This window comes from Arvicola amphibius, chromosome 11 (assembly GCF_903992535.2).
Source record: "Arvicola amphibius chromosome 11, mArvAmp1.2, whole genome shotgun sequence".
In the NCBI taxonomy this organism is placed as follows: domain Eukaryota; kingdom Metazoa; phylum Chordata; class Mammalia; order Rodentia; family Cricetidae; genus Arvicola; species Arvicola amphibius.
The window spans coordinates 89,935,488-90,223,845 of NC_052057.2; the positions used below are offsets into that span (position 1 = coordinate 89,935,488).

General features: G+C 44.6%; 2 protein-coding genes and 1 pseudogene across 7 annotated transcripts; 1 reads left to right on the forward strand and 2 right to left on the reverse strand.

The window, feature by feature from the left end:
- The first annotated feature begins 659 nt into the window (after positions 1–659).
- Positions 660–4,968, forward strand: LOC119826065 (annotated as a pseudogene).
- A 9,763-nt stretch (positions 4,969–14,731) lies between these two features.
- On the reverse strand, positions 14,732–196,203 carry Mob3b (MOB kinase activator 3B). Of its 4 annotated transcripts, XM_038347266.2 has the most exons (5): positions 149,174–149,355; positions 148,692–148,893; positions 127,820–128,434; positions 51,597–51,799; positions 14,732–20,179 (listed from the first exon to the last, which is right to left on the reverse strand). In XM_038347266.2, the coding sequence occupies exons 3-5, from the start codon at positions 128,235–128,237 to the stop codon at positions 20,150–20,152; spliced, it is 651 nt and encodes a 216-aa protein (XP_038203194.1). In that variant the 5' UTR covers positions 128,238–128,434; positions 148,692–148,893; positions 149,174–149,355; the 3' UTR covers positions 14,732–20,149. The 4 variants fall into 4 exon arrangements, with proteins under 4 accessions (XP_038203194.1, XP_038203195.1, XP_038203196.1 ...); XM_038347267.2 differs by lacking the exons at positions 148,692–148,893; positions 149,174–149,355 and adding an exon at positions 195,994–196,203; XM_038347268.2 differs by lacking the exons at positions 148,692–148,893; positions 149,174–149,355 and adding an exon at positions 154,955–155,103.
- Positions 196,204–218,419: 22,216 nt separating this feature from the next.
- C9orf72 (C9orf72-SMCR8 complex subunit) lies at positions 218,420–248,086 on the reverse strand. Of its 3 annotated transcripts, none has more exons than XM_038348085.1 (11): positions 247,893–248,086; positions 240,088–240,573; positions 238,852–238,911; positions 234,519–234,614; positions 233,572–233,636; positions 231,918–231,990; positions 229,785–229,901; positions 224,353–224,588; positions 221,337–221,394; positions 220,319–220,428; positions 218,420–220,201 (listed from the first exon to the last, which is right to left on the reverse strand). In XM_038348085.1, the coding sequence occupies exons 2-11, from the start codon at positions 240,529–240,531 to the stop codon at positions 220,015–220,017; spliced, it is 1,446 nt and encodes a 481-aa protein (XP_038204013.1). In that variant the 5' UTR covers positions 240,532–240,573; positions 247,893–248,086; the 3' UTR covers positions 218,420–220,014. The 3 variants fall into 3 exon arrangements, with proteins under 3 accessions (XP_038204013.1, XP_038204012.1, XP_038204014.1); XM_038348084.1 differs by lacking the exon at positions 247,893–248,086 and adding an exon at positions 247,760–247,814; XM_038348086.1 differs by lacking the exon at positions 247,893–248,086 and adding an exon at positions 244,009–244,116.
- Positions 248,087–288,358: the final 40,272 nt, after the last annotated feature.

Sequence of the window (288,358 nt, forward strand, 5' to 3'; positions counted from 1 at the left end):
AACAACACCAAATACAATACCATTTTGAACCCCAAGGATACCTCCACCCCTACTCTAAACCCCATCCCAAAACCAGGCACAACCAACCCTAACCCTAATCCCATCTACAACCCCACCCCTACTGCAAACCCCAGTCTCATCCATACCCCCAACCCCAAACTCAAACCCAATCCCATCCGCAATACCCCAACTTCAAACCGAACATTAAGTTTAATACCAATCCTAAACCGAAGCCCAACCCTAACTCCAACACCATTCCCAACTCTGCTCTAACCCTGACCCCAACCCAATTGGAATGCCAAGCCCCAAGCCTATATCAAACCATATCCCTAGACTCCATCCCACACCTGGTCATTTTCATCCCCAACCACAACCTACAACACCACCTCCATTCCCAAATCAAATGCAAACCAACCCCAAATTGAACCCCAACTTCCACCCCTAACCCCAACCCAACAAACACAAACACCAAACAAACCAAACTGCAACCTAACCACAACCTTAACTGGAACCCAAAACCCCAAACTCAACACCAAACCAAACCCTATTCACAACCCCAATGGTAACTCCAAACCTTACTTCAACCACAACCCTAATCCTATCTTAACTACAACCCCAACCCCAACCTCAAGTCCATCCCCAGGTCCCACCCCCACTCCATGCCGCATTCCCGTCCTAACCTGGTACCCAATGGCAACCCCAAACCCAACCCCAACATCAAATACAGCCTTACCCTTGTATGTACAAGCACAGCTATCTACTACCCACCACACACACCAGAGAAAAGACCACAATTAAACAAACGGCGCTGGGACGACTGGAGCCCCACATATAGAAGTCTGAAACTGGACATGGGTGTGGTGGACTTTTATTTTAAGGTGCGTTACATTTGCTTATGCTGTGGAACATTTGTTTTAATGATGCAAAGACGTATTGCATTCTTTTATGTTGCATTTGCTTAACTCTGTGAAGCTGTGATACTTTGCCTATCTAAAACACCTGATTGTCTCATAAAGAGCTGAATGGCTGATAGCAAGGCAGGAGAAAGGACAGGTGGGGCTGGCAGGCAGAGAGAATAAGAAGGAGGAGAAGTCTGGGAGGAAACACAAAAGAGCAAGAGAGAACAAGCTGAGGGGGATGCTAAGGGCCAGCCACCCAGGCACCCAGCCGGTCACTGAGTGAGAGTGAATGTAAGATTAAAGCAGCAAGAAAAGGAAAAAGCCCAGAGGCAAAAAGTAGGTGGGATAATTTAAGAAAAGCTGGCTAGAAACAAGTCAAGCTAAGGCCTAGCATTTATAAGAAAGAATAAGACTCTGTGGTGATTTATTTGGGAGCTGGGCGGCGCCCCCTGCAAAAAGCAAAGAGTAAAGAGTAAAAAAAACCCAACAAGCAACAACACATGTATCTATTACCTGGCACAAGAACTAACTCTGGATGGACCAAAGACCTAAACGTAAAACCCGAGACACTGAAATATATGTTAGAAATATAGAGGCAGAATCCTACAGAGTATAGGTGTGGGACGGGACTGTCTGAAGAGGACTCCATTTGCCCAGGGGTCCAGGCCAACAACTGAGAGATGGAACTCATGAAACTAAAAACTTTTGCAAAGTCAGAGAGACAATCAGTGGAGTGATACTATATATAGATATATTTTAAGATTTATTTTTTCCTACCTAAAGCAATCTACAGTCAATACAAGCCCAGTGGATTCCAACACATTCTTTACAGACCTCGAAAGGACAACTCTCAACTTCATACAGAAAAACAAAAAACCCAGGCTAGCTAAAACAATACTGAACAATAAAGGAACTTCTAGAGGTCTCACCATTCCTGATTTCAAGTTGTACTGAAGAGCTGTAGTACAACAGCTCAATTCCATTGAGGGGCATTTGGGGATAATCTGAAAACTTAGCACAGTGGAAACTTTATATTACGAAGGTGATCCTAATGAGATCTCCTAATAACAGAGGCTGTGGAGTCTCAACTAGCCACCTCTTGTCACCAAATGAGGCTTCTGATAGTGGGACTAGGTTGCATCTATTCGAGTTGTTAAACAAGGAAGTCTCACGGAAATTCCCAAACAATCCAGGCTGTTGCTAAGACAATAGATTGTTCTCCTCATACTGACAGCTGGGCCACATTACTGAGGACAATACCCACAACTAAGTGAGGACAAACTCAATAAACATGGAGAAGTTGAGCTGGTGCCTACGTAGAGCCTTCACCCGTTTTAGTGTCGTTATTATTGGGAGGTATTCGGCATGCTAGCAAAGGAGAAACAAACACCAACCCAGTCACAAAACCTTTAACTTACAATCTGTATGCCTTCAAGATATGCTAGGGCAATAGCGGCACAGAATGTATAGGAGAAACCAATCAATGTCTCCTTTGACTTAAAGCCCACTCCACAAGACAGAGCCCATACCCACCCTGACCTGTGTGACCAAAAACCAAAGACAAGTTAGTACAGAGACCCAGGGTAAAACCTAACACTAATTCTCTAAAAACTCACTTTGTAGACCAGGCTGGCCTCAAATTCGCAGAGATCTACCTGCCTCTGCCTCCTGCATGCTGGAATTAAAAGTGTGTGCTACCACACCCAGGTTATTCACTCTTTTAGTGGGAGGGGGCGTGTGTGTCACAGCGATCATGCACAGGGCAGAGAATAAACCATTTGAGTCAGTTCTCTCCTGTAGTGTCTGTCACTCCAGCTTCAGAGGATCCAACATGTTCTTCTGGCCCCCAAAGGCCCCCCTCTTGACGCACGCATGTGCACACACACGTGCACACACACACACATTCCAGGACAGCCAGTGCTATGAGAGAAACCCTGTCTCGGAAAGCAGAAAAAAAAAAAAAGGACACTATCCAACCTGTTGAGCTGCCTGCAGGCTGGGTTCCCAGCTTTTGTAAGCTGCCACCCGCTGGAGGAGTAAACTCTGGTAATGTAACTGTCTTTGAGTCACTTCTACTTCTATAAGTTACCCCTCACCCATATACCCATGAGTAACTCCAATAGGACTCATGGTCCACCAAGTTGAACTTTGGTGGTATCCACTCTTTGGTCTATAGTGGGCTCCCCATTTGGGATGAGTAGATTTGAGTGTTGTGTGTGGAAAAATCTTGTCATACAAGATCATATCGATTCTTGAAAATAGTTTAGATGTGGAGCCCAGAAAATGAAGAGCATCTGTCACCATCTTTAGGCATGCTGAGTTATGCTATAAAGGTATGCAATTTTAATTTTGTTCCATACTACCTATCAAGATAAACTTTATTCCCTTTATTTTAAAAGGTCTGTATGTAAGTTTGATTTTGTATGTGTTTTGTTTTCAATTAGAGGATTTTCTTGAATTTAAAACTAAATGCATGCCAGGTGTTATGTCGCATGCCTTTAATCCCAGGACTAGGGAGTCAGAGGTGGGTGGATCTTATAAGCCAGCCTGGTCTACACAGTGAGACCCTGTCTTAGAAATAAAAACTAAATTAAATTAAATGTGTTTATAGAGTTTCTAAGCCATGACTCAGTATGAAATAATGTTCAACCTAGCCTACCACTCCCTGGAACCCTGCTGGCTACACAAGCCAGGAACTTTCTTACTAGCATTAGTGCAGATCCCAATCGTGTGGTGGGCAAGACAAGTTGTGTTCAGGCGTTGGCACCAGCATGGGCAGGAACAGTGTGCATCCAGGCATTGGCATCAAGGACATCCTGAAAGTCATCACAGTTGTGACTTTCTTCGTTTACAGATCCTGGAACAACATATTAATTACATTCTCGAAAAACGTTCGATTCCAGTCAAATGACACATTAAGCCATTTTCTAGGTGTTACTTTAAAAAATAACAATTCGTGGCAACTTCTTCCAGGATGAAAACGAACCAGTCTTAATGGAGTAATATCATTTTCCTTCAAGGAGTGACTTTCCTACACGTCAGGCCTCTAGTGTGGTGTTTAAAATTTGCCACTATTATCTTTTGGAGGGGGGGTGGGTGGTAGGGTGTCACTGTAGAGGGTTTGCTTAAAATTATAGAAAGTATACATTGTAAAGAAAAATTAGGGAGCTAAGAAAAAGAAAGAGATTGATTCCTGGTCCACCCAGAGGTAAACAAGCTTTTTCTGCCATGTCTTCCCGTCACATTGGACTGGAGCCCCTTAGACCATAAGCCCAAGTTAATCCTTTCTCCTTCCAGTCATCTGATGGTGGTTGATACATCTTCTTATCAGCCTGGGAGGGATGTGACCCTAAAAACTGACTGACTATAGTACTGTGCCCTCCAGCAGGGACCCTATGGTATCACCACACCCAGTGAAGAGCAAGCACCATATATACGCCTGTACCAGCCAGAATTTGGCTAGTCTTCAGGTATGCCACAAAGCCATAAACTACTTGAACTATAGGCAAAAATGAAATTTTCACTGTGATTGTGGAATCAGCAAGTTAAACAATTTAAAAAGCAGATTATTTCTCCATAAATCAAAGGTAAATTCTTGCCATAAGTACAATGACAACTTTTTTGGGTTATACTGCTTTTGTCAGAGGCTTTATCCTGATCCTGAGATGAGGTTCTAGATGTTTCAGTCTGTGGTCTGTAAAGACCAGTTCCATGGCAGCTATCTTGGTGCCAGGCCCCCCGAGAGTGTGGATTTCCAAGAGACAGTGTGCCTGGCTCATATGAAAGGCTGTTCTTTCTCATCGGCTTTCTCTACCCAGCTGGCAGTCACCGGAATATCTGCTGAAGGTGACGGGCTGCTGCTGTATGTTGACAGGACGGATGATCAAGAGGTTATCAAGTCTGAAAACGGAGCTCACCAAGATAAGACCCTAAAAGAGAATGTTCCAGAAGATGGAAGAAATGCTGGCAAGAAAGTTAAAGCTGAGCAGAACAATGAGCCTGTACCAGCTCTAGTTCTCCTGAGTCGGGGCTCCAGATACTGTTTAAGAACAACCACCACCACCACCACCACCACCACCACCACCACCACCACCACCACCACCACCATCACCACCACCACCACCAGCTCCATCACCACCCCCACCACCACCACCATCACCACCACCACCACCACCACCACCACCACCACCACCACCACCACCACCACCACCAACAACAACAACAACAACAAAACCGCCAAAATGAATTTTTAGGAGCCGCCAGCGAAGCAGTTTGTAAAGAAACATGCTGCCACCTAGTGGCCCTGAACTGGCCCAGCACGTTCTGTGCCTGCCAAGACTGAAAATGTACAGAGAGTAGATGTCCTGTTTCTGACAGAAAGAAGATACAGTTTGGGCAACTGGAGTGATCAGTCAATGACAGAAGGGACCCTTTAATGGGAACCGTTAGCAGCATGAAACGGCCCCATTAAGGGCAGCTCATTTGTGAATGCAATGGCTTGCAGACTGAGCTTAGACTTTCTGAAGAGACTTGGTGATGAAGGCACCGCTGTTAAGAGAGAGGACGATCTCAGGAGATCTTGTCCATTTCCTTTTTCCAGGGGTATTTATGTGTGTTTCTCTCAGGGTTCACTTTGTTACTTAACTTCTCTGGGGTTGTGGTCTCATGTACTATAAATGCAGACATAGGGGGTGTACGTGAGCCCCCTAGCTTCTGGATTCAGTTTTAGTTCCCAGTGCATACAGAGGACTGCAAATCTTTACTCTTTCTGTGAGTTTGCCCCCAAATAAATAAACCTGTGTTATACTCCATTCTGGGCCAGTGTGGAACTATTTTATATCGCAAACATTGATGGAAAATGTCAATAAAGTACTGGCAAACCAAATCCATAAAAAAAATCATCCACCATGACCAAGCTGGCTTCAGCCCAGAGATGCAGGGACATTCGACATACGAAAATCTGTTAATGAAATTCACCATATAAACAAACTGAAGAAAAAAAAAACCACATGATCATCTCATTAGATGCTGAAAAACCTTTGACAAAATACAACTTCCCTTCATGATAAAGTTTTTGGAGATAGAATAGATACAAGGAACATACTTAAACATAATCAAGGCAATATACAGCAATGAACAGCCAACATCAAACTACATGGAGAAAAATTCCCAGCGATCCTACTGAAATCAGGAACAAGACAAGACCACAGACTGAATCATCTAGAACCTCGTCTCAGGATCAGGTTAAGGCCCTCGATAAAAGCAGTATAACCCAAAAAAGTTGTCATTGTACTTATGGCAAGAATTTACCTTTGATTTATGGAGAAATAATCTGCTTTTTAAATTGTTTAACTTGCTGATTCCACAATCAGCTGGTATTTCAATAAGAACATTCCCCATGTTTAAATTCCACTCCCCCAAATTAGACCATTTAACACCCTATTTTTTTTTAAAAAAGCATTGAACATCATAGAACAAAGAAAAATACCAAAGAAGATTTCTGGTGTTGAATGTCTCCTATCAGCAAGCACAACATCTGGTTTGCAAGGACTGCTCATTCAGTTTTGTTTGTTTTTTATTTCTTAATTGATTTTTATTGAGCTCTACATTTTTCTCTGCTCCCCTTCCTGCCTCTCCCCTACCACTTCAACCCTCCCCCAAGGTACCCATGCTCCCAATTTACTCAGGAGATCTTGTTTTTTTCTACTTCCCTAGTAGATTAGATCTATGCATGTCTCTCTTAGGGTCCTCATTGTTGTCTAGGTTCTTTGGAATTGTGGTTTGTAGGCTGGCTTTCTTTGTTTTATGTTTAAAAACCACCTACGAGTGAATACATGTGATAATTGTCTTTCTGTGTCTGGGTTACCTCACTCAAAATGATGTTTTCTAGCTCCATCCATTTTCCTGCAAGATTCAAGCTGTCATTATTTTTTTCTGCTGTGTAGTATTCCATTGTGTAAATGTACCACATTTTCCTCATCCATTCTTCGGTAGAGGGGCATTTAGGTTGTTTCCAGATTCTGGCTATGACAAACAATGCTGCTATGAACAGAGTTGGGCACATGTCCTTGTGGTACAATCAAGCATCCTTTTGGAAAACATTAGACTATGCTGCACACAAACTGGGATGAAACCCAGAGCCCATACTGATCCCTACCAGAATGACACCAAGCACCACCATGACCTACATACATGAAGAGATCCTAGATGTTTTCCCTGCACCTAGATGTATTTTGCTTGGCATAAAGAAAATTGGATCACGCAAGCTATGTGTCTTATATCCTGGTGTCAGGGGCTCCCTAGCCTCTCTGTGTTCACCTCGGCTCTCAATCTGACTTGATTAGAAACATCAAGCAGCCCTGTGGGTTAAGAATATGATGCCCAGGAAGCAAACACAGTTGTAGTGCAAATGCGTGCTGGAAACCCCTGAATCCCTGCTTTAGTGGCATGTTCACTGCCCGTACACTCTGCCCATGCTTGCTTCAACTCTCACCTGACCCTATCTGGAAGAAGCTGGAATCGTACCCTGACCTCCACTCTACTCTGCCTAGTACAGTTCTGCAGACATATAATATTACATTATTATTTGTTCTTCATCTCAAGCCCTAGAACTGTATATTTAGTTTTCAATCAATTTAATAATCTTCATCTGCTGATGTGATTTATCCTAAAATGCTTATTTTGGCCCCTTTTCTTTGTTTCTAGGAAGGGGTTTCTAAATCTTCAGCTTGAACTTCTTGCAGGAGGTCCCCAAGAGGGAAATAATGGGATATGTGTCTTATAAAGGGGGAAAATGGGAAAATCTGTCTGACTTTAACTGTGAGTGGGGTGGGGGTCATTAGAGAGGCAGGGTCACGGAGAAAAAAATTTAGTCCAGGTATAGAGAATCTGAGTTATACTAATGCTTTGGGCTACAGCCACAATTTATTCTACAATATTTCAACAACCCTCATAGTTCATTTTCACGGTATCACCAAGGCCTGTTTGAATAATGTAGATGACAATAAGAAGTGACTGAATGTGCCAACCATTCTTCCTGGAACAAGATTCGTGGCTATACCGTGCTCAGTTGGCCATAGACTTACATTAAGAATTACCTAGCCGGGGGGAGGGGAGGAAGGGGGAGAAGGAGGGGAGGGAGGGGGGAGGAGGAGGGAAGGAGATGGAAATTTTTAAATATAAAAAAATAAACCATGAGAAAAAAAAAAGAATACAGGGAACATAAAAAAAATATATAAAAAGAATTACCTAGCCGGGCGGTGGTGGCGCACGCCTTTAATCCCAGCACTTGGGAGGCAGAGGCAGGTGGATCTCTGTGAGTTCGAGGCCAGTCTGGTCTACAAGAGCTAGTTCCAGGACAGGCTTTAAAAAAAAAGCTACAGAGAAACCCTGTCTCGAAAAACAAACAAACAAAAAACAAAAACAAAAACAAAAACAAAAACAAAAAAATTACCTGCACCACAGTCCTCTTAATCTGGATGAGGCTTTGCCTTCTCACCCCCCACGAAAACTTTAACTTCATTTACTTTAGTTCTATCACTGGGAACAAACCCTACAATGAAAACTGTGATCTCAAGGATCTTCTTGAGATGTTCACACTTCTCAATTCGAGAATGAACGGAACACAAAAAGGAAGAAAATTCTGAGACGTTTTTATCCACGGGACGAGAAGTGAGGTCGGCGAGGACACAGCCATGTTGGAGGGAAATGTGTATCACGCAGCAGGGGTGCAAATGTCTGGGGTACAGAGAAGGAGAGGGGAGGCGAGTGAAGGAGAACCACTGGAGAAGAGGAAGAATCAGATTGTAAAAGGTGGCGCAGGAGGTGGGGGATTCAACCATAAAAAATTTAGCAGCAAGAGAGCAACAAAACCATTTTATAAGCCCTAGTCACACGATAGAAAGGAACATCAGGAAAGCGAGTCTCATTGGCTTCCTGATAGAAGGACACCGGAGTCTTAAATGGTTCCTCTCCGGCTTTCTGGAGCTGGCACTGAGGTAGCTAAATACAAACCCTTTGTATCTCAACTCAATAGCAAATAACAAAAATAACAACTCTTCATCACCTGGGAAATTGGATGGGATCTTAAATATCTCAAAATGATCTTGAAAGCCGGGTAGAAGACCCCTGTTCATTATCAGAGGGACTGGCATATAAGAGACACAACAAATAAATGTTTTCAAGGAGGTGAAGGCGGCCTGTCCCGGGGATCCGGTGCTCAGCACCGGCTCCGGTGTCTCACCACCAGAAGCCTCTGCTTGCAGGATTCACGCTGTCCAAAACTGCCCCAGGTCTCCTGTCCTGCGACTCTAAGAGAACAGTCAAGCGCCTCTGAATTCAGTGAAGGCTGTGAGTTGTGCGGCTGCGTGAAGGAGAGGCAACCACTGCTCGAGGGAGTGAAGAGGGCTGGAGTGGCAGAAGCACTTAGGTGAGAGCAAAGACACATTAATTAACTTGTCAGAGCCTGCCTCTCCGATAAGAGAGACGCAATAGATGCTTGCATAATGAAGTGTGGCTTCCCAGGAGCGCCACGTCTCTTCTGTCATGTTCTTTCTGTGGTTTGGATGAACGTCGGAATCAAATCCATTTTTGACAAAAAACAAACAAACAAACAAACAAACAAGAAAACCCCACAGTTGTTTAAATTCAGTTTACAATAGCAAGTGTTTCACAACAGCCTTAAATATGCATGTATGCAAATTTACCTGTAATATGTTTGAAATATTGGCAGTTAGAATGGCACGGGATATAAGAAATGCACATATTTTTATTAACATGAAATTATCTAGCAAGATTTATTGAATGCCAAAAAATTAAAAGTTCAGATTTATGTAAATCAGTGCTCACATGAATTCATTGTAAATTGTGTGGATTTTACACCAAGTAAGCCTACTAATGAACATTTGATATGTAGTTTTAGAACAATAATTTAATAAATTTTTATGTTTATATTTTTAAAAATTTTTGTCTTAGTTTGAGTTTCTATTGCTGTGAAGAGACACCATGACCATGGAAATTCTTATAAAGGAGAATATTTAATTGGGGCTGGCTTACAGTTCAGAGGTTTAGTCCATTATGGTCATGAAGGGAAGCATGGAGGCATGCAGGCAGACATGGTGCTGGAGAAGGAGCTGAGAGTTCTCATCTGGATCTGCAGGCAGCAGGCAGGAAGGAGAGACACTGGGCCTGTTCTGAGCATATGAAACGTCAAAGCCCACACCCAGTGACACACTTCCTCCAGCAAGGCCACACCTCCTAAAAGCGCCACTCTTTGGTGACCAAGCATTTAAATATAAATATGACCACCACAATTTTCATAAAATCTATCTTTTATGCACTTTAAATAAAATCGTGCTGTAGGTCGACTTCTCTGTTTTTATGCCAGTACCAAGCTGTTTTCATTACTGTAGCTCTGTAGAGTTTGAAGTCAGGGATGGGAATGCCTCCAGAAGTTCCTTTATTGTATAAGATTGTTTTGGCTATCCTGGGCTTTTTGTTTTTCCAAATAAAGTTGATTGTTGTTCTCTCAAGGTCTGTGAAGAATTTTGTTGGGATTTTAATGGGGATTGTGTTGAACTTATAGATTGCCTTTGGTAAAATTGCCATTTTTACTATGTTGATCCTACCCATCCAAGAGCATGGGAGGTCTATCCATTTTCTGGTGTCTTCTTCAATTTCTTTCTTCAATGCCTTAAAGTTCTTGTCAAATAGATCTTTCACTTCCTTGGTTAGAGTCAACTGACCATCTTCTGTAACTCAGCAAGGCTTCCAGGGGTGGGGCTGGGACATTAGTCCAGTCACAAAATCTTCCACCTACAATTTTCCCTGTTTGAAAAATATGGAGGGGTAAAGGTGGTGCAGAACTTGTGGGAGTGACCAACCAATGACTGGTCCAACTTGAGACCGACACCATGAGAAGGAGCCCATGCCTGACACTGCCTGGTTGATGAGAAACCAGAGGCTGGATAGTCCAGAGACCTCAACCCATGTTCCCCAAAAAAGACCTCTTTTCTCCTTCACTGTCTCAAACAAAATCAACCTCAAACTCAAATCCAGCCTTCTACTTCCTATATGTCTCTATTCATCCTCCCGACTTCCTCTTACTCTCTGTGGTTTTATCCTGTTCACTTCCTGTCAAATGATTGCTTACTCTACCTCTTGACTTATGGTTGATTATTACCCTGCTTATAATATACAATCAAAAAGCGCTTGGATTAAAAGTGTGTTGTAGTTACCTTTTACATTTTGCTCTTGGGGGCCCACCACCCAGTTCCCAAATAAATCACATGGAGGATTATGCTTTTTTATGAATGTCTGGCCTTAGCTTGGCTTGTTTCTTGCCAGCTTTCCTTAAATTATCCCATCTACCTTTTGCTTCTGGGCTCTTACCTTTTTCTATTTCTGCATCCCTTTCTTTACTCCTTACTCCATGGCTGGTTGTGTAGCTGGGGGACTGGCCCCTTGAGTCCTCCTTCTTTTCTTGCTCCTAGATCCTTCTTTCCAGATTTCTCCTTGTATTTATTTTCTCTGCCTGACAGTCCCGCCTATCCTTACTCCTGTCTTGCTATTGGCTTTTCAGCTCTTTATTAGACCAATAAATATTCTAGACAGGCACAGCAACAGCTTCATAGAGTTAAACTAATGCAACAGAAAAGAATGCAAACACATCTTTGCATCGTTAAACAATTGGTCCACAGCATAAACAAATATAACACATTTTAAATTAATGTTCTACAACAATGTGTGCTAGGACTGAGCCACACATTTTTCCAATGAATAACGCAATCTGGGGACTCACAGTGTGATCAAATATCATGCAACTTGGGTCATGTGATGTTTTGATGCATTGTGTCATGTTCAAGTTAGGCTAAACATATTTATTTCCTCAAATTTTCATTTCTCTTTGGTAAAAATAATCAAAATCCTTTCTTCTACCCTTTTTACATTGTCATTATCTGTTGTCACCTTACAATGAAATGGAACACCAGAAAGTTCTTTTCCCACCTAAAAATAGCACAGAACGTTTTTTTTTTTAATTTTTTTTTTATTTTTTTTTGCACAGAACGTTTTGATTAACTTTCCTCTCCCGTAGTCTTTCCAGCCTCTGATAACCATTAATTGACTCTAAGTTTCTAGGAGGTTGACTTTTAGATTACACACAAGTGTTATTGTACAGTATTTTTATTTTAAATCTTAGCTGTTTTTTAGAACATTTTATTGAAAATAGATTTTTTTCACACTTCACCACCTGCCCAAATCTATAGCCTTTCTCCTCCCCCCCCCCTCTGGAATATGAAAGCACCTTTAAAAAAAATAAACTAAAGTAAGATAAAAATAAAAGGAGACAAGAGCAGGACAAAACCAACCAACAAACAGCCAAAGCAAAAGCTCAAAATCAATTATAAATGCAGAAACACACACACAAATCCCAAAACCATACTATGTATGCAAAAGACCTAGAAGGTTAAAAAAGCCCTTATAAAGCATTATGTTTCCAATAACCTCCAGAACATCACTGGGTTTGTTTAATGTTGGTCATCTATTGCTGGGTATGAAGCCAGGCTTTAAGAGTGGTCTGTAACCAGAGAGACACTGCTGGAGAAGGTTTCTGGGTTAGTGTCAGAAGCTTGTGGCTTGCATTTGCTTCTCCTCACAGCGCTGGGACCTCATCTGGCCAGACCTGCTCAGGTCCTGTGCATGCTGCCACAATCTCTGAGAGTTCCTGTGTGCGCTTGTCATTTTCTGTAAAAAAAAAAAAAAAAAAAAAAAAAAAAAAAAAAAAAAAAAAAAAATCTCTTTTCCAAAGTATCATATCCTTAGATCCAAATTCTGAAGTCAAGGTATTTTCAAAATATCTATCTTGGATTAGTTCAGCAGCATTTATAAACAACTATCTTTTAGCAGCTGTTGCTCCTTCCTCAGCATTCAAACAATTCAAAGAGAGCATAATAGCATACAGTATCAAGATTCTCTGTGTATTTTCCATCTTTATGTGGCTTTACTTTAACCTCTATTTCTTTTATTTTTACTTTTTGAGACAGGTTCTTTTTATATCTTTGTCCTGGAATAACTCTATAGACCAGACTGTCCTTGAACTCATAGAGATCCACTTGCCTCTGCTTTCCCAAGTGCTGGGATTAAAGGTGTACGCTACCACACCTTGAACTCACAGAGAACTGTCTGTCTCTGCCTCCCAGGCATTGGGATTAAAGTGTGTGCAACCACACCTTGAAGTCACAGAGATCAATCCACCTCTGCCTCCCAAGTGTTGGGATTAAAGGTGTGGACACCACACCCAACTACTCCTTTTTTCTTTTTTACTTTTACTTTTAAGAACTTTACTTTTAAGAACTTTAACCTTTAGCCTGAATATATTTTTAACACACTGTAAACCATTTAGATGTTTTCTTTGTATTTGAATCTCTCTTTACTGTATATCTCTCTTTTTCTGACTACATGAGTCTTTAATTTACCAAGCAATATGGGTAGAATTAAAGCTGTGGCTTTGATGGCTAAGTCCAGCCCATTCCTTAGCTTTCCAGCCTCATGTCAGAGGTACTGGCTGTGTTTATCCCCACAACTCTATGGTGTTTCAAGGCCCTTGCCAGCAAGCAAGCTGCAACAGTGTTAAACAACACTCAAAAGCTCCATAGTCAGGACCGCCTGCTTGAAAGAGTCAAGAGTTTGCCCTGGCAGGGTGGCCCAGAAAGCCGGCATTTTAAAACAACACAACTTTTTTTCCTGCTAAGGCTGAAAACAAACAAGCATGCAGTCAGCTGTTATCAACACCATTTAAGTGTTTCGTGGCAGGACCTCTTAAGAGCTGCAGGGTTTTGCAGCTAAAGCTGAGTCAGGAAGCTTCTCTTAGATGAGAGTGCTTGCTTGCCTCTAGCAAGTCGAGCCAAACCCAAGAAATTGCTGCTACCACGAAAACATGCTTTACTCTATTCTTCCCCAAGATTTCTGTGGATTCAGTTATCCACGTTGGGCGCCATTCTGTAGAGAGGAGCAGTGGGCTGCATCCCGCCACCTGGCTCCCACACGGCTAGCTTTACACCCAAAATAATGACACACAAACTGTATTCATTTAAATACTGTCTGGCCCATTAGTTTCAGCCTCTTATTAGCTAATTCTCACATATTTTGCTTTAACCCATATCTAATAATCTATGTAGCACCACGAGGTGGTGGCTTACTGGGAAGATTCTAGCATACGTCCATCTTGGGCTGGAGCTTCATTGCATCTGACTCACTTCCCTTCTTCCCAGCATTCTGTTCTGTCTTCCCCGCCTACCTATGCTCTGACCTATCAGGCCAAGCACTTTTTTGTATTAATTAACCAATGAAACAACAGATAGATAGAAGACCCACCTACATCACTCTAATTCTCTGGAACCCTGTGCTGTGGTTTCTCCACCAGAGAGCCCAGTCCACCTGGTCTGTCTACCCACTTGCAGCCTTTCTATCTGTGAGTGTTATCTATTCTTCCTTTCTTCAGCACCCCAGTCAGGCCCAAGTCCTGGAGGTGAAAATGACATCTTTATATATCAGATCATCATCAAATTAATATTAAATTCTATGGTCAGAAAACCTCTATAAGGGCACTAATATGCTGGAAAGCTAAACTATATACTTAATGTCTTATTGGAAAACTGTAATAGGATAAAGTTTAGCTAAAGTTCAAATGTGTCCATGTGTGCTTTCGAACAAATTTTGAACTAGCTTTTGTAAAATTAACAATTTTTCCTCTTATTGACCCTTTCCCGGAACACTGCAGGCTGACAAACTGTCTATTACATAAATTTGGCAGGGAAAGAAGACAGACTAGAAGGTGGCTATGTAGCTTTTATTCATGACATTTGAATCCTTAAGCTCACACAGAAATTTATTTCATAAATATTCTTTAGATATACCTAGCTCTTCTAATTGATTTAATTATATTAGCCTGCTTTCTTACAGTCAAATCCTTAGCTGAATCATAAATGAAATGGAAATATAGTTAACATTTTTCAGATGTACTTAAAAAAGAGGCAGGAAAACTTTGAAAGCAGAATACTAGAAGCTAGTAAAATAGTTCACTTCATTAAAAACCATCCATCTTCTACGTTACACAATTTTTTTTACATATTAAAAATTTTTTACCCATATTTAATATTGCCCAGAGGAAAATAGCTTGTTATAATTTTTTCTGCTAAACATTATTAAAACCAGGAAGAAATCATTACTTCCAAAATATACTTTGTTTGGCTAGTTCTAGACAGGAATTACTAGTTTCTTCAAAACCAAAATAATGAAAACCAGAATGACAATATTACCCAAATGATGTCTTTGCCATTTCCTGAAGACACGCTGTATTCTTTTCCTCATGCTGAGGGATTATGGAAAATGATATGCTTTCACCCGTGACCATGGACTGACTAAGCGTGGACTGGCATAAATCAAATCCCTTAATGTTTTAGAGCTAAGGAAAATTTCAACCAAATCCAGTGTGTTATGATGAAGGATATTAAAAGCAGGGAGAAAGGAAACTTGGAATTGCTCAACATAACCTAGTTAAGAGTTTCATATGGTCAACTGAAATAGGTAAGAAAACCCAAAGATTTCTCTTATAGCCAAGTCTAGGGAAAACACAGCAGGGCCTGGAGAAGGCATGAGATAATTGCTTATCAGATTCACAGTGTGCGGTGTCTATAACACAGACAGAGGGAGAGCTTTGGAGGGGCTTCTAGCTTAGTTCTTAATGGGAGAATGGCAAAGCACCTGAGAGGAGCCACAACTGCGTCGACTGAGAAGGCAGGCTGAAGGACCACTGGTCTTCGGACATTTCATGACCGTGCAAACGAAACTCTCATCACTTAGCATTTACTGATGCTGCTTTACCGTCCCCGGACCTTCCTGAATGAAGAGGGCGAGACAGGCTGGAGCTCAAAGGGACTAGCTGGCTCCGCTTGGATGGAAGGTTTCCACGGCTGTGAAGTCATGCGGGTCATACAGAGGGTTCTGTAGACCTTCTATGCCTGGATAACGGTAAAAGGAGAACGGGGTCTACCTGGAATGCTGCGGCATCGTTGGGGAATAGGAAGGATAAATTAGGGATCTCTGGAGTTCCTTCCATTCATCCTAACTCCGAGGAAAGAAATAAGCATTCAAGGAAGAGAAGATCAACAGCCCAAGAAGCAGAAAAAGAATCTAGATCCGCAATTTAGTCTAGATTTAGGAAGAGTGTTGGTCCTGCTGCCACGATTTGGCTGAACACAAAAGGAAGTCAGAGGCAAAGGAGGCCTGGATGAGGGGCTTGATGGTCATCTGGGGGACAGAAATGGAAGAACTAAGGTTCTGTTTCTTCAGTGCATCCCCAGTTTAAACCGCTACCCCAGAGGGCAAATTGAAGATATATCACTAGATGGTTGATATCAGTATCTATTAGGACAAAAATGTAAGGCTTGTGACCTCAGAGTGTGCCAGACTTGTGGATCTGTTGTTTATTTAAAATTATCAAAATCTAAAAAAAAAAAATTAGCTGTGAAAATTAAGATGTTTGCCTCCCCCAAATAATTAGTAGTCACCTCACCCTCAAGAAGATCATATGAGCAGTTGGATGTGGTGGCGCACACCTTTAATCCTAGCACTCAGGAAGCAGAGGCAGGATAATGTCTGTGAGTTCAAGGTCAGCCTGATCTACATAGTGAGTTTCAGGACGGTCAGGACTATGTAAAGAGACACTGTCTCATAATACATGAGTTGAGCTCAACAAGTAAACTAAAGAAAACACACACACACACACACACACAAACACACACACACGCATGCACACATGCACATACACACATGCACTTTGCCTCTGGCTGGAGGATCATCACATGTCCATGAATCAGCATTCTTATGTATTGTCTGCAAATGAAAAATTCCTGCTCCTTTCCATCTTAAATGGAAAGGTCCGACTCCTTTTACACGTCTGCATCTTCCACAGCAAGGGATTTAATACTGGGGACTGGGGACCTCTGATAACACTAAGAAGTGAAGTAGACATGTTGAACTTCATATTCTATAAATGGTGCGTGTATTGAATCCCAGAGTTTAATGACGAATTATGCAACTTGATTGGTCCAGGCAGATAACCTTGAGCCCACTGATTGGTCTTCGATTGGACATTCACATTTTGTAACACGATGCAAGGAGGGTGCCTCATCACTGTGAACACTGCGTGTCACCCTCTGCGTGTCACCCTCATCTCACAAAGAAGAAACGAAAGAAGACAATCCTCCAGAATATGGGCACACCCCATAAACAAACCAGCTTAGGTTCTTCAGGAATGCCAGTCACATTACTAAAGACAGACCACACACACATACACACACACGCGCGCGCGCGCACACACACACACACACACACACACACACACACACACAGAGGAAATGAGCAGAATCCTCCAGAATATGGGCACACCCCATAAACAAACCAGCTTAGGTTCTTCAGGAATGCCAGTCACATTACTAACGACAGACCACACACACACACACACACACTCACACCCACACCCAAACACACAGAGGAAGTGATCATCTATCAATGGAAATGAAGACAGTGACATTAGATACAATGTGTAGTTCTTGATTACATCCTAGATTTTTTTTAAAGGAAAATCAACGACAAAGAATCTTCTGAGGCAGAATTTGAATATCCATTTCAGGCTCTTGGAGCTGATGCCGCTGAAGATGGATAGGATAATGTCCTCATTACTACCAGGAGGGGGTGACAGAGTATTTCAAAGCTTTATGATGACTGTAACTTGGTTTTCTGATGGCTCGGAAATGAGCGCATTTATGGGGAGAGAGAAACGAGGTGACATGCTAACACTTGCAACACTTAAAGGGTAGGATGCTGGCAATCTTTCAACTGTGAACTTTCCCGAAGTTAAAACAAATGTAGAAAAGCAGGAAGAAGAAGGTTAAAAGACAGAAACCGGCCTGACGCTGTCCCAGGGGCTGCAGGGATTGTCTGTTCACAATACAGACATATGGAGGATAAGGTTAGGCCAAAGGCTTCGAAACAGCCCAAGAAGATTTTTCTTTAGAATCTGCCAAACAAAGTTTTGTAGAAATATGAACACCTCATCCTTCTAAAAAGCAGAGCAATTGGCTAGACTTTCCTCCAGGAGTGGACTAGTGCAATTAACAATACAAGCCAGAGAAAGCCATTCTAAGAAGTTAAAAAAATTGGATTTTTTTAAGGTGGATAGAAATTTCACATACACAAACAACTAACAGAAAATAATCAGGAATAAATGTCAAGTGTTTTTAGCATCAGGCTTCCTCATTGGCTAGGCACTACTAAAATGCAGGCACCTATTCAACTTCTGGCTGCATGAGCCCTATAGTTGTTCAAGGTACAAAGCAGCAGACCTCAAGGCCAAGGCTGCCATTTCTTATTGTCACCCATCCCGCACAGCCAAGAACTGTGTGACTCTGTATTGCACAGGTCAGGAAGTCAGGGCTTTGTTTCTCTGGACCCTTGGCCAAATATGCTTCTAGGCCTATCTTGGTCTCTAAAAGTTACTTCAGGAGAAAATAAAAAGTTCCTGTAGATCAGAGCAAGTCAGTAACAAAAAGACGTAGCCGTGTTGGGTTTCGTAAGACAGCATCCGCGAGACAGGAAGTAAGGGTTGTCCTAAACATGGTCCCATTATGTGCTCCATATAGTCAGCCTTTTCATCATTAGGCAGAGATGCCATGCTCTCTAGGATTTTGTGGCAGTCACAAATGGCTTTAACATATTATAGCTACTAAGTAACAAACATCAGACTAGCTTAGTCATCTTCTGTTATTACATTAACTGCAAGAATACATTCATATCTACTTCCCTCCACCAACAGATACTTTATTAAAAATCAAACGTCATGGGAAGTATGAGTACTTCTTAGTCAAGCTGTCAGAACCACAGCTTTGTGAATGAATCAGAGAAGGCAACATTTCATTTCCTCAAGCTTCCAAAAGCAGGAGCTCACACAGAATTATTCTGATGGCTGGAAGGAACGCCTTGGCTTTGGGGAACACCTTAGCGACTGTAGCACACCTACGGCACAGAAATCAATTCTGTGTCTTCCTAGAATACAAGAGATGGAAGGACAGTGGGCAAGAGAAAAACATACACACACGTGCACACACACACACAGAGTAGACAATAGAGTGGAAATGAGAGAGAAGAGAGATTGAAGAAGAGATGGAGAGGGAACGGGGAGGACGGGGAGGGAAAACAGGAATAGAAGAAGGGAGACTTGGGAGGAGGGAAAATGTAGGCTGAGTTCAGAAGCTCTGGGGTCATGCTGGGAAGGCTACAGGTCAAGTGTATTGATCTACAAGTACCAACTGTCAACAGTCTTGTCTTGTCACTGAAATCCTAACATTATAAAATGTCTGGTCAGCCAGGACTCACTACCCCTCAGTAAAGAACAAACACCGCGCAAATCTGGCTCAAGGACCCCAGTGGTCATTTGTGACTTTAGTTCTCTCTTGTGAGAAATGGGAAAGTCTATCTTTGAGGGACTGACCAGGGCAAACTGGTGACACACCAGTTTATTTCCAGACTCTTCCCGGTGGGTTAGCATGTGAATGGCCTGTCTGGGGCACAGATCATGTCCTCCATCAGATGGTCCCTGGAGAAACCGCCAGTAAGGGAAATGCCATGGATGCTGCCAACAGAACTGCGGGCCCCTCCCAGCTTCAAGCCCCGTACAAGGTTAAGCCACAGGCCCAGAACCTGGGCCTGCAGGGACTCAAGGAGAGGTGGGATAGGAAAATGGTATTATATATGGTATTCCCCAAATTTGATTGGTTCTTAGAAACATCAAAGGCAGAGACGTTAGTCAAGAAGTCTGATAAGACATAAGTGAAAAGGACAAGGGAAAACCTCTCAGTCTCAAAACCTGAATTCCAGTGACGCCTAGGGGGCAGGCCACAGGCGTGGGTGACGTGGTTGGAAGCGTAGTGGCCGCTCCTGCACTATCCTCAGCCTAAGGGGTCAAGGCTGGTCCTTCAGGCTGTGGTCTGCCTGGCCCACGGGCCCTGGCTAGCAGCACTTAGAGGGTTAAGAGCACACGTAGTGGGTAGGAGACATCTTTCGGAAGTCCTTGTGGGGCTCCAGCTTTCCTGCTCCTGGAAGCAAGGACCATTTCAGCCAGAGAGGGCCACTTCCTGTCCCACGGGGACTCCCGGGAGAAACTGTTCCTCTCTTCCGGCAGATGAGGTGGGACGTCAGTGACACATCCTCGCTGTCATCTCCTTCTGGAAAGCAAGGCAAGAAGGGCTGTTAGGGGGCGATAAACAGAGCAATGACAGAAATACATGCAGCTTTCCCCTGGAACCTTTAAACAGAAGGTGGCAAGCCCGAGCCATGTTCCATTTGGCCTGGTGGGCTTGAGTGTTCTCTCTCCCTCCTTCTATCCCTCCTCTTTTTCCTTCCTTCCCTTTCTCTCTTGAATTAAGGCACTGTTTAAAATATTGTACTCTCTTGTCAAAAATCCAAGTGACTTGCTTTATCTGAAGAAAAAAACAAATCAAGACGTGGAGCCCCTGAGCACTTGGAATTGAAGCACAGCCTTCCTCTCTGGACAGAGCATGGCCTCCAGCGTCTCTCCCCACCCCGTCCAGTTGTCCTTCCGGGGAGAGCCAAGAACAACTTGCCAACTGGTATGATAGCGGGTTTGGGTTGCCATTTTTAGAATAGAAAGCATCTTTCATTGGATTAAGTTTCAATCACAGTTGGAACAACGAAGAATATAATCATGTACAAGTCGAAAACAGCAAGGAATGAGAAATGAAAGAATGCCGGAATGTGGCCTGCAGTCTACCTAGGCACATTACTTGCCTGGCTCTTCTGGGAACTTGGGATCACAAATGGGCCATCCTTTCTCCTCCTCGAGACTCTGCATAGGCTGGCCTACTTCAATCTCATTCTGTTTCTCTCCTCTTTACCTAGATGCCAGCCATTCCTCTTTCCAGTTCAGACATGGTGACATCCATTGGTTGAAAGACCTCATACCCACCTTTGGAGGTGGCCACACCTTTCACCTGTGCACACTTGACTGTTGTATAGGGTGTGCTGACTTTGAGTGGGCGGTAGTTTCAATGATAATGGCTTCCCTAGGGTAATATGCTTGAACACTTTGTCCCACTTGCTGGAACTATTTGGGAAGGATCAAGGGCTGTGGCCCTGTTGGAGAGGTGGTCCCACTATAATGAGAATCATTAAATGTCAGGAAGAAAGAGCACTTATTACATCTCCACACAGCCTTTCACCTGGCTTTGTATCCCCAATCTTTCTCACAATGCTGGCACAAGGGAGTTCTTTCTTCATCTTCAAGACCAGTGTGGGCTGCAGGACCGAAAAGGAGCCTTGAGCTCGTCAGCATTTGGGGAAGACAAGACTAAGCCATTTTAATTAGATGGGTAAATTCCGAGTTCCACTTGCTGCAGGATGGAATCAGCTGCTACATCTCCTGAATGCTGGCCTGGGTCATCCCAGACAACAAAAGAGCAAACACCATAGTCAAAGGAGTTAGCGAGGGGGTGGCCTGGTGTTCAGAACGCTGTTTGAAAACCATACAGACTGTGTGGGTTAAAGAAATAATACACAGAGTTATCCAGGTCCTTTCACGAGCAAGCTCATACTGCATGACAGCCAGCATATGAATCCATATGCAGAACTCCTAATGATCATCTCCTTGTGCTTACTAATTGAACCACGTACCAGGAGACGGAGTTCATGTTCTCAAGGCCTCCAGTCTCCGAGGGAGGAAGAAATGTGGTGGAGCCCAGGCTGAAACAACATCACTGTACGTATTTATTTACCGAGAGAGACACAAAGCATGTTGGAACCGGGTTCAGGCATGTTGAAATCTCACTTTGCCCCCTTGGTATCCACCCACCTGAATTCTAAGAGCATCTTGTCTTAAGAGCAATGTCTGTTGGCGGGGACATCGTCTCTCACTCCAGAACAACACATAACCCTCTCGTCTCCCTTTCACAGCCACAGCACCCTTTCCCGCCAGTGAACTGGTCTATCATTGACTTTGTTTCTGCCTCCTGGATCAAATCCAAGATCCTAGAGAATCCGAGTGAGCAGGGCTGTGGCTGCCATTTGCTCTTGAGTGCCTGGGAATCCGGCTTCAACAAAGGCTTGCTCAATCAAGCAATGCATAGGTCCCCAGTCTCTCCACCTGTAAGATGTAGTGGGATAGTGGGTAGATCAAGGGACGTGTAAATGGATTAATAGATGCACAGACTCAATACATAGTAATTTCCTTCTCTGATCGCTTTCTACAGAGATGGGGTTCAGAAGCACAAACACGACAGCAGCCACTCCTTGCTGGCAGGAAGCGGCCCGGGGAAAGAGTTTTCTGTTAAAAATATCCTAATGTGGATCTGAAATTTAAAGGCAGGGGAGGCTGCCCAGTGGCAGTGGAGAGGCGAGATTGGCCCAGGGAGCTGGATGTGTACAGAAAGCTCATGACCATAGCAGGGTGTGGACTGCAAGAATACAGACACACAAAGAGAGCCAGGCACCTGCAGCAAGGAAAGGAAATAACCTGAGAGAAGCGCCCTTCCCACCCCCAAATCTACTGTTCCCTTCCCAAGTTTCCAGCGGCTCTTGAAACTGGGCACGGTGAATAACAACTGTAATCCCAACACGTGGGAGGCAGAAGCAGGAGGATTACGAGTTTGAGGTTAGCCTGGGGTATAAACACGCGAGGAAATGGAAAACAAAACCAAAGGTGCATGTATTTCGAATTATTATTTAACAACAGATGGTGCGTTTGAGAGTGAGAGTAATTCCAAGGATAAACCGGACTGCCGTTTTGTAACTAACCCTATACTTATTGCCAAGGGATCAGCGCTCCAGGAAAGAGAGGAAGGAACTTCCGATGAGTGCCCACGAAGGGCTCAGTGCTTCGCGGTGGCCTTGTCATGTGTACGCAGACATCGGAGAGGGAACCGCAACTGTTGTTTGAGAGGAATCCTACTCTTGGAGCCGAACTGGTTCGGTCCAGGTGAACTGCAGCTTAACCAGGGGCAGGTGTTTCAGGTGTTTCTAAAAGGCTAAGGCCTCTCTTGCTCATACTCGCTGCTCTGCGGGGACACCCTGCAACCCTGGCTGTGGCCTCGAGAGACGCATGCGCACTGTGCTGACAAGGCCAGAGCGTTAGAAAGATGGACGGCTTACAAAGCCACACGGAAAGGGGCAGGTGTGGGATTCAAACTGAAGCCAGGACTTTCCACACGACAAGGGGATTTAGTTTAAAACCTCTGAACCAGTAATAAATATGCATTGGAGTGATAACTTGGAAGTTAATTGACTCATATATTAATTGTAGATGGCGGCAAGTTATTTCTGAAATTTTCACCTGACCCCATCCCACCACCCTTGGAGCTGTAATCCTGCAGTTTCCTTAGGCCAAACCAGGCTTTTGTGCCCCTTCCTGTCCTCTTCTCCCACATTCCCCCAGAGCTTCCCATAATCCCATAGCTCCTTTGGATCATCATGGCTTTTGTGACACCATTCCCCAACCCTTTCCTGTGGATGAGATCCCTCCTTCTACAGCTCGGGTGTTCGTTCTCGCCTTCTCTGAAAGCCCTGGTACCAGGCACCGAGTCTCTCCTCCGCTGAGCCCCATTGGGTGTGGTGAACTGACCCACTGAATGGCTCCATCCTGGCTAGTTTCCTCCCTGAGTCCTGGGGACGCCCACCAGGACGGGCTGTAGTGACATTGTCCTTTTCTCTCATCCGTGGGAACGTGTCAAAATGCTAGCAGTACTTTTTCCTCAGCTAGACTGGTAACAGTTTGAATTAGTAGCTGTCGTAGGGGAAAAAAAGCATTAACGCAATTATGCTTCTCGGAGTATGGACGCTTAAAACACGGAAGAGTTTCTGGAAAAAGTAGAGGGAGGGTGTACACGTTCAGAGAACATACGGTCTTCTCCGAGACCTTTGACTCAGGCTGTGGAGTTAGTACTGGGTCTTTTTCTCACCACAGTGTGAGTGCCAGCATGCAGAAGAAAAGCTTCTGAGATGCTCTTAAATCCCTCCATGGAAACCACGATTGTGACCACAGTTGATGAGTTGGAAGACACTGTTCTTGGATCTGCAAGACGGCTCAGCAGGTAAAAGTTCTTGCTACCACACTTAAAATGTGAGTTTGAGACTCGCACTGGTGGAAGGAGAGAACCGACTCTTTCAAATTGTTCTCAGATTTACATAAGCCTAGCGCTCATATTTAATTCTCAAAGTACAGACTTCAAGGCTGTATTCTACTACTTTGCCACTTGGTGGCACCATCGAACCGTTTAAAGAAACTCTCTCCAGGCACGAACTCAGGTTTTCCTTCACCAGCTAATTGGCAGGGTAAAGACATTCCTTCATTCCTTCCTCAAGGGGAGCGGGCTCAGATATCCACTTAGGGAACTCTTTTAAGGAGACGTCCCCATTGCTGGTCTTGCGGAATGTCACTGTATATAGCAGGCCGTCCAAACCTGCAGCACGCTTAGGGCCGTTTCTTCAGGGGAGATTTTTCTGGCAAGTCTCTGGCAAGACACTCTATTTGGTTTGTTTAGGAAGAAAATCACAGCTTTTGGAGGTTTGTGTGTTTGTTTATTGGCTCGGCTATTCCACTCCTGGGCACGCGGATACAAGCACATTCCTGTTCATTGCTGCTCTATTCACAAGAGCAAGGAAATGGACCCAGCCTAGATGCGCATTAACAGCTGAAGGGACATTGAAAATGTGGTGCATATATACAAATGGAATTTTATTCGGCTGTAAAGAAAAATGGCATTGAGGAAATCTGTAGAAAAACTGGTGGATTTGGGAATTAAGCAAGATGTCAGAAAGAGAAAAACCGCATGTTTTTTTTTCTTATACACAGTTTTTAGCCTGTAGTGTGTGTGTGTGTGTGTGTGTGTGTGTGCATGTGTGTGTTAGATAAAGTCTAACAGGCTAGAAAAGATACCAGAAAAGGCAAAAATAGGTGATGAGAAAGGTCAAGCAAGGTGGGCAAAAGGACACTTAGGAAAGTCACCGGGGAGAGGAGTTAGAACGACCATCAGGAGTCGCAGGGAGGATGGGGGATGGGAGAGCGAGGCCGCTACTGTTTTGTAATAATGCTAATTTAGAATATTAAAATCTATTTTCCCCCTTTTTTGTTTGTTTGTTTTTGAGACAGGATTTCTCTGTGTAACAATTCTGGAATTCTCGATAGAGCAGGCTGGGCTCAAACAGCGATCCGCTTGCCTCAGCCTCCCGAGCGCTGAGATTTAAGGCGTGCGCCACCACTGCCCAGCTATAAATCTTGTTTTAAATGTACTTTCTGGTAGAAACAAAGCCAGGTTTGGATTCGTCGCTCCTATCAGCCCCATTCTCCACAGCCAACAGCTTCCACACTGGACCCACAGAGGCTGGTCCTGGTGAGGCTCACAGGCTGAATCCAACACCATACAAACAGCCAGGCCACCCAGCTCTCCCGGGTCTCCTTGGTGCCTTGGAGTTTCTCACAGGCCGCTCCATTCCTCTATGCCTGGCAAATGCTCAAACAGTTTACATAAGGACCCCAAAGCATTACTGGCTGGGTCCCCATCGCCTGGCTCTCTGCTAGCTTTGGAACTCATTACACAGTTAGCCTTAATCTGAGTTGTGTATTGTGTATCTCTTAGTGGACACTGCTAAGTGATGAAGGATGTTTTCTCAAGTCATATGCAGTATATGTGATTTGAGGCTGTTACAAATATAATTTAGATCCAACATAAGTTTATATAGCTAGGCAAATGAAATTATGTATGCTTTTATGTTTTCAGTTTCTGATATTTTTGTTCTTGGCATAGTCTCTTGATTTTTAGGTACTTTTAATACTCATATTATTTCTTGCTTTAAACAAAAAGAGCTCTAGTAACTTAAAAAGCAATAAAAGGGGAGAGAGAACAAGACACCCAATGGAAGTCACATTTAACTTTAGAAATGAAGCTTCAGTGATTTTTGCCTGGTTTTTGTAGAGAAGGTGGGGGTGGGGAAAACAGCCTAAGCTTTGTATAAGTTACACAATTCCTTGTCTGATGTCAACTTTTAAAACGGAAAGTGGCCACTGTTTGCTAGTAGTGTGAGCCGCTTTTGGCCCCGACGGATCACATTTCTATGACTGAAATATCATCACATTATCAGTTATCACCATCATTGCACTGAGTCAGGGTCTCCCTAAGTGGCTCAGATCGGTCTGGGAATTGTCTGGACACCGTGAGTCCCAAGCTAGCAGACATCTCACCTGGAAACGGAGGTTACATGAAAGGGGTACCCCATCCTGTCACCCCTCCTTCCCTACCTCCTGTCTGGGAATCAGAGAGCCTGGCTTCTGCTGTGAACCCCTCCACCTTCAAAAAGCATAAGAAGGAGCTCCCTCCTGTTGTGTGGGTTGTTTTTCTTTAGACACCCCCTACTATGTTTTCTGTCTCTGGTGCTCCTCAACGTTCGTTGGAGCCCTGCCGTGCCACTGGCATTCCGTCTGTCTGTCTGTGGGGTTATAGTCCGAGGGGTTATAACTCTCCCAATCCTTAGTCCTCAGCCACGTGTCTTTTCAGACCATCGACCTCATCCAAAACTTCACCTAGATTAGACTGCCTCCAAACTGAAGCCACTTGCCCAACTTCACACAGCTTCAGAGTGGCTTTCAGTCCAGACAGAGGTGACTGAAATACAAGCAAGCTAACCTTATACTGTTCCCATTATTCCACTGGGGGGCAAGGAGGGGCAGGGAGATGCACCTCATGACTTCGGTGGTAAAATGCTTGAGGGACACAAGAGCCACAGCAACTTGAACCCATGTTTTCTTTAATCCACACGTTCTTCTAACTGTGAGGGACAAGGAGGATGAGGGAGGAAGAAATATTAACAACTGAGGCATAGAAAGAGCAGAGAGCAGAAAGGAAGGCAGTTGCGTACACTTGGGACGCGAACACTTGGGATGTGAACTGGGAAGTTGGCCTTTGAGCAGATGGCTCCGCCCCAACTCCCAGTCATTAAAAACTCCATGGCTTGGAACAGGGTAGCGTTAGAAGCCTACAACACAACGGTAGACTTGATTCAAAGGGGCACACAGACACTTCTGTCTCTGGCTCTCTCACACACTCTTGAAGTCACAGAAATGACACACGGAAGGTAAAAGGGACGTGGCTCCCTATGTCCCTTCTCCCGTGACAGATCTCTGTCCGCACATTTTAAACCTGATCGGTGATGATGGCCGCTGAAAATATCTGACCAAAAAAAAGGAAAGGCGTGGGGTGTGGTCTTCCCATCTGCTGTTTCCAAGCAACACTGCTTGCATCCATCCCCAGCCCCAGTGCCTATGCAGGTGTGGCCCCTTCTTCCCTCCACAGTCTCAGAGATCTGGGAAAGGACTTGAGGTGTGCAGAAGCACAGTATAAACACCCCCACTGGTGAACTGCTGTGTCACAGCTGAACTGCTGTAGGTGACACAGACCACATAACTGCTGGACGCTGGGAGCAGACACTTTTAATCCTAGCACCTTCACTTAATCCCAGCAGAGGCAGGGGAATATGGTGTAGGAGGTCCTTCTGTCAATGTGTTGCTTTCACTGGTTAATAAAGAAACTGCTTTGGGCCCTTGATAGGGCAGCACTTAGGTAGGCGGGGAAGACAGAACTGAATGCTGGGAGGAAGAAAGGCAGAGAAAGAGACACATATGATGGAGCCGCCAGAATCAAACATGCCGAATCTTTCTGGTAAGCCACTGCCACGTGTCAATACACAGATTATTAGAAATGGGCTAAATTTGCAAGGTGTAAGAGTTAGCCAATAAGATGTTAGAGCTAATAAGCGAAGCAGTGATTTAATGAACACAGTTTCTGTGTGGTTATTTTGGGTGTAAGCTAGCCCAGCGGCTGGGACGAACACGCAGGCTCTCTCCCTTGCAACAGGAATCTCTGTGACTTCAAGGCCAGGCTGGTTTACACAGTGAGCTGAGGGCCAATTACAGAAACCCATAACCTGGAAGAGTTCCATTCTGATGGCAAATGGGCACTCTGGGTAGAGGGTAGGGTGTAAAGATGGCCTTTCAGTTCACACGGTCCATTTCTTTTTTATGACAGGGTTTCTTTGTGTAGCCCTGACTGTCTTGGAACTAACTCTGTAGACCAGGCTGGCCTTGAACTCACAGAGATCCACCTGACTCTGCCTCCTGAGTGCCTCGATTAAAGGCATGCGCCACCACCGCCCACTGGTCCATTTCTTTGAAATGTAAACGTCTCTACATTGAAAAAACAAAACAAAAAAGCCTCTACATTATGTCCATATTATACCTGTTTATCTCATTCATTAATTGCTATCCCTCCGACTCCCAAAAGCATAGGGATTAGAAACATTGGCCATCTTGAAAACCCCATATCTGCCATGGGTATTCCCTCCCCTCCCTTATTGCCCATTGCTGCCCAGAGCTCGCTCCTAAGACTGACCTACTTTCTCCCTAAAGATGGTTCCTGGTCACACCCACTCATCCATACTAGTATTAGCTGGAGGGAGACCATTCCTGTCTGCAAACAAGGGTAAGGGTGCATCTGACTATGTGAGAGCCATGGGGACATTGGTGTTACAGCACTGCAGAGAACAGGCAGATGTGATTTTGGATGCTATAAAATCAGACTAGACTTTCCCTTAGCCCCAAAGACTCAGAAGATCTTGCTCTGCCATGCTACCATGCAGCCATTGCAGTGTGCATCCAAGGGTAAGAAGCTATGCCCTCTCCTCAGTCCCTGCTGGTTTTCTCAGCGGCACTGGCAAGGGAGACACTGTGGAGGCCCACTACTCAGACATGAGTAGCCCGCTCATCCCTTCTCTCCTTCCTGTGTGATGTACTAGCGACGTTGCACCCTGTCTACAAGAACCTCAGTATCTACATTCCTCGCATCATGGCAGCCCGGCACATGCGTGGTCTCCGCACTTGTTCCTTTAGTAGTGAGATGCCCAGAACACTCCAGTTCATCCTGCCAAGCCCTGCTTAGAGTCTTTGAAGCTTCTAAGTCTAGGCCACCTGGATGGGAGACAGAGCAAGTCTCAAAAGAAAAAGAGATCCCACGGTGAAAGAGGAGGAAGGGTCTCAGGGTTGCTAAGCAGGCTGCCGGAAAGCTGGCAAGAGGTAAACAGTGCGCCGGTCAAATGTCGGCTGCTGGCTAGAGTGACGTACACAGAGAAAGAAAGAAGTTAAAAGTGAACAACCCAAACATAAAACACCCTACACAATTCCCCAGCCAGCTCCTGCCCAGCCTGGAGGCAGGCAGAGGCTTGGCGGCGGGACCACAGCTGTCCAAATGAGGCTAGCTTCCACTTCCTGTGGTGAGGATTTCTTTTCTCACTTTTCAGAACCCAAGTAGCTGCGAGGACCAGGGAAAATAACATTGGTTTTTGGGCAAATGCCCTCGGCAGTTCCAGAAGCCAAGTTTTTCCCACCTCACTTCTGGGAACACATGGGTAAGTCCATGGGACTTGCTTGTCCACCATGCAGGGTGAGGTGTGCCCGGCTGTTTTCATGATACCGAGTGAAGGCTGAAACACTGTAACCTGCCAGGGTGAATGTCTGTCATTTCCTTCTCCGAGCTCAGAGATCTTCCTTCTGGCCCTCAAGCAGGCAGACTTTCTGGCTGGAAGCTTCTGTTTAATTGCAGTCCAAATGATCAGCAGGTAATCCCAGATTATGGGGCCTAAACATTTGCACACAACTATTTTTATAATGCAACTATGCCCATGGAACAAGAACTCGGAGGGGGAGAAAAAAAAAGAACTCTAGTAGGAAGCTGACACCAGTCACTCTAACATATGTACATCTACACACGCACACACACATACATATGCATTCACACACGCACACATAAACATAAACACATACACATACATGCACACACACATGCACATACATACACACACGCACACACAAAAATATACACGCGCACAAACATACATAAAGCACACACATACACATGCACACACATATACACATGCACATAAATAAGCGCACATGCACATACATGCACACACAAACATACACACAAACACATATACACACAAACATACACACACGCATACACATAGACACACATCACTTGGCAGACAGCGACGGGTGATGGGTAAAGCAGCCTAAGGAAGACGGGGTGATGAAAAAGGACACGCCTAGCCAGCCAGCGTCTTGTGTCCTCATGAGGCGCATCTGCCTTTTCCTACGTGCCAGACACCCAGACACCGTCTGCGCTGTACAGCGTCATGCAGGATGTCACGGTGTGTGGTCTTCATCCCACTCTGCAGAGGGAGCCGAGGGTCAGCATTTTGGCATAGTCCCATACACAGTCATTGGGACAGCAAGTCTGAAACTTCTCCATCTGTCCCTCTCACGGGTCCATCAGCTGTATCCCCAGGCCTCACGCCTTCCTGAGTCAGTGGCCACCGCACCTCTGCACTAGCCACAGGGTGGGGCCACTCCCAGGAAGCCCAAAGTCAGGTCTGCTCCTCTCCCTGGCGAGCATCCCAAAGTCTGAGATTGCTGAATAAATCAGAACAGTCAGACTACAGAAATTAAAAAATAAATAAAACCCCAATCCAAAATGCTCACAAGGATAGATGAGATGCAGCCAGTGTGTCAGAATTAAAAATGTCCCTTCTAGTGACTTGTAGGGATGTGGGTGGTGACGGAGCCAAACAAAGTCAAAATAGCAATGCAGCAGGCGAGAGCTCCCTGAGCGGAAAGGACAATATTTATTTGATTAATTCTGTTCCTAGCCACCCACATTACTGACACAGAGGGTGTTTCTTTTACACAAAGGTAGGTGTGAGCACGGACACATACATGCAGGCCCTCAAACAGAAGTATGGACAGATAAACACACATACCCGCCACCCACCAAGAAGAGGTACTCATAGCCGATGCAAGAACCAAACTGCTTTTCTTTGTCCAAGCCCTACGGGCACATTAAAAAGAAGTGACTTTATGTAAACACAGTCGGCGCTTGGTTTACACAGATTCACAGAAAGGAAGAGCTGCAGAATTTTGAAGCGCTCTCACGGAACCACAGGGTTATGTATGAGAACATGGCTGGGTGACTCCTGCCAGGAGACTTGACGGCTACACCAGAGGAAGGGGTCTTAGAATCCCGCAGGGGAAGGGAAGCCCTTGAGCGCCAAGCCGGTGGAGGATGACCTTGGTTAGGTCAGGACTGTGGAGAATCAGGAGATTAGCCTGCGGCTATTGTTGAGGGATTATCTAGACTAGGTCAGCTGAAGCAGGAGAACCCACCTGAATTGTGGGCAACACCATTTCACACACTGGCGTCCTGGGCTGAAGAAAAAGGAGAAAGCCAGCTGAGCAGGAGAATCCATCACCCCCTGCTTCCCGACTGGGGGTGACTGCAATGTGCCCAGCTGCCCCAAACTCTCAACCCCATCCCACTATATGGTGCTCTGCACCCTTGAACCTTCCTTTCCTTCAGTCGCTTTTGTTAGGTGTTTCGTCACAGCGACAGGACAGTAACTAAGACGCTGAGTCATGACGTCATCACGCTCTGGCGTATGGCGTCATCACGCTCTGTTCTCACGACCCTCCCCCCTACCCCGTCCTCCACCCCTCAGACCCCTGAAACACCAGCGTGCTTTGCGGCAGCATTCTTTCTAACATTGTGACTTTCTCTGCAGATTAGCCCGCCCGGCTCTTCCACTGACTGAGACAATACTAATCCCTAACCAGGACAAGGCAGTGCTAGCCACGATCTTTGCTCTGAGCAATGCTACCTGAGACCCAGCCTAGCACATAAGCTACCCACTGCGGCTTTTACCTGTGGCCTTCTCCCAATTCCCATTTCCACTTGCTCGGTTTCCTCACAGTTCCCTAGGGGTCAGTGTTGTCTGGTGTTTATTTCTCCAGGCATTGCAAGAAGCCATCTTGACTGTCCTGGAGCTGTGGCAACTGGAGAATAACAATACAGTGGACGCAAGGTCTATCTACGTAGCAGTAATGGAGCCACTGACCCCCTCACCTGGGATCCTAGCTCGTATTGCCTCTCCCAGCTGCAAGAGAGGTTCGGAGATGCTAAACTACAACACAGGCAGCACTTCTAATTAAAAGCAGGACTCTACGGTAGCTTCCATGAAGTTGCCATCCACGATGGTGTGGTACTTTGGAGCAACTCAACTGTTGGGCTGTCACGGATGCTCCTGTAAGAGACCACACTCGCCTGTGCTCTGTAAGAAAGTTCAATAAACTCATTGGTCTTCGCAAGCTGGACTTGAAACAGTGCTTTCGATTGTCACTGGATCCATTCTGGGACGACCACAAGTCGTCCACAAGTTCTGGTGTCTGCCACAAGTCTAGCTTCCTCCTGCCACACACTGCATTCACCCCCACAGATGCTCAAAGGCCCCCATATTTTAAGGGGTGAAACAGATTTCTACACGGCTCAGCGTTCACCTATGGGCCTCCCAGATCCCAGAAGCCAGACCTGGGCTTCTGTCATTGGCTTTCCATCAGCAACCAGAAAGACACCGGAAGCAGAATTCCATCCCCTAGGGGGCAGCTGCAGGCACCAGGGTTTTCATGAATGGGATCAACTTTAGTCAACGTCAAGAAACCCTGATCAGTCACTGTGGAAACTTTCTGAACTTTCGGGGCACCGGTGCCTGGAGGAAGAATTTACTTCACTTGGAAAAACAGAGTCTTAGAGAAGCCATCAGCCCCCTTGAAGGCAATACAGGATGGAGCCTGCTAGTATGTCATAAGACCTGTGCCCTGTGGCTGACGAAACGTGGGGGAGGGGCCTCTGCCTTGGTGAGCTCCTAATTTGTGAAGTTGGCAGTTTCTCAGCAGGCCCATGCCTTTGGCTGCTGCAGTGCTGTTTACACTGAGTAAAGAGGCCCGAAGCAAACTGAAAAAATTTCATTTTATTAAAATACGATCATCAGCTACTTCTCAATTTGCAGCGGGGTTATTTCCAAAAGAGCTTATCCTAACCTATAAACACGGTGAAAAGAACCTCACGCACCCGACCTACTGAACATCTGGGTTAGCAACACTGTGGATTACAGAGGATGTGATCTGTGCCCTGTTGCTCATGTGCGTACAAGCACACACACACTTGCGCAGAGCGGAGGCTCCCATTGCCTAGCATCAAAGGAGAATAACTATACCATTAGCCTGCAAGAAGACCAAAGCTCAAAATTCAGAGTATGGTTTCTAGCATACAGTCACACAAATTCCAAGTTGAATCACTATATGTTAGGGACTCCCTGTATGCTGGTTTGACGAGTAGCAAATGCAATGTTTCAATCTCCCACAAGGGGCTTTTTGCATGTGTTTATATGTGTGGTGTGTTGGCATGCATGTGCTCATGTTTTGCGTGTCTGTGAAGGCCTGAGGTCTCCTCATTCGTTCCCCTCATTATATATTGAGATAGGATCTCTTGCTGAAGCTGGAGCCTGCCGTCTTAACTAGAGAGGATGGATAGCCAGCGGCTAGGGGGAACCCGTTTCCACCTCTGTCTCCTGTGTGCTGGGATTACAGCCGTCTCACCCAGCCTGCCTTTCTGTGGGCACTGGATCTGAACTGCCGTCTTCACACTTCAGCAGCAAATGCTTTATCCCCTGAACAAAGGCTCCATCCTGGAGCCTTTGGAGCCAATCACCATTTGGTCTGACATTTGGGCACTGACTCTCCTCTCTGTGGGTGGCTGTTGAGCTATTCTATAAAGAAGCTGAGCTGGGACAGGGCAGTGACTTGTCTGAGGTTACACGGCTAGGACTTGGCAGAGCAGGAATGTAAACCCAGATCATCCGGAGCTTGTGGACGGACAAGCCTTGGAAACCCGTTTTCAGGGACCGGAAAAATATGTGATCCAAATCCAGCTCATGTCTGCTTTCATATGGCCTACAATATAAAAACATGTTTCAAATAATGAAAAAATTAAAGGACTATTTCACAATGTGTGATTATTATATGGAATTCAATTTTTTTTTTCGAAACAGAGTTTCTCTGCGGCTTTAGAGCCTGTCCTGGAGCTAGCTCTTGTAGACCAGGCTGGTCTCGAACTCACAGAGATCCGCCTGCCTCTGCCTCCCGAGTGCTGGGATTAAAGGCGTGCAATTCAAATTTTTAAAGGATTTATTTTTTAGACGTTTAAGTGGTTTGTCTGCATTCAACACTGCAAATGCAACACTGTGTGTGTGTGTGTGTGTGTGTGTGTGTGTGGTGTGTGTGTGTTGTGTGCATGGAGGCCGGAAGTGGGTTGGGGATCCCCTGGAACTGGAGTTCCACAGTGGTGAGTTACCATGTGGGTACTGGAGCTGAACCCCAGTCCTCTCAAAGAGCAGCCAGTGCTGTCAACAGCTGAGCCATCTCTCCAGCCCTTGGAATTCATGGAACCCAGCCATTCCTAGGTATCTGTGTGTGGTCTAAGACTGTATCCATGCCTCAGTAGCAGAGTGGAATGGAGACAGAGACCATGAGACCCGCGAAGCCACAGCATGTCACCATGAAGACCATTACAGAAGATGCCCAAACTCTTTACCAGGTCATCACCATCCCCAGGGAGACTCTGCGGTTTTAAAGTCCATAGGGTTATAAGTAGGTACCCAACTTGTCTTTTCAAAATTAGCTTGGCAATAGATATCCAACTAGTTCTCTTGTCTGCAGAGATCAGTGGTATCATCCCTGTAGGAACACACACCAGAAGCAGGAATGACCTAGACCTGTGTTTGTGGCATGCAGGCATTCGTGGCTCCGAGAGTGTGGGACAGGCCCTATTCTCAGGCTCACCATTAGTGAACTATGAAAGTGAAATTAATTTTTCATGAAGGAAATGTGTTTTAAAGTGTTAAACAATTTTTACTTGTGGCTTTGTTCATTTTAAATTTTGTGATATTACAAGGCTAGAGGACTTGTTGATAACAAGGGCAGTGCACGGTTCTGAGGTCACTGTTTTACTCCACACAGAAGAGAGGAAGCTGGCAGCATTAAATGCTTCAGTCCAAGGGAGAAAGAAAAGACATTCCTGATTTCCTCTCCACACATTTTTTTCTGCCCCCCCCCCCAAACAGCACTAAGAATATAAATCATGGATTTTCTGCTTTTGTTTTTAAAGACAGGGTCTTTCTATGTAGGCCAGGCTGACCTTAAATGCTTGATCCTCCTGTCTCTGTCTCCTAAGCACTGGAATTTTAAGAGTGTGCTACCTTGGGTCCTGAGAGGCCAGGGAGAGTTCAGTCAGTACAGTGCCTGCTGGGAAAGTGTGAAGACCCGAGTTCACATCCCCAGCATCCAGGTAAAAATCTGGGTACGGTAGATTTGGAAGGACTGCGAATGGACCAGTGTAATCTTGGAGATCACTGGGCCAGCCATCCCCGCTGAATCAGTGAGCTCCAGGTTCAGTGAGAAATCCTGCCCCAAAGCTAAGGCGGAGGGACAGAGGCTGGGGCTGGAGACATGGCCAGTGTCGACAGCACAGGCTGCTCCTCCAGTCCCAGGATCTACACGGTGATTCACAACATCTATAGCTCCGGATCCAGGGGACTTGATGCCCACTTCTGTCCTCTGCAGGGCCCAGACACACAGCCGGTGCACAGCCACACATGCAGGCAAAACACTCACAGGCATAAAATGATTACAAAAGTAAAATGGAAAGAGGGAAGGAAGACACCCGATATTAATGTGCTGCTCCCATATGCACAAACTCATGGTTATACACACCCAGATGAATATACAAAACACACACGCACACAGGTACACACACACACACACACAGAAACCTATTGATTTTGAAACAAGGTATAAAGATGGGTATGATGATGGCTGTACAACAGTGAGCATGAGCAATAAGTCTAATTGATTACACTGAAATATACATTTGAAAATATTAAGATGCTAAATGTTACCTGATGCATGTTTTACCATCAAACAATTAAGATAGATATTAATTTTAAAAAGTAACAATTCTCAAGTTTCTAAAAAACGTTTTTTAATACAAAGTTTCATTAGAAGAACCAAACAACAATACCCAGAGAAGGATTTGAAACTTTGTTGCTAAAAGGTGAGCATGCTATGTGCATGAATATGGCGTGTGTAGTGTATATGTGTGTGTATGTCTATGCACATTCTCAAGAAAATACTCACGTTCCACCAATTCAATCCCCTCTCTCACTGTTTCCTGTTTTAGGAATGCAATGCAACAAGCACCCTTGCAGCAGCAGCAGCAGCAGCAAAGAAACAACAATAATTAACTCCAATATCTCACATCGGTGTCACCAGAAGAAATATCTGCAGCCCTGAGCACCTATGAGGAGCCCTTGGCTGCACACGTGCAAAGGCTGCCTTAACCTGGAGGGGCAGAGTAGGCCTAAGGAAAGTCAAGACCACAGCAGAAACCCAAGGTTAACATGGAACCGAGACACAGGCAGGTGTGCCAATCTGTGAAAGTTTTCCTTTTTAGTCTTGAGGCTGTAACATTAAAGCCAAGTATGGATCTGGCCAAACATTGTTCTCTAATCCTATTTGCTAATGTTTTCCCAAGATGAATAAGATAAAATCCCTCAGCATGTGCTTTGAGTTGTTTGGTAATTTCCACCTGCTCCTTGGGGCAGACGCGGTGCACGGGGCTCCTGAAGGCTCTACTGTCTGGAAAACACACAGCAACAACAGCTGCTTATGGCCTGGGCCTGGCGGCGATGGGGTCAGCTCTCTACGTGCCAACCAGCAACAACACTGGGCTTCTTAAGTGAAGCGGATGACAGAGGAACAGCGCGCTCCTTGTCCTCTGTGTCTGCAGCAATAAGTCACTGCAGATCAGCACTGGGACTCTGGCATGCGACAGGGCGGTGTGCAGCAGGTGCCAACTCTATCAAACAGCCATTGTGGTGGCTGCTTCATCTCAACCCTGTATCCTCGGCCATCACAAACCTTACATGCACGCACGTGCGCGCGTGCACACACACACACACACACACACACACGTGCGGACATTTGATCATCTTCTTAGAAGTTATGGGTTTTCAAGGTAAGAGAAATCTCTAAAATTAACATTGTGAGTACAGATGCCAGGTAAGTATGGCCAAGTTGTAACAAGACAGAACTTGTTTTGTAAACCACAGGCTCTTCTTTTGAGTTAAGTGTGCAAACTGTCATTCCTAGGAGGGAGTTCAATCTGAGATTTGAAAATTGGATGACTACCTTCATGGGTGGCTGCCATCTAAAATTCCGGAGCACTGACATAAAATGTTGCAGTCTCAATTTCCTTCGGTTTGGAAACAATGTGTCTGTCAGGACTCCTCTAGAGGGAGTTGCGCTGGAAACAGTATACAGCAAGGCAGTAACAACTGTGTCATCGTGGTGCCGGAACCAGAGGAAATTTAGGACTCCCCCCCCCCCACCCCCCCCCCCACCCCCGCACACACAACACAGTCTAGGTGATTTATAAAAGATTTTAGCAACATGTACCATTTCTCTACATTAAACACTAAAGAATGTGGCAGCTCTAACAGAAGAGGAGGTGAGGACCCTAAACTGGACTAAGGTTTCACACAGGGTGAAGTGAGCCGTGGTTTGGCTCAGCCTTTCCATATCCTATAAGATAGCTTGAAGGAGAAGGCCCTCTATAAGCTTTTATGTGTCAGGACTTGGTCCCCAGTTGGTGGAACTATTTGGGAAGCAGTAGGTGGCCTTGTTGGAAGAGGTGTGTCACTGGGACTGTGAGGTGTAGAAAACCTCATTCTCTTCCTTGCCTCATAGTTGTGGATCAGGATGGGATTTCTTAGCTGTTCCTTTGCTCCACCTAACTCTAACCTTTTGAAAGTGTAATTCAAATTAAATCCTTTCATTTATAAGTTGTCTTGGTCACAGTGTTTTAAATTTATCACATCAATAGAAAATTGACTAAGACATGCTACCATTTAAAAAACATATTAATTTCGTTTACAGTTTCAGGCATGTCTCTAATAATCAGACCATGTTTACCGCTGCCTCCCAAGTCTCTCTCTTATGTTCATATTGTTTTTGTTGGTGACTGACTGGGAATAACCAGGGCCATCTGTGCAACCATGGGTTTGGAGCTGTCCTTCGAGTGTGGTGGGTTCATAAGAAAAGACCGTGATTCCCCCCTCCCAGACTATAACAATAGTTAATAGTTCAGAGGTTAAGGGTAGGACCCAGCGAGCCCTTCCTTGACTGTTAATGGGGCTCTCTTGTGGCCCGAGTGTAGTTCGCTACAGCTCTGAGGTAAAGATGACAACGGTTGTAGGAAGTCTAGAGAACGGCCATTCAACCTGGTTTTTTGGCTCTTACATATTTCCTCCTGTCCTGTTATTTTACCAGGAGGTAAGGTAGGACCATTCACCTGTTCGCACAGTAGAAGGTTTACGCTGAGGATGAAGTCCGGTCCAGAGTGCTCTATTATTGATAAGACTTGTATGCCGTAGGGAGGAACCTAGAGTAGGTGAGGTCCCAGGAGCTTCGAGGCCTGAGGATGGATGGACCACTAGGGTGTGAGGATAACTGCTGTTCACATAAGGAGACAGAAACACCAACTGGGCCTAGACTAGGTATTGGGCATAGGGTTGATTCTGAGGAAAGAGACAGAGAAAAGGAAAGTAAACCCAAGTTTGAAAACAAGAGGGATGGGACCAGACATCTCGCCTTTTAAAAAAAGAAGAGGCCCTCCTCAGGCTCACATACCTGGCTGACCTCAGCTTTACTAAATTTGGGAATAGTTGCTATTAGTTCTACAGTGAGAGGCAGGTACTACCTGCATTACAAGGACCTAGGAGCTTCTGAAAATCTAGAGTCATGACCAGCGATATAGCTCAGTTGGTAGAATGCTTGCCTAGCATGCATGAAGTCGTGGGTTCAGTCCCCAGCATGTTATCACTTGGGCATGGTAGCACAAGGCTGTAATCCCAGCACTTGGAAGGTGGAGGCAGGAAGATTAGAAGTTCAAGCTCTTTCGTGGTGGTGTTAAGGGGAGATGTTTCAGTGGGCAGAGTGTTAGATATGTAAGTAGAATATAAACTGAGCACGGCAGTGAGGGTACCAGGACACAGGCAGGCCCGAGGACTCACTGGCCAGTCTGTCTAGGCAAAATGGTAAGCTCCAGCTTTAGTGAAGGACCCTGTCCCAAGAAACAAGTCAGACAGTGACAGAGGAAGGTGCTGGACGTTCAAACACAAGCGCAGCTGCACACGTGTGTGCACACCCTCCTCCCCTGTACTCACACACAACATGATCCTCAGCTACCTAGGGAGTTGGAAGCCAACTACACAGGCTACATGAGATCCTGCCTCAAAAGCAAAAGCAAAAGCAAAACCAAAACCACCCGGGAAGGTGGCATCATGAGCCCCATCTCTGGCCTACTGAGTTAGAACTTTTAACAGCAGCTCCATGCACTTATCTAATCCGCTCCCCAGGGACTCTTACACAGGAAGTGGTCGAGAATCACCACACTCAGTCTCCCTGGTACCCCCACCCCTGAGGTTCCATGAGAGCCATTACTGGGAGAGCTCTACTATGTCTGTGCTAGCCCCTGGAGATCCTGACCTAATAAACTGGAGATACTCCCAGGTGATGGGCAGTAGAGAGGCTCACAAATACTCATAACTATTGCCAGAGGCCCAGGAGAACCCGCCTGTCAGCACCTGGACAGCTGGGGTGGATGAGAACTCTGGACTCAGGTCTTGGGAACAGTGGGGCCGACAGAGAGCTGAGATGACGAGAGGCCTGACTAGAGTTTAGCACCTCCTGAAACTGCCCACAGAGGCTTTTCCAGCCAGGAGCCACAGGACCTGCCCATGGTGTCTGTTTTTAGCTGTAAACTATACATTTACATGAGCGCCTGAAGCTGAACAAAACTGGAAACTTTATTGCCAGAGGGGTCCTCTAGTCTTTGGGTAACACATGAACCATTTTTGTTATTATAACGAGCCTAAAACTGGAGGTTTCCTAATTGTCCCTTAGACATAAGTTTTTCCTGTCAAAACATTGTTCTTGAGAAGACTGAACTTTTAAAAAACAAGTTGGATGCGTTTGCCGAGAATATTCTTAAAATAAAATTGATTCAGGCATGTTTTATTTGCAGTAAAATGCTTCTATTTAAACACACAGGGTGATGAGTTTTGACAGATGTTTGTTCCCTATAAACACGCAGCCATGCCACAGTTAAAACATTTCCATCATTCTTGAACATTCTGTTATGTCTGTGCAGTCAAACCGCTGGCCCCAGCTGTGGCCCCAGCCAACCACTGATCTGTGACCCAATTCTCTGCCTTAGACTGTTCTGGAGTCTGATGTAAATGGACTCAAACTACAAGCCCTTTCGGTGTCTGGTTTCTTTTGCTCCGCACAATGGTTTAAAGATCTACTAATGAGCATGAATTACCAGCGAATTTTCCTAACATCCATTGCCTCTTGGGCATCACAGGTAAGCATGCAGGCCGGCAGGATCCTATGTCAGTAGGGAGCACAACATTCTGGAACGTAAAGCAGGTTACTGCGGAATGAATGGGAAGCGAGACAGCAGAGACTACAGGGAGATAACGGGAGTTCTAACTGGGCTCGATGGGGGAAGAAAAGGAAAGGAAGGGGTCAAAAGCAGACATGACGGGCTTAAGAAATACGACAGTTTAAAAAAGTATCTGAAATCCCTCTCTTTAAGTGATGGGTTTAAGTGTGAGCTGGTCTTAATAATTCACTGCTGAGCAGCCAAGGGTGCACAGGCCACTTTATCATCTCTGAAACCTACCCACGGTGGCTTTTGTCTTGGTTGTTCTCTATAGGGGAAGAACAGTTGTTTCCAGGGGAGTAACAATTAAACCAAGACCTGCAGAACGAACAGGACATGGATGCTGAGGGACTTGCATGTACAAGTCACATGGCCCATGCAAAGGACTCTGGGAAATTCCTTTTGGAGTGATCCACACATCTTTTTCTTCATCCAAATCCAACCGCATACATTTATCTTTGTTTATGTTTCTAGTTACACTCAAAGTCCCAATGTTATGGGAATCTCTTCATACTAATGTGGACGGCTAATATCGGTTAGTACCACGTTCCAGTCCTAGGCAATGGCTTAATTGTATATTTGACCTTTATGTGAAATATGACTTCATGGGAAGAGGTCTTCACATCTCACAAGGGGACCCATGATAGTCCCTAGGTTAGGGACTCTCTGTAATCTTATCTTCATGGTTTTATTACAGTGGGGCGGGTAGACAAGTGATGACCCAGAGTTATATTTCCATAAGTAAAACCTTTCCTCATGCAAGTCCCGAGTTGATATTCACTTGACACTTTTTCAAGCCAAGGAATCTAGTCTTATCTGGCTGGGAAATTTGAACTAGTGCCGATCGCACAGAGAAGCCAGCATTTGGCAGGCTTGGGTATGGGCACTGAGCCATACCGCCTATCCCGTTTTCATATAAATGTTGAAGATGATGAATTAATCCCTGCTGTGACTGATGTCTGCAGCAGTTTCCAACACCAAACAACATAGAAAAGGAAAAGAAAAAAAAAAGAAAAAAAAAAAGCAGTAACTGTTTGATGTCCCAGAAACCAATAGTACTCCTAATATTTTGCGCACTTCTCTGACAAGGGGGATTTGATGGAAGACCCAGGGAAAAATGCTGAGCACATGGTTTTGAGTTTTATCTACAAACTGGAGAGAAGTAACTGAGCAAAAACAAATAGACCGTATTAGGAGCTTTGGAACTAAATGGAAATGGCTCCCTGACGTAGCCTAGGGACAGTTCTGGGGACATCGGAAAGCCACTGTGTAAGGGAGAGGGTAATAGTGTGCTGTAGGATGTCAGTCTTGAGGAGCAACACTCCGAGTCAGTGATGCTGGACAGCTTCACCGCTGGGACAGTCATGGCCAGAGTCACTGCACACATGTGACCTTGGATCTCTTGAAATGAGGGTGTTACAAGCAAGGATTTATTTATTTAAGTCTTTCTTTTAATTTTAGCTAAAGTCACCAGTGGCTGATGACTGCTGTGGTGGTGACGACAGCTAAAGCAATGGCTTAGAGAGCATTGCTCTTTAAAATCATGAACTTCTAGCTCATCCTGGTTAGTTTCTATTGTCAACCTGACACATTCGAAAGTCACCCGGGAAGTGACAGTCTCAACTGAGACATTCAGATCTGACTGGCCTGTGGCCCATGTTTATGAAGAGCTATCTTGATTAATAATTGACACAGGGGCGCCCAGTTCACAGTGGCAGCGCCATCCCTAGGCAGGTGGGCCTGGACTGTATCAAAAAGCCAGCTAAGCATGAGCCAGGGTCGAATTCTGGCATGGTCTCTGTTTCAGTTCTTGCTTCCAGGTTCCTGCTTTGAATTCTTGCCCTGACTTCCCTCAGTGCTGGACAGTTACTAGGAAGTACAAATGGAAATAAGTCCTTTTCGTCCTAAGTTGTTTTGGGGTCTGTTTTATCACAGCAATAGAAAGGAAACCAGGGCAAGTTAGATGCATAATCACAGTACTCAAGAGGCAGAGGCAGAAAGACCATGAGTTCTAGGTCAGACTGAAGTATAGAGTAAGACTCTAACTGAAAAACACCAAGAAGCCAGCAAGCCCACCCTGAGATTTTCTTAGAGAATGAAGATATATCTTGTTTAATTATTACTCTGTGCTCGACTTGATGGCTGACATGCGGCTGTCGGTTTGTTTGTTTATAAAGCTTACTAGCAGATATTCAGTAGATGTTAGCTCACATAAGACACTGGAGTTAGTATTCTCCACAGGGTCTCCATGGAACCGTATACCCACAAATTGTTCTGTACCGAGCATGCATATTCATGTATTAAAGAAAGCTGGTCAGCTCTGTAAACAGTTTCCTACTGTTCACCATGGAACCTCCACTTGGCTTCCCTTAGATCTAGCAGCTTCTGCGAAATATACTTTGGGAGATGCTGCAATAGTCACAGAACCGAGATGAAACCTCCCAGGTAGTTCCTAGGAGAAAGGGACCCTTGATTTTCAATATAAACCCGTTGATCCACGTTTACTGGGTGGTGTAGAATGTACCCTTTCCTAGCGCAAGCCAAAAGTAGTTGCTGACTCGTTTCCCTCCAGAGAACAATGGCAGCGGGGCACGTGATTCCAGACACTGCCAGGCTGCTATCATGAACCGAGTAGGCCTACCGACCTGGAAGATCACTGGCAGCTGGGAAGCAGAAGAAACCACAAGCTAAAACAGAAGTAGTCACAGGAATGTATTAGTGTTTAAAAGACTTTTATTTTATATTTTAAGCCAAAAGGTTAAATACTGAGAATGTGCTGTGATTAGAATATCACCCTCCATACCGAGGGTACACGAATCCGAGATTTGAGGTACCGTGAATCAGGCCAGGTGCGGCTCCCGCAGGTAGGAAAGGAAAGTATAAAACATGAATCTGATTGACACCGGGGTAGAGGCAGCTTCCTTAGTCACTCCTGGTTTTGTGTTTTATTAATATTTCAGTTAAGAGGGATAAGAATTAATAGCAACAAAGAATAATTTCAGCAAGATTTTCTGTAGCTGTTGTCCATACACTTATGCTGAAATCTGATAAGCTTTGCAGAGGTCAAACCACGATTCAGATGAATTGTTTTCAACAAATCCCCGTTTGTTCTCCTTACAACTTGAAGTTGAAAAACAACAACAGAGGTCTTTTCAGAGCAAGTGGAGGAATCTGAGCCTTTTATTTTCATTTAGTTTTAATTAACGTTAGTGGCCAGCCAGGAGAGAGGCCAACTCCGTTCTTGGTCCTGGCACCAAGGATGGGTAAAGCTTCGGTCTTTGGTGCTGAGGTCTTAACGGCATAAAGCTTGATTATCTTATTCTGATACATAAGTGATTCATGTTTGTAATAGAAAGCCTGGAAAACCTGAGGAGTTATGTGTAAGAAAGCTCTTTCTGTAGGTCCACTGAGAGAAAACCACAGTTGCGGACCTGGTGGCCTACACTGATAGCTTCAGTACCTGATGGGCTGAGGCAGGGAAACCTCAGGTTTGCAGTCAGCCTCGGCTGCATAGCAAGACCCTGCCTCAAAACCAGAAACGAAAATCTCCCTCAAAGCCAAACCCAAGTCTTTCAAAGCAAATAACAATGAGAGAAGCGGTGCACTTTTTGCTGTATTGCCTTCTTCTTTATGGACATATGATTATTAGTGATTGTGGAGTACGGCTTCAAATCCTTCAAATTGGTTTTCATTGTTGAATACTACATGCTGGTAAGTCTTCAGTCGGCATCATTTCGACTCTAACAAAAATAATTTAGGTTGTAAAATGAATCAGACCACATCTCACCTGTGATTTGATTAAAAACAGAACACCTCACCCCTAACCCCCTACCATCCTACAAACCGGAGCCCAGAGCTCCTGGACATCAACAGGGAAGAATAAATTGCTCTAGCAAAGATGTGTGACTGATTCTGCACAATGCAATTAGTTGACAATAATTCTTTGCTATTTTTCAAAGACACACTTGAATAAATCTGCCAAAGTTCCTAAAATGATCCCTCGTAGGCACTCTGGCTCACCTCGGGGTACTTAGGTTGCCGTGAACACGCTGATGTTACCTTGTGGACACACACACTCTCTCCTGCATGAATCCATGTACACAAGTCATCATCTGAATTAGCAAAGTTTCATGAAGGCAGACTCAGCTTTTCTATGGGTCAAGCACATCTCTCTGTTGTCATGATGAGCTTCCGGGCAGGAAGGCCTCTCTAAACAAAGAGGGAAGGTCATCTTGGACAAGAGATGACAAGCTTGGTGGTACACAATGCCAAAGATCAGTCCATCAAGCCTCGGCCACTCTAGAGTTGATGTCCTTTGAAAATGGGGAAACTGAGACCCAGAGGCATTACAAGCCTCACCCAGGGTTGCACAAGTCATGAGGTAACACGAGAGTGGAAATGTCTCTCTACAGGATGCAGCTTTTTCTTCTGCACTGGCTGTGTCCAAGGTTGAGAAAGTCCCGGAACCGCCTGACATGCGGCTGTCTGGAGGCTTCTGCCCAGATGATGCTTGGAAAGAAAGGATCCTTTGAGAAACCCCACAATGGCTCTTCATCACCATCTAGTCGGGGAGTGCTTGGCTCACGCCAAAGGCTCTGCTGCTCTGCTGACCTGATCTTGTGTTGCAGGTCAAGCTTGGTTACTGGACCCAGCCAGGCTTCTCCGGGGGGAGTATAAGCCTGACCTGGCCACCTTCTAGGGCCTGAGTGGGTCCAGATGATTTACAGTTAGGTTTGCACGAGACAAGGCTTTCTACAACTTTGGTTCTCACATTATTTTTTCAAAGCTCCAGCGTTAAAGTGGTAGTTTAGGTGTTGAAAACTACGAACAATCGTTAGGTAATAGGTATCTACCTAATAAGGACGGGCTGAGTGATGAGCTTTGGTGTAACTCAATGTCAGTAATGAAGGATGGTGAAGCATGGGACCACATGTTCTCCTGTCTGAGGTAAAGGGTGAAGAGATGAAATAATACATATAATAGCTAGGCAGAGGGGCTGGTGAGATGACTCAGCAGGTGGAGGTACCTGCCACCAAGCCTGTCAGCCTGAGTTCAATCTCCGAACCCCAGATCGTAGAAGGAGAAAACCAGCTTCTGCCAAGCTGTCCTGCAACCTCCCCCATGGGCCCTCTCCTGTCAGACCCACAGGAGGTGTGCTTCAGCAAGATCTTCAGCTGCTCCTCTACACACTGGAGTCTGAAACCAAGTCCTCATTTCGATGATTATTGTAATTCATGCCGCCAGGATCAGGCTTATAGACACCCATTTCAAAACACCACCCTGGGAGCTTACGGTGCAAGTGGTGTGTGAACTAGTCTCCTGATAACTGGAGATCTCCTGGCCCCAGCAGCTGGGGTAGCCTTTGCTTTTATGGCCTGCACCTCCAGGAGGCTTCTTTAATGTCAGAGATAAGGAGTCCTGATGAGGGACTAGGAGGGCCTTGCTTGGGTCAGGTCATTCAGGGGTCAGCAGGCACATTGGGATGAACTAACCCCCTCCTGTCTGTCACCAGCCTCTCACAGGAGCCCCGGCAGCTCTTCCTTCACAGCTAACACAGCGCTAACAGCCCTCTTTGAGTTTGCTTTTGTTTTTAGTGAAAGGCCATCAAAACACTGTGCTCCCTCTTCTTGCTTGCTAATGATAACCCTGATTAGATCAATTCTATCAGCTGACTCCCAAGGCAGCCAGGGCCAGTGGCAATCTCCTTATCCAATCAAGGCCTGGCCGGGGTTCCAAATACCAGCACCATTTAAGCTTCTTCTTCTACAACTGTGAACTTGCTTGAATTTGCTCATCTTTAGATGAGAAATGGATTATCTTGTCATCCCGCCAGCCATCCCCTCCCTGCTGGACAGCAAGCAGAATGGCATGTGTTTCTCTGGGTTCCCAGGCTGCTGGCTGGCTGAGAGGCTCTGTTAGGTCTCAGCTGGGGCCATCAGGCAAGCTCTGGAGGCGGAAAGTCCTGCTGGCCTTCACTAGTCTGGCCAGAGCGACCTCTTCCCAGTGTCAAAATTCCACACTGATTTCCTACTCAGAGCCTGACAGGATGAACAATTGTCCCAGTTCGCCGCAGACCAAGGGTTTCCTAGGACACCGAGGCGGGATGAGAGCATTCAACATTTCCCCAATGAGTTCATCTGTAATCTGGGCAGAGAATGTCAAGGTGTTGAAGCCCCATTTTATTCTGCCAGGTCTACAGTTTAAACACACCCCTTCACGGCTCTGTATCTTAATTTGCTTTTATTCTCTATTATAAATCAGTCGGGATGAGGCTTTAGCTCCCATAAATGTGTTAAGTGGCAATTATGAAATAAGGTAGTACCAGGGAGGAATGGCTATACGTAATCCTTCGTAACAGAGGTACCTCATCTTTAAACGACTCTTCCCAAATTACAAACAGAAAACAAAAAAAAAAATTTCAAGTATTTATTATGTATCAAGCATGGGCAATTCAGGACTACATTTTATTTAGTAGCTGTCCTCACAGGACTGACAACCCAAGGGAGATACAGACACAAAGACAGCTAACTATGTTTGCTCTGAGGCTACCCAAGGAATCACTAGGATGGATGAAAAGCCACGAGAATCGGGGAAGGAAGAAGTGGGGTTGTTTTACTTACTGAGTACTAATTACTGTAATTCATTATCTGACTTAATAGCTAACATTTCTTAAGTACTGACTGTGTGTGCCTGATCTTTAATTTTTGTAATTCCATTATGGTGACTTCGTGAATGAGGAAAATGATGGTTTCAAAAACCGAGTGTCTTGTTAAAGGTTACTAGTTTGTAAGCGAAGGTATGGGGTTCGAGCCCTGGGGTTGGGTCTTAAGCTGGCTGTGCATGATGCTGAGTGTCCTATCCTTGTGAGGTCCTGGACCCTCCACAGAAGCCGTGTGCCAGATGCTCAGGTGGCACCGCTCCAATGCAATCAGGTGACCGTTGACACGAAAGGCTGTGGCCAGACATGGGCGATGGGAAGACCCAGGTTAGGTTCCAAGGTCCCTGTGGAACGCTAAGTCTGACTCCAGCAATGGCCCCCTGACGGTGGAGGACTTCTGGGAACGCTGCTGTTTTGAAGGAAATTGGCTGAACAAATGCTGTCCTTTGACCTCTTGCTGCACTACACTCTGAAGAATGCATGGCCAGAATTTGAAGACAAAGTCCTGGTTATTCATCCTCTGGGGATGCAGAAGATACTCATGATTGCATATTTTCTAGGCTTTGTTGTAAGTGTCCCCCAAACACATCCCTTTTATATAAACCATAGCATCTCAACAATTTGCTTTGAACATATGGATATAGAGTAGCCGGACTATCCAAAATAAGAATACACGGATCTGGGGTCAGTGAGCACTTTCAATGAGTAAAGGCCTCTGCCACCAAGCCAGATGTCCTGATCCTGGGAGCCATGATGAAAGGAGAACACTGACTGCCACAGCTGTTCTCTGCCCCCACATGTGTGCACGCGTGTGCAGCTGCGTGTACAAACACTAACACACGTCTAAACACAAGCACACCCCCCACAATAAATACGTGTAAGAAAATACTGTACCAATTGAAGTGTATTGATTTGGTATGCTAACTCTGTTTATATTATGTACTTTGCAACGCTGCAACATGAGACGTAGAGCCAGGTAATTCCAGCAATATCAACGAACACAATGCCGTCAGTGCCAACCCACAAGTATAACACTCTTAGTGATCTGCCCAGCAGTTGAGCCTGGCACCATATAACTGTTGTGGGTTCTTAAAATTATTTTATTCTATGTGTATGGGTATTTCCCCCTGCATATATGTCTGTGCACCATGTGCGTATTTAGTGCCCACAAAAGCCAGAAGAGGTTGTCGAATTTCCCAGAACTGGCATTGCAGACAGCTGTGAACTACCACGAAGGTGCTGGAAATCAAACCCGGTCCTCTGGAAGAACGGCCAGGGATCTGAACAGCAGAGTCACCTCGCCAGCCTCTGGTGTTGCTCTTTGGGGAACAGGTTCTCTCTACAGTGCCTTGATTGGCCTGGAACTGACCATGTAGACTCAAAATTGCAGCAGTCCTCCTGAGGATGCCTCTCAAGCGTTGGGATTTACAGGCGTGCATCATCACCACGCCTGGCCATCACATGATCACTAGACTCATAAACATTCACAGTATCCAGTCCTGTGATTTACAGGTTTGAGTTTGTATAAACAAGCAAACACATAATTTCACATAATTTTTTTAAAGACTACTTACTACTGCTGCTTATTACAATTAAACTTCCTGTCGCGATGACCAACGAAAACAGAAATGTGGGAACAAAACAATTTTAAGTACGCGTTAAAAAGAAATACAAACTTGGGGGGGGGCACCCACTACTTCCCGTCACTTCCACTGCTAACAACTCCCAGCGAGGATAATCATGTTTTTTTCTCCCAGTACCCCAAAGAAGTTCTTTGTAGAATACTGGCTTGTTCGGGGCCTGGCTGGGAGGCTGCAAGGCGGCTCCTGGCACTACCAGGTTCTCCAGCTCCTGGGGCCTTTCTTCAGGAACAGAATACAACAGAGAGAATTTAGACGGCAGAGAAAGGCTTTCTCTCCTTGCTGATTTCCCCCACAGTAGCCTTTATGCTTCTGTGCACAAGGGAGACCTTGACGCTCAGCCCTGTCTATCTAGCGTCTGTGTGTTAACTCAGCAACACAGAACGTGTCGGTGTCTAGCGGCTCTCTTACTTCTGGTGGCCTCTGCGGACTGGTCCTGTCTACCTGGGTGTGGTCCCACTGGGAACTCTGTGGCCCAGCCACAGTGCTTTCGTGTGTCTCTACTCACAAGCCCCTCTCTTTCCACGCCCCTGACATTTTCTGAGATTAGCTTTATCAACAGTTTCCAGCGCTCGCACTCCCGAGTTGTTTGCACAACCTTTTACTCTCGGGCTGGTTATTTACGCTCAGCGGTCTCGATACTGAACAAACTAGCAAACCTACCACCAATGCCTTTAGCCTTATTTTCACATGAGTCCTACAGCGACGCTCAGAGATCCCATATGGCTGTCCCGGAAGCTTCCTGAGAACCCAATGGAAAGAAAGTGAAGACGACCACCTATTCTTTAACCAACAACGTGAGGGACATCTCAAATGTGTGCAAAGTAAACGGTTTGGTGTGTATTCCAGGGTGTAATTCTAGACCACGAATCAGGCTCCTAATTCATAACAGAAGATCCACCACCGTTTTCTTTACTAGATATAGATACACCACATGCAGAGCTAATATGTCTTTCATTTTTTAATCTTTATTTTTGCATTTTGCTTCTTTAATCCCTGGGATCTTGCTGACCTCGAGAAGGAAAACCCCCCCCCCCCCCACACTAGTTAATACCCGAGAAGGCAAACTGTTGACTCACAGTTGTACACACACACACACACACACACACACACAGACCAATTACCGCAGGGCAAGTAAAAGGCGGATTGCACTGCCTGTGTGCTCGAGGCTGCTGAGATCCTTCAAATGAGTATACCTTACACCTGTTTGTCTGCCCGCTCTGGTTCCTCCCTATCTGCTGCTTCCCCACACAGTTGGGCTCAACTCTTATTAGGAGGCTATGTGAATAATAACACAGTATCTTTCTGGGGGTAACCACGTGAGCTGTTGATCTCAGATACCCAAATAGTAATAAAACATCACTTCAATTGTGAAGACAAAGAAAGGAGGGGAAAGAGGAGAGCAGACACCTGGGCTCTTTTGGTCAACATTCAAAAAGACTCAGATAAAACTTATTTTGCCAACTATATTTGGCAAAACAACATTTTTAACTCTCTCAAGAAAAAAAGCCACGATTTTAATATAAAGCAATGTATCCTACTGGGTAGAGAGGGACTTACTAGCGTTACTGGGGCTACCTGTGAGGCCAGCATCCACATTAAAGTGAACCGGTCACAAAGGTTTCCAGGGTCCTTGATCTCTTGAGCACATGCTAACGCCAATGATGAAAGGTACTTTTGAAGAAAATAAATGCAGGGCACAGAGGGACAGCTCAGTGGTTAAGAGCACCTGTTGCTCTTTCAGAGGACTCAGGTTTGATTCTCAGCAACCATGTGGCAACTCACAAACACCTGTAACTCCAGTTCCGGGGGAATTGAGACCCTCCTCTGGCCTTCACAGGCACTCCATGCACACACGACGGGTGTACATATATGCAAGCCAAACACGCATATACAAAACAAAAATAAATCTCTTTTAAAAACAATAGAACGAAAGCAGACTCCACTCATTCATATTACAAAGCTAGAGCTTAATCTCAAATGTTCTTAATCACAAGTGATCTACCCACAATGGCTTCACCGCAGGGGATTTGGGATAAGGAGCAAATTCCCTAAGATACAGAACTCTTAGGACTGGCTTCTCTCGGTGTCTGACTTTGTGTGCCCAGCAGCCAACAGGCAGCGGGTGTTCAATGCTCATTTACTGACTATAGAAAGTAATGTTTCTGAGCATCACTGTTACTAGTAGTAACAGACCAAAGAAGTGGCTCAATCGGGAGGTGGTAGTACATGCCTTTAATCCTAGCACTTGGGAGGAGGCAGAGAGAGACAAATCTCTGAGTTCGAGGCTAGCCTGGTCTACAGCTCAAGAGTTCCAGGACAGCCAGGGCTACATAGAGAGACCCTGCCTTGAAAAACCAAAAACCGGGGGCTAGAGAGATGGCTCAGCAGTTAGTTAAGAGCACTGGCTGCCCTTCCAGAGGTCCCGAGTTCAATTCCCAGCAACCACATAGTGGCTCACAAGCATCTGTAATGTGATCTGGCACCCTCTTCTGGCCTGCAGGTATACATGCAGACAGAACACTGTATACATAATGAATAAATAAATCTTAAAAAAACCCAAAAAACAAAAGGAAAAAAAAAGTGTCTCTATGATTTTAGAGTTGAGTATTAAATCTAGCTTCCTTGGCCCAAATCATTATATAGGAATAATATCAACACATTATCACCTCCTGGAGAGCAACTTCAGACACTTATCTGGTTGCAGTAGACATTTTGATGCACTCTTGACTGGCCCTTTGCTGATCACTGAAGGCTGTCTAATTCTGCAGCTTCCTCCTATCCCCCCCGCCCGCTTTCCGTAGCTCTTTCGGCATATGGCTGCCGAGACACTTACCAAGGGTTCTAGCTCTTTGCGGTCTATGAGGTTCATTTCTGTGACGAAGTAATAGAAGTGTTTGTAGCAGGTGTTGACATGCGCCTCTGCCCCCATCACGATGACCCGGTCAAAGTGGTGGATATAGACATGGACGAAGACCCGAAACAGGCGGCACAGGATCTTCTTGCAGATCTGAAGGAAGTTCTTTGGGAAGGGAACACCTAGAGGAACAAAAAGAAAGATGTATGAAGACACTAGGAAGGGTCTTTTCAACCCTTACTTCCAAGAGGAGAAAAATGGTGGCTCGGGGGCGGGGATGCTGCGGTGGGGGAGGCGGAACTGGTACTCCTTACCACCAGAGAGGACCCAAGGGAAAAAGGACTGAACCTGATTAAAGAGCACCGTCCACTTTCAGGCACAACTCAACTCCAGTCACCAGTGGCCAGAGGGGGATGAAGGCTCCCTTGGGATTTTTCAAGGTAATTTCAGAAGTCTGGAGTTTTATGTAAACCCGTTGCCTTTTAAGAAGGTTAACAATTCATCTGAAGTTTTGAAAATTCCTGCCCGCTAAAACAAAACATCTCTCTACCATTAGATGCACCCTGCAAAGCTACCCATTTACAAATTTCCATTCAAAGTGTTTCCCTTCCAAGATGTTGTTTCCAAAGTGGACAGTTCACAGACGGTGCGCGCCCCACTCCCTCCCTCCATGCCTTTGAGGGGCTATGTTTGTGATGCAGAGAGAGCAGGTGGCTGGAAGAGGCCCTCAAATTCCCCAGTCTGGTGACCACAACTTCCAACTGGGTTGAGGCAGCAAGCAGCAGACTGGCACCTCCCCTCTCTCTCTCTGAAAGCTACTCACACTCTGGCTGTTTACCCTGCCTTTAATAGGAGCCCAGACTTTGCTTGAATTCCTATTCGCCCCCCTTTCCCAGCTCTATGACCATGGCCAGTTATTTAACCTTCAGTTTCCTCAGCTCTAAAGGAGGAGTCAGAGCAAGGCTTTTCTTGCTCTGCGGTGGGGAGGGTGTCACAGTGTGTAAGATTGTCCTACAGTGCCTAGAATATAGCAGGAGCTCACAAATGGGGATGACCCCATCCATCCCCCTGCATCCAGTCACTGTTATGAGGAAAATTTCCTTGTCCAGAAAAGACAGGTGGGATCACCAGCTTCCAGGTCACTGTAGAGTTCTGCTGTATGGATGCCCCAGGTCTTCAGAAGCCTGGAGTCTTGCTGTTTCTTACTCTACAGGGACCAGGGGCACTTATCTGCCATGAGATGGTCTGTCAGGGGACTCTCCTGGTATCCTCCTCCCTCCGGGGCAGAACAGGAGAGACAGAATCTGTCTGGCAGCTGGTTGTGATGGAATCTGCCTCTCCAGGTCCCTGTGCGGATACCAGTTCTTCTTGAAAGTCAAAGTCAATGCATTGAACAAACTCAGGGAGAATGTGGGTGCAGCGTGGTGGCTGAATGATGTGGCAACAGGTGCTAGGATCCAGGGATGCGGCGAACCCAGGGCAAAGACAGGGTGGGGGCAGCTACTTGAGTTTTAGAGCTTTCTCTGGGGAAATAGGGCCACTAAACTGCCACTGAATACCGAGAGAGAGAGCCCAGAATCTTCCAAAGAGTACCCTACAGATATGCCTGGACTTCCTCTAAGACAAGAGAGGGAAGCTGCAGGAGACTGAATAAGCCTGTATCATTCCCTGTAAGGTAGTTTAATTATTCCCATTTCACAGATGAGTAACACAGAGGCTCTGAAGTATGGGCTATAGTGTCACACAACAGTGGGGCTGGGATCTCAAATCGGCCGAATTCTAAAACCCAAGATACAGGTACCTTTGCAGTTTGGCTTGCCTTGACACCCGTGGGAGACACAGCACTCAACGGCCCAGCATAATGAAGTATTTGAAATTTACTCTTTAACAACACAGGGGCACGAACAAGCAAACAACACGGGTGATGGAGAGGGCAGGGCCGGGAGAAGTCCACAGCATCAGGAGATGCCGTTCCCAGGAACAGGTCAGCAATGGATACTTAGTTGCCAATGGGGAGGGGTGGTTTTGGAAGAACAGATTACTTTGTAATGTAGAACAAGTTTGTCTAGCCTGTAGGGTAGGAAGAAAGAACGTGAGATTCCTTTTTCTTAACCATTAACTATGCTGCATATTTTCCACAAGCTTTTCATGTGTATGTCTTGCCTTGAGACTAGTTCTATAAACGGCGGAAGTATTTCATACTTCGGTTCTACTTTTTCAAAAGTCTCTGGCACAAGGGAGGCAGAGAATGTATCAACCAAAACAGATCAAGAAAGAATAATGGTCTTATTTCAGTAATACGTGAACTCAGCACTTCCTGTTTTAGAGAGGGGAAGGCCCACAGCAGAGATGGGAGCTTTTTTTGCCAGTCATGGTATAGTTTTGACATGGGATGCTGCGTGCTGTTTCTGAAAGAAGGGAGAACTTTGTAATGAAGAACACTGTCAAGCCTGTAGGGGAGGAAGAAAGAATTTGAAATTCCCCTTTCTTAATCATTAACTCTATTATTCCTTCAATCAAGGTTTCCAGCTAGTAAAAGAAAACTTCAGTCACTGCATTCAATCAGAAAGGTATATTGACAGTGTTCACCAGCAGTCTCCGCTGCAGCAGATGCATGTCTTAGGGCAGTGTTCACCAGCAGTCTCCGCTGCAGCAGAGGCATGTCTTAGGGCAGTGTTCACCAGCAGTCTCTGCTGCAGCAGAGGCATGTCTTAGGGCAGTGTTCACCAGCAGTCTCCGCTGCAGCAGATGCATGTCTTAGGGCAGTGTTCACCAGCAGTCTCCGCTGCAGCAGATGCATGTCTTAGGGTAGTGTTCACCAGCAGTCTCCGCTGCAGCAGATGCATGTCTTAGGGCAGTGTTCACCAGCAGTCTCCGCTGCAGCAGATGCATGTCTTAGGACAGTGTTTGCCAGAGTCACCACTGCAGCAGATGCATGTCTTAGGGCAGTGTTTGCCAGCAGTCTCCGCTGCAGCAGATACATGTCTTAGGACAGTGTTTGCCAGCAGTCTCCGCTGCAGCAGATGCATGTCTTAGGGCAGTGTTCGCCAGCAGTCACCACTGCAGCAGATGCATGTCTTAGGACAGTGTTCGCCAGCAGTCTCCGCTGCAGCAGAGGCATGTCTTAGGGCAGTGTTCACCAGCAGTCTCTGCTGCAGCAGAGGCATGTCTTAGGACAGTGTTCACCAGCAGTCACCACTGCAGCAGAGGCATGTCTTAGGACAGTGTTCGCCAGAGTCACCACTGCAGCAGAGGCATGTCTTAGGACAGTGTTCACCAGCAGTCTCCTCTGCAGCAGATGCATGTCTTAGGGGTTTGGAGTTAAACTCTGACTTTATGATAACCCAGCCAAATGTGTGACAATCATTCTGAACAGGCAGATAAGAATTGAGATAGAAAATGAGAAAGATGACGGGCAGCTCTCTCAGTGACTTACAGCTGGTAACTAAGTCTACCTCACATCCTGTGACTCTCAGATTAAAGCCGGGGAAGTTTAAGATTCCAAAAAAGAGAACATACTCAGATGAGTGATCTACAAAGAAGTGACAGACAAAAACCCAGGACTTGGGTGACCCTGGGTCCTGTGATGGATGACCTTGGGTCATGTGGTGTGCCGTGGCCTTCACAAATGGACCAGTACTGAAGCAGAATTAGTAGGGCTAGGATGAGCTCAGATTCCAGAAAGAGAGGAGGAAACGTGTCTGGGCAGAGGTCGGGATCCAAGGCACTAACTCAGGAGGTTCCAGCGGGACTCTGTACCAGGCTGGGAAGGAGGCAGGCAGGCCAGGAAGCTGGAACAAGAGTGAGGTGTGTCTGAGGGCTGGTGCTGACGGGACAGCTCTGCAGCCCTGGCTGCTGATCCAGAGGTCTTGGTACTCTGTCAGGAGCCAGCATCCAAACGAAGCCCTGTCGGGTTTATGAATTGTCTAACCACAACGTCTGATCTCCAAGCCACATTCAGAGAGCTAAACCTAGCACAGATTGTAACTTCTCGGCGGCCTCTGCATGCAGACTTCCCTTTCATCTCTGACTTAGTAAATCTCTTTTCTCCCAAAGAAAATTAAATAAAAATTCCAGGAAATTCTGAGCTTTAACCCATTTTTTTCTTGCTTGCTTTTTCTTTCCTCTACCCTCCCTGCTACTAGACCCGCAAACGCCCATGAATAGTTCCTTTTAAACTCTTCTAAAGAAAAACAAATTGTGGCTTGTGTGATCCCTCTTTTATAGATGAGAGAGGAGAGAGAGAGAGAGAGAGTTAGAGAAGACAGAAGGCTGACAAAGGGTTCAAAGCTGGACAAGACCTAAAGGGGCAATTTCGGAGCTATGAGATGGTCATTCTTTTCCCTGGTGAGAGAAGTCAACTCTTAGCAATGAGACTGTAGCCTGTGGTCAGCGGTGGGCTGGAACCCGGGCTCTGGAGGAACAGAGAGAACCTGTCTCTGCAGACTTTAGAGAACTCTCTCCAGCTATCATAAGTTCCACAAGCAACCTGTTGACTCCTCAACCCTTGTAGACACCTAAACTGTTCTTCCCTATGGCATCTGCTGTCTTTCTCCTGAGGTCTTCTTGTGCAGCTCACAGACCATAGCACAGCTATTGAGAATCCTGCTTTGGGACTATGCCTTACATAAAGACAGGGGCTGCGTCAGTCTCCCCCACAGGTGAGTCGTTATTGCCCAGCATAGAGCCTGGGCAGGATGGCTGTGAACAAGCTGTTTAGATGACTCTCCGGATAGGGTGGAGCTCTTCTGTCATACCTGACAGTGGCGTCAAAGCTTGGAAAGGGACAGGACCAACTCAGGGCTTTCAAAGCTTCCGGGACTTGAGACGAAAGAAAGGGTTCTGAACTCAAGTGTGCAAATTCTAGAGACCGTTGCTTTCTACCCTGCTGGGAAACTTCACGAAGTTCTCACAGCTCCTTTGATCCCATCCAATTGGCAGGATCAAAAAAGCAAACTTGTTAGAAGATGAAGGTGGAATATGGTAGTCTGGCTTTTATTTACTTCCCCGAACCTAAGTGTCAGGGCTAGGGCACTGGCTACACATCTGGCTTGGACATCGATCGTACCTGCATCAGATTCCAGCTGTGGAGTCTTCACGCTGCTCACCCCGGGGGCAGGCTGCTATTCTAACTCCCAGGAGACTCAGTATCCTTATCAGAGGGATAGTGACCCTGCCGTGTGTGGTTGAAGCTCAGAGCAGGCAGACACAGAGAAGGCCCACAGTGACGGTGCCAGGTGGTCCTATTGCTATAGCCAACTCCCTCCTTGTCACAGTTCAGATGCTATCAAGGGAGGCAAATGAACCAGGACAGGTGAAGATGCTCTTTTCCCCAACACAATTTTCTTCTAAAACTGATATGGGGGTGCACCATGCGAACTGTCCAAGGAGCTTGTTGTGAACCCTAACACCACAGTTGAACCTTCAAGGCCCCAATCTCATGCCAGTCACACTAGAAATGTCCACCTTTCTCCTCGAAGCCACCACGCAGGTTTGAGGGCATTTGTGCCGTCCTTTTTGTCTTTGGAGTCCAGTCATAGGAATATGCATGTAAAAATCCCTCCACAAGTCATAAAAACCACTCATTCTTTCAATAGCTCACGAAGAAAAACACTATCCCACACACGTGAGAAAAGAAAGCAGACTTCTTCTGGCAGCAGCACTGAGAACACACCATTTCCAGAATTCTTGCAAGACACAATGCCGTTGGATCATGAAGGGGGGGGGGGGAGAAGAAACGAGCACAGATGTTTCTTAAGACTTTGCATCCTCTTCTCTTTGTTTACTTGCTTGCTCTTCCCACCCAGCCGCATTGCCCCGCCTCCTCCGCAGAAGCCTCCCGCTCTCCGGGATGCTCAGGCGCACGCAGCTGCAGGGACTGAGCTCCTTGCGCAGATGTTTTGTATTATCTCGATGTGCGCCTTGAGAAAGTGTCTGTTCGCTCTGCCAAAGAAAACAATTGCGTGGAGCAGGACTTTGTTCCTCTGCCTAAAAAGAAAAAAAAAGTCCCCAAACAAGCTGACAGCTGCAAATGGTTAGAAAGAAACCGGCCACCCCTCGACTCTTCATGTCCCTTTCTCTCCCCTTCCCCAGCCCCTTTGTGTTGCCCTCTGGTCTCTCACAGTGGTTAGAGCCAAAGAAAGGGGAAGATTAACATGTGATTATATGTTTGAAACAGGTTATTAATTCGTTCAGACATGCTATTTGTCAGGCACAGAAAGTACTGTTTCAGTCATACAAAAGGAGCAACTGTAAACACAGTCTCCAGCACCACTAGCCAGCTACAGCAGGCTGCCCCTCACCCACACACGTCTCCTGGATGGTTTCCTCTTCTCAGCTATCACAGTACGGACACAGACCAGGGAAGATCCCAGAAAACTGAAGCACGGTATTCCTTATGGATGGACACAAGAAGTGATCAGGAAGAAATGAAGCAAAGAGGGAGGCAGGCAGGCAGGCTATCCCTCGGTAACTTGGGAAAGGAGTGTGATCTCAGCACACAAAAGGGATCAAGACCTTTCCCTTGGATGTAATATTTGAGTACCCTCACAAATAAAAGATCCTTTATTCACTAGAAGAGTCTTCCATTTTTGTGCGAAGGGTCATCAATGCCACGTCTTGTCTGGGCGGTTTCCATTTCTAAACCCCTCGTCCCTCCCCCAGCAGCTTTTCATGCCACCAGCATTGCTAGCTGCAGCACCTCCTGCAAGGTGCATGCAGCTTTCCTCTCTACCTGGCAGGTGGGAAACCTTTCTAATGGGCTAACCGAACCAAGGCCTCAGTCCGTACAGAACTCCAAGGCCACTAGCTTCCTGCCTCCAGGGTGAAACGCGATTTTACACACATGTACCTCTCTGTCTTCAGAGAGTCGCTCTACTGCAACCATTAGGAGCCAAGATTCTTCCGCTTGCGTCCGACTCCAGGCTTAGCTGGATTTCTTGCCACATACCAGAGTTTTGGTTTTGGGGCTTTGTGTTTTCTTTTGAAGACAATTAGTTTTATATCTACATGTCTGCCTGCATGTCAGTATGTACAGCACATGCGTGTCTGGTATCCACGGGAGCTAACAGAGGGCAGTGGATCCTCTGGGAATGGAGATGACAGAAGGTGGTGAGACGCCATCAGAGAAGCTGGGAACCTGAACCTGAGTCCTCTTGCAAGAACATCCAATGCCCCTAACCACTGAGCCATCTCTTCACCAGCAGCACCCTTCAAAAATTGGTTTTAAAAAAAATTGAATGACGTGTATTCACGGTGGAGAATGCACCAGAGAGCAGTGTCTGAGGACTGCCATTGAGCTGGAGTTATAGGAAGCTGCGAGCTGCCTCACGTAGGTGCTGAGACTCACAACCGTTCTGTGCGAGAGCAGCACGGGCTCTTTACCTGTGAGCCAGCCCTGAAGTGCCCCACGGATTTTTGTCTGGCTAACTCCCATTTGCTATACAAACTTCAACTAAAGTATTATTCCCTCCAGAATGTTCTCCCGGCTCACCCCACCCTCAGTCTAGTTGCCTAGCACCCTGTATTTCTCCCATGTTGGTATTTAACATAGAATCTTACATTGTCCCCACCCCCTCCCCACCTTTGGTTGCTGTTTTCCCTAGAAGACTACAACATTTGTAGCATCAGAGAATGTATCTATACACAGTTACATCCTTGTAAGCTACTGTAGCCAGCACACAATGGTTCTTAGGAAGCATTCATTGAGGAAATACAGTTTATGATCATCCTCAAATTCACATGTTGAGCCTTCACTGCCCCCAAATGATAATATTGGCAGGGGGTGGTGACAATAAGATCAGGAGAGAGGCAATTTCATAAGTGGTCTTAGCCCCTCCCTACACCTCCCTGGTATAGCCGGGCATGGTGGTACATGCCTTTAATGCCAGGCAGAGGCAGGCACATCTCTGAGTTCAAGGCCAGCCTGGTTTACAGAGCAAGTTCCAGGACAACTAGGGCTACATAGAAAAACCCTGCCTCAAAAAAAAAATGAAGGAGAAGAAGGAAGAGGAGGAGGAGGAGGAGGAGGAGGAGGGAAGGAAAGAAGGAAGGAAGGAAGGAAGGAAGGAAGGAAGGAAGGAAGGAAGGAAGGAAGGAGGGAGGGAAGGAAGGAAGGAAGGAAGAAATCCTTATGTGATGTCATAGCAGACCACTCTGTGAACTAGGCTCTCATTAGGTCTGCACGCGTGGTGCCAGGTTGGACTTCCCAGACTCTAGATCTGTGAAAATGAATACATGTTTCGTAGCCCCAGTTTCAGGTACCTTTGCTACTGCAACCTGAGTGGTGAACGAGTAAAACAGGCAAATGAGAGAGCATGTAAACGGGAGTAATATGCAGGTAAAGAAGGCTTCCTTCTGCAGCTCCCAGCTTCAGCCCTCACGTCACAGCCTGAGAATTACCACTAGTGAAAAAGCCCCTGGAAGCTGCCACAGACATACGTTGACCTTGTCACGTCTGAGGCAGTTGGCGGCAGTGAAAACTAATCCACATTTCTCGTTCAGTAGCTCGGAGAAGTGTTATCTCCCACTCAGCCTTTCCTTGGTAGTGGGGAGAGGCATTTCCTTCCGCAAACCATGCTTCACAGTTATGTTAAAGTGCCTGTTTGTATCTGGGCAGAAAATCCTCAACATGCGGAGCTCCAGAGCTTCTAACATTTACAATAATACAGGATTGATTGACAAATAATCTGGGGATACACAGTGGTGGAGGGGAAGATGGGGGGGGAAGTAACTAATTTTTGTAATTTATTTTGCAGTGTTAAGGACTAGACCCAGGGCCTTGGATGTGCTGAGAGAGTTTTATAAAACTAAAATATAATTTAACCTTCTAGGAAAGGGAGGAGGGTCTGGAAAGAACAGTGTGTAGGCTCCACTGTCAAGAGGGCTTTCCAGGCCCAAAAAACTAGAAGTTAGTCTGAAGTTGGAAGATGACTATTGGGAATCTCTCCAGGTGGAACAGGGCTAAGAAGGTCAAGTCAGACTCATGGTGTGTGCACAGACTACAGAACACATAGGCTGAGGGAGTCTGGGATTGCCTGGTGCAGAGGCTACGGTGTACAGACTGACGGAAGCTCTTTCCCCCTAAGCAAGCAATGGTGCCATTTGTCTACATACAAGATCAATTAAGATAAACAGGCAGGAACCAGAGGAAACCAAAGCTGCCCTCTCAGATCTGACTGGGCGATGACAACTGGCCCTCGTTCATGGGCTAAACTGTGTAGTTTAACTAAGGGGTTTTCTTGGATGTGTTTTGATCCAAGAGTGACATATTAACAAATTCAAAGATCATAAAGGAACACTAGGAAAGTGGGAGGCTTGTAATAAGTGGAAGTGGTGTGAACTTTGATACCTGAAGGGAGAAGATCTAGAAATCTAGATTTTCCTGATGCCTTCTTATCATTAAGTGTTGGTTAATATTAAAAAAGCTTTAAAATATCCCCAGTATTTTATTTATCATCATTTAAAAATACTTTAATATAAATAATAATAAATAAATAAAATAAAATACTTTTAAATATTTGATTCAGCTTGGTTAAGTATAAGCTTTTGACCCTATTTAAAAAAAACCGAAATTAACACAGGGCTACATCAGTAATAATAGCATACAGGACAGAGGTGGAAGATTATGCCATGCTGGGTTCCACAGAAAAACCCTGCCAAAACAAACAAACAAACAAAAACTCCAACTCTTCTTGATTAATAAGAAACATGAGCTGCTTCTACAAGTGTTGTAGAATATTACTTTAAGGTTGTAAAAATGTGTTATGTTTGTTTGTGCTGCTTTTTTAAATGTTGTAACAATATGCTGCATTTGTTTAAGGATGCAAAGATGCGTTGCTCTAACCTGCCTAAGGCACCTGATTGGTCTACCAAAAAGATGAACGGCCAATAATTAGGTAGGAGAGGGATAGGCAGGGCTGGTGGGCAAAAAGAAAGAGAGGGAGAAGAGAGAACAAGGGGGAAAGAGAGAGAAACACTTGGAGTTAATCAGGCAGCTGCCAGTCAGACAGACGTGGAACAGGACATACAGAATGAAAGGCAAATAACCCCAAGGCATAATGTAGATGAAGAGAAACAGATAGATTAATTTAAGGTATAAGAGGTAGTGGGACAAGCATAAGACAAGGCCGAGTGTTCGTAAGTAGTAACAAATCTCCGTGTCATGATTTGGGGGCTAACAGTTCAAGAGAAAGCCTTCTACATACACATCTGTTGCCAATATATTTTCTAATACAAGGAACAGGGGACTCCACAAAGAAACAGAATGGGATAGGAACTGTAAAAGATGACCTGGCACACTTGATAGCACCAGGAAGAAGGGTGGTCCTCAGTAAGAACAGTGATGGATGGAGCGACCGTTAGGGGCTCCAACTTGAGTTTGATTTCTTAGAACTCATGATGGTAAGAGAGAACCAACTCCCAGTGGTCTTCCTGTGACCTACACACACACACACACACACACACACACACACACACTAATAATAGTAATAATAATAAATAATAATTCAACAGCAACAATAACAGTTTGGTACGTAAAAGAGACACAGGAGCCAATGTATACTCTGACCAGCAAAATCAATGTAGAAGCACTGACTGGATCATAACCCAAGGTATAAAATAAATATTCCTAAGGCCATACTGATGTAACACACAGCTGAATAATAAATCAGGAGTTTGCAGAGTATCTGTGTTGCAAGAGTGGAAACAATTTATGCAGATGCTATCTGGAGGCAGAGGAGCCTCAGTGCGCTCCTGGCGGGTGACTTGCTTCCTGCAGAGAGTGGTCTGGATGGCGTAGGACTTCACACAGAAGTCTGACAAACATAGCCCTGGCCAAGCAATCGCAGCCAACATGAACAGGAGTAAACATGGCTCATGGAATATTCCTCTGACATGATGTGATGAAAGCCAGTCTCTTGTGAAGTATTTGTCACCCAAACGCATCAGGCCCACCTTACTATGAAACAAACAAGCAAGCAAACAACAACAAAAACAAACAAACTCAAGTTAAAGAACATGCTACAGAATACTGGACCGTTCCTTAAAGACAAGGAAGGTCCCTGCTCGCCTGCGTTTGTTCTTGAGCTTACGTGTGTGCGTGCACACATATATACACGCGGGCACACCTGCATCATAGCTCGGAGGAGTACAAGGAGACACAATGACAAATATAATTAGTGATTAGATAGAATTCAGAAGCAGAGAAGGGCAGCAGGGGCAGCCAGCAAACTTCAGACAGAGTGGAGAGAGGGTAGGAGTAGTGAGGCTCGGGCCTTAGGTCTGCACGTGTGACAACCGTGTGATGGGTTCATGGGAGACGGGACAATATGGATGACCTGGGACAAGGTGTATGGAATGCTCGGCCCTACCCTTTGCAACTTTTCCATACTTCTAAAACTGTTCCATAGATCTTTCCAAAACAGACTGGAAGTCAAAATAAATGTTGATTCTAGTGGCTCTGCACTTATGCCCTTGTACATAAAATTAATTTACTGATAAAAACGTCTGATTGGAGTCAGGCGGTGGTGGCGCACACCTCTAGTCCCAGCACCTGGAAGGCAGAGGCAGGCGGATCCCTGTGAATTCTAGGCCAGTCCGATCTAGAGTGAGTTCCAGGACAGCCAGAGCTCCACAGAGAGACCCTGTCTTGAAAACCAAAACCAAACAAATAAACAAACAAAAATATCGGACTGGAACTAGTTTGGCAAGCCCATTATTCAATAACTCCCCAGAATTTCAAGATGGTAACAGGATAATATTCAACTAAGGGCAGTCTCCTTCTGAATGTGTCCTATGGCAGCTTGTCTCTGACTCCATATCATTCTGAACAGAGAGATGATGTCACCAGCTCAGGAATACTGGTGCAGACCTGGAATTCCAACCAAGAGTTGGCTCACTCCAAAACATTCATTGCTCTAAACTTTGAAGTTTATTTCGTTCTCAAGAAAGTATCTGCTGATAGTTTTTAAAAATGACGATGGAAATAAATTTGTTATGTCAATTTTAAGTTCCCCATGAAACACAACTTTTGAAGGAAGTCTGAGAGTTCAGGAAACCTGTCTTTTGGAATTGGATGGAACAGGACAAGAGGAGCCACGAGAGGAGGTACATGGCTGAAGAACTTGCTCCTTAGGACCAAATACTAAACACAGAGGTAAGACGTTGGAGGCGGCTGGCCATGGTTAGCCAGCAGGTATGTTTACTTTGGACTATATAATATTGAAATGATGCTAACGCTGAAGAAAAAGAGAGGTCAAGAATGCGGCTTCCTTCAGACCTGGAACACCTGCCAACTGGTGTAGCAACATGACCCGCGCATGGAAGATGCAGCACGCACCGGGCAGAACTGCTCATCTCATGTATTCACTCTGCCAGCCTGGCTTTTGTTTCTTGCATGTTTTTGTTCTTAAGGTTTTTTTTTAATGTTTAATTAGGTGTTTGACTGTGTGCACATATGAGTAAGTTTCAGCAGAGGCAAGGAGAGGGTGTAGGATCCTCTGGAGCTGGAGTTACAGGTGGCTGCTGTAAGGCACCTGATGTTGGTGCTGGGATTGAACTTAGGTCCTGTGAAAGAGCATTACACCCTCCACTACTGAGCTATCTCTACTCACACACACATACACACACACGAGAGAGAGAGACAGAGACAGAGACAGAGAGACAGAGACAGAGAGGCAGAGACAGAGAGACAGTGACAGAGAGACAGAGAGAAATACAGAGAAAGAGAGAGAGGGAGAGAGAGGGAAAAAGATTTATATCTATATGTACATATGTGCATTTGCATCTATGTGCATGCATGTGTACCCAGGTACCCGTGAAGGCCAGAAAAGGTTATGGGACCCCTGGATCTAGAGTTATACACTGTTGTTAGCTGCCCCGTGTGGATGCTGAGAACTAATCTCAGGCCCTCTTGAAGAATAGGAAGCTCTCCTAACTGCTGAGCCATCTTTCCAGCTCCTGATTTTTTTTTCTTCTTGAGGTTCTAAGGTGTTGAGCCCAGAGCCTTCACCTCTAAACGAGAAGTACTTCATGTAGAGTTCTTGTCCACAAATTTAGAGTGACTTCACGATACATGCTCTACCACTGAACCACTAGCCCGAATGCTTTAAAGGAAACAATGCCCATGGTTGCAAATAGAATGTAGCTGGCAATGGGTCCTCTTTTTTTTTTGGACATACAGGGAAGAAGGGTCTCTATCTCCTATGAGGCATCTCAGGACAATGCCCACTGGCTTTCCATCTGATCCTTCAGACTAGTTCATCAATCTCACTATTGTGGAAACTCAAATCAAAACCCTTTTGTTTTATAGAACTAGGTGAGACTTGGTTGCATAGAAAATACCTATTGGCCTTGCTGGAAAACCCTTTCACTATTAACGGTGCCCCATGTACCTTATCCTTCAGACCTCTGAAGCACCCCTGGGCTCTTAGGAGACGGTCTGCGCTTCTCACGCTGTATTTGACACATGAACGCCAACATCGCATTTGCTTGACTTCTGAAGGCAACTCTGAGGGTCATGGGCAGACTTCTAAAGCTGATGAAGGTAAATGGGCTTGGTGTTTTCAACACAGGAATCGTTACCTACGCCTTCCTCCAGTCACATCTGCCGAACTTGGCTACCACCTGCGTGTCTGTGATGAGCACCTGGATTTCCTTCTGTATGCTGGATTTCATCTGTGATACACAAACTGCAGTACTGTTTTGTGATGTCTCAAAGAAGCACTGTGAGCCAAGTGTACTTACTCTACCCACCCCCCACGTCCTCCTGCCGCCTCACCAAGGGAGACTCCACGCATGGCCAAAGCCCCCTTGCTCTATACTGTCTGCTAACCCGGTTGCTATAAAGTCTTTCCACATAGTAGCGCCTTTTGAGACCATAATTAATGATCTTAAAATGTTTCTAGTTCTGAGAAATTTTCCAACTTACAAAATCTATAATTTACTTTACAGATATGTTTTGCAGAAAATATGTTCATAAAAGTCGGTGACTGTCTAAATAATATTAAATAAATAAAATAAACGAATCAAATTAATTAATAAAATATTTATTATTATTATTCTTACTACTATTATTATTAAGACTATATAACCCTGGTTGGACTATATGTAGGCCCCAGAGATCTGTGTGCCTTTGCCTCACAGGTACTGGGATTAACGGTGATGCCACCATGCTGGGCCTAAATTATTCTGTTACTATGAACACAACAATAATATTATTAAAACATTAGAAAAATGATATCAAATATAAATTTTATTACTATTCATAATCCTACCAGGAAACAGCTACTAAACAACATTTTTTCTTTTAATCTTTTTAGTATGTATATGCACATACACATATACATGTAGCTTCCTATATTTAGTTTGTACCTTTTTACATGTAACATTCATTGTATTTTGAGTATTAAATATTCTTTAACAACGAGCCGTTGCAAACCCATCATGCAGATTTAGCGATCACTCAGACAAGGTGGTTGAGTGGCCCTGTGCATGTCGGTCTCTGATTCTCCTTGATTAGATTTATTAGGGTGAAAAGCAACAGTTTATATAAACAGCTCATACACATTTTGCACTGTACTTCATGACAGATCTGTTTGTTTTATAGACCAGAGCATAATTTTCATTCTGCAGTGTTGACACTCCCTTCACAACACTGAGTTCCCTGGCAGTGTGCACGCCTCAGATGGAGAAACTGAGAGCCGGCCTGAAAGACTGAAGCTTTCCACAGTATTTAGTCCTTGAGTCGGACAGTGTGTCTCACCGCTGTCTGTTCAACCGCAGACTGAATGGCAGTGGCCCCACACCTCAGTAGCCAAGTCTGAAAGCCCCAGATTTGTATGCTGCCTGGTTCAGAAACACTAGCCCAGAGCAGTGACTTTCCAAGCACAGCCCTGCGGCACCAGCAATATCTAAGCACTTGTCAGAACTGAGAGTTCTCGGGCCCTGATGGCGGCATTGCCTCAAACGCTCTGGAGCTAGGGCCCAGGGCCTAGTGTTTTAAGATGCCTTCTGGCAATCCTGAGCCACACCACTGAGAAAAAAGCAAAGCTTAGAATGTCCCTTTGTTCACACGCGGCCTAAAGAGACAGCCTGCACAGCCAAGCAAGGAAGCTGGCTAGGGAGTCACCAAGTCTGCTCTTGCACGGACGTGAGTTCAAATCCCTTACCTGCTGTTTACTGGCGCCATGACCCCGGGGAAATCACTCAGTCTCAGTTTCCCTGCGTGGGACACAGCGGGACACAAATATTAGCAGTTTCCACGTCACTGGGTGGTTGTGAGGGGTGAGTGGAAATGAACAGAATAAAACAGTGCACACGAGAACTTGTGCAGATGGTGAGCGCTCGCTGCTATTGTCTTCAGAGAGTTGAGTAGTGGCCAAGAGAACAGGAAGAAAGCTTCAGAGGTGGAGGAGACTGCACACATCCACTGCAGGGATTTGCTTTCCAAGGCCTCTTCAGGCCTAAGGTACCAGTTCTACCCACTAAAGTCATGAACCTCCTCCAGGGATGAGGCGGCAAGCCATTCTCCTATGCGCTGTGTTTGAACTGTGGACGTGCTGACAACACAGGGCTAGAGAGTGGGTGTGGTCACTGGGTCTGAGCACAGCTGGGTGGGGAAGGGGAGAGGCAGGAGACACCATCCCAAACAGTACACCGGCGCTCTCAAAGGGGAACCACCAGAAGTACCTTGAAGGATCTTGGGAGGTTCTTAAAACACACACCGATGGCTTGCATCTCCAGAGCTTGGGTCTGGTGTGCAAGAATCTGCAAGCAAGCAAGCCTTGAGGTAACGCTCACAGAGATAGACCACATTCACTATTCTCAATTGAAAACAGTGGCAGTTTGCAAAATGGAAAGACAGCTGAGTTGTGTCCTATAAAAGCCCAAGAAATGGTCACCTGTTCTTGAAGATGTAACACTTCTGTAAAACTCAAATTCCCTTTGATGTGCTGCTATTCAGATCACCCCAGAATAAAACAGACCAACTTTATAGTCCTGTGCTTGGAAATATTTTCATCGGAACTGTAGGTCCCCACACAGAGGACTGGGGCAGAGAAGATGGGTGAGAAGGTAGTTATTGTGGCAAGCCCCAAATCCACTGGCATCTTCGGCCACTCCCAAGAAGCTGACATGGGCCAATGACTTAGCAGATTCAGAGATAAACTCATAAGTTGGGTACCACTTATATACACATTTTACAGATGGAGGAATTGATTCTCAGAAAGCGAAACAAGCTTTCTAAAGAAACATGCCAGGTCATAAAAATTTTTCAGGGCCGAGACGGACTTCACGATCTTTGCATTTCTTGTTCTGTCCCACACAGTGGGTATAAGAGTCCATTTAAGTCACTGCTAAGCCTATTCACTTTGCCCTGCTCTGCTCTGTTTCCTAGGGCTGGAGGCCAGCCTCTTCTTGTCTTTGGCCAATAGGAAGACAGACTGTGTGTCGCTGTAGGTGTCCATATGGGATGCATTCCTTCAGGTGACAGTGATCTCAATGTGCCAGAAGGTGCTAAGAAGACTGGAACAGGACAGACTTCCAGACTTCAGAGTCACTGGGTCTTAGGTACAGGCTGGGGATCAAGATTTTAAAAACCACCTTTGGGGAATCAGTGTGCCATTAGGAAATGCTGGGGTCTCTTTCAACTCCAGAACACTAAGGCTCTACATTGTCCATGTTGGAGATAACAGCAACAACTGAGTGTTGACTATGCCTCAGAGCCAACAAATTACAAATTCCTCACAAGGACCCTGGCCTAGAAAGGCACAATTGTGGGCTCCATTTTGCAGAGGAAGAAACGACGGAGAAGGCAGGTTTTCTGTCCAAGGTTATGCCACAAGGACCAGAGGCATTAGGGGTGATGACTAAGTGGCTGCAGGTCTCTCCTAGCGACTAGACAGTAAGAGAGAGCTCCTACACAAAGTGGTCCAAAGCATCATACCTACCACACATTGCGAGCAGAAGCTGCCAGCACTGTTCTGCCAAATAACAGGGCTGTCCCACAGACTCTTAGAGAGTAGTAAGGACCAAGAGAGTGGGAGAACTCTTAAGGAATTTCTTTGTTGTTGTTGTTGCCTTTGGGTGGAGAGTCAGGTCAATCCCTATACTTTGTGTGTTGTGTCCAAATTCTCAACCACTGTGAGGTCTAGAGGCCTTACCACGAGAGACATTTTAGTGCACATCCCTATGTCTTTGCTTTCTTTTTTGGAGCCAGTCTCAGGTTCTGTGAGGGCTAAGCACAGACAAGGAGATGAGATTTCTACATCTTAAGTATCAAAGCCAAAGTGGACTTTTTTTGTGTCAAATGCCCCATCATACTAAGGCTCTGAAGAAGCTGACTGGGGAAACTTCTGGAACAGCACAATCTTTCTGGTCTTGGTCTACCCTCCTCTGTTTCCCCTTCCCCCTTCTTCCCCTCTTTCCCCCATCCTATCTCCCCTCCCAGTTGAGAAAACCCAGAAAAGATAAGTTACAAAAGACATCTTCATTTTTTCACTCACACAATTAAATTTAACTGTGTGTAAGACATAGCTAGAATCGCCTGTTGAGAGATAGAAGTTGCTACCTGTGGTGGTTTGAGTAGGTACGGTCCCCATAGACTTATGTGGTTGAATAGTTGGCCCATAGAGAGTGGCACTATTAGGAGGTGTGGCCTTGTTGGAGGAAGAGTGTCACTGTGGGGCCGAGCCCAGTGTGGGATTCAGTTCACTTTCTGTTGCCTGCAGATCAAGACGTAGAACTCTTAGCTCCCTCTTCAGCACCACATCTGCTGGCAGGCTGCCATGCTCTCCGCCACAAAAATAATGGAGTACATCCCTGAAAGTGTCAACCAGCCCCAATGAATGTTTTCCTTTGTAAGAGTTGCTGTGGTCATGGTGTCTCCTTAGACACCTTAGCAGAGACACTACCTCTTCTAGGCTGATAGTCTGGTGGGCTATGAACTCAGTTAATGCCTCACTTTCTGGTTCTTCAGCTGACAGACCAGAACTGTGACGGGGACCAGCGTTGTCTCAAACCACTTCCTATAGCACAAAGACGCTGATGATCTGGTAGAAGGCATGAAGGATCCTCTCTTCGTCCTTCCCTCTACCAACAGTCAATGTTCAAGTTGACAAAGTTAAACTTGCAATCTCCTGGCCAAGGTAATGTCTACTATACAAACAGAACTATCATTTTATGGCCCTGCAACTTAAGTAGATGGCTATAGCCTCCCAGGATTGCTACCCAGCCCACGCCCACCCAGGGACTGCTAAACATTTCCCTAGTGGTAGAGTCTTCCTGGGGCTAGAGTCCTCGGGCTGACTTGCTCTGCCAATACACTGAGAAGCTGCTTCTCTTTCCTGCTCACTCTGAAATCCAACAAGTCCTCCCAGAGAACCTGAAATTCTACTCCCCGCCTTTCTGAGACATGGATGGCAGAGGTCTGGGTGGAATCTGTCACATCAATGTCTGATTTATAATAATATAAAATAACTTTGCTTGTCAAGTATTGGCCCTGACCGTCCAGGACACTGAAAGATGATATTCATCTGTGAGGGCACATTTGAGGTGTGTTCCACAGCCTGAAGCCTTGGAGTCAGAAGCACTGGGCTCTCGGGGCTGAGGGAGACGGTTTAGTTAGTAAATGCTTGCTATGCAAGCATGAAGACTTGAGTTCCATCCCCAGGAAGCATGTAGAAAACAAGCAAACAGAAACATAGAAACAGCTGCATGTGTATGTAACACCAGGGCTAAGGAGCTGGAGACAGGCCAGAAAGTAGAGCCAGACTTGTGATCTCCAGGTTTGTCAGAGACCCTTTCTCAAACACCAAATAAACAAACAAACAAACAAACAACACGGAATGTGATTGAAGACACCAGACTAGACCTTTGTCCCCCACACATGTATACTCTGCCACCCAGCACACATTTGTGCATACACACACATGCACACATGAATACACAGATGCACACATGTATACGCACATGCACACACACGCATGCATGAGTGAGCTTATAATTCTGTTTTGCTCATTCCACCTTGAGAGCCTTGAGCACATCCTCTCGGCTTTCTGAGTCCAGCTTCTTTGTCACTCACTGTTCAGATGGGTGCAGAAGTGACGTGGTGCGTGTGAACAGCGCAGCAGAGAGCCTGGCTCTCTGCATGTTACCTTGTTGTTGTTGTTGGGGACTAGGTCAGTTCCTGTATTGTCCCTAGATGGCTTTACAATATGATAAGTAAGAAAAGAAGCAGGGAAAAAATAAAGACAAAGACAAAGAGAGAAAGAAAAGTCAAGGCGTGCAGTCACTCACACAGCTGTGGAATGCTTGCTCACTTGCTTCAGACTCCAGGCCAATTCTCTGTCTACACTTCCCTGACTAAAGCCCCAGGCACAACCTAATACAGGGTGTGCTCCAGTCGGTTATTCCCAGGGCCCTGATTCACTGTTTCTCCCAGAAGCTAAAAAGGATGTATGGCTTTCAGGAAATCTGAGCCAAGGTCCCCCTCACCTCCCCTCCACTCCCATAGCTTACGGCAGACAAGGAACACCTAACAAATCAATGCACATCACGAGTTCCTCTGTGCTGACTCAGACAGACAGCTCCTTGGCTCCTACCTGAGCAGAGAAAAGTCAAGACAGATTTCCCTGGACCTTGCCTCCCCGAGTCATGATTAAACCTGAAAAAAACGTGAGTCAGTAGTGAGAGGCAGCTCTCCAGCGTGTCAGAAGGAGCGCTCAGGCCCAGGGCTGGGCTCCCTGAGTGACAGTAACAGTCACACAGAAGGTAAGCCGGGATCCGTGCCTTTAAAACTGCATCCTGCAAGTTTTACAATAGCGCTTCAGGGGTCTCCCTGAGGTGTGAGGGTGGTGGGGCGCTGAAAATATGGGGTCCTCTACCTGCCCACTTGACCTCTCAAGCTACCTCTCCCTGACTTAGGCAGCCCTAGTCTATCTGTTCTCTGTTACCTTATATGGAGGGCTGCCAGGACTCTTAATTTATTGATGTCTGTAAAGCCCTTGAGAATTTTTGAAGGCATTTTCTGCAGGACAGGCCCAGGAACAGGGATCTTATTAAGCATGCAAAGGCAGATGCCAATATTGATTGTCCTAATGGGCTCTGGCACAGGAAACACACTTAGAGTTAATTGCCGTCTGAACCCTTTTGAGTGAGCACAAGAGCTGGCCAGGCCTGGCACTTCCTCAAGTACCTACTTGCAGCTGCTGGGATAAAAGCCTAGCACCCTAGGGGGTGGATGCTGCCCATCAAACATCTTAGAGAAGGGTGCCTTGTGGCCTACACACAGCAAAGGAAGAAGGTTTTCAGGCATGTCTGGGGAGGTTTGCACACCATGAGCTGTGGACCCCTGGGTGTCTTCACAAAGGAGCAAGAAGCACACAGGCTGTCCACCTGCTGCCCTTCTTCAAGCGTGCACACGTTCACAGCATGGCGGTACCCAAGCCCGAGCCCAAGGGTGGAGTGCTTGCCTATGCCACCTCTCCTGTGACACTGCAGGCGCCCTCTGAATTTATTTATCTATGACCACAAAGCAGCCCCGCTCATTGCTCTTTATGAGCGAAGTTCAGAAAGGAACGCATCTGGACAAAAGGAGAGGCATGCACTCAGTCATTTTTAAAGTCACTGTGCTGTGGTGGCTACCTGACACAGTAAGGCGTTTCTTCTGGTCATTTTCAGAAGCGAAGTTGTGATGAGTACCTGATTCATGGCTTTTTTTTTTCTTTTGCTTTTTTTTTTTTTTTTTGTTTTTCAAGACAGGGTTTCTCTCTGCAGCCCTGGCTGTCCTGGAACTCACTCTGTAGACCAGACTGCCTTGAATTCACAGAGATCCACCTGTTTCTGCCTCCCAAGTGCTGGGATTAAAGGTGTGTGCCACCACTGCCCAGCAATCTTGTCATTCTTACAGACACATCGGAGTAGAATAATTCCATAGGGCAGAGGAAATTTCCGGTAGCAACAGTTACCCATTTGGGCACCAGGTCTGGAAGTGACGCTTGTCAAACTGAAGCCAAAGCAGGCTGAAGGAGCTGTTTAACCCCCGGTGCTGCCTTCTCAAGAGTAGCATGAAGAATTGCTTTCTTTCAGTTGCTAGAATGTATAAATACCAGAAATTTCTATCCTTAGAGAGAGTCACCACATGGAAGCTCTTTTCAAAAGAATTTAAAAATCTACGTGCATAGCACACAAGGATCACAGGCAGCCCTGAGCTGGCTGTCATCACATTCATGATGGCCCTGAAGTCTCAGTCAGCCTGGGGTCCATGGATATTTTATTAGCTACAGGAATTACATTTTGAAGAAAGACATCAGTTTATCTTTTCCGGGGAGTAAGGCAGCAGACAAAGTATCAGCTCACAACTGGTACATCTCTCATCCGAGCGCACACTGTAGTCTTGTTCTTGGGGATACTGGAGTACGGGGGGTGGGAGGTGGGGCGGAAGGTCTCCTTCCTGCCCAGCCTTGTACAGTCAACACACCTGCAGTTTCACAGCTGCCCATGGCTGTCACTCCAAGACAGATGCTTGGGTTGGCTTCCCCACAATCTGGAAATAGCAGCGAATGAGCCACAGTTGCTTCTGGGTACCAAAAATACAATTACAAGCCTGGGAAAATGAATCATTGTCATTTAATAGAAATCTCCAGACTAAATGGGCTTGCTAACAAAAACTGAACTTGGATGCCGCCATTGGACCGAGGGAAAGGAAAGGAAGGCATGAAAAGATGAGCAACCTGTCATTTACAGTATTTATTCCCAGTGTATACCATGATTAGCAAAATCCTACAGAAGTTCCTTTCTTCTTTTTCTTCTTCTTCCGCCTCCTTGTGACCCCCCACATTGCCAGTGCAGGGAGATTCTGAACACCCCACAATGTACATGACTGCACTCCTCCCCATGGAGTCCCGGGCTATACTTCAATAAAAGTCCATCATGGGGGGCTTGAAGATTCTAAACACCCCCTGCCAAATGCACACGACAGGACTCTTCCCCACTGGGATCACGGGAATCTATAAAAGTCCATCACGGAGGCGGGTCTGGAAGATCTTAAACACCCCACAATGCACACAACAGCACCCCTCCCTCATGGAATACTGGGTTAGATGTTGATAAAAAGCCTATCATATGGGGGGGGGGAAGCTGGGAAATGGCTGGATGATTCAGAGCACGCACTACTCATTCAGAAGATCAAGAGTTCAGTTCCTAGTAGCCACCTCAAGCAGCTTATGCCCACCTATTACTTCAGCTCTGGGGGATCAATCTGACACCCTCTTCCAGTCTCTGCAGAACACACACACACACACACGTACACATATAGACACAGATACACACACACACATAAAATAAATAAATGAACAAATTGTGCTGGCTAGTTTTATGTCGACTTGACACAAGTTAGAGTCAACTGAGAAAATGCCCTCAGCAGATCGGCCTGTGGGCAAGCTTGTGGCTCATTTCCTTTCTTGATGATTGATGGGGGGGAGGATCCATCCCACAGAGGGAGATGGCAGTCCCGGGTGCTTAAGAAATCAGACTTAGCAAGCCATGAGTAGCAGCATCCTTCCTCGGCTGCTGCATCCGTTCCTGCCTCCAGCTTTCTGCCTTGAGTTCACTGGAAGATGGACTATAAGGATTAAACGGAAATAAACCTTTACTCCCCAAGTTGCTCATCATCATAGTGCTTTACTACAGCATAGAAACCCTTAACTAAGACATATATGATCTTAAAACAACCATGGATTAAAACACCATGGGCCCACGGGAGGTGTCTCTTTAGATCGGATGTCCTAGTAATGTCAGCCACCCAGGAGCTAATCCAGCGTCCCCAAGCGCCTCACCTGCATCTGAAATGGCTCGTGTAGAGAGTGTGCTGTTCTGGACTGCTGGGTTTAGTATAGCACACTCTCTGGAGACTGAGATGGCCACGGTCTTCAAACTCACATATAGTTCTCAGCTGAGGCTACAGCCACTGCTGTTTTTAATTCACCCACCAAGGCATGCATACATGCTAAGCCCTGACTCCACCCCAGAGATGTTCTTCAAATGTGCCTGTCTAGAAACCACCTGATTTCTTTCCCTTCCTCTCTCTCCTGTGCTTGTAGTCCCCTTCTCGGCCGATGCCTTGACTATCTCTTCTACTGCTCAAGCTTGGAGACGTAGGCCACGTCCTCCATTTCTGATCTTAGTTTGTTTGTTTGTTTGTTTGTTTATCTCCCTTTGGGATAGTCTTGCTTGGTAGGCCAGGCTAACCTTGAACTCAAGGCAACCTTCCTACCTCAGCTTTCCATATACTGAAATTAATTCCAGAGTCAGCACTTCTAGCTCTGCTTCTTTTATTGATTGACTGATTGGTTGGTAGGTTTTTTTTTGAGACAGGATTTCTCTGTGTAACAGCCCTAGCTGTGCTTGAAGTCACTCTGTAGATCTCAAACTCACAGAGGTCCGCCTGCCTCTGCCTCCCGAATGCTGGGATTAGAGTCAGGCCCCACCACTGCCCGGCATCCACTTCTTTTTATTCCCATCACATCTACCCACAGGCAGATTCTATTGCCGCCAGCTCCCAAGGTGATATTCCAAGCTCCCTCTTCTCTCTGCTGCCACTGCCCTCACCTGACCAGTAGGCATAGCATCTGTTGGGAGCAGTGAGACCCCAGATCTTGAATTTCTTGTAATCCCCTGATCTGAGTGCCTACAGCTGCTCTGAGCACGAGACCTTCAGGAGTTCCTGATGGCAGAGTGGTTTCTGGTGGGTTTGGCTGGGGCGTGGCTAACTCTATATAATCTGCCCCTGAACACAATAAAGGGGGCATTCTTGGGGAATTCTAGGATGACCCGTGTCGTTGTCTCTCTGTCTGTATGTGTTTGTGTATTTTAAGCTCCTGCCCCTTGCCCGAATCTCACGAACTGGGTTCAAGCGCACCGAGCGCAGACACGGGGGTGCGGTGCGCGGCAGGCATCTACGTTACCTCACTTGTATTCTTGACAATTTCTAATTAATGCTCTATGCAATGGCATGAGTCATCATCTTAAGAATTATCAAGACCTATCATCCGTACTGTCCTTTAGTGGAGCCCCACTACTGTTGCAAATGAACTTCAAATCTCTTACAGTGCCCTACAAAGCCTCGTGTTAGAGTTAGGAATGGTGGCCCTTGGGCCAGCAGCACTACCTAGAACTGGTCTGAGGACCTTTGCCCTTTCTAGATCTGAGGTTCTGGGGTCGAGTGGCCATCAGCGACACTTTCCGTGCTCCTGATACATGCTGGAGCTTGAGAACCAAAGCTTGAAGTCCCGGGCTCCTGCCTAGCCATCCGTGCTCACGCTCTTTCCTTATTCTCCCACCGAGCACACTCCAGGCAAACAAACTTCTTTCCAGTTCTTTGTGCAAGCCAGGATCTCTTCTCAGGTCCTCGTTTGTGTGATACCGGTGACCACTCTTGTGAGTGTAGCTTTCCACCTCTGTGTCTCTATGGCTATAACCAGATGGTTTTCTCCAAATTCCCCGTCACTAGATTCCTGCTATGTTTGTTTTCTAGCTTACTTGTTATTCTTAGGATCCGTTACCTGTCTGTAGGGGCAGGCGGTAATCTGCAACCTGTCCGAACCACTGATTCTGGTACCCTGATCTTGGTGTTCCAGTCTTCAGAATTGTGAAACATGAATCTGTGTTATTAAATCATCCTGTCTAGGGAATTTGCTATCACATCCCAGATGAATAAGTTAGAATGATTCTGGACTTCTGATGCCTTAAATTTAGTCAGGCTGAGATGTGGTTTAGCACAGGCATAAAACCTTTTACTTATACATACTCTTGCCGTAAGATAGAGGTCTTGGGGCTGGAGAGATGGCTCAGTGGTTAAGAGCACTGACTGCTCTTTCAGAGGACCCGGGTTCAATTCCCAACACCCACATGGCAGCTCACAGCTGTCTGTAACTCCAGTTCCAGGGGATCTGTCACCTTCACATCAATGCATATAAAAATAAATTTAAATAAATTTTTAAAAAAGATAGAGGTCTTGATTGGAAAGAGGATAGCTTCAGTAAACTGTACTGTCTTCACAGGATGACAGTGGCAGAAAGTAGTTTATTCAGAGGTAAGGGATGTTGCTGGGTGTGTGTCTTTAATACTAGCCCGTGGGAGCCAGAGGTAGGTGGATCTCTGTGAGTCTGAGGTTAGCCTGGTCTATATAGTAAGATCCTGTCTCAAACGAACAAGCAACAAACAAAACAGAAGTAATGTTACTACCTGTCTTTCAGCAGTCTTTTTCTTGATAACGCAGACTCATTAGGTGTGTGAAGGGTAGGACGGGGCAACACTCAAGTCACACTTTGTTCCATGACAGTGATGTCTCAGTGTTAATCACGTCCCTAGAAGCTGTGCAAATGGTGGACCTGGGCCAAAGGAGACATGCAGATAGATGCCATTCCACAAGCAGTCCCCAGTATGGCCCTCCAAGGAATCCAATGACATAATTTTCTAGTTTGTGTTTTAAGTGTTTTGCCTTTAAGCACTGTTTCATAGTGTCACGTACTAGCCGTTACAACGACCCTATGAACACTATCCCCTCTTTCCATAAAGGAAACCAAGGTTTGGGCAGTCATTTGCTCCACGTCACCCAGCCTGTCAGTGCACAGGCAGAAGAGAAGAGAAAGTCTCTGGGAATCCATAGTCCACACTGTATACGTACGTCTATGCTAAGAGACTCTGCACACAGAAAAACATAAAACACAGAAGAAAGACCTTAAGCTGTCAGAGTGGGTTGTGTTTGCCACTCTCCTTGTGCTTGAAATGCAGTTGGCCAGTCCAGGTTCATATCTGACTTCTATGAGGGAAGAAGATAAAAGCTCTGTGAAATACTTGCTACCCCTGCTCGGCAGGGTCAAGGGACTTTCTGTACTGGGGCTTCTCTCAGAATGAGCTGGTCACTGTGTCCCCTGAAGGGATGCCCTCCTTCTTCAGCCAATCTGCTGGACCAGACAGGGAGCAGTAGCCCTGAGTCCTGTCATCAGGCCTTCTTCCTGATAAGTCTGGCGAGCGGTTCTCCTGGAGGCGGTTTTGTGCGAGCTCACTTTATTAGTTACCACCAAGAGCTAATAAAACATGTCAGGAAGTCTCTGTGAGCTGTAAAAACATTTCCAAAGGTCACTGCCAACACTCCGGACTTCAATGACTTTTTAAAGGAAAAGAAAACAAAAGCAGAGAGCTAGGATTTCCAAACACAGAGTAGGGATCACAAATGGGCTATAGGGGCTGACAGATCCACTCCACAGCAGCCCTTGAATGAGTCAAGTCCAGGAGTCATGAAGAAAAGATTCAAAAATCTCAGTGTGCCAGCAAGGATAGTTGGAAAGGAAAGCAGGACATCCCAGGTTTGATCACAAATAAAGATACAGTCATCCCTTGGTACCCCTAGGGGGGATGGCTTCCAGACCTCTGCAGATCCCAAAGGTTGATGTTGTTCAAGTAGTTTATGAAATAGCATCACATCTGCACATATCCCATAAACATCCTCCTGCGTACTTCAAGTCACCCATATATAATATGTAATGCAAAAGCTATGTAAATAGCTGTATTGTTTAAGGGGTTGTGTGTGTGTGTGTGTGTGTGTGTGTGTGTGTGTGTTCAAACAAGAGTACTTATTGATCTGACCACATTCTCCTCCATGACTGGATGGATCAGCTGATGCAGAAAGCTAATGTGTTTGTCTTGCTTAGTTATATTTGGTTGGAAGGCATCTATCAGTACCAGTTATATTTACTTACACTTCCATTGCCTACAATAGACTCTTTTATGAGCAATGGAGTATGTGGCATTCTCCTCTACCAAACATGGTAGACGTCATCCATTCTGAGTGAGGATGTCACCTCTTTTCACTAGGTTCAGCCGGCCTAATCAGCACGGGGGCTCCACGAAATTCAGTTACAATCAAGGAAGCCTGGTGTTTTCTGAGCAGTAGGTTAGACTGAGCTCCCTAAGCCCTGAAGACTTGGCTATCACAGTTGTGAAGCAGTACGCACTGGAAGCAGCCACAGTTCATGCCAATACCCTACATCTTAGAATGATGGAGAAGGAGGAAAGGCCTGATGGCTTGTGCGAGGCTGAACTGCCAGGTAAGGGTCAGGTTAGACTCCCCTGACCCTTGATAAGGAGCGACCATCATCTTATTAAGTGCTTGTGGTTGATTGTACTGCTGTTCAGAGATGTTTTGTCTCCTTCTGTGTTAAGAGAAAATACAATGCAGTATACACCAAAAGAAAAAATTAGTACTTGATACTGTTCTAAGCAGCTTTTCTTTGTGAAGCAGGAAAGGACAGTGATTTCTATAAAATGGTCTCTTAATAAAGCAGCTAGAGATTATCCAAAGTAAAAAGAATTTAGAGAGGAAAAGAAGAGTCCAGGAAGAAGGCAGAGAGTTCTGGGGAAAAGTCTGATGCTGTTTCCCTTTGATGGAAACTTTCCCAGTCATGGTTAGCTGTGATGAGACCCTAGGACTCTGAGGCTCGTGGAGGTGGGGTAGGTGTGCGTGTGCGTGTGTGTGTGTATGTATGTGTGTATTTCAGACTGTCACATGCATATTCCCGAAAGCAATATCCACGTAGATGTGAGTAAACAGCTTAACAGTGGCAACACCGCTCATTACATTAAGCACAAGATGCAGCAAAAGGGATAAAACAATAGTGCCTGGCCTGTCTTCACTTTCCGCTAACCCCGAGTAGTTATCTCCTCCCTCGGCTCTGATCAGTCCACTCTGCAGGCTGACACGTTACTTCCTATGGAAATACTTCCACTGTAGCTTCTGGAAACTGCAGAAGACTCTCATAATGATAAAAGAAAAAATGCTCCCATTTACGAATTACTTTTCATGATTTCATATTTTCTAAGTCATCGTAACTCCTGTTTACAAATAGTTGCATATGATGCTGTATACTCTCAACATACTCGAGACCTTATCAAATCAGCTTGCTATTTTCAGGCTCAGTGAATGGTTTATAAGGGCCCTGTAGGTGAGGCTTTTTCATCACCGATTGTCCCCATGTGGGGCTGGTGTGAGAGGCTGTCCCGCATTGCGGGGTGTTTCATCATCTCTGTCTGCTAGACGGTCAGGGCACACTCCCAAAGGTGACAGAAAACGTGTCCTTAGACAGGCTGCTCATTGCAAAGCCACTCTCGGCTGAGACTCTGGCTTTAGACCACTCTCTGATTGTTCGTTAACGGCTCCACTTTTTCTGATAGGTCATCCAGAGATAAATGTTATGGTACACCGCAGCCTGTGCGCTAGATGAGTGGAAATCACCCCCTCCCACCAGGAGGTGCCCCGCTGCCATCCTTGCTGCCTTGCTGAGAAACAGAAGCCAGTGTGTCACCCGGTGAGACAGAGATAGATGTGTCTCAAATGTCCCCCCATTTCCCACCTGGGCAGTGGCACCACCTCATCTGGGCTTTCTTCCTCAGCAGATAGATGATTTGACTCAGAGGGTTTCCCTGCCCAGAAAAGAGAAGCCACCAGGAGCATGGTTCTGAGCCTCAGACGTCCTCATAAAAACAAGACAGTAATTCCGCCCTTGCGGTTATTGTTCATAACTGGAGGATATGGCGGTGAACATAAATATTCAGTGCGGAGTCTGGTACAGTACAGGTGTGCAGTCAGTGTGTGGTCCTTCATTCTCCAGTCATAAGGAATGTCAGGGGGAGGGGTGTGACCTAATTAGATAGTTAAGATGAGCATGAAAAGAGCTGAAAGGAGAGCCTGGCAGTACATAGAGCAGAAGGTGGATCGCCACTGAGTCTGACAGATAGCCACTGCCCTCTCTATCAAGTTCCAGGCTAGCCATGGCTAAAGTGAGGATCCTGTCTTTAAAAACAAAACAAACAAAAAACTGAGGGGAGGCGAGGAGGAGGAAGCTGTTTATACACCCCTCACTCCCCACCCCCAGCCACAATTGAAGAACGGAGAATGGCTCGAGCGAAAGCATCTTGGAGGATCGTAATACCGAATGTGTAACATCCCAAATAAAGAACAAACAACCATCAACCACTGCGGTGTGTTTTCGAGGTGGTGTGTGGGTGATCTGGATTAAGATTATTTGAGAGATCCCTGGCGAGTTATTCAGAGCGTGCCTAAAATGTCTTCCACTTTCACCCCAGCGCCTCCGTCCTTCGCCCTTCGCTCTTTGCAAACGGAACGGTATGATGCCGCGGAGAGGCAACTGGCTTGCTTTTGCAAAATGGCAATCTCCTAGAGTTCCATCTAAATTTAGGGGAGGAAACTGACTCTTTAAAATATTTAAAATTCCTCAGTCGAGGTCAAATGATTTAGCCTTAACTGTGGGAGAAACATGGTAAGGCAAGCTGCGCCTGAAAGCCCACAGGAGATCAGTTATTATAATTGGCGAGAATTCCATTCTCCCTCATCTTTCCTTCATACACCCAAGATGCAAATTTACAGAGCTCCCAAAAGACCCCACAGCCAAAGAGGCAGGTGCTTTATCTCAATTCCCAGCAGGACTCTGAATTAATCATGGGAGGAAGGTACACCTCATCTGCTAATAAGCTATTGAATGAGACAGCATGGATATGTCACGCTGAGCAAGACAAGGGGGCAGGCCGTGCAGCACTAAGTATCAAGTGGAAATGCAGGCCAAGTCATTAGGACTGGGTGCCAGTGGGTACCCCTACCTGGCTTTCATGTTAGGGAAAAGAAAGAACTGGGGAGACAAGTTAGCCTCCCAAGAACTCAGCTGGGAGGCAAGTCACTGAAGGACTGACTGCTCCAGAGTATTTTATTTGACAACTGTCTCTTCAGTGATGGGGCCTGGAGACCCTTCTGGAAACCCAAAGCTTGGAAACTACCTAGGATGTTTTTTTTTAAAAAACCCATCCATCAGTCAGAAGGACAGGACAAACACTCCCAAATTTGTAGATTCAACCTTATCTCTTCCCCAAGTCTCAAGCTTCCTTATTGACTGCCAACAGGTCTGTCTCCATAGCATAAGCATATCGAGTTTATCATGTCCCCAAATGAAATCACATCTCTTGACTTAGTCATTCCCAGGTATCAGGGTGACTCGTGTGTGGACTTGCTTTCCCAAGGACAGGGGTGAAACTGCTCATGTCTTCAAGCTGTTTGAGCATGAGCCTAACCTGAAAACGACTGTTATTGTGGATCGGAGGCATAGCCAGAGGTCTAGGTGCAGGGACGGTCCTTCTAACGCTACAGGAGGTACGTCACTATTCTATACAGGCATTTACTTCTCTCATCTGCTTTCTTTTGCTTATTGTTGCAATTTTGCCTTACCTGCTTAGGAACTTGTGTTTTAACTTATATGTGACAAGCTGCTAATCTACTCACGCTGGATAAGTCCCTTGGCCTACTGTGAACAAGGCATGATACCTTAGGACAACGGTTCACAATGTTCACAATGTATGAGTCGCAGCTCCTTGGGGGTCACATATCAGATATCCTGCGCATCAGATATTTACATTACACTTCATAACAGCAGCAAAATTACAGATATGGAGTTATGATGAAATAATTTTATGCCTCGGGGTCACCACAGCCTGAGGAGCTGTATTAAAGGGTTGCAGCTTTGGGAAGGCTGATCACTGCCAATGACAATAGGACTGGAGCCAAGCAGCTGAAGGGTGGGGACTGAATGCTCTTTTCTTCCCATGGGCCATGTGACCTCACTTCTGAGCCCTATCCCTGGAGGTCCTTTTTCCTCTTTCTTATTCCTTGAGACTAATCCCTTCCCATATGACTTGAAGGCAAGCTCTGAATGACAATCTTAGCCTAGACTTAAATCACTTCCTAGGCCTAAGAGAGGACTCAACTCTTCTGGGTGTCATGTAAACCACACGGCACAAGCCAACCTACTGGTTGACCTGCCTCAGGCCAGGTTGGGTGGGCTCTTAGGGACAGATGCCCTATCACCTGGGACTCTGAATAGACAAGCAGGTGATCTGGGAGGGATCACTGTCTGCAGAGTCTAAATATCTTTAGAAGCATATCTCCCCTTCACCCTATTAGGGAACCCTGCCATGTACACTTTTCCCTCAACCCTCACCCCTGGCAGATCTCCCAGCCTTCCACTCTGCTAGCATCCAAGAACCACGCATAGCATATCCAGATGCCAAAAATTAAATCCTCTTTATACAGTAATGAGAAATTAAAACCATTAGAGGGACTTCAAAGCAAGGGACGCAAGGGCAAACATATGGGTAAACCACATGGTGAACTCAGAACTCTAATGTCTATCTGATACCAGCCTATGAAATACGAGCAACACAATACTTCTGGGAGGCAAGCTTCATTTCATCAATGACATCCCAGGACAGGTGGGCAATATGCTCTTCCAGCTTCCTCTGCTCCCTTCCAACAGCCTGGTCCCTAATGTGCAGGTGCTGCTCTGCCACCTTGTTCTCATGGCCCGCTGTAGTGATGAGGCGGGCAGGCCTGCTTTTCATCCCACCCGGATCCCACACGGCTAGCTTTACACCCGAAATAACAACACACAAATTGTATTTTTTTTCTTTTTTTTGGTTTTTCAAGACAGGGTTTCTCTGCAGCTTTTTTTTTTTTTAGAGCCTGTCCTGGACCTAGCACTTGTAGACCAGGCTGGCCTCGAACTCACAGAGATCCGCCTGCCTCTGCCTCCCGAGTGCTGGGATTAAAGGCGTGCGCCACCACCGCCCGGCTACAAATTGTATTTTTTTAAACAATGTCTGGCCCTTTGGCTCTAGCCTCTTACTGGCTAACTCTCACATCTTGCTTAACCCATTTCTAATAATCTATGTAGCACCACAAGGTGGTCGCTTACTGGGAAAGATTCAGCATGTCTGACCTGGTGGCTGGCTTCATGGCAACTGACTCAGAGAGGAGAGGCATGGCGATTGACTAACTTCCCTTCTTCCCAGCCTTCTGTTCTGTCTACTCCACCTATCTAAATCCTGCCCTATCAAAAAGCCAAGGCAGGGGGCTGGAGAGATGGCTCAGCGGTTAAGAGCATTGCCTGCTCTTCCAAAGGTCCTGAGTTCAATTCCCAGCAACCACATGGTGGCTCACAACCATCTGTAATGAGATCTGGTTCCCTCTTCTGGCCTGCAGACATACATACCGACAGAATATTGTATACATAATAAATAAATAAATATTTAAAAAAAAAAAGCCAAGGCAGTTTCTTTATTAACCAATGAGAGTCCTTCATCAGCCCACGAAAGGGTACCCAGATTCTGTGCCTCATCTATCGAATGGAAATGATAAAATCCTGCAGGGTTCTTGGGAATATTATCAGTGAATTTATAAAGCATATATCCCTAGGTCTGGAATATGTGTGTTGTCAATAAAGAGGAACTACAAGACTGATTCATATGAGACTGATATTTTGGTAGATCAAACTAATATTATATATCCTTTCCCTAGCAGAGAAAATAACATTTTTATTACTGCCATATATTTATGTATTTCCCCCACTAAAGAATGAGCTCTTTGACAGCAGGGATTCTGCTTGTCTTACTTCCCACAAAGCATCTGGCACAGATATGGCAGATAGTAGGTATCGTACTATGTCTGATGAATGAATATTATGCTAACAAGCTGATGATGATGATGATGGTGATGATGGTGATGATAACAGAGATTGTCTTAGAGAGGTTTCTATTGCTATGAAGAGGCACCATGACCACAGCCACTCTTATAAACAACAAAAAAATTTAATTGGGTGGCTTACATTCAGAGATTCAGTCCATTATCATCATGGTGGGACATGGCAGCATGCAGGCAGACATGGTGCTGGAGAAGGAGCTGGGAGTTCTACATCTTTGATACGAAGGCAACAGGAAGTGACCTGGGTGTCACACTGAGCAAAGCTTGAGCAAAAGAGACCTCAAAGCGCCGGGCGGTGGTGGCGCACGCCTTTAATCCCAGCACTCGGGAGGCAGAGGCAGGCGGATCTCTGTGAGTTCGAGACCAGCCTGGTCTACAAGAGCTAGTTCCAGGACAGGCTCCAAAGCCACAGAGAAACCCTGTCTCGAAAAACCAAAAAAAAAAAAAAAAAAAAAAAAAGAGACCTCAAAGCCTGCCCCACATTGACACACTTCCTCCAACAAGGCCACACCTCCTGCAACAAACCCATACCTCTATAATAGTGCCACCCCCTTTTAGGGACATTTTCTTTTAAGCCACCACAGAGGTACGTCTGGAGATAATTGCTGAAAATATTGTCCTTTATCTCGTTGCCTGGTACACATTATCAACTAATTAATGTCTTAAGGGAACAGATAAGCAAGTCCAAAGAAACCATGAAGTCAATGAAAATTGCTCTGGCCCTGGCTTTGGGTTATTGCCGTCAGCTTCATTTTCACCATCCTAGAAGGCTGTTTGGTGTTGGAGTGTTAGACCTCCTTTAGCCGCACAGGTCTTCCAGGTAAACCAAAGACATGGTGACAAGCCAGAACCGGAAAGGGCTGTGGTGTGGAGATCCAAGCACCTGTTCACTACAGTCTGCCCAGGAACAGCTGACAGCTGGCAACCATGCAAGAGCCTTTGTGGGGGAAGACTCTTCTAAGCTACGTGTGTGGTTCACGACACTCACCATGCTTTGTCCTATGGACCTGTGAGGCTGACTCCCTGAGTCTCTCACCAGCCATTCAAGAAGGGAGAATGGTCCTAAGAATAAAAGTAAATAAGAGATCCTGTCTATTGCTCCCAGGGAACCAAGAGAGGCTTGTGAGCATGGATTAAACATGAAGACAGAAACATAAAGACAGAATTATGGTGAAAAGGGAAGAATTAGTCCTTCTATAGGAAATGTTGACATTTCAACTCAGATTCAAGGACAGGGGTGTCTAGTTTTGACAACACATGAGGAAGAGAACACCGTGGAAAGGTAAAACAATCATTTAAAAGAGAAGCATTTACTTTAAGCTACTTAGACTTGAGGGATGATAAATTTATACACACAAGGATAAGGGGGAAAGGAAAGAATTGCCGAGGCCCACAAATGCCCATTGAAGTTACCTCCACCACTGCTCAATGCGTATTAGCCCCTACGGTATCTGACAGGTCAGGGAAAGACACGGTTAACCTGTACTCTGCCATCTGAGTTTAGACTTCAAAACAGAAGGTTGGATAACCAGACAGACGAAGGTTTTTGTGATTTCTCCTAGCACTGGAGCAGGTCTTTTCAACTCAAGCCACTGTTTACAGAAGCCTTCCCGCAGGATTATAATTACGGGGTTTGCTCAGCTACAAAGGCTCCGAGTCTTCCGTCAAAGGAAGAGGAAACAAGTTACTCAAGCAGGCTCTTTCACACTTGCTGGTCAGCGGAAGAAGTCTAGTGGCCTGCAGCAGCTTCAACTGCCGAAGCAAAAACCCCCGAGGCACCCAGAGCCTGACGGCTGAAGTTCCCATCTTCCTAGTCTACTTGGAGAAGTGACGGTCTGGAGAGGTAACAAGTCTTGAGCTCCCACTGGGTCAGTTCGCCCACCCACACAGACTTCTACTTGCTCGAGGGAACGCGGTAGGTCTCATCTCTCTTTAGATAAAGGAGTCCACAGGACCTCAAAAGGAGACCATCTTGGTTGGCACTGGGAAGTTGGCAGAGGCTTCAGGAGACATCTCTGGCAAGACAACGGGATCCTTAGAATGTCTTTTTATTGGGGGCTGGAGAGGTGGCTCAGTCAGTGGTTAAGAGCATTGACTGCTCTTTCAGAGGTCCTGAGTTCAATTCCCAGCAACCACATGGTGGCTTGCAATCACCTGTAATGAGATCTGGCACTTTCTTCTGGGCTGCAGGGACACGTGTAGGCAGAACACTGTATACATATTATAAATAAATCTTTAATAATGTCTGTTTATGACCAATTTTGCTTCCTTGCAATTTCATCCCTTCCCCCTCCGTTCCCACCTGGGGTATAACCCTGAAACTTACACCCTACATTCTCTGATAATCTATTTCATCTCTGGGACTTAGGACCTGGGACCCAGCCCGGATCCTGACTTCCCTCTTTGCTACCCTCACTGAGTACTCACAGACATTTTTCATCTCTAGCAGTTGTGTTGGACACTGTTCCTGGTACGCAGTACGACGCCAACCCCTCACAGTAACCATGGCACTTCTGAAAGAATACAGTGAGCAGAGAGGAGACCCTGCTGGACTTCTATCTATCCCATGAAACCTTTGCAGAGAAATACAACACAGGTGACCGAGTGTCTGGAATCACAGATGTACGGTTTCTCAAATGACTCAGCAGGTTCTTCCAAGTTGACGAGACAGAGAAACCGGGGATAAAAGCATTAGCTTCCTTCTCAAAGAAATCTGTTCCAGACCATCCAACATCCATTCACTGGATACAGAGGATTAAATTAGGATTTAATCCATTCACTGGACCTAGAGGACTAAATTAGGATTTAGTCTTGGTTGGTACTGAGTACCCCATAATCTACATTTCTGCACCTGAATAGATGCATTTTACATCACTGTCTGAGCAGAATGGAAAACAGAGCCTTACCTTCTTGACATTAACTTCATTTTATCCCTGAAACATTAGCATCACACTAACATTTAGAGTTAGATGAAGCTAATTTTCTGGTAATAAAGTGGTAACTGTACCCACGGGCCCACCATCATCACTAGTCACTCATTAATCTTGACTTAGCGTCCTTCATTCAGCAACCTCACTGTGTCTATTCTGGTTAAGGGCCTGCTGGCCGGGCAACTGAGAAGTTGAGACCAGTTTCCTGAATCCCTTCACTCAGCACTTCCTCCAGTACTGATGCCAAGGAGTTCACTGGCTCCAGGATGCACTTGGCTTAATGGATTTTTGTAGTATTTCCCCTTCCTTCCTGCTACAAAGCCCGAGCTTAGCAGGAAAGCCGCCCAGTTTCCTGAACTAGTACGCTGACTGTCTTTCGGAACTCCACCATGCTGCAGACCCTTGCTCACCGTGGACTTGCTTAGCCCCAAGTAACTCTGGCTGGTTTTGCATATGTAATCCTCATATGGCTTTGGAAGACAGCATTATTTTGAAGACAACTGAGGTTATTAACTTAAGTCAGCTTACATAGGCAAGGAGTGGTGGGCTGGAGTTCATGCATTCAACAGCTTTTAACTTCTTACTAAGGTCGGTCACTGTTCCAGGGATTAGGAAACATTCATTTAGGAAACAACATACCTAAAACATGTCCCCACAGGGAGGTGACTCTCAACTGGGGCTTGATCCCAAAGCTGATTGTTAGATCTCAGCTCTTGAATCTCAGAGCTGCTGTTCCAACTGCACAGAAAGAAATGCAGTTGTGTTTGAATATCTGGGGGTTGGGAAGATTATAGCAGCGTATTATTTGTGTTTTAATAAATAAAGCTTGCCTGAAGATCAGAGAGCAAAGCAGCCATACTAGTAGGTCATACAGGACAGGGAGTGGTGGCACACACCTTTAATCCCAGCACTCAGGAGACAGAGGCAGGTGAATCTCTGTGAGTTCAAGGCCACCCTGGGCTACACTTGAATCTGTCGAAACAAGAGCTCACACAAAGGTGATCCCAGCACTTGGGATCACACACCTTTAATACCAGCACTAGGGAGGTGGAGGCAGCAGCAATATGGCTGGGCGGAGAGAGGAATATAAAAGGGAAGAGACAGGAACTCAGTGGAGTGTGGAGTCTGAGGTTGGTGGAGAACATCGCAGGAGCGCCCCTTTGTCTAAGCCTTGGTAGAGGTAAGATCTTTCTAGTGGCTAGGCTGCTTTTTTTTTTTTCTGATCTTCAGCTTGAACCCCAATACCTTTCTCTGCGTTTTTATTATTCATGTTACAGAAGATGGCTCAATGGGTAAAGTACACGAATTATGCCAGTGTGAAGCCCCACACTTTAAGTGTCTTGGGCCCACAGAGAGCCAGATGCAGTCGCCCATGCCTGTAATCCCAGTGCTCCTGTGGCCAGAGGGGAAGTGGAGACAGGAGACTCCCTGTTTACAGGCCAGCTTGCCCAGACTACAAGGGCAACAGCAAAACTCTTCCTCCAAGGTGGAAGGTAAAGTCCTATATCTGAGGTTTTCTCTAGCCTCCATATATACACTGTGGCGCATGCATGCCCATTCCCTCCCTCCCTCCCTTCCCCCCCTCTCTCCCTCCCTCTCTCTCTCACACACACACACACACACACAAATACAAAGAGAAAAGAATTTAAAGTAACTGCACTGAGATACTAGTTCATATTTAGAAGGACAGCTGGAATAAAAAAGAATGGATAATAAATACTGGCAAAAGTATGGAAACTGGAAACCTACGCATGGTATGAATAGTGATGTGCCATGAAAAATGGCTTGGCGGTTCCTCAAAAATCAAATACAGAGGAACTGTAAGCTCTAATAATTCCACCTTTAGATACAAAGCCAAAAGAATTGCAAGTGGGGGCATGAACATATATTTGCATACCAAATATTCAACACAGATTTATCCTCAATTGCCTACAGGTGGAAATACTCAAGTGTCCATCAACAGATGAATGCACAAACAAAAGTCTGGTGTAGGTACACCAGAAAATGTCACTCGGTCATTAAAAGGAAGGAAACGCTGACACCTGCTAGAACTTGGATGAACTTTGAAGTAATTACAGTTAGTAAAAGTAAGCCAGACACGAACGGGACAGACACCGCATGAGTCCCTTTATGTGCAGTGTCTAGAACACGTGCATTTTCTGCAGACAGAGCATAGAACAGAGCCAGGCATGGAGGGGACAGGGCTAAGGCGTGATCATCTAGTGGATATTGGCTTTTGGTGAGGCGGTGACGAAAACATTCCAGAACTAGTGGTGACAGCTGAACCATGCTGCATTTGATGCCACGAATTACACTCCTAAAACAGTAAAAACAGTACGCCTCACCTAAAATGTATTTTGCAATGAAACAAATGAAAAATTTGATCACAGATAAAATCATCCCGAGAACAAGAAATCAGCACACCGTCACAACTCTATAATGTCATTTAATTTAATAAAAATGAACAAATATTGGGGCTGGAGAGATGGCTCAGAGGTTAAGAGCACTGGCTACTCTTCCAAAGGTCCTGAGTTCAAGTCCCAGCAACCACATGGTGGCTCACAACCATCTGTCATGAGAGCTGGTGCCCTCTTCTGGCATGCAGACATCCATGCAGACAGAATGTTGTATATATAATAAATAAATAAATCTTTTAAAAAAAATGAACAAATATTTCTTCCCAAGATGGAAGACAAGGCTTTTGTATTCCTAACCCAGCCTTTAACAAGCAGGCCAGCCTTTCACTTCTGATACAGTGGACAGTACATATGTAGTGAACACAGCATGCTAAAAATGTATGGGGGACACACGGGAGTTAATAAAAATAAAATAGTAGCTTAAAAATGAGGGGCAGACACCAGAAAGCCACCTAGGCAAGCAATAGCATTTCTAGTCTGTCTCCCCAGCTACAACCCAAGCAGAGGCCCAAGTCAGTGGCAGTCAGCTCTGGCAGAAGGAAGTCTTGGGAGAGGAAAGGAACCTTGCTGGAGCTCCTTTGTCCCATTCCCTAGCGGGAAGAAGCTCAAAGGAAATCCTAGCCCAGCAGAGAAGTAGGTAGCAAGTCAGGAGGGTTTTCTTATCTTCTGAATGTTAATGTTATCTTTATCTTGAGCTTGTCTCTCTCTCTCTCTCTCTCTCTCTCTCTCTCTCTCTCTCTCTCTCTTTTTATTTTATTTTATTTTCTTTTTTTATTTATTTATTTATTTATTTTTGGTTTTTCGAGACAGGGTTTCCCTGTAGTTTCTAGAGCTAGCTTTTTTTTTATTTTTTTAAAGATTTTATTTATCATGTATACAACATTCTGCCTCCATGTATGCCCACATGCCAGAAGAGGGCGCCAGATCTCATTACAGATGGTTGTGAGCCACCATGTGGTTGCTGGGAATTGAACTCAGGACCTCTGGAAGAGCAGCCAGTGCCCTTAACCACTGAGCCATCTCTCCAGCCCAGAGCTTGACTCTCTCTTGCACTCAGTTGGGTCACCTTGTGCCTTAAAGTCACACTATTACCTCAGGGTGCTGAGAAAGGCTCTCAAAATTCTTAATAAATAAGGGAGACAGCCCCCACTGCGCTTTCCAAAGGATAGTAGGAAACCAAGAATGAAATTGCCCGGGGGCTGGAGAGATAGCTCAGAGGTTAAGAGCACTGATTGTCCTTCCAGAGGTCCCGAGTTCAAATCCCAGCAACCACATGATGGCTCACAACCATCTGTAATGAAATTTGGTGCCCTCTTCTGGCCTGCAGGCACACATGCAGACAGAATACTGTAAACAAAAATAAATAAATAAATCTATAAAAAAAAAGAATGAAATTGCGTCTGGGCTGGTTCAGTAAAGGAACCAGTTTAGCTACACTGCTAGGTTTGTTTTAACATCTTACTCTTGATTATTCTGAGCAGCATAGATTAGAGAAGGCAAGAGTGAGCTCGGAGTGTTATAACTGCGCCTGTAAAGGTCCAACAGAGGACTTCAGCAAGGCCATGAAGGGCCAGAGACTCTTAACACGTTAGTTAGCAAGGACAAGCAGTAGGATTTGAAGGCGGACTGGAAGTGGAGCGGGGTGAGGAGGTATCAAGGGTGTTTCTAGGTTCTGGGCCTGAGGAACTGGGCAGAAAGGCTCAGAGCGGCGTCTGGGAAGCTCTTTTTGAGAAGTGAGCTTGCCATAAAGAGGAGGGGGCTCCTAGTCAATCCAGGCTTCAGCAAGTTTCCGAGGCTATTTGAAAACAGTTCCCAACAGCTTTGGTTGTTTTGAGGTTTCTCAATGAGCAGAAGGGAAAGGCAAGAATCTGAGATGTGTTTTAAAGGCCGAAATATGCATTGGCTGGAGTTAGGTGTTCATTTAGTTTAGGAACAAAGAATTCCACATTATCTCCACACAGTGCCTCGCTCTTTAGAACCTAGGCTGGACTAGGTTGTGATCTTTCTCACTTGCTGTTTCCCCCCAAAAGGCCTTTGCCTTTCTAAGCTGAATGTGTCTGTCTACCCTTACCGACAGGTGCCAACTTCAGCAAGCCCTGCCAAATGGTCAGAAGACCTTGAAGAACATCATCAGTGTTCAGAGTACAAACATCTGTCTAAAGCCGGAATGCAGCTGTGAAGGGGGCAAGGGGTACGTATGAGAGCACCCATCCTTAAGCTCAGGGCTGGTCAGTGGGATAACCCGAGGATTCCCCACACGAGATGAGACTCACATCTCACTTCAGCAAAACTAATGGGAGAATTTGGTTTAAGCTGTCAGAGTCTTGAACAAAATGCAGTTTTTCTTGACTCCTATTCTTGAAGCTGTAGGCCCCACGGCCCTGGATTTAACGATAAGGGGCCAGTTACACATGGTGGCTTTCAAAGTGCTGCCCTACTACTTAAACCAAGCAACACAAACATTTGGAGAGGTCAGAAGTCAAAGGCCTATAGGCCTTCCAAGCCGCTGCATGTGGGAACTGCCATGCAGATCTTCAAAACAAGGACAGAGTATGTGAGAGGCTGTCTGAGCTGTCTGAACTGTGGGTGGCCATGCTTTCCTCCCGTGGGCGCCCTCAAAGAGGTTTGACTGTTTTCTTCTAGAGAAATCCTGAAAAATTATGAATTAATTTATGTCAGTGTCTTTGGTTTGAAAATGGCCCTAAAACTATGCAACAGCACAAACATTCAGAGGAGAAGCAGGGTGAGCGGCACGTCACATTCTTTACACGGGCTGCAACTCATCTGCGAGTCTGAAGACATCGCAGATTCTAAAACACCATCTTCCAAAATGGGTCTGTATTCTCTGAGCTTTTTCTCTTATTATTCACCTCTGAAATGTTCTTTTGTTCATGAAAGAAAAGTGAATGTGATTAATTTTCGGTAGGCTTATTTTAAAAAAGAAGAACGTTGCATTGGATAGCGATTCAACACCACAGCAACTGTCTCTGATATGCCCGCAGAACACCATCAACTGCGTGAAAAAGATTGTCACTTTTCAATTCCAAATGGAAAAGGTCCTGGCTGATTCAAAAGGATTTGGCTGTGGCCTAAAAACTTGCATGTTTTGGGAATAACCAACACAATTCATTTACTCAACTGAAGAGCCATCTTGCTGAGGAAAACACAATTTCATAATGCTTTGTTCTAAATTGACAGACGAACTCATGCATCTCTGAATACATTGGCTGTAGTTAGCTAATCCATACAGCCATAGAATTTTGTTTTATCCTTTGCTACTACCTCTCAATTAACCATAAATAAGAGAGAAGCATTTAAATTTTATTGGTTTTAGAACTGGCCCTTATATGACTCAAACTGAATTTGGGGTTAATATAATATTCTGATTGATAAAAACACTATGTAACTATATGCCCATACTTATGATTCCAGAACTCTGGGATCTTAGGGACTGGTTAGCAAGGGCTATCCAGAATGTTGGTATATCAGAGAAAAAGCTTCTTTTGGATTTGAGTATTGGCAAATCTGACAAAATTACAGTAGCACAGTGACCTCAGGAAATATCTAGTCTAACCTTCTGATGTGGGATTCCCCTCTGTATGCTGTGAACATCATTGGTTAATAAAGGAATTGCTTTGGGCCTATAGCAGAGCTATAGGGGAACAGAGCTACGTGGGGGGGGGGGGGACTAAACTGAATGCTGGGAGAGAGAAGCCATGGAGCCAACTGAGACAGACATGCTGAAACTTTGCTGGTAAGCCACAACCTTGTGGTGATACACAGATTACTAGAAATGGGTTAAATTAAGATGCAAGAGTTAGCCAATAAGAAGCTAGAGCTAATGAGCCAAATAGTGCTTTGTGTTTCTGTGTGATTATTTTGGGGCTAAGCGGCCGGGAACTAACTAGTGGCTTCCTTACTACAACCCTCATGTTTTTAGAATTTATTCAAGTTTAAAATGGCTGGAGCTAGTTTCTAGATGTGGTGGGGATGCCAGACTCTTGACAATCTAATAAAGCTAAAGATACCCTGCCTATAAAATATATTACTAACAAATCAGATATAATTTGAAGGGTTTTGTGAAATCTTTGCAGTCATTTTTCTCTTCCATAACACAATTGACAGCTACCACAACAAGCCCCTGTTTGACTGTTAGGTGACAGAAGGAAACCTTAAAGAAAGACACACACCACGCTGTGTCCTTTAGTTATTATGGACGGACTTTGAAAGTAGGCGGGGTAGGAGGGGAGAAAGAAACTTTTATTACGACTTTAGGCATTTGGTGTCTCTTACGTTATTATTATGGGAACATAGGATAAAGTTTTAAACATAAACAGCTGAAACGATATGACAGGCTGCTTTAAACAGAACAGTTATTTTGAGTGGTCTGACTGAATGAAGTTGCTTTGCCCATAGCCGCCTACTGCCAGCTCCCAAAATATGCAATTCCCTTCCCTAGGATGTTAGTTTCTCCTAGGATGTAAGTTTCTGCGGCCGAGTCTCCAGGGGAGAGGAAAGCAGCCAGCTCTGGGGACTCTGACAGTAGAGGGGCAGGAAAGGAGTCCGGGTTGGCTGCGTGCCTACCAGGCACTTCTCATTAACGTTCTCTCATCTCTCCCTGCATCCTGACGACGACCCTCTGAGGTGAGGAAGTGGGAAGGTCAGCAAGGACATCTGACTGGGAAGTCAACAGTAATTATTGAAACCGAATTGCGAGCCCTTTATCAAGCCGTGCTTCTTCTTTTTAGTCTTCTCTCATACAATACATCTGGACCACGGTTTTCCCTCCCACCCCTCCTCCCGGCCCCATCCCAACTTCCCCTCTTCCCCAGATTCACTCCTCTTCCTTCTAAGGGACACAGAAACAACTTCCTCTTCCAGCTCAAAACCTGCCATGGGCTTCCTATCAAACTCCAACACAAAACCTGAAAACTTCACCCAAGTCTTTCAAGACCCGACTTCCTCCACCTTTGCCCACTTCCACAAGGCAGCTGCGGGCTTCCTCACTGTTCCTCAAACACCCCCCTACCTCAGGGTCACGGAGGGAAGTCCTAATCTTCTGTCCACAGCCTCCAGGGGGCCACTTCTCAGCACATCTGGCTGTGTTCCTGCCCCTGCTGTCTGAGTAACACCTTGGCTACTTCTTTGGCACTGATCCCCACCTACTTCTACATTTGATGACCATCTTCTCCCCCAGGACCCGGACTCAGGTGTAAATGCAAAGAGAGAGAATTTTGTCTTCATTGTTTCTGCCGTGTTCCTAGAAAGGGATGGAACTTGACAGGGATCCCATCAATATTTGTGCAGTACATTAATGAATAAATATATTAATAAGTTACAAATGGGAAACAGTGAGGATTAAATATTCAATTCTATTTGCAAATAGCATTTGTTAATTTTCCTTCCTTAAGATTAAGTTTTGAGTATTTAAAAAAAATTATGTGTGGGATATGTGCATGTGAACTCTGGTGCTCAGGGAGACCTGAGGTATTGAACCATCCTTGGAGCTATAGATACAGGTCATGCGAGCCACCTGATGTGGGTGTTGGGAATCAAACTTTAGTCCTCTAGAAAACTACTGCATGCTTTTAACCGCTGGGCCATCTGTCTGCCCCTCCCTTCTTTCTTTCCAAAAAATTTAATAAAGCCAGAGAGATTGTGTTTAAAAGTACTGGCTGCTCTTCCAGCAGGCCCTGGTTCAATTCCCAGCACCCAATATGTCTCACAAGCATCTCTTGTAACTCCAGTCCCAGGGGAACCTAATGCCCTCTTCTGGCTCAAAGGGCACTACATTCATGTGGTGCGCAGACGAACCTGCCAGCAAAATACCCAAACATAGAAAAACAAATAATTTGAAAGGACTTTTAAAATGTGTTTACTTTTGTGCTTGTGGGAACGAACACCACCTGAGCGTGTGGGGCAGAAGATGGTGTTGGAGCCGTGGAACCAGTAACTAGCAGTTGTTGAGTTTCCGGATATGGGTGCTAGGAACTGAGTTCAGACTTTCTGAAAGAATAATAAGCACTCCTAACCACCAAGCCTTCCCCCCCTCCCCCCGCTACTCCTCCCAGTCCTAATTCTGCTCTCTCAGCAAAACTGGCCGAACAGTGTCTACATTTGCTTTCTTTACTATTAAGTCCTAGGTTGATTCGTTTGGTCTTCTCTACATTCCAATAAATCAAGTTCTCGCCATTTCATGCATAAATTATATTCAATACATTTAGCTCAACCTCCTATCCGACTCTTTGAGCAGAATTCTACAACATTGGCATTTTGGGGAAGGTAAAATATGTCCGACACCTGACTTGGTGACATTTCTTACAATTCTGCTGCTGCAGTGTGACTGAGGTTAGCGGATGTGCTGTCGTAGTTAACAGAACCAGTGTCTTCTGCAGTCAAGACAGCTAAAGACGGATCTTATTTTTGGGTTCCCAGGCACTTTAAAGATATACTTCTGTATCTTGCCAACTCTTTCGGGGAAGCTGTGCCATTTAAGTTTTCCTTGTATGATAATCTTTGTGACAGGATGGATATTAATGGTGAATTCTGAGACTATGGATGACTTTGAAAAGATCAGACATGGCAGAGACGGTCTAGGAATGATTGGCACACCTCTACCACCGGTCCACTTGGCCTTTACTTTCCAACTGTCTTAGGCCGGAAGCCTTGTAATGTGGTTAAAAACTTAAATGACCAATCTTGCAAATTAGTTTTCTTTGCCTTGAATCGAATTTTTTTTTGTAAAGTGACATTGTATATCTATGTCCTGGTAAGTTTGGAAAATAAGGCTAATATCCCTTGTTGTCTAGAAGGATGTTAGATACTAGATAAATCACCCACCTCCCCCCCACCCCCACTCACAAGTAATGTAAGACTTCTGTACATCTAAGGTTTTAGTTTGTACTTCAGCCAGAAAGAGTCCTCGTCAGGATATCCACAAAGGGCACTAGCCAACAAGCACTTCTAGTATTCGTTGGGTCTGGCATCAGTCAGACTGGTGGCTCAGGGTCAGTCCTTTGTAAACCTTAGTTAAGGGGAAATCCTGTTCTGTTGACTTCATATTATAGCTACAGCCATCGAGAGGAAGGAAGAAACTGCGAAGCACCCCAAGCCATCCAGTCACGATTAATAAAACTACTGCAAATGAATATAGTAATTTCTCCGGTTTCATAAACAGCTTTGACCCCCACCCCACCATACGCACACATTGTAAGACTATAGATTCTTTCTCTCCTTTTATAATTTATTTATTTATTTATTTTTATTTAATTATTTTGGTTTTTCGAGACAGGGTTTCTCTGTAGCTTTGGAGCCTCTCCTGGAACTAGCTCCTGTGGAACTCTGCCTCCTGAGTGCTGGGATTAAAGGCGTGCACCACCACTGCCAGGCTTTTTCTCTCTTTTTAAAAACTGCTGGTAGGACTGCCATTCTAAGTCAGCCTTCTCAGCTTCCATGATCCTGGGAAATACACGAGGTACTCAATGAGGAGTATTAAAAGAGAAAAGACGATAAGCTCGGAGTTATGATTCTCTAACTCTGCTGATCTCTTTAGATGAGTCACGCATGACACTCGGCACCGTGGAGTAACTTGTCTTCTGTTTTCACGAGAGCAGACGATACACACACTGCTGAGCTTGTCAAACACGCTGCCCTCACACGGCAGACACAACACTTTCTTAAAAAAAATTTTTTAATGACTGCTTAAGACACTGAGTCTGTGCTCATCAGATGAGTATATCAGACATGTAACTAGACTGCTATAACCCAAGTACTTTCTAGGTGTTTTGTGGGTTTCAATCCACTTAGCCCGCATGACCATTATACACTGGAAATGGTAGGATGCCCAGTTTGAGGAGAAGAACAGGCGACACAGAGAGGTCACGTTACTTTCTCAAGGTGGCATAGTATCATCTGATGGAATTATACACACATCTCCAGCCTCCTGACAGTTCATCATCATCCACACTGCATTAGCCTCCTGGCATTCCCTGGGTTTATGCACGAGGAAAAATGAGGACGGAGTACTTAGAAATGCTTCTGTGGTTTCTTACATACCCTGAGACTGAAGCCAATACATCTAAAAGAAAACGGATTGTGTTGGCTTAAAGGTTCATCTCAAACATCTCAATAGCAAGAAATGAATAAAGCTGGGTCTTACGGTGTGCTGCACAGGGCAGAGGACTAACATGGTGGAGCTTAAACTAGAGGAGAAATAGGACAGTTCCACAGGGACAGAGCCAGTTCAAATCAACGTGTTTGTTGTTTTTCCAGCTTCTCATTTCTCACTTTTTGTTTGTTTTTGCTTTTTAGAAACACTGTGCTGAGACTTTGAACACAGGGTCTTACCCCATCCTTCTAGTATCTCTCAAGGGGTGATGTTAGCTATATCTTCATGTTCTTATGGAAACACAGAGACTCCTGAGGCTGGAGCAGGGCTAGGATTTCAACCTAGGTTGGTACTACAGCCCACAGTTGGAATCTGTTGAATCTGGTATAAAGCTACCTATCCTGAGTGGTGCTCAAACTCGTTTTTCTCAGTGTCAACAAGCACCACATAGGAAGAGAAGAAGGCCACATGTTTTGTTTCCATTCTTGCTTGGCATAAGAGGGCAGGGAGGTATGTACTCTGAGGGGCAGGAAGTGGTGTTAGGGTAGAATACAGCCTGCATCGATTGAGATATCACATATGTTAGCAGAGGTCTAAACAGGTGACCAAACTGCTGTAGGGGACTTCTGAAACTAATTTGAGGATGTCACTGCCAAGACCCGCCATGGCACCTAGCTTACATCCAGGCAGCTGCTGTTCCTTCTCCAGACTCAGCTGCCGAGTTGAGAACACACATGATGGTTTCCCCTGTCTCAGCTCAGACTCAAAAGGGAATGGGAGGCTGTCCAGGTTTACTGGGATTCCTTTTTCTGGCTTGTTCTTCCCAGCATTCTTCTGCTTATATTTGGAGCAGCAGTGATTTCAAGCAGAATAAACTTTCAGAGAGGTGGGGGGGGAGAACAAAGTGAAGCCATTACAAGTACAGAGAGGTGGGGGAAATGGAATAAGCAGGACCCTTGATTTTGCTTTTTTTTTTTTTTTTTTTTTTTTTTTTGCTTGCAGAGTCCCATGCTTGTGCAGGCAAGATGGAATTTGCAAGAAGACACTGGATGATTCTAGGTGCCGACTTTGGCAGAGGAGGCTAAGTTTGCCAGGAGCAAAGACAGAGTGAGGGCAATAGAGTCTCCTGAAGCAGAACACAGCATTCTAGGGCAGGGAGTGCAGAAAGCCCCAGGGCTCAATATCTCACTACTGTGTAAAAGAAACTGGGGACCTTCAGTGCTATCTCAAGATGGTGCTAGACCTGTTTCTCCCTCCTACCATGAGTCTATCCACCTGGGTAAAAGAGAGTTAATAACTGCAGGAACATTTACAGTACCCGGTGTGCCACCAGCATGTAAGCTTCTGGTTCAAACTGAGGGAAAGGGCCAGCACTGGGGCACAACTTCCCTTGCAGACAATTCCCCCATGGCTAGTGTCAAGCATTCTTTAATAGAGACCAGTCTGAAGAGAGGTGTCTGCACAGACAAGCAGTCTTTTTATAGCTAGCCACGTCATAGCTTAGCTACTCTACTAGGGCCTTAAGGTCAACCCAAGCTGTCAAATTTATTTGACAAATAAATGTATAAAAGCCACATTTCATAACAAACTTGACTCTACTCTATCCCTGGTTCGAATGAATAAAAGGGATGTGCAGAATAATAAAGATTCAATTCCCATTTCACCTTGTCTTCGATATGGTTGGCACTTGTGTTGCAGTAATGGCAGGTGTGGTAGTCCTCACTGCTGCAACAAAATAACCCATGAAAGCAACTTCAAGAAGGAAGGTTAGCTCAGCTTACAGTTCTACAGTACAGTTCTACAGTACAGTTCATCAGACAGCCACAATAGAAGTTGAGGTTGTTGGTCATATTGTATCCACAGACAGGAAGCAAAGAGAGATGAACAGCTCGTGCTCAGCCCCCACCCCCACACCCATTTATTCAGCCCAAGGCTGCAGCACGTGAAATGGAGCTGCCTATATTTAAGGTGGGTATTATTCCCTCCTCACTTAAACTTTTATGAGAAAACCTGATGAGTAGCAGTGTCTTCCTTAACTTATCTTCCATCTTGGAGAAAAACTCTTTATAAGATATAGAATACAAAAAAGAGGTTAAACATCAGGATATTTTAAGACGAGATGCTTATTTACAAAGAGGTGACACAACGGGATATTCTAAGAGGAAAATGAAACACTCTGTCCTGCAAGAAACCAGTTTTCTAGATCTTGAAAACTGGAAGAGTTTCAACTTAAGACAGGAAGTAAATAACTCCAAACAACTTCAGGAAGTCCCTGAGATAGACCTGATTCACTGGGTGCCCCCTTCTCCAACAGTATAGAAGCAATAAAAACCGCTGAGAAAACTCTCAGAGTTTCTAAACCCAGTCTGGGAGAATCAGAGACCAGCTGAAGTGCCCAGAAGCAACCAAGGCCAACAGAGCCATCTGGAAAAGGCATTCCAGCTTACGGAACTGCCTGCAGGCTGTGCAGTCTGGTGCTCCAGGTCTCCAGCTTTGGTGAGCTGTCACCTGGGCTGCAACGGGCTTTGGCGGCGCAGCTGTCTTTGAGTCATTTCTGCTCCTGTGAGGAACCCATGACCCACATTCCTACAAGCAACCCAAATAAAGCTCATGGTCCACCAAGTTGGGCTCCCTGGCTTGGAGGAATAGGTGTTTGTTTACACTCAGGAATAGTGCCCCACAGCAACACCCTTACAGATGTGCCCAGACGGTTGTTTCCTAGGCAGTTCTAGAACTTGCCAGGTAGAAAACCTTCACAGACAGGAAACGGATGCCTTTGGAATGCCAGTCTACCTGTCCCAAGTTATTCTTCATCATGCCATGAGAAAGCCTCACCTAGGCTGACCTACCTACCCTCTTGCTTTTTCTGGTTCCGTCTTTGCTCCTCTTGGCAAGAATAATGCTCATATCAGGCTTGTTAACTCAGCCCACGTAGCTCCACATTACCTATTAAAATTGGTTGTTACCTCCGTGGACCTGGCCAGAGCCCAGCCCAAATGGTTCCTACCACATTTTTAAGCCCTGGTTTGGTTTGGTTTTACTACCACGTGGATGACAGTAGGCACAATACCTTCTCTGATGCAGCCATTTGTCAACTGCGTATTTGTTCAATTTGATTCTAGTCTGTCTGTACCTGCAGTATTTACTGAGGAGCTACCACAAACCAGGCACTGTCAAAGGGACCAACCAATGTCTTTGCTATTAAGGGACTGTTGATCTAATGACTCAAGTCATTGCTTCTTACATGTACTGGGCATGGGGGGTTTCACCAGAAGGTAGTGTCAAAATTTACTGTCTTTCCTTGTCTGAGGTGAGGCTTCATACCACATTTTTAACAGTCTTCCAGTTGACCCACAGTGTAATCGTACTTGAAGTAGAAAGTAAGTAGAAAGTTGCATGAACAGGTAGAGAGGCCAGGGAAACCATAGATAGTCAAGAGTCAAAGGATGAGACTTGGTCAGAACTGAATGGTCACATCTGTCTGGAGACATGGCGGGTAGCAGAGGCAAACGATAAACAAAGTGAAAACATTATTTCCACTCACCAAAGTCCTAAGACCGGAACTGAGGGAAACATTTTTATGATAATTTGCTGATATGACTTATTGATGGAGAATGGTAACCTAACAGAGATGATGGCTGCAGAGTGCATCCAAAACAGCTGGATATCAGGCACCACGGTTCTCAGGGACATGCAAGGCTTCTACGCCTGCCTCCTCCCTCTGTTAGTTTAAGGTAGTAAACTCAGGAGACCATGGAAGCCAGGACGATGGGAATCAGTGTAGATAAAGAACTGTGTGGGCTGTTTGGCGCTCCTACGTAGACTGATTCAAGTCCTGGGAGCTTTGCCAAACTAGGAAACAGCAAAAAGTCTTACAGATGTCAGGGCTGGGCCCCCTGTTCCTTCATTGAACGGGACCCTGTTAGTTAAATTTAAGTATATTAGATGAAGGAAATGAAACATAACACTCGGTTCTCTTTCAGGTTTTTGTTCTAGATTCGTATATGCATCAGGAATTCAAAGTAGGAAAGTCTATACAGGACAGCCATGATCTTTAGGAGGCATCTCCATTAAATCTGTGTCACAGATGTCATGACACATAAGGAAAGGCCCAGAGTAAGACTTCATTGCCAACCAGGCTTGGTAGTACTTGACTGTAATCCCGATACTCAGGAAGCTTGGAGAGGAGGAGCATGGTTCTAGGCTATCATTGACTCAATAAAGAGTTTCAGGCCAGCTTGAGCTACATAGTGAGACTGTCTCAAAACTCAAGCCAGGGGGTGGAGAGATTGCTTAGTGGGCTGGAGTGTCAATACACAGGCATGGGGACCTAAGTTTGGATCCCAGTACCCATGTAAGAAGCCTGGTGTGAACACGCAGGTGTCTGTGACCCCAGCACTATGGGAGATTAAGACTGGAGGATCACTGGGGCTTCTTGCCTGCTTGCCCAGCTTCAGGTTCAATGAGAGACCCTGTGTCAAGGGAATAAGATAGTGGGGAATAGCACATCATGTTTTTCTCTGGAAAACATGTACAAATACATATACCTGTAGACACACACGAGAATATAACACATACATTACACTCACAGACATTCATATTCTCTCTTTACACACACACACACACACACACACACACACACACACCAAAGTAAATAAAACCTCAACTCTTGGTATGGTTTACAACTCTTAAGACAATTCAAGGCAAATTACTTGAAAAGTCTAATTAAATTAAGACAAAGTATTAATACAAGCCACCATAGCCCCACACAGAAGTATGTCCATGGAGGAAGAAGGAGAGTAGCATCTCATAGCTGACTGACATCAGCCGAAATCCAACATTACAAGGAAGCATCAGAACGCGGGCAGACTATCCTAATAATATTCTAATCACAGAGCAATTCAGACTGAGAATTGGTAGAAAAAAACCACCTTAAAACCATGAAACAGAGTCAATTCTTAGAAACTAAATACAACTCATTTTCTTGGTTTGTTATGGTACTTCGTTAGTAGTAAGAGGAAGAGTCTGGGTATGTCACTGGAGAGTTAGCATCTGGGAAAGGGAGCAAGAGATTCTAAGGCTGTTCACAGATGGGAATACTGGTAATACTGATGGCTCTCGAGGAAGATACTCAGTTCAAGGTCATGAACTTGAGGCATCATAACCCTGACTCCAACAGGATCACTCTGGATCAAGTACTCTTGCAAGGTAAGAAAGCACCAAGGCCTTCTCTTAGGATTATGGTGAATTAGGTGTTAGGGACGTGAGTAGGAAGATCAGAACCTGTTGCCCAGTAGTGATTCCCAAAAGGTTCTCTGGAGTCTTTTGTTCCAACAGTTTCCAGAAGAGTCCCTGAGGGTGTCAATTATCTGGTCACAGATTCTCAGGGCTGGTAGTTAAACTTACCAGCCCTTTTCACCTCCCTGGATTTAAGGAGACAGGGTATTTCACGAGCATCCACATCCTCTGCCAGGTACAGCTTTTCACAGCGAAGTCACAATGGCAAGCCTTCTGAATGCCCAGGCAAGCCTTCTGGTGCTGCAGATCTTAGGCAGCCTCTCAGCGGACACCAGAGGAAGGTGCTTTTGTGCCATGCACCGCGCCCCCGTGTCTGCGCTCTGTGGGCTTAGAACCCAGTTCGTGAGCTTCGGGCAAGGGGCTGGAGGTTGAGAATACACACGCAGAGACAGACGGACACACAGACCTTCCAACATTGGTACCAAAAGCCCCTCTTTATGAATACCATGTAGGCTTAAATACGCTGCAGTCAATGGCCAACAGGTGAAAAATCCCATCCTCTGATCTTCTAAGCTAGGCACAGCTTCTAGTAACTTCAATTAGAAGGTTCTAGGAGGGAAAAGCAGCTGAAGGCCAGAACTCATTAGTCTCAACATCCAGCTGAAGGCCAGGACTCAGTCCCAACACTTTTGGAGCCTTTGATTTCAGACCATGTACCCACAGGCAGGAGGAAGGAACCTCCCCAGTGAGGAAGGCTACCTCCCCTTGTGGAATCATGGCGGGACGCACTGAACAACGTCGACCAAAACCATTTACATATGAGATTCTTTGTTGCTATCTGAAATAATAATAATAATAATAACAACAACAACAATAATAAACAGACTCGGGAATATGGACACGGTATATCACTATCTGTACCATTATACCATTTTTTTTTTTACAGCTAAATAAAAACCGCCAAGCTGAGGCTGAGGCAAAGGCAGACTGTATCCAGGTGGAATTCAAGAGACGGAACATTCCAAAGCGGTCGGTGTGAAACACCAAAGCTTGCCGAGCCGCTTTTCTTGCCTGCAGAGAATTTTTGTGGTTGTCAAGTATTTTCTGTGAACACAGGCAAGCTCCCGGTTCTTACCGAGGAAACGCTCACCTTCTGAACTTTCCCCTTCCCACCATTAACCTTGCGAGTTCTGTCGCGGTTTGTTAAGCTGCTTTCCAGACTGCCAGGAAAAAGAGAATTTCCCGGTAATGGATCACATTTCACCTGATCCTCTTAAACCCGACCAACTGGCTAGTGCTAATTCAGCCATTCCTTAAAAAGGTTCCTCCAGTTGGGAACAGCTGAGATTTTTGTAAAAACGACAGAAAAATTGACTCTGGAAATGGAAAAATTCTACTTTTTTAAAAAGGAACACATTTTTTAATTTAAAAAAAATATTTTTTTTTTTTTTTGCCTTGAAAGGCCATTCTCTATCTATTCTCCAGGGAGATGATGCTAGTTCACCCTAAGATTTAAAAATATACAAACAAACCCCATGAGTCACATTCAAATAATCAAAAGTTAAACAAACAGCATTATTTGTCTCACTTAACTAGAGATGTACTGCGTGGGTTTATTTTACTGTTAAATCGCATTCCAAGCACTTTCTAAGTCTGCCCAAGGCTTAATTACCAAAGTTGAAAGGAAATGGGGACTGAGGCCGAGGAACCCCTGGAGCTTCACGGGTATCAGAGGGGATCCAAGGCCATCAAGAGGAGAGATTAAGCACTTTCTAGAAAAACAAGGCCTCTCTAGGGAAGGCCAGCTTGACCTCAAGTGACAACAGGAACAGACTACTACAGAGAAAACACCAGACCACCAATAAATCTGGCTCAAAAAGCACAGCACAGATGGGGGCACTTGCACTGCCCACCCCCCCCCCAATCCTGTCTTCATCAGCGCCAGGTCTCTTTCTCCTCTCCTTCTGAAGCTGTGGGGTCTGGTACCAGGGGAGGTATGAAGCTAGGAATCTAGGGATTCTGAAATGCAAAGCTCCGGAGACAGCCCCAGAGGGAGAAGAGAACATTCTTTCCCAAATGACACCAAGCAGATTTAACTAAATTTTTTCATACATGAAAGGTCACTAAAGTCGTGCTTTTCCCATTAAAGGCTGTATACAACCAATCAACATGAGAGACACACACTGTCCCACGTACCAAGAGATCCCGGGCATGTTCAATGCCGCTGCCTCACACTTCCGGCTTGCTAGTGTATCAGGCTGCTGCCACACACCCAAATTGGGTGGGCATCACAGGGCGGCGCGGGTTAGAGGCCAGCCAAATGCACTTCTGAGGGCTGGGGAAATGAAACGCAGCTTGGAAACAAAGGCAATCGCTTAATAGCCATTAGGAACGGGCTTCAGAAAAGCAAGCAACATCAGACAACCAGCCATGACTTTCAGAGAAATAAAGCAGGAGTGGAGCAGAGAAGAGAGAAATTAATTAAAGAGAAGCAGGCAACCTGTCATTAGCGAGGTCAAAGAGAGCGTGGGCAAGGCAAGGTTTCGCTCTAATAGAAATTAATGTGACCGAGTATGCCCAACCAGCCAGAGAGGCGCTCTCACAGTTCTAACACCTGTCTGCCTTCCTCCCTTCGCTTCCTCTGCTACCGTCCTCCCTTCCCCTTCCCGCAGAGACGGTAATAACTCCATTGTAGGATCACTGCCATATGGTATGTTAGAATAATCTGCAAAATTAAAAGTCCAACTAGCATTGCCATATTGGCAAAGCTTTTCTTTTCTAATTACTTATTTGCTGTGTGTGTCACTGGCAAACATGTGCTCCACAACATGCGTGTAGAGGTCAGAAGACAACTTTCAAGAGCTGCTTCTCTCCTTCCATTGTGTGGAGCCTGGGGACTGAACTCAGATGGTCAGGCAGCAAGTGCCTTCACAGGACGAACTGTCCTGCTCTCCTGCTGGCCCAAGCTTTTGTTTGTTTGTACCCCCCCCCCCCCCCGCCCCGTTTCGAAAGAGCAATGTCCCTGAGGAGCGCTTCAGCAAGGCCTCACCCAGTGTTCTTCACAGGGCACTCATTGGTGTGTCTCTTCAGGCAGGGTTGCGCCCCCTGACCCATGTCTCCCACTCACTGGCAATCTTTCCAGGTCGTAGAAACCCGAACTGCGTGAACTCTGCGGTTCTAGTCTCATCCCCTTTCCTCTAAAACAGTTTGGGAAAAGGAGATTTGCATGAGGTTCAAGTCGCAGCTCGGCATCATCCAGTATCCTTTTGAGTCTTCACAAACAGTGTTCGAGTGTGTGTGTCTGTCTGTCTGTCTGTCTGTGTAGAGTGGGGGGGGAGTATTGGGATGGGGGCAAACTTAAGACTCCTAGAATGAAATAAAACAGGAATGGGAAAACCAAAATATTTTCCCAAGTCTACCGAAAACAAGAATTACTCCCCAGTTACTTTCTCAGTCTGTGCGGAAAACAGGGAAAAATGTCAGAGAGAAGATTTAGAAAGACTTTTTTTTTTTTTATTTTTCTCTTTGAGAATACTGTCTTTCCTTTAGAAAAGGTAACATATTTAAATTATTTTAAATTGAAATTGCTGGCTTTCAACCAAGTGTCCTCAAAGTTTTCAATCAGAAATTATCCTGTCCCCATCCATCTCTTCCAGCTCCAAACACATTTTTTAACCTACCAGGCCCGAGCCATAGCTACTATCATGCTTATCTTAAGCAGCAAGATGATTTTGCATACGGATTCCAATCACCGTCAGATGCTCAGTACATACAGGGATGCAGAACACAGCACGGACATCAGGGAGCACAGCAGGAAAGAACACTGCAGTTTTGATTTCTACCTTAAGTGAGAATTATTTCCCATCTTTCGCAGAACCTTGGATACTAAGTGAGCCTACAGAACACCACTCCTACCCTATAAGCTAATCAAGTCATTAAAAACTTCCCAGAAGCCAACAGCTAAGGGAGGTAACATGGCGAACTGTCAGCCCCTTAGAAGTACTGTGACTTACAGACAGGGACGAAGCCTTTCTGTGCCCGCTGAAGGACACAGGAGCTGTCATTTACAGTTTCGGGGCTGCAAGCTACAGCAGTAAACCTGCTCGACCACCGAATCACTGTCACGCTGACCTCTGCACAGTCTGAGGAGGTCAAGCAGACTTCTCTCTGCTAATCAGAGTTCTCCACTAACCCCAGGTTCTTCTGGTTGAAGGACAGAGAAAGCCATGTGAACCAACAGGCACTAACGTGGATGGTTAAAAATACACGAGAGGCCGGGCGGGGGTGGCGCACGCCTTTAATCCCAGCACTCGGGAGGCAGAGGCAGGCGGATCTCTGAGTTCGAGGCCAGCCTGGTCTACAAGAGCTAGTTCCAGGACAGGCTCTAGAAACTACAGGGAAACCCTGTCTCGAAAAACCAAAAAAAAAAAAAAAAAAAGAAAAAAAAAAGAAAAAAGAAATACACGAGAGGCAGAACTAGAGTCCCAGGTCTGGGGTGGCGGGGGAAGAGGGGGATGGAAAAGTGTTGGAAAGACAAAGCTCTGGGTCAACGTTTGCTGTCTTTGCAGATGACTCCATGTCATCTGCAGACAGACTTCCCTGTTCTGGAACTGGAGAGAGAAATTCTATCCAGAGCTGTTGGACTATTAACTGGACCAGACTATCTCGAGAGGGAAAACGCTCCCATCTCTCCCTTCCCAGTGTTCTTTCCTGTTGTCTGACTTGCTCTAGCAATACCTTGCTCTACAGCACACTCTTCCTTTGCCTTATACGACACCCACACTTTATTGGTTTCTTGAGGTCGTTGACTCCATCTTAACCCCCTTACCAATGACCCCCTTCTCTACTCCACCATTAAATGTACAGTCCCTAAAACTTCTGTTACAGACCCTCTCTTTTTAAAACCTATTTTAATTGGAACAGAATTACATCCTTTCCCCCATTTCCTCTCCTCAGCCCCTCCCAGCTACCATCCCTCCAAAAAGGCTCCTGCCTCACACCAAGTCGTTAGTCTATTTTTCTTTGATTAGTATTGTTACATACAATAATAATGTATGTATGTGTATACAATATATATAAACACAGCCTGCTGAACCTGTTTTTGTGTATATATGGCATCAGGGCTGGCCTCTGGGCACTGGACCACCAATAAAGGGCCTCATCCCCAGTGGAGGCTAATTCTCCTCCTAGCCTGTAGTTCTCTGTCTAGGTGTGTAACCCCTAAGATCTTCCTTCTTCCATGCTAGCATGTCCACTAATACTGCCATGGTTCTCATTTTGTCTATGCAGCCACCTTTAAGGGGAGACAGTTCCACAGCAGATTTCAGAGTATTTTGGCTCAGAAAAATCTTCCCTTTGCTTCTTCTACCATGTTCCTTGTGCCATAGAAGCTGTGGTGTATCCTCTGGCTCCTACAAGCCAGTGATCTCTGTATTGTGTGTTGTTGTGGTTTGCTGTGACGTAGACCCTCTTTTTATTCATTAAATTCCTTCAGTGATCTCAGCCACACTCATGATGGACATTTACACTAGCCAAGACCTCTGTGTTCTGAGTGCCAGCCTTGTGTGTGCCAACCTTCCTTCTTGGAGGCCGCAAAGGTACCCGAAACTCAATCTGCCCAAACTTCTGACTCTCCCTGCCCCCACCCCAATCCTTTCTCCCCAATTCTCAGCAGTAAGAAAAGAAAGCGCTGCTCAAGTTGGAAGCCTAGGAGTCACCCACTACTCCTTCTGTGACCTGAGCGTTCTTCATTCCTGTCCTAACTTATCCTCCTCAGCCTGCCTCCTTCACGTGACTCTCTCCACGCTGGAGATCAGACTCTTTCTCCATCTTCTTTGGACTAGCGTTAGGACAGCATTCCTAAACACGGCTGTAGAAGATGCCTACTCCATATACACCTTTTGGAGTAGTAATTATTTGGGGACGGCTGTCTGGAGGAACCACAGATACTGAAGCAGCCCTCCAAAGTTACTCTCTGTAAGAGAAATTGGTATCTGTACCAACCAATAACCCCGTTTGTGAGGGAGTTTCTCTCTACACCAGGAAGACTGAGATGGGGGAAGAGCCCCACCCACTTGCATTGCTTCTCACGGCTCCTCCACAATTTTGATCTTTATTTTAGCAGATAACAGTGCTTAAAGGATAAAGTCTTTTTCTCGGGGATTTCTCTGTTTCTCCCTCGTGCAGTATGAGGTACACTTGATAATAAACGGAGTTTGTTTTGTACTTTTCTTCTAGGGAGTTCTGATTAAGAACTATACTGGGTTTGTTTTTATCTCCCCTGCTCTGGTCTCTACAGCCCTCCTTCTTTTCCCGGTCTCTAGAAAGATCGATCCATTCAAAGTCAACTCTTCTCTTGCCACACTCTGCTCCTAAGCTAGAGCAGACTGTGGCTCACGCTTCTTCCTAGGCACCCCCTCTATGCACCATCTTGTGTGGATTCTAAAGCCCTGCTGTCTCTCTGGACTCTTCTGATCACTTCTGCCTCTCGTGTGGTTCTTACAGGTGCCTGTTAGTTTTCCAAAGATGCTATCTATGCTCTTCCTACTTCAGGGCCTTTGCAAATGTGCCTCTTGATTTGCCCACTCACTTTCCCTCCTATTTTACCTTAAACATCACTTCTGGGTGTCCTTCTCTCCATTACATTTTGTGTGTGTGTGTGTGTGTGTGTGTGTGTGTGTGTGTCTGTGCCTTTTGTGACTGACACATACATCTTCCCCTTGCAAACTTCTCTATGTCTATTTATCTATGTTCCCTTGCCACCCTGTGCAAGGTACGTGGAACATGTAGCAGGCAGCGTGCACGGCACTGGCTCTCAGTACCGAAAAGAAGACATTCTTGCACTCAGGAGCTTTCTCCTTTTGAGGTATCTCACTCCACCACAGGACTGCCGGGCCCATGAGGAGGCACGTTTGCTTTGTTTGCCCCATCCCCCTGCATTTAGCACCCTAGCTGGGTGGCCACCACGGGTGAAACGGTAACTCTGCTGATGTGTAACTAGCCTTCTGAGGTTACTCTTGTGCAACGGGTACAGCTTCTAAGTCAGGCAACTCCTGCCACACAGCTGTGTTCCTAGGAAAAGGTAATCGCTCAGGTTTCAGTTCCAGTGCATGTCTGGTGTGCATGCATGTACAAGTTTGTGTGAGGGTTCACATGCATATGTGTGCCCATGCATGCAGAGCCTAGAGGTTGATGTCAGACATATATGTGCCCATGTATGCAGAACCAAGAGGTTGATGTCAGATATATGTGTGCCCATGAATGCAGATACTAGAAGTTATGTCAGGCATATGTGTGCCCATGCATGCAGAGCCGAGAGGTTGATGTCAGGCATATGTGTGCACATGAATGCAGATACTGGAAGTTATGTCAGATACATATGTGTGTTTGGCTGGGAGTCAGTAAGGAGAGACTGGCAGTGAGGGGAGGGGCTGGGTCACGGGTCTAGACACCAAAAGTAGGCTTCCCAAACTAGGCAAATCTTTAATAAACCAAATGTCCCTGCTTACTGGATAATTTGCACAGTTCGCTTTGAGAATGTCTCCTTGTCATCTTACCGGGAAAGGGCTAGAGTAGTTCCTACTTAGTTCCCATTTCTTACGAGCCAGCAGAGTGCCAGAGCAATCTGTCACCACTTAGTCACAGGACAACACCAGCTAGAACACCAAGCTCCATCAGTCCCAGGACTCGCTGCCGACTCGCTGCCGACCGCACAGTCCTACCCCAGACTATCCCAAAAGTCAACATGGCATGAACCTAAAAATACTTTCCCAAAGTAAGAGGGGACTGAGAAGTCACCTTACCTTGAAAGCAGGAGACTGACCCTGCCTGTCTGCAGGGGCTTGTGTTTCCAGGGTCTGTTTCTGGAGGCCTCAATGAGTTGTCGATATAAACAGCTTCTGATAGGAAACACCCACAACAGCTTCTCTAGAGAACTACAATACTGTAGATCTCACTGCTGGTACGAGCTGGTAAGCATCATGCATTTTCTACGTGCAAAACCCAAGATCCATTAGAGTTTGGAGCTGCCTAAGGAAACGGTTGACCGGTTGAGCAGTCAGAAGAAAGGCAGACTGAGACGGGACATGGGGCTGAGGGCTAAACGTCAGAGGCATTGAATGTTATCAATTCTCTCGACTATGAGGCCACCGGCACTGCATGTAGCTAGTGGGCACATCCTCACCGTTTGAAAAGCTACTTTTCCTCACTTTCTTCCTAGCTGGTAAGATTTTTATCTTCAAACCCCCTCCCCCCATACAATCAACTTCAGCACACATACAGCTATTGAACCATGTGCTTCTCCTTATGAGTGGGAAATTACATCCCTGGCAGAGGCCTCCTAGGTTCATCAGAGCCTGAGTAAAAGTCCATGTATTCAAGGAAAGCAAGAACGCCAAGACATGACAAGGAATCCCTTTATCTTTACTCATGCAGAGTTTCTTGTTCAAGGGCCCTAAGCTCAGTGTGAGACACTAACCCTGTTTCTCAAGCTACCCTTTTTCTCTTCCACGCTTCATGTTGCAGTCCTCTTCAGGTTCCCTCTGTATTTATTTGTTTGAGTATACAAAGGCATGCAAGTACATGTCAAGAATACTCACTGGGGGGCTGGAGAGATGGCTCAGAGGTTAAGAGCATTGCCTGCTCTTCCAAAAGTCTTGAGTTCAATTCCCAGCAACCACATGGTGGCTCACAACCATCTGTAATGAGGTCTGGCGCCCTCTTCTGGCCTTTAGGCATGCACACAGACAAAATATTGTATACATAATAAATAAATAAATAATTTTAAAAAAAAGAATACTCATGGGCCAGATGTTCCTGGGAGAGCAAAATACCATGAGAGTGTTGGGCATTATGACCCATACCCGGAATTCCAGCATTCACAAGGATGACCGGAAGATGATGAGTTCAAGGCCAGCCTGGACTACATCGCAAGTTCAAGTCCAGCCTGGGGTACTCGGTGAGACTCTGTCTCAAAACAGAAGTGACAAAACAAAATCCAGCCAGCCAAACAAAAACTCCCCAGCGGAGTCTGAAAAACCTACGCCAGACCTTTAAAACCTCCTGGAGCCTCACTTGGGGGCTCTTATTTGGAAAAGAGGCAAAATCTATTATTCTTAAAATATTGGTTGAAAATCATTGAGCACTGAACAACATCTAATCCATAACACACACTCGAGGGATGGTAGACATCATTACTGTGGCAACTGGATAAAATGAAAGTTAACACAATCGTCTTAGCAAGACAAATGTGAGATAGGCCCCTGACACCAGCAATCCAAACACCTCTAATCGACAGACGGCATCTGCAAACCCATTAAGAAAGGTCTGTTTGGAGGGAAAGGCCTATTCACCCTCCTGCAATATTAAGTAAGGCAGCCATGTCTGTCTAACGCTGACAGTGTCTCCTGATCATAGGGCCTGCTTAAGGCTGAATTCAATGATCTGTGCCCATGGAGAGAGCAAGGTCACAGTTAATCCCATAAGGCAAATGCTATACTTTCTAAGTGTTTCTGTATTTTCTTCCCCATGATAGCTACCTTACAGGGTTACCCTGATCTTGGCTGATGCTTGACATTCTACAAAAGTATGTGCTGTTCTACAATGAGAGACTCACGACCTCGTTGACTCAGAAAGCTAGCATGAATGTAAATATTTACTGCTTAAAATTTGCGAGATGGCTAACAGCAGTGGTCTCTAATGTACTCTCTACTGTATAATACAGTAATTACATCACAGTAATGCCATTTAAATTTAATATGCTTCCAACATGGACATCAAGTACCAGCGATTAGTGTCTAGTCAGGACTTCTCGGCTCATTAGGTTGGTATGGACGTGGCATAAAGGAAATCATAGAACTCGTATTTGTTTTCAGAGGTTAATTAGCATCTTTCTTTTGGTGGTCCAAAAAAATTTGTCTGTGGTAGGAAGACACCGTGATTGCAAAGGTGAAAGGATCTCAACATGGCTGAGTGAGTACCACACCATGTTATATCCAAGAAAGTGCTCTTGAGTTGGTTTAGATTATTAGCACGAAGCACTAACGTCACTGTCTACCCTAGGACACACTGCGAGATCCTCAATGCAATCTTAATGCATACTCACCCAGTCAGCACTGTCAAGCGTATACCAGGCAAGGGACGACCTTGCTTGCTTTATATACAGCTGAGCCTCTCAAAGCACTGATCCTGGGAGAGCCTTTGTGAATCTTGTGCAGGAAGGTTTTGGTTCAGGATTGCTTCCCTTCTCCCTTCCTCTCATTGTTTCTGTACTCCTGAAAGAGGGTCTCCTGAGGCCACCGCTGGCCTCAGACCCGCTATGTAACCTGGGAAGAAGACCTTGTGACCTTGTGCTCTTGACTCTCCTGCCTCTACCTCCTAAGAGCTGGGATGGCAGCTGGGCTACCATAGGCTTAATTCAGGACAGCTTTATATCTGGGTTGCTGCTTCTTATGTGGGTCCCTGAGGGTCCTTCCAGAGCACAATCCCCCCTTTCCCACTACATAGTTCAGGTATCCCTGCCTTGGAGAAAAATAGTATATCACAACAAACAGGACCACAGAAGCAGACAGGAAGACCAGACATGAAAGACTTTCGGTAAGTCAAATACTGCAACTCTTCCTGATTAAAAAAAAAAAGGTTTTGGGGGGAAGTAAACTTTTTTTCATTAAAAAATTATTTATATTGTATCACCATGTATATAATGGACTCACTATTTGTAATGAATTAATATTTATTCCTAAACTTATTTTAATTTCTAATATGACAACTAATAAATATATATGTTAGTTAATATTTCTCAACTGTACCCAAACCTAGATATACCTGGGAAGAGTGAATCTCAACTGAGAATTGTATCCACCAGACTGAGTGTGGGCATGTCTGTGGAGCATTTTCTTAATGATTGATGCAGGAGCACCCAGCCCACTGTGGGTGGTGCCACCCCTGGGCAGGTGGTCCCGGACTGTGGAAGCAAACAAGCAGAACAAGCCATCAAGCAGTGCTCCCCTGTGGTCACTGCCTCTTGACCACGTTGGCCTCCCTTGATGACGGATGGCGCAGCCTGTAAACCATTTAACTCTTTCTGACCAAGTTACTTTTGGTCATCCATAGTGTTCGTCCCCGCAAGAGGAAGCAAGCCAGGACAGCATAAAACCACAAAAATAGATTAAGGATTTCCAAGGTATCTGAAGACATCTTGAGTCAAAAATTGAAAAAGAATGTTCTGAACCTGTCTCATTTAATTTTAAGTGTGTGTGAGTGTTAAGATGTGTGTGTGTGCCGCTGGTATACATACAGATGTCAGAGACCAACTTTCAAGAGTCGGTTTTCTCCTTCCACTGTAGTTTCTGGGGGCTGAACTCAGCTGCCAGGCTTGCACAACAGTGTTTTTATCGGCTAAGCCATCTGGGCTGCTCACCTGCCCTGCCTGCCTGCCTGCCTGCCTGCCTGCCTGCCTGCCTCCCTCCACCTCCCTCCCTCCCTCCCCCCTCACCCTCCCTCCCTCCGTCCGTCCCTCCCTCCCTTCCCTTCTTCAGCATTACTCTCCTGCTTAGGCTGGCCTCAAACACGTGGGCATCCTTCTCAGCCTCTGGAATGCTGAGAATACTGGTGTCACCCGCATACCAGGAACCTCATTTAAATGTATAAAAATTCCGATTCCCTTTCCTCCTTCCGTCTTCAGACTTTACTGCCACCTAAAATGATACCATGTATACCATGTCTTCCCTATATGCCACTCATGTGCCTATCTGCCCCAAATCTCAAGACTCTTTACCAAGGACAATGGGAGCCGTAGACCGGACACTTCAGAAGGACATCCAATGCTCCCACCGGCTCCCACTCTGGGCTCAAGAAATACAGCACTTCCTCCTTGGTTCCGCATCCTGGTGAATGGACTTGTAGTGTGCTCCTGGCATCTGCCGGGCTGTTCACACTCCTGGCTATAGTAATAATCTCTCTCCCTCTGTCAATCTACTGTAAGTGGTGGCTTCCTGTTCCTTTTGTCCAGCAGTTTTAACATAGTGTAACTGTTTTGTCTCTTTGAACAAATTTGTGCACATTCTCCAAGCGAATTCTTTTTACTATACTATCTGGTGAGGGGTCTGTTCTCCTGCCTTAAATGTAAGCCTTAAGAAGTTGTGATATGCTAGGTGGTGGTGGTGCACGTTTTTTATCCCAGCACTTGGGAGGCAGAGGCAGGAGGATCTCTGTGAGTTCTAGGCCAGCCTGGTCTACAGAGTGAGTTCCAGGACAACTAGGACTGTTACACAGAGAAACCCTGTCTTGGGGGAAAGAAAGTTATGAAGTTATGATATAATGGTTATTCTTGGTGGTCAACTTGATTACATCTACAATTAACTAAAACAACAACAACAAAAAAAAATAGGGTACACCTGTAAGGGATTTCTGCTTAATTTGAAGTAGGAAGATCTACTTCTAAACTGGACTAAAGGTACATGCCTTTAATCTGGGCTCTGTCTTCTGCTGGAAGCCTATATAAGGAGATGGAAGAAGGAAGATTTTGATCTTTGCCTGCTTGCCCTCGCCTTGCTAGCAAGTCCATCACTTCACTGGCTTTAGAGCCTGCTTCTTTAGGATTCCAGCTGATACTAAGGCCAACTGAAACATCCAGCCAGTAGACTGAGCAACTTCTGGATTCTTAGACTTTCTGTTCATGTGATTGCTGGACTAGCTGGACCACAGCCTGTAAACATTTTAATAAACCCCCTTATATATAAATAAATGCAAATATATAAATATATATAAATATATATACCTGTACATGTACACACACACACACACACACACACACACACAGACACACTCATTCTATAAGTTCTGTTTCTCTGGAGAACCCTGACTAATACAGGGGATTTCCTGGTCTCTAATTCTAAACACAAAACTGTGATGTAAAACATGTTAGTGTCATTATTATATATGTGTAAAAATTGAGGCTCGGGGAGAATGAACTTGTCTCACAGAGTTGGGTCTCAGACTCTACCCTGAGTCAGAATTACCTGGAAAACTTCAAGATACAGACCTCTTCTATACTACCTCCAGAAATTTCTGATTTAAGAAATCTAGGGTGGGGCATCACTTACTTTTCTTCAAAGTTCACAGGCAGAGCTGATGTTGCTGGGCTGGGGAGCCTGTTGGGGACCCCTGCCCTAGATGGTGAACAATGGTGAGCAGTGATCCACCGTGTGCCAGATCTTCCCCTGCACTCGACAGCACAGTGTTAGACTAACCCGACAGTGGGAAGGGGCCCTACAACGGCCACACAGAACTCCCTCTGAGATCAGAGCCCAGATGTGTACCCCATCATTCCTCCAGTTAGTTCTTATGGGTTTCCAAGTTTTTAATTCCAAATGCTCCCTTCTTTTGCTAGTCTAAGGTTTTCTCAAGCTTTAAAAATGTGCCGTGATCTGGTACTGAATTTATCAGGGTGAAAGGACGACAGACAGATCCAGCTGTATTTATCTTGCATTATTTTACAGATTTTTCAACCCTTGTCCTTCTTACTAAGTAGTTAAAGTTCGTCCAGACAGGCACCATAAGTCCTGAATGGCCACCATTCTTTTGATATATTCTGTTATATAACTATTCTAATACATACATACCTCCTCAGTTGCCTCAAGGACCAGGCACTAAGGTTTCAAGACTCATCCTCTGGGTCTTCGATAAGAAAATGACATTTCAGTTTAACTTTAGTAGACCATGCCTGATCATATCCCGAGTTATCTTCACTTTGTTAGCCATAGCAGTAAGCTGGACTTCAGGGGTACCAATATATGTATGCATGGTCTTTTTCCTGGGTTGTTAAATGGCCATCCTTTAAAATCAGGAACTGTATGTTTTGAGATATTGCTAATCAATGATAGTATTTCTCTCGGGTCTCATGTCAGAAAGGCCCATAAAAAGACTCTAAGAGAACAAAGCCCCCAGAGATACACACACCCCTGTACCACTGGGTCTCTCTTTAAGTAACGGAAAATGTCCACTTTTCATTGTTCTCATCTTTGTGGCTGGTGAGAAGACAGAAGAAAGCAAGCATAAACTATCCTATAGCCATGTGGTTTCGTCAACCTCTGCGTCTTTCCTTTGAGTGCTTGGATGGAAGGAGGTGAATTCTTTCAACACAATCATGAAGGTTCTTCCAGGAGCCTTTGTACGTTAGAGGCAGGCATGGAAAAGTGCATACAAAACCCCAGCTAGGAAGGAAATGTTTTCCCCTTATTTAGTCCTTTCCATTTTCAGAAGACAGGAGGAGAGCGACATCACTTTGACACCCTTTGTCTTTAAGCCACTGTGTTCTCTGAGCAAGGGAGAACTATAACGTCACTGGGTGCAGTCTGACCAGCGGCTTTGTCGTTGGGCAAGTCTGGCTTTTCAGCCTGGGTCAACCATTTACTACAAAGGTAACTTTGGACACTTATCTATGTTTCTTCAATTGAAATGGGGACAAGGATAATAATTAACTAAGGCTGCTATGAAGATTAGAAAAAAAATATAATGAAAGACTTAGCACACCAGTGGGCGCAGATTAGGAATAACTTCAATTTAATGTAATTATTACTCAAATTTTGAAATTCCTGCCTTACATAAAAAACAGATTCTACCACATTCCGCTGATATTGAAGTTTCGATTCAGTGACATCCTAATGGACGTGGTTATATTTTCTCAGATTATTCTAACTATGACACAATCCTTACTTTTTCCTTAAGTTGGTAAAGAAACATAGGGACAAATTTTGGTAGAATTTTCCTTTATAACTAAGCAGTTATAAAGGAGTCGTCCGCTTTTGTCACTCTGACAGGGAAATGAAGGCAAAGTTCATTCAACAATGAACTCTCACACTAAGTGCTGAATACGCACCATGTCACACATTCTTAACACAAAGAGCGTACGGCTCCTACTGCTCCTTGCCAGGTGAAGAGGAAGTAAGAACAGGGGATGCTAGGACAAAAGGCAAGCCCCAAACCAGCATGCTATTTCTGGAAGAAAAGCAAAGTGAACACACCCTGTGCTCCGACAGCGACTGCCTGCAGATGGTTTCCTAGGGAGCTGGTGTCTGTTGTTGAAATATTTGCTAGTATTTCTCTCCAGAGACATGCAAAGGCAGTTGGCCTCTGGGTAGGCCTTTTTGTTTCCACTGAGAAAACCAATAATGAACAGTGTCTCTGAAGGCCGTCACAGGTGAACACTGGGTAGTTAACAACAGTTCCCAGCTCCTCCCTAGGCTCCTGGTGGCTGGGGCAGGCGTGGCAGTTGGGATGACGTGGAAGTCATCCTCAGGTATCATGGTGCCTGGGTCCCTTTGTGTTGCCTGTCACAGGCTACTGCCATTTTCATTAAGATTCCAGCACTTCAGCGGAATCAGAAGCCAGGGAGAACCTGCTGCTGCCCGCAGATCTACAGGACACAGGAAATGGAAGACAGAAGGAACTGCTGGTTGTGGGCAGGCATTGCTCCCAGAATTCCTCACTGTCCTGCTGGTCACCTGGGCTGGATGCTGAGGAATGCCAAGAACCATGTTTCTTCAGAACGAACAACTCCAGTTTCTCTTTCCTTAAAGACACACATTCTAATTTCTAAAGGCATGAACTAAGAATCAATTAGACAAAAAACTCAAAGGAATTCATGTGCTAAAAGGATTCCTGACCAACTTTTTTTTTTGCAGTATTAATGAATGAGAAATGAAAATGGCTCAGCTGGTTAAGGTCTTGCTGCCAAGCCTGGGCACCTGAGTTTGGTCCCAGAAACCCACATGGTGGGAGGAGGAGAACCAGTTGACCTCTGACTGCCACAGATGTATGGTCTCTCTCTCTATATATCTCTCTCTATCTCTCTCTCTCTCTCTCTCTCTCACGCGTGCGCGCGCGCGCGCGCGCACACACACACACACACTCACACCGTCATCCACCCATACACTCACAAATAAATAAAATGTTTTAAAAAATGAAAATATTAGCCCAGTCACAAAATAAATGCCATTTCCTCACAATTTTCAGGATGCTTCTTTCCTTTAACATCCTCTGCCAATCAGTTTCCATTTCCACGGAAATAATTTTTTGACTAGTGGGATACCTCCTGCAATACGTTCTGCTGACTGCTGCCTCCCGTGAAACACGCCTGTGCCGTCTGGTTGTGGACGTTCCTGCCTCATGCTGTGCAAACCAAGTATAGCCATCCAGTCTCACAAATGTTTACCTTCGCTTCTACTGTTTCCGTAGAACAAAGCAAAGGACGGACGATCAACCCCGTGGCCAAACGCTTGCGGGAAGCAAGGCGTTTGTACCCTGTATTCTCTCACCTCCGTCCACCCCATGAGTCTGTGTGATCACTGTGTGGTATCGAGGAAAGTGACTTCCCAGCATCTCTTCTCCACTCCCAACAGCGTGCCAGCTGTAGCAGGCAGCGTGCGACTGAAAACCCCCAATGACTCTGTGACATGGGTACTTTTCTGGGTAGTCTACCGACGAGGAAGCAGCTTTTGGGAGACTTAACACTGGCTAGTGTAAGTTGCTAACAGTTCAGGCAGCTCCATTCTCAAACTGGTTCATCTTTCTGCAGCATCATTTGAATAGAAGATGTAAGGAAAACTTGGTCATGCCAATGAGAACACGGATAGAATTCTCAATTAGAGTTTGACATTAGCACAATCCAAGCCCTACCTGCAGAGGCCCTCAAAGAGAACATATCCCAGCGCACACACAGGTATTTTGAACACAAAGTCTGTCAGCCACTTGCCACAGATGGAAGCCTGAGGCAGGTTTACAATTTGACTTCTTTCAGAATGGCAGTGTCATTTGAGCCGCTCTCTACACGACCTAGAGGACAGGTGGGATGCTGGCGAAGAGCAGAGGGGAGCCCTCCAGAGTCAGGGCCCTGCTGAGATGCTTTCCAACCTCAGGCTGACTCTCTGTATCCCCCTGATCTCCACAAGGCAGCTCTGATTACGCCATGGCTCCAACCGGCCAATGAGCAACGGGGCGAAGGCAGTAGATGCACAGATCCCCATCCAGGTATGGCCTGAGTTTTAAGTCTCTGGCCTCCTCTTGGGTATCAGCTATCCATCCCATCTCCCTTCCCTGCTGGTGCTAAGATGTCACCTGAGACAGGCCCATTAAAATTACATAGCACAGGCAATAGAGAGCTCCGTGTGGTTCAGGTAATTAGCCCTGGTTTCCAAGGGCAGTTTCCAGGCCCTCTGGGCTCCCTCTCTGGGTCTCCTAGCATACCTGGTGGAGGCGGTGGGGGTTTGGGGGGCATCTCTTGGAATTTGTTGAGTGGGGATGGTTATTTAACACTGTCCTCATTAGCTCAGCCACCAAGTCAGCCACAGTATTGGGTTCACCGCGTGGGGGAAGGGACTTGTAGTTCCACAACAGACCATCAGTTCTCCAATGGCTGCTGACCAGTAGCAGCAGAGTGGAGTCAGCTGTCTCTGCATGCTGTCCATGAACAACTGAATAAACTTGGGTGGCAACAGAATCAATGGGGGGAGGGGCACGTTTTTTTTTAAAGGAACGGGGCCTTCGAATGTCTATGTTAAAGCACTCGGTATAATCTACATCAGACACAGAGCCCTGGGTGTCTTCAAGTTTCTCTCTGTGACCGTTGAGAGTCTGCCTCTGGGCATCCCCTAGAAGAACGTACCACAGTTGGGAGTAAGCCAGGAATGTTACTGATTCTCGGCAAAGAACACTACAGACATGAGGGGCTGGCATAGTTGAGAACATGGGTGCCCCAAATGTGTTATGTATTGTTTTTATGAAATATCGTGCGAGTTACTGATGCTTTTGAGTCTTAGTTTTCTCCTATGAGAAATGGCAATGATAGTCTAAGCCTTACTTAGTTTCCAGGTTAATGACAGTGGACGACAGAAGCAATATGCATTCAGAAAACGGCAGCTTTACTGCCATGCCCTCCCAACTAGCAAGTTCCTAGAGCCAAACAGTTTCTCAGAGCCCCAAAGATTCATCTCATAGCCAAAGCTCTGGAGGCTCTTGCCCATTCACAAGGCTGTTTGGGGGGAAACGGGATTCCACCATTGGCAACGATTCGCCTGTAAAGCAGAAACAAAGCCAACGGCCACAGACATGCTTTGACAGTGCTTAACGCCTCCTTCAGAGATGCAATCCAAGCCTCTGTGCTGAGTGCTGGCTTTAATGAGTAGACCTTCCTGGGTGTAAGGAGTGGGCTCTGCCCCTGCTAGTCTAGCGAACCAGCACTCACCTACTGCTTGAGGCTAATTTGACATGGAACAAGGGCAGATTTAGCGCTCAGTTTTCTGGAAATCAAGTGGAGACCCTGACTGGCAGCAATTTCTCCAGAGATTTAGGTGTTCTTCCCTGAAGCCAGGAGTCACTCCTGACTCCTGGAGTTTTCCAAAGTTTGGAGAGATGCCCTTAAGGGTTTGAGATCCTCATCACATCAACAAAGACTGACAATGTCTGTAAATCTTGCTGAGTCTACAAGTCTGTATTATGATTCCGCAGACATTATTCATAAACTGTCTAGTAATTTCCAGGTGTATGGATGATAGTTGCGGAGGTGGGAGGGGAGAAAAAAAGAGAGGGGAGAAGAGGAAAGGAAAGCCAGTTAGCACAGGAATGTCTCCAGTGTCCTTTGTGCCCCAGGTTCTAATGTGACCCCCCCACTCCGCCATGTTGCCTCGGTTGATCCTTAAAACAGCCTCACGAGGTCAGAATTATACCCTTGGTTCCCAAACAGAGAAATGGAAATTTAGAGCTGGCACGACCCAGCAGCGCGTAAGCAGCAGAACGAGCTGATTAAAGCCAAGCAGTGTTTTCAGCAGGCTGCAAATACATTTCCCCCAATCACATCCTGTCTTGTCCGTGTCATACAGAACTACTTCAAAATCTGAAAACGCAAGCGAGACATCCAATAAGAAATGGAAGGTTAGAATGTAAATGTTAAACATAACTCTGACTTCTCAAATCCCAAGTCTGAGATGTTCATCGCTGCGTATGTTCTTATTTATTTATTCTTGCCATGGTATCTTGGAAGATGATGAAATCATAGGTAGGAACTGAACGAGAGCATGGTGGTGCATGTCTTTGATCCCGGCACTCAGAGAAGGCAGGAAAACCAGGTGTTCCAGGTCAGCCTGGGCTGCACCATAAATGTAGTCTCATGAAACGGGTGGTCAAGGGGATACAACTCTTTCCCCAACGCACTTAGAAAAATATACAGAGTGATTTAGAATAACTAGACATCTGGGCATTACGTAAATGGCTCGAGGATGTGGACTCTGTCGGCTTTGCTCTCAGAGTAACTGAAACAGGACTTGATCCCAGGCACTCACGGAACGAATGAGCGAATGAGTAACAGCCAGTTGGCAGTCACGGGTCATTGTGGACCAGAGGATGAGCTGGCCTATGGCCAGTCTCAGAATGGAGCACGGGACATTTGCAGACCCTGAATTGTATTTGCCAGACATCTCAGTGCTGACTTTTGTTTTCTTCTAAAAGAGCAAAAGCCAAAGCCAATCATTTTTAAATTTAGAAAGAATTAATGAAATTTTCTCTATGCTAATCATCCTCCTAAAACTATTGGTTGAGAATCATCCAGCATGGGAACTAATGATATATTCTCTGACTGATACTATATGGTAAGCATATAGACTTTTGGCCACCCTTGCTCACACTGACTCCTAAGTTAGGTAGGTATCATCTGTACAGTCCAAAGAAAGCCCCTTAGACTCCTGGTGACTAAGATGCAATAGTCACTCTGTTGAGCTGTTGCAAGGACTACGTGAGATTAGCAGCGGCAGCTACAGTGCAGGCTCTGCAGACATGGATTTGCTTCCCCCCTAACTTTCACTAATCTTCCCCGCTGACTCCATTTATTCTAAAACTGTAGGTGTAGGTGAGATCATGCCATTGTGTCTTACGAACTCGTATTCCGCCTTTACAGAGACTTTTTCAAAACCCATGAGTCAGAGGGCTCTGTCGTCTCCTTTTGTCTGAGCATCAGCTCTACAATGTTCAATCCTGTTATATAACAGTGAAGCAGGGAAGCTGGAACCAGAACAGAGAGACACTTTTGTAATTAGGCAACAGTATTTCTTTTAAGTCTGTGGCTTTCTGTTTTCTGTTTGGGTTGTATCTTTAAGAAGTAGAATCAAAGGGAGGTGGTCCGTGCTTCTGTGGTTACTGCTCTTATAAGGCTTCAGCAGAGACATCTGCTGGGTTCCCACCAAAGGAGGCTCGAGGAGAGTTCAAGGGAGAGTGGAGGGGCCTGTGGCTGAGGAGAGGCTACATGTGTTTGTGTTCCCCCATCTGAAAAAGCTTGACTTCTGGCAGCACGCGCTCCTAGTTAAACAGGAATCTAGCAGCAGATGAAAGGCTTGCTTTCTTCAGTGTTTCAGTGGTAGAGATCAACAGCTGTTTATATCCTTCAATACCTAACTAAGGGTGAAGCCGCCACATCTGTCACTACTTTCCGGTTCTACTTCCTTGGATCACAGTGGGGAGGTTAAGTTTGAACCCTGCTTGGTTCCCGGGCAGGAACATTGACACGTGCTCAGGATTCTAATTCTCAGCAGATCTCTCCATTTCTCATCCTCCCAGGATCAACTGTTTGCCTAAAGTTTTTTTTTTTTTTTTTTTTTTTTTTATTTCATCCTGACACACAGCTTGATCATTTCTGAGAAAGACTCATAACAGCACAAAGACCAAAAGCGAGGCAGTAGGATGGACTTAGAGGGAGGATGAAGGGGACACAGTGGAGTGCACTGGAGGAAGTGCATCTTCTAAACACAGCACCAATGTCCTGCTAACACCTGAGAACAAACCTCAGCTAAGTAGGAGGCCAATGATGGTGGGTGCTGGAGCTTTTCACTGCCCCCTAGCTTGCCATGTTAGAAATGTTAGAGAATGAAGCCAGGCAGGAGAGAGCTTGCTTTGCAACATGAGCATGGGTTTTGATCTATATGTCAAAACAAAACAAAACAACCCACAGTGACGGCACGTGCTTATAATCCCAGTGCTGGAGAAGCAGAGATGGGTGAATACTTGAAGCTCATTGGCTCAACCAGCCTGGTCTAACTGGTGAATTCCAGGTCAAGAGAGATCATGTATTAAACAAAGGTAACTAAGACCTGAGGAGGGATGTCTCAGGTTGTCCTATAACACACGTGTGTGTGCCCACGCACATAGAATCACACATGCAGACATACACAAAAGAAATAAAGGAAGTGTCTTAGAGTTTTCTTGCTGTGAAGAGACACCATGACCATGGCAGCTCTTACAAAGGAAAACATTTAACTGGGGTTGGCTTACAGTTTCAGAGGTTCAGTCCCTTATCATCACGGCAGGGAGCAAGGTGGCATGCAGGTAGACATGATGCTGGCTACACCTTGATCAGGAAAGCAACAGGAAGTAGACTGTGACACTGGGGGGGGATCTTGAGCATAGGAAACCTCAAAGCCTGCCCCCACATGACATGTTTTCTTCAACGAAGCTACATCTCATCATAGTGTCATTCCCTATGAACTTATGGGACCAATTACATTCAAACTACCACAGAAAACCTCATGGAAACAAGCACTAGGTCAACCAGAGGGGTGGGGTGGTGGTTTGAATAGGTATGGCTGGTTTGCTCAGTTGTTTTCGTTTTCTTCTTTAAAGATTTATTTATTTTATTTTATGTGTATGGGTATTTTGCCTGAATGCATCTGCAGATTATATAATTTATGCACCACATGCATTGCCTAGTGCCATGAATCCCCTCGAACTGGAGTTACAGACAGTTTGGGCTGCCTTGTGGGTACTGGGAATTGAACCCAGATCCTCTGGAAGATTAGCCAGTGCTCTTAACTCCTGAGCCATCTCTCCAGTACCTCAGCTGCTTTCTTATAGAGCACCAGCCCAGGGGTGGCCCCACCCACATGAGCTGGGCCTGCCCACATCAATAACTAATTAAGAAAATGCCCTAAAGGCTGTCTACAGCTGATCTGATGGAGGTAGTTTCTTCATTGAAATACCCTCCTCTCAGATGACTCTGGTTTGTATCAAGCTGACATAAAACTACCCAGTAGAGTGGACATTTCTCAATAGAAGACATGTAAGTAACCGACAGGCATATGAAAAAGTAAGACATATGTTATTTATGTATTCAATCATCAAATATACAAACGGATGCCTGAATAAAGAAAATGTGGTATATATACATAATGGAATATTTTTCAGTCTTTCAAAGGAAGAAAATCAGGGCTGGAGAGATAGCCCAGTGGTAAAGAGCACTTTTTGCTCTTGCAAAGGACTTGGGTTCCGTTACCCAGAACCCACAGGGCAGCTCACAACCACCCATAACTCCAGCTTCTGGGAGTCTGGCATTCTCTTAACATACACATAAATAAAAATAAGTAAGTCTTAAAAGGCAATCTTAGCCAGGTGTGGTGACACACATTTATGATCCTACCACTTGGAAGGCTGAAGCAGTCCAGTTCTATATAGGCTATATAGTGAGTTCCAGGCCAACAGGCCTACACGTGGGAACTTGTGCCAACTCTCTATCTCTCTTTCATCATTTACAATAATCTGTATGAAATTTATGAATCATGGATAAACTAAGTGCGGCACACAAAGGCAAATATCATACTATCTTGCTGCCCTATCAAAAGGCCAAGGCCTTTCTTTATTCAACCAATGAAAGCAACACATCACTATCTTACATGTAGAATTGAAGAATGCCTAGTAGTGGAACAAACATCTAATCCCAGCACTCAGGAGGAGGGCAGGTAGATCCCTGTGAGTTGGAGATCAGCCTTCCCTACAACAAACAGCCAGAGCCACATAGAGAGACCCTGTCTAAACAAATAAACAAATGACACCTGCGAATGAATTCCATTTTAAAAGAAAGAATAAAGTGCCGCGTCAAGCATGGAAACACACATACTGAAAACTCTTTTATCGGGGCCAGCAGGTAAAGGTGCTTTCCCACAAACCCGTAACCTGGTTCTCTCCTGGGATGCACTAGGCTGAAGGAGAGAACCAGATTTTGCAAGATGTACTCTGACCTCCACACACACACACCTGGCATTTGTCTTTACACACATGCAGACAAACAAGGTGTTTAAATAAAACACACTTTAAAGTACTCTTCTCGGAAATTCCTAAAATGCACATAGACATACTAAGAACCCCGTGCTGAAAGACAAATCCTCAGCTTCCTCCGAATTTCCTGAACTTGTTTTTTTTTTTTTCCTCAGAAGGAATCCTGCTAAGGTTCCTCAGAACATTGATGCTGTGGAGCAAAGAGACAGAGAATTCAGTCTGTATGCAAAATAATGAAGGAAACACTAGAAAAGAAAGCACTATTATTTTCTACGGGGAACACGGAGACATCCAGTACTCCCAAGAACACAGTCTAAAATCCCCTGTGATGCTCTCTATTCTCCAAACATATATCCAGAAGCTGCCTCCCTCTTAAGCAATCCAGGGGTGCTGTACTGAGATATTCAGTCTGCAGCTCAAAGTGGCAGTGGCGGCAGTGCCCAGAGTTCAGAGTACCCTGAAGCCAACACCAGAAGGATGATACCGTATATCATTCTTGCTATTGGACACTCTGCACGTGACATTAACAGTTCCTCCTAGCACAAGCAGCCTCTAATAGTAAAATTAAAGTGCATGAAGATAAGAATGAAGGATTTCCCATCCTTCAGAGATGTGGAATACCTACCCCCCAGGGTGGGGGGGAGCCATTCTGGGAAACTCCTAGGCAATACTGAACACCTCACCTCCTTTCTGGCAACAAGGGACAGGAGAGGAAAGCATGGAGGGACTAGACAAGTTAAGGCAAAGCCAGGATCCTGACAAACTGGTTTATGTGCTGAATACCTCAAGATGCACATACCAAAAAAGAAAAAAAAAAGATGCACCATACTGCACCAATCAATTTATGTCCTTTTTTTCTCCAGTATAAACCTAATTATTTCCATACATCCCTTCTCAACTTGGGAACACCTCTCCATCTGCAAAGATTTCAGCATGTGTTTCATGTACATATATCATATACTACACACATCTTTGTTTGTCCTCTCCCGATAGGACAAGAGTCATTCATTTTGGAAATGTTCATGAGTGCCCATGCAGGCTCCTGGCTCTGAGCTAAGAACTGGAGACATGGCAAAAGAAACAAGAGTTCTCATTCCTACTGAGCCTTGGATAGAAAGCAATGAATTCCATACCCAGCCTGTCCATACACAGGAATCCAATAGCTAGCCATGCAAAGAGGAAGGAAAGGCTGAGTCCAAACCCTTACATCGTATGGTTGATAGCACAAAACAAGCCAAAATATCTGCATTTCAAATGTTCCAGTCTGTCTGGCAGTTAAGAGAGTTAACAGTATATATATCCTGAAAATGCAGTAACCGTGCTTAGAAGAGAGGCAAATGCCAGGATCTTTATTTCCCCAGGATATGAACCCCTGTGGGCTTGTTGCCCAACTAATTTGTAGATTCCCATAATGTGAGTTTTAGTCTTGAAAAGTTAACACCAACAGTAGTCACATTCCAATCAATGCAACCTTGCACGTCAATTAGCCAAAACCTAAAAATCTTACCAGGCTGAGTAGAATTGGAGTCTAGCCCTAAGAAAGCCAAGAAGATCCTATCTAACATTTTCCTAACACTCCCAAGCATGTCGAATGTATACCACTGGACTCCACAAAATCACAAACAGACCGTGAATGACCTCCACCCATTTAAATCAGATTCATATGTATCAGAGATATAGCTGATGGAATTTAGGGAAACATTGACGTGGGTGCGATCTAGTATTCAAAGACAGTATAAGACTCATACTGTGAAAATTTTTATCAACTCTGGACGGAATGGGACAAAATACCAAAAAAAAACCACACGTTAAAATTTCGAGGCACTCACCAACACATGTCGGAAATATGTCCTCATTGTTGATCTGGACTTCAATCCAATCCATAAGCAGGTTCATGTACTGGGGAGCTGGTAGTGCAGTTGGCTTCTTATACTTGAGGTCGTCCTGCCACCGATACTCGTACTTGGGACCCCCTGACATCACGGGGCAGGTCCGCTCAGTGCAGAACTCACAGATGGTGCCGTAGATGAGGTTGATGCGATTGAAGAAGTCCACCACGTGCACAGCCACCCAGTCATTCTGGTCCTCCCCGCTGGGTAACTGCACGGCTGCTCTCAGGTCCACGCCCGAGTTGAGGGATGCCTGAGCTCGTTTATGCAGCTCAAACCTCTGCGTGCCAGGTTCAAATTTCCTCTTGGGCCGGAAGGTCTTGTCCTTGTTGAACACTTGCTTCAAGGCTATAGACATGGTCTCCTCCTTGTCTTCCTTCCTTTTGCAGGAAGCAAAAAGGCACGTGGGACTTTTCAGTGAGAGATCACAGCCCAACAGAGTTTTCCACTGCCAGCCCTCAGGCCCCAGTCTTGCAGCCTGCAGTTTAATTCGATTTTAAATGGCTCCTTCCATCTTCCTCTTGAATGATCTCCAAGGGAACCTCATGTTCCTTCCTAAAGGCGAAAAAGAAAAGGGAACTTATGAGTGCTCAGTTTGTGTGTAAGAACTAACAAAGGCTTAGGGAAATTTCCACCTTGCATTCCTGGCTGTGCTTAGTTCCTATGGGTCTAGTATATGAATGTGGAGGTTAAACTATTGCCCTGCTGGCTGCACTGGTTCTGCGAGCTATGCAAACAACTAAAGAAGAAAGGGTGCTACCCTTTTGTTCTGTGTGGTCCCTGTCAAATCTTTGCTGGTTCTTTTCTGTTTGAGCTAAGGGCTTTTCCAGGGTGCCAAGAAAGAGTGTATTGGGCAATGATTCAATCCTATTGCATGTCTATTCCTTTTTAGAGACTAATGAGTAAGCATAGATTGTCTCTGACTTCACAAAGGGAGATGGTGGGACCAGGAGGCTATCATACCAGGAGCCTAAAAGGAACCAGGGGTCTGCATCTGCTAGATCTGCAAGGAGTGATGAAAGCGGTCAACTTAAGCCCTTGTGGGTCATGTATAATGCAGTTGAGAAAGCTGAGCTGCAAAGCTGAGAGAGAGAGAGAGACAGAGACAGAGAGAGACACAGAGAGAGACACAGAGAGAGACAGAGACAGAGAGATATGAAACATGAGGGGAGGACAAAGGGGGGAGAAATAGAAAGGAGAGAGAGGGAAAGGGAGAAGAGGAGGAAGAGGAGGGAAAGAGGGAGAGGAAGAGGAGAGAATGAGGAAAAGGGAGGAGGAAGAGGAGAGGAGGAAGGGAGAGGGAAAGGAGGAGGAGGAAGAGAGAAGGAGGGAAGGAGGTAGCTGCAACAGTGGCTATTGAAACAGAGAAACAAACAGAACACACGCCCGAGTTGCCATGGGGAGAAGAACACAGGAAGAAAGAGGCTCCTTTAGCTCCAGGCAATCTAGGAACCGGTCCCATTTCTTACCTTTGAAATACATTTGTTCTCCCAGGATTGGTCAAATAAATCGATTTTAAATTCTGCTGACTGTAAGTTAGTGGTTCCTTTGCAAGGAGCCCTGACTATGACAGCAGCTGTCACCTCTACAACGCACCATCCTTTATGTTCCTAATACCACTCCCAGGAGCCCTTTGGAATGGAGCTGTCCAGCAGAACTTGCTCTGGCAAGGTACCTGTTAGATGCACTTGGGATACAATGTGGCACCCACCATCCACACGCAGCCTTGGGTACTTGGATGTAGACAGTGTGACTAAGCAACAGAATTTTATAATCTACCCTACTTGAATTGACTTTAATTGACTTGGCCATGCATGTCTAGTGGGTGCCACAATGACAGCGAAAACTTGAAAGCCTAATGTTGTCCATTGTTTCATTTGACTCTCAAAACTCTAGCAAGATCTGCAGAGCCATGGAAGATGCGCAGACTCTCAGCAACTATCATTCTTCACGGATCCCTAGGTAACAGAATTACCGGCTTGACAATATCCTGTGGCTAGCAGGAGGCACAGCTGGCACCAAATTTGGTTTGTTGGCCCCTTGTAAAGACACTTTCCACACGGCCCCATACCCTGTGCTGTGATGTATTTTATCCTGCCTTTCCTACCGGTTTATGAAGCTCCCTACCCAGAGCTCAGTCCCCGTTCCATTTTATACACACATTCCCCAGAAACTGCCAATAAAGGATGGGTTGAGGGGAAGGCTGCCGTGTGGCCTTGACATAAACGATTATAATAGGTCCACTTGAGCCAAACCATAGCAAAGTGACCCCAGAGCTGAGGCCAGCATCAGAAGAGCCGACACAGAATCTGTCACAGAGCACAAGCTCTCTGAGCTGCTTCTTCACACCCAGAGGGGGTTCTGCCACTTCCCACGTCTGAACATGACTTGTTGAGCCATCAACACAGGAATGGGTTCCTGAGATATCTTTTTGAAATTTTAAATTAGCACACACAATATTAGGTTCCATCATGGCATTTTCCAACGAAATCAGTTTCTGATATTTCTCCCTGAGAGCTCGGATTCCCTCCCACAAGGGAATCCTTTGCTTAGTGCTCTTTGCTCAGTGCAGCTATGGTCCTGCTGCCAGGTGCCTCTTCCTGTGCCAGCCACAGCCTAGTGCTCACATCCCCTCTCTTCTCCCACCCTTTTCCTAATAGCTTTTCCCCACAATGATGCTACATCTGGGAAATGAAACTCTTTTCTCCTTTTTTTTTTTTTTTTTTTTTTTGGTTTTTCGAGACAGGGTTTCTCTGCAGCTTTAGAGCCTGTCCTGGAGCTAGCTCTTGTAGACCAGGCTGGTCTCAAACTCACAGAGATCCACCTGCCTCTGCCTCCCGAGTGCTGGGATTAAAGGCATGCGTCACCACCGCCTGGCCCTTTTTTCTCCTTTCTTGTGGCAGTAAGCATATGCTCCCTGCCCCCTGCCACACACTAAAGATCCATGTGGAAAATATCACGTGACACCCAGCCTGAGATCTTCTATGAAGTCATACTCCAGGATACTCTGGTCTATCAACTACATGGCTATCAACACAAAAGTCTTCAAACTCTAGAGTGCGGACAGGTGCAATCTCTTTTTAAATGAAAACCTTCTGATGGGGAAGAACTTAGGTAGATGGGGGAAGACGGAACTGAATTCTGGGAGGAAGAAAGCAGAGTCGGGGAGATGCCATGGCTCCGCTGCCAGAGTAAGACATGCTACCGAAACTTAGCCGGTAAGCCACTGCCACATGGCGATACACAGATTACTAGAAATGGGTTAAATTAATGTAAGAGTTAGCCAATAAGAAGTTAGAGCTAATGGGCCAAGCAGTGGTTTAATGCATACAGTTTTTGTGTGGTTATTTTGGGGCTAAGCTAGCTGGGTGGCCGGGATGAACAAGCAGGCCCTCCTCCAGCACTTTGCCCTGACATACACATGAAGCTTTCTCACTGCAGCTTTTAAAAAAATCCCACAGACATCTTCAGGTGCACGTGGAGCACCTCACATCAAGGATCAGAGGGAGTGCAGAGCCTGTGGAGAGCTGGTCACACATGCTGATGTGGGCAGATGTGGGAATGCCTCTGCTGGTTTGATTTTTCATTGACAATGGAGTTGTTCTGAGGAGTTGGCCAGGTGAGTTTCCCACATGTAAAGACAAGGTCGATCGGGACGGATAAGAAAAGATCCATCACACCTCTGACCGCTAAACGAGCGCATCCTTCCACATACTTTTCAAGGTCCCAGAGCTTTGTTGGTGTACAGACCCAAGAGTTTAAAAGTACAAAGGATGGATGCACCCAGCCTTCCTTTCCAACCCCTGTCCACGTGGAGAACCTGCCCACAGTGTATTCTTCCATCCTATCAATGGTTGCAGCTAGCCAGGCTTCTGATCTCAAATATTTGTGAAAGTGTCTTGAGGATCAAAGGTTCGAAGCTAGCCTGACTGACTTAGCAAGTGCCTGTCTCAAAATTTTTTATAAAACAAAAGAAAGGTTGGAGATGTATCTCAGTGGCAGGGGACTTTCCCAACAAGTACAAAGCTCTGGGTTCAAGCCCCAGCAACTGTTATAAAAACCAGACATAGTGCTTGTTACACACTAACATGGAGACCTGCGGTTATGTTTAAAGACAGGTAGAAGCTTCAAGGTTTGTACTTCGGACAAGCTCCAAATGACATCAGATCTGCTGATCTATACACAGAGGTGACACTGATCTTCACAGACGGGGGTATGTTAAAAAAAAAAAAAGGAGGCTCTCTGGCTTCCCCCAGACCAGTAGATCTAAATCTGCATGTTAACAACATCTCAGAAATCAAACGCTTGAAGCCCTAGGTAGGACATGGCGGGCTGGACCACTAAAGGGATGAAGACATATGCTTGGTCTTGTGATTTTTTTTGTCAACAGTTTGTTCATACACAGAGTCTACACCCGAGTGTGCATGTGTTGAGGAAGGGTGAGAAGACCCGAATGTTTTCAACTCTGCGGCTTTGCCTGTGGGGCGTAGGGATGCAGGGGGTGGGGGGGGGCATTCTGATCTGGGTGGGTCTGGATTGCAGACCACCAAGCACCTTCAGGCCTCTGGGGAAACCGTTGTGTGATATCACACAGCGAGTGGCTACTGCCACTGCAGCCGTACGCCAGAAAATTCTTAGGCTAATAATGACATAGCGGTTATTCGCTGTGTTTGTCCAATGTCCAGAAAAAGAAAGAAAAAAAGAAGAAGTCATAAGTTTTGAGCCCTGGAAAGTAACACTAAGAAAATTCAGTTATAAATAGTATCCATTGTAATGCTAGTTTTCAATAAATATTTGAAGCCAACTGCTCATTAATTGAAAAAACATTTACTAAGGCCCATTTATTCAGACGACACGGGACGAGGGAGCAAGGGTGCAGAATTAATTAACACTTGGCCTCCAACTATGAAGACCTCACAATTCAGTGTTCAATTTGGGGTCAGTCTAAACTTTAGCTTTTCGTTCCCCAAAGTCTAAGACACAAACGTGGACACGGATGCCGTCCCTTCAGCGTGTCACTTGACTTAGGAATGAAGAGGGCACAAGGTCTCTGGAAAAAGAAAAACAGAAATCCAAACAAAAAGCGTAAAAACTGACAGCCACTCCACGTGCTCTCCATATTTTCTGCTTAATAGATCAACTTTAGCAATAAAACAAGTGCCCAATAAAAGTATGCAGAGAGAACTCTGCTGAGCTGTGGGGGGATGTTGACAAGGTTGCTAAGCAACGCTGGCAGGAAAACGGGGAAGGAAGTTCTTATTTTTTCTTTTCCTATTGATGTCTTCTGCCACATTAGTTGAAAAATCAGAATCCTTGCCAGGGATCAAGGAAGAAGTGGAACAACTCTCCCACTGACTCCTGGGAAATGCACTTTCTCTGGGAGCGATCCCCTTCCTCTAAGGGGCCATCCCGGTGAAGCAGAAGGGTGAGAGTGGCCGAAAGGAACAAAGCTGACTGATGCTAACAGTCAGAAGTAGATGGTGGGGGAGACGTCTACGATGTCATCTCTGAGCTGGAGGGTGCCTCTGGGCATGACAACTGACTACAGACAAGCCACAAGAAAAATGCCCCGAACACCCCACACAGAGGAGGTACCATCTGGCTCTTGCCTTGTTGGGTTCTAAGAAGCTGGGACGGCCATGGGCACAGACTTCACGGAAGATTTGTTGAGCACAGGAATAAACAACAGTGAGTTAAAAAAAAAAAAAAAACATTTTGCACTAAACCAGAACCACAGACGTTAAACCAAATTGCAGCTCCCGATTGGAGTATTTTAGGGATTCGACCTCAGTCTGGGTAAGGTCACAGTCAGTGACTGGATCTGAATGTACCAGGGATGTTCTGTAGTGACATCCCAATCTCTCCCAGGACAGGACACCTGTCCACTTACCTTTCTATGGCTCCTCTGTCCCCATGGCTATTTGAAATTCTAGTCGCGGAGCTAAAGAACAAGACTGGCATGGCTCTACCAACATATTTTCCTCTTTGTGGCTGGACCAGTCTACAGAACTTTGCTCTTCCTCTGTCAATACTGAGTAAATTAGGTTGTAAGCGGTGGTGATGGTGTGTGCGTGTGTGTGCATGAGTACACCTGTGTGCTTGGAGGTTCGAGAAGGATGTCAAGTGTCCTGCTTTATCATGTTCCATCTCATTTGAGAGAGTTTTCACTGAACCTGGAATGAAGCTGTCACCCAGCAACCTCAGAGCCTGTCCTGTTTCCATCTCCTCGCAGCACGGGGCTCTAGGATCCCAAACAATAAGACCATTTCTCAGTCGGGTGTCTTAGTTGTTTTACTATTTCTGTGATAAGATACCATGACCAAGGCAATTTGCCAAAGAAAGTGGCTATTGGGGCTTACAGTTTCAGAGACAACAGGCAGGCAGATATGGTGCTGGAGCAGCAGCTGAGAGCTCACAGCTTGAGACACATCCCTAAGGGGGGGGATGGGATGGGATGAAGAAATCTTTTGAAACTTTTAAGTCTGCCCTTAGTGATACACCTGTCCCTACAAGACCACCCTTCCTCACCCTTCCCAAACAATTCTACCAAATGGGGACCAAGTATTCAAATAGATGAGCCTATGGAGGCCACTCTCATTTACCACAATGAGTTCTGGGGATTTGAACGCAAGTCCTTACACCTGCACAGCAAGAATTCTTATTTCCTCAGCCACGCACAGCCCTGTGTATTTATAAGTAAAATGGATGTCCCCTGATGTTCGGAGGCTCCTCTAAAGGATGTGTTGGCTGATTTCTTCCTACCAACTTCTATGTATCCTTGCCTGAGAAGTGGCTTTGCTACCCCATCCCATCCCCAACACACCTTCCCAACGCAGAGCGGCTTCATCCATGCGTTTTGTTTGTTTGTTTGCTTTTGATTAGGTGAGAGAAACACTGCAGCCTCTCTATAATCTTCAAAGACATGCATGGCTTCAGAAGCCAGTGTTTCTGAACACAGAGGAAATCAGTTAGAATGGGTGCGGCCCTGTATGAACCTGTCCCATGACTCTCATTGCCCATCATCCTTAGCTCTTCAATGGCCATCCATACTCCTTGACATTTTATCTGTTTGTTCACTTGGTCAACAGTACAGATATCCTAACATTAAAAGTTTGAGTACCTCAACAACGAATGCATCCCATGCCACCAATGTCAACTGCTCACATGCCACCAATGTCAAAGCATCAACTCTGTAACAGCAACAACAGCCACAGGAGTGGGTCAGTGCTGGGCAGGTAAGGCTTAGAAACAACCCACAGTGGTACAAATGATTCACCATTCCCCAGCCTCAGAAACAGCACTGTTCAAAAGGGGACCCAGTGCTGGAAAGAGAAGGAATGAGATACAAGGAGAAGAGGTTCAACACACTGCACATCACAGTCCACAGAAGACAGAATTTTATCTATGTGTGTTCTTAAATAAAGGCCATGTGGATGCCAGGGTGGGGTAGCTGGGATTACCAGAAATGAGGAAGATGGGGACTCTTTGGTCTAACCTTAAACAAGCCTGATTACTGCAAAAGCTCAGTTGGCCATTTGGATTTTATAAAAGGTATTCTGATAATTTATTACACAGAGAGAGGGAGGGAGGGGAGGAGAGAGGAGAGAGAGAGAGAGAGAGAGAGAGGAGAGAGAGAGAGAGAGAGAGAGAGAGAGAGAGAGAGAGAGAGAGAGAGAGATTTTGAGACAGGGTCTCACTATGTAGCTCTGACTGGCCTCAAACTCAGAGCTCCACCTGCCTCTACCTCCCAAGTGCTAAGATTAAAGGAGTGTACCACTATGCCCAGCGCAGATTATTTGTTTATTTAATGTCTGCTGATGGTTTGTTGTTGTTGTTGTTTTGTCTGTATGCATGTCTGCACACCACAAGAGGGCACTGGATCCCATGGGACTCTGGTTATAGACAACTGTGAGTTGACCTGTGGGTGCTGGGAGTTGAACTCAGGACCTCTGGAAGAGCAACCTTAAGTCTTAACTGCGGAACCATCTCTCTTAGCCCTAATGATTTTATTATCATTTTAAAGAAAAGTGAAAAAAGACAAAACTTTCAGGTTGGTAAAACCCGTATATTATTTCCATACCTTTTCAGTTCTCAGGAAAATACTCACTTTTGTGACTTTAAAAAACACGTGACTTTAAAACACAGCATCTATGTTGAGGAAGGTAGGAGGAAGATTGGCGAGTGTGGCGTGGAAGATAAAGGTAATATAATGGCCGAAATAAGAAAAATGAAGGTAGGCAAAAATATGTAAGCATTTTTACATTGTGAATTACAGGCATTTAGCTGGTAGCATGACAACTGAGAACCTCAACAGATGAGACGAAGCTTGCTGTCAACTATCATTTCCCTCTCTGTTTTTGAAACAAGGAATGACAGCTGTTTCTTGAAGAAGTATGGCTTTAGAGCAAAAACGTTCAGACTTAAGAAAGTCAGTCCCTGTGACTGTCAACAGACATCTTCACCCTCAGCCATTCTAAGTGAACTTGAGTCTCGGGGGCTGGAAAGGTTTTATTCCCGGTTTGAGGGGAGCTGGTGTGTGTCCTCTGGAACCACTGCAAGAGATCCTTGAAGGGGGCAGGGAAGCCAAAGCAGGTGGAAAGACTGGAAATTGGAAAATGCAGCCTCTCATTTTCAAAAGAGCACAGCGCTCAGCCTGGAGGGGCTGGGAAGAGTTAAAACTCTCAGCATTTGACAGTTCAACTTTGCATTCGCAGGCAAAGTTTCAAGGCAGTCAGGGCCAGTGCAGGTTGGTGGGAGACTCGCAGAAGGTGTGCTCAGGTGTGTGTCCAACCTGCGGTCCACCTGACACCACTCCGGCACAGTTAGGGGTCACAGCCTGGCACATTGTCAAGGGCAAGGATGTCTCACTGGATCAAAGGTGAGACAGTTCTGGTAGTGGATTCTGCACATAGCAGCTACTTTTAAAAAGTGTTTCTACATCATCTGATTCACATCATGATGCGTATTTTCATGCAAAGTCAGGTCCTTAGGGAACCAAACAGACCCAGGGGTCTATCTTAGGATACTGAAAATTCGATTCTACTGAATCACATCACAGTGAGCAGCAGGCTCAGCCAGCATTGATTGATGACTTACTGGTTATTTTAACTGTCACAATTCAATGCACAGGTTTTATTATTAGTCCTATTTTACACTACTAAAAAAATAGGAAGACATAATATACAAACTTTATTACACAAGCCGGTTGCAGTGACACACTTTTAATTCCAGCCCTTGGGAGGCAGAGACAAACTGATCTCGGTGAGTTCACACCCTCCCGCCCCCCCCCCCCCCGTTCTATATAGAGAGCCCCAGGATAGCCAGGGCTACCTACTGAGGCACTACCTTAAATGACAATCAACAACAAGAAGAAACCACTGGTCTTTGACCCACAAGCCAGCTGGGTGGTTCAAAAACAAAGAGAGCCGAGGAAGCTCACTCCTGCTTGCTGGTGTCAGGGAAGGAGAGGGGAGAAGCAGGTGAGCCCTGCATGCTGTCCTGCGAGGCACAGCAAAAAAAGAACTGCAGTCCCGAGTCAGCTGATCCTGAGTCAGCTGGCTATGGCTTTGAACAAGGTGCCTTTTACCAGCTTCTGCTGTGCCTTTGTTAAAGATAAGGGTATTGTGGGAATTAAGAGCTCCTGTTTGCGGGAGCGCAAACATGTGAAAACAGCTATGGCAGGCACAGAGACTGGCGCTGAGGGGGCTGCACCTTCAGACGCAACACCTGGGAGGGATAATGGCAGCTCAGACGGTGCTACAGTGTAATGCAGGTGTACTCTGGGAAAGGCAGAAAGGCAATGGGGACCTGGAAAGGCTGGAAAGAAGAAATCAAATGCTTCCTTCTTGTTTGATTTGGGTGGGCTTTTAATTATCAGGCCAAGGGAAAGAATATTAATCTGAGCAAGATAACCTCAATATTCTCCTACATTTAAGATACATTTATGGGACCAGAAATGTGGTTCAGTTAAGAGCATATACTACTCTTGTAGGGGGCCTAGGTTCAGTACCTAACACTCAGAGCAGCAGGTGGTTCATGACTACCTATAACTCCAGCTTCAGGGGAATGCAACACCTTTTGGCCTACTCAGATACCTGTGGTGCACATAAATTCACACAAGCATACAGATATCACATACATTAAATACATAATATAAATATATGAGGGCTTTTCGGTATGTTTTGTCTGTAAGAAAATCTAGTGCGCATGGTTTATGTCCTGGATTTGGGTATAGCAGGGCAATATACTTCTCCTGCTCTTCTACTAATCCTTCAAAAACACTTCTGAGATCTTAACCTTTTTGCACAGTGACATGCTGCACATAACCATTAAGCACAACCCAGCTGCAACCTCCTGCTCTAGCAGGAACAACTCCCAGCACTGTCTACAAAGTTTCCCTGTTATCAGAAGAGAGGCCGTGCTGGAGCAAGAGGGCCACACAGCCTTAGAAACAGGAGCCGGAACTGCGCTCTCTGATGCAGATAGGAAGCAGGAGAGCCTGAACGAAAAGGGAGACAAATAATTCATGGGCCATCTACTCTAGCCTCCTAAACATGACCATAACAAGTAAAACAAGGAAGAAAACTGAGCCCAGCAGTAACTGGCAACCCCGTGACAACCACAAAAGGCTGGGGGTGGGGTCACCACCCACCCTAATTTCGGAGACACACAAAGATGAGGGCAGGTGTCCATGCTTAGTTACTCTTCCGAGGTGAAGTGGTTACCTGAGGTACCACTAGAGGTATCACAGTGTGTTTGGGGGACAAAGGAGGTAAGGTTAGTAAAGACAGGCAAGCACCACGTAGAAATGCACTGACCCAGATTTCTCACGTTACCGGGTCTCAGGCTTCCTGACGCGCAGGAGCGCCAGCCTTCATCTAGTCTCTTCTCAGACTCATGCCCCGTAAGACTTCAGAATCTCAGCCTCCAATGCGCAAAGTCTCAGACAGAGCTGGGGGGCAGCGTCCTTCGCTCAGCTGAGGTGTTTATGAAGATGAACTTTCTCCCAAAGTCCGCTGCCAGACCACCTCTGCCCTAGCGTTACCTCGGGGGAAGAAGGTGTTTAGTTGCTAGCTATGAGAATAACAAACTGGGCATGCTCAGTGACTCAGCCTAACTTTTCTTCCCCTTGGGAAATGTCCACCTTCAGGAAGTATGCTATTTCCTCCTGCCCAGTTCCCTGACGCCCTTGCATCGAAGAGGCCACTGTGTCATTACTGCAAGGAGAAATATAGGCACATTTGGGATGTGGGTTCCCAGGCTACAGATCCAAGGCTGTATTTTCTGCTTGATTTGTTCTAGTTTCAGTTTCTGTTGCTGTGATAGGCAGGGCCAGCAGGACCACGAAACATTTTATTCGCCTCACTGGGTTACAGTCCATCATTGGAGGAAGCCAAGGGAGGAACTTTGAGGCAGGAGCTAAAGCAGACAGCTGAGGACCGCTCTTCATAGGTCTGCTTCTTGTGGCTTACCTGGCTACCTTCCTTGTACAACCCAGGACCCACAATCACAGGGATGGCCCCACCTAGAGTAATTAGCAGTTAAGGAAATGCCCCAGAGACCAATCTGACAGAGGCAATTCTTCAGGGGAGGCTCCTTCACAGGTGTGTCAAGTTGGAAACTGATACTAACGGTGGCACTTCCGGAAGACATAAAGTTGAAGTCAAGTGTGTTGGTGCACACCTGTAATCCACGCGGCGCAGTGGCTGAGTCAGGATGATTGAGAGTTCAGTGGCAACCTGGTCTACATAGATAGCCCAGAGATAAAATAAGTAATAAATAATAAATAATAAATAATAAAAATAGATATTTTGGGGTTTTTAAATTGGTGGTGGTGGTGATTAGTTTTTGCAAGACTGGGAAGGTCTATTTTTGCTATTCTGTAGTTTAAATTAGTTTACCATCTGCTTTTCTTACCAACGTCCTCAAAGTCAGGTGGAAAGAAACGGTATTCTTTGTCTATTGGGGACCCCCCCCCCCCGGGACTCTGTGTGAATCTCTACAGACTGGCTTGGCCACACAGACTTACCTGGTTCTCGGCAGAGACTTGGGACAAAACTCAGGGAGGACTTGACGTTGTAGCTTACTCGCCTGTGGAAGCTCGGTCGCCACCCAATAGGAAGCACAGTTTTCTCATCGGTTTTCTTTGTTGGGAGAAGACCTGGTCACAGCTGCCAGCACACTGGGTGGGAATACCCAGAGTACCGCTCATCTGTGAGTCAACTCCAGGTCTCATAGGCCCATCTAGTCTCTAGTCTGGGACCTCCACTCAACGACCTGGTACGGGAAGGGACTGGGGAAACCTTCCAGCCATCCAGGTAAGGCCACTCTTCTGCTCTGCCTCAGTTTTCTCCAAACTCTCTCAGCTCCAGTCACTGGTGAAGTAGGAGGGAGGAGGCAGAAAAAGAAAAAGAGACGGCTGGTGCGAGCAGCACGTATCCGGCCGGCAGCATTGTCTGGTCCACCGCACGTATCCGGCCGCAGCATCTGGTCCACGCACTCATGACTTCACACACCACGACGCGCTCCACTTCCTGTGGCCAGTCACTCCTTAGATAACTCCGCCACAAGTACCTCACACGGGACAGCACAAACAGAACTCAGGAGCCTTTTGCGGTTCAACTATTTATCTAAATAATTGCTGACCAAATACCAGGCAGATAAACAGTTCTTTCTCCTGCCAACAGAACCACGCTCTCTTACTCCCGATTCACAACCTACAAAAGAAACCCTTTCAGAAAACAGACGGATCTTGCAAAGACATGCTGTTTTTCAGGTCAGTGTAAACAGCTGCATACTTTCACATTGCAACATTGGGTAAGAAGTCAACCCCTCCGGGCAAATGCACGGCTCAAGACGTGAAAATTACAAGACGGGCTGGGAAACGGCTCCGTGGGTAAGAACACGTACAAGCACGAGGACCTTAGTTTGGATCTCCCAAACCCATGGAAAAGCCAGATATGGCCACATACACCGGCAACCTCACCTCTGGGCAGTAGAGCCAAGAGAGTTCATCCCTCGGGGTTAGTGGCCAACTAGCCTAGCGGAAAAGAAAAGAAAACACCAAGCAACAGGGAGCTAGCTCCTCCAGGTCCAGAAAGAGACCCTGTCTCGAGGAAACACAGCAAGAGCGACACAGCGGGACAGAGAGATAGCTCTCCTCGGGCCTTTCTGCCCATGTGCACCCCAACCCCATGCATCACACACGCACCCCAAAAACACCACTGCCAGCAAACCCTTAGGGTAGATCTTTGTATAGACTTTCTGTGGTGTTGTGGTGATTTCTACAGGGAGCCTGCCCCCTTTCCTCCTGCTACTTCGGTTACTGCAAAGCCCACTGTATGATTGGTTGCTCTCCCGCTGGTTCTTATGGCAGTGTCTTGCCGTTTCCTCCAATCCCTTCCCCTGAGCCTGCATCCTGATAGATACAGGTCTCCCTGGAGCTCTGATCCTCCCGCCCACTCCCACAAGCACGACAGGGAATTGTTAGTGATAAGATTTACAACAGGAAGAGTCTCTTGAAAACCTTGTTTAATTCAAGCAAATTCCTTCTTCTTCTTTCTTCTTCTTCTTTCTTCTTCGATTCTTGGCTTTTCTTCTTTCTTCTCTCCTCTTAGTACTTCTCCGTTCCTCTTTCTTCGTACTTCTGCTTCTTGCTTCTTCTTTGGTTTTTTGTTTTTCCAAGTACAGTTTTCTCTGTGTAAAGCAGTCCTGGCTGTCCTCGGCTCTCACTGTAGACCCGGCTGGCCTTGAACTCACTGAGAGGACGTTCAACCTCCTAAGCGCTATTAAAAGTGTTTGCACCACCATGGCCCAGTTCAATACCAACTTCTAAGTTGTTTAAATTAAATCAAACACACCTAATAACCAGAAATTTTACCATGCCCAGCAGTTATGACAGACCTGGGGCTGAGACTTAAACTAGAGGTCAAATTCAGTGTTCTCGTTCTCCTTCCTTTAACACTAAGGTGAGGGTGAGGAATAATACCCCTCAAACTGCCCAGAGTGGCTTCTCCTTAGGTAAGAAGGTTAGCACCACTCAGCAGGCTGATTGAGTTAGAGATTAAAAAACAAAACAACAAACAAAAAACCTCTGATGGTTTTTAAGCCATTTTAAAGCAACATAGCTTTCCCCCCTCCACTTAAATGAAGTCATTACAGAGGACATCTGGGCTATAAAAAACGTATCGAAATTCTCCTCTCAGTCACAGCAAAGAGTCCAGCCTCTCCCAGCTCTTATCCACACACCTCCAAGAACCCGAAAGTTTGCCTCTGTCATTCAGATAACCCGTGAGGCCCGTGAAGTCCACAGTTTTCCTCTGCCCTTGCCCAGCCTCCAAGGCCTGTGGAGTTTCTGCCTCCTACGAACGACCTGTCTTCACCGCGTTGTGAGGAAGTGGTTCATGGCTGCTCGGCCCTGAGCACGGCCTGGGTGCTTTTCCTCTCCACAAACAGTTGAAACCATTCTCTTCTCTCACTCCCAGCTCCTCAAAGTGTGGTCCGTATCTAATCAGAGCCCACCTGCCCTCCACCAATCCCCGCCCATCAAAGCATTTTCAGCCACGCCCTGCCTCTTGAGCAGATAGCAATTCTCTCTGGACCCTTCCATGAGCTGACTCTTATTTTTAACCCTTACTCCTCTGTAAATGTTTGCGTTTTGACTCTGTTCTTGAATTGTACTTTTCCCCGAGCCCTGACTCTACTTTGCTTTTTCCTCTTTCGCTTTTCTCTTCTCGACCTCTGAGGACTTTGATAGAAAGTGGGAGCTGCTGAATTGAAAACCCATAATCCTTTGTTCACCCTGAAGCAATTTTCTACTAACATATCAAGTAAGTTTCCTTGGGTCTCTGCCTCTATAGCCTCCGAAATGCAGAGATCACCTGAGTTGCGTGTTTAAAATGCAGCCGTTTTAGGTCCTCCCCTCCCCTCTCTGAATGCACAGACTGGAACGTTTTCGTGTGTCAGGGGGCTGATACAGCAGGCCTGGCCCAACACTCAGACATCCAGGAGAACGGGCAGGATGGAAGTGTCATAGGAGGATTGGAAGTTCCAAGAGAAAGAATGACAGCCAAAGGTCGTGGAGCGTGGGAGGGCTAACCTGAACCACACTGAGAACTAAGTCTGGTCTCCCGGCTGCTGGTACCTCAGCTATATCACCCATGGCGGAGACAGCTCAGCCCTTTCTTGTCTTCTGCATCTGCTGTGATTTCCTGACAGCAGCATGCTGGGATTTGGCCCCCACAGCTGCTGGCTCAAGCTTATTACATTGCATCATTAATCTTTGCCTTGCTCCTCTTCAAAACAGAGCTAATGAAGTTACCTGTCTTGGTGTGTTCTGAGGGCTAACATCATCCCAATTTGCACCCACCTGGCACACTGTCAGAATGTAACAGGTTTGATCCCTTTCATTGATGTAAAAGTTAACTTCCTAAAAGATAAGTGTCTTTCTAGATAGAGGGTTCCTCAAAGGCAGGCAGCATAGGCTTCCCTTTCCCCTTTCTCAGATAAGACTCTGGGGAGTGTACCTCTTGAATGTCAGTGTTGCTCAGTCAAGATGGTAAGTGAAGGCCAGCAGCTGGTCTGAAGCATTGTAGGCAAGCAGCGCCCTCAGTAATTTAGAACAGGGCGAGCCACTTTGTTCCCCAACTGGGAAGAGGAACATCACTTTCCCTCTTCCAACCAACTGGCTGACACCTCCCTTCAGCCAACCACAGTCAAGGAGCCAACCAGTGGTCCCCCGGGGCAGGAGCACAGGCTAGGAGGCTGCCTTGGCAACCCGGGGGAAGCAGTCTGGAGAGTTTGTGTTTACTGAACATTTGTGTTTATTATTGAAGACCAGGAATTCACACTCCCATGGCAGCACCAATAAAGCAAGTTCATCCTGAGTCCTGGCATGCTTTTAAAATGCGAACCATCTTTGCTTTGATTTTCTTATGTAACCACGATGGGTAGACTTGCCAAAGAATGTTAAAAATAGGACCAAAAAAAAAAAAAAAAAATCAAAGAGAAAAAGTGCCTCACAGTTTCTACACTAACACTGGCATGGAAACTGTTGCCTCACAAAATCGAGGTGGATACGAGGTTTTTCATTGTCTAGGGGGGCTGTTTGGGGTTTTCTCCTTTATTCCTTGGGTAGTTTTGTTTGTTTTTCCCACGCTACTTGTAGTTACAGTCAGGGTGCCACCACTCTTCTGGAAAAACCATTAAAGGCTGCAGGAGAAAGAGAAACGTCCTCAAAAGTCTTCAGAGGCCACAGGAACTTTGCCAAGGGGAAGTGTCTACTTCGAGGAGGCCACAAAAAACAGCCGCGGCAGAAGAAACCAGACTCAGCCAAACCCTGCAGCGATGGCTCGGTCATTTTGGGTTCAAGCAAGAGTCCAGGAAACCACATGCATTGGCTTCTTTTCCACCAATACGAGGTGACAAGGGCGTCTGCATTAGGGTACCCCATTGTTTGTTCTGGACGAGGTGAGAAGTTGCCCCAGAGAAGCATCCAGCGCCTAGCAAGGAGATGCAGGCAAGAGCTAGGTACCAGTCCATCCTCTTCCCACTCCTCTCCTCCTCTCCTTCCCTGACCACTGCTCCTTCTCTCTCCAGAATCTCAAAATGTAGTCCAGGCTGGCCTAGAACTCACCCAGTGATCTGCCTGCCCACCTCTGCTTCCCATGTGCTGGGATTAAAGGTAGGTGCCCCTATACCTGGCCTCCTCGTCTCTTTAAATGGCACTTCATTCTTTAAGAAAAAAAGTCTCTGGAAAGATGTCATAGGTTTCCACAAAAATTAGGATGACTCAAGCCATTTTTGTTCCAATTTTAGTCAATAAAAACCTCAAAGACCTAATAATAAGCAAAAGTGAAGACTTCAGAGTGCCAGAAAGACAAACGAGACTGTCAGACTTGCATTAGAAAAACCAAAGTGTCTCAAAGCCACGTTAGCACATCTCAAATGCAGCTCTTTCCCAGAACTGAGCAAGATACAAGCGTTTGCAAATATTATATTTTAAGTCAGATAGCTAGTGCCAGATGCTACCGATTTCTCAGATTCTAAGTGATTATACAATGAGCTGGTCTCCAGTTGATCCCTTCTGGTATACCCTATTCCAGAGCAGCTTCTAGAAAATGACAAACACTGGCAGAGCAGGGCAGCGTGGCCAAGGAGCCCCGATTTATTTCAGCTTCGAAAGGTTTCTACTCTTGGCTTCTGATCTCCTTCAGGGAATGCAATCCACACAACTCAGCTTGCTGTCTGAATAAAGTGTATGCTTTTCGCATCTGGCAGAGTAATCTTGGGAAATGCTGAGGACAACCTGTCCTGGAGTCTGAGAGAGGTAAACCGGGGAGAGTCAGGTCATGCCGGGACACTAAGGGTTTAGGAAGCCTTGCTCTCTAGACACAGCTTACAGGACACAGACATGGAAGGGTCAAGGTTCTAGTTTGTAGGGCACCTAGAAAGGGGTGGCTTTCTTTTGTTACTGAGATCTCATGAGGTAGGCTGGTCTGGAACTTGCTGTGTTAACGGGGCTGGCACTATGTGTAGACCACGCTAGCTGTAAACAGAGATTCACCTGCCTTTGCCTAAGGACTGGGATCAAAGGTGTGAGCTGCCACAGCCAGTCGGAGTGGCTTTCTAAGCAATCACAGGAGAGATGAAATGGACACCCTGAGACTTAGGTTCTTAAACTCAGCCTTATCAAAAGGAGCCACATGACCTTTTGACTTGCAACGCCTGAAGAGTGAAGTGGACCGCAAAGGCAGAATGTGTAGTGTGTAGTAAATTGTAACTCCTCCACCTATGCTAATCCATACACAGGGACTGTTGATGAAAGTCCCTATCAAGATGTTTCCCCCAGCTTGATCAGAAGCTGTTCAATCCCTCCCAGCTCCATAACTTGCAGACAATAGGAAGAGGGAGAAAAGACAGCTTGCGGTTCATTTGGGAGGCTTCTAAGGTAGACCAAGCCCAAAGGTGGGGAGCATAACCTAATAAGCCACAGTAAATAATATCCATTGGTATTAACATACTAAAAATCTTAACCCTGGTAGTGTTTGGAGATGAGGTCTTTGGGAAGTAACCATGTCACAAGGGATCCCCTTCATAAGTGGAACTGGCTCCCTTTCAAAAGGGACGCCGGAGAGCTCTGTTGTCCCCAAGAAGGCCCACAGGAGAATGAAGCCATGTTATCACCCTAATCTTGGAAATATAGAATGAAATTTCTGTTGTCCATGTCATCGGGTTTATTGCACTTAGCTATAGCAGACTGAACTACGGCCCACAGACATTTGGAATGACAATTCACATTTTTAAGTATAGGGCTGGGATGTGTTTAACTTTCAAAAGCTACCTCAAATTGCATGGGAAGAAGATAGAGGGATTCTTACATTAATCTGTATTAGTCCCAACAATTTTGGAGTAAATGGAAAAGGGTCCTTTAGCAAAACTTAGTTTTGTGACTTATGAGGAAACAAACTCCAGGAAGCCCATGCATGAGCCCCGAGGATTTAGCAGAGATGACTCTGTGGTATTTCCCTTGGCATCACAGGCCCACCTAACTCCCGGCCAGGACTGGCCAAATAAACCTAACCCAAAGCCGGTAAACAAGTAGAGACGGGGATTTCTTTTTCATAGCCCAGTCCAGGTCATGACAACCCAGACTAACTACCAGGATGACAGGGATGGCATGTACTGGTTGATACTTTTGAATCATACGACATGTCTCTATTCCCCCTTCTAGAACATTTTGGAAGAGTGGGAAGAAGGAAGTCGAGATAATTGTGGTAAAGTCTGTAAAAGGCTGTTTCAAGATCTCTCCCTCTCAGAAGAGGAAATAGCAGGGAAAAATATTCAAACAAAATGAACTGGAAGTCTGCAATGAAGCTTTTGGAAAGAAAGGTGATATACACGAGGTCTTTCACTTAAGACTTAGGGTTTTATAGATCTTAGGGTCACCTCAAACTTACTGGGGATGACCTTGAGCTTCTGATCCCCCTGCCTCCACTTTCCAAGTGTTTACATTACAAATGCGGGCTACTGTGCCATCCAGATGAAATCTTAAAATGTGAATGTGTGCACGGTGGTGCACACACACATCTGTGTGTGTGTGTGTGTGTGTGTGTGTGTGTGTGTGGCAGTCAGAGAACAACAGGTGTCTTCCTCAATTATTTCTCCACCATTCTTTTTTGAGACAAGGTCTCTCACCAAACCCGGAACTCACCATTTCTGCTAGGTCAGCTGCCTGGGAGCCTCTGAGGCCTACTTCCCTATGCTCTCCAACACTGTTATTAGAGGTATGTACTGCCAGGTCCAGCTTTGAACCAGGGGCTAGAGATCTGACCTCAGGTATTTATGACTATGCTGCAGACACTTTACCCTCAAAGCCATGTCCCTTACCTCTTAAAATGCTTTTTGTTCCCTCGGCAAACCTACCTATTGAAGACGAGTGTATACGGTTATTGTTGTGAGCAGGTTTCTAAGATGGAACTCAGTGATCTGGGTCTCCAGTATCTACAACCTAGTGTAATCCTCTGTTTAGTGGGTGTGGACCGGTGGCTTCCTTCTAGTGTGTGGAGTACCAACAAGATGAAACAGTTCAATGATTGGGCTGTAAGAACTGTGGCTTCTGTTTGTTTAAATAAATACTCTACCACTCTTTCTTGCTTACTTTGAAAAAAAAATAGCTGTCATGTTGTGGTTCTACCAAGAAACTCACAAGGCAAAGGACTGACCAGTTACCGAGCAGTGAGGAACAGAGGCTGACTAGGAGCTGCGTCCTGCTGGTGTCCATTGAGAAAGTCGGACACAGCTTGAGACATTTCTCTCAAGACTCAGCAAAGCTGTGACGTCACTCTTGGCCTGCAGAAATTGTGAAATAACCAAGTGTCGCTGGTAAGCCACGAAGTTGGAGGGGCACTGTTTTCCTGAAGCAATAGATACGCACACCTATTTAAGCCTCACTGATGACAGCCACTCACAAAGACAGAGACGACACAGAAGTCCATCTAGAAGGTTGCTAGCTCCAGAGTTGTGCAAACACTCAAGAAATACTGGCTAGCTCTCCGAATACAAAAAGTTCAACATACCTGCAGTGATACTGAAAGCAGTCCACAAACACTGGGGTGAAGGGCGGGGGGTTATTACAAAACAACATGCTACTTCTAAAACACTCCTGTGCACGCCAGACAAGCTCCTCACCCAGTTCCAGCCTCAGAAAGAATTCTATACCAGGATAGATTTATATGTATGTGTGTATATAAACACACACACATACTCATTCCTGATTCTCCTCAGTCCTTCCCTAAATCATATAGTCTACCTTTTAGTTGACATCACATCTCATACTCTCATACCACCTACACAGGAACTTCTCCCACGTGAACCACCACTCTCTGCCTTCCCTGATTCCAGGATGGACTCCTCTGTATCTGCCTTTCCTCTACAGTGTATTTCCACATCAGGGAACTTTAGAAATCCAAGTGAAATCAGGCCACTGCCCTCTCTGAACCCCGAAAGGCTTCCTACCATACTCAGAATAAAAGTCAGAGCCAATCTGTTAATTCACGAAGCCTGGTATACAGATCCTATCCCTGACCCCGCTCCTGCTTCTCCAGCTCTCCCATTATTCACTTGCTTCATCTTCACCGTCCTCTTTGATGTTTCCACGGCACATAAAATCTGCTATCACTCCAGGGCTTCTATAGCACAGCATCGAAAAGTACTTGGCTTCGAAAATGGAAAGGCACTGTCTCATTTACGGAAATCTGAAATCTGTGTGTTGGCAGGACCGTGCTCTCTCTGACGGTGCCAGGGAACATCTGACCTGTGCCTCTCCTCTTGCTTATGCAGTTGGCTGGCAATCCCCAGTGTCCCGTGGCTTGTAGACTCATTGCTCCAATCTCTATTCTCATCTTCGCCTGGTGTTCTTGTGAGCATATATATCTTCAATCATCTCACTTCTGATGGAGACAGCTGTCGTTTGAGATTAGGGACTTGTTCAACTCCAGTGGACCTCCCTTCTATTTCTAAATAAAGTCACGTTCAGAGGTACTGCAGGTTAGTTTTTCAATGTGAATTGCAGGTGGGGAGCATAATCCGACCCATAACAAGAGCCTGTGCAATAACTGTTCCCTCTCCCTTAAAGGAAACCACAGTGTGGCTGCCACAGGAATGTGCCTTAGAGTCTTCTAACTGACAGGGAGCCTAAGGGCCAGGAACAGCTGCTGTGCCTCCCAGGGGTCACTACTAGTGCATGATTTGGCAAGGACACCAAAGCAAAGCTGCCTAGGGGAGATGAGAACTCACCCAACAGGTGGCTTCAGCTCCAAGACACTCCAAAAGCCTTGGCAAAATCTCAGGGCAGTACAACGTGAAGATGCTTCCACTCACTTTTCCCCTTCCTTTATGGCAGTCTGATGGATTCCCCAGTGTCCCCAAAGCTAGTTCCTCCTTTCCTCCCACATTCAGACAGCGCATTCAGGAGGACTTTGCACTTCATTGCACACTCTTTAAGAGTCACTTTGAAATTCTTGGTTAATATTTAAAAAGGGGTTTAACCGTTTCCTTTTGCACTGGCCTCAGATCTTAACTAAGCGTTTGCTGTTGTAGTCTGAACATAAAAATTTCCCCAGAGGCTCAACTGTTTCAACAGTTGGTCCTGGGCTGGCGGCTCTGTTTAGGAAGGTTGTGGATCCTTTAGGAGGTGGAGGTTGGATCGCCCAGGCCCACTTTCTGTTCACTCTGTGTTTCATGACTGCAGACGTAGGTAGGATGGCGGGCCTCCCCCTCCTGCGAGCATGCTTTCCTCACCATGAAAGACTGTATCCCTTGAACTGTGAGCCAAAATGAATCCTCCTGCTCTTACTGCTTCTGGCATTACCACAGCACTGAAGAAAGTAGAAGAGAAGAAAAACTCTCTTGCATTGTTAATCCCATCTTGGTGCCTCCTTCTTGGAGAACCTGAGCTGATCTCTCCAGTATCTGCATGATGCCTCGTCTCCTTATGCAAGCCTTTGACTAAGGGTCCTTTGCCATCCAAGATGAAATACAGTCATTCAACCTGGTTCTTCTTACTTCATTTCCATGACTTCATCTGATTTTATTACATTTTTACTTACTGTTCTTTATGTCTTTCTTTCGAGGGGAATCAAAAAAAATTGAGTTGTTCATGAATGCACCCTAACAACTATAGCAAAGCCAGGAACACTATAGGCATTTAATAGTTTGTGAATATGTTTACTTTATAAAGAAATAAATGTCAGACTCAATTCACCAGCATCCCCCTTCAACTCCAATCATATAAAATAGAACACAGGGTGGCCATCATAAGAATGTACCTCATAAACTTGGAAAGTCAAAGCAGTAGGCCCAACTACTTTCAGCCCTGTGCTGAGACTGAAATTCCCAAGGGAGGCCAGGTGATACTGCCCTTAGCCGTGCAAGGAAAGCAGGCCTGAATGACAAAACTACCCCATCAGAATTCTGGAAATCCATCTACATGGAAATAGAGTTAGAGAAACTACGACCGTCGCCCAGGAAGCAGGCTAAGTCTGCATTGTGTTTTGTCACAGTCTCATATTTAAATAAGAAGCACATCCAAAGAGCATGAGGAGGTCATCTACCAAGCACCAAGCCAATGCCACGCATAAGCATGTCACCAAGATTTACACTGTTTAGACTGCACAAGAATCCTGAGCCAATACATCACCACAAAAATGTTCCCTGGACCAGGGAACCCTTCGCAGAAGCAAACTCACGTTGCTTCATAGGAATACTTCCTTCATAGCTCAAGGTTCACGAGACTCCCTCAAGACAAACCATCTCTACTGAACAAGTCAGACGAAGATCTGAAAAAGCCAGATGGAGGGTACAGGACAGCAGCACGGACACTTCTCACCTTCTTTAGCCACTAGAGAGCAAGGCAGTGCCGTGTCAGCCAGCAAATCGGAAACCCGCAATCAGAAAATCTGATTTTTAAGCTATACTTTCCTTTAAAACACACACACACACATATACACACACACACGGCAGGGACAAGGGAGGGAGAAAATAAAAAAAAATAGTTAATAATTCAGTCCACAGGCACAAGAAGATAAAGCAGAACAGACACATGGGAAAATGCACCCTAAGTAAAACATCAAGATGAAAACAAAGAGCCCTGGCGAACCTTCGCTACATGAATGGAAGCCATGTCTCATGCTCAAGAGCCACCGGCAGCCTCACCCTGCAATTTCCACCCTGCTCAACCTTATCATTTGCCTGAGAGACCTAACATTACCAGATAGGAAAAATGCTGGATAATTCAAACGTAAAACACATGCAGCCCCGAGTGGTCACTCCAAACCTAAAATAACGTCTGGAGTTTCGCTTACACCGAGGCTTCTCTGGGCCTTCCTGGATACCCGGACTTCGCAAGCTGTTCGGGAACACTCGTAATGTTAAAGGCACCCCACAAGCTGGGAAGCACGGCAAAGAGAAGGAAGACAGAGAAAAAGAGAAATGAGGAGGGGGAGGCACGACGAACATTTCTGCTTCTCACCTTCATAGCCCCGGGGCGGAACCAATGTGGCGGGAGCTGGCTCAGGCATCAGACTCAACAAGCAAGATGATATTTACTTTTCTTCTGGTTTGATGGGGCTGCTGCAGGCAAGTGAAGCAGCCGGGGTGGGACTGGACCCTTTCAGGTGCTAGGAGCTGCCTTGCCGTGGGCCTGCCTTAAACACTGGCTCATGGTGCCCTCTGCCCAAGCAGGCATTTCAATTCGGGGCGTCTTTAGGTGGCAGAACACTGAGCTGCTCTGCATTTGTTCTCATGGCTATTGTCTCTCAGTTCACATCTGCGCTATGACTCCTCAGGCTCCTGCACTCTCCTCTCGTTTCCTTCTAACTTCGTGGGTCCAGAACCACTCTGGAAGTTGTCACCTGTTCCTTCTTTCAGTAGGTACAGCATGCATTTTTCACTAGCTAAATCCTAAAGTGACCTAGGAACCACATTCTTTCCACGTGTGCCTTCAATCCTAACCCTAACTTCTCATGAATTTTCAGTCTACGTGTCTTTAGAACCGACATGTTTTAATATCTTCTTTATAAAGTTAATGCACAAGTTCATTTAACTATCTTTTACTTCCTTCTGTCTTATTTTTTATTTCAGTACCATATGTTTCTATATTTTTTCTTTAAAACTATATAACATTTTTTTCATACAATATATTTTGATCATATTCTTTCCCCCTCCCCAAACACCTTACCCAACCAACTACCCTACTTCATGTTCTCTGTATCTCCATCTCTCTTTCAAAAGACTAAGCACAAAACAAAAAATGAAAAATAAAAATCAAAGCAAAATAAAACTGCACACACATAAGCACATGCACAATAAAACAAAAATGTTGGCCACCCACTCCTCAGCACGGGGCTTGCCCTGGAGTGTGAATGATATCCCCAGTGCCACTCCATTGGAGACAACGGATTTTCCTTTTCCAGCAGGTTTCCAATTGTAAACACCTTCTTATTTGAGGGTGGGATTTTGTCCGCTTCCCTTCTCAGGGCTGGGGCTTTGTCTGATTTCAACCCGTTCAGGTCTTATGCCAAATGTCACTTATCTCTGCGAATTCATATGTGTATCAGTCCTGTTGTACTGGATGATATTTTTCCTTGGAGTCATCCATCACCTCTAGCTCTTTTTGTTTTGTTTTTCAAGACAGGGTTGCTTTGCGTTGTGTAGGTTTAGCTGCTTGGATCCCACTCTACAGACAGGGCTGACTTCAGTGCACCGAGTACTGGGATTAAAGACATGCTGCCACCACCTCACTCCCTCCAGCTCTTATTATCTTTCTTTTTCCCCTTCCACATAGACACCTAAGCCTTGAGGAAAGGGGTTTGATGGAGATACCCCATTTAGACTTCAGTGCTCCAAAAGTCTCTCACTCTCTGCACACTGTCTAGTTGTGCGTCGCTGTGTTAATTACCAGCTACTGCAAGAGGCTTCTCTGACAAGGGCTGAGTGAAGCATTAACCTATGTGTATAGCAACGTATTATTAGGAATCATTTTATTGCTATCTTCCTTTAGCACAATAATAGTATTTGGTTTTCCCCTAGGGTCTGTGATCTATCTAGTCTCAGGTTCTTGGCCACTTTATTAGTCTCAAATATGGGTTCCATGTCATGGGCCTTAAACCAACCATAACTTTATGGTATGGCCAGACTGCTGAAGACACAACTTACTAAATCATTAAACACAAAGAAATCGAGCATCAAGCTGGTGCCCATCTAGAAGCTTCACGCCTACTGACCAGTGTCTGTTGTGCTAGAAGGAACTTTGCATGCTACCAGAAGAGAAAAGTGACCATCAACATCACCCAGTTACCACCTCTGAGACTTCCTGCATACAGGGCATACTGGCACAATAACAAACGTCACGGGAGTAACCAACCCCCTTTTGACCTTTCTGCATGCTTTGCAGCAACTTTTTACAAGTCCTTTTATTTATTTGTAATGTATTTCTATTACATTAAAAACTTGATTTTGTGTATATGCGTGTGCACAAGCAGGCTGGTGTGCACACTAGGACACTTGTGTGAAGGTCAGAATACAACTTGCAGGGGTCATTTCTTTCCTTCCACCATGTGGGTCTGAGGCATCCAACTCAAGTCGTTAGGCTTGATGGCACCTCTTTGCTCGGTGCGTACATAAAGATTTGGTGGGTTTAGGAGAGACTACTGTTTCCACAGTACAAGAAAAATACCAGGAAATGTCCCAAGATTGAAGTAAATGTCTACAAATATATGATAATTACTTCTTTGCTAACTCTATTATTCAAAAATATTCTATTTTAAATGAAAATAATTCACAGGATAATGTTCTTATTTTTAAGAACTCTCGATTGTATAACTCCTGAGAAACTTGAGCCAATCACAAATTGAATGAGATACAGTTCAATGATTTCAAAAAGCAAATTATAAACATGCTTTTCATTGCCCGAAGCAAAAATCGCATTTAATGTGGGGTGTGGGTAGATGCTGGTATGTTTGGAATGTGTGTGGGTAGAAGTGGACCTAGAGCCTCGGGAAGTCTCAAAGATCCGGTTGGTTCCCTTTGTGGTCTGAAGGTGCAGAGGTGTCGGAGAAAGTGGAGCAATGCCAAGCAATGTGGGATCATGGGATCATCATGGGATCATGGTGGAGGGGGTCCATGCTCAGCTGCTCAACCTCTGCGAAATCTTTAATAAAGTTACAAAGCCAAGGAAATGCTATGCCACTGGGAAAGGATCTGACTTTCAACCCAGTCCAAGTTCTAGTGGAAGGAGGGGCCTGCTTGATTTAAGGGCAAGGACAGAGAACAAAGAAGAAAGCCAAGTTCTACCTTAGCTAGTGGGAGGCAGAAATGCCCCACGTGAGAAGTGTTATCTGTGCGCCATGAGGACTGTCTCAGGAGTGGGCTGAAATCACAGATGAGAAGTCAGTCCTTCATGCATGCTTGTAAACGATGTGGAGAAAGGAGGGTTAAGGTGAGGAAAGTTCAGTCATGGCAAACCCTGATCTGATAGAGCCTCCTAGCCAGGTCCTTCCATTTAGGTTCCTTAAGCCTTACTCTGAAATGGAAACAAAGTTGTAGGAGCAAAAAGGAAGTGAACTTTTCTCTCTTTGCACAACTGAATAGTGAGATGGAGCCAGGGGAAAGTGCAGGCAAAGCTCCTCAACTCTTACACACACACACACACACACACACACACACACACCCCTGAAGAAGCCGGAGAGAAAGTACTGCCATCCAAGCGTGGACTCTCCCTCACCTTTCCACATTAGAGGGTCATGAAAAAGCCTCCCTGGGCAGCCATCCCAGGTACTTTCCCTGGAGGTTGCTCCTGGCGTTCCTGCTGCTTTTCTGGCCTGGGCACAACTCCCAGCTCTGCGCTTGCCCCAGGGCCCTATACCTGACTGACTGAACAAATCAACACCTCAGCCCGGCTTGTCTGCTAGTTAGTGTGGGCCTACAATCTCACTCTCTTCCTCCTCTTCTTCCTTCTCCTCCTCCTCCTCCTTTTCCTCCTCCTCCTCCTCCTCCCTCTCTCCCCACCTCCACTCTTACCTCAGAATCCTAGGCTTCCTCAGACTCTTTCTGTAGGTATCAGGCAGGGCTTCCCCAGGGTGCCAACAAATGAATTCTATGCACACAGTCAGGTTGAGGTACCTGACTTGGAAGTGGGCTCTGGGATATACAGTAACAGTGGCCTTTAAACCCTACGGAATGGAATGTGGCTGTTAACCTTTAACCTTGCCAATGCGAGCCATCGGGGACAATCAGCCTTGCCGTAGTTTTTTAAACAGACCACTCAGCTAAGTCCTGGGCTGGCGGTTTCTATTGCCAGACAGGCAGTTTCAGCTGGATGACTCAGGTGTTCAGTCCCACAGAGAGAGAAATTACCAGTAACAATAAGGAAGAGAGCAAATCACTTGCATATATCTCTTACTGCATGATAGTAACTTAGTCTTCAGAATCCCTATGTGGTATTACTATTACTCCCAGGTTATAGATAAGGAAACTGAAAGTTTACCTAATTTAGCCTAGATTGCTTAAACAGAAAGGAGGAGAGATGGGATTCGAACATAGCCAATCAGGTTCCAGGCTACAGCTTTTGCTCGCCAACACCAAGGTCCACCTCTAACAAAGCCAGAGGCTCTCTCCTCCCCTAATAGCAAGAGTTTCTGGTTTTGAACATCTGCCCTGGCTTACACTGCTAGGTATTTACCCTCCCTGTGCCTCCCAACAGCCTGGTAGGGGGGAGGTTAGGAAGCTGATCTTACAGAAGCAGGAAAAGGGCTTGCTGAGGTTGGACAGTCCCCTTGAAGATCTGAGCTCTCCCTACAGCTTTCATTACCTACTTTCTTCCCTGGCGGCAAGGCACCCTTCCTGCCACTCTCCCGGCTAAGAGCTAGATGTGTGCCCAACACACACCCCTAAGCCTCAGCATTGCCTCCAGCAAATTCCATGCTCCTGGGAGGCCATGCCTCAGGGACTGAGCCTCTGGATCCATCCAGTGTAGACTCCCTTCTCTATACCCCACAACTCCTGCCTCAGCTCAGCTCTCTCCAGTGCAAACAGCTGAATTGCTGTGATACCAATTTTTTCTCTGCGTTCTCTTTGGGTGTTTATTGAGTTGGAGGCATTGAGAATATATGGATTTTGTGATAGCAAAAGTATTAAGGCAATATCCAATAATATAACTACTCTATGTATAAAAATGCAGGGCTGCTTGCAGAGCGCTTAAATGCGAACTCACTGAGTTGATATATATATATGGCTTTTTTACATGAAGAGTCAAAAATGTCTAGTGAGGACCATGGACTTCCCACAGGGCAGGGAACCCTTACTGCTCTTCGGACTGGAAAGGGAGGGGGAGGGGAGTGGGGGGAGACGGAGGGAAATGGGAGGCGGGGAGGAGGCGGAAATTTTTAATAAAAAAATATTTTAAAAAAATGTCCAGTGAATTTGTCCAGTCAACACTTGCAGCCTATTAGATCAGGATAGGTTTGTTGAGATGAGCAAAACAGGCAGAACTCTTTTCTTAATGGAGTTTATAGTCGAGCTGGGGAAAAAAACATATACATGCTTGAACACATACGTATGCACATGATTTACAGCTACAAATTGGGCCATATGCTAAAAATGACACGAGAAAGTGATACGGCAGCGGACAAGGAGGCAGAAACTGGTTTTGATAGTGGTCTTGGAAATGTGTCTTTAAATTTAAAAAAAAATGATTTTTAGTTATGCGCTTCTCTGTCTGAGTCTGTACATGTATGGATGGACGTCCATGGAGACCAGAGGTGTCAGATCCCTGAAAACTGGAGCTCAGACAGTTGTGAGGCACCCATGGCAGAGCTGGAAACTGAACTTGGATCCTCCGCAAGAGTAGCGCATGCTGCTGGGCTCTCTGTCCAGCCCCCAGAAAGGTGTCTTTGAGAGAACTTTCCATCAGGACTAAAGGTTTCAGGAAAAGCCTATCACAAGTAAGGCAAAGAGTGGAAGAGCTTTCTGGTGGACCCCTGACAAACGGAACGTTTGAGACAGGGACCCTGAACTCTCCGGAAAGCCTGCAGCCTCAGCACCCTTCCCCCACCACCACTCCCACACCTTCAGCATCTCCTTCCTATTCCTGTCCGACACGTAGCATCCTAAACGCGTGCCCAATGCTACAGTTCAGCAAAGCACCCTCTGAAAGGGCTCCTAAGATGAAGGGTTAGCCACCATGTGGAGGAATGAGTTAGCGGGACAAGACTGGATCGTGAGAGTTCCCGTTGAATTAGTGGCTTAAACTACAGGGAGATTAAAAATTTGGGAGGTCGTAGAAACTGTAGAAGATGGAGCCTTATGGGAAGAGAGGAGTTCCTAGGGGTATGTCTTTGAGGAAGTATCTTGTGTCTGACCCTGTCTGCTCACTTTGCTTTCAGACTGGCATAGGGTAGGCAATCCTATCCACCCTTTCTACCACAGTTCAGAAACAGAGGAGACAGTGCCCTTGAACTGAAGCCTTGAAGCCGTAGGCCAGATAAACCTTTCCTCCTCATAGCTGCTTCTCCCAAGTACTTTGTCATGGAGAACTGTCCAGCATGGCACACTTACTTATCCACCAAAGCACTTAGATGCCACTATTAAAGATAACTCAAGCAGTTTTAAAAACACTGTGACAAATGACTATGGCCAATATTTTAATTTGGTAGTACTTTAAAAAGTGACAATCAACTTATGTTCTATCTATCTATCTATCTATCTATCTATCTATCTATCTATCTATCTATCTATCATCTATCTATTTATCATCTACCTATCTATCGTCTACTTTCTTTTCAGTTCTGGGGATATATAGAACCCAGGGATTGTGCATACTTGGCAAAGGCTGTACCACTGAACTATATTCTCAGAACTACCTCCCCCAATTTCATATATATGTGTACATATTATATATCTACATATACATATTATATATTTACATATAATATACACATTAAATATCTAAATATATATGTAGGTACATATATAATATATGCAGAGATATATGTGCTGTGTGTGTGTGTGTGTGTGTGTGTAAAGCCACTTTTCTTCCAGGCTGCCATACTGGTGGCTTCCTATTATGTGGCACCCATGTGAGGTAAAAATGGATGTGTTGACTGTATTTCTTTTTGCTTTTCCTAATCCCAAACGTTTACGTGTGGTTTTCTTTCCCTGTCATTTAAGCTTTCTCAGCTATGCACGGCAATCCAGCAGAAGCTCCATGAGCACAAGTGCTAGTAGTTTCCGACTGTGTTTACATTAACCGTTTGTGTATAAAAAAGGGGGTCCAACGCTTTTACACACATCACCGTTTTACCTAATTAAATGGATAAAGACTTTTCAAAAGAGATCTGGAACAAGCAAGTCTGGCAGTACTAGCAGTAGGAAATAAAATGGGTTACTGCTGACTAAGTCAAACCCGATGCCCATTGACCGACAGCACATGGAGGTAGCCTATACACAAAGGATGCTATCAGTGGGTCCATCTCGTTTTTTAATGAACACACGGGGAATCAGGCATCACGGAAGCTAGCCCTGAGACACCCAAACTTTGGAGTTTGATATTTGCTTAAAATTCCTACTTTACATTCAGCACTCTGAGTGCTACCTAATTTCTTGTTCCACATTAGGTCTGGTCTTGCAGAAGTGGGGACAAGAAACGCACGCAGGACAGTGTGACTAACGGGTACTTTAAGAGTGTAATGCATCATGCAAGAAAGAACATATGGATTTCTCGTTAGTCCAAAAGATAAAAAAAAAAAAAAAAAAAAAAAAACAAGGCTTGCTTGACTGTGTGCGTAGTATAAAGAAGCACAGGGCAGCTAGAGAGTTCTTTGTGCTGGGACACAATGTTCTGTGCTCCAAGTTATCTTTTACTGGATTCCGGCCCAGCAAACAGTCTGGAGAGCTAGAGGTGCCGCCGGTCTGGGGACCAGGGAGTGTGCAGATTTCCCAATCAACACAGTAAAGACAGAGAGAAGTCTCATCTACCCAGGGATGTTTTTACATTCCAGGGCCATAAAGCTCATGGAAGCGAGGCTATGCAGGAGCACTTAGAAGACAGGGGTTTTCCTGTCTTACGGTGGGCAGCTGTGAATCACTCCCCCTCCCCCCGTGTGCACAGAACTCACTCGGCCCGCATCTGTCCCATGAGATATGTGCGGGGTGCGGGCGGCCCCATGCCAGCGTGGTGTCATGCTTTCTGCTGGGCGTGAGTCACAACCTGAATACATGTGACCTGCATTCCGGTGGCTTCCCACTGAAAGCTGCCTTGTCAGAGCTGTCCGACAACTGACCCTCAGACATCAAAGCGTGTAGGGCCCCGCACGGTGATAAACGCTCTGTATACTTTCTCACCTCAAGGCTGTCCCACTTCACTCTGCCCGTGGAGTCTTCTAAAGGGTCAGGGCTCCTGCCTTCCCACCTTTCGGGTCTGTCATGACTTCTTAGGTGCACCTGTTCCAAGTCCCCGGCTGACCACTTTTATTTCTAGAGTTCAAGGGAGACGGTCTAGGTCTATTGTACCGGCTCGTCTGAGCGGTCAGAGATTTGCAAACCAGAGCAGGCCCCATCCCTGTCAACACGGGGACTGGCTCTGATGATCACTTGCCTCCTGTCTCCACATCATGCTTGGCCTGCTGTCTTCCGCTCCATGATGCTCTGAGGTCACAAGTCTGCAAACCACTTTTCTGCCAGGCCACCAAACCGATGGCTTCCTATTACGTGGCATCCATGGGAGGTAAAAGTGGGTGTGCTGACTGTCTTTCTTCTTGCTTTTCCTCGTTCATCCTCCTCTTTTACTTGTGGTTTTCTTCCCCTGTCATTTAAGCCTTTCTTGGATATGCCCAGAAATCCAGCGGAAGTCTTTCTTTCGTGTGGCACTCCCTCACGCTCGGGCAGTTCTGAAGGCAGCTGGGGCCCTGAGCAGAGACTACTGTACCATACCCAGCAGTAGCTGATCCTGGGCTCTCACTGTCAAAAGCAATACACGGGCGGGAGTTAACCCCTTCCTCTTGAACTTGCCTTGACTTTTCGCCCCATTCACACTATGGGAGGAGAGACTACATTGCTGGTACAGAAAGCAGCGCAAACTGCAGGTGGCAAAACATGGACTCTCCTAATTAGCAGATAAAAGGTAAACTGTGTGTGTGGGGTGTGGCCTTGGGGGTGGTTTGCAGAGCGCTGGAACTACACACAAGTTGAAGTTCACACCCTCGCTGGAGGTAGGCCCCTGGAAAGGGAACTATCACATCACAAAAGAAAAGACATTACATCCTTTTGCTCAGCAAGGCACTAAGGCGCAATATCTTCATGTGAGTAATTCCACCTATATAAGAATGTTTGGGTGAAGGCTTCACCCCAGCCCCTGGCATCCATAGATCCAGAGTCTGGAATGTTCCAGTGGAAGTTTTACCCTAAGCCCCCTCCCCTGGGACTTGCCTCAGTACAGACCCCATGCCCGAGAAAGTCCACCGGATGATGACCCCTCCACAGAGATACTCAAGACCACTTCCACAGGGCATTTAAACTGCCCCCCCCCCCAGAGAACACATATGTGGTTTTCCAGTCTTCCTTTCCCATCTCCTCTCTGGGGGGCTGGAAAGCCATCCAGGAGCGCTTGTATCCACTAAACCTGGGCTTTTTCTAATTCAGATTGATTTGGATTATTGTGTTGGTAGAGAGGCTTATTGGGATGCAGAAAGTTTTCAAAGAACAAACTATGTTCTTGCCATTATCAGGAGAGATGAATCTCTGAACTCAGGTAAGCAAAAGAAGGAGAATAATTATAAAACTTGATATATTCTTTATGGCTTATGGTTTTGCTCAAATAATAAAAGAGTAGTAAATATGTAGGAAGGGCTGGAAAGATTACCCAGCTGTTAAAAGTACTTATTGTTCTTCCAGAGGACCCAGGCTTGGTTCCCAGCATCTGTATGCTGGTTCACAACCATGTGTATCTCCAGTTTCAGAGGATCTGACATCCCTTTCTCATCTCTGCTATCACCAGGCACACATGTGGCTCAAACACTCGTAAAAAATTTTAAAAATCTAAAAAATATATGTATATGAAAACCAAGAACAACAACTCATACCCATAATTCCAACTATTGGAAAGGCTGAGGCAGGAGGACTGGGAGTTCAAGGTTAGCCTGGGCTACTTAAATTCTATCATCTAAGTATCTGTGTATGTATGTATCTATCTGCCATCTGTCTGTCATTCTGTCTATCTATATCTACCATCTATCTGTCTGTCTACCATCTATCTAACAGATCAATGCTCCTTAATTATAAGGTAGATGTTGATGCTGGAGAAGGAAACAGTGGAAAAGAATGGGGTTACCTGGGAGAGAGAGAAAGGGAGAGAGAATCCTAAGTAAATATGGCACACTATTTACCCCTGCCAGATCTGAGTGTGAGCGTTCCTCTTCATCCCATACCATTTTCTAATTCTGTGTGTTGGAAACATTCCATGTTGCAAATGGTCATGCTCTGAGACTGGGAAAGTGGATGGAGTGGATGGAACTCTGTGGTTCACACTCCTTCCTTTAAGCTCTGGCAGATGAGACTGACAGAGAACATCATGTTTATGTAATTTTTTTTTACATGCACTGAAATTTATTGGTGGGGGGAGAGGGAGACAAGCACATATCTGCTTCAAAAATTACTTGCAAATGATGCCGTCCATCTTATACCCTGAGCAGCCAGAGTGGTCTCTCTAAACCACAAACACAAGCAAAGGTTCAGCACGTGCTCCACAACCCTCACCACACAGTTAAAGCACCTGGCCATAGCCTTTGGGGCCTGTCTTGATCTTGATCCATTTATTTCTCTTTGAATTCAGCTCTCCAGTCATATATACTTCCTGGGTACCCCTAGGGCCCTATTCTCTGACTCCAGGGCATTGTGTGTACTATTCCTGGCCTGTGTACTTCCTCCTCTGGTCCCTCCTGACCCTGCCTGTGGCTCTCTATCGCTCATTCTTCAGATCTGAGATTAGACAAATTCTGGGGAAAACTGTCATTGCTTCCCAGCGTACAGCTGAGGCATTCTACCTCTGGACCTTCCTCTTTCATAACTGTTCTCACGATGAAGGCCTGCTTCCTGATAGTTCTTCCCTTTCCCTAAAAAAAAGTGAGGGTTTTTTTTTTTTTTTTTTTTTTTTTGGAAAACAGTAGAGAGACTGTTACTTTATTGTCTGCTGCTTGCCTAGGATATAGCATAAGCGTGGTGTCCAAGAACCTCTGGTGAAACATCTATCATGAGTAGGGAAAGCCTGTGAATAAATGAGTGGATCTAGACATGGGACAAGCCTGCTTTTCTAGTCACTTCTAGGACAGTGTCAAGAGACCTGGTAGTCTATTATCTTCTGTTGAATATAAAAGCTCTACTAAAAGCCTTTCAACAAGTTTATGAACCCTTAACATGGTTACTTCCATTTAATTAATCAAACTCAGTAGGTCAATTTAAAATAGTCACAGAGGAGGAACGAAGATGCAGGACCAGGTGTCTTTGATAGGGTTTCTATTGTTGTGATAAAACACCATGATGAAAAAGCAGTGTAGGAAGGAAAGGGTTTATTTCATCTTAGAGTCTGTAGTCCATCCTCCAGGGAAGTGAGGCAAGAACTCAAGGCCGGAACCTGGAGGCAGGAACTGCATGAAGCACAGCCTGTGGAAGAATGCTGCTGGCTGGCTTGCTCCCCATGGCATTAGCCTACTTTCTCATACATCCCTGGACCTAGAGGACAAGGGATTGGGAGGTGGCACCACCCACAATGGACATCAGCCACACCAATGTGTCCTATAGACTCCCTTACAGGCCAATCCGTTGGGGGCCATTTTCTAAACTGAGATTCTCTTGACTCTACCTATGTCAAGCTGACATCATAACCAGCCAGCGCACAAGGTGAAAGAACAATCTAACATTTTATAAACACATTAGAACAAACTAGCATGCTGCTTCTGGCTGCCAGGGTAAAATGGCATGGCGCACAAGCTTCTGACTTCACCACACACTTTCCCTCCCAGACAAGTGTGGCTCACCACATACTCAAGTCCTCTTCTGCAAGGTCTCTGTGCAAACCGAGTTTCACACGGTGTTTTTAATAACATCTGGCTCAATCCCCTTATTGTTCATTAATCAGATTACCACCTGTGAGGGAACTGACTGAGGTCAGCTTCTTTAGTGAGCAAACACTGAACATTTACAATGTACTAGGGCTATGGAAAAACAAAGAAGAGCGAAGTACTGACAGGTGTGACAAGGGCACAGGGGACCATGTTTATGTGGCCCTCCCCTCCCAAACTCATAAGAAAATACTGAAAGCCTCATTCCTGCATGCAGAGTTATGAGACGGCTCAAAGAGGAGGTAACTAATAACAGCTTGGAAAAGGGGGACTTCACCTTTCAATGGGAGATGAGATTTGGAACTGGTCATTAGAGGTAAACAGGAATTTGGCAGGAGCAAGGGAGAACAGAGAGTCAGAAGAAACAGCACATGCAAAGGCTGCAGTGTGTCAGGGGTCAGGAGGAAGAAGTGGCAGAGGAGGTTTAGGCAAGTTCCATGGTCGCCCTAAGATTCTATAGATCAGCATCTCCAAGCAGGTTTCTTCCAGGCCAGGATGGATTCTCATGCCTTTATCACCTGTAGCATGAAGACATGTGAAATATGAGTCATTTCTAATAAATGCCATCAAATGTTTGGGTGCAGTGAATGGAAGGTCAAAGGGAGGCCAGAAGTGTGCCTACAAAAGCAAATTAGAAGGAAGGGTACAGAGCTAAAGAGATGGCTCGGTGGTAAGAACACTGGCTGCTTCTGCAGAAGACCTAGGTGCGGTTCTCAGCATCAACACAGTGGCTCACAACCAACTGTTGCTTTAGTTCCAGGGAATTTGACACCCTCTTCCACTCTCCTTGGGCATTGTATACTCTGTGTGTGTGTGTGTGCGTGCGTGCATGCATGCAGACAAACCACTCACACTGTAAAATAAAAATATATAAATCTTTTTAAAGGAAGACTTAAAATAGACAACCAGAATAAAAATTTATTCCATATGATCATTTTCTTAAATTTAGAAACTGGCACATACCCGGGAGAGGAAGATGATAACAGGAATAATAATTCTGTATATGCCCTCAATACTGGACTCACTTTTCAGATCCTTGCTCACAAAATACAGTATTTTTTCATGAGAATAAAGTAATTCTACAGTGTAGATAAACTTAATATGCAATCTGTAACTACAGAGAACAAGACATATCATAACTTCATTTGAGACTATCACAGTTGTCAAAATACAAATTAAACACATTCATGATGCAGAGATGGCACCAGTTCCAGAGATTAGAGAAGCTGAGATTGAGATAAACTGTGCTGCTTATTAAATGGAAAAAAATGTCCTCAGAAATCATGGGAAACTTTGAAAATGTGCAAGCACAGCTCAGGAGTGTGCAGGACTTGGGCTCACAATCACTGTGCCTGAATAAATGGTATTTTCTCTCTCCAATTGCTCAAACTGTTTCATTGTGGAGAGTGGGAGAAAGGACGTTTATCTGTACCCACTATTCTTTTTCCACATTCTAGATTAGAACCATAACTCCTCAAAAATCAACATGGACTCTCTCTCTCTCTCTCTCTCTCTCTCTCTCTCTCTCTCTCTCTCTCTCTCTCTCTCCCTTTCTTCCTTTCTTATTTCTTTTTTTTCAAGACAGGGTTTCACTGTGTAACAGTTCTTGCTGTCCTGCTTTGTAGACCAGGCTGGCCTCGAACTCACAGAGATCCACCTGCCTCTGTCCCTCAAGTGCTGGAATTAAAGACGTGTACCCCCACTGCCAGGTCACATGGACATTTTCTATGTTAGGAGTGCCTTTTATATGATACCTGTAGTGTACACCTTAAACTCCAATCTGAGACACTTAAACTGTCCTATTGGACAAGCAGGACACAAAAGTGACTGCCAAACAAGTGACTGTCAAGACAAGGAGGAACAGCCCTTCAGAACATCCTGCCTCACAGAAAAGTCTACTGGATATGCTAGGCCTGTAGGCTGGAGATTGATGCCCCAACATTGCATAGGAACTATGGGTCACTGTCCAGGCAGCCAGTTGCTTCTGTCATTTCTCACATTTTTTGAAAGTTGCTTGTTCGCACTTTCTGCTTACTCAGTTAATATTATTTCCTGAGGGAGTTGAAGATTAGATAGTTATAGTTTACCAGATACAGAAAGCAAGTTATGATGGAATGTAAATTAGGTATAAGACTGTGACTCACCAAAACGTACTTATTGCCGTATCTATTGTATATAGTTTGTTGTACTTACTGTATATAGTTTTTCTTATATTATTAGCTTTCCTTCTTTTATATTAGACAAAGAGGGGAAGTACAGTGATATTTCATTTGTATTTTAATAAATAAAGCTTGCCTGAAGTTTAGAGCATCTCCAGAGAACTGACCTCCAGAGTCAATGAGCAAGGGCCAGGTGTGGCGGTACTCAACCAGGATCCCACACTCAGGAGGTAGAGCCAGGTGGGTTTCCATGACTTCAAGGCCAGCCTGTTTCTGCATAGTGAGGCTCCACTCCATCTCACCACCCCCCGACCCCACCCCAAAATCTTAGAAGCATCATCCATGAAAAAAAAAATCCAAGTTTCATTAGAGGGACACTAGAAAACCCTTATCGTATCTGATCTAGCGGCAGAGCATGACTTCAAGACAGCATTAAGGCCAAGTCCAGAGTCTCTCCTCCTACGGCTCTGCTCTTGCAAACTGGGACATCTGGAGAGCATGGTACTGATCTCTCAGGCTCTCCAGATAGGCTCAAAAGCTTAGATTTACAAGATAAATGCTGAAAATTAACTGACTCATCTCTCAACAGACGGTGACGACTTCGGTGAACATGACACATCTATCTCATCTGCAACAGGAGATTGGGAAGGATGAGTGTTTTTAAAACTTCAGTTCTGTTTGAAACAAGCCACACCACACAGGCAGACATTAGTCGTTAGGAGTAAAGGAATTTATTCACTCTGAACTCTCCCTAAAGCTCCTGAAGGACTTTAAAATCATCCATTAATGAAGGCTTTCAGCACCCCGGTGGCCTCATTATGCTGTTGTTATGAAGTCCTTATTTTCTTGATCCCAAGGGTTCTCATAGCAAATAGAGTTAGTTCTGTTTATCTATACATGACAGAAAACAAAATGCCTTAATTCAGGCGATGGTTGAGATGGCCCCCACTGTTTCCCACTCTTGCAAAACATTTCCATAGCTGCCCATACTCTATTTTCTTTTTCCTGTTGTCCAAGAACTCTAGCACGAGGTTGGTTTTCTTCCTGTAGTGAAAATACCTGCAAGGAAAGCAGGCTCAGGAAAGGCTGTCTATCTAAGCTCCCTGTTTGCGACCTCACACAGTGTCATAGGAGGCTCAGTCCCTAATGGCCTCTGTGGAGGGCACTTTGAAGTTCAAATAACCCCTTGAGCCACAAATTATTCTAAGAATCTTTTCTAAGGAAAAGCCACGGATTTCCACAAAACTTATTCGCAGAACTTTATGCACCAATTTGCCAAAATTTGTTGGACACATTTGGAAAACACAAGCTTTCCAAAAATCATGGACTACCCAAATAATAAATTTCTATATAGACATATAAAACCTTCAGTGAAATGTCTTGATAGGAAAGTATTTATGATTTAGTGTCACACACAAACAAGCACACGGTGATGCAAAGCAGGCTCTTCCCTACTCTGAGTTACTCTGTTTCAATCTGACATTGAACAAAACCACAAGCATGTTTGCCATAGCATGCTTGTGTTTCTGGCAGAGCACGCTCAGAAAAGCACGCCTAAAAATTTCCTGGCTCCCTAAAAAATAGACTTAGACATTTCCCGGGGACGCAGTAGCAATTACTGCTAATGAGGGTGGTTTTTAAACTTCTTCTTTGTACGTTATTTAAATGTGGTAGTTTTACATTTTCTGCACTAAATATGTACAGCTTCCTAATTAGAATATAAATATTTCCCTGGGGAAGGAGTTCTCTCATCAGCAGGAAAGTAGTTTCCATACAGGTAGAACAAATTAATCACTAATTAGTAGGAAATGAATGGAGTTAAGTAACAGCGGTGAATAAGAAGTTAACTTACAGATTTGGCTTTAACTTCTTGCATTTAAATAAATTCTTCCCAATAGAGTGTCTCCTAACTAGCTCCAATTTTTACCAGCTTGTTCTTTTCTGAATTGATCCAATGAATCCTTGTAAATCAACGAAACTGCAAGAGGGACCAGGAATGAAAGGTGCAAAGGGAGCTGGCCTTGACGCTCGGCAACACGAAAGCCAGGAATACGAATGGAGGGAGCCTTAGGCAGGAGGATGGTGGCAGGGAGAAATGCCATTCAGATGACAGCTGCCGGCTGGCCCTCCCCGCACTGCACTGCCACCGCACGGCCGTTCTCCAGCTGCCCCCACCCGCTCCGCAGTGCCTTGCAGCTGCCCCACCCTCTCCGCGGTGCCTTGATTCCCAGCCCCGAGGAAGGCTGCGGTGCAAGCGGCTTTCACGGCGTTCTCACACTCCAAAAGCACAGAGAATAAAAGGCTGCTGTGTTGAAAGCTTGTGCTCCACGGAGTAACAACAGGGCTAAATGTGCTTAAAAATACGTTGCTACTTTTCATATCAATCACAGCAAATGCCAAGCGGCTCCCCCAATCTACCGGGAGGTTCAAGGGTGAGCACTGTTTAATTGGCTCTGGGAATCTTGTGAGCCTGCTAGACCTTTAATTAGAGGAGTCGCTGGATTGCAGGATGCTTGTGTTTGGGAGGGGCAGACCGGTTCTGCCCTGCTCCTAGTCGTTTGCGAATTCACCTTTGAACCAAACTTAAAGGATTCACTCGTACTAAATGAAAAATTCAAGGAACAGTAACCGCCAGCATTTGCTCACAATCCGAGTCTCTTGCATATGAATTAGATTGATAGCAGTTCTCCAATTCAAAATTCCTTATCTAAGCAAGAGGCGAACCTGAGCTAATGAGGGAAATCATGCTTTTAGCTGTCAGGTGGGTAAAGAGGCATTTGGTGTGGGCACGGGCACAGGCACCTCTAAAATGGGGCTGTGTGGGGAGCTCCAAGTCCAGCCTCCTTGTGATTCAACAAGAAAGCAAGCCTAGTAAAAGCATCGTGGAACCCCGTTGCTTTCATAGTAGTGCCAGTAAGCTCGACTTTGATGTTGCATCAATGCTACCAGATCAGTGAGACTGGGAGAATATGGCCTTTCGTTACCTATGGCAACCTCTGTAGCTGCAGGTTCAGTCCCCCGTGACCTAGGATGATCTTACTGAAGCCACAGATCTGTCAAACCAAACACTGTCAAAACCCGGCCACCAATTCCTCTCGGTCGTCTCTTTCCTATTCAAATACTTATTTTCAGATTTAATTTATTTCCCACCTCTCTCCTAGAGTCCAGGAACTAGACAACTAACTAACCCTCACCCTCCGGGAAGCATTTTACCCCTGAATAATTAAAAAATTAAAGTATTTCCCACACTGGATTAAAAGCACACATTTGGGTGTAGTTTTAAAAAATAAAGACTCTTCAGTCAATTGTGGATCATTGTGTAGAGTCTAGTCCAGTGCCGGGAATGTGGTAAATCGGGTCAGGTGACCCATCTTTCCCCAGGTATACATCCAGGGCAGTCTCCCAACTCCCAATCAGACTGTAGCATTTGGGCTTCCGAATCCTTTTTAATACCCCCTCTCCAGGCAGCCATTACTGCTGGGTCAGACATAGCTTGTCACAAGACCTCCAAACTCCCCAGCTACCAGTATGCTCAAACTAAATAAAAGCGCAGACAGGAACCTCTACAGTCCTGTAAAAACAGCATCACGAGAACGTCAGTCGGCAAATCTCTTTTTCTCTGCCGTTTAGACAAAGTGTTAAGATCGGCGACTATAGGACAATTTGGCAGAAGTCTGTGACCAATTCCTCTGTCATCACCGCTGTCTCCCTGCAGCACCCTCAGCCATACCGCCCTCAGGGACGCCTTGACTCTTTGTGAATGGGAGCATGCCTTATAGCCCTGCATGCGAGTTGATCAGTCCCACCAGAGACCAAAAGGGCTGGACCCCAGGGCAGCGAAGCAGCAGCCGGGCACTCCAGGCACTGTGCGTGAATAAAGAGCTGAGGGAGAACAAGATGTATGGAACAAGATGTATATAGGATCTAAAACCAAAAGGGGAAAGGAGGGCAGGGGAGGGATAGAGAGAAGGAAAAAAAAATCTCATCTTGTGTTGCTGAAACACATCTTTAAGACAGAAGGAAGGCCATAATGCCCCAACTGGCAGCAGCTTCACGTTCTTGTCACCTCCTCTACTCTAACCTGGAGCCTAAGTGACGAAGTCGGGTAACATTTGAACACTCGGTTCCCATTGGTGACCCTGTCTGGAGAGCTGGAGGAGGTCTGACCTTATTGAAGGAAGAATGTCACTGGAGGTGGGAGACACAGGCTCTCTGCTTTCGGGTTTTGTCCTCTGTCAACCTGCTTGCCTCCCTGCCGTGATAGATCCCTTTGGAGCTGTGAGAGCAAGCAACCCCATCCTTCCTGAAGTTGCCTTGCTTGTGGTGTTGCACAGCCGCTGAGAAGTAGCTAATGTAACAAATTACGATGAACGGAAACCAAGGGGAGGCTGATCCAGTCCCACAAGCAGCTGCTGTTCTTGGGTCTGAGGGGTGGCTGACACTTGGCTTTTCCTGCCTTGGCTCTGTGGCCTAGCAGCTCCCCACCCCCAATTGCTTTGTTTATTTAAATGTGTGTGTGCTCCTGAGTGTATGTATATGGACCACGTGCATGCAGGTTGTGAGCATCTGGATATGGGAGCTGGGAATTGAACCCGGGTCCTCTGCAAGAACAGAATGTGCTCTTGTCCGCTAAGCAATCTCCCCGGCTCCTGTTCCTGCCTGTCTCTTACTTCTGCTTATTCCAGATCTTGACTGAGCTTTGTGAGAAACACTGACTAGCTCTCTGTAAAGCCATGGCACCAGAGTCAGGAACTTTCAGAGAAGAGGACCCCATAACCTGCCACCCCTTCCGGGACTAGTGACTTTACTCTCAGGAGAGCTGGAAGTTGAAAGCTCTCAGCTGGGAGCCTCTCAAGGAATCACAATCGGTTAGAGGGAGCTGACTGACGACGGGAGCTGGCGGGTCCATGGGCGAGATGGGTAACCTACATACAGGGACTAGCTGACAGAGGGGCATAAAGACTAAGCCCTCTTGCCTTGACGTGGGACAACTTTTCTAGGCTGTGTTAACTTCAGAGCATCCTGTGCTTCATTCAGTTTCTCCCTTGCCTAATTCTGCTGCTCTCATTTACCTGCTGGGGGTTGTTGCTGGGTGCTGTCCCTCCCTAGTAAACCGACACACAAATCTCAGGGTCTCAGTGATCCTAGAGAACTGAAGTATGACCACCAGAAATGAGGTACAACTAGGTACAACTGTGCACTGTTTACTGAAACCTCCATCACTTGGCTCTTCCATCCTTAAGACTCGGGCATTCAGGCGATATGTGACCGCGCTGGCAGGTTGTGTCTCGGCCCCATTGTAACAGTGGTTCTTCTGGGTCTTTGTCTCCGCTGGTCTCGTGGTCAGTGGTTCTGAGATGCACGTCCACAGTAACCACAGGGTATTTATTATGCTAGGAACTGAATGAAGTACAGACTCAGCAGCTAACTCCCTAGTCCACAAATCAGTCATTGATATGAACAGCAGATGACACCATGGCCAAAGCCCAATCTTGTCACTGCTTTCAAAGCATGTTAGTTACGGGACTGTCTGGGGAGTTAGAGAAAGGAAAATAAAATTCCTCCGCTAGGGTTCCCACAGGCATTCATGAGTGTCAGGAGCCTGAACAGAAGGGTCCTAGGAGTGAGTTCTTTCATCCGCCAAAGGAATAACGGGACCTAAGGATGCTTGTTTTTTTTTTGTTTTGTTTTGTTTTGTTTTGTTTTTTTTTTTTACTAATTCCATAACAAACTTCCATAAACACAGGCAACATGTTTTTTAAGCTTAATACATAGGAGTTCAGGACCTTAAAATGGGGCTGTGCTCCTCTTAGAGGCTGAGAAGAGGATCCATTTGTTCTCCTTTCCTTGCTGACAAAGGCTATGGGCATTGACAAAGGCTATGGGCGTCCTTGACTTGTGGCCTAGCCTCACACCAACCTCCGATTCTGTCACTATTTTGACTCTGATGACCTCCCAGTAATTACAGCAGGCCCACCTCGGCAACCCCAGACAACCTTCTACTTTGGTATCTTCACGTGATCACATATGCAAAATCCCTCTGGCCATTCCCGGGGCATACACTCAGGCTTGATGGATGAGAATGGACAGCTTTGGTGGAATACCGTTCTGCCTTCCACACCCTATCAGCTTTTCCCAAATAACTGATGCTCTCTGGACAATGTTCTGGATTTAACTGCAGGAAAGACAGACTGCTTGCCAGTATCTATCTGCCTCTGAACCCTCTGGAAATGGGTGGGAGCAAAAGAATGACTTTGCAGTCAGCTTTTCCAGGGAGGGCATCTCAACACACTCAATCCTGGTTTCAATCTGCACTGAAAATGCTGCAGTGCCCGAGTCTTTCGCTTGGATACTCACAGTTCCTACGAACATACCCAGGGGTTGGCGATGCTGTGCTATAAAGGAACCCTTTCTGGTTTGCTGAACCCCGGGTTCTCTAAATGTGCTTTCTTAAATTCCTGGACGCTATGGCAATGCTGCAGTAGGTTACACTCCAACTCCTTACAGTGTCATGAAAACAGCTCTGTGGGATGTCTGCAGGCCTCTCAGTCCCCTGAAAAGTCAGTTTCCTGCCAGTCCATACCGCCCTGTGAGACCGGTTTCTCCTCTCACCATCCCTCGGCTGCTGCATGGTGACTCACCTGAGCCAAGAGTGTGAAGTCACACTCTTCAGGTACCTCAGCACTGCCTGGAGATTAATTTCTGGGAAAAAGCTGTGCCTCCTGCCCCCACTCAGCCCCCTTCTCCTTGAATCTGGCTCTCAAAGCTAATTTAAAAAGTCAGACAGGAAATGATGTGTCCCCAGAAAGACCCAGAAGCTTTCACCACCACTTCCCTATCAAATCAAATACTTGGGCAGATTGCCAAGTGAAACTGAGCCCCCCCCCCAAAACATTTCTTCTTTCAGAAAATGGATTGCTATTGTCAAAACAGATAAGAAGGCATTGCCTTGACTTGGTGCAACCCAGACTGCAGCTGGGGTTTCTAGATGCCGGGCTCATCTGGTCCTTCTTAGACACCATTAGAGGCATTGGAATAGCAGAACCTGAGTCAAAAAGAAACCCAGAAATCATTCATTTAATTTTCTTTTATAATCCTGGAGTCTTCATTCACTACATCTAATTTAAGTGCTCTTAATGCAGGTTTTGCATATTTTATAATCATCATCTGTGACTTGGAGACCTCATGCAGATGGTGTGCCTCGACCCTGTATCTGATTCCCTTCTCTCATCTGTCCAGATGTTTCGTCACAGTAATAGTCCATACTTATTGCAGGCATCCATGTTCCATGTGGCAGGCGCTACGCCAAACCCCATAATTATGTCACCTTATTTGTGTTTGCCTACAGTCCTGCAATATTGCTACTTTATAGGCAGGCTGCCATTTCCTGAATTTTACAGTATTTACTGGCACTGAGTGTGTGCCACCATTGACAATGTACTCAGCGTCTTCCACTTTTACCCTCTCACCTCCAACTAAATGCTCTTAACCCTCTTTGGGATGGAAAAGAAGAAGCTTCCATGTGGTAAGACGTGGCCATGGTCACAGAGCTAGTAGGTGGCAGGGCTGGAACCCAAAGACTGAGGAATCTTCTACTCATCTGTACATCTTCTTCTTTGCTTTCTTTCCAGCCAGTGACCCCCACTGCCTCCCAGTGGCTCTGGGCATAAATTCACACAGCATTTATGACATTCTAAATAAAAGTTACCTTCTCTTCACTGTCTCTTGCACTATGCATCCCTTAAGGATGTTACTTGCAGAATTTGCTCTGTAAATGCAAATACATCCAGAACAAATCTTCTATCAACTGGAACTTGAATGAAAATCTACTTTGTTTGGAGGCAGGGTCTCTCTGTGTAGTCATGGCATGCCTGAACTCCCTATGTAGATCAGGCAGGACTTAAACTCACTGGGACCCATCTGCTTCTACCTCTCCAGTACTGGGATTAAATGTGTGTGCTACCAGCTCAGCCGAAAATTTTGTTTTTGATAAAGGGTTCTCGGGTCTCGGTGATTTATTTCTAGAAGCAACTATTCAATGTTTCTCAATACGAGGCGTTAAACTGATAGTTTGCTTCTCAACCCTTTGCCTAGCAGCTACCATGAGACAGCATTTTATCGCAGCAATAGAAAAGTAATACAGGGGTCCGGCCTCTGAAAGGTTGCCCACGCTTCAGTGGATGGTCCCACTGCAGTGTACACGCAGGCGGCACTAAGTGGATTCAGCGGAGGAAAAGGAGCACATGGATAGCCAGAGCTACATAATGAGACCCTGCCTACACACACACACACACACACACACACACGCACGCACGCACGCACGCACGCACGCGCAGAGTTTCCTGAGACTGAAACCCAGTGGGACAAACTCCCAATTCTGTAGCTCCATATCTGACATTAGAGGGCTTAGATGGCTCTGCCTTCCAGCTTTGCTTCTGAAACACACTTGTTCCTCTTGGGGTGGTTCTAGGCCCCAAACGCAGCTCTCCTTGGCAGATATCTCATGACTCTAGCACCTGTAACATCTTGGGGTCTCTAAGGTATTCCTGGCTTCATTTTCATATCTTCATGCAATGACCTCTCTGGGACTCCATGCAGGGACCCCCAGCCATTAGCCTCACCCAGACAGCTCTCCTTAATCCTTGGAGGAAGATTTTACCAACCCTTTACACCCTTTCATGCTTTGGGGGAACAGAAAATACCTCAGGCCTTTAATTTTTACAAGTTGGAAGTTTAGCCGGACAGGTCTTGCCCTGAGGGCACCACACCCTTGATTCCATTTAGCATCAGACTTTTAAAACTTCTCATCTCTTTCAGCACGAGCCTTGACTCCAGCATCAAGTTTCCTGGTGCTGCTTTTCTCCTCAAGCCGTACATTTTGGATTTCTCTTTGCATCCCGTGCACTGCTTTCATTGTGAGCTGCATAAGAATGATTGCTGATAACCACAAGGCAGAGACAATGCGAGGCTGTCTGGAAATCTACTCCACCAAATAAAATCAGTTCATTACCTTACAATTTAGCCTCAGACAGATTCTTAGGACATGGGCAAAAGGCAACCTCATTCTTTGCCCAAATACCACTAGAAATAGTCTCCAGTCCAGTTGCTAATACTGTTTTCTTTTGAAACCTTGTGAGCCTGTCCTCTGCAATCCTCCTTGCTCCAGCTCCTGCTAGGAGAGTCAATCAAATGCCACTTACAGCGTCCAACCATTTATCTAGTCCAAAATCCCAAAGTCTTTTACATTCCTCCAAAACCAGCAGGCTCAGGCCTGTCAGAGCAGCAGCTTACTCCCCGGTTACAGCTTCTGTTTTAGATCTGATAAAGACCTTCAGCAAAGATGCAGGATGTGAATGAAATCAACATACAAGAACCAGCCCTTAGCCTTTGTTGACTCCCCACAGGAGGTCTTATTCTTCCCGAGGAAGGGGAGTGGGGGGGGGGGGGGGTAGAAGGAAGGGAGGGAGGAGGAATTGTGGTTGGTATCTAAAATGAATTAAAAAAAATAAACAAAAGATGTATCAATACATTAAAAACGAAGCTGGCGCGTGGTGGCACACGCCTTTAATCCCAGCACTCGGGAGGCAGAGGCAGGGCGGATCTCTGACGTTCGAGGCCAGCCCTGGTCTACAACGAGCTAGTTCCAGGACAGGCTTCTAGAAACTACCGGGAAACCCTGTCTCGAAAAGAAAAAAGAAGAACCAGTGACCTTTTTCTGTATACCAAATGGTAACTTGCTGAGAAAGAATCTAAGAAAAAATTCCTTATTTGCAAAAGCTTTCAGAAATTCAAAACAAAAACAGCATGCATCACACAACAAAAATATAGAATATCACCCAAGCAAATATTTCTTAGAGGATACAACCAGTGTAAACGTTTAAAATACTGGAAAAAGAAACTAAAGAGACATTGGAAAGCGCAAAGACCTTCCTATGTTACTAGATTGGTAGAATCAATATCGATGAAAATGGCTATATTACCAAAAGTATATAAATTCTAAGCAATCCCCATCAGAATTCCACTGATGCTCTTCACAGAACTTGTAAGGACAAAACTAATAAAATCAACATGGAAGCACAAAGGACCCCAAACGGCCAAGGCAACCCAAAACAGAAACAGCACTGCTTCAGGTAGCACACTATCTGACCTCAAATTATACGAAAGTACCATAGTGACAACAGAAGACCCAGAAGAAACCTACAGAGCCATTTCTGAGACACACAGCAAATGCATGCACAGGAAAGATGGCAGCCTTGTCAACAAACGGTCCTGTGGAAACCAGGTATCCATATGCAGAAGAATCAAGTTAGATCTGTATCTCTCCTTACCAAAAATCAACCAACCAACCAACAAAAACAAAACAAACAAGCAACAAAACAATTAAAAATGGATTCAAGACCTTAATATAAAACCCCAAATACTAAACTAGGGAGAAAGCCTTAGATACAGGCATCAGCATGAACTTTCTAAGCAGAACTTCAGTAGCATAGCAAATGAGCCCAAGGATCAACAAATGAGAAGTTCATGAAATTGAAAACTTCTTCATAGCAAAGGAAGCGATTGGCATGGTGAGAAGCTGGCCTACAGAACAGGAAAACACCTTACCTGCTGTATTCCACACGGAGTGCCAGTATCTGGAAAACTGCCAAAGTTTAGCATAATCAAGCATCCGGATCTTCAGATCGGTCAGCCGGTTTATGAAACAAGCAGACAGTTCTCATAAGAAACACAAACAGCCATGGAGTGCTTTCTAAAATCCTTAGCTAACAGGGAAATGCGAGGTGAAACTCTCTTGTCATTCCACCGCCCCTGAAGGTAGAGAGGGGCGTCATCAAGAAAACAATGGAGACAGGCGGGAAAGATGGCTACTCACCGAAGCGGTTAGAGTGCATTGCTCTTCCAAAGATGTCAGTTCCACACCTCAGCACTAATATGGGTGTGTCACAACTGCCCGTGATTCTGGTGTGTTTGGACTCCAAACAGCAGCGCCCTTCACAAGGCACCACAATTAAAAAAAAAATGTCAACTTGAAAAAGTAAAACAAATGATGCAAATGTTGGGACATGAGAAGAAAAGGACAACCAACGGGTGGGGATGTAAGTGGTGAAGCCACGAACGCATATCAGTGTCGAGGTGCCTCAAAGAAGAAGTACAGCTACCCTATGACCTAGCTATGGGCATACATCCACAGTCCTTACCGCTTAGCCTATGGCATACATCCACAGTCCTACCGCTTAGCCTATGGCATACATCCACAGTCCTACCGCTTAGCCTATGCATACATCCACAGTCCTACCGCTTAGCCTATGGCATACATCCACAGTCCTACCACTTAGCCTATGGCATACATCACAGTCCTACCCGCTTAGCCCTATGGCATACATCCAAAGTCCTACCGCTTAGCAACATGCTCTCCCAGCTATGTTTGTTGCTGTACTGCTCACAGTATGTAGGAAACGGAAGCAGCCTACTGTCCACCAACAGCTGATGGATAATGAAAATAACATACAATGAAATTTTGACATTTACTGGAAAACAGGTGGGACTAGAAATTATTGTATTAATCAAAGTACTCCAGACTCAGAAAGTCAAGGACCATATGTAGATTCTAGATCTTAATTTCATAGGGGGCATGTATGTGTGGGTATGGGTTATGAACGCTACAAATGGACCATGAAGGGGGAAAAGGGGATTTTAAAGGAAGGGAGGAGAAGCAGAGAGGGTAACAGAACACAGTGACACACGCTCCTCTATTTTAACTACACACTGTCTGGGCCTGCCTGCAACTTATCTCTGCAGTAGGATGCCCAACGTCTTTGCTACTCAAGATCTGCCATGCAGGAGACCCTTGACCGACGCAGGGTCTTTGCTCTTCTCACCAAGGGTGCCAGTCCCAAACCCACCCTGCCGCAGAACAGAAGTGAATCCCAGCTACTCTCTGGAAACCATGCAGGAGGCCTCACAGGCATGAGGTTTGGCTCCCACACATGGGGTTCCAGCATCCTACTGAGCTCACGAAGAAAGGCCTGCCCTGAACACAGAGAGAAGGGGCCCATGTGTTTAATCATTTGGTCTAAGCCAGGAAGACCATAAACTTCTTTCTTACAAAAATGTTATTCTTTGACAAGGGAGGGTTGTTCATGCTATTAGGTGACAATTTTTTTTTTTCATTAAGAAAAACAGAGCCATGACATATTCAAGACATTTTTACTAAATAATAACAGTTTGACAGAGAACCACACAGACTAGTTTTGTGTGACTTTTGCCAAGTTATGCAAGCTTTTACAGCTGTGGTTTTTCAACTATTCAAATAGCCATCTTGCAGGATTTTTTTGTTACAATAATGCAAGCACACTAGCAGGGCTAGGGTTACTGAAGGGGCCTCTCGGTCCCTGCCCACCTGTCTCAGTCAGGGTGACTCTGGCTGTGACAAAACACCATGACCAAATGCAACTTGGAGAGGAAAGGGTTTATTCTGCTTCACTTGCACAGCACTGTCCATCATTGAAGAAGTCCGGGCAGGAACTCACACAGAGAGGAACCTGGAGGCAGGAGCTGCTGCACAGGCCGTGGAGGGGAACTGCTGACTGTTGCTCCCTATGCCTTGCCAGCTTGGTTACAGAACCCAGGACCAAAAGCCAGGGAATAACCCCAGCCACAAAGGCCTGGGCCCTCCACATTTGTCACTAATTAAGAAAACGCTCTCCATGCTTTCGTACAGCCCGAACTTATGGAGGCATTTTCTCAGCTGAGGTTCCCTCTTCTCAGCTGACTCTAGCTTCTGTCAAGGTGACTAAAGCCAGTACACCACCCCCACCTCTCTTTCTGACTGGGGCTAGGCATCACACCCAAGGTCTTGTGTGTGAGCTACACGGCCATGGGGTCTGGCACTTCCCCCCCCATTCATTCTTTCATTCCTTTCTTCTTAGTAACTTTGTTATAATTTTAAATTGACAAAGTGAAGCTGTATGTTTTTATCATTTATGTCTTATGCCACCCCAGATCTGAACCAGCATATTTTGCCTGTCCACATATTTTGCCTGCCAGGCCTTGGTAGAGACGGGCTAACAGTTTGCCAAGCTACTTTCTCCTTTCCCATCTAAGTAACTAACTGTCCTGGAACTCCTTGCACTTTGCTGTACGTTCTAGCCAAGGAGAGGTGGCTAGCTGCGACCCACACTTTCTGGGGTTTAACCTCGTGTAGCTCGGCCACGCGCACTCACCCACGCTACCTTTTCCCTTGGTTTGACAAGCAAGAACTGGGCTATTGGGAAGGTGATGGAGCCACAAGACAGAGTGGCTCTATGTCTGATCACTGCTTGGAGGAAAGCCAGCTGCAGCTCAGTTCCCTGCTCACAACTCAGGCGAGCCAGAACCGCTGCTGCGATGTTTGACGTGTTCTCCGTTTCAGAGTAGTCTTTGTCTGTTTGTTTTGTTTTATAGTAGCTAGTAATGAAATCCTGGGATTCTCACAGTATGTCCTAAAATTATATATAAAAATAATTCATCAGGGCTGGAGAGATGGCTCAGAGGTTAAGAGCACTGGCTGCTCTTCCAGAGGTCCCGAGTTCAATTCCCAGCAACCACATGGTGGCTCACAACCATCTGTACTGAGATCTGGCACCCTCCTCTGGCGTGCGGGCATACATGGAGGCAGAATGTTGTATACATAATAAATAAATCTTTAAAAAAAAATAATTCATCAGTGTGCCGAATCAGATCTCTGCTCATAAAATGTGCTCTAAGACTAAGATTTCGCTGTAAAGTAGGTTTTATTGATTTATTTATAGATTTGCTTGTTTTCATCTTATGTGTACGAGGGTTTTGCTTGCACGCTTGTATGTGTACTGGGTACACACCTGGTGCCCTTGAGCACCAGAGGAGGGTGTTAGGTCTCCTGGAAGTGCAGTTACAGATGGCTGTGAGCCACCACATGGGTACTGGAAACTGAACCGGCCGGCAGTCCTCAGCAAGAGCAAGTGCTTCTCCCCTGGAAAGGAGGTGTTACTTCAGTAACCTCTACGGCATGCCAAATGTTTAAGAAAGCAATGATGTCTCTATGACACACGGGAAGCTGATACAGCTTAGCTTCAGGTAAACAGAGGTCCTGCCCTCTACAGCTGAGCAGCGAGGTTTCATGAGAGTGAGCGTGAATTAGAAACGAGCGTAAAGATGGCTTTGAGGTTTTCTTTTAAAATCAGTTTTAAGAAAATTGCGTTGTTAGAGATGCTCATTTATACTTAGTAACAAATAAGGATCATGCTCTTTTAAGACATTGTTTTTATTGAGTTAATCTATATGGATGTTTTGCCTGCAGGTATGCCTGTGCATCACATGTGTGCCTGGTGTCTGAGAAGGTCAAAACAGGGCAATCTATCTCCTGAACTGGAGTTACAGAGAGTTGTGAGCCTCCATGTGGGTGCTGGGAATTGAACCCGGGTCCTCTGGATGGCTGAGCCGTCTCTCCAGCCTATGATCAATCATGTTCTAAACTATAATTATATGATTTCTTAATTGTGTGATTATATTCCATTATGATTTGATGGTAAAATGTCATCCAGGGCTTAAGCACATCTCAAACATATTATTTAGTGTTAAAATATACAATCTATGCATTTATTTTGTCTTTATCTAAAAACCACACCAAAAGATTATTCACAGGAATTTAAACCTGAAGCCATACAGGAAGAAATTCGAGTCCCAACCCCAACCAAAGATCAATTAAGTAAATTATTTATGATAATGCCTAAAGTATAAGACACCAAATCTAACTTGAGGTCATCCAGCTAAAGATCTAAGGATACCTGAGAATACTTTTGACTATTAAAAAATAATCATGCTAATTTGGTTAAGACCTGATTATCAAAGAAATAATAACAATCGATGACCCTTCTAGAAACCGTCCATGGTGATCACAGACGTTTACTTGGACCAAATACATCACAGGCAGCTTACTAAAAACATACCTCAAACTACACTCCCATCTTTATCTGAACTACTCAGAGCTCACCTTGTCTACTGAAACACCTGTCAAACATCTGTCCAGTTTGACCACCTCCCTTCCATGTGTGCTCCAATTATCCTAACACACAGCTCCTCAAATTATCTGTCTAAAATGCATGCCATACCATACCAGTATCTGTCTTGTTCAAATTCCTCCCATCTATCTTCACTGGACTGTATTTGTCCTGCCATGCCCACCCAATGCCAGCTATCCTGGTACCTGCCCCATTATCTTCCTTCCCACCATCTACTCTCCTTTGCTTGAATACCCCAACTTCTTTGTCCCAACACCTTAACTTCCTGTCCTCTTTGCCCCCAATACTTCTCTTTCAGCTCTTTACATGGCTGTCTGATGTCAAGACTCTTTGGGTCTTGGATTATGTATCCTTTCACCCAATTATTCTCTTGCTCTGCTTATTTCCTTCATAAAATGTATAAGACCCTATAACTTTATTTTTACAGTCTGAAGTCCTGCGTATTTATGACATGAACCTCCCGACAGCACCTCCCTCTTTAACACCTTGATCAGACACCATACCTACATAAGACAGATGCACGGATGAACTGTGTCAGCATTACATGTTTTCAACTTCGATGACTTAGCAATGGGGACCATCCATGAAAAACTATATTACCGTATTTGGCAATGATTGTCACTGCGCTGTCCCGCTGTACAAAGAGAACTGAAATGTATACTCTTAACTGCATGTCTCCTGGCAATATAAAACTGTCTGGGGCCACTCACATGGCCCTTTCCACACTGCGCTTGACTCTTAAGAACAACAAAAATACAGAATTGGTAATCCCAAGATGTATGTCAAAATTTCAGTAGTTATAGTACTTGGAGACATGAAACTATCCTGGCTTTGAACTTCAATCCATGCAACTTGTAAGAAAACAAGAGAGAGAGAGAGACAGACAACAGACAAACACCCACACACAACACCCCCCAACACACACCCAGAGAAAGATGGCGGGGGAGGGGTATTGTTGCACCCAGGACTATTCCTTGGAAGGCACTATTCACATCAAAACCAGGATGCCATGGAAGTCCAGCGTGTATTTCAGCTTTATTTACAGCCCCGACTCTCTCTGACAGGGTTGTTTTCCAGGTCTGACTAAATGGTAGAGACTGGTGCCTGCAAATTATTTCCTCCACAGTCCCCGGTGCCTCTAATGGGAAACGCAGGCTTGGCTCAGACTCTGGAAATGGAAGGACGGTCTCTCCACACTAAGAGCCCTTGAGAATGCCAATGTGTGAGTACAGTTTTCCTTCCTTCAGATGATGAAGAAATGCTGAACTCCCTTCTACAGCTCAACGTGAGAAAAACCACTGAGCCCCTGGGCAGAGACATCAGCCTGCACAGAGCAAAGTTTCAAGAACCAGCTCAGCAAAGTCCCAGGGGGTGGTGGATCCTCCTGTAAGTCAAGGGGGAGGGAGTCTTTGCCTAGACATCCCCCAGAGCTCTCTAGAAGGCCTCTAGAGAACATTCCTGCAAGAAAGCGGCACCAGCGAAAGCTTTGGCTTCTACTGAGTACTCAGCCTGGCTGCCTCTTTTGATTTGAGATATTGTGACCATTTTAACATATTATATTATATTTTCTCCTTGTTTGTGGGAAGCCCAGGGACAAATTTCAAACTCTCTGCAATAATGGCACTGGACAGTATGGCATGCACTCATACATTCGTTCTGGTTATATCCCTGACTCCCTCTTATTTTCCCTCAAATCTTATTTCTTTAATTACTTTTTACTCCCTTGCATTCTATATCATATAAAGCAGCTTCAAATCCTTTTAGGGGTGAGTCTGCTAATGCAGAGATACAGTGGACATTAAAGAAAATTCATGGCCACCCCACTCTCTGAGAAGACAATGCGGCCTTCTCAGACTCAGTTCTGAAGACTCTTTTGGTGGGTTACCACTCCTGTTACCTTGGGCAAGTTGCTTGGTAATTCAAAGCTCCCATTTCCTCCCTTCTAAATGGACAGCAATAATACCAAAGCTGTAAAATGGCTATGAGAATTTTTTAAAACGAAGGTAAAAAACTGGGAATATAGCTCAGTGGTTGAGTGCTCACTGAGCAGCATGCAGAAGACCCCAGGTTTGGTTACCGGTACCATGACCGACTAAAACAGAGAATACACACACAAAAAAAAAGCAAAAAAATATTAGGAATCCTTTATTACTATGAAAACCTGTACAGATTACACAGTAATCTGCTCATGTGTTCATGGTTTTTGTATTTTTGTTGTTGTTGTTTATTTTTGGTTTTTCTAGACAGGGTTTCTCTGTGTAGCCCTGGCTGTCCTGGAACTCACTCTGTAGGCCAGGCGGGCCTCAAACACAAAGATACGCCTGTCTCTGCTTCTGAGTGCTGGGGCCAAAGGCGCCCACCATGCACCTGTCTCAGCCTCCCAAGTGCTGGGGCTAAAGGTTCCGGCCGCGCACAGAGATCCCCCTGTCTCTGCCTCCCGAATGCCAGGACTAAAGGTGCCCGCCATGTTATCAGATTATGAGCACGAGCACTAATGTGAACTGCTCCTTTAGCATCGTTTCCTCTAACAAACGCTCATCACTCCCCAGTTTCGAAGCATAAGCAGTTTTATTAAAAGTGTTGTTATTATACTTTCGGTTGTGAGCCTAACCTTTAACGGCTGAGCTATGTTTTCATCCCAGGATAACCCAAACAATCCTGTACAATAAAGGAACTTTTAGCAGCATCACAATCCCTGACTTCAAACTCTACTACAGAGCTACAGTACTGAAAACAGCCTGGTATTGGCATAAGAACAGACAGGAGGACCAATGGAACCAAATAGAAGACCCGTATATTAATCCATACACCTTCGAAGACCTGATTTTTGACAAACAAGCAAAGATATAATGGAAAAAACAAAGCATATTTAACAAATGGTGCTGGCATAACTGGATATCAATGTGTAGAAGAATGAAAATAGATCCATATCTATCACCATGCACAAACTCAAGTCCAAATGGATCAAAGACCTCAACATAAAACCAACAACACTGAGCCCCATAGAAGAGAAAGTGGGAAGTACACTTGAACACATTGGGACAGGAGACCACTTCATAACTATATCCCCAGCAGCACAGACATTGAAAGCAACAATTAATAAATGGGACCACCTGAAACTGAGAAGCTTCTGTAAAGCAAAGGACATAATCAACAAGACAAAACGGAAGCCTACAGAATGGGAAAAGATCTTTACCAACCTCACATTGGGCTGAGAGCTAATCTCCAAAATATACAAAGAACTCAAGAAATTGGTCATCAAAAGAATAAATAATTCAATAAAAATGGGGTGCAGACCAAAACAGAGAACTCTCAACAGATGAATCTAAAATGGTTGAAAGTCACTTAAGGGGGCTGGAGAGATGGCTCAGAGGTTAAGAGCACTGGCTGCTCTTCCAGAGGTCCTGAGTTCAATTCCCAGCAACCACATGGTGGTTCACAACCATCTGTAATGAAGTCCGGTGCCATCTTCTGGCCTTCAGGCATACATGAAGACAGAATATTGCATACATAATAAATAAGTAAATATTTAAAAAAAGTCACTTAAGGAAACGATCAACATCCTTAGTCATCAGAGAAATGCAAATCAAAATAATTCTGAAATTCCATCTTACACCTGTAAGAATGGCCAAGATCAAAAACACTGATGACAGCTTATGCTGGAGAGGATGTGGGGTAAAGGGAACACTCCTGCATTGCTGGTGGGAGTGAAAACTGGTACAGTCACTTTAGATGTCAGTGTGGTGATTTCTCAGAAAATTAGGAAACAACCTACCTCAAGACCCAGCAATACCACTTTTGGGTATATATCCAAAGAATGCTCAACCGTGCCACAAGGACATGTGCTCAATTATGTTGATAGCAGCATTATTTGTCATAGCCAGAACCTGGAAACAATCCAAATGCCCCTCGACCGAAGAATGGATAAAGAAGATGTGGTATATTTACACAATGGAGTATTACACAGAGGGAAAAAATGACTTCCTAGAATTTGCAGGCAAATGGATAGATCTAGAAAACATATTGAGTGAAGTAACCCAGACTCAGAAAGACAAATATATACTCACGCATAAGTGGTTTTTAGACATAAAGCAAAGAAAAACTAGCCTAGAATTCACAATCCCAGAGAACCAAGACAACAAAGAGGACCCTAAGAGTGACATACATGGATCTAATTTACATGAGAAGTAAAAAAAGACAAAATCTCCTGAGTAAATTGGGAGTGTGGGGATCATGGAAAAGGGTAGAAGGGAAGCAAGGAGGAAGTGAAGGGAGTGAAGAAAAAAATATAGCTCAATAAAGCTTGTGGACATAAAAAAGTATTGTTAAACTGATCTGAAATTTAAAGTTTATTCGAGCTAAAATACTACAATACACTTAATCCATATTCATTAAACATTTATGCACACTATATACTCAATGCATAATGAAAACACTGTATGCATAATTTGCTGTATCTGATGATATAATTTGATACAATAAAGAAAAAAAACAAGCAAATAAATGAATTTCATGTATAGAAGAAAGCCTGGCAACACTCAGGCTGTTTCAGTAAATGACTTTGAGTCTAAACTGATATTTCTGTCGTATCTCATAAATCTGATATCATGAGGTTTAGGAGTCTGGGAAAACGAGTCTTAATTTATACAATTCAAAATACGTTCATAGAAATAAGAACTGAGAAGCCCTTGTGACAGTCGAAAGAGCGTGGGTAAGAACAGGAACAACCTGAAGTCTCTACAATACCTGTTCTTTTATGGATGGGAGGGATCCTACCATATGCAGAGGCAGAAGAAAAGGAGATCTTTATACTATAGTGGGAAACTTAGGTTGATGTAGTCAAGTGGGCTCAGCCCCACTTGATGTCTAAATAGTACTGTGACCTTAAGCAAGTCATTTCACCCCTTCTCACCTCAAGGGTTTATGTCTGAATGCCCTCCATTGATATACTACATGATTAAGAATCAGTGCTTCACCAGGTAGTGGTGGTGTACGTCTTTAATCCCAGCACTCAGGAGGTGGAGGAAGGTGTGAGTTAGAGGCCAGCCTGTTCTACAGAGTGAGTTCCAGGATGGCCAGGGTTACACGGAGAAACCCTGTCTGGAAACCCTCCCTGCCAAAAAAGAGTCTGCTTCCATGTTACCTTGGGTCGGGAGTGTTGCCAGGAAGAAAAAAGCCCTTTCCCCACTCCTGCTGGGACCGAATTATCCCCAGACACTACTCCCAATGCCACCGTTGCTACCAGAATAAGAAGCTCTGTGATTTGCATCAGATGATGCTGGGCTAAAGAAAGCGCCCTTGACTTTTCCTACAAAGCCACTTTGCTCTTCATTCATGACAAGAAACAGGACCAAAAGCAAGCCAAGAGTAATTAAGAGAGGACGGTGCCTCATCTGTGGACCAAGCATCTTTCTACCCATTCCTCAGCCCACCTGTGGCATTTCTCCTCAACTCCCGGCACACTCAAATGTACATCCTCATTCATGGGATCCACTGTGGGAAGGGAAAGATTGTCCTGGTAGGCGCCACCCAGGGCACCCCCAGAGAAGACAACAGGGCAAGGAGGAAGTAGAGGGAGGCTATTCTGACAATCCCCGATTCAACATCAACTTTATTAATAGTGCCTATTTATTTACTTATACACTTACTCAACCACTGTAAATTTCTTTTGCCAAGGGTCACTGGCAAGATTACTCTTGTGCGGGAAGTTATAATGGTGCATTGTCTTCATGAGGGGCGCAAAAGAGAACTGGTGCTGGCAAGTCTAAAGAGCCTTCCAAGCATGCTGTGGACCAGCAATAGCGACTGTGAACGGTGGATGCAAAGGCTCGGTGGAGTGGAGCAAAGGTCTTTCTTTTGCTCACACAAGTGAATGTCTAACCAGACTTGAGAAACACAGGAAAACCCATGGTCCTTCTTATTCAACAAACAGTTGGTGTCATGATTACAAAATTGTGTAAGTCACATTTCTAGTCTGGTGGGGAAGACATGAATCAACCAAAAAATATGAACCCAAGATATCGCTGGAGTTACCAAAGTGTCTATGACTTAACTCGCCTCGGGCAATTCAAAGAAGGAGCATCAAAAATAGAAATGACAGACACTTCAGCTGCCGTCTCTCATTCCTCAATCACCCATAGTACCCGACTCATCCTCCTTATTCCTAAACAGAAAGAAAATCAATGCCTAATGCCCATCATGAACTATTTGTTCTGGGCTTCATCTTCAAGAAGAAATTTCAATCTCTGTTTTAAAACCATTACCTGCAGATGACACCAGGTAGTTCTAGAGATGAAGTGTCAATGCCCTCACAATTTTGATAACCCTGTTGTAGCGATTTAAGAAGCAGAGGGTCTCCTATCCCCACCTGCAGAGGTGGTCTGGATCTCTCAATTTCTGGGGTTCCTGCAGGCCATTCAAAAGGCAACAACCAAGCAACTGCTGCTGCACCTGCCATCATGGACCTGTGTTCAGACAGGAGAAAGACAGCCAAAGGCCATGGAGCAGACTGATAACTAGCATGTCCTGGGGAAGGGAAAGCGTGATGAGAAGCCAAGCTGAGAGGTGCTTCGTGGCCTCACTTTCCCCAAAGGTATTAAATTCTCATAATGGGTCAATATCATGACTGGTAGAGTAGTCAAATACCCCTTTCATCGGGTGCCAGTGAAGAGCAGCACAATCAAGGAAGGGACAGAGGATCCTGCGAGGGCTGATTGAGGCAGGGAGGCGGTGGGAATGATCCAGCAGAGCTCGCCAGAGTCGCTCTGGAATTAAACGCCGTACTCAGTCAGGCCCTTAGTGTAAGGAAGCATTAATGCCTTAAGGTTATTACCCCAAAACAACTGGAATATACTTGTGCTCAGCCTCCTGGGTCCCAAGGCTGATCAATAAATACCGAGACTGGAAACTTGTCCTTTCATAGGAAAGCAATAAATTTTCACAGCCCATGTGGCCCCTACGGTAAACCCAACTAGCTTCTCTCCCCTGAAATGTCTTATTTCTCCATTTTGTCAAGCACATCTTGTTCATTAGTGTTAGCCTTATTAGAAGCCGAAGGGACTTCACGCAGTTGAGCTGATAACAAGATAACCACTGTTAACTGTGTTCCCTTTGGTGAAAACAACACTCCATAACAAAAATTACTTCAGAGCATGCGAGGAAATAAAGACGAGCATCGTGGGCACAGAGTTGGCACGTTGATGCACATCCTGCTGATGACAGAGGGGACAGAGATAGAAAACCAAAGTTTCCTCAATAGCATTTTCCATGCTCAAGACTCTGAGGTGTAGTCAGATGGCCTCAACAAATGACTGATGACCCAATAATGTTTCCTATCAGGGTAACTAGCAATTACATGTGAGTGTGCACACGTGTGTCCTCTTTGGAGCATGCACAGTTGTTTGCATCTGTGCATAAGTGATGCCAGCATTTAGAAACAAAGCTGAGTGCAGCTCTCAGAAGATAGAGAGAAGGCAGAGGAGAGGGTTCGTGAAGGAGCGGCCTCCTTCAGCTCCCTCAGAGATCAATGGGAGCTCTCCTGGTCAGTAAGGTTGCCAGATAAAATAGAGAGAGCAAACTAAATTTGGAGCTTAGGTCAGTGGAAGAAAGGGTTTTCTCTTAGTGCCAACATGTCTGAAATAGTGCAGGTATATTTCCAAGACATATTTTTATATTGCTATATAAATATAGCAGGTTTACTTGCTAAATCAGGGAATCCCGATGAGAGAGGAGGGCATGAGGCATGTCATCCACCTTTCCTCTTTGTCATGAGCAATATCAATATTAGCACAGACTGACATTTAAAGCACCCGGAGAATAAGGTCCACCCACAAGTACATGCCTGTAATTGTAAGTTCTTTGACATCGGGTAGTAAGTACACTGTATTCCTCCTACAGGACCTGGGTCATGAGTCACATGAGCCAAATCCTTCAAATGAAGTTCTGGATAAATAAGGATACAAGATGAATGACAGAAAAGGAAGAGGGCTTGGGAGAGAGAGCTACTCATAGTGGGGGTGGGGGGAAACCACAAAGAACTTCCCCATCTGTTACAATCTTCTTCACCTATGGGAAGAAATGTCTTACTGCAGCAAGGCAGGTGCATGGCAGCTGAAGTGTTCTGAGCAAGCTGAACAAGTGCAAAGTACACCGAGCACCATAAACACATAACATGAAGTAGATGAGCACCATATACACATAACATGAAGTAGATGAGCACCATAGTGTTTATATGAGCACCAGACATATAACATGAAGTAGATGAGCATCATATACACATTACATGAAGTAGATGAGCACCATATCCACATAATATGAAGTATGTGAGCACCATAGTCCATAGAACTGGAGAGCTTGGAGAGGAAGATTTTAAATTAGAGATCAACACTTGTACAACCATTTACTTCAAAAACTGATAATTAAGGAAGGCAAGGCCTTGCAAAAGCCCCAAATGATAGGCAGTCCTACTTGGAGCTGCTTGAACTAGATGTTTTAGGTGGAAATTAGACGAGCTATGTAAGAAAGCAGGGTCCCTCAGAGGTGCCTTGTACTTTATTGACACTGTGTGCACGTGTGATCCCAGATTGTTTGTAGATATGCACAAACGTGTTTCTGTGTAAAAAGCTACAAGATTGGGCAAAAGGGTGAAGTAATTAAGAGAAAAAGATTACTGAGTCAAAGACAGTGCAGGTTTTGATCAGTGTCACCATCATTTTGTCCCCTATGACAATCATATGATTAAAATCAATGCATAATCTTATATAAAAGAGCCCCCTTTTCCTAATTTTGTTTTTGACAATCAGCCATGCAGAGAAACTGTGAAATTAGAATTTCTATATAGAGAGTACAGAGAGGAACATCTGCAATATTTCCTGCTTTCAAGAAGCCAGTCCATAAGAACCAACAGTTTTAAAAAGTCATCCACAATTAGGTTTTGATGCAACCAAATAATCAAGAAGAAATCTTAAGCCAGAATTTCAATCACAATCTGTTATTACTATGGAACTCTAGTTCCTTTCCATTTCAATAGAAAACTCATCAATTTCCTTTCCGTTTTTTTTAAATAAGAAAATAAGCTAGGGTGTTTTAAAGTCATACTATTCTACTTTTTTAAAGAAAAGAATCCATTTGCTCAACCATAATCTAAAGATTATTTGGTCAAACAAAATAAGCACCATTGATGACAGACTACCATCATATCATGGTCATATCATAGCAACCTAGGTATGAGTTAGCTGGCTGAAATGGGTGACCTCCTACCCAAATGCCTTATGGATGAAAAACAGGCAGAACAAACAAAATACTTTACAGATTCCAGAACCACTAAGTAAGAAGGGAAGAGAATGAAGGAAGGTTTAAAATACTATATCTAATCTAAATCTGTATCTAACCTGTATAAAAAAGAAACTGCATGACAACAGAGAAACTAATGAAGCAGAGAAATTTTCCCAAATACACAACCCATCATGAGACTGCTAAGACACAGGTATACAAAAGTCAACCCAGAGATGAATATAAAAAAGGATAGTTGTAAACTATTAATTTCTAATGTCAACAGAAAACCTGAGCCAACCTCATCCTGTATTTTCAAAGCTTGCTAAGTTGACAAAACTCAGCCGTCATCCTTTTTGAGATTCAGAACAATTAAGAAAAAGAAAGAAAACGGAAGGAAGGAATAAAAGAAAGGAAGGAAGGAAGGCAGAAAGAGAACAGAAGGAATCTCAAAATAACAAAAGTTTAATTTTGTTCAAGATTGGGAAAAGCTAAATTATGTTAATGTTAGTGAATTAGTCATCAGAAATCACAGTCATTTGGTTAATGACTAATTGAACAAAAATAGAAATTTGTCTATAGGGTCAGGTACAAAAATATATTTTTCAGAGGATCATTATGCCTTTGATATGAGTTGAGTGATTTTTTTTCCAGTGTTGGGAACTGTACTTGGGGTCTTACACACGTTTAGCAAACATCCTACAACTAAGCTACACCCTTCTTCAGAGCTGGGATGGGTCAGCTGGGAACCTATAGTAATGCTTTGCTCACTAAAAAAAAAAAAAAAAATGCCTGGAGGCAAAATACTGGGGAATCTCAGGGCAAAATCTCCCTCCCACTGAAGAATAAACAGGTATAAAAGCCCTTGGAAGAGTAGGCAAACACATCACGATTCAATCCTGGGTGTTATAGACTTTTTTTTACTTTGGGAAAAAATACTGTGGCACCAAGGCTGAGATGAGCCCACAGCGTTTATGGCCAGTGGTCCCTTGCGGCCTCTATTCATTATGCCCGTCCAGTCTCTGCGCTGTGTTTACCTCTAGGATAGTGCAACCTTGAAAGTGTGAGACTTCTGGGAAGCATCATCAATCTCCTAAAATGTCTAAAAGATATACAGGATTTTGCGTTTCCTAAAGAAATTCTCCACGCATCCAGCATGTGGAAAGGGACCTGAAGGAAGTCTTCTATCTTGCATCTATTCAGGCACTAAATATTTTCAGTCAGAATAGGTACTTCTCCCCTGTTTTAAGGGAGCGCCTAGAACACATCGGGATGGCACTTTTTGAGCAAATGTGGCAAGCGCAAGACTGCTTCATGGATGAGAACAAGGAGGCCAGTAGGATAGAACGCCCCCTACCGATGTACCTCCAGAGGGTATACCTGGAACTGAACAAGTACTTCATCAAAATCAAGAAGTTCCTGTGGGTTAAGAAATACAGTTTGTGTGCCTGGAAGATCGTCGGGGCGGAAATGAGAAGATGTTTCATGATATTTTACAACTTCAAAAAACTACTCAAAATACAATCGGGTATGTTTTCAGAATTGTAATTCCCTTTACTGTTTCCTGCTTGATCTTAAGCACACCTGTGCTGCATGTGACATGGCTGTGTCCTCAGTTAGACTGGCCCTCCACGGAATGTTTGCTGTCTCTGTCTGAGGCTTGACCTTGGCACATCAGCCACATTCACCTCTTTAAGAAGAGGCAACGCTAGGCATGTTAATCAGCGCCTGGGTGACACCAGGAATTTTCTTAGAAAGTACTGAAGCCAGGTTGAAAGCAGCAGGGTTTCCTTTCCGTCTCTCTCTTCCACTTTCCTTTGGCCATTTTCTATTGGCTTTCCTCTAAGTACCATCTCAGAAAGTTACCAAGACAGTAGTTAGCAGATATTGAGCAGAAGAGGTTTGAAATGGTGGCATTTCAACAAACCATCTCTCGGGCTACCAAGGTTGTTTATTCTATGAAAGTTCACCACGTTAACAGCCTATACTCCGATCTATAGACTCAAACCTTTCCTTTATTATATCACCTGCTTCCTAGAGGGGAAAAAATGTTGAGATCGTTTATCAGCTTGGTTTCTTTGAAATAATCCAGTTTAAAGAATGGTAAGTTGTTGTTCTAAAAGTATGGAAGGTCCATAGTGAAATTTGGAAGGTTGAATCAGTTGATCCTTAAGCTCCCCCTTACTGCTTGAGAGCCTGTGATTCCAACGCAGCACATGCATCGTGCCTGGAGTATATTGTTTGGTTTCTAGATTTAAAGGTATAGGAAAGGTGGATGTAGCTCAGTGGTAGGCTGTACTTGTCTAGCATGCAGAAGACACTTTGATCGAATCATCAGAACTGCAGCAGGGGTCAGAGGAAGGCCTAAAAAATGCTGGAGAAATTAGTGACAGCCTCTCATAGTGGGTGGTTTCCTTCACATGTGCACCTAGAGTGAATATCTAGAGTCACATTACAGGAGAATTTTGCAGTCATGTTCGATTTTCCTAGTTGTAAAGTTACTTGCTGTCAGTTAAGTAAATTAGTCATTTCAATAACGCTTGGTACTTTGACCACTTTGACCTTTTTAAAGTTACTTTGTATCTAGATTGCCTAGACTATTTACTCTTCTGCTTTTACTCACCGACTAAATTAATTTTCTCCTTCTTTCCCCCCTCTATCATATTTCAGATCATTCATCTTCAGGCGAGAATTTAAATAGGAACTGACTGCTCAGATGCGCTCAGAAACGCTCTATGTTAAGGCTATTACTAGCATGTTGCTAAACTCTTCAGACTGAAGACCTTCCAAGTGCAAAGTTCAAGATAGTATACTCAAGGAAAGCCCTTCAGTAAAACAAAAGACAAACCAGTGGAAAAGTGAGAAGAAATGTTAAATTAAAAACACAAAACAAGTGCTGGGTGGTGGTGGTGCATGCTTTTAATCCCAGTACTTGGGAGGCAGAGGAAGGTGGATCTCTGTGAGTTCGAGGCAAGCCTGGTCTACAAGAGCTAGTTCCAGGACAGGCTCCAAAGCTACAGAAAAACCCTGTCTCAAAAAACAAAAACAAAAACAAAAACAAAAAAAACCAAAAAAAAACAAAACAACAACCAAAAAAAAAAAAAAACCCCACCTCCACAAATATGGATTATGGCATTTAGGTACAGCAAAAGGAATTAGACAATAAAAAGAGCAATACAATCTATTTGGTTTTGTAACAGCTCATCAATTATGCCATTTTAGAATGGTGATGGTGGTACAGTGGGGAGGGAGGCAGGACAGGCAACTGCAAAGCAACACACAGACACAGTATTTTCCATTCATTTCTCTGGTGCCTTTGTCTGACCTCTATGACGGCTCTACCGACATGGCAGAAGCTACTGGAGTAAAATATAGCTGCTGCCCTGCCCTGGCTCTGCATTTGCTCTATGCCAGGGAAGAGAGCTGGCTAAGTGGGGTGGGAATGCAGTTCATTGGCAGAGAACAGGCACAGCTGTGTGAGGCACAACCCTTCAAGAAAAGAAGAGGAGGAGAGTCAGGACAGATTGTTTGACAGAGAGGGACAGAAAGAAGTTAGAACCACACTCTTTTCATGGAGTACTGTTATCAAGGAGACCACCCCACCCAAGTATAAGGGCACAAATAAACATAAAGAAATGTCGCGGAACATATAAAAGTGTTTTTTTTTTCTCACTTTTGATTTTAACAAGGTGCTCAAGAAGGCAGCGATAAAATATTTCTTCCCATCAAAGGCGCAGAAATGGAAGACAATGCCAACCCCGAGGGTAAGAAGAGTGTAGCTTCTTCTTATCCATTGCTGGGGAGAGGCTAAAGGGGCACGTGCTAACTATGGGCAAAACTGCAATCCTCAACAGCCCAAGAACTGTACCAGCCCTGCTATGTCTCCAAGGGAATCATTTGATAACGCTGCTATTCACTGGAGCTTGACATACACAGTTTTTAACTTTTCAACCTGTGAATTTTCTATTTTTCCTTCAGTAAGTTTTTGGAGAAGTCTGTTGGTTCTAAAATTAAAGAAACTGAGTACTTATTTTCCTGTATAATGATTGGGTTTTGCTTCTTGGCAGAGTGGGGCCAAGTCCTGCCTTTAACTTTAATCATGCCTTCTGGTTCTCCCGGAGCAAACAGAACCCACGCAGGTCTTCGGCAGGTCCTATTTCTTACTCTGCTGCTCCTATTAAATTTCAGAGAAATTCACCTTGTGGGTCCCCTACTTTTATAAAATGTTTTAGAGAGTGTTTGAGCGCTTCAGGAAAATTTGTCTGGTTTTCTTTTCAGGGACCCACTGGCAAGATCTAGAAATCGCGGGGAAAGTTTTTCCCTACAGTCTCTTCTTGAGCTTAACAATCTCCTCAAAGAAAGTTAGTAAAGGGCAAACTAGACTTGCGGCAGGGCTGAGAACTTAACGTCTGAACCAGGGCTGTGTGTATGCGGCTCCATACAGAGCGCTTGTTTAACATGCTGAGGCCCACTCTGAGCAAGGGCCGTCGGACAGGTACATAGGTCAGGTCACAGGGGATCCATTTTTAAAATCTTCTTTCCTCCTCTGAGTTGGAGGGGAGAGAAGTCAAAACTTAGAAGCCAGAAAATCGTATCTCCTAGAAGAAGGACTAAGGTTGAGAACCCCACAGGAAAACTGGCAACGGGACAACTACAAGGCTGGCAAGAAGCGTGGTTCCTAGAGGTGTGTACAAACAGACCAGCTCTCGCCGACACTCGCAAACCATTCTTGGTTTCTACCGGCTTTGAAAGGCAACTTTGCTCTTGCCAAGATTTCCTTCCTTCTTTCCCTTAAAAAAAAAAACAACTTTCTTTATATTTATTCTCTGTGTCTTTCACATCATGCGTCTCGATCCCATTCATCTCCCCGTCCCATCAACATTTCTTAATAATCCACAGTCGCTAACAGCACTATGTCTAAGCGCCCAATTAATTCCAGGAAACTCGACCTCCTACAGTCTAACAGGCGCCCCCCTCTGGAGAACCAGGGCCTACTCCAAACCACCTGCTCTCAGGCCAGACCAGGGCTCCGGCCGTATTGCCATCAGTACTGCGTAGTCTGGCCTGCTTTTCTCTACAACGCTGAGAGAAATCTGGGACCGTAGAAATCTTGGAGCCATAGATCAAGTCAGGGCGTCCAAGAACATTTCACAGCGACACCACTATTTCCAGGCCGTCTTTAGCCTTCCCAGGTATCTCAGTTTCCACTCATCCGCGATCAAGGGCCTGCCTGCCCCTTGAGAATCTGCCACCCCTGAACTTTCAGTACAGATGAGGTGCCCTGCCCGCGCCCATCGCCATCCACACGCGCCACTGAAAAGTCCCTTGGACCCTCTCGCACATCTCCTGGCTTTCGAGAACTCTGCTTCCACTCTCTCGACCGACACCCGTCTGGGATTCGTTGGGGGATAAGATCTAAGAAATGCGCCCTGGGCCACAAGCAGCCTAGGAGGAGGAGTTAGGAACAACTTTCCCTCCGCCCTCTAAACCGCAAACCCCGGGTGGGGCGGCCTAGCCCGGTCCCGATTCCCCTCCTTCCGCGGCGGGGATCCCTGACCCCGAGTCCGCGCAAAAGCCGGCGAGGAAGGCCCGCGAGCGGTCAAAGGGGCTTTCCTCTCGGCTGCAGCCCCACCAGATGTTAGAGGCGCAACAATAGTGGAACCGCGGAGAAACAAAAGGCCATTCACCGGAAAGATGAGAATGGCTCTGTCGCCGCGTCTCTGCGAGGAAGACTAACAGAGGGGTCTCAAAGGGGGTTGGGAGGGACTCTGAGTGGTCTAGCGCCTCTGCCACGCTCCAGGAGGGGGGAGCCGCTCTTTACCACTAACCACTCAACTCTGTGGGTCCATGCTGGGGAGGAGAAACCAAAGCAAAGTTTTAGTTTTCACCTTCTCTAGTGCAGGAAAGGGAGGGGCTGCGATTCCAGATGTTTGACAGTTGTTGGCCCAAATGTTGAGCAAGATTTATTTGTTCTTAAATGCCCTCCCTTCACGAGGCATCAGTTGCCTGGGGACAACCCCAGACGGTGAACTGTAGCCCCACGCAGACCCACGCTGGGTTCAAGGAACCCGGACGTGCCCCCCCTGCGCAGATGCACTTTCGTAAAAAGTTTCTCTTCCCACCGCCTCAGGCCAACGCGCACCCTACTCGTATCTGGGATTCAGAAAGGGTTCGGCTTGAGATCTGCACCCGGAAAGGGGGTGGAGTGGGTGTTTTAAATCAAAGCCAAGAGATCCCTGGTTAGGAACTGGACTCGTGTTCCAGCCCGGGAAGTGCGTCCCCGGAGGCATAGAGAAGCCAAGGAGCCCGCACCGGTCTAAACCAGACTCCAACCCCGGAAGCTCGCGGACGAGGGATGAGGACCGGCGTCCGCGCGGTTTATCCGCCCCAGGTGTGCCCCGCACCTCGGTCCTCCTGAGCACAATCCAGAGCGGGAAGCTGCGGGACTGAGCCGCCAGCCCGCTCTGGGAAGGGTTACTTACCGTGGGGTTTTAACCTTCAGCCTAGGGCCCTACTGTCTTCCGTCGCGCGGGTAGCTGCAGCAGGAGCGGGAGAAAAAGAGTGAGCTCCTCCGGCCGGAGCAGCGACACTTGGCAGATCCACGCGAGGGGTTTTCTGGCCAGCACACGCGACTCCAGACGCAGCCGCCGCCGCTCTGCTGCGGCCCCCACATGCACCAAGCGCGCCGCGCAGCCCGCCAGGGCGCCACTGCAATTCATCGGCGCAGAGCGGAGGTCCCCTGCGGCCTCCTCTGGAAAGGCAGCTTTGTGGGCGCAAGAGGAGTCTTGCTGACTTTTGGATCCTCTATCTCCACAAGGGCCCGAGACAATGTGCAGTCTAAGAAGTCTTTCTACTTTGATCCGCTGGCCAGCGTAGGTAGAAAGATGCCTGACTAGAAATGATGTTTTCCTGGTTGGGCTTTGTTAACTTGACACGAACCTAGGAAGAGGGAATCTTAATAGAGAAGAAAACCTCCATAAGATAGCCTATTGGTAAGTCTGTCCAGCATTTTCCTGATTAATGACTGACGATTGTCGTGGAAGGGCCCAGCCCACTGTAGGTGGTGCCAGTTTGAGGCAGGTAGTCCTGGGATGTCTAACAAAGAAGGTAGAGCTAGCCGTGAGAGGCGAGCCAGAGCCGCATTCCTCCATGGCTTCTGCTTCAGTTCCTGTTTCCAGGTAACTGCCTCGAGTTCCTGTTCTGACTTCCCTTTATGACGACTATGATCAGAACGCATAAGCCGCATACACTGTCTCCTCTCTAAGCTGCTTTTGGTCCTGCTTTTTATTACATCAACAGAAACCCTAAGTAAAGTCCACAAAAACGTTTCTGAAGGCGCCCAGAAAGGGCCAAAGGAATTACTATTCTCCAAATGTTTTTGACTGTTGTAAAATGACTTGGACTGCCTGACACGCCTTAGAAACTGCTTTTAGTGTTTGAAAAAGAAATGCTTGGAAGTCATGTCTACCTCGCAAGGTGGTCGTTAGGAGTAAACCAGCTATTAAAAAATATTCTTAGTTCAGGAGAGAGAACAAACATGAGCTGACTTTCTGAGAAAAAATAAAGCAAATTTGTTTATATGCCTTTATTCTCTTATATAACGTCTTAATGCATACTGATTGGGTAGGATCAAATGACTTGACTAGGTATTGTGTTCCATAATTCCTACTACACGCACACACACACATATATCATACATACATACATACATACACACATATATACATATTCATATAAATGTGGAAATATGTGTATATACTATTTATGTCATGTATACACACATTTATTATATACACAATAGTTCCACCTCTCCCTCCCACTAGCCTCTCCATCACAAACGTCTCTCTCTGTGATGCCTTTCTAGGCTCACACAAATGTTTGGGAAGCTCCTGCCATGGGGCCTTAGTACTTGCTAAGCTCTCTGCCTGGAATGGTCTTCTCAATTCCCCAGTCACGTCACGGCTCAGAGATGACCTTTTCCCTCCAGTGCTTTACCGAGAGGCCTTCCATTCCCTACCCACACGCCCTGCCCCAGTTTTCTCCGTATAATGAATTGCCATCGGATACACTTTGTTCCCTCCTCATGTTAGTTTTCTATGGGTAAAATAAGCCAGAAACTTAAAGGCTAAAAACAATATGAGCAGGGATGAAGAGACGGCTCAGTGGTTAAGAGTACTTGCTACTCTTCCAGAGGACTGGAATTTGATTCCCAGCACCCACTGCCAGCAGCTCACAATCGCCCATAACTCCAGTTTCAGCAAATCAGACCCCGCCCCCTTCTGACCTTGCAGGCCCCTGCACGTGCACAGTGCACATAAACTCGTGCAGGCACACATGAATGAACATTCATAATAAATCTTTTTTTAAAAAAATATAATCTTGTATGGGGAAACATGGCCCAGCCAGGTTTCTCTCTTCATGGGAAGGTCAGCTGTTTAGCAAACTCAGTCCCGTCTGCAACTGAATTCCCCTTTGCCACTTTAATGTGATATTGTCGCAGGTTATAAACATACACTATGGAACTGGAGGGCACAATTGTGTCTATAAATACAAATTTACTCTTTTGCAGCAAAAGGGATGTAAACAGGGACTTTTGTCTGTCTTGTTCATTGCTATGTGCCTAGACTGTTTCACTTAGCGCTCAGGTCCCTTCAATGGACTGAATTCTGTCTCCTCGAAATGCATCTGCTGAAGACCCAGCTCTCAAGAGGAAGGGTTTAGAGATAAGGCTTTGAGAACTGAATGGGTCATAAGGATGGGCAAGACTCTAATATTGGATTAGTGGCAGAGGAAGGAAGACTAAGAAGAAGGCTATGATGAACAGAAAGTAGTGGAGGAGCAAAGGAGAGAGAGCAAGAAAGTGTTTTCTCCACCAAGCAATAACATAGCAAGAAGGCAGCCATCTGCAAGCATGAAGAGGCCCCTCACTAGGCAGCAGCCTTGCTGCCTTCCAGACCCCAGCCTCCAGAACGGCTCTCTCAGGATGTTGTCTTCCACCACCTAGTCTATGGTGTTTTCTTATGGCAGCCCAAGCAGACCAACATAACAGCCAATAAAAACTCGTTAAGTCAGCCAGTGAAAACACTTGACTGTAAGCATCGCAATATCTAATCTCTACCACACACCTGAAGTGTGGCAAGTATTTGTTAAGGACTTTACATGGAATGCCTCATTAAATTTTTACAAGCTATCGATATACTAGGTACAGGTGAGTGAGCATAGATTTAAAAATGGAGGTAAGTTGCCTGAGGTCAAGATTTAGAAGGCAGCATAGACAGTCTTGGCAGTGTGGCTGAAGCAATGGCTGGAACCCTCACAGCTGCCTGCTAGTATCACGGGGCAAGCGGCAGCCCCGGATCTTGTTCTAATCTAGTAAGAATGACAAGGGAACACAGAAGCAGCAGAGCAAAGAAGACTATGAGGGGCTTAGGCTAGCCAAGAAATGACCAGAACTGTCTACGGAGCTTGGAGAAAGGGAATGGAACGGCATGGAAAGGATTGTGCAGATCTTAGGGGTGGGGCAGTTGAGCTGAGCTTGGAAATGGTGGTCATTGGTTGGAGTTAAGCAGAAATGGAGAAAGGCAGAAAAGAAATTGAATGATGCTCTGAGCCCAGTTGTTTGGAGAACTGGTCATGTAGCTACATAAAAAGGACTGAATCGCAAATGCTAGACTGAAGACCAGAGGAGCAGTCACGAAATTTGGGATTGGTTAGTGGGAAGAGTCACCTGGAGCAAGTGCTAAAATGTGATCTGAGGTTGTCACTCAAAAGATGAGAAGTACAAGCGCAAAATCAACTTCTTGCTGGGAAAATACTGTCAAAAGACATAACTGTCATTTTCAGGTTTATTTTTAAATTTTACATGTATGGGTGCATGTGTGTATATGTAGCACTCCTGGGACAGTTGGGATCTGCCATGTGGGTACTGAGGATTGAACCCAAGTCCCTGGGAACAGCAAACAATATACGTTACCACTGAGTCATTACTCCAGTTTCTACTTCAGTCATTCTGAAAGGGTAGTTTTTGGCCCATAATATGGTGCTCAAGAAATGTCACCAGCTCTTCTCAGAAAAGGTCTCATGCTCTCACATGTTCCACCACACGTTCTAGGCACTCTGAATCCAGATGTTTCAACCATCCCTTGGGATGGCAATCTTCAACAACTAACAACAAAAAGAGCGCATCTTCAAGTAGTTTGATGAAAGTTAAATAAATTTCCATTGCCTCATCCCAGTCCGCACAAGACAACCTCTAACCTTTCCAACTTGCACATTTTTTAACGAGAGGAATGACACACTGGCCTTCAATGGTGTGTGAGCATAATCTGAGAAAGACTGTTACCAAACCACTGCCTTGCAGCTTTCCCCCAAAGAGCAAAAGGTATTGGGAAAGAATCACCATGGCAACCTCCTAACAGTCAGATGACAGCAGAGCAAACGTAAAGAACATGCTTGCTTCATCACTGACTGGAGTGGACCTGCGGTCAAACTGCTTGAACAGCGGTTTTTATCATATATGTGTTTGCTTAGAATTTGATTACCTGGTGTTGAGAGCATACTAATTGTAATTGTTCCGGGCAATTAAGAACAAACAGCAAGCCTTCTCAAGAAGGTTTAGCTCAAGCAAAGAGAGCTCACAAATCTAGGTGATTGCCTAGCAAGTATTCAGCAGCAAGGCCACACTTATTCCTTCTCTTCTTTCGCTCCGTGTTCAAGACCCTTGACTAATCACGAGGCTCAAGAGATTAATCTCCCTGTTTCACGGGAGCATCTGTGAGGGCAGAATTTATGGTAATGAACTCCGGGTTACAGAAATAAGTGTGCACGGCTCCTCCTAAGCCCTGAAGTAATGGCGGTGCAAGCACCAGGTAACGTATGCCTGTTGTCATGGTCTGAAATGGCTTAAACGATTGATTTATATTACCTAATGCCTATTTTCTGCCAGCACAACTGTGAACATTTACCATTGACCCCAGATGCCTATGGTCTGTGAGTGGGTTTTCTGCATCACTGGGAGCCAGTAATCAAGGCAGGATACTGCGTATCCCACACTATCCCAACTCCTCCTCCATCGTCTCCCCCATCCAAGGCTCCTGTCCATCCAGGCTTCTTAGCTATGACATAGGAGTATGGTGTAATTTTCCTTTAAAAATTCCTCCCTTTGAGAGGTGTGTTTGCCAGCCACCCCTCTTTTACGCTACCTTCAATTTCTCCATTCCTTAGCATATCTTTGAAAGAACACACTGATACTCACTTCCTTTACTTTCCCCCCCTCCTACATCACAGGTAGTTTAGCTGAATTGTGTTCAGGCCTATCAGCAGAATTATTCAGCTGACCCAATGACTCTTGAGCAAGAAAACCTAAAGTGGTTTTATCGGTTTATTTATTTATTTGTATTTATTTATTTGTTCTGGTTTTAGTTACTAAATGTTGTTGTTGTTTGTTTGATGCCCGGCTCATAAGGAACACCTAATAAATATTCTCCTAACTAGACTTAACTGGCAGATAAATTAATATCTACCACCAGAGGCTGGATTAAATATATTTAGTATAGTTTGACAATGGAACACTAAGCAGCCATTAAAAAATATGAACAGCCGTGTGTGGGGTATATCTGTGATAGAAGAATTCCTTGAACACAGGAATTTGAGACCAACCCGGGTGACACAGTGAGACTTTGGTAGCTTTTGAATCGACAGTGTCCCTCTTGGGCTCCCTAAGTTTGAACACTAGTCCCCCGATGGCGGTGCTGTTTGGGAAGCCCTCATTACAGAAATAGGTCCCTATGGCCAGGTTACACTTGTTTTGGGTTCCGGGCTCCTTCCTCTGTTTCTGGTCCATGAGTTCCGGGGACTTTCACAGCACATTCTTCACCCCACAAAGTCACTGTGCAATCTCTGCCTTCTAAGCCCCAAGAAGCTGCTCCTCACTTAGACCGTCTGTGTCAGGTGTTTTGTCCACAGTGACTAAAAGTAACTGAGAAAGACCCTGGATGAAACTAATTAATTATAAAACCAACAGACAAAGGCACAATGGGCTGGAGAGACAGCAATTGCTGTTCTTCCAGAGGATCCAGGTTCAGCTCACAGCACCACGTGTTGCTCAGTTCACAACTGCCTGTGGATGTAGCCCTAGGGGGACCTAGGGGGAACTGGCTTTTGTGGGCACCAACACATATCACACACACACACACACACACACACACACACACACACACACAATCTTAAAATTAAACTACAAAATACTCAAGTCTCCCCCCTCCCCTGCAGGGAAAAAAAATCAATGAATAAAAATCTAGTGAGCTGATGGTTGAGGCTCTGGGTATTTTTCTGGATACACATCCTACATCAAGAAGGTATGTTATTAAGCAGTGAATATTGTAGGATCCTACTTTTGCTATTTAAAAATGCTACCTTGTTACTACATAGAAAAGGACAAGTACATACATAATATTGTTAAAAAGTGTTTTCTAGGTGATAGAAATAGGTAATTTTATTTTGTTTTTTTTCTTCTGCTTCTTTACCTAAAAAAAACTTTCAATTAGGGTTAGTGAGATGGTCCAGTAGAGTAATAGCAATTGCCACCAAGTCTGATGGCCCAATGACCTGGAACCCACATGGTAAAAAGAGAGAACCAACTCCTGCAGCTTGTCCTTTGACCTCCACATGTGTGCTATAGCACTGAACATGTGCATGTAAGCTTGTGTGCGTGCACACAAGAAATAAAAATGCGATTAAAACTCTTGAAAGCTTTCAAGTATACTTTTACAGTAATTAGCTTAAAGAGTCTCTATGAGATCATTTGGTCCAAGACAACTAGTATGAACTATCCTGATATGACATTTCCTGTTTCTCTTCCTAAAGCGCTGGTTACTTCTATGAGGAGGGCACTGGGGAAGAGGGCACACAGCAGGGCTTTGTTTGACACCAGATGAATGTGCTGACTACTCCCATTGTTCCAGGACAGCTCTGTTCAGAAGCACAGGGCAGGCTACACTCAGTGCCTGGGTGGAACTCTGGGATTCTGCTGGCCCTGCAGAAGCTGTACATGAATCCCGCCTCCCCAGACTGGCGTGACCTTAGGGGCTGGCTGCCTTGGTGAGGATTTCTGTTGCTCTAATATAATACCATGACCAAAAGCGACTTGGAGGGTGAGAGTTTGATTACACTTCCAGGTAACCCTTCTAGCACCGAAGGGAGTCAGGGCAAACACGCAGGCAAGGTAGGAACCCAGAGGCCGGAACTGAAGCAGAAACCATGGAGGAACGAAGCTTACAGGCTTTGTTGCTCGTGACTTGCTCAGTCTGCTTTCTTGTGGCACCCAGAGCCACCAGCCCAGAAGTGGAACTGCCAGTAGTGAGCTGGGAACTCCCACATTATCGATTAAGAAAATGTACCACCGTATGCTTTGCCACAAGCCAATACGATGGGTGCATTTTATCAATTGAGGTTCTTGCTTCCAACATGGCTTGTATCAAGTTGATATAAAACTGGTCAGCACAGGGTGACATTTCTATCAACCAGAGGTTTGTCAAGCCCTCTTCTTTCCCACCTCAAGCCCTGCCTCTTACTTTGGGTTAATGGCTGGTGCTCACTGTAACCCTTCCCTAGACCCTCTCCTGGCAGGAACATGCTGCCCCAGACTGTGCAGTGTGGCAAGCTGCAGCGACTTCAGGCCTTTCTCACTTTGTTACAATCCAGGTGGGAACAAATGAAGGAGCCCTCCCTTCTGGGTATTTATATCTCACCCATGGAGTTCACCGACCAAGAGTGGTGCACACTGGTACTCTCCCACCGCTCTCACATATCAACCGCTACTATGGGATAAGAGACCAAGAGAAGCCACTGAAGGGACACAGCAGAGTGTTAAGGACTGTGGTGGTTTGAAAGACAATAATCCCCAAAGGGAGTGGCACTATAAGGAGGTGTGGCCTTGTCAGAGGAAGTGCGTCATTATGGGGGCGGGCTCTGAGGGCTCTTTTGCTCAAATTTCCCTCAGTGTGACTTTCAGTCAAATTCCTGTTGTCTGCAAGATGTAGCACTCTCAGCTCCAGAACCACATCTGCCTGCACGCTGCCGTGCTCCCTGTAAGGACGATGATGGACTGAACCTCTGAAACTGTAAGCAAGACACCCCAAATAAATGTTTTCTTTTATATGAGTTGCCGTGGTCATGGTGTCTCTTCACAGCAATAGAAACATAGCTAAGACACGGTTGGAACTTCTATATGCAGTAGCGCCTGGGAACAACGGAAAAGTCAACTTTCCTGTGGTTTGGTTACTCTGAGTAGGATGCTGATGACTTGCTATGGAAAGAGTTCTAATACAATTAGCCTATAGGAGAAACCTTAGAACCATTGAGAGTTGGAAAGACCCCACCCACCAACCTCAATAGATCATCCACATCTATTGTAGTTCTAAAAGCTTTGTTGATGTGTCAGCGCCGCCTGTGCTGGGCTTTGTCACCTACAACTTAATCTTCCCAATGACTTTGGATGGTAGGATTTCGGGGGATTTGCTCAAGGTTTACCCTGCAGGTTGTTGGTGCTGAGGTTCACGACTTTGTCTTCTCTCATCCACCATCCCTGTAAGACCGCTAGGAGTGTTTCGGGAGGGCTTGGAGTAAACATCTTTGGGGCTTTGTACACAGCTTTCAACGCATTTCTGATTCCAGGGCATTTGTGAAATGGCTGGCTTCCAGGATCTCGAGTGCACACCGGGTTATCATTTCACTGTCGGTTACAAGACTGTTTCCACAGCTGCAGGAGCTTGTTCAACCCAGGAGCAAGCAGAGTGGCTGCCCTGGAGAGGTAGACTAACGCCCCCAGGGACAATCAAGGGGGAATCAAAGTCAGGAAGAGGACAAGGCTTCGTTGTGTTTCATAAAGACCAAAGCAAAATTAGCGCCACTCGCATGAAATGGCCGCTTGCCAAAGTCCTTCGAGACAAATGTATTCAGCCGAAAGCCTCAGTTTTTCCTCTGTTCCCAGTCGACCTGATCTCTCTCTCCCAGTTCCTAGAATCGCTTCCCAGATAAACAACCTGTCCTGGTTGCTTTGATGGGGAATCCAAATCAACAGACTCGTGGAAATAAACAGCATCCTGTGCTCTGACTCGAAAGGGAAGAATTCGCTGCTGTGGGGCCCATTGGGAAACAAGCCCAGGCTCGGGAGAAGGCAGGCCCTGGAATGGGCGGGCGCCAGCTGCGAGCTGGGGACTCTTCTAAGAAACACTCCCTGCACAGAACGTCTTTGAGAAAACACGCTGTGTGGATTCAACATGCCTGGAAGGAAACAGAACAGGGATGACTGTTTTCTCTTCAAGGGAATCTTGAATGGAAGCTCCCCAGATCCTGCTTGTTTTATGCTACCCAACAGTCTTGGCCAGACCCTCGAGGAATCTCAGTTCCTGTCGCTAGAAATAAGAACTATGGTTCTCCACCTGGAAGGAAGCATAGCATATTAGGTTATGGTGTGGCCAGTGCAATTGTGACGTTTGGTCTTGAATGTCAACTTGATTGTATTAAGAGACTGGTACCAGTGAACTGTATCGGAGCCCACAAGACTAGACATTAAATATAGAACTGTCAGATTCATAAAGGCAAACCCCCACGTGTACAACTTATGGGACAACCATTTTTGCAGAGCTGCAGGAACATTTGTCTTTTGGAAAAGTTGCTGTCATATCTGTGGAAACCTTGTGAAGTCATGATTCTTCCCTTTGAAATGGGATTCATTCCCAAAACACCTCAGCAGTGTGACTTATGGAGTGGAGTGACCTTGCTCCATTCCCCCACACCAGGAGGCCTCGGAGTGCTGGCATTCATTCTTTGTTCTAGCAGGGAAATTTACATAAGAGTCAATCCCACAAAACTGCTAACAGACCACAGAGAAATTTCTATAGAAGACAGGCAGTGTGCAGGAAGGCAGCATGCCCCACCTTTGCTAACAAACAAATCTGGGCATCCCCAAAGCTGGTTATCACGGAAGAGATTAGATGAGGACAATGGGTGAATCCAGGATTCAGGGTTATTTAGTAACTTTGTCTAGTGGTTTGGAATGTCAGGTACTTCCCCTTGAATGCTGGCTTTTTCCTGGGTCAGGCCCCCTGCTCTAGAGAACTGCTTTGTCAGGTTCTACCTGCCCCTATTTATGATTTTGATATACATATTATCATTGTCCTTGCCTATGAAATTTTCCAACTATGAAACTAGAAACCTTGTGGAGATCACCCGGTACTCTTCTTCATCCTCTTCCTCTTCTTCTTGCTACTCCTTCTACTTCTTCCCCTTACTCTCCCTCATTTCTCTCCTTATTCTTCCCCTTATTTTTTGTCTTCTCCACGCCCTTCATTTCACTTTTCCCCCTCACATGAAAAATAAAGAAGGTGCAGAGGTAACGTTTTTGAGTTAATTTTTTTACGCCCAGATCCTCGCCTGCCATCACATCCAGTTCTGAGCCCTGAGGGGTACTGAGGCTGGTAGTCAAGGCCCCCTGATAAGAACTGTATGACTCTGGGGATATTTCTAGGGAGGGCTGATATTTAGGAAAGTAATTGGGGGGAAGAGAGAAGACCTGCTGTATGTGTGGATGGCTGGACAGAAGCTGGAGGTAGGTGGCTCGCCGGTGAGTTGCGAGCGTGATCCTTCTCTGCGTCACAGTGTGCACCCTTGCTGTCACCGTCCGCTGCCATCACTTTCCAGCTGCTTTGAAGTGTCGTGGGCCAATACCTGCAGTGCTCCAGAAGGCTTCCATGCTTTCCGCACTGGCCTTGTATGGATGTAGGGTTCAGCATTCTCTGGTTCTCCAGTGTGCTGTTTGGAATTACTGGACTACCCAGCCCTCTTTAGGTAAGCCAATTCAGTAAGTCCCCTTTTACAATCTATATCCTATCAGTTCTGTTCCTCTGGAGAACCCAGGCTAATACAGTGGAGGAATGTTTTCTAATCACCAGAGGGTGACTTGGTTTGCTAATCAATTTTTGTAAGGCAAACAAACAACCCCTCATGATGGTTGATTTTATGCATCAGCTTGAATGAGCTTACAGATAGCTGTTTAAACATTAACTCTGGGTGTCTGTGAGGCGACTTCAGGAAGAGGTGAGCACAGGTATCAGTCTCTGATCCTAGCTCCCCCTCGCCAATGCGTGAGGAGGGTGTCATAGTGGAGAGATAAAGAGAGGCCACAGAGAAATTTGCTGTCTCTTCTGGTGCAGGGAAAAGCTTCCCTGTCCTTGTACATCAGAGCGCTGAATTCTTAGGCACATGAATTGTGGGATTTATGCTGACTGCGTCTCCATCCCCTCCAAACAAATACCCATCAGCGACCATTAGGCTGAAATACACATGGTCTTTCCTACATCTCTAGCTTGAAAATGGCAGGCTGAATTACTGAGCCCCAGGAAACGTGTGTCTCGATGCTTGTGATTTCCACAGTAAGTCTGTCTTTAAAGGTTCCTAAATATTATCTCTCATTGGCTCTGCTTCTGTGCAGAGCCACGGCTATGGCTCTCCCAACTCCCCAACTCCGTGGCTTAAAAGTGCAAACTCTGTGACATGCACATCTTAACATCTTGATGGGAATGGGAACAGGGCTCGGCTCTAGCAGCTCCTATGCTGTGCTCACCATGGAAGAGCAAGAACGAGGCAGTGCTCATGCTCTCCAATTGGCTCTTGACTGCCCCTCCCTGATTAAAACTGACATTCGTTGTTCACATTATATTGGCCAGAAAGAGTCATGTCATGGTGAGTTCTACTCTAAGGGGATATGCAATCCAACTTCCAGGTTGAGAAAGGGAAAAAAGCTATCTTAGTCAATAATCTATTGCTCTGAAGAGGCACCATGGCCACAGTAACTCTTTTTTTTTTTTTTTTTTTTTTTTTTTTTTGGTTTTTCGAGACAGGGTTTCTCTGCAGCTTTAGAGCCTGTCCTGGAGCTAGCTCTTGTAGACCAGGCTGGTCTTGAACTCACAGAGATCCGCCTGCCTCTGCCTCCCGAGTGCTGGGATTAAAGGCGTGCGCCACCACCGCCCGGTTTGGCCACAGTAACTCTTAAGAAAAAAAAGCATTTAATTGGTGCTTACTTACAGTTTCAGGGGTTTAGTTCGTTACACTGAGGCACAGTAGGCAGACATGGCGCTGGAAAGGCAGTTGAGAGTTCTACATCCTGATTCACAGGCAGCAGGAAGAGAGAGAACCACTGGCCTGGCTTGGGCTTCTGAAACCTCAAGGCCCACCCTCTAGTGATACACTTCCTCCAACAAGGCCACAAGACTCCAGCAAGGCCATACTTTCTCATTAATTTATATGAGTCTGCTGGGGGTGGGGGTCATTCTTATTCAAAGTACCAAACTGAGTGTTTGTGGAACATGTCTAGCATGTTTGTGCAGTATTTAACCTATGCTCTGCTGTTCTGCGTATATAAGGGTATATACACTTAAGGAGGCTGTTATGAAAGTTAAATGTAAAACTATCTGTAAGGACCTAGCACCTGGCCATTATTCAGTACCCAAATAATGTATATGTTGTTAACTTGACTATGATTTTTCTTCATACCTGAAATACAATGCCAAGATTTACCCCAATTTTTCCAACATTTATGGAATATTGCAAATGCTTCAGAGGGTCCTAGCCTTTATGAAAAACAACTGTCTCTTTTCTCCAAATCTCTCCCCAAGTTTTGGACGTCCTAAGACATGGACTTGGCAAAGTGCTTCCCACTTAAAAGGGAACTTAAATACCCCTGAAAAGTGAGAAAATACTTTGAAGGAGAGCTTTACAAATAAAAATTATGATTGTACTTCTTATATATAGCAAGTATTATTCTAGTACCTAAACTCAGTGTAAGTGCTTTAGAACAGTACGGGCTTCATTAGAAAGAACACAATATCATAATACTTGAAGACTAGCACTGTTATGCGGCTATTATAATCGTGTGGGCTCTGTTGGCCAAGTGTGTTATTACAGTTTCAATGGAGCCGTTATCTTGTTAACAGAACACATGGTAAAACCTGCAGGGGCTTCCTGTGACTTCATGAGAGTGCTCGCTCTCTGGCTTTCCCTAGGGAATGCACAGGTTGTCATGCCCACTTCCAGCCCTCTCCACCCTTGCACTGGGTTGGCAAAGCTGGCATTTTCAGTGTCTGGCCATGAGCTTTTCCGTCCTGCTGTTGATGCCTCTGCCCCCCCCCCCCCCTGTTCCCAGGCACTGACCCTAAGTTTTAGAAGGTGTTCATTATTTTTGCAGAATTGGGCCAGGGACTCTTAGTGTTCAGCAAGTGATTCAGCTCATGTAGGCCCTGGGGTTGTTTACATTCGCAGGAGCTGCTATTGCAAAACCCCAAAGTTTATTTTATGTAGTGAGGTTATTTTTGCCAGATGAATTCATTTGGTCAAGTTATTTTTAAGATTTTTTTTTCTTAGTTCCCTAGAGAAGGGCTAGAGTCTAGGGAAAAAAAAGAAAAGAAAGAAAGCAGTGCCTATTTGATGGAAGTCAGAGGAGACAAAGTCTTGCTGAAGTGCATCAAAGGTTCTTAGCATTGAGCAAAAACTCTTCTGTGCAGAGTGCTGGGAGAAAACACTGGTACCGGTTACAGTGGCTTCATTCTGATGCTTCTAGGGGTGTGCAAAGGCATCTCAAGCTGCTCCAACAGATGTGTGTGGGAGGAAGGTCGATTGGATATTCATCCAGAAGGAACACCTAGGACAACCAACTTGCATGGCCACAGTCAGCAGCAGGGAGACCACTGAGAGCCAGCAGGAGGGCAAAGCACAAAACTCACACCCCATCTGGGGTCCAAAGGCCGGAAATGACTCATCAAACTATGGTATAAACACCTGTAACAACTCTGATTTTCACATAGAAACTTCAACAATTTATTTTTATTATTTTTAAAAAAGTGTAGTGTGTGTGTGTGTGTGTGTGTGTGTGTGTGTGTGTGTGTGTGTGTTTGCTGGGGAGATCCCTAAATCCCTCCACTTGAGAGGTTAGGAAGATTTTGATTGAGATGAATAAATGGTACATACATAGTACTCACTCCCTTGTTCAGAACTTCCTGGGTATTCAGGGATGTACACAACAAGGGCTCAGGCATGTGCAGCTCACAGTCTGGAGGGAGACAGACACAAGACAACAGTGCACCGCTATGAGTCAAGCGCTAAGCCGCAAGCAAAGAATGGAAAAAGAGCCCTGGGTGCAGGACCATTAGTTTATTAAGTATTTAATCAGTTTATTATTATACAACAGGCAATTAGGTATTAGAGGACATGAAGTTTAAAGTCTAGAATGTTCTCCGTCTACTGCTGGGGAGGCTCTGGAAGATTCACCTAAGCTCAGTGCTGATGGACAGAAGAAACGCATATAGTTCGTGAAGGAGATGAGAGTCTAGGTAGTGATATCAACACGTGAACATGTTAGTGACAGAGCAGGTGTGAGGGACTCTGGCCAGCCCAAGCACGGGGAGCATGGCTCTGGCAGGTGCGCCCTTCTCCCACCCCCTATGCCTAGCTATAGACCATTAGAGTACATTCCTAAAGCTGGCCGAGGTCTACCCCTTTATGTGGCCTCTTCCTTCTCCTGAGGCTGACTACCAAAGTCCAACAATCAAAAGCCCCCTTTGGCTCACCTAATTAACATGCCCAATTAAAATTAAACACCTCACCCCAACACGGAATTTTCCCTTTTACCTTTATAAAAAGCCATTTGCCTGTGGCAGGTCTATCCGGAGGGAGTCCTTTGTCTCTGGGGGTTAGGGGTGGGGTAGCCCTGCTCCCTTTCCTTCGTCCCCTTTCCCTTCTCCCCATTCCTAGTGCCCTGGACCACTGCATCCTGGTCCATTCTAACACAGACCTCCCCTCCTCTTCTTAGGAATCACACCTGCAAGGTCTTTCGCAGCTGTTTTCCGACTGAGATGGGGAAAACAGCCGCTTTAAATTTTCTTTCTTGCTTAATAAAGGATCTCTCTGTGAAAACAGGTGTTTGGGTGTGGTTTGTGCCTAATCCGGGCTCAGGAGTGACCCCCCTCCACTGCCTCCCACTGTCCACTGTCCGGCTGTGCGGAAGCCCCCTTCAGGCTGCCTCAGGAGAAAAACTACAAGTTCCTGGGTTCCGTGTGAATCAGTGAAGAGGAACAGTGAGTGAGTGCTGGCTCAGATCCTAGAGACACAGGCTTCATGGATTATGGGCTTTATCTGGGTCAAAGGCAAACAACAACAACAAAACAGAAACAAAACAAGAAAACCAACACAAAAACCAAAACAAACGAAGATAAAAAAAAAAAAACCCTCCAAAACAAACAGACACACAACTGAGTGACGAGATCAGTGTTTTCGATTAGAAAGAGTATCCTAAGACTGGAGCGATGGCCCAGTGGGTATAGTGCTTGCTTTGCAAGACTTACGACCCCAGTTTGAGCCCCAGAACCTATACAGGGGGAAAAAGCTAGATGCAATTGTTTGCATCTGTAATCTCTGTGTTTCCACCACAACACAAGCGGCAGAGATGTGCTTATTAACCGGAATATCTTCAGCTAGCTGATCTGGAGCGTGCGGCAGAAACAAGAAACCTGTCTCACCAAGGTGGGAAGAATGAACCCCAAGAAGTAACCCTCTGAGCACCGCATGTGCACAGTGCCACATGCGCATCTATGTTTGTCTCTCACACACATACACAAACAGCAGTCGTAGTGGTAGGGATCGTTACAACAGTCACCCTGCCTTCTGGGGAAAAATAAATGGGTTATGGATTGGACAAGGCAGACAGGGAGGTTGCTAGGTGAAATGAAGGGTGAGCAGAAGGAAAGAGACTGCCAAATTACTCAGAATGACAGACGACAGGGATCCCGGCCCTGGCAGGAGAGATGGAGAGCTGGGAGCACGGAAGTTCTGCCCTCACAGCGAGCACTAGGGAACGGGCGATGTTAAACATGCAGACCGTCTCTTCAACAGAAGAGACGTGCACCCTGTTTTCCACTCAGAAGCTTGGACTGGAGATGGCGAATCGCCCAGGTGGTCTATGGGCTCTCCCATGCTCCCTCAAGCGGGACAGGAGATGCTAATTCAGGTCACCTCTGTGCTGTCTGTATGGCAGTCGGCAACCAGGACCATACACAGCTGAATGCCCGGATGATCTCTATGCTGTCTGTACGACCGAGATCACACCGATCCTTCCCATGAAATAACACATGGAGTTAATCTATAGCACCCATCTACATGGGAGAGGTCACATGTACTTTAAAAAGAGTGTAGATGTCGTCGGGCCTTAAACTTTATTGTGCACCTGGGATCAACTTGTCACCAGGAAACTTTTTTTCCAAACTGTACTGTACTTCAATACACCTAAAATTAAAATAAACTGCCCGGTGTCAGACTGAGTTGTGCTGAACTGGACTTCCTCCTTACCTCCCGTGGATCCTTACTCTGCTGGCCTAGTGTTTGCAGAGACCCCCCACATGGAGCACAGTAGACATATCTGAGAAATCGGAGGTCTCTGGATGCTACCTGACACACGGTCACTCACTTCTCCAGTGATCTTTTTTTTTCCCCTAAGGAAATGCTCCGCACTGTGCAATTGGCAGCGATCGGATCAGGCTAGCAAAATAATCTAGATACTGAGATACGTGTATCGCCTGGAGCCAAGGGGAAAAAATTGCTGTGATTTAACTATCAGACATAGGACCTGTCCATTAGATTGCTTGATGACGATAATGATGCCAGGCACAGCCACTTGCAAAACAATTTTAGAGCGCACTTACTCTGTCCCAGTTGCCTTCCAGGCATTCTGCATGCACTAGACCACTTAATCTTCAAACAACCCTATGATGTAGGCTCTAGTCTTATTGGTACAGGAGAGAAAGGATGCAGCACAGATTGTTTAAATACCCGCTTAAATCTCTGAGGAAGGAGAGCAACTTGAAAGTCTCATTTCCAGGGCCCCTACATTCAACAATTCAATTTGTCTATGATGACAAACAGAAACACCCCCCCGCATATAACTCAGTTTGAACATCAATAATGACATTCCCCGATTTGTTCTGGCATTCTGAAGAAGCACAACCCAAAGGTTTCTACTCCACTTGGTCTCTAGAAAAGTCTTAGGAGGGGTACAAGAAGCAAAATGCTGTGCTTTTGCAGATTCCGGCTCCGAAGAATAGGAAAAGGAGAAAAAACAAACAATGGTGTCTTTAAACAATGAATGTTGTTTTCTTTTAGCCATGAGGGAATTTTAAAACTTGACAAACCCATTCAGTTTTCAAAGCATTCCACATTCCCCACCCACAAGCAAATGCCAGAAGGTGCCAGTTTGAGCCAACTCTGGGTTCAGGAACAATTTTCTAAATCCTGGATCAGATTTCTTCCAAATCCACACAGCACAGATGAATATTCCCATTGTCTCTAACTGGCCTGATGAAATGTGCTTAGCAATTTATCAACTAATTAATTAATTTAAAAAGAACACTTCAGCGAGAGGTGAGAGAGTAAGGTACAAATGCAAATCAGAAAATGACAGGGCATTGCTACTTCCAAAAGATTATAATCATTGCCCCAGGATCTTTGAAATCTTAGAGTTAGGTTTTGTTCAGTCTCAAATTCAATGAAGGATTTTCTGGGGGCGGGGAAAGCCTCTGATTACATAAAGAAAGCAATTTCCTCAATCTGAAGGAGAGTTTTCTTTTTGGAGATGAAAAAGGAAATGCTGATTACAGTTACTATGCTCAGTGAACGCCTGCTCGCGGAAGTGCACCCTATGCCCAGACCCAGGCAAGGCACTAAAACACAAAATGTGCAAAGTACCGGTCTCGTTGTCCAGCACATCTGGGGAGAAGGACAAGCAAAGGAACTGTGTAATGAAGTGACAAAAGAATATGTGCTGGGAACCTGGGGAAGGAGGCTGGAGGGCTGAACCCAGTGTTCCTGAGACTGTCAGACTTAGTCTGTAAGCCATGGAGAGCTGGTAACAAGAACAGGTGAGCAGATGCTATTAGACGGACTGGGCTATTATCAACAAGAATGGGCTAGATGATAGAGAGGCAGCCAAGGCAGACTGAGTTCCACTCTTCATAAAAATCATTCCAGAATGTTCTAATGTCTCCTTTTCTGTTCTTCAATCCATTTCCCCTTGCCCTAGGCATAAGCAATTGAGAAATTCTTTCCTTTTTTAAAGATTGTATGTGTGTGTGTGTACATGCACACAGAAGCCAGAAGAGGGCACCAGATCACCTGGCACTGGCTGCTGTGACTGTTCTATGTGGGCAAGAGAGCCAGATTCCAGTCTTTTGCAAAATCAGCAAGAGTTCTTAAGTCTGAGCCCTGAGACTATATGCAGGCCCATATCTTCCTTTCTATAAGTGCTGTCTCATTTTTAGGCTTTTGAGGTTTCCCCAGTGTAGCACGATCAATAAAAACCCAGAGACAGATATTGGGGTTCAGCTTGAAGGTCAGAAAAGCAAAACAGTCACTGTCTCTTACCTCTACCTCAGTTCAAAATGGCGATCCTGCCTCCGGGAATCCTCAGAATGAGACCGTGTGAGAGCTGTCTCCTCCCATCCTATATTCCTCCCTAGTGCTGGGATCGAAGGCGCACACCACTGCCACCTGGTTTCTCTGGCTACTAGTGTGGCTATGGGATTAAAGGTGTGTGTCAGCACTGCCTGGTCTGTATGGCTGATCAGTGTGGCTGTTTTACTCTCTGATCTTCAGGCAAGCTTTATTTATTAAATTACAAATGAAATATCACTACAGCCCAATATCCATCATTGGTCTAGAGCAGAATTTCTCTGTAGTCAGGTGTATGTGTATGTATTTAGGTGTATGTATTAGTTATGTTTCTCTGTAGTCAGGTGTACGTGTATGTATTTAGGTATATGTATTAGTTATGTTTCTCTGTAGTCAGGTGTACGTGTATGTATTTAGGTATATGTATTAGTTATGTTTCTATTGCTATGTTAAAACACCATGACCAGGGCTGATTCTTCGACCACAGCTGACTGGAACCGCAGATTTTTTTTCTCAAGATGCCACTTGATTGGCCCTTGTCGAGGTTGTGCTGTGCTTCCCTTTGAAAGTCCACCAGCCAGGCCTCCGCCATGTGCATTGTTCTCAGCAGCATCTCTAAGTTCCTGCAGTAGCTCATTAAGTTGAGCACTCAAGGAACGGCTTTTCCAGCCCAAAGCTCCACAACCATCCCCCAGGCACCATGGTCAGGTTTGTTACGGCAACATCCCATGAACCTGGCACCAGTTTTTTCCCTTTGGTTTCTATTGTTATGATAAAACACCATGACCAAAAGCAACTTGGGGAGGAAAGGGTTTATTTGCCTTACATATCCTGGGTCACACTCCCTTAAAGGAAGTCAATGCAGGGACTTAAGGCAGGAACTTAAGCAGAAGCCACCGCAGATCACTGCTTACTGGCTCGAACCCCATGGCTTTCTCAGCCTGCTCTCTTTCTCATCGGCCCAAGGGTGGCACAACCTATATGGGCCCTCACACATCTATCATTGACCAAGAAAATGACCCACAGACTTGCCCACAGGCTAGCTGATGGAGGGATTGTCTCAGTTGAGGTCCCTTTTCCTAGGTAAGCCTAGCTCGTATGAAGTTGACAAAATTCTGACCAAGACAGGTGTTTAAGTTTTAGGACAAGGGACCTAGCTGGAGGAACCAGGTCACTGGAGAGCATGTTGTTGAAGGTGTATTTTGTCCTTGGCCCCTCCTGTCTGCCAGGAGATACACTACAGAGGGCACAAGTACTCACAGATAAGGACTGGAGAAACCAGGAACGTCAATCTCTCAAGGCTGTCTCCTCAAGGGAGGACATGTACACCCGTTTCCCACCCAGAGGGCTGGGGGTGGCTGTTGTTAATCACCTGGTGACTTTTGCTATCTGTAGGGCCAGGCCTCATCCAGATCCCCCAGATCCCAGACCCTTTCCCCCTACTCCCTACGTTATCTTTGCTTCAGTCAACAGAACCCATCCTTAGGGGAGATATCACATGGAATTTGTAGCCTGTTGACTTCCACACTATCTCCATCAGAGACCATGACAGATTCTAAGCCCTTAAGATATAGAAGCCATCTCCATGGTAGAGGACACATGTACGTTGCTAAAGAGTAAGCCATGATGTAGTCATGGCTTAAGCTTTATTGTGCACATGGGATTGGAATAATTGCTACCAGGAAACATTTTTCCAAAATTGTACTATACTTAAATATGTCTAAAACAACCTGACCTGGTGTCAGACTCATGCTGAACTGAGTTTCCTTCTCACCTCAGTGGTTTGTTTCTCTACCAGCAGTAGAGCTTGCAGAGATCCTCAGAATAAAGAGATTTGTTCCCCTGTGCACTCCCGGGCTTGATGTTCCGTCTTCCACGGGTGTGGAAACAACAGACCAAGTGACTATGGACCCAGACAGGTATTTCCTTCTGTGAGTTGACTTTTCTCAGGGGTTCTGTCCCATTGCTGGGATGTTGACTAACGGGATGTAAATTAGGATGGCTACTACGTTGAACAGTATGTAGAGGCTCCTTAAGATGCTAAACATGGGGGCTGGGGAGATGGATCTGGAATACAAGGACTATACAGTTCAGATCCTCAGCACCCACATAAAAAGAGCTGGGCAGGCACCCTATAATCCCAACGCTTAGAAGCTAAAGATAGAAGACCCTTGGGATAAGTTATCTAGACTAACTGAATCTGCAAGCTGCAGCTTTAGTAAAAGACCCAGTGTCAGTAAATAAAGTGGACAATCACTGATGCCATTTGTCTCAGGGTTTCTGTTGCTGCAAAGAGACACCATGACCATGGCAACTCTTATAAGGGAAAACATTTAATTGGGGTGGCTCGCTTACAGTTTCAGAGGTTCAGTCCATTACCAGCAGGGAACATGGTGGCGTGCAAGCTAAACAAAAGACCTTAAAGCCCACCTCCTCGGTGACACACTTCTTCCTACAAGACCACTTTGTTGGAGTACTCCAACAAAGCCACACCTCCCAACAGTGCCACTCCCTTTGGGGGCCGTCTGCTTTTATTTCACCACACCCTTCAACAGACGAATACAGAAAATACGGTACATACAGACAAATGTGTTATACGGTCATTAAGCAGAATTAAATCCTGTTATTTGCAGTGAAATGTATGGAAATGGATCTGGAAAATATCACGTTAAGAGAAATAACACACAAAGACAAGGACTGAGTGTTTTTCCTCACATGCGGACCTAGAGACTTACTGAAGGTAGAATTAACAGAAGCTGGAAAGAGTGGGGAGCAAGGACGAAAGGTTGCTTTTGACCACAGCATGCTCTGTGCACGGAGAGAAACACCAGTGAGTTCGTACACAAAATTACTGCGTGCTAATGACAATTTAAAAGCTTACATTATAATAAAACGTGGTTTTAAAATGAGCCTCGGTAGAGCTCGAGAACATAGACTTCATTTCTCTTCAGTGCCCTTCAATTTAACAATGCAGAGTACTCACTACAGGGAGGAACTTCGCTAAATGCTGCGCGCTCAGGAACGACCTTAACAGCTGGGGACAAAATCGAACGTGAGTAATTATTGGCTGGGAGTCAAGCTTCAGCTTTCACATCTAAGATGACAGTTACGACAGTGGCAGACTGAGCCAGTCCTGGGGGAAGTGTTAATTGAGGCCAGTAACACTTCTTCATTTCTTCAAGCCCCACTCAGCAGACTGGGAGAGAGATCGATTTGTGCAATTCCACAACAGTTAGGGTAACGTAAGGGCGAGAGGCACTAGTTTTCTGTTTAGCTTGCAGGATTTTCATATGGTTTTGCTTCCTAATTTGAGAATCCGGCACTCTTCCGCGGTGCTAGGAGCTGAGGTCAGGGCGTGCTGCGAGCACTCGGGCTCTGGGCTGCATGTCTAGCCCTCTTCTTTGAGACTCTCAATGCTGCGGCGAATCTCTGGGCTCCGCTGCTCTACTTCGGAATAGACATTTTGGAGTGAAAATGTCAATCTCATTTCTTGCTTTTCAAATAAAAGCACCTGAATGTGCTTTGTTCAGCCTTTGTATTTTAAGTTGGACACCTGTACCAATCACTTAGAAAGAACAAATTCGTTTAGATTCTAGTAATATCACTGGAATAGGAATTTTACAGATGTGTGTGCGCACGCGTGTGTGGTCCATGTGTACATGGCAGGGACAAGCTGCAGGAGTTTCTTCCACCACGCGGGTCTGTGACTCAATTTAGGTTGTCACACTTGGCAACAGGTACCTTTACCAACTGAACTCTCTCTCTGACCTCCTCAGTAGAGAATTTTTCAAAGGAGAATTTTTTTTAAATATCTATTTATTTATTATGTATACAATATTCTGTCTGTGTGTATGCCTGCAGGACAAAAGAGGGCACCAGACCCCATTACAGATGGTTGTGAGCCACCATGTGGTTGCTGGGAATTGAACTCAGGATCTTTGGAAGAGCAGGCAATGCTCTTAACCACTGAGTCATCTCTCCAGCCCTCAAAGGAGAATTTAAGAATTAATTTGTATGTGAAATATTAATATATGACAGAAAAAAAATCAAGATTCAATACTGGAAGTTAAGAGGAAAGCTTGCTTTTTCAAGACAGGGTCCTGTAGCCTCATGCAACTCAGGCAGCTCAGGCTGGCCTTAAATTCACTGTGTCTTTGAAGCTGGCCTTGAATTTCTGATTGTCCTGCCCCTACCTCCCCAGTACTGGGATTACAAGCATGCACTATCATACTTGACAGTTTTATTATTATTATTTTTTTAAATGTGAGAGTCTCGCATCATTCATAAACTTTGAATATCTTCTTTGAAAGAAAAGATTAAAAACTAAGATCTAGATTCAACATGATTGGCAGCACAACAGGAAGCTAATCCCACTTCCTTTCAGCAGTATTTTACCTGAATGAAGAACTAACACAGACAGAATTTCCAAAGTATTTTATTCAAAATTCCCCATCTAGGAGAAAGGATATATAACAGTGTTTACACATGCTTCAATAACTTATTTCACTGTACAGCTTACATTCTCTGTAACAACACAGTAAACCCGTGAAAGAAAACAATTAGCACTTAAATAAGACTCCTGTGTGCAGCAATAAGTGCGGGACACTAAAAGGTGGGATCTAAACATTTTACCGCAGCTGAGCGGCTTGGAGTTCATAAGCCAGCCTGGTCAGTGTGTGTTTAAAAATTGAGATGTCTACACTTTTCTGATTTGTAATGTCAAAACCACTCTGACCTTTCAGAATAGAACTTTTTTTTTCTTGATGAATTTGGTGGGTGGGGAAAGAACTCTATTTTCATCCCTTTTGTAAAAAATAAATATATTCTCCCTTTTATGTTAAGTCCACAGTTTTAAATAAGATACGTATTTGTGTTTATTCACACGTCTATGCTAACACGGCTTGAGCACAGTTCTCTGCTAATCAGCATTTCACAGCCAGCAAGACGGTCAAACATTACAGGAACAAAAAGAGACCACCGAGTTTGCCATAATAGCACCTAGAAAAATAGCACTGGGGTCAAATTTCTCCTGCTGTTCTTGTAATGCAGGCAACATGGCAAACACCACAGAATACAGACGGAAAACAGAGGGAACGAGGAGAGAAGCTTTCCTGATCTTGAGAGAAGATCTTACAGCAAATGTATTCTCTGACGGATTTTACAGGGACTTCTAAGCCAGGCACATGGCAGACTGTGCACAGGGTAGTCAGATGGAGACAACGGAGCAGTGAAATCTGACCCTCCGCCAAGAAATTATATTTCCAAGACTGGGAAAGGCACAGGAGGTGCACATTTTAATTTGGCTCAAAAATAATGAAAATTAAACTGTTGGCAACAATTACAAAAACAAAAATGTCACTTCCTTTGACAAAATTACAACAATTAACCAACAAAAAGCACACCACGGCTCACGACAGTCGGTGAGCACACATGACTGCGTGGCGCTTCTCTACAGACTGCACTGAAGGACTAAGTCTATACAGGAAGATCTAACACTCGATTTCACCCAGAGCTCTGCTTTATCGACGCCTTCTTCCAAAACTGACCTGTAGTCAAGCTAAGCTCCTTTCCGTGGAACTGAAAACTTCCAAGGCTCTAATTTTCAGTTGTTGCAGAAGCATGTAATCCTACACACGAGGGGACACTGAGGGACAGAAAGTCAACTTACACTGTGTCTGTAAAAGTTAACTGGGGTTTCACTGTGATACACGTAAACCATGAGTCATAAGTTTCCAAAACAACAGCAGTTATATCAAGTTTATATCCTACCATTCATATCTTTAAAAGACAGCAATAGTATTTAGGATAACCGTAAACATAAGTCCCTAAGAGAGTACGTCTATTCTAGGAAAAGAGACATTCACTGTAATGCTGCACCCAACGCCCCTGTGCAGACCTCTAGTACAAGTGTAGTGTAACCACCTCCAGAGCCCGGAGGAAGGGTGTGTTCACACCTCTGAGCTACTGCAACGGCATGCCTGGCCATGATGAGACAGACGCAGCAAACCACGTGTTTAAAAAGTCATTAGAACATCACGTTCTTGTACACTAGTGTAGAAAGGTCTCCCAAAGACGAAAGAGTGTAGGCCTGGCTTGATTTTCTCGGCTAGAGCCATTATTATGTTAAGATCGCCCTCTGCTGTTAAATCAAGATCTATCTTCAGGTTCCGAAGAGACTTAAAGGGCTTTTTCCCCTTCTGCCTATAATCAAAACAAAACAAAACAAAGAAACCAAATATTATAATACAGACATTGCTCAAAGGGAATGAAACAGAAACTCACAATGCATAAAGGTTTTCTACAGAGGAGCTGACTCACGTATCGTCCTCTATGTACTTGATTAGTGTCAAGGCTTTTCTGTGGAGAACAAGCAGGAACTGTGCAAGGAAGGTGCTCCTGAGAGACAGGCCAGGCTTCAAGTGGAAGACCTGCAGGGACATGAGATAATACAGTTTTGAAACATTTTTATGCAGCTGCTTCCATGACGATGCTGATAGGATCTGACACCCATCACCCAGTACAACCATTTCTTCCAATTCCCAAAGGGCAGGACTGTGGCAGTGGCGATGATGGTCTGGAAGCACTGACAGTTGTCAAGATTTCCGATTTTACTGCTCAAAATGCACTGAGATTTTACATTCTACACCAAAATATATCCTTATTTTATTATGAGAAATCCTTACGCGAATTGTTCCAGGTTGTGTAAAGTGAGGATGAGGGGAATTTCATTTCAGCTTCAGGAACGTGAAATTGCTCGACTACGGATTATCCTCTAACTCTGCACTGTCACACGTCACACAGACCCGGATCCAGACCTAGCCCTAGTTAACATGAGGATCTCATTATCTCAGCCAGGTCTGGGATACAGGGCCTTGGCCTGGCTCCCAGAATGGTATTGTAACAAAGCTCTAGCTACAGTTAGAAACAAGTCCCATGCAATCATCCTCCTTTCCAAATGTCTAACTCAGAGAACATTTTAGAACCGAGACAATGGAGATGCTACGATTTAAACACAGGTCTACTAAGCTTTGATAACATTTTCAATTCAATTAAGGCAAATAAAAGCACACCCCTCTTCAATGAAAAACTCCTTTAAGGTATAGATAGGGCAATACTTAAAACAATTACTGGGATGGGGAATGCTATTTTTAACTGTTAATAGACAGGATATTTCCCATTAATAATTCAAAGGCAGCTTCATTTACAGACTTCAGAAAGGGCTATAAGCACTTTAATTCTTTGGTTCTTTGTATGTATTTTATAGGCACGGTGGGACATAATTTAAAAGAAAACATGCAATATCACTTCCTCTGGCCACGGCTGGTGTCATGTTTACCTGGTCCAGGAAGGCTTTCACTAGAGTATCTCTGTGTAAGACATCTTGGAAAATATTCCTAAGAAGAAAACAGGCCAAACATTAAATGGTTACACAGAGTCAATTTCCATAACCTCTCACTCAAGTCAAAAAATTAATGTTTCATAAACAGATATGTAAGAAAACAGATGTGAATATTTGGAATGTATACTTAGCTTGCATGAGCCCCCTGGGTTCAATATTCAGTACACACAAAATGAACACACACACACACACACACACACACACACACAGAGATACATTTAAACTCAAGGGAACATTTGTACATTACTGGTGTACATAAGCTGAGTATACCCCAGGAAGTGCACATGCCTATCTGTCGATGAGTTTTTGTTTTGTTTTGTTTTATTTTTTGTTTTTCGAGACAGGGTTTCTCTGCAGCTTTAGAGCCTGTCCTGGAGCTAGCTCTTGTAGACCAGGCTGGTCTCGAACTCACAGAGATCCGCCTGCCTCTGCCTCTCCCGAGTGCTGGGATTAAAGGCGTGCACCACCACCGCCCGGCTCTGTCGATGAGTTTTAGAACTGATACCTTACAAACTGGGCTTATGTCAAGAGACTCACTACTTGTAAACATGAGCCAGCAACCCAGTAAGTTACCACCTCAGCAATGGCTGGCGTGTAACGTCCAGACAAAATGGCCAGTTGAAGTGAGCTGTGTCAGCACGATCAGAGCAGACGCTAACAGAGAAGATTGCTTTTTTCTCAGACCCCATTTCCTCTCATTGTTTCTCTTCCATTTCCCTAGGCTACTGTGTTCATGTCAGAGCGAAAGTGTAGAGTGTCTTATGACAGGATGGATGAAAGCAAGACTGAGAGAGTGAGATCATACGGCTGGATAGAAGAGAGAGAAAGAGGAATATGCAGCAGTAAGCGGAAAGCACCGCAGGTTTCTTAGTCTAAGGAGACAGTGAACCAAGCTGGAGAGAGAAACCAAGAAGGGGGAGCCAGCATTTCACAGCAGCACTAGGCGCCAACAGCACCGACACTGGGCTTCAAGGACAGGTTAGGGCTCTGGTCCCCTATTTTCCAATTTCTGTTTTACTGAATAAAAATCTGGATCACAAAAGAGCTGGAAAAGCAAAGACTATCTCCAGGGCAAACAAATAAGTATCTTTAGTGAATGCTTTTATCTTAAAAAGGTTAAAACTAAAATTTAATTAATTAAGGAGGTAGCTCAGTGGTACAGCAACTAATTGCCCAGTATATATGAATCCCTGAATTTGAACTCCCAAACCTCCCAGACATAAAAGTGAATATTATTTAAAGCATGCTAAGTCTGTATTAATAGAAATTAAAACATAACTTCCTGGTTGGAAATATTTTTGACAATTTTATATTTGAAACATTTACATATAACTGGAAATAAAATTCTAAAATCATGACATTATTTTGTCATGCTAGAAAAGCTGACCAATTGCTTTGTCAAATCTGCCAAACAAACATTCAAAAACAAAAACACGAACAGGCCGCAGATCTATTTATGTCCACATTTTTCTGAGAAGAGATTCTAAACAGTCAAATAAAAAAACAAAACAAAACAAAACAAAACAAGACAAAACAAAAAAACAGGACCCCAGGCCCATTAGTTATGAGGAAGACGCTGGCACGCAGACTCAGTGAGAAGAGCTGCGTTTTCCAAGACCGCCAGTGTGTGAACTAGTGAAAGAGAGCTCAACTGACCAGGTCCTTTTCTGAAGCAATTCCTCTAACCTTTCAAAGCAATCCAAAGAGCACAGGAGAGCTGTGCAAAAGGGTTCTTCTACATGCTAGGAGCTCTAGGCATGACGCTCTCATCTGTGCAGTTTACTGTGGCTGCTGGTACGCCCCATGTTTCTCTTTTGGCTCTGTTTTCATCTTCAGAGACACAAGATATATCCATTTGCTCCAAATTTACTGTTGTCTAAAACCCTTCTACCCACATAATCACAGTTAACATATTTTGAGTATATTCTAAGGACTATCCCGATTTTAAGCATTTCATTGATTTAAGAGAACAGAAATACTGTATTGTGATGGAGTAGCTGACCAATCCCTTGTCTGAGGGGTGTGGCCGCTCCAGGGCACAAAATACCTTTAAAAGATCCAAGTTTGGGTAAGCCCCTCTCTCTCTTGGTTCCCTGCTCTTCGCTGGAACTTTGGCTCTGTAAGTTTCTCCCATTTATTAAAGCTGAGTATTTCATAAAAGGCTAGTTTGGTTATTTCCCATTGCTGGCCGACCACGCACGCTACAATATTGCAATTCTTTTTCAGGATTTAGAACATCATTTAAATACTTTCTTGAAGTTTTGAAATTCAAGATGATAATTTTTCTTGTAATCAATAATTATTCCCTTTTCTTTGCTTACCACATTTTCTGGGTAAGAAATAAATAGCAAAATGTACAAAGCAAAGGAAACAAGTGTTTTTTTTTTCCCCATATATATCAGCTGTTTTTTTCTAGGTTTTATATTCATATCTAAGAAAAAAGGCTTAGAATTACTGCAGCTTAGCATACAAGAATGTTCAATGATCATTATAAACTAAATTACCAGCAGCAGGGGCTGCCATTTTCTGACTGATCATTCTTACCCTGGCAATTCACTAAGTAACTAGGAGTTCAGTATATATTTACCAAGTGTTTATTTTTTGAGGAAATCTTAATCTGTATTATAGGAAATAATAGTTTAAGAAATGAAGATTTAAGCCAGGTATGGTGGTACACACCTTTAATCATAGAACTTGGGAGGCAGAGGCACGTGAATCTCTATGAGGCTGGGCTAGCCTGATCTACAGAGCAAGTTCCAGGCCAGTTCCTGTGAGTTCTCAGTGAGCCATATAGATCTCCCCAGTGAGACTGTCTAAAAATAATAATAACAATTTAAAAATAAAGAAAACGTGGCTGATTAAATGCTTCTCCGGGCATCATTTTGCTTGTCACATGTCTTTTTCCTTTTAAGTACAACTTGCACAATGACATCCAAGGTCGAGTGTCACTTACAAATCAGGGGTGAAGCTCTCATCTGTGTAGATGATGGTGTCCTGAGCCATGTCCTCTTCTGAAGTTGCCCTCCAGAAGGCTGTCAGCTCTGATCTCATGTATCTGCGTTGATTATAGATATGCTCGTGACACGGTGGCATCTGCTTGACAGTATTGACGTCCACATCAATGTGCGTGGTTGGATACGGGGCATACATAACTTGCCGGAAGGGTAGTACAAAGCTTCCCGTTGCATCCTGTCAAAACGAAGAGAAAACTTACTGGCCACATGCCAAACAAGAAGCCATTTTAAAAATAAGGTAATCATGATAATGGAGATGCATACCCCTGCACATCTGGTATAAGGCCCTCTCAGAAATAACATTCAGGAGGTTACTATAGGAAACTCCAGCCTCTACAGTTTGTGCTGATAGTAAAAGAAGTGTCCAGTGCACCATTTACGAAGTGGGTCAGAACAGGCCAAGTATAACCCAACAGCAGAGCGGGCACAGCAGAGCAGGGCACAGCAGAGCGGGGCACAGAAGAGCGGGGCACAGCATACACACAGAAGACAATGGCTACAAACACCAGTGCCTATCGTTAACGGTGATTACTCGCTGATCTATAAAATTAGGACTGTCTTTCTTCCTCAATTGTTTTTATCCTTCCTGTTTCTAAATGAATATGCACATAAATAGGTAAAATACTGTCTCTTTCTACCTGGCCGGGCAGCCAGTATGTATGTGGTATCGTGCTAAGTGGTGTGAACAGAACAGAAGATGCCTAAGCCTTTCACTCTGAAAAGGCTAGAATAATGACTGTCTACCAAGGTATCTCTGGAAAGCTCTACAGTTAGCTTTGCTTGGCGAGCTCTCGGTGCTTCACTCAGTCAGCTTTGCATTGCCCTGGGCATGTGGCGCAGGGGCTCTGTCAGAAGTTACAGTACATAACGGAACAGGGGTACTTTATTGTGCCGTTACAGAAAATTAGTAAAATTGGGATTTGTAAAGTTTTCTTCAGTTCTGAGCTCACGGCAGGTGCATGATTTGAAACCCCAAAGCTGATTTTCACTTTGGGGGTGAAACTGGAGATTGAAGTCAGGACCTTCAACTTTCTAAGTCAGGAGTTCTCAACCTTTGGGGGTTGGGATCCTTTCATAGGGGTCGTGTATATCAGATATCTTACATATCAGATATTTACATTACGATTCATAATAGTAGCAAAATTATAGTTAAGAAGTAGCAATGAAAATAATTTTATGATTGGGGGTCACCACAACATGATAAACTGTATTAAAGGGTTGCAAGATTAGAAAGGCTGAGAAGAACTCACTGGTCTAAGTAAACACCAACCACATCAATGAACTGTATCTCCAATCCCCAAAAGCTAGATTTTTATTTGTAAAAATTCAGTTTTTTTTAAAATATTTTTAATTTTATGAACTTTATTATAAAAAAATCTTGAGAGCATACAGCAGTATGACATACCAAAATTAACCAGACCCAAAGTCTATACAAATCGTGACTTTGTACATAGTAAGAATAGGCATTTGGAACAGCTGTGAAGCTTCTCATTAAACTCTACCCTTTCAGGATCAAATGTATTAAAACAAAAAATCCATGACAGAATTAAAACTAGAAAAAAATAGCTTTATAATATCTTTCATAACTTGTGTTTATTACATGCATCCAGCCCTTTCTCATCCCCTTTATTTGTTATATTTAATTTTCAAATAAATATAATCCCAACACTCAGGAAGTTGAAGCAGGTGGATTACTTTGAGTTTAAGGTTAGTCTAATTTTACACCAACTTGACATAAGCTAGAGTTATTAGAGGGGTTGAGTCAACAGAGAAAATGCCTCCGTAATACTGGGCTGTAGGCAAGCCTGCTGGGCATTTTTTTTTTTTTTTAAAGAGATCCTGAGGAAGAGCCCAGTCCACTGTAGGTGGGGCCATCCCTGGGCTGGGAGCCCAGAGTTCTACAAAGAAACAGGCTCAGTGAGCCATGGAGAGCAGGCCAGTAAGCAGCATTCTTCCACGGCCTCTGCATCATCTGCTGCCTCCTGGCTCCTGCCCTGCCGGAGCTCCTGTCCTGACTTCCTTTGGTGATGAACTGCGATGCGGAAGTGGAAGCTAAGTAAGTCCGCTCCTCCAAGTGGCTTTGGTCATGGTGTTTCCTCACAGCAGCAGTAACCCTAACTAGGGCAGAAGTTGGTACCAGGAAGTCACAATTAAGTGGCATCAGCCTGAAGGGCTGGGGCAGGGATCCCCAGAAGGTGGGAGATGCTTTGAATTAGTGTCCAACATATGGTACAGTTTCTCCCAGTAGTGAGGATCCACGAGTCCAGGAAACAAGGGATAGAAAGAGAATATTTCCATCCACTATCACCCCTAGTGACCCACTAGGAATTTTTTTGCTTCCTATTTCTGTGACCTTAAGTTCTGTTGGCCTAGAAGTTTTGGTTACTGAGGGAGTGCTCCTGCCAGGAGACACAGAGAACACTCCACTGAGCTGGAAGCCAGCTCACTTTGGGCTTCTAATGCCCTTAAGTCATCAGGCTGAACAGGAATAACAGTGTTAGGAGGGTTGACTGATCCAGATTACCACAGAGAAATTGGATTGCTTCTCCACAATGGAGGTAAGAAGGATTATGTCTGGAGTGTAGGAGATCCTTCGGCGTGACTCTTGGTGCTACCATGTCCTGTAATTGAAGCTAATGGGAAACTACCCCAGTGTAATCCAGGCAGGATGTTTCCGTGCCTCCATGTCTTTATAATGTCATATAACACCAATTAAGAGAATGTCAATGGTTATCATGTTTAAGTTTGAGACACTAAAAGAATGTCCCTCGTGGAACATTGCCATCTCTTCTAAATTTATAATGTTTACCGCTGTATGAGGGATCACAGATAATGCATTTCTGATTGTATGTGGGATGGTTATATCATGTTTAGGTTGTTATGACCTGGTTATTGTTTTTATATGGAAATTAATCATGACATGAGGAGATATGGTTGTGTGTCAAGTTGACAAGGGGTGAACTTGTGATGGATACTTTTGGTTGTTAATTTGATTACATCTGGAACTAAAATCCAAAAATGGAGGCACACCTGTGGGGTATTTTTGCTTAACTTGAAGTAACTTCTAACCCGAATCTTTGAGGTAGGAAGATATGCCTTTAATTCAGATAATTTGAACTAGGAAAAAACATGCCATTTAAGGCCATTTTTCCTCCCCCAAATAAATACCACTTTAAAATACATTTAATCCAGATCTTTAATCCAGCTCTAATCTTCTGCTGGAAGCCTATATAAGGACATGGAAGATGGAAGCTTTTGCTCTCTGCCTGCTTGCTCTCACCTTGCTAGCAAGTTCCTTCCTCCACCGGCCTTAGAGCCTGCTTCTATGGGATTCCAGTGTGTACTGAAGACCAGCTGAGACATCCAGCCTCATGGACTGAGAAACTTCTAGATTCTTGGCTTTCTATTCACAGCCCTCTATTGTGTATTAGCTGGACTGCACCCATAACTCATTCTAATAAATTCCACATAGATAGATAGATAGATAGAGAGAGAGAGAGAGAGAGAGAGAGAAATTGAGATTCATCCTATAAGTTTTGTTACCCTAGAGATCCCTGACTAATACACATCCACCCATCCATCCATCCACCCAATCAACACAGAGCAATTGTATTTGCAGGGCACAGTGTGACATTTCAATACATGTATACAAAGTGTATGATTTACTCACAGTGTCATACCTATCACCCCTGAAAGTTATCATTTCCTTTGGCTAGGAACATTCAAAATACTCCTTATGAGATATTTTAAAAGTAAAACTAGAGTCGAGGCAATGGCTCAGTGGACAAACTGCTAATTGCTGCACAAACAGGAGGCCCCAACCTGTGTCAGGATCCTCAGTATATCTAGAAAAGCTGCTGCGACAGCCTGTGCCTATAACCCAGTGCTGGGGGCGTATGTGTGGGCAGGCAGATCTCAGGACCTCATGACCCAGCTCGTTTACTCAAAGTCATCCCAGGTTCAGCAAGAGACTCTGCCTAAAAAACACAGTGGAGAGTGACAGAGTCGGACACCCTATATCAACCACCATCCTACACGTTTCTCCCCTCTTCCCACTTCTCTCTCCTAAATAGGAAAATACAGTTGACTGTCATAATTTTTCCATTTTGCTATGCTTACATCCTCAAGAACAACTATGAAAGAACCCTGCAGTGATCATGAAAAGCTATTTCTTTCTGGTTTTGTATGTGTGTGTGTATGTTTGTATGTGTATGTGTTTGTGTGTATGCATGTGTGTATGTATATATGTGTGTTTATACACACATATCTATGGATATAAGCGCGGTACACATTCATGTGTATGTGAGTGTTCATGTGTTGAGTATACGTGTGAATGCATGTGCACATGTATGTTTGTATGGCTGCATGTGGAAAACTGAGGTTGATGTCTGGAATTTTCTTTTTTAAAATTAATTAATTAATTAATTATGTATACAATATTCTGTCTACATGTATGCCTGCTGGCCAGAAGAAGGCACCAGACCTCATTACAGATGGTTGTGAGCCACCATGTGGTAGCTGGGAATTGAACTCAGGACCTTTGGAAGAACAGACGATGCTCTTAACCACTGAGCCATCTCTCCAGTCATTGGAATTTTCTTTGGTTGCTTTTGCACCTTATTCTTTTTTGAGGTAGGGTCTTTCAACCAAATCCAGAGCTTTCTGGAAAAACAGTTATTTCTACTTCATTACTGAAAAAAAGTGCTAATTTATATTTACCTGTTTTCCTTCTTGAAAATGAACCAAATTTAATACAAAAAATGTAAGTACTAGAAACAGACATTTTGCATAAGATTTTTAAAATTTTTTAAAATTTATTTATTATGTATACAATATTCTGTCTGTGTGTAAGCCTGCAGGCCAGAGGAGGGCACCAGACCCTATTACAGATGATTGTGAGCCACCATGTGGTTGCTGGGAATTGAACTCAGGACCTTTGGAAGAGCAGGCAATGCTCTTAACCTCTGAGCCATCTCTCCAGCCCCTTGCATAAGCTTTAAAAGACATTTTAATTTTTAAAAATGAGTAAGTATGGTACATATCCAAAATCTCCTCAGTAAGCAAAAGAAACATTACCATTTCAAGAGGCTCAGTCTGATTCAAGCATGTATTTAAAAAGAAAATTCTGAGGCTAGACACATAGCAGAGGGAGCCGAATGAAACAGAAATACTGTCCCACGGGGCTTCATGACGACACTAACAGAGCCAAGGGCGCACACTCCATGCTCAGAACTACTAAAGAAACCCGTCCCCAGACAACAAAAACTATGTTACATTAAATGCTAACAATATGCCTTACAAAGACTCTCAGTACTTATTCCTAAAGTTCACTTGTACCTGTGGCTTCACAGGTGATAAGGAATGGCAGTACCTTTAGCAGGCCTTGGACAAAGAGGCCCGATTCGTACTTGAAGGCTGAGTCTGCTTCACATAGCCTGGAGCATTTCCTCTCGGCTGGAGTCAGAAAAAGGCACAACGTTCTCACTATCTAGAGAGGAAAAGATTTGGCGTTGAAATGTGAAGTTAAAAGACCACTGTTTGTTTATAGAAGAAACTTTAAATAGAAATTTTTGTTGCTGCCACTAAAACAGTTCCCAAGTAAGGAGCATCCCTTGGTTACCTGAACAGGCATGGTCAGAACATGTAGTGCTTACAGAGGGATTTTGGGGCCAGTTAAGTTTAGGAAGTAGTTGGTAAATCAACTGCATCTCAGAACTTGTTACATTTGAATAAATATGGTTGTTCTTTAAGTGAGCAATATTCATTTATAAATTTATTTATATCAAATTGATTTGACCATGGAACCTTTATCTCAGTGAGAAATAACAACCTAATACATTAACTGACTTCACCTCTACCCATCAACAACCGCTTTTCAAGTGAGCAAAGAGCCCTGGGAAACTCATTCCATGTGTTTAAATGGGGGCAGCACCCTGTCATGAAAATGGACAAACTCGGTTACAATGAACAAGAGGGACTGTCCAAGCCTTCCACAGAAAGAACTACTAAATTTCACTCGAAACAAGTGCACGTGGTGGGGGTTTAGAAGTCGGGGACAGCAAGAAGAGCTGGCGTAGAGCTGTATTAGGGGACAGAAGAAAGCCATGTAAGTGCCACTGTGTGGGACTCGGACCACATGCAGAGACAGTTTGGGTTTTTAACTGGAGTAGTGCAACTTGTCTCTCAAAACGAAAAGATGGAACACAAGCTATTCACCTAAAAGAAGATGAAAGATGAAAAAAAATGATAAATGAAGCCCAAACCATGGAGCCTTTATCCCTTCATAAAGCCAACCAAGATGCCTGCCCCATGGAACTTAAGGCTTCCAGCATCTCAAGTGGAAAGCTACTTTGGGGTCACACATAATAGCCCCAAATGCCTTGCTAAAATATAATGAGAGGTTTATTATTCTCTCATAAACGGTTGAATGAGAAACATAAATGTGGCAAATTAAACTTCATATAAGTATACAGGATGGTTCACAAAAAAAATGATAACTCTGTAAAGCAAATGCCATCCCTAACATATTTCCCTGTGAAATTTTTTGAAAAAGAAACGAGGTTTGTTACAATTGATATGAATACATATTTATGCACCTTTGGTGACTATAGAGATAGCTGCACACTTTTAGCACTACCCTTGAGGAAACATCTGATCACTTATTTTAGATCTCTCCCTCCATGTGTGTCTCTTTTAGGGAGCTACCCTGGAAGATACCCTGAAAAGGTAGACACGCCTACATCCAAGCTCACATCTCTCAGTTCAATGCTGCTCTTCCTATAACTTCCCTGTCAACAAGAAAATTGCTTCTGTGTTCCCCATTATGCCCACAGTAATAAACTCATATATTTTGCACATCACCTCCAGAAGCTGAATGAATTATTTAACTTGCTCTTTTATATTATCTACCTTTGGATACTCGCAAATATTTGTTCTAAAGTTTATGTACTCACTCGCTACTTCCTGGTTCTATTTACCAATACAGTTTTCTAGTTGCTCACATACCCTGTAACAAATGGTTCAGTAGGTAAAGTCATACAGGAATAAAAAACAACTGGGAAACAGAAGAAAAATATTTGAAAAATATCTCCTTTAAAGGCCAAGCAAGGTAATGCAGACTCTAATCTCAGTATTTGGGAAGAAGAGGCAAGTGGACTGTGGAGAGTTTGAGACTAGCCTGGCCTACATCCCAGACTATACAGTGAGATCCTACCGCAAAAAAAACCAACAAAGCATAAACAAAAAAACTCATTTAAAGGTTTTTTTTTCTCAGAACAATTTATGATACAACTGAGAGTGGTGAATTATGAAAATTAAAATGGTAACTGAATTCTTACACATTTACCATAGTCATTTTTGTTAGAGATACCAGAGTAATTTGGTAAAGTTACATTGCCTCCTTATACTATGAGGCTATTTTAATTGCAAGCTAATATCTAAGTGATAATTCATGGCACACTAGTAGTATTAAGTCCGATCTTATCTCAACTACAAAAGGAGTTACCTTGTTTACTTTCTCTGCACTGCTGCCTACGACGACAGAACAGCCGCAGGTCTGCAGATGTGAGCTGATGGCACTGCAGGTTAATGAAAACATCGGCAGGATTACAACTTCACAACAGCACAGAATAGCTTTACCGGACAAACACCAAAGCTGTCAGTATGATGTCATCGTTTATTTGTGGAAAACGGCATTTTCTAGGGCCTCTCACAGACATCATACTACCTGAATCTTAAGACAGCCCAGGACCGGAGAGCACTTGCTGCTCTCGGAGAGAAGATCCAGCACCCAAACGGTGACTCACAACTATCTATTCCCAAGAAACCCAAAGCCCTCTTCTGGCCTTCGCAGGTTCCAGGCACAGGTACACATGTGCTCATACAGGTACTAACGCACATAAAATTAAATACATTTTAAAGGAAAAGATACCCCAGTTAGTTAGTAAAAGCCATCATTTTGTAGTAATTTCTTTAAAGACATATGTGAAAACAACATATGAATGGCTCACACCAGCAAACTCTAAAGTGCTTCCAGTTCAAGCCGTTAAGACCTTTTCTACTAAAGATGCTCACACCAGGCATTTCATTGTGAGCTTAAAGGAAGAGAATGTAGACCTAGAGGTGAATACTTATTTAAAAAGATACTTATTCGCTTCTCATTTTTACAAACAAATGCTGGTGACAATCTGCAACTTGTGCAGGAGATCACCGCAAGAGATGGGGCACACGTGACGAACACTCACTACTGCAGGTGACACACAGGTGCTCAGGAAGTATGGGCTGTTCCACCTTCCACCCATTGCAGAGCAGATACATAGAGAAAGCAGTAGCTATGGTTACGGAGGGGCCGATGTGCCTGGCACTGTGCCAAGTGCTTTCTGTGATTCGCCTCATTCAGTGCTCACAAGGAACCTATGCAACATCTGTTATTGGCAGGCGGTGGTGGCGTGAGCCTTTGGTCCCAGCACTGGGGAGGCAGAGACAGGTGGATCTCAGTGAGTTTGGGGTCAGCCTGATCTATAGAGAGAGTTCAGGACAGCCAGGACTGTTATATAGAGAAAACTTATCCAGGAAAACAAAACAAAACAAAAAATTAGACAAAAAAAAAATAGCTGCCATGACTGTTCACATTTTATAGGTAAGAAAACTGAGGTACAGCTTTGGGTAGCTTCCCCAAGCTGACCCAGTTGTAACCCCCACAGTTGTAACTAGTCTGGTTCGAGAGTTCATGCTCTTTAAGTATTAAATTCCACAGTTAGATAAAAATACCAGCCCAAAATATGAATGATTTCTATTTCTAGACCTACAAAATTCACAAATATTTATGATGTAACTCAATTTGATAGGTTTCTACGGTTTATTTCTTTATGAGAATTATAAGAAGAAACCAGACCCAAACAACAGGCCAGCACTTCTCTGGGTACTATGGGAACTCAGCCTTGTTAGACTGCGGAAGAGGTCACACCAGAGATGTCGCAACTGTATGTGTGAACACAATACACACGTGAGCAACAGTTCAAATGTGCAATGCTCTCTCTAAATAATTGGAGTAATAGGTATTCTATTCATTTTTTCCATTAAATCTCATCATGGGTGAGCATTAAGATTTTTATCTCCTTTACTAAGTAAGCATCCAGAAAAAGAAGTAAAATTCTTACTTGAGCAGAAAGCCTTCATGACAGCTGTCACCAATGTCGTCATCATTGAGCACTGTATCAGCTATCTAAAAGGCACAGGCACACAATCAGTCCATTTACAGCAGGGTGAGAGAACTCATAGGAGTGAGCGTGCTGACATCTGGAGTTGACACGACATAGCACTCTCGTTATGAGCATCAAGAACACCTATAAAACGGTGCTGTGCATGTAGTTTTCCGAAGAACAAAGGGGAGAGTTGGCCAGGCAGGTTAAACAACAATTTTTACAATGGGCCCCTCTATCAGAATCAGGGGCTCAAGCTCAAGGAAAAGTCAGCATTGTGAACAGTGTCTAAAGACAGCTACACATGGAGAATGTGTGACTGAAGTATCCTTAACAAGTGATTAAAGAAACTGCTAAATGAGAAGCTGGAGAGATGGCTCAAGTGCTTAAAAGCACAAGCTGTTCTTCCAGAGGACCTGAGTTCAATTCCCAGCACACACATGGAAGCTCACAGCCGTCTGTAACTCCAGTGTCTTGGGGATCTGACACCCTCTTCTGGCCTCCAGGGCACTGTATGCAAATAGCACACAGGCACACATGCAGGGAAAAAAAACCCAAGCACAGCTTAACTGGCACACTTCTCTGTCCAAAAGCAATGTATGTAATACCAGTTCCTTCTAGAAAAGACTGGCATTTCCCCCTCTTCTAGGAAATACAAAATTAAACTTAAGTTTAATTTATCAGAACACAATTAAGTAAAAAAGCCTGTTTGGTCAGAAAATCCAGCATTTTCTGTATGCTTACTGGACTGAAGTTGATAGATAACTTCATGTGAACAGTAGTACAACAAAATTTACATTATTAAAACAAGAACATTACACACACACACAGACACACAGACACACGCACACACAATCACTCAAGGGAATCCATAAAGGGTACAGATAGATGCCGATGGCAGTTACATCTATTTCTTCAGGAACACTGTGTGACTTCATAGATGCAAGCAGCTCCATCACAGGAATGACTTCCCCAGTAAGCATGGGAATGATACTCTGACCCTGTATCAAACACAACAAAGTGAAGGAAATCACTGTGTGGATGAGCCAGGTAGTGAAACTGTTTCAAATGGAGGCAGAGAGTAAAATACCCTCCAGAGAATTGCTCAGCACAGCCCCAGACAGGTCTACCACCCCAGAAACAACTGTCAAATATTTTCATGCTCTTTAAACTTATTTTCATTCTTTCAGGAATAATTTCCTTTGGTGAGTATGAGCTATATTTTTACTATCACAGGCAAGGATTAAATGACACTACCACAATTAGGAATGGTCTCCTTTGGAATTTAACTAAGACAGACAAGCTCTTGTTGAAGGCCAGCATTACATTTTCCTTTTAAAAAGTGAGAGAATTCAAGCATGAAAAGATGTTGAATCATTAGAAAGGAACCAGAAAGGCTCCTCTCAATATCCAACCTTCACACTCAATGACATGATCTACTCAAATGTATACGAAGTTACCACATAGAGTAAGAACCAGTAAGATAAAGATCTCCGTGGAGAGCTTGCCAGATAGTGCTACCATTTATTGCATCTCTGAAACATCGCTTTAAAATTTATATTTTCTGGCATCCAGCTTGTGGCATAACTGTCGTGTGTGAAACAGGAGTGGCAGCACTTAGTCATTCCCATCTCTCCCATCAGCCTATGGTCACCTAAATGAGGTGCTGAAACCGTCAAGTGTCTGTCCGTCTCGGTTAAACATATATTGAAATTATTAATCACTTATATTTACTTCAGTAAGTTCTCTTCATTCACTCAGGTTTCACGAAATGATTATTTAAACCTCTCACATATATTTTAAAGTTAGAACCTCAAATTGAGGGCTGAGGTTGATAAACACTTAGTTAAGGCAGAACAGCTGCCCGGCACGGATGAGGCGCTAGGTTTAATCCTCAACACACAAACACACAAACAAAAATGCACTTTCAAATTCCCTTATCACGAAAGGTACTTAATTCCTTTGGGAAATTATCCTAATCTATAAAAGTCTATGTAGATATAGGCAGTTTTATTATTTCAAAAAAAAATTCATCTTACAGTAACCTCCAGAATAAACTACTCATGGTTTCTGTTTTTTTTTTTAGAGTAATTGCTGAAACATCTGCTTATAAACACAATAAAGACAAGGTACTCAGCAATGTGTGCTAAACTTCCTTCCCTGTTCAGTGACTTTGTCAGGGGATGGATAGAAGGACCCTGAGCTGGCAAGGGCTGACGTTGTTTCTGAGCGCTGTGCCGCCCCGAAGCGGTAGCACGACTCGTAACAGAGCTCGTAACAGAGCTGTTGCGAGCACATACGTCAGCTGCTCAAACAGAAAGCAGAAAGGGGAAGTTTTATGGGCTCAGGCATACACAGCACTTCAGATGTGGTCTCCTGGACATCCATTGTCACTGTAAGTGAATGAACAGTCTCACTGGAGAGCAAGAAAAAACCCTTACAGGACAAATGCGGAAGAAATCAGCTCCCTGTGCTTCTCTAATTTGAACTTCTGCAGGACAATGTTTCCACTTAAAAATCTCTTTAGTTTATTCTCCGTGTACTTTCCTCCCATGGAAGTTGAGGACAACATTTTAAAGTAGAACCCTAAGAGCAGAAACTCAACCTAGTAAGTACAGGATTCTGGCTTTCAAAAATAAAATCTTACAAAAATGCAAAATTTTGGTTCTAAATTTCCTATGTTGAAATGACTATCCCTAATTACTCCAGAAATACAGTTCAGAGGTCAGTAAGTAACTTTATTCTTAGAGACCCTGCCTACTGATCAGTAAGCAAGTAAAGATTAGACTTTTAATCCTTCAGTGTCACGTCTTGTCCCAGACTATTTCATTTCTCTCTCTCTCTTTCTCTCTCTCTCTCTCTCTCTCTCTCTCTCTCTCTCTCTCTCTCTCTCCTCTCTCTCCTCTCGTCTCTCTCTCTCTCTCTCTCTCTCTCTCTCTGTTTTGTTTTTTGAGAAAGGGTTTCTCTTGTAGCCCTGGCTGCCCTGGAATTTGCTTTGTAGAAAGCTGGCTTTGAGCTCAGAGATTCATTCACTTGCCTCTGCCTCCCAAGCGCTGGGATTAAAGGCGTGTGACACTACCATCTGGCCCCTGAAAAGTTATTATTTACCATTCATAAGAGTATAACACATAATTTTGTAAAGGTCATGTGTATATGTGTCTGTTGCTAGGTGTGGTGGTTTGAATAGGAATGGCCTCCAGAGTAGAGTCCCATTTGAATGCTTGCTCCATAGGGAGTGGCACTATGAGGAGGTGTGGCCTTCTGGAGTAAGTGTAGTCTTGTTGGAGGAAGTGTGTCACTGTGGAGGTGGGTTTTGAGGTCTAATATATGCTCACGCCCAGTGTGGCACAGAGTCTCCTGCTACCCACTGATCAGAGAGTGTGGTGGTGGCACACACCTTTAATCCCAGCATTCAGGAGGCAGAGGCAGGCAGGTCTCTGAGTTCGAGGCCAGCCTGATCTACAGAGTGAGGTCCAGAATATCCAGTGTTGCACAGAGAAACCCCGTCTGGAAAAAACAGCAAAAAACAAAAACCAAAACAAACAACAATAACAAAAAAGATGTACAACTCTTTGCCTGCATGCCACCCGCTGTAATAATAGACTATGTAAGCCAGTCCCAATGAAACGTTCTCCTTTGTAAGAGTTGCTGCGGTCATGGTGTCTCCTCACAGCAACAGAACCCTAACTAAGACACAAGGGATCCAACTGGGGTCCATGCCACAGAGGACAAGTAAATACTCTACTATCATACTCTCAAACCCTCATAAAAGACTGCAAAACAATTACTTTCTTCAAGTGCCATTCAAGCTAAGGAAAATGAGACAAAAGGCCACGAGCCATGTTTAAAGACTGGAGTTCTACAAGGAGAAATAATGACAGTGGGTGGCATGCCAGGGTGATGGGTCCCGACACCCTTCAGAGGAACCTGTCTGCCCCACACCGATAAGGTCTGCAGGGAACTTCTACCCGGAAAGCCATTTCATCACAATCATGTTTTCAGAACTCCACTACTGGTTCCCTACGGCCATTCAGAGCCACAGAATAAGCACAGCATTCCCTAGAGTCAGGGTTACTGGAAGCCTGCGTGGTAAGAGGAGAGAGGATATTACCAGCAAGTTTCAACAACGAAACAAATAACTCTACCAGGGAATACATATAAATAGTCTGAGTTTTAAAAGGGCAGAATAAGCCTTTAAAGAAAACTGCCCGCAGCTGGGTCTGAACCCCTAGATGGATACTTCATACGCATGCTCACTCCCTTCACACAGCAGCTTCTTCTGCGAACACTGCAGATGCCTTTTCAAACTTGAATTGCACAGGGCTTGCACAGGTCTGGACCTGATGGGGTTCCAGTATGAGGGGAAGTGGATGTAAGGCCACACCCCATCCCAGACACTATTTCCAACCGATAACTGCTCATGAACGAAATATTCACTTTCTCCGTTAGTTGCACTGGGCATACAAATCAGCCGCAAACCCAGGCCCCATTCCCAGCAGTAGATGGCCAGCACAAAGCAAAGTCAGTGGCATCTTTGGAAGCTCTTTACTCATAATGCCATAGCACGGCCTTTTCCCCCTTTATTATATATTATGGTTTCCAGTTCTGTGTTTTTAGTGGGATTTCTGTGTCTATATGTGATTCTTGAGCTTTTCCTTTTGTTCTTTTTCTCTTCTTTTTATTTATCTTTTCCTAGTCTAGTTTGTTTTTATTTTTAGCTAATTTACTTTATTGTTATTAATAGTATTATTATTTTAGAGGCCTATTTATAGCCTAACGAGAGAGAGAGAAAGAATTGGTATGGATTTGGGTGGGCTGACGAGTGGGGAAGGTTCTGGGAGGAGTTGAGGGAGGGAAACCATAATCAGAATATATTATATTTTTTAAAATCTATTTTCAATAATTAACTAACTAACTAACTAACTAACTAGCTAAATGTCATTTAATTTCTTACTTTTACTATTAGTAAATGATCCCAAACTTACTCTGGCAGATTGAAAAAGGCAATCAAATATTAATTTATAGATATAATTATCTCTTTTTTTCTATTCAAGTCTTTAGATTTAGGCTGCAGAAATTTCATCCAGTTCTTTCTACACAGCTTCACAAGACTTATTCGCTTCCAGCCTCCCTCTGTTAAATGAACACATCTTCAGCTCCTTGACCGGAGGACCCACCGGCCTCCTACAGATGTACGCAGTGGGGCGAGGTCATGGCAGCACGTGCAGCGTACTCTACCTGGTCTTCCATTCTTTCGGTGCCTTCCAACACAATTTTCTGGACATTTTCTTGTCTTTCCTACAAAAAAAGAAAATTTACTTTACCAAATCCATTCTGATGCTTGTTTATTTCTCCATGCAGATACGCTGTCATGTGTATTTCATAGGGAAATTCTTTCTACTGCAGGTGGGGGAAAAGGTGGCGATGAGAAACTATCCCAACGAGTTCACGCTCTCACACACAACATAAAACATAATCAAAGCATCTTTTATCCTACAGTAGAGAGATGAGATGATCTGGCAGACAAGCGTCCACAAAACACCTGCAGCTTCAAAAGAAAACAATTACACACTCTGCAAATCAAACGAGATCAACTTGCATCTGAGGAAGAGAGGAATGGCTGTTTCAGTTTTGTTTATTCCTGGGACTGAATCTCACGAGGTAGACCAGGCTGGCAATGGACTCCAGACCTCTTGCCCGAGTCTTGAGCCCTGCGATTACTTGCCTGTGCTACTACCTGCAGCTACGCTTTTCCAATCTGAATGACTTTCATTAAGTATGTCAGAAAGAAGGAAGTGGGTCAGCAGCAGGGGTAGAGAAAACTAGTCTTAAAAAATGCTATTTCCCCTTCTAATAGGTTAGCGCTCTTATAAAATTAGTCATGCTTTCATGGACTTTCAGGATGGTATTAAACTGGAAAATAGGAAGGAGAATTGAGCTTTTTCTTTAGACATGCCAAAAATACACAGCAATGTAAATTTCAAGAGAAAACAAGATTTCCTTTAGTTAAATTTGCAAATTGAAAGAAATAATTCCCCAGAGTCCATTTGGTCTACGCTCAGTTTCACAAAACTGGGAACTTGGGAAAGCAGCTTTGCCACAAAAGGCTGTGTGGCTGACAGCCTAGAAAAACCTTTAAATGGTTAATGCTTTCACGCAGTTGTAAGGAAAAGAAGTCACACAAGAAAAGGGAAACAAAAAGGATTTAGAGTCAAAGTCTCCAAAACAAATTCAGACTAAATGTTAATCCCTCTAAGCCTTAACTTTTCACTTGCAATGGAGAGCCACTATCACATCTTCTATTACTAACGTGAAGACCTTAGTCACCAGACCAGATCCCTCTGTATTCAGGAGACACAAAATAACCGCTACCGTCTGGTTTTAGCTGCATATAATTTTCAAAATGTAAATGTAAGTAGACTAGAAAAACACTTTCGATGCCCAGGTTACCACGAACACGTAACAAGCCCTTACCTTGTGCATCCATATCCTTCCTTTCCGAATGATGTGTGTTAACCTGTCAACACACACTCTGTGGAGTGGGAGGTAGAAGCTAAGCTCTGTCTGCGGAAGGATAATCGACAGTCCGTACGTGCTCCGGTCTCCATTCCAGTTGCCGTCGAAGATTAATGAAACGATAATTACTCCTTTCTCAGATAGGACAAAAAACTTTACATCGATTGCCCCGCTCTCTGCATTTCGAAGAATTTCTCCATTTAGAGTGTGGTTGGCGAGAAAAGTTATTTCTCCATCACTGAGAAGTACCTGTTCCGTCTTTGGAGCCCAAATGTGTCTTACTCTAGGGCCGAGAATGTTATCCCAGTAAGCAAAGGTAGCTGCCAGCAGCGGGGATTCACCACGCAAAGCAATCTCTGTCTTGGCAACAGCGGGAGATGGTGGCGGGCAGATAGTCGACATCCCTGCATCCCAGCTCTCACATGCTCCAAATGCTCGCAAAAGCTAAACGGGAACACACAAAAACAGTGATCGGGTTCAGCCTTTTAGAGATATCCATCCAAGCCCCAACTGACTTAGAAAAATGTTATAACTAAAATAATGAATAAGCCTTTATTATCTCCAAACACATAGCCTGCATACAATTCTAATGACTGGATATTTAGTCCGTAAACCATGTCAACTAAAAGAAGAACCAAAGAGGAAGAGGAGGACCCTGCAGAGGCGAATGGAACCTTACTTGCAAATAGGTCCAGTTAGATCAAGGTGGTCCACACTGGAGCAGAATGGGTTCTACTCCATGGCTGTTGGGCTGAAGAAGAGAGAGAGGGAAAGAGCGAGAGTGGAGAGCGGCAGAGGGAGAGGGACCGACCAAAGCAAAGCAGGCCAGCGCAGGAAGGCAAAGGCAGGAACTGGAACGGTGAGTCTGGCAGGCAAGAGTCCCACGGATTACTGGTCACCACCAGATGTGGAAGAAACAAGGGGTCTCCCTGAAGCCTTCAGAGGATCATGTTCCTGACAACCACTTAACACTAGCATTAAGCTTAGAGTTTATGGAACTGTGAGACAACAAGCCCCTGCTGTCCCCTAGTTTGTATTTTTGTTATAGTGTTCTTAGAAAAGTAATTATAAAACCTGACAGAAGAAATACTGTAAACAGCTAAAAAGATGGAAGATCAAAGCCGGGCAGTGGTGGCGCATGCCTTTAATCCCAGCACTTGGGAGGCAGAGGCAGGCAGATCTCTGTGAGTTCGAGACCAGCCTGGTCTACAAGAGCTAGTTCCAGGACAGGCTCCAAAGCTACAGAGAAACCCTGTCTCGAAAAACAAAACAAAACAAAAAAAAAAAGATGGAAGATCAGAACAACAGAAGGACGCTGGCTACGAAGGCACCGGAGCCCAATGCTACACTGAACCAAGGAGACAAGCACACACAGAGACGCTAGTTCAGAAGGCAGGAAAGCAATATGAACGGCTTCTAAGCAGTTAAACTGAGCTGAGTTTCAGTTATTCAGAACACAGAGAACAGGCAGACAGAAGCGCAAACCAGCTCACAGGCAAGCAGGAGCCAGGGTGCCACATACAGATCTTCTTTCAAACACATTGCTGTGGAAGAAGAAACTCTACATACTATGTGTATAAAATCAATCCATTCTTACAAGTACTCTAATTAAAGAAAGACATGTCATCAAAGATTTAAAGGGGAGAAAATACTTATAACAAAATGGTAAGCTCTATATAGGCAGCAGTACAGGAGGAAGCTAATGGGTGAACTGCGATAAACCTATCTCTTTACCTGTGTGATTACTTTGGGAGTGAACATTTGATCTGTAAAAAACTGATGTCCGTGTAAGTACATTTACTTGAATGTTTACCTACTGGGCTGGCAAGACCGTTCAACAGTAATGGCGCCTGTATTCAGTCCCTAAGATCCATATGGCAGACGGGCACAACGAATCCCCATTCTCTCTGTTTCTCTCTCTCTCTCTTATCTACATTTTGTCAAGAGAGTTGAGAGTCTCATGCAAAGGAGCAACATCTATATTTAGAATGCTGAGGGAGTATATTTTATCATATTATGATTAGGCATACAGAACTTGGCAAACCAGTTAAGCAATCGTTTACTCGGAAGTTTTACATGTGCACTTTTAATTTCAGAAATTCACAGAGGTACTACTTACTTTTTAATATATGTCAATTTGACAGTCTGAAGAGACCATGTACTACATAAGATGTATAACTTGTTTAAAATATTGAATATTTTGGATACAATTGGAAAAGTTCATTTCAATGAGGGAATAGAGAAATGTGTGTTGTGTTGAAACTGTAATGGTGCTATTGTCCTCATTAATAGCAGCAAACTGACAAATTAACTGAACACATGACCATAAGATGATATTGCAAATATACTTCTTTTCCATGCTTTCCTTTTGTTTGTTTAAAAAGGGGAATAATTCTAGGGCAGGCCCAAATGAGAATAATGTGCATAGAAAAAAACTTCCCTTGAAAAATGTGACGACAAGTGTAATAGATTCAGAAGAGGGCCTTCCATGGGGCACAGCCTCTGCCCAAAGGCAATTCTTTCCTCACTGACACTACAAGGTCCTCTTGTAAAAGAATGTTTTGGAACTGGGCACACATCTCAGTGGGAGAGCCCTTGCTTAGCATGTGCAAGGCCCTGGGTCCCATGGCCAGCACCAAAGGAAGAAAACATTTCACGTTTAGACACGCCCCACAGAACGTGCACTCACAGAACATGCGCTCTAGCACAATCAGGCAGAACTTCTGTAGCATTACTAGCAATGGAGCTGTCAGAGATAGGGCCTTAAGAAATGTTAAAGTCCTGTCATTACACTTTTCCGTTAGTTCAGAAATATTTTTTATCTATCTAAAGCAGCAGTTTTCAACCTGTGGGCTGCAACCCTACATATCAGATATTTACATTATGATTCATAGCGGCAGCAAGATTACAGTTATGAAGCAGTGATGAAGAAAATGTTATGGTTGGGGTCGGCACAGCACAAGGAGCTGTGATTACGAGGCACAGCGTTAGGAAGGCTGGGAGCCACTGCTCTAAAGGATCCTCTTCTGAGCCATGCACTATCTGATACTTAGTCTAAACCTTTGCCTGGAAAACCGTCTCCATCTTCTCCCCATATTTATAATGCTAATTAAATCTACACTCTTTTTTAAAAAGGTGACTAATTCTAAGCACAACAGTACAATTCCAATATTTCACCGCTAAACCAAAAAGAAAACCACTTCTTAAAGCAGGGTTGAGCCCCAGAGCACGCTCTTCAAGAATTATGGAAAAACTTTTAACCTGATTGTTAATTAAACCATTATCAGCCATTAATTTTATCTAGCCTTATTCCTAGTCTAATTATACAGAAAGGACTAAAGATCATGTTGGGTTGTTTAGCTTCAAATGCAGCCTGCCCCCAAACAGTGCTTGCTTCTTAGCCCCGGGGATGAATATCTACATTGCAGAGTATATATATGTGTGTATGTGTGTACACATGCTGTCCTTTTCTTTACATTTTTTTTACTATAAGGTGTAATTTACAAATCAGACACAAAAATATTATTAACAACTAGATATAACTATTAATAATGCAGTAGAATACTAATGAACTATATGAATGTGGCCTCTTTCTGAAATGTCTTATTAGTCTCACTCGCCTTCCCAGTGTAACAGGCGATGACGCACATTTCATGATGTGCTGTGTGCGATGATGTGAAGGGAATGGCACAGGCCTTTCGGTACTGCTGACCTTCTGATGTGTCAGGAGATGACCTTGGATCACTGAGCTATGACAACTCTGGTGGCTGGATGTCCAGAGGAGGAAATGGTTCAGAAGCTTCCATAGCTGAAAGGTCTCCTGTCCAATTCTTGTGGAAAAACGCTGTATTCGGAAGCTGGCGTCTCTTTTTAACTCACCCGTTTGTTGCTGCAGCCGTTACAGTCCTTCGGACGACTGCATGCTGACCTCCAGCCGAGCTCTGTGTTCCGTAGCTGTCCTTTAATGCCTTCACGATCCAATATACACCGTTCTCATGGCACTTCTCTGTCTACACTGCAGGGGGTTTCAGTTTCTTCTTCCCCTTCTTCTGCTGATTAGTAAACACGTTCTTCTAATTCCTCATTTGTGAAAACTTCCCAGTAGCCTTCAGCATTTCCAGACATCAAGCAGGCTAGCAAAGCCTTCAGCAACCTGACTTGCAGCTTCTCTCTTATGTTCTGTTTTTCAAGTTTATGGCCATCCCTGCATCAGTGCAAGGACCTTGTGAATGGCTTAGTGCCTCTGACTTCCAGAGAACTTTATGATTGATTTATTTTAATTGTTTATTTACTTATGATGCACATTTATTCTTATTTATATATTATTATTATTATTAATTATTATGTATACTTATTTAATTGTATGTTTTGCCTGCATGTGCTTGCCTGGTGCCTGTGGAGGTACCTGGGTTCTCTGCAAGAGCAAGTGCTCCTAACCACTGAGCCATCTCTCCAGCCCCTTCAGAACTGTGGCTGAACTCTTTGAACAAGTCTACTGCTTCAGCACAGCGTACTGTCAACAGCTAATCAGAACATGGCTTCCCTATTATGTCTTCCACCCACACACTCGGCTTTTTAAAAGATGTTAAATATTTATCGTGCACTGTGATTATCACGTTATAAAATGAATTCAACAGCAAGGCCAGTGTAACTTTTATCCCTTCCTCACGATTTCCCAGAAGCTTCAATCTCACCATGGATTTCTGTTCATATGGGCACAGCCTCTTCCCCCCATTTATGGGGAGCACTTCCACCTTAAGAGAGGCACATCGTGGCTTCTCTTAGGCAAATCCAAATTACCAGTATCATTATCTCCTATGCCATGAAGCTATTATTAAGTGAAATAAGGGTTACATACAGTGACCTTGGAACTAACATGTCTACCGAGCGACTAGGGAGCAGGTGGTCTATCTGGTGTGGATACAATGGACACAGACATACAGGACGAAGGGATCAACCATGTCCTGGTAGGACAGAGCAGAAGGTGCAAGATAGCATCAGGTTGTTCAAAATAGCATACTGCTTAGAACTCAGAAATTATTTCAAGAATGCAGTATGTTTGGACTCGAATGTAAATGAAATCATGAAAAAGGAGAAACTAACATAAAAAATGAAGTATTACAGAGAAGTAAAACTGGGGAAGCTGCAAGTATGATTTTACTAACACTTGAAGTTAGCTTTGGCAAAAATCCATATACAACTGTGGAAAAAAATTCAGTTTAAATTTTAAATTTTTTTTTTTAAAAGACCACAGAGTCTTTTGAGGGAAGCCAGGATTCAAAACTGAGTGAGAGGGTGGATTGCCACTTTATAAGCAGAATGCAGGGTTTACTAGAGCTTAACCAACACTTCCAAAAGTAATACCAGTGTATTTACGGTAATAAGCACGTTAACGGTTAGCAGACAGGCACATTTGAGCTTTTTCTTTCTTTAAACAGCTACCTTTTTGTAGGCTGCGTCTAGGAAGTTCTTGGCTTACTGCTACTGTGAAGGGAATTAACCCACCACAAGGCTCTCACATCTGCTAACAATGCTTTACTTCTCCCAGGAAAGAGAAGCCGGGCCATCAACCAGCCTCATTAGCCAAAGAGGTACTACCCAAGGCCTCTGTAAAGGCAGCGGACTACTTGGAAGACCAGCCTTTGTCATTCTCTACACATTTATTTTCAATTTCAGTTCAGACTCACGCGTTCAGGACACGATGACTGAGCCACCTCTCCGGGTTGCTCAGGCAGACTAACCTAACATTGTGGAACTATTCAATTAACACGGGGCGCTAGGGAAGGCGCAAAAGATAAAATCTTACTCATTCAATCGTTCTCCAAAGACAAATATTGGACGGTCAACATAGCCACGTAGACTATTTTACCAACTTCTTAAGTTATATTGACATTTCTTTCCCGGAACATTAACACCTTGCTGATCAGTACAACCTGTAGTGTGGTCTCTGTTCTCGTTTTGGGTGGGATGAAATAAGAACATGGTCCACTGTGAGGCAGCTTCCAACTAATTCAGAGTTCAGGGAGGCGCTAGTTAGCAGTGTCTAGTCAGCTAGTTAACAGACAACACTAGTTCCCCCTGACCCACAGATTATTTTCTGAAGTTTCAGTACCTGTAGTAAACTTTAATCCAAAATAGTAATGCCAATTTCCAGAAGAATGTAGCTTGTAGGTTTCAAATGACACATTGTGCCTTGCAATGGGATGAAATCGCGTGCTGGCTGCTCTAAGTCTGAGTCCCCTTTTTGTCCGGCATAGTCACGCTATCCATAATGTCTGCCACTAGTTACTTGTCTGCCCTCTTGGTTATCAGATCTTGGTTCCAAGGACCAAGGTGCTTGCATCCAGGTGAGTCTTGTCTTACTCAACAGGGGTAAAAGTACAGTAAGGTACTTTGAAACTCAGAGATTACATTCACAGAACTTTTATTACCGCACTGCTGCAATAATAACTGTTTTGTTATTGGTTATTTTCATCTCTTACCGGGCCCAGTTTTCTAAACATTACCATGTGTATGCTATGTAAAGAGGGAAAAACACCTACACTCACACGATGGTATAGACAGGTGCTGCTATACACTGGGGGCCTTCTGGCATGTCCTCTTAAACACAGGGGACGATCGTAATATTTCAAACATTCTGATTCCATGTTATTATTAACATCCATGTATTAAGGTCTTTTGTTTTCCGTGCCGTTTCTATAAGTTTCCCAAGTTGACTAATGATCCTATCATAAAGTATCTTCCAGTCTCTTCTGGAAGAGGCCCTTTGTACAAAGTAAAAGTATTACTGAGACAGACTGTGCATCACTACTGGTGATGGAGAGAAACAGTGTGGGTAGGAGTTTATCCACCTGCTGGGACAAAATTCTCCCGGAGCCTAATAATCCCTACATCAGAAAGAGCAATGTCTCCCGGGCTAATGCACGATTTCCCTCCTCTTCCCTTTTTCCTCTCCTGGCCAGACAGACCCTGCGTGGGCAGACTTATAATCAGTGCGCTTCTCTCTGCAACTGATTACTATCAGTCAAGTGATGCCCAAGTCACAATGGTCACTTCCTTTAATAAGTCTGTGCAACCGCGGAACTGTGAAGCAACCAGGTCATGTCCCACAGAAAAGGGAAACACCCTCTCTAGAGCTGCAGCCTACGTTACTGAGCATCGGCACTTCATGCAAACTTCTGTGAAATTCTGCCAGCGTGCTGCCGGTCCCTACTCTATCCCACCCGTGCTTTCTCCTCCCGGGCGGGGACCCTCGGTAGATCCCAATGGGTCCCAGGACCGCCAGCGTTCTGGTTGACGCAGGGCCAGGCCCCTGGGGCCCAGACATCTGGCGGTGGGGGCCGCACCCGCGATATCCCCAGCGGGTTCCCGCAAGGGCCCGGGAGAAGCTCGGGGTTAGGCAACGCGGGCGCACAGCAGAGACGAGGCCCATCCCCATCCCCTCCGAGCCGCCGCGGCCCCCGCAACTCCAGGGCTCGCTCCGCTGCAAAGCCAAGGGAGCTTTTGCTCAGGGGACAGGAAGGAATTCAGCCCGAAAAAGAAAAAAAAAAAAAAGATCCCGCTGGACTCCAGCGCCGGCCGGCAAGCCGACCGAAGCAGCAGCCCCGATCCGCCCGCGCGTCGCACTCACCCACTCGCCGCTGCTGCGCCTCCACCGCCGGCGCTGGGACCACAACCGCAGCCCGCTCCGGGCCCCGCCCCGAGCCCGCCCAGACCACGCCCCAGACACGCCCCTTTGTGCCCCCGCCCCCCAGCCCACCGACCTCCCTGATTTCGCCCGGGTCTCTGCGGGTCTTCGCGATCTTCTTCCCGTTTGTCTTTGGTCACGCTTGTGGAGTCAAGCTCTGAGCTGAGGCAACCGACACGCACCTCCCTCGCACACCCTCTCCGGGCTGTCTAGACACCACTCCCACAGAGAAGGAAAGGGCAACTGGGATGGCTGACACTACAGACGCCATCTTTCACGTGGGCGGAACTTGTCTCTGCTTGACGCGCCTCTGCTTCCTAGCGGGACACCGTAAGTTCCGGCTTCGCGCTTTGCATTTGCTCTGCCAGTGCCTTGCGACGCCAGTGACAAGTGACGCGCGGGCGGAGGTTGGTTTGCGCTTTATATCTTTTCTTCCAAACGCTGCTCAGGATAGATAGTGCCATCTGCGTTAGGGAAACCTGCTGGGCCCCTGAAAGCACACTTAGTGGTTTAAGTAGTTTTGGTTTTGGTCGGTAGGTAGTGAGTGCTCAACAAATATTTGATGAATGAGTGGATTTCTTTTCGGCCATATGACACAGTTAACTGCCAGACGCTCGTGCCACAACAAGCACAATTTGTAATTCCTCCCACACTGTCCGTAGTCACCGCCCGTTCTTCTAAACGTCATTTTTGCTAAACTACACAATGCCTTTTTTTTCTTTTTTAACTCGGGAAACCGCACTACTATTTTTGATGTGTTTTATCTTTCTGGTTTGTAAATATTTTATGGCTTTTCACTACAGATGAGTAGCGTTTAACATTTTTTCAGAAGGTTGTCATTTACAGAAAAAGACAGGCATTAAAAACAAAATACCTCTGAAGTCTACATCTTCCGTAAAAACAGACCCCCTCGCCTTGTATTGCATGTCTTTTTAAATCCAGCAACAGTCGTCTATCAAGTTCTTACACTGTTTGGTATTATGCTCTGAAGTCTACATAAAGAATTATACTTCTTCTTCTTTTTTTTTGTTTTTTTTGTTTTTTTGTTTTTTTCGAGACAGGGTTTCTCTGTGGCTTTGGAGCCTGTCCTGGAACTAGCTCTTGTAGACCAGGCTGGTCTCGAACTCACAGAGATCCGCCTGCCTCTGCCTCCCCTTATACTTCATTTATGTGTGGAGTTAAAAAATGCATCCGAATACATAGAACCATGTTTGGAAGGCTGGGGTTAAGAGTGAGATGCTATAGGTCAAAGTGAATGAACTTGGAGTTAAGACAGACAAAGTAAGACTAGCCACCTAATGAATAAGATGAGGAATATGTTTATACTATATCCCATACTGAAAAGTTACCACGTGGGTTTTAGGGACTCTCTCTCTCTCCCTCTCTCTGTCTCTCTCTCTGTCTCTGTCTCTCTCTCTCTCTCTCTCTCTCTCTCTCTCTCTCTCTCTCTCTCTCTCACACACACACACACACACACACACACACGGTGTTCATTTGTTTATCTGTAGTAACCCAAAGCTGTCAAAGTAATTCATTTGATCAGTTTTTGTGATTCCCCCTAGATGCAGAGGGCATTTGTTTGGTGTCTGTTGAAGTAAGCCCTTCTCTTTTAAACTTGTCTGTGGTGATTAAAACTAACACTGCCCTCCAGAGTAAGACCAGAACTTAGATTAAGTGCCTGGGGAAAGAATACACCTCCCCAATTTTTTCTACTTCAAAATTTTGCCTAGAGACAAAAATAAACCGTATCTACCAGATATTTGATTTTTTGTCTATTAGTCATAGAACAAGTATGTTTTATAACAAACACACACACACACACACACACACACACACACACACACACACACACACAAGCCAAGAAAGGATTAGGGATGAAACCCAGTGGGTAGAGGGCTTGCCTAGCATGTGTTACTCCCTGGGTTGGTACCTAGCATAGTCCTCTTTCTCTTTCTCTGCCTCTCTCTCTAGAGAGAAATAATGAAATACCGAGACGTAAAATTCTGTATGACTAGCAGGGTGGTGGTGGCACATGATTTTAATCCCAGCACTTCAGAGGCAGAGACAGGTGGATCTATGTGAGCTCAAAGTCAGCCTGATCTGCAGAATGAGTTTCAGTACAGCCAGGGCTACACATAGAGAGACTCTGTTTTGAAAAAAAAAAAAAAAAGAAAGAAAAAAAAAAAAAAGAAGAAAAAAAAAGAGAAAGGAAAAAAATTTGGTATGATCACAGAAGTGAAATAAGTCCTGATATGTTGTAGAGGTCCTTTATGCTGGGTGGAGATGTGTCACTGTGATTGGTTTGATACAAAGCTAAACAGCCAATAGCTAGGCAGGAGGTATAGGAAGAACTTCTGGACAGAGAGAACTCTGAAAAGAAGAAAGGCAGGATCACCAGCAGACACAGAGGGAACAAACATGCAGGAGGAGAGGTGAAAGCCACAAGTCATGTGGCAACACATAGATGAAAATAAACTGGTAATTTAAGTTATAAGAGCTAATGGGACAAGCCTAAACTATAGGCTGAGCTTTTATAATTAAGAATAAGTCTCCATGTTATTATTTGGGAGCTGATGGTACCGGAGAAAAATCTACCTACAATGATAAAACTTAAATTTTTTTCACTGTATTTTGTGACCAATGAATGGAAACCTTTATCTATGTCTGATGGAACAATTACTTAGTCATTGGTGCAGTAGCATAGTAGCTTATATATCTTTAATTGGAGTAAAACCTTAATAATCAGGAAGAAATTAAGAAGTATGCATGCTGGCCCATAATTCTTTTGTTGCCTGAAGATGTGGCGTAGTCTATCACACATCTTCACATCTACACAGAGAAGATGATGCTAAATATACAGGGATGTCAGCCTTGTTATTGGTGTGGGAGATTTTTTAACCCTTAGTCTCTCAAACTTCCCAAATAAACCACCTCAAATAGCTCTAGGCTCTTAAGTCTTGCTATGGAATTTTATCTCCAGGGCTGAAAGTGTAGTGCATTTGGTAGAGGGCTTGCCTACTCCAGACCTGGCAAGACAGCAAACCACTATAATCTGAGCAGGAGGATTAGAAGTTCAAGGTCATCCTAGGCTACCTGCCAGGTAGATGGCTATGGGGTCTTTTAAAGCAGAATAAGAGTTTGGGCTCTGCAACCACAGCAAATGAAAGTAAGGTCTCTGCTTTAGATCCACTATTAACATTTGGACAGTCCTTTACTCAGGTGGCTTAAAGGAAGGAATGAAAAACAGAATGAGAGAGAGGCCAGTCTGACCTTTTGGCAGGACTGTTTATTCATGGCAAGGATGCATTTTGTTACCCAGGTGCATGGATGGCAAAATGCCTACAGAGAAAGAATGACTGTGGTCCTTTTAATAGGGAAGGAAATGACTACCACAGGTACATTACATTCTTTCCGTAGTCTGCTCTTTCTGGTGCTGTCTTGCCTAGCTACAAAGGAAACTTGTAAGTGTAGTCTTTTAGCAGGAAACAGCCACTCAAAAATAGAATGCCCAGTATTCTCTTGCCTGGTTGTTGTTAGGGTTGTGTGCAATCAAGCAAGCTATGAATTTAGCCCAGTACATTCTAGATGTGATGGCTCTACTTTCATTTTGATAACTGCTACTCAGAGATAATAGATGTAATGATAAATGATTCGCAACTCTCTTATGCTGTGCACATACTTACAGTTCTAATAAATATGTCCCAAAGCCGAGAACCTTCTGGCTGCATCACAAATGCCAGTTGTCAGGAAGGCTTCTCTCCATCTTCTCGGCTAATGTGTTTCAGAAGTGTGATATGTATTGCTTCAGAGCCGAACTGAGGGCCTGCTGATTAGCTCCTACTTACTGAGATTACAGAAAATTAGATGTGACTGAGACTGGCAGGTGAACAATTTCAAGGCAGATACGGATGGAGTATATTGCTATATGAACCACACAGTTCATTTAATTTCTCTTAGGTAACGTAATTGTATGTGGTTGCCTTCCTTAATCATTGACGACTTAATAAATAGGCACTTTATGATACGTTGTTGTTTGTTGAAGTAACACCCAAATAAGATACCTCCGGGTGGAACCCTGGTTTGTTGAGCCAGTGTGATGTAAGGATTTAGAAAAGCCCAGAGGGTTTCCGTTTGGAGCCAACACTTTAAAGTCCTAACAACACACAGTGTTGCTGCTATGCTGCAAGGAAATGTCATTAGGATACAATAAACATTTCTTTTCGGCCCCTCCCAGGACTCGTGATTTTATCCTCAGTGAGAGGATGCCATCCTTAACCAAATATTAGATCTTTTTCCTTCACATTGGTGCTGTGCACCCAAAATAGTCACAGGAGGTGGGTTTCCTATCTCATTGCACCCATAAAACACAGGAAAGCAAAACATCATCTTAAATCTTAGACATTAATGTACAACCACAAAGAGAATATGGAATTATGCTTCTTTAGAGGAAGAGAGAATTTGTGGTTGTACATGTCTAACAATTTGATAGGGTACAGATGCAGCCAACAGTGCGTGTTGATGGTGTTGGTACCCATGCAGACAAGTTACAGCGATAACGCACCCTTTCCTACGACACACTTCCCGGCCTACCTCAGAATGCCTGCACCTCTGTCAAGTGTTTCTACCGACTTGGAACCATTAGCAACTTTGCAGTTATATTTATATTTTATTGCATCTATCGGGGCTTGGTAAGCAGGATTTTCAGTATTTAGGAGTAGTTGTTGCATGTTATTTGAAACCCAAGATCTTATGCCTATAGTTGTACCTGTAGATTCACTTGCTTTTTAGCATATCCGTATTAGAAAATGTCAGGTGTCTAATTCAAACAATTCTAACTCCTGAAAAGTGTTATCCTTGCGACAATTTTCTCCTCTTTCTCTTCCTCTTCTTCCTTCTCCCCCACACCCAAAATGAGATCACTCTGTAGCCCAGGTTGGCCTGGAACTTGTAGCAATCCTCATGTCCCAAACTTGGTTATTTGTTTTGAAAAGAGTTTCGTTTGAGAGTCAGACTCACATTGGTTTAAACCAAACAAGAAGCTTTGGGGAACCTGACATCTTTCTTGCCACCAGTTTAGCTTCTTTCTTGACGCCCTTCCCTTCTCGCCAGTTATTTGAGTCTAGCGAGAAACAGAAAAACACGACTAATATCTCAGGGCTAATTTAAAGTCCTTTAGTTGAAAAATATAGTAGGTTCTTACATTTGGTTTCTTTCTTTGTAAAAGTTGTTTTCACAAATTTGTTCCTCTCTGGTTGATACAGATACAGGGCCTGAGCCATCTTTAACTCTCCAGAGATACCTGTATGAATTTCTTACTGGACCTCAACTGATTTTGTAGCTCACTTGTGTAGGATTGTGGCTGAGCAATCTGCACCACTTTTAGCAACATTTTATCTGAGAAATTATTTCACACATTTTGTGAGATTTTTTTCCCATTATATTTTAATGTGTTGTGAAAAATTATTTTTCTAAAAATGACATTTTCTATTTTTTCTGACATCTAGCAATACTAATTTCATATGTTCATCTTGCATTTGGCTGTCTAGCTGACTATCCTTTCCAGTGATATGATTTTAAAAAACACAAAAATCAAACAAAATCAATTTGCCTCAAACCAAAGCTAATAGTCATTTCACTTTGTGTCCTCCACACTTCAGTGGCTTCCCATTTTCTTGAGTCTAGGTTCCTTGTGATGCCTTCAAAGCCTCAGCATGCCTTGTTTCTATGAGCTTTCAAGGGTTCGCTGCTAACTACCTTTCTCTTGTTCTTGCTGATTTATGCGCTGACTGCTCTGTGGGCCACATACCCAGCTTGGAATGTCCTTACCTCTCAGTTTTGCTAAGGTAAAATATTTGTTTGTTTGTTTGTTCATTTATTTATTTATTTTGGATTTTCAAGACAGGTTTTTTTTTCTTTCTGTGTAATAGCCCTGGCCATTCTGGAACTTGCATTGTAGACCAGGATGTTCTCCAACGCTTGGAGAGCCACCTGCCTATTCCTCCCAGGTGCTGGGATTAAAGGCATGCACCACCAGGTCTGGCTCGTTTAGGTAAACCTTAGCTCTTGCCAAAGGCTAGCTATCTCTTCCATGAGGTCTTCCTGTGTTTTTCCAGTTGTAATGAATGACTGATTCCCTTGTGTACAGTTAATCTCCACTAGTAGTACAAAGGCCAAACTCTGTCTTTACACTTGACATTTCTAGGGTAATATGGTTATATAATATTGACAGGTATAGTAGAAGCTACTGGAAAATGCTGGGACTGATATAGGGTGCAAAGTCGTGAACTTTGCAGTCATGCCAACTGAGCCAAATTTGAGTCAAGCATTTCATACATTGAGTCACGAATTATCTTTTAGCCTCAAATTATTCCTTTGGAAGTTGATCATTTTTGAAGACTCAGTGAGATAATCTACGAAAAGTGTTTAGCCGGATGCCTTCCCTTTGGTAAGTGAACTACCATCAACATATGCCACATGCTAGATACTCAGTTGGTGATTGGTGAGCAAATCTATTCTCAGATCCTAGTTTTCAAGATGAAGACACTGAGAGGGAAGGAGAGATGAGGAAGAAAGAGAGAGCGGTAGAGATAGGAGAGAAATAGAAAGAGAAGGAAGGTGGAGCCAGAAGAAAAGGAAGAGATAAAGCTGAAATAAGAATGGGGGGCGGTTCTTACTTAACTTCACATCTGAGGTTTGTCAGATCTGTAATATTTGTGCATGCCAGCAGCCAAATCAGTGTCCATTCTCAGCAAAGCCACATGCACATCTCCCCCTCATTGGAGTAAAAAGCTTCCTAGAAAGATGGGTCTTCTCGGAGTCACTTTCACCTCTCTCTGCATCTCGGCATAGTGATTATCTGCGCTAGGTCTGTCTCACTTTGCAGAGCATCACTAAGCTCCCCAGATGACACAGGCTCACATGACAATACAGAAAAGCTCAGTTTGAACACCATTGCTTTTGCAGGTGACAAAACAACAGTCCACTCCATACTCAAGGTTTCTAGATAGACAGTTCACACATTGTGAGCAAAATGAATGAGAAACCACGTGGTGATCTGAATAAAAGTGGCCCCTCTAGGTCCATAGGGATGGAACTGCTAGGAGTTGTGGCCTTGTTGGAGGCAGTGTGCTTCAGTCACTTCCTGCTGCCTGCTGATTTGGGTGTAGTACGCTCATCTGTTTGTCTCTCCAGTACCACGTCTGCCTGCATGCCACTGTGCTTCCCGCCATGACTTTAATGGACTAAACCGCTGCACGATAAGCCATCCCCAACTGAAGGTTTTCCTTCTAAGAGTTGCCATGGTCACGGCATTTCTTCACAGCAATGGAAACCTCCCGGAAGACCCCCTGACACATAGGTCTGTCCTGTACTTAGGGCTAAAGCATTTGTCATCAGTTTGAGATGTGCATGTGATTGTTGTTTTTATAGATGCAAGGAAATTTAATAAGTTGTTATCACACAAGGGTAGTTCTCTCTGTAAGAGTAAAGGGCTAAGCTGCAGGCAGGAAAGTCTGTTTCAATAACACAAGGGACGGGTTGTGCTGTCGTTGTCTTTCATCTCAAAATATGTAGGGAGATAGCCATATTAAATAGCTTATTTAGAAAATTATAGAATATCTACTTGGGCAAATTTAAGACAAATTTCACATGAATTTTACACATAGGGACATCATACTTGAGACTAGAACTGCATACTAGGGAGGTAGCTGGGAGGCCTGTCATTACTTCACATCATAGTATTTTATGAGCATTTATCTTCTTACTCCTAATTGATCCATGGTCTGCACCCTTGTATCTCATGCTCTGTAATATGAAGAGAACCAGTGTTCGCACACTGCTGGTCATGCCTCAGGACTCTCAGTTGCCTTTACCACATAGATCTTTAAGAAAAGAAGGCACTGTACAGAAAATGCCATAAGAATCTGATTGGAAGACATGTTCTTTGATAATTCACAGTACATTATGAGTCAATAGATGTTTACTTGTTTTATGAACCAGAGAAGAAAAAAAAGAAGAACAATCCCAAATGATGTGTTTGATGAAACATAGGCACCTTTGCATCCTCCTATCCCATCTCTGATGGAGCTGAAGAATAGATAGTTATTATTATAGTTATTATTATAGTTTTCCTTAGTTATGATAGAAGATAAAGTATAACTTTTGTTATATGTAGTTTTACTATATTAAAGTTAAACAGAAAAGGGGAGGTGATGTGGGATTTCCCTCCACTGCACACCACTACTGTCTAGTTTCTATGTCAAGCTAGGTGGCTACTGGGATTGCAGGTGTGTGTCATTGCTGCCTGGTCTGTAAGGCTGGCCAGTGTGGCTGCTTTACTTTTCTGGTCTACAGGCAAGCTTTATTAAAATACATATGAAATGCCACTACACACATGTGCAGCATTCTTCCATCCCTTTCCCCTTCGTTGAGAGAAGATCTTCTGCTATGTAGCACAGGTGGGCTTACCATCTTGGAATTACAGGTTTGTGCCACCATGCATGGCTCTTCCACATCTTCAGTTTTTATGGTCTGCTCTTGTACTCTCATATAATTAAAAAGAAAAAAGGAATCTTGGCTAGGGAGCCAAGATCTTGTGCAAGCATGCAGACCTGAGTTCAGATCCCGGCATAAACACAGAAGGCCTCCATAGCCATGTGAGTGCCTCTGACACCATCACCGTTGGTAGGAAACAGGGGGTCACTGGGTCTTGCTGGCTGCGCAGGGACAGGTTCTGTTTCAAGGGAGCTGGGTAGAGAGAGAGAGAGAGAGAGAGCTGGGCTCCGAGTCCTTTTCTGCGGGCATGCACACCACGCACGCCTTCTCTGTGTGTAAAGGACCCAAGTGAAGACGAAACAAAAGAAAAGCATGCCAAGTTGCAGGGCAGATAATTTCAAACAACTAAATAGTCATTGTTCTTCAACAACAGCAACAGAAAAACCACAAAATGTGTGCCTGGAATTCAGACTTGGTAGCGCGCTGCTTGAGCGCTGTCCAGCTCGGTGTTCTGAGTGCTTGTTAAAATTAATTATCATACAGCAGCCTCCCTCCCTGTGTCCAACTCCCAGAAAATGTGCTTGGAGTGGAAAAATGCAAATTGGGTTTTGAGGTAATTTTGTACTCGAGGGACAGATTTTTTTTTCCAAGTCACATTACTTCATGTTGGAAAAGGTTCATTATTATTTATAAAGCAGAACAAGCCCCAAAGCCAATCCATTTTCAGCTACATTGTCACTTGCTGCATTCCAAACACCACTAAATTCCCAATTGAGGAGGCTAATTCTTTCCTTACAGAGCCACCCAACTTGCTCAGGGTATTACCCACAGAAATGAGAGCACTTTATCCAGAATAACTCTTATTCTCCACCACCCACACTCCAATACCTTCATTTTGAAAAATATTTTTATCACCATTAAATTTTGTCTCTTTGAGTAATGTTGTCCTATACTGCCCAAACACTTGGAAGTGTGGACTTTGAAGGCCGTCATTATCCTATCAACTAGTCTGTGTGTCTGGCTGTGCCTCTGAAAGTGTTCATTTTCTTAGCGTATTTGGTCAGTGAGATGGTTATTTTTTTTACGTATGTGCCTGTGTGTCCATGTGTTTGTGCGAGTGTGGGTACGTGTATATACATGAGTACACGGATATCAGAAGACAACTTTCTGTTCTGTAGGTGGTAGAACCAGTTTTCTTTTGAGACAGTGTCTCTCTGGTCTGGGACTGTAGCACGAATAACAAAAGCCCAGAGACAGATTTTAAGGTTCAACCTGAAGATAAGAAATGCAAAGCAATCGGTCAAAAGCTGTCATCTCTACCTCTATTTGAAAATGGACAAGATCCTGTCTCCACAAATCCTGAAGACTCCACACCCCACACTCCACTCAGTTCCTGTCTCTTCCCTTTATATTCCTCTGTCCTCCCAGCCATATCGCTGCTGTCTCCACCTCCCTACTGCTGAGATTAAAGGTGTATGATCCCAAGTGCTGGGATCGCCTTTGTGTGAGCTCTTGTTTCTCTTTTAGACAGATTCACTCTTGTGTAGCCCAGGGTAGCCTTGAACTAATAGAGATCTGTCTGCCTCTGTCTGGGATTAAAGGTGTGCGCCACTACTCTCTGGCTTATATGTCAGGCTAGTGTCTGCTTTGCCCTGTGATCTTCAGGAAAGCTTTATTTATTAAAACACAAATAATATACCACTATATGGAACTTGCCACACAGTCTGAGTTATCAGTGAGCCCCCAAGATACACTTTTCTCTCGTTCACAGCACTGGGATTTTAAGAGCACACAGTTAAGCCTAGATTTCCTTTAACATGAGTTTGGGGTAATCAAACTAAGGTACTTTATTAACTGAGCGATTAGTGCTCCAGTTTTAACTAGTATATTTAATATAAAACACTGCCGTAATTAGTTTTGGATAACCAAACATTGTTACATAGTTAATAATTCTAAGTACAAAATTGATAGACATTCAAAACCAAACAACGATGGTCCCCTCTCCTGTACCCACTTCCCCAGTCTGACATAAGAACTGTACTTGAGGGCCATTTTTCTGAGTGACAGGTTAAAGGTTGTGGTACAGTGCTTGTCTGTATGTCTCTGAGGTTATCATACAGTGTATTAAAGGTAAGAGATTTCCTATCTCAACATGAGGACTTCTGGCAGTCAGAGCTGCATCAAGGCAGCTGTGGTGATAAAATTCTGTTGTGGGTTGCTCAAGGATGAGCTAGCTGTGCCAAAGAGGCCACTCAGGTATTCCATGTTCCTGTGCCAAGAGTGGACACGCAGTGGCTTCTCTAAATGTTGTATTTCCTCTTTTCCTTGCTGCTTGGTTCCTCTGTTTCAAAGAGCATTCACAAACAACTCTTTGTTAAGTCTAAGACAGGAACAGAAAACGGGTGGCTTCCCTTCTGACGCCCCCATCCCATGCTGAGAAAATGTCCTGACAGCTGCCAAAAGGAGAAACTTCTGAAAATGATAGATCTGAAGCTGGAAAGGAATGAAATAAATCAAGATTTTCCTTAAAATGTAGATTTGAATCCGACTCCTATTTTGGTAGGACTGCTTTCAGGAAAGAGCAAAGTCTGTTGGGGAGCCTAATTTTGCAGTTATTCACTTTTTGGTAATTGAGTGGCAACCCTAGCACATGGCCTGCAGACCACTCTCAGTACTTTATGCTGCTGGAGAAATCAGTACAATCAGAAAATGCTCTTTGCAGCAAAGCTTTTTAGGAAAAGGTTTCATTTATGCAACATCCAGGATGGGTTTTAGTTAGCTTCATCTGAACCATTTCTGGACTAGTTCAAGCACAGGCCTCTTCTGCTTCAGCACGAGAACATGGTTATTTGATTTACCTACCATTAGGTTCCTTTTAAACTTTAGAAACAAGTTGAATCACTGTTGGAAGATGGGTCTAACTTTTGAGAGGTAGAGCCTCAGGAAAGGGTTTCAGGTCATGACTGGTTTTGCTTGCAATGTATTTCTCGATTTGCCGCCTTACTAGATGCCCAAAGCCATCAGGAAGTTGACCATGGACCAGCACTTCACAAAACTGAGCCCAAACAGATTTCTTCTCTTGAGAAACTAATCATATCAGGTATTTTGTTATGGTAAGGGAAAGCTAACACATTTCCAAATAGCTCAGTTCTAGAGCCAATTACGCATGCCAGGCAGCAGCTAATCTTTCAAAAACCATCTCATATCAATAGAAACATCATTGCAACACAAAATCAATATTCCTTATGTTCGTGCTTACGGCTATTCTTTGATAATGACCAAAATTGTCATTTATATGGAGATGTATTCTATTCTGATAATGCTAGAGAACAGATAATGACTTTGGAGACTATCAAGATTAATGCTTCTCAGATCAACATTTACTCCAGTCAATGTAATATCAAAGTCACTAGTATAGTTTATGTGACGCTCACCAAATCTGGCCAGCAAAGCTATCATAGGAAGTCTTTGGCTATTGTTTTTATTTCTTAAATCTGTTTCTAGGGTTCACATTACTTTTAATTATGTGTGTGTGTTGTGTGTGCATTCAAGAATATTCACCTGAGTACAGATGATCACAGAGGCTGGAAGAGGAAGCAGCCTTCCCTGATAGTGCAGTTGCAGATGGTTGTGAGCTGCCCAGTGTAGATTCTGGGAACTGAACTTAATGTCTTCTGAAAGAGCAGCACCCCCTTTTAACTTCTAAGATATATCCCCAACACCTAAACCTCTTTTTAAGTCAGAGAATATAGCAAACCTAAAAGAAACTGCACAGTATGTTGGTGCACAGTTCGTGGATGTCACAATGTCAGCACACGTGGGCAGTCACAGCCAAGTCAGGAAAAATAACATTGCTGAGATGGCTCAGTGGGTAAAAGGTTCTTGCTGCCCAGCCTGAGTTCAATTCTCAGGACCCACATGGTAAAAAGAGAGAATTTATTCCTGCTGCTGGTCCTCTGACCTTGACTTGTGCACAGTGGTGTGTGCCTTCAACCACTTCTCACCTACCCCAAACAAAGGTTAAAAAAAATTTAAAGCCTTATTTGCTTCAGGAAGACATGCAATCTCTTTTTCTCCATCACTATCCTGACCCTTCTCATTAAACAGCCACTGTCTTGACAAACTAACAAGATTAGCTTTGTCTGCTTAGGAATTTTATACTGCATAAAATTTAAGCTGCCTTAATCAGAGCTCCCAGAAACCATTCCTTCTGTGACATCGCATCCCAGAGGTAGAGTAATTGTTTCTTTGTAGGTAACTGTAAGGTAGCTGAATGGCTTACCCTGTAAATCACTACCACGAGAGCTTATTCATAATTTGCATGAGAAGTCAGCATCAAGAGGAACATTATGACCTTGTGGCCTAACACACTTAAAAAATGGAATTATTCCGATTACAGACAGATGCGCTAACAGTTGTTTGATTATTGAAATATTTTTCTTTCCACTTGCTCGGTCTCTTATTGGAATGTGTTTTTCTTGACAAAATGTGAATATTTAATAGTTTAAAAACAAAAGTTTCTGAGTGCTTGAGCTCGGTGGTTGAGTGATTTCCACACATCCCATGGATCTCTGGGCTCTATCCACAAGACAGTGCCTTAGTTATGTATTGCTTAGTTAGCATGCTGCAGTGAAATACTATGACCAAATGCAGCTTGGTGAGGAAGGCTTTCGTTTGGCGCTTCTGCTTTGTGTTCCTTCATTGAAGGATGCCGGAACAGAAACTCAAACAGGGCTGGAACCTGAAGTTAGGAACTGATATAGAGGCGGTGGAGGCTGCTGCTTACTGGCTTGCCCCTCATGGCTTGCTCAGCCTGCTTTCTTATAGAACCCAGGACCACTAGTCCTGGAATGGTACCACACACAGTGAACTGGATCCTTTAACACCAATCACTAATTGTCTAGAAAATGTGTCAGGACACACACAGCTGTGAGCTTGTTCTACCTTGTCTGAAGGTCAAAGAGTTTGAGCTTACTTTTGTTCTTTCAAAGTTCTTGACAACAGGTGTGGCTACAAAACAAAATATCCTGAGGTAGGGTGCGGTTACTTGGTGTTTTGGACATTAAGATCTGCTCCACCCTGACCAAAGGTTAGAGAGTTCAAGCATATTTGAACTGTGCTCCTTCTTTTAAAATGAGAGGTTTGACATAGGGAGTGGCTGCCTACAGGATCCTTGGTCTAGGGTGTGTTCACTGCCCCAAACACCAGATACTCTGGAAATGATGGCTTGCTGTCTCAAGTATTGAAACATGTGATTGTTCTGGTTGTCCTTTGTGTCATGTTAAAGCAGTCTTTTGCCTTCTTCTTCCCTTTTGTATTGGGGTATAAAAGTGTATAAAAAAATAAACATGGGTGAATTCAGAATTCAGTATTTAATGAGTTGCCTCCCCAGTACCATCCTATGTCTCTTATGTTTTTTTTTTTTTTTGTCCCATATCTCTGTTCCTCCTACCTAACATTTCTAACCCTTATGCCCCTACCCTGGAATGTATAAACCTGCCGTGGGTGGATTGTGTCAGAAGTCACCCCCAAAAAGGTGGCTTTTGACAAAAATTCCCTCCAGCTGGATCTTAAGGAGGCATTTTCTTAATTGAAGTTCCCTCCTTTCGGATGACTCTAGGTTTTGTCAAGCTGACATCAAACAATCCAGCCCAGATGGAATGTGTGGGTGTGTGGGAAAAGGATTTGAAAGAAAGATCATAATATGTAGAAAGGCTCATCTCTGATTATGTCTTCCTTCCTTCTTCTCTACCCCTCCTTTCTCTTTTTCTTCCAAGACAGGGTCTCACCATGTAACCCTGGCTAGTTTTGGTAGATCAGATTGACCTCTAACTCAGAGGTGTGTCTGCCTCTGCCTTGCCAGCGCTGGGATTAGATGTGTGCAACACCACCCCTGACTGATTATGTTTTCCTAAATTTATGCTAGAACCCCAATTCCTGTAAACACTCATGAATATTATTTTTACTCCATTTCAAAGGGGACATCAGGAATGAGATGCAATGAGGAAAGAAAATGAAAGAGCACATTGAATGGCGGTGTAAGGAGTAATCTATTTTCAGAAATGCTGGTGTGTGCATGTCTGTTTATTGGGGGAGTATGTCTTAGAACTCAGGAGGCACAGTGGTGCCATTTGTTGGTAGAATTCCTCTAAAAAACACAAACAAACAAACAAACACACAAAACCCTGACCCAAAACAAAAATCTTTAGAGGGGTACTCTGATATCGATATTTCAACAGATTTGTTTTGGAAAGTTGAGTGATGCCCATCAGCTGTCACTGGGTGTAAGAATAAGTTACCTTTCCAGGTAATGAGGACATCTACAGATCAAGTTATCTGCAAGAGCGGGAAAACTGCGTGCTGTTCAGTGTTTGTTCCCCAGCCTACACACCCTTTCTTTTGACCATCTTAGGATGTTTGGGAAAGGAAGCTGGATCCTTGCTTTCTTCTCGGTTTTCTCTCAGTTTATTTTGCACAACTTAATTGTGTATGTTAGTTAATTGTCACTATTAAAAGCCCAGACCCTAACCTGGAGGGAATGAAGTGGAGGGTAGATACTTGCTAATTACCAACTGTGATCTCAGTTTACAGAGAGCAGAAAACTCACTCTGAAGCCTGAGAGTACTGATTAACACAGACAGAAAGGGTTTCCCAACACTGTAGCAGCCGAAGCCCAAAGGCCGACAGAGCTTTTTCTCTACCAGTGTGACTACGTTTGGCTACTACCTCTTTAGTATGTGCTTTAAGGAATGCAGTAAACACCGCCTATTTGAAATTGTTTTTTTTTTTTTGAATCACCAATAAGAGGATGTACTCAACGCAAGGCCATTTGTCATAGTTTGTACATATTTAAACTATTCCTTTCTTTAATTCAGTCTCAGTTTCTATACATTATTTATCTTAGAGGAAGATTTTTAGACCATGTCCACAGTACAAAACTATTATTGCTCCCCATAAATAAAAGATAAATGTGAAATAAGGAAGTCTTTAAAGCCATCTCCCACTTTTGGAAATGGCTTAGAAAAATGGATCTGGGAATTTGGAACCAGAAGACTAGACTTGTCGTCAGGTCTGCTCCTTCCAAGTTCTCTGCTTAAAAAAAAATCACTTCTCTGAGTCCCAGTGTCTTCATCCGAAGGGAAAAGGCGTGATGACAATGCCCACCGCCATGGGTAACCATGGAAACGAAGGAAACCTGTAAGAGAGAAGTGGCAAAGCCCACTGCAGAGGGGAGTTATAGCTCATCCTTGTCTTGGCATTCTCCCTTCCTTCCTTCTAGAGTATTAGACCAGCCAGCTTACAAAGGAAAACGAGTGTTTCCTTTCATCTTATGCCCAAAGCCAAGGCTGGCCTGGTGAATGGAGCTCATCTTGCATGTATGGCCCCTTAGGTGGTTGTGGTTTGTGGGTTGCGTCCTTGAGAAGAGCAGGTCTTCAGTGCTGTGACTGACTAGTGATGCTTTCTCCAAGAAGGAGGGGAAGCTCCTGGGGCAGGATATCTGACATCACGTCCTCTGGTCTTCTCTTCACCAGGCACACGGCGAAAATCACCTTTCAGTTAGCGGGTGCTTCTCAGAAAGCGACCCGAAGTCAACTCAGGTAGACCATACTTATTAAGCATCTTTTCATCCTGAAATAGTCTCCTGGAATGAAAGCTTATCGGGCTGTTCTCATCTGGTCTCCACTTTCTCACTCTCCTGAAAGAATGCACTATGCTGCTCAGGAGCTCCTTCTATAGAGAGAGGCTGGGGAGAGAACGCACCATGCTGCCCAAGGGCTCCTTCTGTGGAGCAAGAGACTGGGAAGATGGTGCTTGTGAGATTGGGGCTATTGTGCCAAGGCTTTCTCTCTCTTACCTCAGAAAACAGTTCCCTTCCCAGGGAGGCTTTGCTGAAGGAACTCTGTGTGAGGGTTGGAATCCGCTTACTGTTGAAGTTTCCTCAGCAGCTAGCTGAATGTCAATTTACTAGGATCTGCAAGAGTCGCTGCAGTGGAAAATCCATTGGACATTAAAAACCCATTTATGACACTTCCCTTTTCTCTAGCTCACACTCCAGAATGAACCAACGAACAAACTGTTAACACACAGAAAAATTCTTCTTCTGAGGCTTACAGCTCTGTCCTCATAGAAAAAGAATATTGTGGAAGGAAACTTGTCAAAGAACACTTTGAAGAACTTAACTTTGAAATGACATTTTGATGCCACCAGATTCTAAAAGCTGACATCGACACTTCTAATATCTGTGCATTACTGTTTAATACAATAGGTTAAGTGCTGCTTAGGGGGGTTTAGAGTCATTCACTTCTCAGAGGCGAAAAGGATGCTCATTATCTTCTTATTACTTTTCATGAAAATTTGCATTGCTCCTCTCATCCACAAACTGCTCCTTGGCAATTCTTTTTACTAACAAATCCATAACCTGACTGACTTCTCTTGAAATAGAGGGTATGGCGGAGTCACTCAGGAAATAGATACTGGACTGATGGCATCAATTGAAATGAATTGTAGGTGCTTTGTGAAGCATTTCAATGTGACAAAGACGAGTTTAGGAATAATCACTGGCTTTTCTGACTACATTTTATAATCTCACTCACCCAGGTATTTGTGACAAACACATCCTGGACCCACATAAAGGACGACAAAGGAAAACAAGCTGGCAACATGACTTAAGAGGAATTGGTGTTTATTGAGGGCCACTTAAGCATTTCAAAGGGTTTTCAACAGAAAGCGTCTTCTTTTGTGAACAGCTAAAGGAAGGGGGTGAGATTTAGATAGCGTCTATGAAACTTCCTACTGTCTTCTTACTGCATGCCCATCCTTACTCCCCTGCTCGTTAGATGTCACAGATCCTCTGGACAGTATATTGGGAAATGACCAGAAACCTCCTCTCTTCTAAGTCTTTCCTTTAGGCCTACATCAAGATGGGTGCGAGACTGTGCTGTTAACTTCGTATCAAATTGAGAGTCTAAGCTGTATAATTCTTGTGCTGTTGTCTGGGAATCTGGATTTAGTAGGATACAAGAACATTCCAAAATGATGAGGAGTTTAAACAACTTGTCACTAGACTTTCTGAACTAGAAAGAGAAGTTCTTAGTTTCAACTTTTTTTTCTTTTCTTTTCTTCTTTTCTTCTAAGACAAGACAAAGTTTCATTGTATAGCAATGGCTGTCCTGGAACTCCCTTTATAGATCAGGAACTGAGAGATCCACCTGCCTCTGCCCCCAAGTTTTGGGATTAGAGGTGTGTACCACCACGCTGAGCACATTTTCCTTAATGCCAGCTTTTATTGTCATCAGGGAAATGCAAATCAAAACTACTTTCATATTTCATTTTACACCAGTCAGATTAGCAAAGATCAATAAAACAAGTGGCCGCTCCATGCTGGCAAGGATGTGGAGTAAGGGGAACACTCCTCCATTGCTGGTGGGAGTGCAAGCTTGTACAGACACTATGAAAATCAGTGTGGAACTTCCTCAGGAAGCTGGGAGTAGATTTACCTCAAGATTCAGTTATATCACTTTTATTATTAAGGTTTCTATTACTGTGAAAAGATACCGTGACCAAGGCAACTCAACCCTTACAGAATGAAAATTTAGTTCAGGCTGGCTTACAGTTTTGGAGGTTTAGTCCATTATTGTCATGGTGAGGAGCATGGCAGCACACAGGCAGACATTGTGGTGGAGAAGGAGCTGAGAGTCCTACATCTTGATTTGCAGGCAACAGGAAGTGAAGAATGTCCTACACTGGGACATAGCTTTAGCATATGAGACCTCAAAACCTGTTCCCATAGTGATACATAGTGACATAGTTCCTCCAACAAGGCCACACCTTATAATAGTGCCACCCCCTATAGACCAGGTATTCAAACACATGAGTCTGTGGGGGCCATATCTATTCAAAGCACCATATCACTCTCAGACATAGCATATACCCAAAGTGCTCTTCATCATCCTCCAGAGATGCTTACTCAACCATGTTCATTGGTGCTCTATTCATCATAGTCAGAAAATAGAAACAGACTACATGTCTATCGATAGACAAATGAATAAAGAAAATGTGTATATTCACACTAAGGAATATTTCTCGCCTGTTAAAAAATGGAATTAAAAAATTTACAGGTAATTGGATGGAATTAGAAGAAACTAATCTTGAGTGAGGTAACCTAGACCCCCAAAATCAAGTATGCTATATATTCTCTTACATGTGTATGTCAGCTGTTAAATATTTAATAAGCAGACTAAAAGCCATAGAACCACAGAGGGTAAGTATAGAGTAAGGGACTAGTGTAGGTGGGGGATGAATCTTCTTAGGAATGGAAAATAGAAGAGATTGTTATGGGTGAAGGAAGGAGATGCCTGGAACGGGAGGACCAAATGGGGAGTGAAAGGAAGGGGTGGGTGAGGGAGGAAATACAGGGAAGGACAGCTAAAATGAGGGCCTTCTGAGGCATTGTGTGAGAAGTGAACCCAGTAGAGCTTTTAAAAAACGTAGACACATACAAAGAAGTTTTAAATGGAATTGGCAAATACCGGGGGAGGGGGGGGACAGAAACATAATTAGCATTTCTTGTCACCAAAGGAGGCTTCCTGTTTTTGAAATGGGTTACATCTGATTGAGTTGTTGGGAAAGGGATCCCACAGGAGACTCCAAACAACCCAGGCTGTTGCGAGAGCTATTTGTTGCTCTTCATAAACTGATGGTAAAGCCCCATGGCTGAAGACAACACCCACACAACTCAGTTATCATGGATAAAGTCGAGCTGGTGTCTACCTGGAGACTTCACCCATATTGACTAGTGTTCACAGCACTGGAAGGTACTCTTCATCCTACTAGAGGAGAAACCCTTTGATATACAATGATAACCTGTCTGCAAGATACACTGGTACAATAGTGGCAAAACGCTATGGATGTAATAAACCAATATCTCATTAGATTTAAGGCCTATTCCATGGGATAGAACCCATCCCCAATACTGCTCAGGCAGTCAAGAACCTGAAGCTAGATAGGCCAGGGACCTAGGGGAAAACCAAATAGTACTGTCTCCTACAGAAATATAACAGTGAACTAACTCCTAGTGACATTCTGCTACACTTGTAGATTAGTCCTTGCTCAGCCATCATCAGAGAAGCTTCCTACTCCAGCAGATGGGAACAAATACAGAGACCCACAGCCGGACAATGTGCAGATGGCGAGAGACCTTGGAACACTCAATCCTAAATGGGATGTGTCCATCCAATTCTTCCCTCCAGGGATCAGGGAGCTCTGCAGAAGAGGGAGTAGAGCGATTGTAAGAGCCAGTGGGGACGGAGGACGCCAGGGAAAGAAGGCTTTCTAAATGCAGCAGGACTGATGTACAAATGAGCTCTCAGAGACTGTGGCAGCAAGCACAGGACCCGGACGGGTCCAGCCAAATGGGGGTCCCAGCAGTGAGAGGGCAAGGTGGATAAAAGTTACCCTCCTTAACTCAGCTCTATCTACCGTGGGTACCTGCTCGTGAATGAAAAATTGCTTTTGTCCAGTGGATTCTCACCGAGAACATAAGCCACTTTTTGTGGTCAATGCCAGGGGCCGTTTTGAGGTTCTTTGTCTCAATGCTTTGTCATGGCAGTTTTTGTTTTTAACTTTATAGGTCTTTTTTTCACATATTATGGTTTCTAGTTTTCTGTTTTTATTGGACTCTGCGTGTCTCTGTGTTTATATGTATTTCTTATGTTTTTTTCATTGGCTTTTTTCTCTTCTCTCTGTTTTCGCCTATCCTGGCTTTTTTTAAAAAAATTTTATCTTATTTTATTATTTTTTAGATGCCTGCTTTTTTCCTTAGAAGAAAGAGAGAAGGAAAGCGTGTGAATTTGGATGGAAGGAGAGGTGGGGAGAATATGAAGGGAGTTGGGGAGGGGAAACTATAGTCAGAATATATAGTATGAAAAATGTATTTTCAGTATGAGAAAGAAAAGAAATTAAAAACTCCCTTGCCTGTGCCCTTTCCAGCACTGCCTTTCTGGCTGCTGAGGAAACAGGAAGTCTGCTCATTTTTTCGTACTGCCTTTTTCTTCCTCTGTTTGATCCTCCCCAGGCTCTGTAGTCTTCCTCATGCTCCATGTTTTCCTCCCTGTCCCATTTCATGTTAGCTACTGACCTTCATTTATCACCTTCCTTCACCCTCAACTTTTCCTCTATGTGTCTCCAGATTAGAAAGATCCACCCTCATTTCTTCATGGAGACTCAGCTCAGACTGTTCACTGCTAAGCCTCAGTGCTGTCCCTTGGAAATAAATGACCAACCCCACACAGAATTTTATGTTTTCCCGAAACAAGGAAAATCGTCTTGGTATGTAGTGTCTTCAATCTAATATGTCTAAATTATTATCATTCTATGTGTAATCAGTTGAAAGTCATTAATGAGATATCTCCATTTTTTTCTAAGTCTTGGAAGTTCTGTTTATAATGGATTCAAAGCTTTTGGATGGGCTACAGTGTAGGGCTAGTTAATAAGTTTCAAGACTGTATCATATCCTCTGGCTATTAAACATGTGCTTTAATTTTAAATCTGTTTAATTGGATCGAATTATATAAAACTGGGAGGCTAGGACTTTTACACTTCTGGTTTCATATTTCATTCTTGAGTGTGTAGTAAACAGTTTGCATTTTTCATTATTATTATTATTATTGTATTACTGTTTTCCCTGTACGTATGTCTGTGTATCACAGGTATATCTGGTGCCCGTGGAGGCTGGAAGAGGGCATAGGGTCCCTTACAACTAGAGTTATAGATAGCTGCGAGCCATCATATGGGTCCTGGAAATCAAACCTGGATCCCCTGGAAGAGCAGCCTGCTTAACCACTAAGCCATACCTCAAGCCTTACAGTTACAATTTTCTGTTGAAATGTTGGACGCATTAACCTGTCTGTCACTTCTGTCACGGAGCATACTCCCACCATAATATCTTCATGCTTGAAATTTCCCTTCTCTTTCTGCACTCGTGATATGATTCAATAGCTGCGCTGTCCCTGTTCCGGCTGAAGCTGGAACCTTTGTGTCGTTGGAGGAGGCTGTGAGAGATGGATGCGCATTATTTGCAGATCTGCTGCACTAGAGAGCAGCACTTGCACAGAAACCATTCAGACGAGTCAGACACACCGGGTATGCAGCCGCAATCAATGGCATAATTGTACCCGTCGTTGTGTTTTTACTCCCTAAAGGAGATGTGATCGATGACAAGCAAAAATGTCCTGCTCGTAGAATGTAAATAAGAAGCAGGGCTTTTCCAGTTTGATCATAGGACAGGGATAAAGTTTATAAGCTGATGTCACATCATTGCATAAGACTGGCTTATAAACCAGCAGGGAGGGGGTGTCCCAGGGCGAGCAGGACACAGAGAGGAACCCGAAACAGGAAAAGATGAAGCAACTGCTACCCTCTGTCAGCCTTGCTGAAACTGGAAGAACAGGGAGAACACATAAGTCTTACTCACTTCACAATTTCATGAACAGATTGCTGACGCTTTCGTCAACTTGTTTCAAGGCAAAAGTCCCTGCACAGAACTCTAGGATTACAGTTCTCCTCCGCTGGTGAACACTAAATCAGAGTCCATGTTTTTTTCCTTATTATGTACATTGCCATCGTAAGCTACAGACTCTTCATACAGTCTAGTGTTCAAGGAATCTTAAGAATTTACCAAATAGTCCTTATTAAGGATGCAATGTTTTAAATTTTAATTTTGAAGTCTTATCTTATTTCTGTTTCCAATTGATAGTATCAATCTTAGTTCCCTATTATTTTTCTCTTTGTGTAGTTAATATATCTGATCCCGAACAGAGCTCCTTATCTGGCTTAATATTATCTTTTTTAAGATGTCCATTTTAAACCTCGGTTGTCTTATGAGCTAGTGGGATTCTGATAGCACAGGCACTTCCCTGACAGCAAAGGCACAAATGAGCTTGTATCCTTCAGATGAGGGGGTTAGGGGACCACCGTGTGCCAGGGTGAAAACCCTTGCAGGCTCTGTTGCCGCTGCTTTCTTCTTCCAGTTGCTGCCTATGCCTGTTGCCCACACTCTGCCCCGTTCTCGTCTTGAACATAGGCTTGAACATGTGCATGCTGATTTCTGAGAGGCCTGGAGAGCTCTCCCTCAAAGTGTCTCGCTTGGAGGGTGACAGCTGGCATTCTGAAACAAAAAAATCTCTCCTTTTGCTTCCACGGTTCGCCACTAGGAGAGGAAATGGAAGGCTTTGCTTTTTAGTAACTTTTTCTAGTATTTGGCCAAGGGAGTATACTTTTCAGATGGGTTAGTTTATTATACTTATTTTTCTGATACTATTATTGCTTTGGTTTTGTTATGAATACAACTTTGAACATATTAAAGCCAATAATAAGGGAACTGAGACTTCATTTTTGAGGGGTTTGGATTTTCATTTTTTAATAACTAATTTTTGCTGTAGGGAACTGAATCTGTATTCTCAAAAGGTTTTGAGCCAATTGGATATCTACTTGGCTTGGGTTATCATTATTTGAGCTCCTGGTCACCCTTCAAAATGAGGTAGAGGGAAATCAATAACTACTGGGATATTTAAAAAATGTATAATCGACTCAATAAACATATAGGAAGCACTCCACTTTTCCAGGTGTCAGGTACAAGGAATTTGTACTAGTCAAGGTAATTCATGTCAATTACTATAATCATAACATTCAAGTCCAGGACACTGAATACAGTGGGGCTCACACAGGTCCAGGGAAGATAATCTGGTCAGATTGTTCTCAGGAAGAGGTCTCCTCAAAGCTGAACCAGAAATCAAGACTACACTTCACAGTCAGTGCTCCACACTATATGTCCTCCAGGTTAGCTATCTAGGTAAAGAAAGAAAGGGTCAAGCCTAAAGAATTTGTAAAGAATACGTGGTATGCATTCCCTATGTTCACACTGCTGTCTAGAAGTATTCACAGCACCTCAGTAGGATGACGGAAGGCAAGGAAATGAGATCTTGGGTATTTATGAAGGAGAGAAAACAGCTTCGAAAACACATAGCATCTAGTGAAGTCTGTTAATTAAACAGTCACATCTTTTGCAAAGCTAGCAGGAAATCACACCACTGAAGAGAGGAGGTCAGCAAGTGCCTGCTTCTGCAGAGGATGCTCTGCTCCTAATGTTCCTTTCCAAAGAATTGATGGGAATGAAGGCAACGTGATTTTATCTTATAGGTAAAATACTCAAATCTAGACACATGAATTGTGCAGTATTTTCAGGAGATAACTCGTCTATGTTGAAACACTAATTGTAGCATTGAATGTAATGGATTATTACTATGGCATGCAGAGATATTATGCATAAAAAATGTCAAGTGTTTAGGATCACAGGCCAGCATAGAGAAGTCAGAGATATGCCGGCTTATAGAAACTCTGATGGTTTTGCTGACGTTCTCTGATGAGGAGATTGTGGGAGCAAGCTGGATGCTAATCTTAAGGGTGAACAAAATGAACACATACATAGCTTTCATAACTGGTGCATTAACAACACACTTTTTTTACCCAGTCTTAACCATTGCAGGTACACGCCCTCTCATGTAACAAGGGCTTCACCAGTGTGGCTGGAGAGAAATATTGCTTTTGTCCTTATATTCTATTTCATAAAATTTGGTATCATCATCATATTTATCAGAATTCAATACTGAAGCACAATTAATAATAGCTCAGAGACAGAAATTGGGGTTCAAACTGAAGATCTGAAAAGCAAAACAGTCAGCCACTGACTCTTACCTCGACCTCAGTCTGAGATGGTGATCCTGCCTCCAGGAATCTCAAAATGAGACTGTGTCTGAGAGCTGTTTCCTCCTATTTTATAATCCTCTCTAGTTTTGGAATTTAAGGCATGCACAAACTGGTTTCCATGGCAACTAGTGTAGCTACTGGGATTAAAGGTGTGTGTTACCATTGTCTGGCTGTAAGGCTGACCAGTGTGAGTGTTTTACTCTCCTGATTCCCAGGCAAGCTTTATTTATCAAAATACAATTGAAATGCCACTACATTTCCCCTTTTTGTCTAAAATTAAAGGAAGGCTATAACTAATCTAAGAAAACTATATACAAGTACAATTACTATATATAATATATATAGGCAATAAATACATCAACAATGTCTAGTTCATTTGCATTTGATAAATTCAGAGGAAAATACTCCATATTTTTCCTATTTTGGTGAGTTCAAAGTTTTGTACCTAATTTACTTTTTATCATAACTTGCTTTCTGTGTTAGGTAAACAAGGAAAACTATATACCTATCTAGTCTCCAGATCCCTCAGAGACCCAAGAAAGATATAATATTAACTAAGTAAGCAGGAAGTGCAAGCAAGTGTCTTCCAAAAATATGTGAATAATGACTGACTGCCTGGATAGCCCCCCAGAGTTCCTCTGCAGCGTTGGGGCATTCATCTCAGCCTATAGGTCTAGCATATCTTCAGAGTTCTTGTTTCAAAAAGAAAAAGAGGGGAAGTGCTGTGAGATAATGCTCTTGTACCTGTAAAGATTTGCCACTCGCATGGGTTTAATAAAATGCTGATTGGCTAGTAGTCAGGCAGGAAGTATAGGCCAAGGGAGCAGACTAGGAGAATTCTGGGAAGAAGAAAGGTTCACTCTCCAGTTGCCAATCAGATGCAGAAGAAGCAAGAAGAAAATGCTGCTCCCAGAAAAGGTACCAAGCCATGTGGCTAAACATAGATAAGAATTATGAGTTCAATTAAGTTGGAAGAGCTAGTTAATAATAAGCCTGAGCTAACAGGTCAAACAGTTTATAATTAATGTAAGACTGTGTGTGTTTCTTTGACACCAAATGGCTGTGGGACCAGGCAGGACAGAAACTTCTGCCTACAACCTTCAGATGTTTTAATTTTGTGGGTTACATATTTTAAGACTAGCATTCTACCTTTTAGATCCCAAGAACCTCAAAAGCTTCCAAACTCATAAAACCCCCAAATAAACCAAAAACCACAAAGGACAGGACTGCAGTATAACACAATTAATAAAAACCCAGAGATAGATATTGGGGTTTAATCTGAGGGTCAGAAAAGCAAAACAGCTAGCCACTGACTCTTACCTCTACCTCAGTCTGAAATTTCAACTCTGCCTCCAAGAATCCCCAGAATGAGACTATCTGAGAGCTGTCTCCTCCCTTCTTATATTCCTCTCTAGTGCTGAGATTAAAGGCATGTACCACTACTGCCCAGTTTCTATGGCAAACTAGTATGGCTACTGGGATTAAAGGTGTGTGTCATCACTGCCTTGTCTGTAAGGCTGAACAGGGTGGCTATTTTACTTTCCAGTCTTCAGGCAAACTTTATCTATTAAAATACAAATAAAATATCACTACACCTTCTCTCTATCACTCCAGTTTTATTCTTAATTATTATTGTGAGTTGTTATTAGTTTTGGACCCTGCCTTAGTTAGGATTTCTATGGCTGTGAAAAGACACTATGACCATGGCAACTCTTACAAAGGAACATTTATAAACATTTAATTGGGGTGGTTCACTTACAGTTTCAGAGATTCAGTCCATTATCATCATGGCAGGGAACATGGAGTTAGGTAGACATGGTGCTGGAGAAGTAGCTTAGACTCCTACATCTTGCAGGCAACAGGAAGACAACTGAGACACTAAGCATGTCCTGAGCATAGGAAACTCAAAGCCCACCCCGCAGTGACACACTTCCTCCAACAAGGCCATACCCACTCCAACAAAGCCACATCTCCTAATAGTGCTACTCCCTATGAGATTATGAAGACCAATTACATTCAAACTACCACAGATTCCAAATCTAAAGCTTAACCATATTCTGCAAAAGGGTTCTGCCTTCCATTCAATTGGTTACAGCCACTAAGTTCCATAGAGTGTATTTTCCTAAAGGCTTTATCCTTTTTTATAAATCCCAACTGCTCACTGACTCTTGCTGATTCCTTGTTTGGGCAAACTCCATGCAATTGGATCTTTCAGTGTGCTCTATTGCTAAACCTTTTCAGCATTAATATTCTTCCCAGCACCCCATGATCCTGATCTTGGGCACCTCTAGCATGTGCTGTTCTTGTTCAATCTACTAACAAGCATGGCCCTCTGTTACTGCATATACAGGGACCACTGGAAGGAGATTGACAGTCTGTACCCACTGCTCCTAATGAGACCTTATATGAATTCGCTTTCTAATGTGGGTTTTGGTGTCTAAGTCTGAGGAGGTAGAACACAGCATCTTTTTTTTTTTTTTTTTGGTTTTTCGAGACAGGGTTTCTCTGCGGCTTTGGAGCCTGTCCTGGAACTAGCTCTTGTAGACCAGGCTGGTCTCGAACTCACAGAGATCCGCCTGCCTCTGCCTCCCGAGTGCTGGGATTAAAGGCGTGCGCCACCACCGCCCGGCAGAACACAGCATCTTATCCAATGGAAAGGAACTCAGAGTTTGGTGAATTGAGGTGGCATAAGCAAGCGGTCACTCAGGTAAGGAAAGGATCTCTATTAGTCAGGTCTCCACTACTGCACCAAACCTTGAAGCTAAACAACGTAAAATGTGGAAAGACTTATTTTGGTTACAGTTTCTGAGGTTTCTGTTCATGGTTACTTGGCCCTCTTGCTTTGGGCCTGTGGTGGGTGCAGGAACGTATGGTAGAGGAAGCCTGTCTGCCTCATGACAGCTGGAAAGCAAAAGGAAAAAAAGACAGACAGGAAGGGACTTGGTTCTCAGTATCTTCTCTTATGGGCACATCCTAACAATGACCAATTTTTCATAGTGTATATGATTTGATAATGACAATCAATGGTAGGGATCTGGATTGCATGTTTACTATATCATACTTCTTTCACTCCTGAGTAGATTCACTAATTACAAAAACAAAGCAAAATAAAACAAAACAACAAGCAAACAAACAAAAAATACAAAGCGAAAACCCAAACCATGTTTTATGAAGCAGGTATCATTTTACAATGGCAACAAACTTCATGCATGTTTGTTTATTGCATATCTTCATTGTGCCATTTGTTTGGTGGATTGAGTTAATCCGCTGTTGCTCTTTCTGTTCATCATGACCCTAGGAGAAGCAGCCTGTGTCACATATATGTGGCATAGAGACCAGTGTACCAGCGGATATATGTTTGTGCTTTATGTATGTATTCCCTATGACATCACACAATGAAGAAATCTAATGATGCGTTTCTCAGACAGTGTCCTTGTTGCTAAGTAATGCATGAGGATAGATATTTAATTAGGAGAAGAGAGTAGCCACTTCAAACTGCTTTCTCTTATCAGGATTGTGTGCTGAGTAAATTGTGAGTAATCATAGCCCTGCAATGCATCCCTAGGAAACAAGAGAAAAAAGTTAGATGTATAAAATTCTTCATTGAACCATCATTCAAAATAGCAACACTTTAAAAACAACCCATTGTCCACTAGAGAGGCATGGTTGAATATTGATGATGTCTCCAAATGATAGACAATTACCCTATTGTTTGAAAATGACAACTGATGACTATAGGAACTGTCAGTGTATTACAAAATGTGCAATTAAAACACCAGGATGCAGACATATGGTTTTTCCTGCGACCAAAACAAAGATTCACTGGGCAAAGGAGGAAATGAGGAAGCAAGCAGAGGGCATGAGATCAAGCATATGCTGGCATCTCAGTGAAGCTGGTCCTAGGAGCCGGTGACAGACAAGAGAGCCGGAGCTTTTCATTCACCAGTGACAGCACACTGGCACTGCTGTTGGTCCCACGAGGAAATGAAGCGATGGTCGAAAAACTGTTTCCACGGGCTCTCGTCTAGACAAGGTTGCGGTTTCACTGAGAGTTTATAAACTTTGGAGCATTTCAGTTGTTAATATGTTCAGATTATATTTAAATTCTTCAACAAGGTACGATTTAAAATAATAGCTCTTTCCAGAATACACAGTATTGCACAGATAGCTACTAAACATTTAAATTTTAACAGTTTTAAAGACCGCTCCCTGTCCTTGAATTTGGTTGAAAATGATTTGAATATATCTTCTCAAGTTGCAAAGCAAGCAGAGCCTGAGTTGACACCAAGGACTCATTATTTTGCCACCAAGAAAGCTGCAAAAATCGTATTTATTAAGCTCTTGGGAATATGTTAAGAACCAAATGAGTTGCTCAGAAGACGTCAGAGTTTGCAAGAGGCTCGCCTTGACTTTGAAAGTAGACTGGCAAGGTTGGCGCACAGACTGAAAAGGCCAAAGGGGGCTTGAGAAATCATATTTCCCATCACTCGCTCTCATGCAGAACTTCCGTTAACCCATCCTAGAAAAATGAGACCTTGCTTTTTAATGGCATTCAGGGAGGCATGTGGTAATCATATTGAGGAATGGCTTTGTGAGCAGACAATAAATATGCCCAAATATCAGTGTTATTGCACTTGAAGAAAGCATTGCTCAGCCATAGAAAAACTTCAAGGATTAAAGATGCCTGTGTTAGGCTCTAGCTCTGAGGCGGCAATTTGTTTCTCTGGATTTCCGCGGTCTGTGTGCAGGGAAGCAAAACAGAGACACACAATAAATTGTGCGCGCACACATGATCATATTTAAAGGGAAACCCAGCCGCGCACACTTCTACAGAGGACTTCAAAATTAACTATAGTTTTATCAGATGACGTATTAAATAGCTTTAACACAGCTGAAACCACTTAGGGTATGTAGCAATTTCATTCACTGCTCATCAAAAAATATTTATTGAATCTCCTATTTATTTGGGGGTTGAGAGAATCGCATGTTGTTCTGTTCATCATGACCCTGGGAAGAACAGGAAGTGCTACATATGCATGGCATGGAGACCAGTGTACCGCCAGATAAATCCATTGGTCTTTGTGTAAATATGCTCTGTGACATCCACAATGAGGAAGTCTCCTAATGATGTGTTTCTTAGAATGTGGGATATTTATTTTCCTCTTAGACAGGGTCTTTCTCCGCAGCCCATGCTAGCCTGAAGCTCATTATACAGCCACGCTGCCAGGGAACTTGTGGAATTCCTCCTGGTTCAGACACATGTGATTGCTGAACTTATAAGCGAGAGTTCCCGTGCCTGGATATGGAGACTCTTCCTCTGAGAGAAGTACCATCTTAGGGACAATGAAGCCTGCGCACAAAGATGATCCTGCCTAAAAATAAATGAGGAGTAGGAAAGAAGCATAAACAACATATACCTAGAGCATGTGTAATTAGAGCCTGAAAGAGCTGAAGCTATTAGGAACCCTGGGCTTACTCTATAGATTAAATGTTCCTTGGATAAGCACATTCATTCTGTCAGCAAATATGTCCCAAGTGACCACGGGCCACGCACTGTGCCGGTAAAGAGTAAACAGTGGTGAGAACAGACTAGATCTAAGTGTTTTTGAGTTTATAGTATGATGAAGAAATAATTATGAAACCACCAAGTAAAGCCAAAATAAAAGTATCGTGAGTGCAGGGGGTAAAAATGCATTTGTTTCTTAGGGATGCCATCAAAAAATGTTACAGCTGGGCAGTGGTGGTGCATGCCTTTAATCCCAGTACTCAGGAGGTAGAGGCCAAGTGGACCTCTGTGAGTTCAAGGTCAGCCTGGTCTACTGAGCGAGTTTCAGAACAGCCAGGACTACAGAGAAACCCTGTCTCGAAAAACAAAAAAACAAAAAACAAACAAACCAACAAACCCCTACAAACTGAGCAACTTTCCCTCGCCCTTACCACCACATGGCAGATGAGGGGGGTGTGGCCAGTTCTCCCACTCTCATCCCCCTCACCTACGCCTCTGCCCACAGGGCCAGCTCTGAAAACGATGCTTTAGGAAACCGAATAACCACTTTGTATTTTACCACAGTTATTATTTATGATGTTCTGTTCAGGAGGTGGGAGATGGGGGCCTTGTAGGGTTCATGTCTGTCATTACTGCACTTTGATCATAAGAACTCCTTTGTTTGATACTGTGATTGATTTTACAAGTAAGTCTTGAAAACATTCATTTATACTCATTGTTCTGATATATTATGCCGTCCACTGTTGATCTCTTTCCGTGAACAATAAGATTTGAGCGTCTATGCCATTACCTGCAGTTTCATTTAGTGCCATTATCTACCATATCCCATTCTTATTATAGAACCATTTCATACTCCTGGACACTGACTTATCAATGCACCACAAAGAAGTCGTATTTCAAAACAACCATCAAAGGCAGGAGAGTTACACTTGAGAGGCCAGCCTCTCAGAATAGCTTAAGTTCCTCCCTTTCAGGCTGCTTCATTAGCGAGTATTTATCCCTCCCAATTGCACTGCTCTCAGTATTTATGATTAGCTCTGGGCCAAGCCATATGCAGCACCAGTTTCACCTTCCAAAAGGAATTTGAGAATGCTCTCTCTGTAAACTGGGTTCTGGGTCATCTTCATGAATGGGTTATGGTTTAATATGAATAAATCTGATCTGAAGTAATATGCAGAAATTTACCCCTGCATGATGGATTTGTGCATGCTAAACAGCTACTCTACCCTTCAGGTATTACCTATTGTCACAGGAATTTAACTTGAAATAATCGATTCACAGACGCTAGTTATGGAGTCTTTCTTTAAGCCAGATGTTATGCATTAACCCAATGTAGGAAACATGAATATGGAACCACTTTGATTAAAACAAGGGTTGGAGGCAGGATTCTCAGAATATATGTCATGAAGCCACCCTCAGACCTGTGAATATCAAATCATGTAATTAATGAGTCCCTGTGGCATGAGACCCTTCCGGGGTTCCTTTGTGGAAAGATCATTTTCATAAGAGAACAATATAAGTTGTAGATTTTAATATTCCCCTTATGCATTAAAAAACCCCTTGGTACACAGAGCTTTTGTACCAGGTACCTGTTGTTGTTTGTGTCTTTCATCATCGTCATCATGGTCACTGTCATCATCCTCGTCACCATCGTCATCATCATTGCTGTAGTTACTGTTTTAAAGCATTGAATTCTTTCTTTCTCTACGGAAAGTGGAGATACAGGTAGGAGAGTCAGAGGCTTTTTTGTGCGTTTGTTCACCTATATGAGTCATGGAGGGGGGATAGTTTGACAGTCCCTTCAAACTGTATACAATTTCCTCCCTGTCCAGTCTCCGCAATAAGTAGACAAATGAGCAAGTTTTCATTCCAGCACATTTTATTTCCTCTGACCACCTTTGGATGGAGGTGTGAAAAGTCAGGTTGTGTGTAGCTGAAGGGAAAGGTAGAAATGCAACCAAGGGCCCCATTCACAGAAGGAGCCATATGTGATAGGCTCCAAGAGGCTGGGAAGACAGACACGGGGCTACCGTTTAGTGCTGCTATCAGTCACCAGGATGTGTAAATGTAAAACCAGTGGGATGTCACTGCTCCATCTCTGCCTATTTCTCAGCCTCTGCCATTCCCTCTCTTCCACAGCTGAAGCCTTCCTGATCCTTGTGTACAGGTTGTACCCTGAGCCGCGTCAGCGGGGACATGCGGTGGCCTCCTGTTCTGATGTCTACCTCACATTTCTCTTCAAATTCTTGTCCTGCTTTGCTGAAGAGCTCAGGCGAGGCTGTCTAGAGTCCTGTTATTCTAAGTAAGGCTCAGGGACCAGCAATGTTGGCACACACTTCTGTCTTGTTAGAAATGTAGAATCTTAATCCTCAACTCGTACCCCCTAATTAGAATTTGCATTTATTTTAGATTCCCATGCACGATGATTAGATACACTTTGCTATAGAAGCAGCTGCCTGCTCTTTCCATCCTACTTACTGACTGCCTGTGGCCCAGATTTGTCCCGAGAGTAAATGCTTCCTTGATGGTAACTGACCTTGGCCCTTTGTGTCTTTGGTCTTGTTGTTACTACCTCTTCCCAGATTGGTCATCACTGTGTTGATTTAACTCTTGCCCACTGCCATGCCACCTCAGATGTCCCTGAGTTGGAGTATCTTCTCCTTCGCCTTCCCTGTGTCCTCCTAAATGCTCCTTGGAAACGACGTGTCTACTATGGTTTGGATGTGTCCCTGGGCCACATGAGATGGTGGAACTTTTAGGAACTGGGGCCTGGTGGAAAGAAGTCAGGTCATTGAAAGTGTGCCTTTGAAGAGGATCTTAGGAGTTCAACCTAGTCCTGTTTCTTTCTTTGCTTCCTGCCAGCCAGGATGCTGGGATGCAGAGATGAATGACACTCATCTGCCATACATTCTTACTATTATACACTGTGTTGCTACAGATCCAAAGCAACAGAACCAAATGACCTGAACTGAGACACCCTAGAATTGTGCTAACTGTATAAATACAACAATTTATATCCTCTTATCCTTCAGCAATCTCACTGTTAGCAAGCCACACTAAAGAAATACACACGTGCATTGTAAAATTATACTCAAGGGTGGTTGTTAATCATAGAATAGCTTTATGTTATTTAAAATAATTTATTTTTTGTGTATGAATATTTTCCTGTATGTATGTATGTGTACCATGTGTGCCTGGTATCTGCAAAGACCAGAAGACAGTTGGATGCCAACAGCGCTGGTGTTACAGATGATTGTGAGCCGCCTTGTGGGTGCTGGGAGCAACCCCGGTCCTCTGCAAAAGCAGTCAGTGCTATTAACTGCCTATCCATCTCTCCAGACCCTAGGTTTTTAGTTATTAAAAGACAGGGGGAGAAAACCAAAACAGTTGTCAGTAAAGATATAAGGGCCCGTTCTCTCACTTTCCCGTTCGCAGAGTCAGTTCTCCCACACCTACACCACCAGGGCTGGCTCTACTGTGCTACCCAGGCATAGTATAGGGGCCACTCTCCAGTGTGCTGCAGCTGATGAGAGGCAGGGACAGTTCTCCTACTTTCATGACCCCAAGGCCAACTCTCCCACCTACCCTAGGCATTGATATGTGTGTTTGGAGGGGAGAGGACAGCTCTACCCACCTGTGCCACCACACAACACATGGGTAATGGGGATGGCTCTCCCATGCTCACAGCTTCAGGGATGACTCACCAACACCCTTGCCAGCAGGACTGGCTCTATTGTGCTGCCTCAGTCAACAGGGGACAGGAGCAGTTCTCCTGCTCTTATGCCTCAGGGCCAACTCTCCCACCTGCCTCACTGCAAGGGGAGAACTAGCCCGGGCAATGCTGGAGAACCCTGCAACTACCCAGGCCAAGAACCAGGATTATGAGTTGTCCCACCCCAACATCCACCCCATCTATGATCTAGAGCACGCGAAGGGGCTGGTCCTGCAGATCCAAAGCTGCAGGATCTGCACGACACAGGGCAACAAGAGGATACCCAAGAGGAACCCCAGTGAGGGCCCAGCATCAATAGTGTGGCAGAAACTAGAGGATTTGAACCAAACCAATGATTCTTTGCCATGAACACTTGCAGATAAAGATACGTGGATAAAGGGTTTACTGCTTGATTCACTGTGCTGCACGACAGCTCCCATGACTAGATTGTTTTTTCTTTTATTTTCTTCTTCTTTTCCTTTAAATCTTATTTTATTTTGGGAGGATGGAACAGATATGAAAAAACAGGAAAATGAACGGAATGAGAGATGCATGATGTGAAAGACACAGAAAAATTAAAAATTGTAGAAGGGAATAGATTAGCCCATTCATAGTTTAGTGCACTCTGAAAATTTTATACTATACTAAGTTTTATGAATATATTAAACGAGGAAACTGTAGAGGTGGCAGGCATCAAATCATCTTAATATATAAATGTATCTTCCTAAGATATGCATTCAAGTCAGTTGAAAAGCAAATGATAGAAAAATTACCACAATGCAATTCCATTCATTTTTTTAAAAACCACGTATGCCTGTGCCTGTATATTTTTCTACATGAGTGTGTGTGTTCAAGCATTCACATGGATTAGAAACATTGAACCAAACCAAGATCTTTGAGAAAGAGTAGCTGGGTATTATGGTATGGTATATACCTGCCTCCTATCCCCAGCATTCAAAAGGCTGAGGTAGGAGGCTGGTAAGTTTGGAGCCCATTTGATTTACATAGTAAGACCATATCTTAAAAATTAAAAAGAAGCCAGAAATGAAAAAGAGCTGTACGAATACTAAAGCGTTACACTGAGGAGATGGGGTTGGCGAATGTAAGAACGAAGGCCCCCCCGTTTCCTGACTTGTATCATTGTTGTGTTGCCTAAATGTTTACAGCAAGAGCACAAATGTGCAATAATTGCTTAAAAGTAAAACACAATAAAGAGAGAAAAATGAAGAGAAAAGCAAGAAGATGTCACCCCTGGACAGCTGACATCAGGAGCCAATGTCTTATTACTTAGAGAACAAGTGTCATGGGAAAACTTTAGGGGGACACAGCTGAGTTTCTCTGTGAGTTCCATTTCCCTCAGTAGGCCTTCCTCTAGGGCAGGAAGAAGACAGACAACATACACATGTACCTTGTTCCTCCGATTCTCGCAGCCGAGGTTTCTCTTCCAGGACAGCGGCTTCTGAGGTGTTTGACAAAATGTCCTGTCCCTTTGCAGTTCCATCTGCATCATGTGAGGCTCAGACACTTTCTCACCAACACCTATTTCCTTGGGATTTTCTTCTCAATTCTGCTGGTGGCTAGTGACTGTGAGCAGTTTTATGTGCTTATTTGCTATATGAAATTGATCAAAGCTTTAAATTATAGAATAAAAGAAAATGTAGAAAATAGTCTTTTCCACTTGAGCTTAGCAAAGATTTCATAGGACAAGAAAACCCCTATGAGAAGTTTTTACAATTTAAATGTAAAATTCTGGTCTTTTTTAAAAGATGCTGTTTGTATGTGAAGGTTTTGGCACAAGATGTATGTGGCAGAGGGAATGCAGTAAAGAATCTGCCCGCATGACCACTTTATGGTAGCTTAAGGGGAAGATTTGTTATTTTTGTTTTGTAGATATGAGACAATGAGAGAGAGAACAGCCAGTGGCATCTGGAAGAATCCAGAGCAGAGAGAGAATGAAGTGGACTAATCATGGCCAGCAGACTGGACTTGGCCAAGACTGTCCAGTCTATGAAAGAGGGGAGAATGGCTGGGAGCGGGGAACAGAGAACATGAAGAGCACAGCAGAGCAGAGCCCAGAGTAGTGGGAACAGCTAGGTTATGAGAAGGGTGAGCAGCTGGAGTGTGGGCAAGGAAGGGCCAGGAGACGGGCATGGGAGTTTAAAAAGAGGCGCCTGAAGTTTTACATGGACCTTGATTGGCTGACAGGAGCCACAGGTATATGTTAATTGGAGAGCTACATGTCCCTTTTGCCAGAGGCCAGGGCAATGGCCCCTTTTGGCAGATGGGAATCAGTTTCACAAGTTCCTGAGGGGTTCTGGCTTTTATCTAAACCACCAGAAATTCTCCTGTAGCCCAGCTGAGTTCATTTCTGGGTATTTGAACTGCCTTTTGGAGTTTGGGGAATTGGACTTTCCTTTGGACCTGGCACTATTAATATAATGAAGGTAAAAATTATGATATATCTATCATAATTCTTTTGGAATTTTACATCATGCACCCTAATCCCATTCACCTCCCAGTCCCTCCATATCCACCCCTCATCCCTGTAGTGTTCCTCTCCCAAAAGAACCCCCCCCCAAATACCCTCCCAAATCAAAAGCCCCCCCCAATAAAAGTGAAACAAGCAAGTAAAAAACCATCTAGCTCCTCTGTTTTCCCCTCCTCTCCCACACCTCTCCATTCCTCCTAGTGGCATTGGGAGTTACAATGGTCACACAGTGTACCTTTTGTCTGTTCAGCCCCACCTGCAAAATGTTCATTTCAATGAGTCATTGTTCTGGTTCAAAGCCTCTGGCCTCTGGCCCACCATTATAACTGTACCCTCACTGGAACTGCTCTTGAATATTCTGCTGTTGCCCCAAGTCATGGAGATCCTGCAGTTATTGTTCCACAGGACCAGTCTTTAGTGCACTCCAGCCGGTCATAGATGGGATAAATGGTAGGGTGAACCAACCTGATACCCAGGATGTGGGCCTGTGTGTAGCTGAACTGGTCAGTATGGGCTGCTGGGACCATCTTCCTCAGGTGAGGGGCAGAACCAGCTCTCCTATGCCTATGCCCTGCGGCCAGCTCTTCCAAGCCTGAGGTGAGGGAACCAGCTCTCCCATGTATGGCAGGGCACGCTCTCCTGCTGCAGTTTTAAGGAGCAGCAGGGCCAGCTCTCCCAGGGCCGGTGAAGGGCGGACCTGGCTCAGCACAGCCCTTGAATTTTAATACGTATGGTTCCTATGGCAGACATCAACACAGACCTCAGCTACAGCTGACTGTGGACCCAGACATGGCCCTTGGCAGCAACTTGGGCCTGGATGTCACTAATGGCCCTGGTGGCAGCACAGGCCCCCAGATCAGCATGGTTCCAGCAACAACATGGCCCTCAGGCACCATTATGGCTCTTGGACACTTTAGGTGATAGCCTGGACCCCTGCCTGGTATCAGCAAGGCTTTTGATGGCCTCAGTAGCTGCCAACATCGACACAAACCCTCCATTCTATAGGGCCAAGAACTTAGACATGACCCTGGGCAGCAGCTCAGGCCCAGATGTCTTCACGGCCCTGGATGGTAGCACAGGACACACGGATCAACGTGGCCCCAGAGGCAGTGCAGCCCTTGGGCACCAGACGGTGGCCCAGACCCCGGGGTGGGGGGGTTCTTGTGGCCTTTGGTGGCAACTTGGGTGATGGATGTCAACACAGACCTTGGCTGCAGTAGGACTGTCGACCCAGACATGGTCGTTGACAGCAACCAAACCTCAGATGTTACTCAGGCCTCCAGTGACAAGCAGTCCTGCTTCTCTTTCTCTCTCATTTCCTCACCACATGTTTGCTCATCTTCATCACCTTGTGTCACCAGCAGGGCCTGTGGATGACTTCAGTCGGCCCCGACTGTGAGGACCCCAGCTAGACTTAGGAGAAATAGTTTGAAAAGTTTATGATAAAGGTTTTTTTTGTGTGTGTGTGTGTGTGTGTCCAGAATATAAAAAGAAGTTTTAAAACAACAAGAACAAAACAACCCAATAGAATATAGCTTTTAAAAGAATTGAGCATCTTCTCAGCTGCTCTGTTGGCAATGACTGACGCTAAAGGCCAATGTTCTTTCTCTGGGCACACACTGAGCAAATATTTGATTGATTGGGGACTTAGCCAGATGTCATTATTATTATTTTTTTATAATAAGTATCCTTTTGCTGTTTTTAATCTATGGTTTATAATAAACAGCTAATTACCATAAAAAGTTCACTATGAGTAAATAAATAAATGAATTTCTTTCTTTCTTTTTTTATAAATGAATTCTACATAAAGTTTAACTAATTAGAGACACAGTATGCAAATTGTGAGCTACTTCTGTTTTTTAATTAATTAAAAAAAATCTATTTTTTCTCATTTTACATACCAATCCCAGTTCCCATTCCCTCCTCTCTTCTTGGTCATTCTACCTTTCCCCTACCCCATCCCTATAGGCTCCTCAGAGAATGTAAGGCTTCTCATGGGGAGTCACCAAAGTCTGAGCAGGTTCTGTTATTCCTCTCTATTACAATGAAATAAATAAATGAATTTATACATAGATAAAGTTTAACTGATTAGAGACACGATATGCAAACTGTGAGCTAGTTCTGATATTCCTCTCCATCTCAAAGAGTTCTTTCTAGCTAACATTTTGGGGAGGAAGATACTTGGTAAGGTACGCTTTGCTCTCCACTTAGCTTTTCAGCTGCCTTGTGTTTCATAAGGTAAGAAATTTAGAACATGGATCCGTCATTGCTCTTTTCTTTTGTAACAAAGGTTGTACACTCTAGGCCAAAATAGCATCACTGTGTGCGATACTCAGCTTTTGTTATTATGCAAAATGCCCAAGCACAATTTAAAGGAAAAATATTGATTGACTCATTATTTGAGAAGTTTCAGTTCGTGGTCATCTGACCTTGTTACTTTTGGGTCTTAGTTGATGTAGAATATCATGACGACAGGAAGGTTTGGAAAGAAAGCCGTTCACCTTATGATATCTGTCTTAGTTAGGATTCAATTGCTGTGAAGAGACAGCATGACCATGGCACCTCTTATAAAAAAAAAACATTTAATTGGGACTGGCTTACAGTTCAGAGGTTTAGTCCATTATCATCATAGCAGGAAGCATGGTGACCCAAAGGCTGACATAATGCTGGAGAAGTTGTTGAGAGATACATCTACCTTGATCTGTAGACCAGGAGGAGAGCAAAGAGGCACTTGGGATTTTGAAAACTCAACAGCCCACCCCACAGGAACACACTCTCTCTAACAAGTCCACACATATAGGAACTCCTATTTCAGAAACTTCTGGAATGTATGTATTTATATTTTAAAAAAGAATTTAATTAGTGTTATTCTCGTTGGAGTGGGGGGCAGTTCATGCTGTTCCTAGAAGTCATAGATTATCAATCAAAAAGCTCAATACCAGACATGGGATATTTCCCTTTGAGTTGTTAATTAAGGGGGTTCCAGGGACCTTCAAAGCAATATGGGCTATAGACAACGCTCTTATTTGCCTATCAGAATTTGATGATAACATTTTACTGCTGAAGGCAACAGATATTTTTTGGTTATGGGACAGGGAGAGGTGAGTTAATCATTTTACACTGTTGAGGTTTTGTTGATTCTTTTTATGGTCACAGGTATATTTCTTACTGTGTTGATAAAAAGTATCTTTTTAAAAATTATGTAACTTTAAAAAAAAGATGCTAACCACTTCAACAACTATTCTGCTTTTGGTCCTAACTTTAAATATACCCTTTTACTGCCTAAATTGCAAAGTTTTCACACACATTCCTCTGATTTTTGTCCCTGATTCTCACTACAAACCTGGCTAACACAGCCAGTTATATACATGATGCAGCAGGGCACCCAAGATTTCTTTTTGAGATTAATTAGTTTGCCATCTCTAAGTTCAACCTCCCCCAAAAATCTCAGAGCATGGATCAAATGTAGATGCGTTAAGTTAGAATATGGCCCGAGGGGGTCCCTTGTCCAAGTTCGAGTAGCCTCATTTCCAGCAGAGACCACACAACACAGCCTTTAGAGTCCATGTTCCCGTCGGCATCCTGCTCTTCTGAGTGCCCACTAGAATACTTCATTAAGTTCTGCTTATAACATTCTAGGATTCCCTTGCTTTCATCCTCCAACTTTTCCATATTCCTTCAGCAGATGTGTTCGGTTGTCTCTGACCCACATCACTAAGTCTAGTCACAGCATTGGGGCAACTCCTCGGTGCCAGTTTTCTGTCCTTGTCAGCTTCTCAACACCTCGGTAAATCCAATTACTGTAAGAAATTGGCAAGCGGATGTGGTAGTTAGCTGCTCACCTTATGGTGACCAGGAAGTAAGATCAAAGATACCCTAAAGGGCAAAAGATTACCCTATTGAGGCACATCTTGTGTGGTCTGCTTCCTCCACCTGAGCCCCATCTTCTAGCAATCTATTCAATGTGGTTACAGTAGCACTGAAGGCCCATTGGGGAAAGCTATTACCTCCCAGTGAAAACATTGGAATCTGCCTCTCGGTGGAGCCATCTTCTCCCTTAAGTAAGAATCCGGTTGGACTGGTTAATAATCTGTCCAAGGGGCCACCCCCTGTCCCTTCCCCTCAGAAGGACAGGTTTACCTGAGGCCTTGTTAAAGAGAAAAGAGAAACCATTGTTCTTGCCTATCCAGAATTCCCACCCCCTAGGGCAGTCCCGACAAGCTACCTTGAGGTCCTCTTGGGCCTGTTCCCCTTTCTGAGTCGACTCAGAAAGGTCTTCGTTTCCTCTTCTCTTCTTTTTCTGTCTGATGCTGAGCAGAGCTTATGCGTGCTTTTTCTAACACGTGGGCTCGCCTTCCTGCCATGTGGCCGCTTGTCTGCTACGAGGCTGACCTTCAGGCTGGTTTACCTCAAACAGCATTTTGTTTTGTTTTGTTTTTCCTTCTCTTCTATATTCTCATCCTCTGGGAAGCTGCTGAGATTTGCAGTTTGTCTGCCCTGGGATTTTTATTTTAAACTTCAATAAAATTGTCCTTGAACTTTCATTTGATTCTAACCTTAAATTCTTTTGTTAATGAGGCT

What these genes read in the sequence shown, in the direction of transcription:
- Mob3b (XM_038347267.2), bottom strand. Translation starts at nt 128,237, where the DNA reads ATGTCTATAGCCTTGAAGCAAGTGTTCAACAAGGACAAGACCTTCCGG. An exon ending in CATATTTCCGACATGTGTTG is followed by an intron (nt 51,800 to 127,819) that starts GTGAGTGCCTCG and finishes TTGTTCCTCTAG; the next exon opens with GTGTTCCCTTCCCAAAGAAC. An exon ending in GCAAAGAGCTAGAACCCTTG is followed by an intron (nt 20,180 to 51,596) that starts GTAAGTGTCTCG and finishes CTTGCTTTCCAG; the next exon opens with AAGGAGATGACAGCGAGGAT.
- C9orf72 (XM_038348085.1), bottom strand. Translation starts at nt 240,531, where the DNA reads ATGTCGACTATCTGCCCGCCACCATCTCCCGCTGTTGCCAAGACAGAG. An exon ending in GTGTTCCTGAAGAAATAGAT is followed by an intron (nt 233,637 to 234,518) that starts GTAACTGCCATC and finishes TGTGCCTTTTAG; the next exon opens with ATAGCTGATACAGTGCTCAA. An exon ending in TTGTCCAAGGCCTGCTAAAG is followed by an intron (nt 224,589 to 229,784) that starts GTACTGCCATTC and finishes TCGTTTTGACAG; the next exon opens with GATGCAACGGGAAGCTTTGT.